The sequence below is a fragment of the Callithrix jacchus genome, chromosome 21 (assembly GCF_049354715.1).
Source record: "Callithrix jacchus isolate 240 chromosome 21, calJac240_pri, whole genome shotgun sequence".
In the NCBI taxonomy this organism is placed as follows: Eukaryota; Metazoa; Chordata; class Mammalia; order Primates; family Cebidae; genus Callithrix; species Callithrix jacchus.
This window is the reverse complement of record NC_133522.1, coordinates 7,387,962-7,676,319: the sequence shown is the minus strand read 5'-3', so window position 1 is coordinate 7,676,319 and position 288,358 is coordinate 7,387,962. Positions and strand designations below refer to the sequence as shown.

Sequence of the window (288,358 nt, the reverse complement as noted above, 5' to 3'; positions counted from 1 at the left end):
ATATTTTAGATTCAGGGAATATATGTGCAGGTGTGTGTTACCTGTGTATATCGCATGATGCTGAGATTTGGGATGCAAATGATCCCATCACACAGGTACTGAGCGTAGTACCAACAGTTAGTTTTTCAACCTTTGCCCGGACTCCTTTCCCACTCTATTAGTTCCTAGTGTCTATTATTGTCCATGAGGACCTGATGTTTAACTCTCACTTATTAGTGAGAACATGCGGCATTTGGTTTTCTGTTCCTGCATTAATTTGCTTAGGATGGTGGCTTCTAGCTGTATCCATGCTGCTGAAAAGAACATGTTGGTTATTTTTTATGAATGCATAGTATTCCATGGTGTACAGATAGCACATTTTCTTCATGGAATCCACCACCGATGGGCACGTGGGATAATTCCATTGCTTTGCCTTTGTGAATCGTGCTGCAATGAACATGTGAGGGCTTAAGTGTTTTTGGCAGAACGTTCTGCTTTCTTTTGCTATGTAGCCAGGTATGGGATTGCTGGATTAAATGGTTGTCCTGTTTTAAATTCTTTGAGAAATCCTCAAACTGCTGTCCACCAGGACTGAATTTACATTTCCACCATCAGTCTATAAGTCTTCCCTTTTATCTGCAGCCTTGCCAATGTCTGTTGTTTTCAGACTTTTTAATAATAGCCTTTCTGACTGGTGTGAGATAGTATCTCACTGTAATTTTGATTTGCATTTCTCTGATTAGTGATGTGCAGCATTTTTCATGGGTTTGTTGGCCAATTGTATGTCTTATTTTTAAAAATGTCACTTCATGTCTCTACCCATTTTTTTAATGAGGTTATTCATCTCTTTTCTAGTGCATTAAGTTCCTTGTAGATTCTAGCTATGAGACCTCTCTGGGATGCATAGTTTGCAAATATTTTCTCCTGTTTTATAAGTTGTCCATTTACTCTTTTGACATTTTCTTTTTCTATGTGGCACTTTAATTAGGTCCCACCTGTTAATTTTTGTTTTTGTTACAGTGGCTTTTGAGGACTTAGTCATAAATTCTTTGTCAAGGCTGATGTCCAGAATGGTATTTCCTAGGTTTAATTCTAGTATTATAGTTTGAGGTCTTACATTTAAATTTATAATCTATCTTGAGTTAATTTTTGTGTACAGTGAAATGTATGTCTTACATTAAAATTTTTAACCCATCTTGAGGGAATTTTTGTATATGGTGAAATGTAGGGGTCCAGTTTATTTCTTCTATATAAGGCTAGCCAGCTATCCCAGCACCACTGATTGAGTAGGGAGTGATTTCTCCATTGCTTATTTTTGTCAGCTTTATGGAAGATCAGAAGGCTGTACTGGTGCAGCTTTATTTCTGGGCTGTCTATTCTGTTCCATCGGTCCGTGTGTCTGTTTCTGAACCAGTACCACGATGCTTAGGTTACTGTGTCTAACAGTATAGTTTAAGTCAGATAACGTGATGCTTCTGGCTTCATTCTTTTTGCTTAGGATTGCTTTGGCTATTCGGGCTCTTTTTTGGTTCCACGGGAATTTTAGAATACTTTTCCAATTCTGTGAAAAATGACATTGGTAGTTTGGTAGAAATAGTGTTGAATCTATAGATTGCTTTCAACAGCATGGTCATTTTAATGGTATTGATTTTTTAATCCATGAGCATGGACTGTTTTTCTATTTATTTGTGTCATCTACAGTTTCTTTCCGCAGTGTTTTCTGGTTATCCTTGCCGAGCTCTTTCAATTCCTTGGTTAGATGTATTCCTAGACATTTCACTTCTTTGTGCTGTTGTAAATGGGATTACATTCTTGATTAGGCTTGAATATCATTGATGGATTGAAACGCTTATTTGTGTACATTGAATTTGTATCCTGAAACAGTTCAGGAGCCTTTGGGCAGAGTCTCCAGGTTTCTGTTCGTGTAGAATTCTATCGCCTGTGAAGACATTTGACTTCTTTCTCTAGATGGATGCCTTTTATTTCTTTGTCTTGCCTGATTTCTCTGGCTATTCCTTACAGAAATATGTTGAATAGGAGTCATGAGAGTGCCCCTCCTTTTCTTGTTCCGGGTTCTCAAAGGAAATGCTTCCAATTTTTGCCTGTTCAGTATGACATTGGCTGTTTGTCCTAAATTCTCTTATTATTTTCAGGCATTTTCTTTCAATGCCTAGTTTGCTGACCGTTTTAAGTTATGAAGGGATGTGGGATTTAATCAAAAGCTTTATTTTTTCATTTATTGAGATGATCATATGGTTTTTCTTCCCCAAAACATATTTGAAAAAGATCAATTAAAATGTAGAGGTAAGGAGCATTACGTGTGGAGTTCCATTTAATTTAGTTCACTTATTTTTAAAGAAAACACTCACTGCATACAAATATCAGGTATTAGTAAATGTCAGGTAGTACATATATAAAGAGACATGTACTTTCCTTTATAGCCATGGGATGGCTGATGGGCTAGCAGTAAAGGACAACAGTGAGCTAAATGTAAAATCATTACCAAAGCAAATGGCTATTTAAGAGCTAAATTGAGAAAGAAGAGAAATAAAATAACTTGAACATCAGTGGAATTTGCCAAGATTGTTTATTCAAAGAAACATTTTATTCTGAATATTCTTTCATTCAAGTGGTAGTAGGAACAGATAGAGATAAGCAGTTTTTTGGTCTTTCTTAACAGACATATGTAGTGTATATAATATTACATTCCAGGATATATATATTCAAGAATAGGCTTAAGGTCAAAATTTCTTGATATCGTGAAGAGCTTTAGATATTAAGTACAAAACAACATAGAAAAACGTGGGTTTTTTCCTTTGCTTTCCTTTTTATTCTTCCTCCAGAGGAATGTATTTAAAATAAAAAATAACTAAGGTATGTTTTACTCCAATAGAGAAACTCTACCTCTAAAATTCAGGGGAAAAAACATGTGAACAGCACATCAGGGCTTCAAAGGCCACTGCAATTTCCCTCTGACTGATATTCGCAATCCCTAAATTACAGAGGAATTGAAAACAGCAGAGGCAAACTTAACAATTCAGTAGTCAAAACTGAATTGCTGTGTCATCAAAATAAAATGAAATATATCGGTAGCCTTACATGTAAACAACAAAAATCTTTACTCCTTGGGGAGGTTTGTCAGAGTTGATCTGAAAACTGCACAAAGCATATAAAATTACCCTATTTGTTCAGTTAGAGTTTTACTCTAAATAACGATAACTTTTATCTGTTTACCCTAGTCCATTCAAGAGTTATAAATTTGTAATTCACACATACTTGTGTTATCCATTTTCTCAGAAACTCACAAAGGGTACAATGGAGAAATATTCACCAATATGTCATATTAAACTTGCCAACATAATTCATGAATGTCCTTCTCTCTGACATGCCTAAGACCCTGCCTCACTCCCAAGGCTAGGTCTTTTGTTAGTTCATGTGTCCAGGATTTAATACAATGACCATAGATAACAGATGGGTATTTTCTGTGTTAAGTGGATCAACTGAATGATAGAAACAATCCTAGTGCTGTTCTTAAGTTTTATATTTTACTAAAGTTCAAACTAAGAGATAAGTCTGGACTTTGCAGAGGGACACGAAAGATTTGGAAACACTGAAAAATATTGGAAAATCAGAGAGAAAATTTTTCATTCAAATAGATTCCTGTACTCTGCCCTCAGCAATCTCAATTTAGTAAGACTGAGGATGCAGTGGGGATGTCTGCATTTTAAATAATAGCCCGTGGTGATTTTAAGGTCATTTTCAAGGTGACCAAAACCAAATATCTGTACAGAAGAACTATAATGTACCATTCATCACTTTCACGAAGAACAGAGTAGATGTTAGAGCCACTGAAATTAAATACATGTGCCTTATCAGATGTGACTGTGTGTTTATGTTTAACAGCATGACTTTAAGTTACTCTAAGCCATTATGTTTAAAATAAATTTTAACAGGTAAGAGAAAAATGGAAGCCTTTGAAAGAAATATAAAGCTTATATTTTCTAGGAACTGACAGTTGTCCTGCGCTGTCGAGTTAGAACCTCAAACTAGCAGAGAAGTGGGTACTGTAAATCAGAAGCCTGAATGGACTGATACTTACTGACATCGTATCTTTAAAAAGACAATGTACATAAGAAGACTGGGATACTCAGGATCCTTTAGCACAAATTGCTCCTAAAAATCCAGCTTTGAGGAAGGAGATGAAAATCATTTAACTGTATTATGTCTAGGGAAACTTGATAATAAAAGAAACAGAAAAGCAAGTGACAAACATCTTCAAAATGCCCGGAATTTCTTTTACTTTAAATTGGCATTAACATTTTATTCTTATTTGTTTAAGCTAAATTAAACAACATAACATACTATTTTAGTTATGTTGTTTAATTTAGTTTTAAAATTTTTCATATACTCGCACATATAAAATGTAATAACAAGGGATTTGTATAAAAAAAAGCCCTCAGCATTTATATACTCGCACATATTAAAATTTTTTAATATACTCACACATATAAAATGTAAATAAGGGATTTGTAGGAAATAATAAAAAGGCCTCACCATTCCCAATTTTCAGTCCTGCAACCGAAAGGGAATCAGTTGAATCATTTTAATTGTTTATGATTTCCATCTAATGATCATATTCATATTTCTAAATTACATGTTTTAACACTTTTTATATCTTAATTTGTTACAATAATAATTCATTACTATTATAGTATTTAGTCCACACTGCCTAATATGGCATTATTAGTAACATCAAGTGAGCATATTCTGAAGACTTTCTGTGAAATGAGAAAATATTTTTTCCCATTAGCTCTCCTTCTCCCACCTCCAAAAGTCTTACTTTCACATTGTTAAATGTGAAGCGATTTCATTCTTCTGTCCATTATTAAATCTGCCAATGGATTGAGTTTAAAAGTGAAACATCTGTAAGCATTGTTTATATTGTGTAATTTAATATTGTTTACCAATTGGTACACTGGGTTATACTTTCCCTGGAATTACTTACTGCCTGTCATCTGTCTGTACCATAATTTGCATTTATTGTCCTCATGTTTTGGTATAGAACTCAAAGTTGAAAATGCACCTTCTAAGAATTCTGAAGACATGTCTTGTTGTATTCAAGGTTCCAGGGTTGTCATTGAAATGCCATATTATTGTTCCTTTGAAGATGTTTTTGTTTCTTCTTGCAAACTGTTAGGATCTCAAGTATGTATTGAGAACCAACAGGTGCCCTGGTTTCTTTATTAGAATCACATCCTAGAAGAAAACATAGAAGTTAAAATGCAGTAAGCCTGGGCCGACCTGGTATCTGCGAGCATGATCAAAGTGCGAATTTCATGTGTCTATGCTTTTTACAGTCTCCTCACACAATACTTGTTGGATCCTCAATTTTAAAAAAATTATCTTTCCAGTACTGGAAGATGTCCTGAGTTGTTATTAAATACATTGTAAATTCACTATAGGTTTTCTCTTTGTAGAAACTCTGCTAGTTATGATTAGACAGCCTGATGTCACATAGAGCACCTGGGCTGTGGACTAGTACAAGTCTATGGCCTATTAGGAACTGGGCCACACAGCAGGAGGTGAGCAGCAGGCAGGCAGCTGGAGCTTCCTCTGTATTCACAGCCACTCCCCATCGGTGGCATTACCATCTGAGCTCTGCCTCCTAGCAGATCAGCCGCAGCATTAGATTCTCATAAGAGTGGGAACCTATTGTGACCTGTGCCTGTGACAGATCTAGGTTGTGTGCTCCTTATGAGAATCTAATGACTGATGATCTGTCACTGTCTCCCATCACCCCCAGATGGGACCGACTAGTTGCAAGAAAACAAGCTCAGGGCTCCCCTGATTTTATATGATGGTGAGTTGTGTAATTCTTTCACTAAAAATTACAATGCAATAATAATAATAATAGAAATAAAGCGCACAAAAAAAAATGTACTGTTCTTGAATCATCCGAAAACCATCCTCAATCCCCACTGTCCAAGGAAAAATTGTCTTCCTGGTGCCAAAAAGGTTGGGGACCACTGATATTGTTAAACTCTCACAACACTATTTGTCAAAATAATATTCTTGGACTAAATTTATCACAATCATTTTCGGTTCTTAAGTATGACATTTCCTGCAGTCTATCTCTGAAGCCAGGAGTAAGAATCCCTGCTGGTGGGATTCAAGGAACTGCCATTTAAATGTGCATTCTTGATAATTCTTATGTAAATTTACAGTGTGTGGTCACTTAGGCAAGTTACTAACTCCCCTGAGGCTCTGTTTCTTAAAGAATAAAATCAGATAATAATAGTCCTTACTTTAGAGGGTTGCTATAAGGATTAATACCTGTAAAAGATTTATAGCAGTGCCTGTTACATATAATCATAACTTAAATGTTACATTTGTCACAATATAGTAAAAACACCAAATCACATCAACATGTAGGTAGTTATTTCATTAGATTTTCTATTCTCAGCAATTACCCACATATACACACAATCACAAAAAGATACACAGACACAAATTGACTAACATGAAAATATGAGTCTTCTGATTTTTAGTGTATGTGGCCAAACTTCATCAAAGTTCATTTAAATATTTCTCTTTTAATACTTTAACTTGATGTTGGAGGAGCATATGCAATGTTTACCTTTCTATAGTCTGTATACAAGAAGCATGGAGTTACCAACAGTGCTCTTGTAATCTACTGCATATGGATTATAAGATCTCTGGCCCCATCCCGTGTCACTTGTCCACTCTTGGCCAGGCATGTCAGCTGAACTACCTGCAAAACTCACCTCTACATCGTTGAACTACCTCTATCTATAAAGTATCTCCCCTGCTAAAGCTCCTCTCACTGACTGTTACTTCAAATTCTGATCAGTTAAAAAAATCACCCTGATCTTTAAAAACTGATCTTTGAATTGAGATCAATTACCACCTGCCCCCTGCTGAAGATTATTTACATGGGGTTCTTCCTCTTTTGTCAATGGAACACTGACATTTAAATGTGCGTTCTTGATAATTCTTATGTAAACTTACAGTGTGTGGTCACTTAGGCAAGTTACTAACTCCCCTGAGGCTCTGTTTCTTAAAGAATAAAATCAGATAATAATAGTCCTTACTTTAGAGGGTTGCTATAAGGATTAATACCTGTGAAAGATTTATAGCAGTGCCTGTTGCATATAATCAGAACTTAAGTTTCTAGCAGTAGGAACACTACCTGGGGTGTGCTTTGCCAATGCTTATTGAATTAATAACTATGCAAATGATACAAACATCTCAAATGCTTACTAAAAAGCGTGAGCATCTTTTTCTAAAATATAATATTTTAATATCAAAAATTGGGTCGAAAAATAAGAATAATTTCTGAGGTGACTCCTACAGAAGTACAGAAATGATGTGAAAAAAAAAGGAATATGATGCACATAACTAGAAAGGTAAAGAGAGAGGTGGTGGACATATCAGAGAAATTGGGCGGATAAACCAATAAAGCTTCGATGAATATCTACTGCACACAATCCCATGGCCGTTTTCACAACCAGAAGTAGAACAATCTATCCCATTGCCTTGATTAAAATATACAAGTTATTTTAAACAAAGTAATTTAATTATTTAGTGAGGTACAATAAATTAAATAATGCCCACCCTCCCATGATAGATATTAGAAAAGCTGGTGTCTCCGTGTGCACATTTCTGTTGTCTTAATTAGACAGTATCTGATTTATCGGGAAGCATGTTCAGTGTGACGAGCAGCACCTCCTCTATTGTGCATTTCATCTGCCATTCATCCATTATTTTTTGGTGACAGCACAATATCTACCTGTGGTAACTGCATGCTGGTAATTTATTTTTAATATCTTTCAGCTGGTTTGGTTGGAACTTAAAAATAGATAATAACGGCACTGAGTCTTACAACAATATAATTTCTCCCTCTTTATTAGACACAAAATGACTACTTTCTGTGACACAGAAAAGTAGTGAACAGAATTTTCTAAGAGACTTAAACATACTAGAAAAAGTCATTCAGCAAATCATCACATCGGGAGTGCTAAATCTGTCATCTAATTATTCAATGAATGCATATCTTATTATTCCATCCTTCTAAGTAGAGTATCATTTTAATCCTTTTTTTCAAGTAAATAAAATATTAAGTAGCATTAATTTTCTAAAAACTGAAATTAATGACTTTTAACTCTCCTAGGTCTTTAAACCATTTTGGTTACATTTCTAATACTATATATAATGGCTGGGGCTAATCAGGAAAAAAAAGGCAGTAAAATAAATAGAAATTGTTAGGTTAAACTATTAAATGTAGCTGGGTGTGATGGCTCATGCCTGTAATCCCAGCACTTTTGGAGGCCGAGGCAGAGGGGACACGAGGTCAGGAGCTCAAGACCAACCTGACCAACATGGTGAAATCCCATCTCTACTAAAAATATAAAAATTAGTTGGGAATGGTGGTGCACACCTGTAGTTCCAGCTACTCGGGAGGCTGAGGCAGGAGAATCACTTGAACCCAAAAGGCGGAAGTTGCAGTGAGCTTAGATAGCATCACCACACTCCAGCCCAGCAACAGAGCTAAAAAAAAAAAAAAAAAAAAAAAAACTATTAAATATGTTTGTAAGTGAAGCCAGGGTGTAATATTTGGGGATTAATTTGTGTGTATTGTGAATAAAAGTGAAACATATTAAATCAGAAGTGTATATATTGATCTGCTAGATATAGGATCATAATTGTATGCTGTCTGAATCTTTTGACCTATATCCTTGAAACAAAATGTGACTGGCCAAAATCAATGACAGCTTGAGGATTTCGCTGCTGCCAACAACTGAAATTGACATTACTTCAGAGGATGGATCCAATTTTGAACAGGGTAGACCTTTGGTAAGAGAAGTGGCAAATAAACTGATTTGTTAAATTCTTCCTCTCAGTAGGATGGAAAGGTGTTTTCTTTCTTCCTTTCTCTTTCTTTCTTTCCTTCTTTTTTCTTTCTTTCTTTTGTTAGTTCTTCCTTCTTTTTTTCTTTTCCTTTCTTTTTCTTTTTTTAGTTATAGTTTAAGTTCTGGGGTACATGTGCAGAACGTTCAGGTTTGTTACATAGGTAGACACATTCCATGGTGGTTTGCTGCACCCATCGACCTGATCTCTTGAATACAGTACACTGATGGGTCTTGACTCTTTATACAACTTGCCAGTATGTGTCTTTTAATTGGGGTCTTTAGTCCATTTACATTGTGAATTTGATCCTGTCATTATGATGCTAGCTGGTTATTTTGCCTATTAGTTGATGCAGTTTCTTCATAGTGCTGCTGGTCTGTACATTTTGGTTTCTTTTTGCAGGGATTGTGCCTGTTTTTTCTTTCCATATTTAGGGCTTCCTTTAGGAGCTTTGTATGGCAGGCCTGGTGGTGACAAAGTCCCTTGGCATTTGCTTGTTTGTAAAGGATTTTATTTCTCCTTCACTTATGAAGCTGATTTGGCTGGATATGAAATTCTGGGTTGAAAATTCTTTTCTTTAAGAATGCTGAATATTAACCGTCACTCTCTTCTGGCTTGTAGGGTTTCTGTAGAGAGATTCACTGTTAGTCTGATGGGTTTTCCTTTGTGGGTACCCCAACCTTTCTCTCTGATTGACCTTAACACATTTTCCTTCATTTCAACCTTGGTGAATATGATGATTATGCGTCTTGGGGTTGCTCTTCTCTAGGTGTATTTTGTGGTATTTTCTGTATTTGAATGTTGGCTTGTATTGCTTGGTTGGGGATGTTCTCCTGGATAGTATCCTGAAGAGTGTTTTCCAAATTGGTTCCATTCTCCCAGCACTTTTAGGTAAACCAATAAAACATAGGTTTCGTCTTTTCACATACTTCCATATTTCTTGGAGGCTTTGCTTGTTCCTTTTCATTCTTTTTTCTCTAATCTTGTCTTCATGCCTTATTTCATTAATTGATCTTCAATCTCTGATATCCTTTCTTCCTCTTGAAACATTCAGCTACTGATATTTGTATATGCCTTATGAAGTTCTCATGTTCTGTTTTTGAGCTCCATCACATCATTTATGTTCTTCTCTAAACTGGTGATTCTAGTTAGCAGTTCCCCTAACCTTTATCAAGGTTCTTGGCTTCCCTGCATTGGGTTAGAACATGCTCCTTTAGCTCAGAGGAGTTTGTTAATACCCACCTTCTGAAGCCTACTTCTGTCAGTTCATCTAACTCATTCTCCACCCAGTTTTTTTCCCTTGCTGGCGAGGAGTTGTGATCCTTTAGAGTAGAAGAGGCATCTGAATTTTAAAATTTTCAGCCTTTTTTTTGCAGGTTTTTCTTCATCTTTGTGAATTTATCTACCTTTGTTTTTTGATGTTGGTGACCTTTGGATGAGTTTTTACGTGGTGGTCCTTTTTGTTGATCTTGATGCTATGGCATTCTGTTTGTTAGCTTTCTTCTAACAATCAGGCCCCTCTTCTGCAGGTCTGCTGAGTTTGCTTGGGTTCCACTCCAGACCCTGTTTGCCCGGATATCACCAGCAGGGGCTGCAGAACAGCAAAGATTGCTGCCTATTCCTTTCACTGGAAGCTTTGTCCCAGAGGGCCACCCACCAGATGCCAGCTGGAGCTCTCCTGTATGAGGTGTCTGTCAACCCCTGCTGGGAGGTGTCTCACTTGAAGAGGCAGTCTGTCCCTTACCAGAACTCAAGCACTGTGCTGGGAGATCCACTGCTCTCTTCAGAGCTTTCAGGCAAGAATGTTTAAGTCTGCTAAAGCTGTGCCCACAGCCACCCCTTCAGAGGTGCTCTGTCCCAGAGAGATGGGAGTTTTATCTATAAGCCCCTGACTCAGGCTGCTGCCTTTCTTTCAGAGATGCCCTGCCCAGAGGAGAGGAATCTAGAGAGGCAGCCTGGCTACAGTGGCCTTGCCAAGCTGCAGTGGGCAAAGCTGAACTTCCCGGCATCTTTATTTACACTGTGAGGGGAAGACCACCTACTCAAGCCTCAGTAATGGCAGATGCCCCTCTCCCCACCAAGTTGGAGTAACCCATGTTGACTTCAGACTGCTGTGCTGTCAGTGAGAATTTTGAGCCAGTGGATCTTAGCTTGCTGGGATCCGTGGGGGTGGGACCTGCTGAGCAAGACCACTTGGCTCTCTGGCTTCAGCCCCCTTTCTAGGGGATTGAACAGTTCTGTCTTTCTGGCATTTCAGGGCCACTGGGATATGAAAAAAGAACTCCTGCACCTAGGTCGGTGTCTGTCCAAATGGCTGCCCAGTTTTGTGCTTCAAACCCAGGGTCCTTGTGGTGTAGGCACCCGAGGGAATCTCCTGGTGCAGGTTGCAAAGATCATAGGAAAAGCATAGTTTCTGGGCTGGATAGCACTGTCCCTCATGGCACAACCCCTCCTTTCGGCTAGGGAAGAAGTTCCCTGATCCCTTGAACTTTCTGGGTAAGGTGATGCCCCATTCTGCTTCTGCTCACCCTCCATGGGCTGTACCCACTGTCTAATCAGTCCCAGTGAGACGAACTGTGTGCCTCAGTTGGAAATGCATAAATTACCTACCTTCTGCATTGATCTCACTTGGAGCTGCACATCGGAGCTGTTCCTATTTGGCCATCTTCTGGACTCTAGGAAACGTGTCCTTTCTTAGCAAAGTTCCATTTGCTTATATTGCTGACTATCCATTATTTGTTTCTCTTCATCTTCTAACTTGTAGTTTTGGAGATTTTCAAGGTTTAGCATAATATTCACAAGTGATGAACATGGGAATGAAAGAACAATTTTGCAGTGTTATTTAAATCTTGAAACTTTGATTGCTTTTAAATATGTCTAAATATAATATATAAGAATCATGTTCTTTACCTTTTCTTATGAAACTAGATATCACTTCAAGAGATGGTTAAGATGATAAGTGATAGTAATTTATTTACATAAATTAAACAATTTTTAAATATTTTTCTCTGATAATAATATCTTATAAAATTCCCGTACAATGTTTGAACTTGGTTTATTTGAAGTCTGACTGTTGTTTTAAGAAATTTTTGACAGTTATTTTCTAACATTCAAGAGAGAAATTTTGACAAGAAATTAATTTTAAGAAGTTATCTTGGAATTATGGTGATTTAATGAAAGTCTTGCTTGGCATTAATGTCAATTGATACTAATGTTAATAGAATGTGATTGTGAGAAAATCATGATTGTTACAATATATTTGGTGGATCTGCTGAATTAAAAGCAAGAAAAATAATTTTAAGTAATAGAAATATAGTTATTTAGTAATTACATGTTTCTATTTTACTATGTATTCAAACACTGTTGTTTGCTCATAGAACAACAGATGCTGGAGAGAATATGGAGAAATAGGTATGCTTTTACACTGTTGTTGAGAGTGTAAATTAGTTCAAACATTATGGAAGACAGTGTACTGATTCCTCAGTGATCTAGAAATAGAAAAACCATTTGACCCATACTGGGGATATACCCAAAGGATCATAAAGTATTCTGTTATGAAGACACATGCACACATATGTTTATTGTGTCCACAAAGACTTGGAACCAACCAAAATGCCCGTCAATGATAGACTGGATAAAGGAAAGATGGCACATATACACCATGGAATACTATACAGCCATAAAAAAGGATGAGTTTATGTTCTTTGCAGGGACATGGATGAAGCTGGAAACCATCATTCTCAGCAAACTGACACAAGAACAGAAAACCAAATACCACATGTTCTCACTCATAAATGGGTGTTGAACAATGAGACACATGGGCACAGAGAAGGGAACATCATACACCAGGGCCTGTTGGGTGGAGGGGGGCTAATGGTCAGATAGCAGGGGAGTGAGGAGCTAGGAGAGGGATATAGCATTAGAAGAAATACCTAATATAGATGAGGGTGTGATGGATGCAGCAAACCACCATGGCACATATATACCTGTGTAACAAATCAGCACATTATACACATGTACCCCAGAACTTAAAGTATAATAAAAAATAAAAATAAAAAATAAACTCAGCAGAAAATAAACTTTCAAATTAATTTTTAAAAGAAAAAAGTACCAAGATATGTGCAATAATTAAATTCTGCCACCTTTGATATTTTGCAAACATTCAGTGATATCAAAAATCTTTCAGTAATGTAAAAAAAATTTACATTATTTGAAAGATTTAGTAAGGTTGTTTTTGTCAAAGTAGGGTGGTGGAACATATATGATGTAATATTACTGGCTTGATGATAATATTTAGTTAGACCCATATAAGTCAGCCTCCATCTGCACTCTTCACAACTGCTACAAAGATTAGGGGCAAACTAGTCTTTTATTCAACTCATTGCTCTCTTTCTATACCTCACTCAGTTTACTCCCCCCACCACCATGCTCTCTATCATTGAAAATTACACTGTTAATTATCTATTTGCTCTATCTAAGTTCCTTAATATTGAGGACTCGTCTAGTGTGAGACTCTTCAAAATTATTGTACCCTTTCACTAGAGCAAATCTTACCGTTTATTCTTAATTGCTAATTCCAAAAAGGGTTTGCATTATAATTTTTACAAGGACCATCCCTAATCCATTCAATTTGTTCATTTCTCTTGCAACATATTATTTTATTTTTGCAACAAATACTTAATTATTATTTTGTTATCAGTCTTCTCTACAAGATGGTAAGCTTCTAAAGAAAGATATGATATCTAAAATGTTCATCATAGTTTCTGTACACGGTGTAATGTCTGCCTTATGATGTGTATGTGTATATTAAATTGATTTGAGTGAAAAGTACCTACGAGCAGTGCCAAGAGTAGAATCATTTCTATGCAAGTTAATTCCACGACTTCAGTAAAGTATGAAAAGCTATAATGAATAATAAAATAAGAAATATGAACATAATTCAAGAAAAAAAGTTGCAAAGAGAAAAACCCCAATGCTACAGTCCTTATGCTTTTACCAATAAAATCAGATCTCCCTTCCAGTAAATGTCATTCAAGCATCTTAGCATTAGTTTTAAATTTGCAAATGCTGTGGTACTATTTTTATGACTATTTTTATTTTGATGACTTCTAAAACTGTCATTGTAACAGGTTTTCAGTTATTTAAATAATGAATATTTAGACTCGAAAATGACTGCATTGAAAGATAAAAATAGAACGCGTCAGAAATTCGTACAATCATTGTATTTTTCATTGTTTAATCACTCGAATTTATTCTATGTCCTAGCAGTTAAACAGAGGCTCGAGCTTTAGAAAGACATGAGAAAAGTTTCTGCAAGATTGAATTACTAAGAAAATAAATTATCTATTTCATATTTATTACCTATAAATAAATGTTTCTAATTTAGCACATCCTCTAATAAAAACAATTCCTTTGACTTAGAAATATAAGTTAGTTTGCTCCTATGTAGGCTAACATAAGGAAATAAATTAAAATCTCTCCATAGAAATGGAATGTGGTGACAAGTTGTGTTTATTGTTGCTGCAGTCTGTCTTCTTATGAAGAAATTATATCTGATATTCCAGTCACTCTCTCGTTAACATTCATTTCTCAGATTTTAAAGTGATCATTAAAGCATCTATGTTGCTTTAACAGAATTTAAATTTATAATAACACTACCCTGTTGATATACTGTTAGGCTACCTCAAATCAAAACCCCTGTAAAAATTTAATGAATAGCAATTCTTCAAGAAGTATTAAAATTAAAAGCCTTACTAGTGTTATTGGATTTGTACAATTTAAATCTAATCTAAACTAGTTACATTACACAGGAAAAAGTTGTATTAAGTTTTCAAAATATAAGTTAAATACTAAATTCATTATTTCAGTGTATTTCTGATCTCTTTTTTTTATGCTTTGATAATATGAAATTTGAGTTACTGGACAGGTTGCAGGATGGAAAATTAATGTAAGCTGTATGGAGAACTATGTAAGACCTTTATATTTAACCCTGGCCTTCTTAAAACTGTATTTACATTCACGTGCCCATCTCCTTGTTACTGACACAGAAAGCAGATAAACTAGTTGGTCATGAGCAGAATTGCCCTCACAAACATAACAGAAGAAGGATGTCTCCTAAGGAGAAATGACAAACTATGAAAACTTCTCTCATTATATTTTTACAGAATTCTGATGCCACCAAATGATTCTTTGAATTTAGGTGGAAAAACTTCAATCAAGAGATCATCACAAACTCTGTTCTAAGGAAGGTGCAGAACAAGTATCATTTCTCAGTATTCCTTCTTCACCAATAATAAAAAATGCAAGCTTTCAAAATAGTACATGCAATAGACTCTCAAACAATCCACAAAATGTCCAAGAAATGTATATGTATTTTTTTTTTCACATACACAATTATATACACCTATGAAACATTAATGTATGGATTACTCAGTATAGTTAATACTATCTGGGGCTCAAGAAATACTTCCTGAAGGAATGTATAAATAAATGCAAAATATACTCTCTATCAACTCTATATATATACATGCAACAGCATTAACACCAACAATAGAATGTCGACTCCAAAACCATACTAGCTTAACAAAAACTTACCAAGAAATTTTAATTATCTGAACCTTTAAGTATAAAAATTTATTTTAGTTCAGCAATGAAAGAGTAGATTTATCCATGGGTAAATGGACATATACAGATTTATATTATATATTATATATAGACATTAATTTGCATGGCATATAAAAATTTTAGCTATTATTTATTGAATAATGGTAGGTATAGGGCACAAAAAATATTCTACTTTTATTATTTATTTATTTTGTGCCATGATTCTTTGAGGCAGATAGTAATTTTATAGATAACAAATTCACACATTAAATAGATTAAGCAATAAATAGGTTTGTCTCACAGAAGAAGCAGAACAAAAACCGGGGATGTCCATAGCCCAGGGACATGTCCTTAGTACATATTTTAACTTGTCATTTTCCATCTTTCTATTAAATTAAGAATTACTTTCATATGTAAAAATAAGTATGATAAATACATTGATAGTGAGAGAGACATGCTTTCTTGCTGAAGTGCCTTCATAGCATTAGCTATTCTGAAAAATTAGAGCTTAAATAACATATAATATTTGTAGGGGAAATGAACCATGGTATAAATACAATGGAAAATGCATAGTTCCCCCAAACTTCCGTTTATAAAATGTATGACATTAGAATTAAAAAGTTTAAAATTATAGAAAGTATTAAGATATTTATATAGCCCAACACTCTAAGGCATCCAAAAATAAAATATTTATATCAGCATGTAGAGTACATAACATGGTTTTATTATTTTCTTTTGGGGGCTAATTTCACAAAAAGGTATGAGATGTGATTTCACTAATTCTATTGCTTTTTATGTTGAAGTGATTACAACCCTGTATGATATCATAAAATGAAGATAGTTCCGTATCTTACTTTGGCAAGTAGTGTTACCTAGGTAAGTTGTGATGACGTTCAGGACAATTTCTTCAAAGACTATTGTCAATATATTTTATTATATGATAATCTCTTTGTAAATTTGACTGTCCAGATTATTGATTTTCTTAATTTTAATTTGATTTTGCCTTGTGTGAAGGCTACAAAAACTGTGTAAACTGTATTATCTTCTTTAAAGAAAGCATTGACTACCAACATTTAAACAGTAGGTAAGATCTAGATGCCCTTCAAATTAAAAATATAACATCTATTGATCATTAAATTTTTTTCAAAATACAATTCAATTGTTCTCTTTGGCTCATTTTTCAACTATATTAATCTTAGAAGATAATTATTAGCAATTGTCTTTAGCATCAACCCCAATATTTTCTGTGAAGCATGAGTGCTTGTTTGGGGGAAATTTCAACTCTGAGCTTCCTCTATATTTTAGACAATACATGGCAGAGTTTTGATTCAGTAGTTAGGAAAGAAACTTCATTTTGCAATAAATACCTATACTGACAACATATACCTCAGGGACAAGTTTCTGATTATATGAAAGAATTATTCTTTGATTTTCCTAAAGACAAAAGGAGAATGAAAGAAGACATTCAAAATTATTTTTCACCTTAATGTCTTGCTCTGGCATTTTTCTATCATTTCTTCAGGCATATTTTCTTTCACAGTTGAGACTGGCTTCATTTCCTTTGTTTCCTTTTAAGGATTTTGAAACTGTTTAGCTTCATATTTTACTATAGAAAATGTAAACAGCCATGGAGTCAATTAAATAAGATAAATTCCTGTGTATTCTGCCTCCACTTGAAAATTGTATCTACAGTCTACCATTCATCCCTGATATGGTTTGTCTGTGTCCCCACCCAAATCTCAAATTTTACCTTCCATAATTAACACATGTAGTAGGAAAGACGGGCTTGGAGGTAATTGAATCATGAGGGCAGGTCTCCCCTGTGTAATTTTCATGAGAGTGGATAAGTCTCACAAAATCTGATGGCTTTTTAAAGGGGAGAACCCCTGCAAATGCTCTCTCACTCTTACCTGCCACCATGTAAGATATGCCTTTTCTCTTCATTTGCCTTCAGTTATGACTGTGAGGCCTCTGAAGCCATGTGAAACCGTGAGTCAATCAAACCTCTTTCCTTTATGAAATTACCCAGTCTTGGGTATATCTTTATTAGCAGTGTGAGAACAGACTAATACAATCCCCCTCCCTAACATGGCAGTGACGATAAGGATGATGATGCTTATGATGATTATTATCAAAGCAGTTTTTGAGGTAGCATTTACATACATTGAAATATACTAATATTAAATGTATAATTTTGTAAAATGAATTATCTTCCCCATTAAAGGCGCACTTCCGTATATCTATCTTCCCAGAAATATCCTTTTTATTCCTTCCCAGAAAATTTAGCCTTCTGAGACAACCACCCTTCTAATTGTTTCAAATCAAATTATTGCCTGTCCTGGGACTTCACGCAAATGGAATTATACAGGATATATTCTTTAGTGTCTGTTTGTTTTCACACATCATTTTTTTTATGAGATTAATCTATGTTTATGTGTGTATCAGTAGTTAATTTTTTGTTATTAATGAGTGGTATTTCATTCTATAAATATACAAAGTGTATTTATTTTTTCTTTTGTCAGTATTTGGGATGCTTCCCATTTGAGGTTGTATATAAAACTGTTACAAACATTCCTGAAAAAAAGTCTTTTTATGAAAATATGTTTTTATTTCTTATAGCTATCCAAAAGCAGAATTGTTGGGTCAAAAAAATAGATGTGTATGTAACTTATTCTCAAACTGCCAAACCTTTTTTAAAAAGATTAGGTTATTTTCTTCTTAATGTGTGAGATACTGGTTTCTACAAATTTTCATTATCATTTATTGTTGTTAGTCTTTGTACTTTTAGCCATTCTGATAAAATTTACAATGAGTGGTATTTTATTGTGATTGTAACTAGAATTTTCTTAACTTTTTCTTGTGCTTTTTGGCCGTTTTTATCTTCCTATACATTAAGTTCATTTCTATTTATTTATTTTTATTGTGCTATCATTGATTAAAGGAATTTTTAATAGGTATCTGGGATACAAGCCATTTGCAAGATGTTTTGCAAACATTTTCTTTCAGTTTTTACCTAGGTCATTCACTTATCTCTTCATACGTGTCTTTTGATGACCGGATATTTTAACTTTTTAAAATCTAATTTATTTTATTTTTTATGCTTCTGTGTCCTGTACAAGAAATCTTCACACAAAAAAAATCTACATTTCTTTTTAAGAGTTTTTATAATCTTAATTTTTTAAAATTTTTAAATATATCTCAAAGTAATTTTTGCATACAATAGAAGATAATGCTCATTTTATCAATATTAATATTCAGTGTTGAAGTTCTATTTATTTAAATGACTTCTCTTTTCCCCTTGCATTGCTTTGGTGCCTTTATTAGCAACCAATTGACCATGTAATTATGGTTTTACTTCTGTAATATTTATTCTGACATTGATAATGCTAAAATTATGCCAATAGCATACTGTCTTTTTTTATCGTATATATTTGAGTTGTATGACATGATGTTTTGACATATATATAGAGAGAGAGAAAGATTATTAATACAGTCAAACAACTTAACATATCCATCATCTTACATAGTTACTTTTTTTTTTTTTTTTTTTTTTTTTTTTTTTTTTTTGAGACCGAGTTTTGCTCTTGTTATCCAGGCTGGAGTGCAATGGCGCAACCTTGGCTCACTGCAACCTCCACCTCCTGGGTTCAGGCAATTCTCCTGCCTCAGCCTCCTGAGTAGCTGGGATTACAGGCACATGTCACCATGCCCAGCTAATTTTTTGTATTTTTTTTAGTAGAGGTGGGGTTTCATCATGTTGACCAGAATCGTCTTGATTTCTTGACCTCGTGATTCACCCGCCTCGGCCTCCCAAAGTGTTGGGTTACAGGCGTGAGCCACTGCACCCAGCCCATAGTTACTTTTTGTGTGTCAAGGAGCACCTAAAATCTACTCTTAAAAATTTTCAGTGTACAAAATAATATTATTAACTATACAACATTATAGTTAACTATATATGTTATATAATGATATAGTATTATTAACTAAAGTCTTTACCAGATTTCTAGATTCATCCTTTACAACTTTAGTGTGTAATCTTTCACTTACATTTCAACAAGACCACCAGGAAGACCCAGTGAAGAAAGGGTAGTCTCTTTAATAAACAATGTTGGGAAAACTGGAGATTCACATGCAAAAGAGTAAATGTCTTCCATCACACACAATCATAAATTTAAAATAGATTAAAGACCTAAATGTAAGACCTGAAACCATGAAACTCCCAGAAGAAAACAGGGAATAAGCTCCTTGATACTGGCTTTGGAAATGAATGTTTGAACAGCACACCAGAAGTTCAGGTGACAAATGCAAAAATAAACTGGTGGGACCTACATTAAACCAAAAAGCTTTTGTACAGCAAAGGAAACAATTAACAAAATGGAAAAGTGGCTCCAAATGGAAGAAAATATCTGATAAGGGGTTAATAGCCAAAATAGCAAACTAACAAACTCACAAAACAATAGCAAAAGATCAAATAACGCAAATTAAAAATGGACAAAGGATCTAAATAGATATTTTTCCAAAGAAGGCATAGAAATGGCCAGCAAGTTTATATGAAAAGGTGCTCAACATCACTAACTCATTGGGCACACACAAATCAAACCCATAATGAGATGTCATCTAACTCCTGTTAGGATGGCTGTCATCAAAAAGAGAACAAAATAACATATTGGGGAGGGTGTGGAGAAAATAAAAGCCTTATATGCTGTTGGTAAAAGAATGTAAATTATTAGTACAGACTTTATAGAAAACACTATGGAGGTTCCTCAAAAATTAAGAATAGAACTACCAATTCCAGCACTTTGGGAGGCCGAGGCCGGTAGATCACGAGGTCAAGAGATCGAGACCATCCTGGTCAACAAGGTGAAACCCGTCTCTACTAAAAACACAAAAAATTAGCTGGGCATGGTGGCACGTGCCTGTAATCCCAGCTACTCAGGAGGCTGAGGCGGGAGAATTGCCTGAACCCAGGAGGTGGAGGTTGTGGTGAGCCGAGATCGTGCCATTGCACTCCAGCCTGGGTGACAAGAGCGAAACTCCATCTCAAAAAAAAGAAAAAGAAAAAGAAAAAAAGAATAGAACTACCATATGAACCAGCAATACCTCTGCTGGATATATATCCAAAGAAAATTCACTATCCACTGGAATATTATTTAGTCTTTAAAAATCAGTTATTGCCATTTGTGACAACATAAATAAATCTGAAGAACATTACCCTAAGAGAAGCCACGCATAAAGAAAAATGTCATGTGCTCTCACTTATATATGGAATATAAAAAATGTCAACTGCAAAGAAAGAGTAGAATGGTGGTCAGCAGGGGTAAGGAGGGGGAAGAGATGGGGAGACGTAGGTCGAGGATACAAACTTGCAGTTCCATAGGATAAATAGCATCTTGTCTTGATTACTCAATTTATTATTGAGTCTTCAAGCAGTGTGAGTCCTCCAGGTTTGTTCTTTTCCACAATCAATTTTACTATTCTAACCCCTTGTCATTTCAAAAAAAAATTAAGTGATTTATCAATTTCTACACTTACGTTATTTGTTTATGGTAGGGATTACTTGAATCAATAAATTAATTTGGAAATAACTTTTTTTTTTTTTTTTTTTAGACGGAGTTTCGCTCTTGTTACCCAGGCTGGAGTGCAATGGCACAATCTCGGCTCACCGCAACCTCCGCCTCCTGGGTTCAGGCAATTCTCCTGCCTCAGCCTCCCGAGTAGCTGGGATTACAGGCACGCGCCACTGTGCCCAGCTAATTTTTTGTATTTTTAGTAGAGACGGGTTTTCACCATGTTGGCCAGGATGGTCTCAATCTCTTGACCTCGTGATCCACCCGCCTCGGCCTCCCAAAGTGCTGGGATTACAGGCGTGAGCCACCGCGCCTGGCCCTGGAAAGAACTTCTATATGAAATATATTGGGTCTTGCCCATCATGAAAATGGCATATTTTTCTCTACATTTAGATGTTTTTTACTGGCTTCAGCAATATTTTATAAATTTTGATTTAAAAGTTTTGCACAATTTATGTTGTATTTATTTCTTAGCCGTTGTAAATTTGATGTTATTACATTTTTTCGTGTTCCAGTTGTTTACCTCCAGTATATAGAAACACAATTATTTTGTACATTCACTTTGTATCTTGAGATCTTGCTAAGCTTATTTATGAAATCTAAAAAATTGTAGCTGATTCTATATAATTACCATCTATCCATCTTATAGTATGTGACAGAGATAATTTTATTTCTTTTAAGTTTTTATGTTTCTCATTACTTTTATTTTTCATTATTGTTTGTTTGCCTGGATGGGTTATTCAGTAGCACATTCAATAGACGTTGGTAGAGAAGACATCCTTGACCTGCTCCTGATCCTACGCTGACCAAATTCAGATTTCATCCCTGAAGTATGATGAGACCTGGAAGTAACGTTTCCTGGTTTTAGAAAGTTTATTCTTATTTAGCCAAAAGTTTCTATGAGGGTGCTGAATTATGTCAAATGCTTTCTCTGCCTTTATTGAATACTCATATGGTTTTTCTACTTTATTTTGTCAATGTGGTGAATTGCATTGAATGATTTTGGAATATAAAACATCCTTATATTCTGGAATGAATTCCACTTTGTCATGGTGTTTCATCTATTCCTGGATTATTTGCTTTAAAATATTTTGCTTAGGAATTAGAATCTGTATTCACGAGAGATTCAATACATACTTTTCTTCTCTTGTGACGTTTTTGTGAGCTTTTGCTCTCAGGATAATGCTGGCCTAATAAAATGAATTGGAAAACCTCTCTCCTCTACTTTCAGTCAGATTTTGAATAAGATTGAAAAATTGTTATAGTAGTTCCCCCTTATCAGCAGGAAATACATTTCAACCCCCAGTGAATGCCAGAAACCATCAATAGTACTGAACCTAATTGCCATTGATTAGAACACATTTCTGTTCATATCTTCCAATCACAAATTTAATATCTTTCCTTTCTTAACTAAGTATCTATCGTGGATGGTAGCCAGAACTTTTGCAGTTTAAAGTAGGACAGCAGAACTAGCATGAATTTCTTTTTCTTTCCTCACAATTCCACAAAGAGATTTGTTCGTACCATAGATCTTAGCAAATTCAGGATATCACCATTTTTTTCTTTCCTTAAGTTAAGAACTTGCATCTTTTTACCTAAAGGAAGCAATTCACGCTTTCTTTTTGGCAATTTGGATTACCAGCATCACTACTCTTGCTCTTTGGCACCATTACTAAGTGAAATAAATGTTACTTGAACACAAGTACTACAATGACAGTAGATCTGATAACTAGAAGGCGAAGTGACCAACAGTCAAGCAGCATAGACAGCATAGAGACACCGAAAAAGAGGTTGATTCACATCCCAGGTGGAAGGGAAATGGACAGCATAAGATTTCATCCCACTACTCAGAGCAAGGGGCAAACTTACATGATAGACTGTGGGTACCTGAAACTCAGGAAAGTGAGAAAATGCTTAAGAGAATTTACTGGTGTATACATCTGTGCGTAGAGTTTCACACTAAAAGTTTAATCATAGTTAATTCAATTCATGTGATAGATATTAAAGGTATTGGTATTTTAATGTTTTATCTATCAAGGAATTTGAGTTACTCACCATATTGCTCTATCTGATTTTAACATATGTATCATTTTTTAATCTATTAAAAATTTCTGATATTGATCATTTATATCTTCTCTTTATTTTTTCTTGAAAGTCTTACTGGAAGTTTATCAGTTTTATACAACTTCAAAAACTCAACATTTGGTTATGTCGATTCTCTCTGTTGTCTTTTCTTCTTCTATATCTATGAATTCTTTTTTATATCTCCCTTATACCTGCTTGAAATCCTTGAGCATACTTATATGTTAAACAGTCGTTTTAATGTCCTTGTTTGCTACTTCTATTTCTTTGTCCTCTTTGCATCTGTTCTGTTAACTGATATTTTTCCCTGATTATAAACCACATTTTCCTACTTCTTTCCAAATCTAGATATTGTGAGGTTTGCATGTGAAATATTATTAATTTTATATTATTATTTTTTGATTTATTTTCTTCCTTTGAAATGTGTTGGATGTTGTTTTAAGTCACTTACAGAGCCTCTTGATTTGTTTGAGGTTGGTTTCAATACTTTTTAAGGACGGATCTAGATTAACCTTTTTCTAGCACTAGTATAGCCCCATGACTAATACCCTGAGAATCAGCTTCATATTGTACAAACTGCATAGTTGCATAAGGGCCTAAACTAAGAGAGGCTCTGCACTTGGCTTAATACTCTGCTATCACTGTCTTGAAATCCTTAAATAACTTTACATCAAATTAGTGTTTTATGTAATCCGATCTTTTTGGTGGTTGTCTACAATGGGAGATAACCCTTACTAACACTGGGTTCTCTAGCAAAATCGGAGAAATTGGATAAATAGTGATATACACATAGACAGAGATTTATTATGAGGTATTGACTCATGCTTTATGCAGGATGAGGCACCCCAAAATCTGCTGTCTGCAAGCTGGAGGCCCAGGAAAGCTCCAGTTAAAGCACAAACACTTGAGAGCCAGGGCAAGAGAAATGAGTGGCCCAGCTCAAGAAGAGAGTTAATTCACTCTTCTATTCAGGCCTTCAATGGATTGAATGATGCCTGTTCATGTTAGTGAGAGGATCTTCTTTACTCAGTCACCTGATCAAAATGCGAATCTGTTCCACAAACACCCTCACAGATGCACTCAAAAATAATATTTTAGCATCAATCTGGGCATCTCTTAGTCCAGTTCAGTTGATACATAAAATTAACCATCACAGTCCCATAAGGAGTCATAGAATTCCTCCATATGAAATAGCAGAAATAAGTAAGATATCATGAACAGATTGAAAGTTATTTTTGAAATGCAAATATACATTTTAAAATTAGAAAATAGAAATTATATATTTTACTTGTTTAATACTGCTGAATTTTGAAACTGAAAATTTCTACCTTTTTTTGCACCAAATTGTTATTGTCAGCTCTTTCATTCCTTGATAAAATTTTTGTATGTTTTAGATGTTTAAAATTATAAGCAATATTTAATATTATTCAGTTTATTACAGGAAATAAAGTTACATATTTACAGAACACATTTTCTGTTATATATTATTTAATTTATATTAGTACAAAAGCACTAATTATAAACAGATGGAAACACCTCTAAGATACCTAGACCTATCCTGTAGATATTTAGAATTCTGGTATTCAAATGTTGCCCAATAACTTTCATTTGAAGCTCTGTATGCTCATTGAGTAGTAATTGTGAAATGTGAATTGAATAATGTTATACTATTTACATACAATTAAAAAACAAAAATTTAAAAAATCATTCTACGAGGCTAGCACTTTGGAAATATAATTCAGACTAACATTTTAGGTTTAGGAACTAGTTTCATGTAGAAAACTATTCTACTTTATTCTTTCTCAATATCATTTCCCAAAAGCACAGCTTCCATATAAATGAACTTACGAGGCTGGATGCAGTGGCTCACGCCTGTAATCCCAGCACTTTGGGAGGTCGAGGCGGGTGGATCACGAGGTCAAAAGATCGAGACCATCCTGGTCAACATGGTGAAATCCCCGTCTCTACTAAAAATACAAAAAATTAGCTGAGCATGGTGGTGCGTGCCTGTAATCCCAGCTACTCAGGAGGCTGAGGCAGGAGAATTGCCTGAACCCCGGAGGCGGAGTTTGTGGTGAGCCGAGATCACGCCATTGCACTCCAGCCTGGGTAACAAGAGCGAAACTCCGTCTCGAAAAAAAAGAAAAAGAAATGAAGTTATGAGTCTCCTTGCAGATAAATTTCCCAAGCAAAGGAATAGCTGGGCCAAAATGCCAATAGTGTTGAAATTGAGAACTTCTGCCATGGTGGAAGTTATCCTATGAGTTAAAAAGTTCAGAATCTCAGAACAGACTTATCGAGCAAGCCCTGTTCAGCAATTCACTGACTACGCACCAGAGTGGTTCAGACGAGACTCTCTTTACTACAGCTGTGAGGAATATATTTGCTAGAGGAAATCCAGTATCCTTGAAAAGCTATGTGGTAGCTATTTATTTCTGCATAGCAGAAATGACCCGGGGAACTGCTGTTATCGGAATAGCCTCCCTGAATTCAGTGGGGATGACGAGAATCCAGAGCAGCAGTGACCCAACACAAAGAGCAACGCTTAATTGCCGAAGAATGATGGTTACCATCATGGCCAAAATCACTGAAGCCAGCATTGTAATATTTTGGCCTGCCTAAATTTTGACCAATTTAGGCTAATTAATCTTAATGTTTCTAGAGCTTAACTAGATGGAAAATCTAATAAAGTCTTATTTAATTTATATTAGTACAAAAGCGCTAGGTCTGGTGAACAGAAATCTGACTTGTGTCACCCCACCAGAAAGTACGTTTTTAAACTAATTCAATTAGAAGTTTACAGCTCAAAGTCTTTAAATAAAAGGGGGCCAACATTCTCTTGAGGATATGCTGCTCTAATGCTAAAAAAATAATAATAACCAAAATGTAAAATTGTCCTCTTTTGGTCTCCCAGGTTCACTAAGATGGCTGTGCATGAGAGAGACGGAATAACCAAATTTTCAGTTCCTTGGTCACATACCCTAGACTGACACTAACTCCTGGAGACTCAAAACGCTTCTGTGGTTCAATAGTCAGAACAGGGCAGGATTTTGGTATAATATGCCAAATATAGTTTTAAACCATTGTGTTGGTACTTCCTCTACTGCAGAATGCAGAATTGGAATAGACAGACTCAGGTCCTAATAGAATTCCTATGTTGGCTTCCTGACCATGAAGGATCGAGTGGAGGCACCCAGAACTGCTTCTACATAAAAGTATTAAACCAACAGCAACACCACATTCCTTGGGAGATTTCAATTACTGGTGTCACCATCTGGAGTGATGGTAAAACACAGAGAGCAGTTCCTACCTCAGTCTAGAATTCTCTGAAACACTTCTTACACGGGATACCATAAATGAAAACTTGTATTTCTCAGTTCTAGAATCATGGTCTCTGAGGTTTTCTTGAAAGTAGCACTTTTGATAATACAGTGAATTAAACATGCACATGCAGCTACACAAGGTATTGCCCACACCCACACTATCAGAGGCCCTGTCAGGCAAACAGAAGTGCAGAGCCCAGTAACTATGAGGTGACATTAAATAGATTCAAGCTAACCCTCTACTGTATGGTTGACATTCTTTTCCTTGATCAGAATTATAAACCCCTCCAAAACTTCTCCATAATTTTCCCCTAAGAGTAGAGTAAATTAGACTAAAGCTAGTTCATCTTCCAATTTCAGTTTAGCTTCATTTACATGTCCTTTCTCATAGTAATGGGGTTACCACGGGATACCCCTTCATTGGCCCAGTTAAAATGGGGAATGAAGAGTGTAACTTCAGTTCTTCTTTGAGTTCCATTTAATCAATTTTCCATCATGCTCTTCACTCATTTTAATGTTACATTTTCTTAGAAAAACTCTCATTCCTCCTAGATTTTTAAATTTGCATGTGTGTATAAATAGCTACATATGATACTTTCATGTTAGTTTGATATACTTCTTGTCTGTAGGCATATTTTCTTTCTTGCTCTTAAAATTATTTGTCTGTTTCTCTTACTTGTTTGAGGATGAGATTTACCACAAGTGCAAAAGTTACTGATTTCCTTCTAAATATATTTTGGCCCTATCCTATAAATTTTGATATTGCCCTTGTCATTCATTTCCAAATACATATTTTAATTTCCAAAATATATTTTTACTTAATTTAATTTTATTTCCACCTTTTCTTGCTTTGCTCTCCTCTATATGTAGGAAAATATTCCTTCCTTATTCTTTTTTTTTTTTTTCTTTTTTTTTGAGACGGAGTTTCGCTCTTGTTACCCAGGCTGGAGTACAATGGCACCATCTCGGCTCACCGCAACCTCCGCCTCCTGGGTTCAGGCAATTCTCCTGCCTCAGCCTCCTGAGTAGCTGGGATTACAGGCACGCGCCACCACGCCCAGCTAATTTTTTGTATTTTTAGTAGAGACGGGGTTTCACCATGTTGACCAGGATGGTCTGGATCTCTTGACCTCGTGATCCACCTGCCTCGGCCTCCCAAAGTGCTGGGATTACAGGCTTGAGCCACCGCGTCCGGCCCCTTATTCTTAATGTTTATGATATTTCCTCTTCCCTGTGATCAAAGTTTTCACAAATTCCACTGAAGCAGTTAGGGGGTGTGAATATTTTGTTGTTTTGTGTTGTTTACATTTATATTCCATTAGTTCTGTTTGTAGATTAATTTCTTATGTCTCTATTTGCTTGATATTACTGTTTTCTTTTTTCTAATCTTGAATTGAAATCATTTGATTTATGTCTTAATTTTTTGCATAATTATAGGAGGTGATTGAGCCTGTGGTCTGAGATTATTGCTTAGGATAAATGCTGCAAGTTTCTAGATATATCATATTTTCAGTTTTGAGTTTGTGTTTGCCAAAAAGAATTATAAAAGTTTTTGTAATTCTTCAAATCATTTATACATCTTTGATTGTCTTAGATTAAAAATTTTTAGCGCATGATCTCTTCCAATACCACTTTTAAAGGAATAGAGTGCAGAGAAGTTCGTTTGCTAAATGTCACGCAGCTAGCTAGTGCCAAACCTTTCATTTTTTTTTCCACCTAACTGCAGGGTATTTTTCTGTTTCTTACAGAGCCTATTCTTAATAGTTACGCTGTGCCTTCTTTCAAGTTTCTTAGTTAAATGCCTATTTTATGAATACTCTCTCCCAAATATTATATTACAATTGTCTCTCGTGAGATCAATTTTGAGGTAGTTGATACTTTTAAAAAGATATTTCCTGCACTATCATAAACACACACCCACATTCAATCATAGCAGATTCAACCCAAGACAACCAAGGCTTTACCAAAAATAAACAAACAAGCAATGAATCCTTCCTTCGATTTTATTTCCTCATGGCTATTTCAATAGTTATGAGTGCTAACAAAGATTCTCTATTAAATGCCAAGATAATTAGTTTTCGTAGGTTTCTAAGTATGGTCAGAATAAAATAATAAAGTCAGTATAATTTAAGGGGTCACAAAAAAGTGAGCCTTTTATCTAATGACACATACCTTAAAATCATCTAATATCCTCAAAATTACAAATATTATCTTGCTTTCCTTAATAAAGGAGAAAAATTTATAAGGATAATAAGTATATTTCCATTCAGCATTTTTCTAAATCATAGTTGAATTGTTTCATTCTTTTTATGTTTCTTCCTAGTATATGTAATTATGGATAACTCAACCACACTGGCAATATATCTATTTTAAACAGTTATTAATATCAGGAGAAATAATTGTGCCCTTTGGAGGGAACAAACCAATCTAATTCCAGCATATGGTGTCATATTTTGCAAAGACGAAGATGCAGCTTTGACATAAGAATAGAGAACCATGAGATAACCACTTCTTTCTCTAACTCTATTCAATTCAAAAAAAAAGTGTTCTTTCTTTTGGAGCAGAAAGAAAAATATCCTGTAAAACTACCAGTCATGTTAAATCATAATTATTTCTGTAAATCATAGCCATCTTAACTTAAAATTTATTTATTTTTTTGTTGTTGTTATTTTATAGAACAGAATCAAGTTCATTACATGAGAAAGGCCCGGAGTCAAAAGTGACCAGAGGTAGGAAGGACATTGCTGTCAGGGACTCTCAGAGCTCCTAGAACCCAGAGGGCAGATTGCCCCAGGCCTCGAGAGGCATGCTAGTGGGGAAGGGCAGTGGCTGAAAACCATACTGGCCTTTTCAACCACTTTGCTGAGGGCTGACTACATTTCTCAGCCCTATTTGTATAGTCAATTCACCGGGAAACCTTTCTAAAAAGTGCCAATAATTCTGTTGCAGCTCAGACCAATTAAATCGAGCTTTTGGAAGTGAAGCTCAGTCATCAGCGTTTTTCTTTTCCTTTTTTTTTTTCTAGTTTTCTTTTTTTCTTTTTTATTGCATTTTAGGTTTTGGGGTACATGTGCAGAACATGCAAGACAGTTGCATAGGTACACACGTGGCAGTGTGTTTTGCTGCCTTCCTCCCCTTCACCCACATTTGGCATTTCTCCCCAGGCTATCCCTCCCCAGCTCCCCACCTCTGCTGTCCCTCCCCTATTCCCCCCAATAGACCCCAGTGTTTAGTACTCCCTTTCCTGTGTCCATGTGTTCTCATTTTTCATCACACGCCTGTGAGTGAGAATATGCGGTATTTCATTTTCTGTTCTTGTGTCAGTTTGCTGAGAATGATGTTCTCCAGATTCATCCATGTTCCTACAAACGACACAAACTCATCATTTTTGATTGCTGCATAATATTCCATGGTGTATATGTGCCACATACAGAATGGAAAAAAATTTTGCAGTTTACCCATCTGACAAAGGGCTGATATCCAGAATCTACAAACAACTCAAACAGATTTACAGGAAAAAAGCAAACAAGCCCATTCAAAAATGGGCAAAGGATATGAACAGACACTTTACAAAAGAAGAATACATGAGGCCAACAAACATATGAAAAAATGCTCATCATCACTGGTCATTAGAGAGATGCAAATCAAAACCACATTGAGATACCATCTCACGCCAGTCATCAGCGTTTTTCAAAGCTCCTTGAATAAATGGAAAGTGCAGTTGGCAGAAGAACTCTGGGGCTGAATTCTGGTCACATTGCTCACAGAGCTTTGTCGTTGAGAGACTTAGGTGCAACAATAGACAGTGACTCCTAGAAAATCTGAAGATTTTTACCTTCTCATTTCTCTAGATCATGATCGGCTTGTCTCTCAAAGAAGTAAACTTTGACTCGGAGCTGCCATGTTGGGCTCTTTTAATTGTTCTAACGTGAACTTGGCTTTCATCTTTCAAATATTTCCTCTGTCTGCACAATACTGCATTTTACTCCTTTAAAAAACAGAAGATCCTGTGGGGATCGCTCCTGCGAAGGGCCCTTAACAGGACCCTCGCCATCTTGAGCTTGAGCCCATACACGTTCCTCCTCTCCTGGAGGCTGTTGAGCTAAGGGAAAGGAGGAAGTCTGGTTGCACTGATTTTATAAACATCAATCTTTGCCTCTGACATTTGCAATGGAATGGCTGAGCTCAGACCTTGTGGTCTAATGAGACATCGTATGGGTAGACATTGTGTGCCTCCTAGTTCCTTCTCTGCACAATAACTGTATGACTTCATTTACCTCTGCTAACTCAATCATATTGTTTGCATATGATCCTATATGAATAGGCAAGGTTAGAATGACATTTGGCAAGGTCCAGCTATACCTTGTTAACAATCTTACTTGCTTGTTTAACTGATTTTAGAAAAACACGTTTAGATTTATGATCCCCTTTTTGCAAGCTTTATTGTCCCTTTGCTGTACACCCTTTGATTAAGAGTCATACTTTCTGTACCCCTTTTCTTGTGATTTTTTGTTCTTGACTTTATTTCAAGATACAATGGAATGTACGTCACTCCTCAAACGCTGAAATGTATATAACCTGTAGTTTGCACAAATAAACTTGCTGTCTTGGCACTTCTTGCTCCGGCATTGCCTGGCAGTCCTCCAGACCCCGCTCTCTATCTATCTTTTCTTCCACGCACTCCCTCTTCCAGGTTAAGAACACTTGAGTGGGGCTGAGGCTCTCCGCTGGTCAGAAGCCCCCCGGCAGATGTGCCGGACCCCGACAAGATCCATTTCAGCATATACTTTTACCATCCAACTTCCTGAGTCTAGTTTTCTGCGTTTTCGTGAAATCAAAACTAAAAAGAGAGGGTACTACCATTTGTCTGAATCCACTAGTTAGAAAAGCTATGGACCAATAATGAACACCGCAGAGCAGCTGACATAGGAGGCTACCCCAGCCTTGGTTTAGAACACAGTGGGAGTCCAACCAGTCAAGTAGGGGCCGGTGTCAAGGAATTTGGCCACACACAAAGATTCTCCAAGTAGATGTTTGGTAGCAAGTATATAAGATAATAAAATAAGATCTTGCAGCAAAAGACCACAAGGATATGGAATAAAAAGCTGGGAGATTCAGTGTAGTGTCTGGAATTCCAAAGAGAGAGAAAATGGATTATAGAAATAGTGTGCATGCATAGCCAATTCCAAGCTATCAGGGCTACACAAAACAAATGCTGAGTCCCAGGGATTCCTTTCAGCAGAGAAGGGTTAACAAAAGAGGCCTTTAGAGTAATCAAGGAGATGTTGGGTTAGCTGCCATGTTAATGAGAATAAGGCATTGTCTCAGTGAAAGAATCCAAAATTGGAACAAAACCTAGAGGAGGAAGAATGCCACTACAAAAATCACCTTGACCTTTTTCTAGGTTTCGTCATATATGGATCAGAATATTCTAGAACCTAACAGGGCAGTCTCTGGAACCCAGATATCTGAGTTTGCTTCCTAGAGCTGCTAGTTTGGGTAATTTAAATAATCTTTGACTTATTCCTTTTCTGTAAAATGGAGGAAGTAGTAGACCTGCTTTCTGTTATTTTTACACAACTGAAGTTTTAAAACTTAAGAATGTCTGCACACTTCGGTGGCATAAAGACAGGGAGCCCAATCTCTAGTGCCCTGAACATGTCTCTAAGTCTGTTTCCTCCTTGAGGACCCAAAAAAATAAATAAGAAATATTTAAAAATTGGTACCAAGTTTGAGAATCCAAAAGAAATTGCCCAATTCAAGATCCTGAAACATCACAGACACTGTTAGTTTCTGTCATTCTTTCAGCTGTAGGCAGGTATGTAGGGAGTACATTTGCCCATCATATTATTCCCTGGAGAAAAAAAATATTTTACTGGCTTAGCCCTTAATATTTAACTTATTTATTGATTTGTATATATATTGGAGCAAATATATAGAGAATATTTTAGATGGAAAAAGAATTCAATATCATCTTCTTTCACAAAAACCAAAAAAAGAAAAAACAAAAGTTTTTAATTCTAGTCCAGGCTAGAGCCACCTGCTCTGGGACTGAACAAGTCATAGCCTCTACCTTTGAAGTTCAGTTTCCACATTGGTGGAAGTAAGAGGGAGGCGGTGTCTTATGCTAGAGCTCCATGATCCTGCCCAAGTCCAAAGTTTCATTTCCTTTTTTATGTTAAGAGATTTTATTTGTTTATTTATTATTTTTTAAATTATACTCTAAGTTCTGGGGTACATGTGCAGAACATGCAGGTTTGTTACTTAGGTATACATGTGCCATGATGGTTTGCTGCATCTACATTAGGTATTTCTCCGAATACTATCCCTCCCCTACCTACCCCCCCGAAACCCCCCAACAGGGCTCGGTGTGTGATGTTCCCCTTGCTGTGTCCATGTGTTCTCAGTGTTCAACTCCCACTTATGAGTGAGAATATGTGGTGTGTGGCTTTCTGTTCTTTTGTCAGTTTGCTGAAAATGATGGTTTCCAGCTTCATCCATATCCCTGCAAAGGACACGAACTTACCCTTTTTTATGGCTGCATAGTATTATATCAATAAATTATAATTTATTCAAAAATATAATTTTTACAGCTTCTTTATTATTTGAAATGTGGGAGAATCTGTCCATTATGAAAACAAATTCTACTGTTTGTCCATCAGTCACACTTAGAGATCAGAGCTAGATTCAGAACATCCTGTTCTTCAAGATCAAATGGCCTATTTCACCCTGTTTGGGTGTGTTTAGGTGGGGAATTGTCATCCACTCCTCACAGGCACAAAGGCTTCTTTCCCTAATCAAATCCAGGCATCTAGCAGTACAATCTTCACACTCCAGGTTCTCAGAAAGCCAAGTTCATCTGATGAACATCCCCTCCCTTTGTCTCCTTCCCAAGGGTTCTTAGTCTACACCTCCCACCACCACTCCATGGGTTTCTAGTTGGTGGCCTAAAAGATAAGGAAAAGGGGCATGGGCCATATTCACCAGCCTGGCTTCAGGTTCAGTATCTACAGAATTACCCTGATCTGATCACTGTACTCAGTAAGATAACCCATGCAATACCCTAAGCCCAGCACTTTCTTAAGTATGAGTTCCTATGAATATCATCAGTGTAATTTCCCCAATAACTTTCCATTGATTTTTTTTTTAATGATTCATCCATCGGTATTAGCTCCACATACCACATTGATAACTACTGAAATTATCCACTCTAAATAGGAGACAGTGTCAATCTGAGTTTTTGGTTATTGCGACATAGCAAAACAGTGTATCTCCTGTTCCTTAGATTTTGACAGAATATCACTTGACTCAAAGAAGGACCTTCTATTATTTTCTATTAAATACTGCCGACTTATAAAAAAATAAAGTATATTTTCCCAAAATACAGCAATTGATAATTGATGGCAATTATGTGGTAGTTGTAGCTTTAGAAAAATTATAAATGATGTATAGAAATTATATAACTTACTTTGATAACTGTAGGAAATATTTTAAAGTGCTTACCTCTGTTGTATGTTATAATCAGTTAGAAAAATTACAGGAAAGGGGTAATAAGGAAGAAAGAGAAGGAGATTAAATTAAAAATGAAGTGTGGGTGATTAAAAGCAAAAGAGACTAAAAAAAATGAGAGAAAAAAATAATCAGAAGACTGGAAGGGAAAAGAGATAGAGATAGAAGTCCTTTGGCAGGGGAAGAAACATATTCTAAAAGAGAAAAATGAGCACTATTGCCAGAAAATAATGGAATGCCTCCAGGTGCTCAAATCAGGGCAGGTTTATAGATACAAGAGGAGCTACTGATTTTCTTGACCTGGTCCATCAAAAAAGTCTAATTTCCCAGTCATGGAACCCAGCAACATCCCCTGACTCTACGCCCTATTCTTTCCGTGGCCAGCTCTTGAGACTCCCTTATTCCCAGCTGTTAGTTTTGCCAAACGTGTTCATTCTACATCCACTGATGATGATTTGTCTAGCACAAGGCCACACTGACCTTTTATTTTATCCGTTGTCACCCCAAGTATTGTGACACTGGAAACCACTCCACGGTCTCTGCCACCACCCAGTTTATAAAATTGACCTTAGAGAATGTTATGCCATCATTTTCTCTTTCTGATCTAAGTGACCTGCTCAGAGCAGCAGGCCCTATTGGGACCTTTCTATAATGAATGAATTCTTGCTCATACGGGTCATCCTTGATGACTGGTTCTTAGTTTCCGGAAATTACTTACGGTACCAGAATAAGAGTTCTACGTCATTTGCACTGCACAGACTGGAAATGAGATTGCTGGAAGGGGAAAATGTGGAGAGTAAACATAGACTGTGTCCACTTTTTATTTTCCCAAGCAAGATAGTTTCTTTTGAAGAATGTAAATTTGTCATTGTTTAAGACCCTTCCTTTTAACAAGGCTTCATAGGCCTTATCCGATCTGGTCCCCAGCTGGCCTCCCAGACCATCTCATTCCATATCCCTCTTTGTTGACTGCAAGTCTGATCTGTGCACACACGGAGGCCTCCACATAAAGACATTCCTTTCTCCTCTTGCCTAGCTAACTCCTGCACATTGCCCAGGTTCAGTTTAGATACTACTTCTTTATTGAGCTCAGTATCATCTCTATCTAGACATCACCCCATTCCTCCCCAGATTAGACAGGCTGCCTCTGTTACATGTTCTGACAGCACAAACTACTTTTCCTTCACACCATTTAGCCCAGCGTGATATGTGTATGCATGTGCATGATGAATCACTTGATAAATATGTTTCTGACTTTAAATTATGAGCTCTACCAAGAAATAAATCAAAGCTGATAGTGTCATTGTTGTATTCGTCTTTTACCTGGGGAATAATTTATATATGGTAAGTGCTAAGAATAGCAGTTGTGAAATGATTGGATTAGTTGTTGGCTAGAGGAAAAAAATAAGCTTTCAAAGAATTAAAGTTAGTTTTATTTAAAAGTCTTACTTAGAACTATAGACTGAGGCCTATCACCCAGAAGGAGTCTTATAGAGAGGTTTTGTCAGACTGTTCCGACACAGTCTTTTAGCCCACTGTTTATGTATAGATAGCGGGCATTTAGAAAGTGTAAAGTCATATCAAACTTGTTTAGAAGTTATGTTAAAGTTGAATTACATCACTTTGGGATGGAGTATGCCTGGTTAAAGGTGACAGAGGCATAATCACTGATACCTTCAGACACACGTCTTACGTGCAGGAAGAAAGAAAAACACAGGTCATTTATCTTTTAAGGAGTGTAGTAACTCAAGCAAGACATGCCAGGAGCCTTGCTCTATCCCATTCTGTCTTCAGAGTATCTTTCTGGTGAGTTGTACATTGTCACGGATTCGTGAAATTATGCTGGCAAGAAGAAATGAGCAAACATGGCTTCTTATGTTTGTTACTTTGTGTCACAAGTTTTCCCTTTTCAGTCAAAAATTAACCATCTGGTTATATTTATTTTATTATTTTATTTTATCTTTTTGAGACAGAGTTTCGCTCTTGTTACCCAGGCTGGAGTGCAATGGCGCGATCTCGGCTCACCGCAACCTCCGCCTCCTGGGTTCAGGCAACTCTCCTGCCTCAGCCTCCTGAGTAGCTGGGACTACAGGTGTGTGCCACCATGCCCAGCTAATTTTTTGTATCTTTAGTAGAGACGGGGTTTCACCATGTTGACCAGGATGGTCTCGATCTCTTGACCTCGTGATCTACCCGCCTCGGCCTCCCAAAGTGCTGGGATTACAGGCTTGAGCCACTGCGCCCAGCCCATCTGGTTATATTTATAAAACCAACGTTTGTCTCAGGTAGCTAAGAAGACTCACATTTTGGCAAGATTGGTAATAGTTGGTTGTACTTGTAAGGAATGAATATTGGGGCCAATGTGTATATTTATCTATTTATTGAAAAATATATTTTGGAGTGTATCTACTTTTTAATCTATTTTTTTAGATGTTGTCTTATTTTTCTACCTAATTTAACAGCTTAACCTATAAGAATATTGTAGATTATATACAGGAATATATCTTTAATACCATCCAAGTGAGTTATAGATTGGGAAAATACATGATAAACATTTAATAATATTTGAACAGATATTTGTAATATTTTATTAATTATATTTTGGCATCTATATTATTAGAATATTTTTTATGAAAAGCAATTTTAGGATAGAGTTGATAGTAAATCCTATTAGAAACTATGGATGACAAAAATTTACAATTTGATAAAAGTTTTTAGTTGACAGGAAGATGAAGTTATTTTTATTATATGCAGTATTTTAAGATAATTAGAATTATGACTAAGAATCACATAAGGACTATCAGACTTTTATAAACTTTATATAATTTTTAAATGTTTATATTAATTATACATTTATATAAATATAACTTTAGAAATATTTAATATGTCAATCAAAACTGCGACATGAGATTTTTATTAATTTATATACTTTTTAGATTATGCATATTAATTACATATTTATAAATGTGACTGAAAGAAAATATGGTATTCTTTATTATTTGATAATATATTTATATAATTTATTAAATAAGTCTTGAGGAAACCTTGAGTAGGGGAATATATTATTCTTGGTAGTAGCATGAAAGGTTTTTGGTTATATTATACAATTTAGAAATAAGGAGCAAAATGTACAGAATTAATTTATAAAGGAAAAGAGAAATAAATATTCTTTAGACTTTCAAAATAAACATTATATAGCATCAGACCACAACAGTAGTGAGAAATAGAAAAAATAAACTTGTAGGAGTAGAAAAAAGTTTGAAGGAGAAGTTTATTATCTCAGTGAAGTAAAAAGATACACTTTTAGGACAGAAGGTAGTGATTTTGGTCCTGTAAATTATGTGTAGCAAGGTTTATCAGAAGTTAAACTTTTGAAACATAAATAGAAGAAGTTTTAAAAAATAAACTGATTTTAAAATTAAAAATTAAAATCTGTGGTGATTTTATTAAAAGTAAATTAATAATTTAAGAAAACATTATTCTAACATGAAGTAGAAAATTTTTTAATTTTGTATTAGTATACTTTTAATATTAAATGTTAATCTTTAGAAAAACATAGTTTTATTAAATTATAGCTAGCAGTTATCTATAAAATTTCTTTCATAAATTTTTTACAAACTTTTTATGACATATAGTCTATTCATGAGCTTTGTCTTGTAAAAAAATCATTTTATTTTAGGAAAAAAATTATAATTTTTTTTTGAGATGGAGTTTCACTCTTGTTGCTCAGGCTGGAGTGGAATGGCGCGATCTCAGGTCACCTCAACCTCTGCCTCCTGGGTTCAAGCGATCCTCTTGCCTCAGCCTCCCAAGTAGTTGGGATTGCAGGCATGCACCACCACACCTGGCTACTCTTACATTTTTAGTAGAGATGGAGTTTCTCCATGTTGGTTGGGATGGTCTCAAACTCCTGACCTATTGTGATCTGTGGTCCTCAGCCTCCCAAAGTGCTGGGATTACAGGCATGAGCCACTGCACCTGGCCAACATATATATATATACATATATATAAACTTTTTAATTAAAGTATATTTATACATCCATACATTTCTAATATTTTTATCTTATTGTTTTTCTTATAATCTTTAAATAACCTCTAAATCAGACCAAATTATTTGTATTAAAGAGATATTTTTGGAATTATGATTTTTGTATATTACATATATAGCATTACATGTTGAGCATTTTAAATATTTTGTAATCTTAGATTTTAGTAAAACCCTAGAAAGTGGGAAATTTTGAATTATTTGTCATATCATATTTTACAGATAAGAACTATTTTATTTTTCTTAGAAATAGGTTTTCTTATAATTTTAAAAATTAGAATGACCCAAACATTTAATGACTATTTATCAGTTTAATGTAACTTTTAAAATAATTATACTAAAAGTTTACTTCTGTGTTTATATCATTCATATTTATCTAATTTAAGAGTTTATCTAGATTATTCATGAGCGCTGAGATATTAGCCAAAGCTAGTCATCATTTAAGTTATTTTCCTGTTAACCATTTAATCTTAAAGTTAAATATATCAATATTTTGTTGATAACTCCAAAGATACAGCTGTTTTTATTAAATCAATAATATTAAATTAGTCATTAATTTTAAAATTTTTAAAAATATTATTTTGGTTTTGGCTTGGTTTGTAGTTCTATAACCTTGTTTCAAACCTTGATACTTTAAATTATATATCAGATACAAATATAAATTTATCTGACCAGTAAGTATAGGCAAAAATGTATGCTGACAATTTTAAAGAAATGTTTACTTTTATTTTATCAGTAATTTTAAAACCTGCTTTTTTATTAAAGATTTATTTAAGTCATGTGAACTTGGAAAATATTTAAGAGGGATTAGCTGCGCTATATGCTCTATTCTGTTTTGTCTTCAAAACATCTCTCCAGAGAGCTGTGTGTCAGTCATCACAGAGTCAGGGGCTTATAAAATTATAACGACAAAGAAAAACAAACAAGGTGACTCCATATGTTCCCGACTTTGTCTCACAGAGTGGATACTTTCAATTTCTTTAGAAGGGTTATTTTAGCAGCAAACAATAAAGAACAATCAAATCTTAGCACTGAGAGAATTTTAAAACTAAACTTCAAATGGCTTGACCAATATATATATATATATGGTGTGTGTGTGTATATATAAAATATTCTATGAACTAAAAATCTCTTAATGATGTTCCTGAAATTAATCTATGATCTATCCCTTCTCTGCACTTAAAGATCAATTGTCCTAGATAAAAGACATAACCATTCTACAAGTATATACACTTTTTATGACATTGGCCAAAAATATACTGAAGTGGCACAGAAAATGTTTTTTTTAATAAATACAGGATCCTGCTTCCTAGTGATGAGAACCGTGTATAAAAGGATTGCTCTCAGCTTCTAGCAGAAGGTAAAAGTAGTTTGAAATTTTATCCTGCAAACTTCTGTTGCTTCCTGAGACTGTGCCCACAATTTCCATAGGCTTGTTTTATCTTGTTAGTTGACATCAAAAGTTATAATGTGTGTTCAGTTATTTCTGTTGTTTCGATTGTCAGTGGGGTGTGACTGAGAACACTGAGGTGTTAAGCCTCAAGTGTGAATGTCTGCAGTAGAATTAAAGCCTTAGTTTGAGTGTAGTATCAGGAAGTGGTTAGTGGTTAGTCATATGCCAGTCTACAGGCCTCAAGAAAATGACTAAAACATGTATTTGATGTCTTTTTTTTTTTTTTTTTTTTTTTTTGAGACGGAGTTTCGCTCTTGTTACCCAGGCTGGAGTGCAATGGCGCGATCTCGGCTCACCGCAACCTCCGCCTCCTGGGTTCAGGCAATTCTCCTGCCTCAGCCTCCCGAGTAGCTGGGATTACAGGCACGCGCCACCACTCCCAGCTAATTTTTTGTATTTTTAGTAGAGACGGGGTTTCACCATGTTGAACAGGATGGTCTCGATCCGTTGACCTCGTGATCCACCCGCCTCGGCCTCCCAAAGTGCTGGGATTACAGGCTTGAGCCACCGCGCCCAGCCCGATGTCTTTTGTTTTTTTTCAGTTTTGAAGCAGACTGAATATTTGATGGCTTGAACCAAGGCACTCTCTTGTTTGCAGTGATGTAACTTATTTTCTATAGCTATCCTGTCTGTCACAGTCAAAGAGGTCCAGACATCATATAACCACATGTAAACTCAGAAAATAGAAGATATACACACACACATACAAAAGTATAATGACAAGCCATTTATGTTATGTTTAAGAATCGCAGTAAATATGTAAAATAGCATTGTTATGAAAATTGAATATTAATCTAATAATCTATCTTTTCTACATGAAAAATGTCACTTTGTGTTTGGATTAACTGTTCAAACAGGATTCTATTTTTGAATTTAGCTGTAACATTTTCAGAAGATTGTTCATAGATTTAGGTAATTACCAAAAAGAGTATGAAAGATGCCTAATATTTATAAATTTGGAACAGTCTTTTCCTAAATGTCCAGACATGACCTAAATCATAATGCAAGTAGCTCACCACTGCTTGAGGCTATAAGTGGGTCAAGATAATAAGTAATTCTAAAATTCGTTCACTCATCACATAAAGGGGACTATAATCTGTGTTGATGTTGCACTCCCACAAACAGGTGATTATTTTTAATGGAAGTGTTTCCACGGACCTTGAGTACTAGTGAGCTGACAGCAAAGACACAAGTGTGGCAACAACTTGCCCTTAAGTTGTATTTTAGATTGCTGGATGAGCAGCATTTTTCCCTTATGGTATTTAATAGCTGGTTCTTGTACCAGCACTGTAAGTTTTGCTATTACTTTTGTTTCACATTCTGCATTAATCCAATCATAGGATACTTTATTAGAAATCATCAAAATGAAGAGAAGACACTGGCTATAGTAACCTAAATAGAAGATCATTTCATTGAAGTTTTTTTGAATCTTCCCTTGAATAACTGCAGGATAAGAGCAGAATGTTTTCACTGAATGTGGCTGATGTTCGTTTGTTGTAACCATCTCTGTGATATCATCACATGCCTTTGGAGCTGAAATGTGAAATAGGTTGAAAGGTCTAAAATGATGTCCACTAATTATTTCACATCCTTGTTCTTATCAATAAATACACAGAAAGCCTGGCTGCACACATTCCTCCATGCTACTGTAGGGAAGGTTAAAGCATCTCAAAGGAAATACAGCAGTACAGTGTGTCTTGAAGCTATCTGAAACTCTGGCCATCTTTTTCCCCAAATAGAAAACTTGCTTCAAGACAAGGATTTTGTATCCAAGTCATCTGCACCTTTCTAGAACTATACCAAGGACAAAGTATCTGTTTATACCTACTTGATAATAGAAAATCCACTTTACTTCGATATTTATTTATAATGTGAAGCTTGGTAAGTTTTTACTCTGATAGATCAAATTTCGCTTAGGCATCAGAACAATGATCTAGGAGACAGTCTCTACACAAACCATTAGCTAGACTAAGAAAAAAAAAAAGACAGAAGGCTCAAATAAATAAAATTACAAATGAAAGACAAACCGTTACAACCGGTGCCACAGAAATGCAAAAAAAAAATTACAAAAGACAACTATGAACAATCATACACTAACAAACTGGATAGCCTAGAAGAAATGAGTAACTTCCTAGACAAATACCACCTGTGAACACTGAATCATCAAAAAAAGTATAAAATCTGAACAACTCAATAATGAGTAAGGAGATGGAATCAGTAATCAAAACTCTCTCAACAAAGAAAAGCCTAGGTCCAAATAGCTTCAGGGCAGAATTCTGTGGAGCATTTAAAGAACTAATAGCAATTCTTCTCAAATTCTTCCAGAAAATTGAAAAAGGAAATACTTCCAAACTCATTTTATGGGCCAGCGTTACCCTGATACCAAAGCCAGACAAAGAAATGGCAAGAAAAGAAAATTACAGTCCAATATTCCTGATGATCGTAAAACAGAAAAATCCTCAACACAACACTAGCAAGTTAACAGTACATTAAAAGGATCATACACCACGTTCGATGGGATTTATTCCTAGGATGCATAAGCAAATCAATTAATATTATATGCTACATTAACAGGGTGAAGGATAAAAATTATATGATTATCTCAATAGCAGAAAAAGCACAGGACAAAATTCAACATACTTTTATTATAAAAACAGCTAGTTACAGAAGAGATGTACCTCAACATAATAATTTATGACGCGCCTACAGCTATCATACTCACTGGTGAAAAGTTGAAAGCTCTTCCTCCAAGATCAGGAACACAGTAAGGATGCTTCTTCTTGCCAATTCTATTCAACATACTATTGGACATCCTGTTTAGAGCAAGAAAAAAAAAAGGCATCCAAATCTAAAAGGAGAAGTAAAATTGCCTATTGATGACATTATCTTAGTTAGAGAAAATTCTAAAGATTTCACCAAAAGTCTGTAAGAACTGACAAATTCAGCAAAGTTGCAGGATACAAAATCAATATACTAAAATTAGTTGCATGCTTATACACTAACAATGAACTATTTGAAAAAGAAATTAAGAAAACAATCTCTTTATAATAGCGTCGAAAGGCCGGGTGCGGTGGCTCAAGCCTGTAATCCCAGCACTTTGGGAGGCCGAGATGGGTGGATCACGAGGTTGAGAGATCGAGACCATCCTGGTCAACATGGTGAAACCCTGTATCTACTAAAAATACAAAAAATTTAGCTGGGCATGGTGGCGCGTGCCTGTAATCCCAGCTACTCGGGAGGCTAAGGCAGGAGAATTGCCTGAACCCAGGAGGTGGAGGTTGCGGTGAGCTGAGATCGCGCCATTGCACTCCAGCCTGGGTAACAAGAGTGAAATTTCGTCTCAAAAAAAAAAAAAAATAGCGTCGAAAAAGTAAAACAGTCAGGCATAAGTTTAACAGAGGAGATGAAAGATTTGTACACTGAAAACTATAAAACATTGATTAAAAAAACATTGAAGACACAAATAAACTGATTTAATTGCATTTTTCACAATTGATACAGAAAAATCAATTCTGAAATTCATATGGAACCACAAATGATCCCAAATAGCCAAAGCAGTCTCAAGAAAGAACAAAGCTGGAGCAACACACATCTTGACTTCAAATTATATTACAAATCAAAAGAGTATGTATTTATATAAAAACAAACACATAGAGCGATTGGACAGGATGAAGAGCTGATCAATAAACTCACGTGTGTATGGTCAACCAGCTTTCCACAGGGCTCCCTGAACACACAATGGGGAAAGGACAGTCACTCCAATGACTGGAAAGTAATGATGGTATGGAAATTAATGGTACTGGAAAGCTGGATAAATACATGCAAAGAATGAAATTAAACTTTTTTATTCCATATACAAAAATTAACTAACAATCAATTAAAGACAAACATGGAACCTGAAATTGTAAAACTCCGAGAAGAAAACAGGGAAACAGCATCTTGACTTGGCAATGATTAGATATTATTTGAATATGACACCAAAAGTAAAGGCAACAAAAGCAAAAATAAACAAGTTAAATTCCATAAAGACTTCTGCATAGCAAAAAAAATTAATAAAATTAAAAGGCAGCCTATGAAATGGGAGAAAATATTTACAAACCATATTTGTATCTGATAAGTAGCTAATATCCAAAATGTACAAGAATCTCAGATAACTGAGTAGCAAAAAAAAAAAAAAAAAAAAAATCTAATTCAAAAATGGTCAAAGGACCTGAATAGATATTTCTCAAAAGAAGATATACAAATCCAATGCCTACTTGTATGTTAAAAAAAATATGCTCAACATCACTAGTCATCATGGAAATGCAAATCAAAACCATAAGATGTCACCTCACACCTGTTAGAATGGATATGATTATAAAGTCAAAAGATAGCAAATGCTGGCAATATGTACAGAAAATATAACGCTTGTACAGCATTTGTGGAATGTAAATTGATACTGCCATATGGAATACACAGTATAGCAATTCCATTTCTCTGTATATCCAAAGATATTGTAATCAGGACCTCGAAGAGATATCTCCACTCCCATGTTTCATTGCAGTATTATTCACAATAGCTAAGATATGAATACCACCCAGATGTCTCCAGATGGAGAATAAAGACATCATATTAGATGATAGATAGATAGATAGAGGTAGATAGATAGATATAGGTAGATAGATAGACAGATAGATAAATAGATAGATAGATAGATAGAGGTAGATACATAGATAGACAGACCAATAGATAGATAGATAGATAGATAGATAGATAGATAGATGATAGACAGATTGATCAGTAGATAGATTGATGGATAGATACACAGATAGATACATAGACAGACAGACAGACAGATAGAGAGACAGATCGATAGATAGATCGATAGATAGATAGATAGATAGATAGATAGATAGATAGATGATAGAAAATGGAATATTATGCAGCCTTAAAAGAGAAAGAAATTCTGCCGTTTGGAACAACATGGATAGGCTTGGAGGGCATTATCTTAGGTAAAATAAGTCAGACACCAAAAGAAAATACTGCATGATTTCGCTTAAATGTGAAGTCTAAAAGAGCAAAACTTAGGGAAGCAGAGAATAGAACAGTTGTTGCCCAGGGTTGTGCAGGAAGGAAAATGAGGACGTGATGATGAAAGGCACTAAGTGTGTCTGTTTGCTGTTACAGACAACAAGAGTGCATTTTATACTCAAAGTTGCTGAAGGGGTAGGTCTTATGTTAATTGTCCTCACTACAATAATTATACCAAAAAACCGAGTGTCCCGAAAACCTGGGGTGACAAGTATGTTTATATATACATACACATACATATATACACAACTTTATATCTGTCAATCATACCTAAAGTGATTTTTTTAAAAAAGAAAATGTCAGAAAACCTTCATGAAATAGGTAACTACTAAATGGAGATTTAATAACAGAAGTGTGAACGGTTAAAATTATTGACTTCATAAAGTGGAAATGATAATATCCACATCACGAATTTGCTTTGAGTATTAAACAGGTAGTATCTGCAGAGTGCCTAACTCACCGCCTAGCCTTTTGGTCCCTAAGACGATTTCTGGCATATGACAGAAGCTGCAGGATGTCAGATTTGAGAGACAGTATGCCAGGTGTATAGAAAGACCTCAGAAAACATTTTGAAAGATGGAAAGATTTTAGGTTAAAGAACAGAGAACATTCTGTTTTGGCTGCAACACACTACAGGACAAGTGTGGTGATTCACAGCTTAGAATTCTTCCTTAGACTTCAACTGCCAACATAATTAGGAAAGTAATGTCGAGTTATAATGCTTCAAAATGGTCTATAAATAAGAAAAAGAAAATAAGAAAGGAAGAGTCACCGGTATCATACTCAAATCCAAAACAAAAGGGAAACTATCTTGAATTTCAGCTCACAACCATTCATTTTCTTCACAAGTCATAAATTAAGAAGTATTTACCTAACCTGTTAAGTTAAAAATATCACTCTATATTCAGAAGACACTTAATGAGATCCAAAAGAAATTGTGTTTTTGTGTGTTTGTGCAAAATGGGGATAACAGTAGTACCTACTTCACCTATTTATTGTAAGAATTAAGTAAGTTAATAACTGTAAAGTTCTCAGAACACTGCCAGACACGTAATAATTTTTTAATAAACTTTAGTTGTTAATATGATAGTGTTCCAAATGTTGATTCAATAGACGGCAATGTTCACATTAAGATAGATGGAAGTAATGCATAGACTTTTCACTAAACATTTGCAGTGATTTTGTGATTGATGGGTATCAGAGACAACGTTTTTAGCTTTTTTTCTCATTCTGTGAGTATTTATGTGATACTTTGGTTTCACTGAGACCAAATAGGGGATTACCTATTTAAATTCCACATACCCTTCAATGTGCACCTATACACCATCTTTTCAATGAAGTCCTTTTTCTTTCAGCTCCCAATTCTGTCTACCCCCAGCTACCTCCAGGAGCATGACATAATTCCCATCCCATTGGAAAAGAGCCTATTCACTCACTGATCTTATTCCGTTTTGTGTTCTCTTTTGGTTTTAGAATTCCTTGAGGTCAAGGATTATGTCTCATCCTTTTTGTTTTTCTCAATGAGTGGAGAAAACTTTGTACACTAAAAGTACTTAGTAAGACTGTTATATGCTTAATGAAATTAACGCAATTGACGTGAGAAGTAGTAACTGAAAATGACAATAGCAGGACTAAGTTGTCACTGGTAAGAGCAGGTTTTAATAAGAATAAAATATGTCAGGTCGTCTATCGTGGGCCATCTATTGTCCCAATTTTGTATGTTGAAATCTCAACCACTAGTACCTCAGAATGTAATCATATTTGTATGAAGGGTTTTTATGGAGGTAATTAAAGCTAAATGAGTTGATATGAGTGGGTCCTAATGCAATAAGGCTGGCATTCTTATGAAAACAGAAAGAAATCCCAGGACTGTGTGCATACGAGGACAGGACCACATGAAGACAGCAGCAAGAGAGCAAGAGCGTAGTTGTCTTCAAGCTAAGGAAAGAGACCTCAAAGAAACCCAATCCTGTTGGCACCTTAATCTTGGATTTCTAGCTTCCAGAAACGTGAGAAGACAAATTGCTATTGTTGAAGGCAGCCAGTCCCTGGTACTTTGCTATGGCAGGCCCCACAAACTAATATACTATGTAAGCTAACTTCCCAACAGATCTATATCGAATTGGTCCAGGTGCTCAAATAAAACATGTTAAATAAGTGAACGTCATGAAAAGCATTTTTGCTTCACAGTTATGGGTTGAACTGCACTCGTTCCTCTCCAGAATTCATTTGTAGAAGTCTTATTTTTCAGTACCTTAGAAGGTGACCTTACTTGAAAATAGGATAATTTCAGATGTTATTGATTAAATTACCCTGAGGTCATATTGGTGTAGGGTAGACCTCTAATCTAACAAGACTGGAGTCTTTATAAAGAGGAGAAATTTGGGCATGGAAAAAGGCACTATGTGTGAAGTTTCTCCATGGTTCAAAGCAGGGACTGTCAATTCCTAATGACTCTAGCTTTCCTTCGTATAGATTATAATGTTAGTTTATAAATAGAATACATTAGAGTCACAACTTTGAAACTATAAAACTAAAAGAGTTGAGATTCAGGTATTCCTTTGTCCCAGTTGGGACATCTTGCCTTAATGCCACTGAAAACACTCGAGATCTAATTAGTAAATGCGGCATTCTGGATCAAGAGGAAAGGAAAAGCAAATTTCACTGGCACATTGCCTTTCTACAGGCTTTTGATGAGCATTTTCAAAGAGGGTAATTGTAACTAGTTGTGGGGATTTCATGCAACAATTCAACCTAGTCTTAGAAAAGATATTTGCCTATTCATTGATATTGACTGAACATTGAACTAATAGGTAAATAACAGATGACTAGAGAAATCTATCTATAAAACATACTTGTGGAATCAGGCCAGGCACGGTAGGAGCATGGTAGCTTACTCCTATAATCCCAGCACTTTGGAAGGCTGAGGCGGTTGGAACTCCTGAGCCCAAAGTTCAAGACCAGCCTGGGCAACATGGCAATATCCCATCGCTACCAAAAATACACATACAAAAATTAGCTGGGCATGGTGGAGTGTGTCTGTAGTCCCAGCTACTTGGGAGGCTGAGGTGGGAGGATCACCTGAACCTAGGAGGTAGAGGTTGTAGTGAGCTGAGAACACACTACTGCACTCCAGCCTGGGTGACCGAGTGAGATCCCATCTCAAAAAATAAAATTTAAATAAATACATAAAACTTATTCATGGAATCAGGCTCGCCAATTATGGACCATCAGAATATATTTGGTTTTTTTTTTCTCCGAGACAGAATCAGAAATTCTAATCCTTTTTACCCTCTTTCTGCAAAAACAACCATTTACAATGAAGCTAACAAGGCTTGTGATTTCGTGCTCCTTTTTTGCACTAGCCCCTTAGGACAGGCCCTAGCAAAATGTTCCCATGGTCAAATGGTTTTTGTAGTACTTTGGCAGTGCGGGGGCCGGGGGGGTGCGGAATATATATATTATTTTTTCTTAACGAAGGCCCTCAAAATTTAACAAATTTCTGGATCCACTCATCTCTGTAACAGCAGCATTCAGAAATGTGAGAGGTTAATGCTCTCTGCCTATTATCTTCAGGAAAATAAAGATGCAGGACCTAACTGGGCTTAGCTAAATTTCAGCCCCATTTAACAGCTGGTGGGCTCCCTCATGGGTAAGGAGGTTAGAGGTGCCCATTTTTCAAGCACTGGTACAGGAGATAGAAACTAAAATTTAGGTAGATAGTGAGGGCAAAAGACTCCTCAGCAGAACTTCTCTTCTAACGAAAGGAAATTACCTTTTTTCCCTAACAAAGAGCAGCCTGAAAAATCGAGCTGAACTAAGGAAGGAAGCCAGAAGCTTGCACTGGGGAATGCCTGCAGCTGCACTGATAGAAAAGGGCTACCTGGGGCCAGACGGGTCCACCGTGAGAGTTCCATCTTCCCTTGTTTTGTTAGCACATGGACAGTGAAAAAGATGGGCCACATTTATTTCTTACCTGCATAATAAAAGACTGGGGAAGAAACCACCTGCACGATAAAAGACTGGGGTGGGGGTTGGCAGAGATTTGTGCAGCATGCATATAGCACACCTGTTCCTAACTTGTTTTTCACACCGTATGTAGATCAGACGCCGCCTCCCCAGCAGCTCATCTATAAAACCGCCTGCATTTCACTGCAGACCGGCAACACATTTTTCATGACCCCTCTCTGTCATGAAAGATCTATTCTCTTTCTTTCACCTACTAAATTTCTGCTTTTTTTTTTTTTTTTTTTTTTTTTTTTGAGACGGAGTTTCGCTCTTGTTACCCAGGCTGGAGTGCAATGGCGCGATCTCGGCTCACCGCAACCTCCACCTCCTGGGTTCAGGCAATTCTCCTGCCTCAGCCTCGTGAGTAGCTGGGATTACAGGCACGCGCCACCATGCCCAGCTAATTTTTTGTAATTTTAGTAGAGACGGGGTTTCACCATGTTGACTGGGATGGTCTCGATCTCTTAACCTCGTGATCCACCCGCCTCGGCCTCCCAAAGTGCTGGGATTATAGGCGTGAGCCACAGCGCCCAGCTAAATTTCTGCTCTTAATCTCACTCTGTGTGTCCACGTCCTTTATCTCCGTGGGCATGAGACAACGAACCTGGGATGCCACCCCAGAAGACAAGGCCACTTCAGCATGGCCCCCAGAAACTGAGAACGTGCTTTCTGTGACGCCATTGAAAGTTATCTTGTATTGGACTATATATTCTTTTACTTCGTTCTTTAGCCATTGATATTGCCACCTTGACTCCTGCTATGCAGGAAGCATAAGTCACAAAAACCAAAGTGATGGAAACAATGGATTGGGGGACAGGAAATGAGAGAATAAAAATAGACTAGAAAATATTTTTGTATTTTTTTCTTGAGAGAGAGAAGGTCTCATCCTGTCACCCAGGCCAGAGTACAGGGGCATGACCACGGCTAACTGCAGACTTGATCTCCCTGGGGCCAAGTGATCCTCACACTTCCGCCTCCTGAGTAGCTAGGACTACAGGCATATGTGACCACACCCAACTAATTTTTGTATTTTTTTTTTTAGAGACAGTCTCTTGGTGTTGTCCAGACTGGCCTCAGGCAATCCACCTACCTCGGCCTCCCAAAGTGCTGAGATTACAGATGTTAGCCAGTGTGTCCAACCTAACAAAATTATTTTGAATAAAATTTTTTATAGGAAGAAATCAATCAATGTATGAAAATAAAGCTCATCTTAGGGAATCACAATGGGCTTTTAAAATGTGATTCCCAATGTCTTTTAAAAGATATTTCCTTTCTGAAAAGCTTAATTAATTTCAAAAGATGTTAGAAATATGTGAAGACTAAGATATAAAAAAATCCTATATATGAGTGACAAAATTAAAGAGATGACCAAAGAATTTAAGGCAATGACAAAAGAGAAAAAATAGAATTCCCATTTCAGCACTCAAGTCTGATGTTCTTAAAGTTGAACAAGGCCATCAAAAGTGAAAAAAAAAAAATCTCCATCTTGTTTGATTTTACCTTCTTTCATTTCGGTAAGTTAAAGTAAAGATTAAAATCTGCCTTGTTTTTTAAAATGACATCAAATGTTTTCTTATCGGAAAACCATTATCTGCTCATTTACTATCTGAAGGTGATAATCAATCAGTTTGTCACCAGGTGATAAATTAGCCCTTGTTACTCATTCTTGATATGGTTCTGACTGCTTAAAGAATGATTACATAACTTCAACTAAATATCTCAGAACTCGTGTTAATTAAACCCAGTATTAGTAATTAATTACTGATAGCATTTTAATAAACAAATTCAAAATAGCACAATAAAAACCTCTGCAATACTCAAAGCAATCAAGGCATTCCAAAAAAATTAGTTGACTATGGGTATTAGACATAAAATTATTTTTAAATTTCTATTTATCCTTTCTGTTCCAAACCCCACTCCCCCCCCAAATCCAGAAAATTGCATTTTTTATTCTTCAATTTTCATAAAGAAATAAAATGTCATAATTATCTGTATATATTTCCTAAATTTTAATATGCTATAATAATTTTGGGGAATAAATCTATTCTCCTTTGTATTTGAAGCACATATTTTTTCAGATGAATCATTGCAGTTTAACTCGTACATCTAGCTGTAATAGTTAGATGTCCATAATCCCCAAAAGAACTTCCCAAGGGCTCCTTAGGAAATGATCTAATTTGACATTCACTCAGAAATTAATCTCTGTGAGTGGTAACTGTCCTTCAGCGAACAATAAAATAGCCTACTGAATTTATTGCATTTGATTTTGTAAATTGAAAACAAAGGCTGTCCTATAATTTACGCATTTTAATAACTAGTTTTTCAAATACTGGTTATTTGCATAATGCTAATAGTATGCAATAGATACACAAAACTTTTCAGCTAATATGTGATGTCAAGGAGAAATCACTTAACAATAAATTTGCTATTTAAGTATCAGTATTCATGTTGACAAGATAGAGACCACTATGAAAAAATGCCCTTAAGTATTCAATAAATAAATAAAACGTGTTATTTCAATGGGTTGCAGCTTCCCTTGTTTCTGTCGAGAATAACTGATACTCAGGGTAGTGTCAGAAGAAGGGTTCAATTTGCACGAAGTTGCACCTGTGATGTCAGCTGCTGCAGGTCAATGGCAGACACTCAAGCTGAAATTACAGAAGCTATAAAACTGTTGACAGCAGAACTCAATTTTATTGCCCTCACATTCCAAGCGGGTACATCAGGAACGGGGTTAACTAGTTGCATCCCAGACTGTAGACACTACTGTCTTATAGAGAGCCATAATTTTTTGACACCCCTTTTAATATTTGTCATTAATTTTTATTTGAATAATAATAGCTATCTTTCACTGAGTACTTATTATATGTCAGGCATCTTACTAGATGTTTTATGTATCACCGTTCACAATAAAGAAACTGAAGCTCACAAGAGATAAATAATCTGCCCACCTTTCCAACTATACCACGATTTGAATTGGCGGCTAGATTCCAAACCACATTATGCAGTAACCCACTCCTCATAAGATGCTTCCTCAGAACAGCAGCAATGGCACCACTTGGGACCTTTTAGAGATGCAGAAACTCAGGTATCACCCGAGGCAAAATGGACAAAATGTCCCCTTTAACAAGATCCTCACATGAACCATATGTGCATGCCACTGAAGAAGTGCTGCAGGCTGGCGAGGTGGCTCATGCCTGTAATCCCAGCACTGTAGGAGGCTGAGGTAGGTGGATCATTTGAGTTCAGGAGTTCAAGACCAGCCTGGCCAACATGGTAAAACCATGACTCTACTAAAAATACAAAAATTAGCAGGGTGGTAGCGGCACACACCTATAATCCCAGCTACTCGGGAGGCTGAGGCAGGAGAATCACTTGAGCCTGGGAGTCAGAGGTTGTGGTGCCACTGCACTGCACTCCAGTCTGGGCAAAGAATGAGACCCTGTCTAAAAAAAAGTATTGCACTACACTATTTCATTGAAAACAATTGAAATGACCTGATAGAGCTTCTGCATCTTGTCAGTGAATTAAAATGAGTGACCTCATGGTGAAACCCCGTCTCTACTAAAAAGTACAAAAAATTAGCCGGGCATGGTGGTGCGTGCCTGTAATCCCAGCTACTTGGGAGGCTGAGGCAGGAGAATTGCTTGAAACCAGAAAATGGAAGTTGCAGTGAGCCGGGATCGCGCCATTGCACTCCAGCCTGGCGATAGAGCGAGACTCTGTCTCAAAAAAATAAATAAATAAATAAATAAATAAATAATAAAAATAAAAAATAAAATGAGTGACCTATTTGCAAACATATTCACATTTTTAGTAATACACATACTAAGAAGGAGGGCTTCAGAAAAGCAGCATTCCCGAAAGCGTTGCTAGGAAATAAAGGATATCGGATTTGTCCTAACCAAATTCAAAGATATTTTGTAACTTAATGTCCAAATCACAACAATATTGTTTTCTCGACAAAAATAATTATAGTAACTCTCATGTTTTACTTAAAAAACAATTAAATTTATCATTTGTTTATTCACTCAACCATTCAATGAGAATTTGCTCAGTGTTTATAGACTTGTTCCAAACTTGAGCTGGTATGAGAAGCACCAGGAGGGCTTGTTCAACCACAGATTTTTAGGCCTACACCCTAGAACTTCTTTTCTTTTTCTTCTTCTTTTTTTTTTTTTTTTTTGGCTCCCCATCCGGGAATCGAACCCCGGTCTCCTGCGTGACATACAGCTTCTGATTCTGTGAATTTCTAACAAGTATGCAGACTGTGCTAATGCTACTACTCCAGGCACTGTACTTGAAAGCCACTGGCTCTGAGTATGCTAGCCATTATACCATTTTGGAGAATATAATGAATTTGGTACTGGTTTTCCCCTAGAAACTTACATATTGTTGGTCAACCACAATGACTACTGTCAGGTTCACGACTACACCAAAGGTCAAGCTGAGGTCCAGAGGGAGTGGGTAGATGAGCAGAAAGAACATTTCGGGGGGTTGCACATAGGCAGGTGAAAGATGATTTTATTCAGCGGCAGCGCTCCCCAATAGCTTTGTCTCATACTGTCTGCCCTGTCTCAGCTACTTGGTCCAGTGGCGCCCACACACAGCTGTGCGGGCAGCTCTCCCTTGCCTTCCGGGTCAGCAGATTAACTCTTTCTCTCTCTCAGCATGAGCGAGCCAAGCTGTGTCCTGGCTCTCCCTTGTTTGTCTGCAAAAACAATCATTAAATGAACAAATGATTGTCAAGCCCAAACAATCATTAAATGAATAAATGCTACTCTGTGAGTTTGCCACGTAATTCAGCAATTCCAGCAAAGGATACTCCAGTTGGAGATATGAATAACCCAGATCCGGAGAGCGGCATACATAGTGCGGATAAAATTTTAAAAACAAAAACAGAACGTGGTTATTCAGAATACAAGGGCTACATCATAGAACTGCCTGGTGTGGGTGCTACATTTAGCCAGATAGGGATCCTAGAAGCCAAATACTGAGATAAAGTTAGTTGAAGGAATAGATATGAAAATTCATTTTGATAAATTCTTCTCAAAATGAGGTCCGCAGGGGTCAGAAGGATCAGCATCACCTGGACACTTGTAAGAAGTTCATCCCCACCTGAGAACTACTGAATCAGAGACACTGGGGCTCCATGTGTTGTAACAAGCCTTTCAGCGTCTTCCGAGCCAGATAAAGTTTGAGAACTACTGCTCTGGCTGAGGACAGGCGCACCTTGTTTTATTGCATTTCACTTTATTGCTTTTGCGTGTATTGCATTTTTTACACATTGGAGGTTTCTGGCGACCCTGCATCAGGCAAGTCAATGGGTGTCATTTTTCCAGTAGCATGTGCTCATTTTGTGTCTCCAGGTCACATTTTGGTTATTCCAGTAATATTTTAAATTTTAACGTTGTTATATCTGTTATGGTGATCTGTAATCAGTGATCTTAGATTTACTATTGTAATTTTTTGAGGTGCCAAAAACACATACATATAAGATAGCAAACTTAACAGCAAATACTGTGTGTGTTCTCACTGCTCCACTGACTGGTCATGCCCCCATCTCTCTCCCTCCTGTAGAATCCCCCTCTTCCCCAAAATGCAACAATATTAAAATTAGGCCAGTGAAAATCCTACAATGGTCTCTAATTGTTGCAATAAAAAGAAGAGTCTCCTGTCTCTCATTTTAAATCAAAAGTGGCCGGGCGTGGTGGCTCACACCTGTAATCCCAGCACTTTGGGAGGCCGAGGTGGGCGGATCACAAAGTCAACAGATCGACACCATCCTGGCCAACATGGTGAAACCCCATCTCTACTAAAAGTACAAAAAATTAGCCAGATGTGGCGGTGCATGCCTGTAATCCCAGCTACTCGGGAGGCTGAGGCAGAAGAATTGCTTGAAACCAGAAAACAGAAGTTGCAGTGAGCCAGGATCGTGCCACCGCACTCCAGCCTGGCGATAGAGGGAGACTCTGTCTCAAAAAGCAAAACAAAACAAAACAACAACAACAACAAAATTAAAAGCCAGAGATGATGAGGCTTAGCAAGGAAGCTGTGCCAAAAGCAGAGACAGGCTGGCAGCTAATCCTCTTGCATCAAACCATCGGCCAACCTGTGAATGCAAAGGCGAAGTTGAAGAAAATGAAAAGTGCTACTCCCGTGAACACGTGAGTGACAGACAAGATAGCAAAGGCATCATGTTGCGTACATGGAGAAAGTTTTCGTGGTCTGGATAGAAGGTGAAACCAGCCACAACACTTCCTTAAACCAGAGCCTAATCCAGAGCAAGGCCAACTCTTCAAATCTGTAAAGGTTGAAAGAGGAGACAAAGCCACAGAAGAAACATTTGAGCTAGCAGAGATTGGTTCCTGAGACTTAGGAAAAGAAGTTCCCTCTGTAAGATAAAAGTATAAGTTGAAGCAGCAAGCGACAATGAGGACGCTTCTAGTTATCTAGATCTAGTTAAGATTATCGGCCAGGTGCAGTGGCTCATACCTGTAATCCCAGCACTTTGGGAAGCCGATACAGGTGAATCACCTGAGGTCAGGAGTTCAAGACCAGCCTGACCAACATGGTGAAATCCCATCTCTACTAAAAAAAATTACAAAAATTAGCTGTACATGGTGGCCGGTGCCTGTAATCCCAGCTACTTGGGAGGCTGAAGCAGGAGAATCACTTGAACCCAGGAGGCAGAGATTGCAGAGAGCTGAGATTGCATCATTGCACTCCAGCCTGGGCAACGAGTGAAACGCCATCTCAAAAAAATAAAAGATTATTGATGAAGGTGACTACACTAAGCAACAAACTTTCAATGTAGACAAAACATGTATTGGAAGAAGATGCCTGTATACATGAATAATATTCTATGAAAAGCACATATTTTACAACCCTCCCTCCACTGGAGGGACTCAGGACAAAATCAGAATTTACAGAAAACACAATTTACGCACCTAAAAAGTAGGGCTTAGAATGTTTTATTACTGAGGTATGTTCCAGTTTTGAAAGCCAGTGATTCTAGTAGCCTTTATTCCACATTTAGCCCGCTGTAGACAAACACTTAAAATGAAATTTCTTCAAATCTATTATTTTTATTAGAAAATAATTTCATTTTCTCTAAATCGCAGTCATCTTCATTAGCTAAGAACTGATAACTGAAGGGTTGAACTAAACTGCTCTTACTGCATCAACATGGAGATAAGCATCATTTATCTCTACATATTACCTGGCTCTGTTTAAGGAAAATTTGTGTAGGATCTCCAAGTTTTTGCTTAAAAATTACAAAAACAAAAAAATAATGATATTCTGTAATGTTCCATAACAAAAGAAAAATCAAACTAAATGAACATAAAAACATTAGCCTAATATGCGGAAATCAGAAACAAGTTTCCAGAACCTCACCTAACAGGTATTTAGAGTTTGATTGGAATCCTCTGCCAGTGAAGTATTGCTTTGCTGTTCAAAATAAATGCTCTAACAGCTTTCCAAATGATCTCCATTGCCACCACGGATGATATATCTTTGCCAGCCACATCAAACTAGCTGGAGAAAAACGTAAGTGCCAAAATGCATTTGCTAATGAATTACCTTAGGAGAGAAACCCAGAGAGAGCAGCAAAGTAAATTTAAATTGGTGCCACCACTGAGGTAGACAACTAGACGGCTGGGAGTTATAGTTTGGCAGTGTCAGAGAGGGATAGAAACCAAGTGAGCATTCTAATGATCTGATGAGAGACAGACTAAGATCGGGTCAAAGATCAGGTGCCAAAAACTTGACAGAAAAGCTTCATTGGGTGTTAATAGTTGAGATAAATAAGTAATTCAATGACATTTAATGGTCAGATACAGATACTTTTACATGATTCAATGATATGGTCAGATACAGATACTTTTATGTAATTCAATGACATGGTCAGTTACAGATACTTTTAATTTAGTTATTCTGTAAAGTTCACTTATGATCCTAAATCACTTAAATTTACCAAATAGAGATAATCCAAGTTATCTGGGACTTCCTCCACCTTGCTTTGAGACAAGAACCACTTCCTCAAATTGTGTTTGGAAATGGGAGGATTGATTTTCCTAAGAGAGGGTTTGGGTTCATCCGCGCTGGTCCTATAGTCTTTGTCCAGAATGTGTCGGTAGGTTTAAAACAATAAGATACTCAGAAAATGAAGGCCTCAGCTGAAAACAGAGTAAAACCATGAGTCTGTGTGTACTCAGGTGTTTGCTACATAAACCTGGGATTATTATACATTTGTCAGGAAGTTTAATAGAGATCAATTTGATCTTAGTAGTCTGCAAATAAGTTATAATAAAGGCACAAAACGTATATTTAGGATCTACCATTTGGCTATGTAGAAGGTTGAAAATAATGTACTCTATGTAAGCATTTCACAGTTTTTAAAGTGAAGGTTTGTCCATCATGCACTCACCAACCGTGATATTTACAGTATACACAGCATGCTCTTGTAGCTTTATATCCAAGCAGAATCAGATTTTTTTAAAGCACAAATGCTTTCATATTCAGCACCTGTAAAGCTATCAGATATTTGAAAAGTTTTAAACCTGAACCAAAGAGTTTAATTTGAACAACCTAACTACGAATAGGTGAGATCCCACCCACTTAATAGAGTTCTGCAAATTAGTAACCAAGGGTAAAATGAAAGGAAGGGTCTCTTGGAGATTTGAAATTCTTCTGTTGAGGGTCCTGTCTTCTTTATTCAAGAAGTTTGTAGTCATTTTAGAATTCATTCAAGAACCAACTTCTTAATTTAGACGTCATGAAACGAGTCATGGCAAAAAAATACAAAAAGAGAAACACCACCACATCGAAAAGGATGAAGAGCCAAAGGTCCAACCAGTAAGAGTGTTTGTGAAGCCCGTTTGCTCCTGATTGAGGCCACACAACAAGGTTCCACCTTCATTCTCATCTCAAGCCTCGCAGCTCACAGGCACCGTTTCTACCATCAAGACCCGGCACGTCCACCTCCATCTCACTCCTGCAACTTCCTAACAACCCTAGAACCTGAAAATGCCTTGGTTCCAGGACTATGGCGTCCAGATTCTTTAATATTTGTTTTTAATTGGCATACCTATCTATAACAAAAATTATGTAATTGCCTTTCCAGTATAATTATCTTTGAAAAACATCTCAACCAAATTTTTGCTCTCAAAAAACATATTTTTGTTTTTGTTTCAATTATGAAACTTTCTTCACACATTGGAGTCATGACTACCATGATAATTTGCAGTCCTCACTATTGGCATATCGTGGGACCTCGACAGGAGAAATATCTGGATGCTGACTTTGTCTTGTGGGCTTACCATGGTCACAGATGTTGATGCTAATAATGTAACAGTATGGCATGGTTAGTCATCTAAATGAACTAGCAAGAAAATGAATTGTTTACCAAGCAAAATTAATGCAATGCTATAGTAATATAGTAATATTTTCCTGTTTCCTTTTGTGTTCCGTTCTTCACATTTGAGTAATGAACCAGTACTTTTTTTTTTTTTTTTGAGATGGAGTTTTGCTGTTCTTACCCAGACTGGAGTGCAATGGCATGATCTTGGCTCACCATAACCTCTGCCTTCTGGGTTCAAGCATTTCTCCTGCCTCAGCCTCCTGAGTAGCTGGGACTACAGGCGCTCACCACCATGCCCAGCTAATTTTTGTATTTTTAGTAGAGACGGGGTTTCACCTTGTTGACCAGGATGGGCTCGATCTCTTGACCTCGTGATCCACCCACCTCGGCCTCCCAAAGTGCTGGGATTATAGGCATGAGCCACTGCGCCTGGCGAACCAGTACCTTTTAAATAGCATTCTCTTTATCATTGATAAAGTATTCCTTAAATCAAATCAAAGTTCCAGACTTCTATCTACTCACAGAAATTATACATGATAAACTTAACTAGTAATGTTCACATTTTCAATCATTTTGTTCTTTTTAAAATGACAAAAGGTAATATACATATATATACTTCTTTGGAAAAGCTAGGTGCACAGCATAAAGAGTAAATAAACTTAATATTTCCCTAAGAAAATGAAGAAAACAATTCCACAAAAACAGAAAACAATAGCTTGGTCACCTCTGTCCTAGCACTCACTACTTGCTACTTTAAAAACTTTCCTGGGAAAAGATGTGTTTATTAGACTGAAGAACTGAGTTTTTGAGAAAGTGATTTGGCCGGTTAATAAAAGTCAAATTTTAAATTAATGCACAAGATATTCATATTATCTGATTACATACAGCATTAGACAATCTGCAAAATTTTCAAATTGTTTATTATTGTCAATTTGGTCCATTGATCACATTTTTGGGTCACTGTGTGTTGTTCACTTAGACTGGTGAGGTCTTCGTTTATATTATTCGGGGGTTATGTTATACCCTGAGGTCGCCCCAATCAAAATTTCTAACACGTGAGCAATGGGTTAGTGCCTGTAGATTCATTTAGATATGAGTTTGTATCAGTAAATTGAAGTTCCATTGGGTCTTCTCGTCTTATTTGGTCATATCCACCTCCTCACAGATAGGTCAATTTCACTGAATAAAAGTAAGAGTTAAACCCCTCGTGTGGCCATTCATACAAGTCCCTATTTGGGGAACAAGTGATTATGCTACCTTTACACGGTCAGGGTCCCGCGGCCGTTAAACCTGCGTCACTGGGCAGGCAGCTCTTCTAATACTGGTCATGCTAAAGGTGATGTATTTGGTAAACAGGTAGGGATAAGGTTTGCCGAGTTCCTTCTACTTTTTTTTAATCTTTCCTTAAGGGCATGCCTGTGGTGGGGAAACAGCTTGAATAATAGATTATTTCGGGTGTAAGTTATAACAGTTGGGCTGTTAACTAGCAGTAGTTATTCCGGTCTGATACAAGCTTCTGCAGAGGAAAATATTTTCATGTTACTTATACTAACATGTTGCTTCCATTAAGTAATAGATTAGTACAATGTGATTTTAGGAGTTCAGTAAAGTGAGTGAAATCAAAAATAATGAAATATTGAGCTTGAACACTTTTTAATTGGTGACTGCTTTTAGGCCAAGTGTGGTAGGGAAAAATCTTTCTCTCTGTGAAAGGTTGTTTCCCAGGGTCTGAAGAGCTGTCTGCCTTCGGACCAACAGTTAAACTTAGGGGGGATTAAATAATTCTGTGGGTAAATTTAAAGTTGAACTAAGATTCTATCTTGGACAACCAGCTATCACCAGGCTCGGGAGGTTCGTCGCCACTACTCATAGATTTCCCCACTGTTTGCCACATAGACAGGTGTATTTTTTACCTTTCCTTGAGGAGCTCACTTGGTTTCGAGGAACATTGTGGTAGTTCTCCATACAAGGTTATTTCTAGTTAATTCATGATGCAGAAGGTAGAAGGATTTGTCTTTGCTTTTTAATGCTTGGTTAAGTTTTCTGTCTTTCCCTTGTGGTACTAGATTTATTGCACCGAAATACAATTTCTATTAACTATACTTTTACAGTAGGTAAATGGTTTAATTAATATGTTTTAATAATATATTTAAATGAGGTTAGGGCGATTCATATAAGTGAAACGTGAGATCACATTTCTAACTGTAATTCAGTTTTTCGCAGGTTCTTGCCCATATCCAGCCACATGAGAACTGCAGTAATTTGAAAATGCTGACCCCATATTCCTTCTGCCTGCTTAATTATTCTGCGAGTGACCAGAAAATCTCTGACAACTAGTACACCATCTGGCCAATTCCTGTGAGGTACGTCCATGACCCCCATCCAGGTTTGCCACAATTCCTCAAAGAGAGCTGCTGCTCACCAGATACCACCAAAGACAGTTTGTTGTTCAGGAAGATGTGGTGGTCAATCCTGGGAGAATTCCTCTCTGACCCGTCTTTTCCATTCTACTAAGAGGATCTCAAAACCTTGATGCTTACATATCAAAATTTTAGAGAGCTTTATTTATAACTCCTCCACATTGTATAGGATTCGGTGGGGAAGGAGGGAGTCGGAAGACAAAGCTAAATGTTAGAAACTATAATATTCCCAATTATTAACTATTGAAATATATCTTAATAATTTTACATAATTTTCTTTACATATTTCCAACAGGCAGATTTGTGTAAATGTATTGGACATTATATATGAGGTGTGTGTGTGTGTGTGTGTGTGTGTGTGTAGAAAGATAGAGACAGAGACAGAGAAAGAGAGGAAGATAGAGGGAGATATAATGGTCTTACATAACATAAGAGTAACATAAGCAAAATTTTTTAAAAAAGAACAAAAGTTCTATTAATATCCAAAATCTCATATAAGGAGAAAAGGGAGAACTTCCTGCTTAAATATAAATTTATACACCTGCCCAGACACAAACGCATATGTGCATGCAAACCACCTTGTTCTCATAAAACAAGAGAGTTGGCTGTAATTCATATTCCATAATTTGAGAGAATTGATGACACTTTTATCTCACAATTTTCCTAAAACCAAAGTCTAAAGTTCTAAGCATTTCGATTCATCTGTCTCAAGTTTTACCTCGTTTTACATTGAGCAGGAAATTACTGATTAGGTGTAACCACAGCACCATGGCCAGGAAAGATACATACAAGACTTACAGAAGAAGAGGGGTGTCAACCATCCATTAGCTCAAGGAATTTCCTTTGCCCTCCAAAGCTGAGTCAGGAAGACGTTATTCTGGTAAGGGAGTAGAAAACACTCCTGCCCAACTCCACAGCATAGGCAGAATGCAGGGGCAGTGGCCTGGGATCACAGAGCACTCAGATCAAATGAAAAGACAACACTCTTGATATACATAGACAGAGATAAAGTCAACTCTGTGAAATGTGCAGCAGGCATTTTTCAAAGCAAATTGGAGGGGAAAAATGCCATCTAGATTTCCTCTGACAAAACTCTGGCCTTTAAGTTGAACTCTGATTTCTGCACTAAATGGCCCATACAATGTCACTTCATCCCGAAGAGCTAATAAATCTACAGTAAAGAGTTTTTTAAAAATATAACCTGAGAAGCATGGAGGAACAGCAAATGATACAGCAGAAGACAAGGGACAGAACCAGGGTTTGATAGAGAATATCCAAGAAAATCAAACCTTAATTCCTCAAGTGAAGGAAGCTGAGAAATAATTTAGTTTATATCAAAGAATTCTTGATGTTGCATGGCCATTTACATAAGATATCTCTTAACTGGGAAGTCAGGGAAGCATAAATATAAGGACGATTGGGTGAACCTTGTTTGAGAAGCATTAATCTTGCCATTTTATGCTTCTGGATAAAAATCTCTCTCCCCATTGCCTCATCTCCGTTACTTTTTCTGAAGATGTATTCATTAGTAAGGGTATAATGAAGAGCCTTTGCAGTAGATTACGCTAGATCCAGTTGAATATCTGGGCTCTATCCTAAAACAGAGGGATTAGTGAACATATGCATTTAGAATGCCAAATGCCAACACCCCAAACTCCTTCTGTGATAGTCTCAGTCCGTGTTCATGCCCAAATCTCATGGCCAGTTATAATCCCCACTGTTGGAGGTGGAGTCTGGTGGGGGGTGAGTAGATCACGGGGGGAGAATTTTTCATAAACAGTCTACCACTCTCCCCTTGATGCTGTTCTCGTGACAGTGAGTGAGTTCTCACAAGATCGGGTTGTTTGAAAGTGTGTAGCCCCTCCCACCTCACTCTCACTCCTGCTTTTGCAGTGGGATGTGCAAGCTCCTGCTTGGCCTTCCGCCAAGATTGCGAGCTTACAGAGGCCTGCCCAGGAGCAGACGCTGATGCTGTACTTTCCTGTACAGCCCGCAGAACTGTGAGACAATTAAACCTCGTTTCTTCATAAGTTACCCAGTTTCAGGTATTTCTATACAGCAATACGAGCACTGACTAATGCACCTTCTAAAACAACTCTCAGGAAGCCGATAGCCCAACTGTTAGTCTCCACATAAAATATAGAAGAAATTTCTCTGGGTAATCCGTCAAGCCCAAAAGAAACAACCTACACATACAGACCTAAGAGTTTCCAATAAAGTTATCTCCTGGATTATCATAGCACAATGTTTCTTAACAGCGGCATGGTTAGCATTTTAGCCTGGGTAATTCTTTGTTGCACGGGACCGGCCTGTGCACTGCAGAATGTTTCCTAAAATCCTTGGTGTCTCCCGTTTAGAGACCAGTAGTGCTTCCCCTCCCTGATTTATGATGATAAAAAAATGTCTTCAGGCTTTGCCAAATACTGGGTGAGAGAAAAAAAAAAATCACACCTCGTTAAGAATCAGTGCCTTGGAGAGATGCTTTAACTATCTTTTCATGTCTCCTACTCTCACCTTAATTAGAAATACCAAGTATCTGAAGATAATCTCTACATAGAAAATAAAGACCAAAATAAAGAAAAAAATACTAGAGAAAAGATACTAAATCCAGAAAAGTAGTTTTTGAGGCACAATCTCTAAATAATATGGGCAATTGAAAAAGACAAAAAACTAAGGAGGAGAAGGGATAAAATAAATATTTCAAGACAGTTTTTGAGAAAAATTCATGAACATCTATCATTAAAGAACATGAGCCTCCTATGCACTTATCCCAGCAAAATGCATAAAGATAGTTCCAAGCCAAGGCATGTCACAACTCTCTGGACACCCATGTCAGAGACGTACCACAATCAGCAAAACAAAAGGAACCAGAGTGACTTCATATTGTCCACAGTAATGCATCTGCCATGATTCCCATGACAAAACTCCACAGCCTAGGTAGCTGAGATGGTTCGGATGTTTGTCTCCTCCATGCCTCATGTTGAAATGTGGTCCTTGACGTCAGATTGGAAGAGTCTTCAAGTCATGGGGGCAGATCCTTCAATCCTTCATGGATGGCTTGGTGTCCTCCCCACAGTAATGAGTTCATGCAAGAGCTGGCTGTTCAGAAGAGCCTGGCATCTCTCTTGCTCCCTGCCTCACCTTGTGATACACCAGCTCCCCTTCCCTTCCACCGTGACAGAAACTTCCTGGGCTTCACCAGAAGTCAGCCAGATGCTGATGCTGATACTGCGCTTGTTCAGCTTTCAGCACCATGAGCCAAATAAACCTCTCGTTTTTAAACTATAAATAACCCAGCCTGAGGTGTTCCTTCACAGCTATGTAAATGAACTAATAGAGTAGCTTAAACAAGAGAAAGCTATTTTCTTACAGTCCAAGATATAAGAGTTGGTAGGTTTGGTTTCTCCCAAGGCTAATCTCCATGGCTTGCAGGTGGCTGCGTTCTCACTGCATTCTCACATGGTCAGTCATACTCAATTAATGACATATGCCTATCTCATTTAACCTTATGCCTCATTAAAGGCCCTATCTCCAAATATGGTTACATTGGGAGTTAAGGCTTCAATATATGAATTTGAGGGGGACATAATTCAGCCACTAACATATGGGGAGCTGAAATACAAGAGAAAAGTACATTCAAACCTCTGAAGAATAATAATTTCCAACATAAAATATTATCACTTTAAACAATGTATGAACGGAAGAAGAATCAAAGATCCTTTCAATTTACTTACTACAGTCCACAAAAGCCACATTTATCCTTCCATCTACTACTCGCTAACCACCATGCTGGTTTTCTACCACACAACTAACGGGTCACAACATTCATGATCTAATAAAGAGAAAGTCACTTAAGGGAATTTTAGCAAATGTAGGAGGAAATTTACCCCTACTCCCCACAACCTCAGTTTGAAACAGGTGGTTCTCATGTGGGAACTAAAAATTTAGAAGAAAACATAGCAAGATCACCAAGGGGATCCCCAGAGAGACTCGCTTAGCAACTAAAACACTTAAAATTAAAAATTAAAAATTAAACAAGTTGGCATGCATTCACTGCTAATAACCAGACTTGTGGTTTGTAAGACTTAGTGTAAGACATATCACAACCAGAGGGAAACATCGTCACTCACACACTTTAACACACAGAGACAGAAAATGAATCTTTTTTAAATATTAGAGTATAATTCCAAAAGCCTTACAGTTCTGACAATAACATATGGGAAAAAAATGAAAAGAAATTCTAAATATAAGACTTTTTTCTTGACTTGAAAAGAAAAAACTCTGCGTTGTCTTCAGAACAAAGAATGTCACCAACTCTTAATAAGGATTGTGCTGTGGTTTGAATTTCCCCTCCAAAACTCATGTTGAAACTTAATCCCCAATGTCATGATATTGTGAAATAAAGCCCTCAAAAGGTGGTCAGATCATAAGGGATTAATCCAGTTATGAATTAATAAGTTAGTGAGTTAAAAATTATTGGTTTCCTGTGATAGCAGAACTGATAGCTTTACAAAAAGAGGAAGAGACACCCAAATGATCACTTTCAGCCTCCTCGCCATGTGATACCCTGCACACCCTCAGGACTCTTCAGAGTCCCCAGCAGCAAGAAGGCTCTCCCCTGAAGCAACCCCTATACCTTGATCTTCTCAGTCTCCATACTGTAAAAAATAAATTCTTTTTATATAAATTATTCAGTGCCAGATATTCTGTTATAAGCAATAGAAAGCACACTAAAACCGATTGATAAGGAGAAAAGTAAACTTGACATATTTGAGCAAAATTTGCATACTAAAAAACTCACAGGTTAACAGAAAGAATGGATTATTTTAAAAACCAAAAGAATCTGTCATAGGATGCCTCAACATCTGCCACACTGAAAGGTTAAAAAAAAAGAAACCTGAAATAATATCTATAGACTATTGAAAGAAAAACGATTGCATTTCAAAGATCCTATGCCCATCAAAATATTAATCATCTCAAAGACAAATGAAGATTCAGAAATTATGTGGCTCATATGCTTATTCTGTGGAAAATCATAGATGAATATTTTGTTGTTACCAAATAAAAATTAAATAACTAGGAAAAAAAATAAAATTAACTTAATAATAAAAGATATTGGTGTATATTGTTAAGCTTCAAAAGGATATAGAGAATGTGATCAGGGATTTATAACGTAAAGTTTAAGCCAAGGTGTTCAGACATTGTCACTAGTCAACAGTGTAGTTTATTCCTGGACACGTGCTTCCCTGGGAGGACTCTGCCTCCTTAACTCCTGGGTGAGGCATGGCCGTGTGACTTGCTTTGGCAATTAGAAGTGATCTGTACCTCTATCATGGAAAAGCATTTAATTACCATCTTCTGTTCTGCAATGTGTTCTTCTCCTACAAAATAAATTCATGTGTTGATGTGAAGATGTGGAATCTCACATAGAGGGCAACTACTCTGAGACTCACCCTAGACCTGGTGCATTAGTCCACTTTCACACCGCTGTAAAGAAATACCTAGAGACTGGGTAATTTATAAAAGGAAGAGATTTAATCGACTCACAGTTCTGCATGGCTGGAGAGGCTTAGAATACTTACAGTCATGGTGGGAGGTGAAGGAGAAGCAAACTTGGACCTTCTCCACATGGTGGCGAGAGAAGAGTGCAAGTGAAAGGGGAAGAGCCCCTGACAAAACCATCAGATCCCGTGAACACTCACTCACTATCTGGAGAACAGCATGGGGAAAACAGCCCCCATAATCCAGTCATCCCCCACTGGGTTCCTCCCTTGACACGTGGGGATTATAGGGATTACAATTAGAGATGAGATTTGAGTGGGAAATAGAACCAAGCCATTTCACCTGAGAAATGAATAAATAAAGCTTGCTTGGGTTAAACCGCTGATATTTTAGAGTTAGTTGATTCTATAGCATAATCTGAATTTCTCTCACCAATATAGTACTATTTCTTGAAACTGATACGCTCTAAATGAACACCTATTCATGGCCTAGAACTTAGTGCTCTAAACTGTCTCAGCAAAACCTGGAACAGATGTGGAGGTTGAGGAGAAAGAGGAGAGAAGTAGGGGCAAGAAACAATAAATGTGGGAAAGTAAGATAATTTAAAGGTCTCATCTGGGGAAACAGAAGAGAAACCTGAAATAAACTTACTATTTGCTTTTAATATTATAATGGAGAAGTGTAGTTTAATTAGAAAAGTAAAAGAAACTACCTGCAGAACTGAAAATTACAGTCTGTTCAAATGAAAATGGAAAAAAGGAATACGCAGGAGCTTGAGCAAGCCAGAAAAAGTAAAATGAGAGGAAAAAAAGCAAAAGCAACAATAAGCCTAAACAAAGGAAAGCATAAGCTTAAAAAGAGTGTTTGCAATAAAACCAATTAAATCTATACTGATGCAATATCCAAACACTCTGAGTTACACGATAAAAATCCTAGACTGTAAATAGGGTTAAAAAAACTAACCGCAGTGAAGTTTGTTTACAAGTAACAAATTAAGGGTTTTTTAAAAAAGGAAAAGTCGAAAATGAAAAGAATAAACACAGATAAGGGAATATCAGACAAGTATAAGCAGGAGTAAAAATATATTGCCAGAAAAGGGATTTCAAGGTCAAAAGCATCAAAATATAGAGAAAAAAATTATTTAAGAATAAACTGTGTAATCTACATAGGAAGTATAATACTATTAAGCATCAAGTTACATTGCAGTTATATATATTTCTAAGGGTAAAGACTCTAGAAATAAAAGGTCAATGCAATAAAAGCACAATTATAGTGTGAGGTCTTAATAAACCACTTGCAGAATTTGACAGTTCCATCAACCGTGAATAAATCCAGAAAACACAATAAACAAGCTCAATTCAGTATACCCATAAAAATGGTATTGTCCTTCATATTATGTATTGCTATTCTGTATCTAAAAGGGAAACTTAATAAGATTTTAATAAAATAAATATTTGGTGGGCAATATTTCCTGATTGATTATAATATAAGAAAACTTGAAAAATAAGCAAAATGTTAACCAAATATTGATTATAAAGACATTGAGGAACACCCTCTTAAAAATCCGTGACAAGATGGCAAATCCAAGACTGATACTACGGTTTATCTAGACAGAGAACTGTCCACTCAAGAAACAGAAACCTAATAAACACAAGGCACGATGCTCGACTTTGGTATTTTTTAGGGAAAAGCAAATTAAAGCAAATATATACCATATTTCAGATATTAATTTTAAAAAATGAAAGTGCAACACATTCAACGCTGGAGATTGAATGGGATGAAAATTTCTTTCTCATAATTTACTAGTGGAACTGCGAATTAATGTGTTTTTTTGAAATATATATGGTGTTCTTTAACCATGTTTAGAAATAACTCTACATCAGAAACAGAAATAAATACTGAAGAACGCATTTTAAAGATTGCTGGAAGTATTTCTGTGACAATAAAAAAGAAATATCTGAAAAGCCCACTAAGAGCAGAAAAGTAAAATTAGTTGTGTTGTGTTTATTCTATGCAATACTATGCAGTCAGAACAAGAAAACTTGGGGGAAAAAGCGTTTCTTTTTATTTAAAGGAATATTGATGATGAATTGGTGAATAAGAGAAACAAGTTGCTAATTAACATTATATAATGCAGATATTATTTCTGCAAAATCAAACAATAGCCCCACATATTCATAGAAAACTCCTTCATATGTTGATTTTTATATGACAATGGAAATGGGAAAAAATACGCAAAAGGTCCCAATAATAATATATCACAGAGTAGGCATAAAACAGATATTGCAAGCTTAGACATACTACTTTTGAGAAATATCAGGAGGAATTCTAAAAATATAAGAAATTTCTAACATTTATAATGATCAAGGTATAAACTTCTTAAAAACGCATAATGTTTGGACTTCAATATATTTGACTACTTAATAAATATATTCTTATTATAACCTTCTTTGTAGATACTTTTTGCTAATAATATAGACAAATGCAAAATAATTCTGTGATTTCGTAGGGCTACATTAGATCTCAGATGAAAATGTCTCTCCTTACAGCAAGCTATTTCAATCACAGCAAAATTTTAGAACTAATTGAATAACAACTCTAATTTTAATTCAATTCACACTAATATAGCTTGTTTTCGTTTCATAGAAGTGTTTTATTCAGAATTCAGTGAGAAAAGTAAATAGACTAAGGAAAAACAAATTATATATGTGTGGGGGGGTTGTGGGTGTGGATGCACATATATACTGGAATATACATAATTGTATATTGTTAAGATATATAATATTTTGCATATTTTATACTCTATTTTAAATACTTTGATAAGGCAAATCCCTTTAGTGAACCCATATATGTTGTTAAGCAACTCTGCGAGGCTGCTGTCCTCATACCTAATGCTGGTCAGTAGAGCTCATAGCCAGAAAGTGAGATGGATGTAAAACAAGGGAATTCACAAAGTTAGAAACCACACACATGAGGTGGAATTCCATCAGTAAGATTTGAAACCAGCAGTTCTTGTTTCTTCTAAGAACGTGGTCTGAGTATCCTGCAGAAACTGAGGACTATGCTCATGGAGCTAAACACAATACACCATGACTAGCTGTCAGAGAAGCTGAAGATTCGGGGGTAACAAAGCACTTGCACGTCCAGCTGCTGATTCAGGCCACCAAGGAGAGTCCACAAATCAGCAACAATCGGCATGAGCTACAGAATGTCCTTGCTTCCTTTCTGCCCTCTAATTTTCCCAAGAGTACTTCTTGTAAGTCACATAAAAAGAAATACACAAAAGGAAATTCTAGGAGATGTAATTCACCTTAGCCAATTTGACACATTAAAAAGCCATCACAGGTGCACGCCTGTACTTCCAGCTACCCAGGAGGCTGAGGCAGGAGAATTACTTGAACCCAGGAGGCGGAGGTTGTGGTGAGCCGAGATCGCGCCATTGCACTCCAGCCTGGGTAACAAGAGTGAAACTCCATCTCAAAAAAAAAAGCCACCACAAAGTATATATGGTTTTAGGCAAGAGCATAGACTCTGAAGAGAGACTTCCCAGGTTCAGTTCCCTTCACCACCCAGTTACAAATTGTGTGAATTAGAAAATATAATTGTTACATATTATAATTTGAAACTTTTAGAATAATAAAGCCTGAATAATATGGTTTTTATTAACGTAAAACTTTTCCTTCAGTTCTGTCACCCAAGTTTCCTGCTTTGTAGAATACATGATATTCCAAACCATGGGTTGGAAAACAATGACTCATGGACCATATATGCCATGTGGCCTGTTGTTTTTTGCTCATAAGCTAAAATGGTTTTTATATTTTTTAAGGTTGTGAAGAAATGAATATATTACAGAGACTATATGTGGCCTGCAAAGCCTAACATATTTACTATCTGCCTTTTTAGATGAAGTTTGCCAACCCCTATTCTAAAAAACCAGTGCTAAGTAATAGAATATAAACCACAAATATGAGTCACATATGCATTTCTAAATTTTCTAGTAGTCACATTTTAAATAGTAGAAATGAGACAGGTGAAACTGATTTTTATTTCTATTTTAAATTAACCCAGTATCTCAAAAAGTATCATCTCAATATGCAATCAATGAAATATTATTAATAAGATATTTTAGGACATTAGCAAAATGGCAGAATATTAAATCCCCCAGCATCTCTTTTCAAACAAAAATACAACTAGAAACTATTCCAAGGCTTGAATACCATTCTGAGTTCACCAGAACTCAGTTCAGAGAAGTGGAAAACCACCCCCAGACCAACAGAACTGAGAGAAGCCACAACTGGTAAGAGAAACAGTCATTTGGAAGCACCAGCCATGCCCACACAACACCACTCAGAGAATTTCCCAAACCTCATAGTTTCAAAGGCAAGATGAGGAAAATGGAGGTGAACATTTGCTCTCCCCAGCAGTTTGGGAATTTTTACAGGAAGCCAGCTCCAGTTGCATACATGAGAAACATTGGAAGTGCCATGAGGGTTAACCCACATGGAGTGAACTGGGGACAGACAGGACACTGATCTTAGTGAAGACCATGCCAATCCTGGCAGCTACTCTGTGCGCTTATCAGCAGGACATCATGTGGAAGAGACTGGCTAGTGCCATACCGCTGCATGAGGCACAATCCACAGGAAGACCCAAATCCCTGGTCAGATGTCCAACAAAGCCCAGATGATCCTAGGGAGCCTTTCTCTGGCCTGCAACTATTAAAAGGTCAGGATTAAGTTTCAATTCCTCCTTAAGATTTCCCCAGACTGGTAAACAATGAAAGGACATTAGTGCAATTCTGGGGCCACATTAAACTTCCAGTGCTCACCACAAGTCTCTCTGGACTGGGAAAAGATGCCAGAACAGACATTTAGTTCCAGAGCAGGGTTTAGGGTTTGGTTTTCAATGTAAGATTTTTTTCCAGATCAGAAAAAAACGACAAGGCAGTAAGTGAGTTCCAAGGAAGTTTTTAGTTCTCCTTCTCACTATATGTATTCTTCAGAATGGGAAGCAACAGTAGGCCAATGTTTAAGTTCCAATGGTAAGGAGTAAAGGTCTAGCACCACCAAAGAACACTGCGTAAAATGAACGAGGTGATTGCCTCCTCTAATGCACAGGCACCAATGTAAACATGCAAGGATCATGAAAACTCATGGAAATCGGATGCCATCAAAAGAAACCAACAAAGCTTCAGCCATTGACCCAGAGAACTGAAGATCTATAAAACGTTAGACCTAGAATTCAGAATAAGTATCTTAAATATGTTCAAAAAATAATAAGAAAATGCAGATAGAAAATGAATAAAATTTGGAAAATAATCTGGGAACAAAATGAGCAAGAAATAGAAATCCCAGACATAAAAAATACAACTAAAGAAAAAATTATTCCAGTGCTCTAACAGCACACTTGGTCAGACAGATAAAAAAAATTAGCAAGCTTGAAGATGGGATATGTGAAATTACATAGTCAAAAGAGGGGAAAAAAAGAATTAAAAAGAGAGGGAAGAAGGCCTATGAGAATTGGCCTTGATGTGACAGCATCAAACAAACCAACCAACAGATAATAGAAGTTTCTGCAAGAGAAGAATCCTACAAAACATATTTTAAACAATAATGACTGAGGAATTTCCAAAACTAGAGAAAAATTATACCATCCAGGTACATAAATCTCAGAGGACACCAATCAAATTTAACCTGAACAGGAAATTCCTAATGCACATCATAATCAAATTAGCAAAAATCAAGGACAAAAAAACAGATACTCAAAACAGCAAGAAAAAATAAATATGTCTCATTCGATGGATCTCCAGTACAGCTTTCTGCAGATTTCTCAGCAGAAAGTCCACAGGCCAGGAGAAAGTGGGATGCTGTATTTAAAGTGCTGAAAAAAATCTACTAGCTAAAAATAGTGTACTAAAAAAGCTACCCTTCAAACATGAAGGAAAGATAGTCTTTCCCAGACAAACAAAAGCTGAATAAATTCACCAACACCAGATCTATCTTACCAGAAATGCTAAACTAAGTGTCTGAACTGAAAGAAATGGAGGTTACTGTGTAACAAGAAAACATCTACCATATTAAACTGACTGAGGCGGGGCGGGGGGAAATAGGCCAGACACTTTGGGAGGCTGAGGTTTGAGGATTGCTTGAGCTTAGGAATTCAAGACCAGCCAGAGAAACAAGGTGAAAGCAACAAAAATTACAAAAACTGGCCAGGCATAGTGGTGTAAGCCTGTAGTCCCAGCTTCTTGGAAGGCTGAGGTAAGAGAATCACTTGAGCCCAAGAGGTTGAAGCTGCAGTCAGCCATGATCACACCATTGCACTCTAGCCCGGGCAACAGAATGAGATCCGATCCCTATCTAAAATCAAAATTAAAAAAAAAAAAGACAAATTCGGAATACTCTAATACTATAATTAACGTGAGAAAACCACTTATATCTTAAGAAGACAAAAAACAAAACTATTATAAATGATTACAACTACAAAAAGTGATTAATAGATAAACAACATAAAAGATAAAAATTATAACATCAAAAAGTCAAAATATGGGAGGGAGGGTTAGCGTTAAATTGTAGGGCTTGTTTTTGTTACTTTTCTTTGCAGTTAAGTCATAATCAGTCTAAAATGATATGTTATAAGATTATTTGCAAGTCTTATGGTAACCACAAGACAAAAACCTAGAATAGACACTCTAAAAATAAATAGCACAGAACATACTACTAAACATACTACTAAAGAAAATCACTTAACCACAGAGGAAGACGGTAAGAGAGGAAAAAGAAAGAAAGGACCTATACCACAAACAGAAAATAAGAAACAAAATGGCAGCAGTAAACCCTTACCTATTGATAATAACCTTGAATATAAATGGATTAAATGTTCCAGTTAAAAGACATAATGTAGCTGAATGGATAAAAACTAAAACCCAACCATATTCTACCTAAAAGAAATTCACTTTATAAAGACAAGGACAAACTGTAAATGAAGAGACAGAAAAATATATTCATGTAAATGGTAACCATAAAACACCTGGAGTAGCCATAGTTGGATAAAATGCAGTTTAAGACAAGAATTGTTTTTAGAAGGCCATTCTACAATAATAAGGGGATCAAAGAAAGAGGATATAAAAAATACAAATACACAGGCACAGAACAGTGAAGCACCCAACTGTATAACACAAATATTAATAGACTTAAGGGAGAAATTGATCCAGTACAATAATAGTAGGGCACTTCAACACTCCTCTTTCAACAAAGGGAGGATGAGACAGAAAATCAACAAAAAACATTAGAGCTAAACTGAACTTTGGACCAAATGAATTTAACAGAACATTCTATTGAACAGCTGCAGAATACACACTTTTCTCAACTGCATATAAAATATTTTCTAGGATAGACCACATATTACATCACAAAAAAGTTCAACACATTTTTCAAAACTGAAATTATAACAAGTATATTTTCTGATCACAGTGAAATAAATCTAGAAATCAATGTCAGAAAGAACACTAAAAACTGTACAAATTCATGGAAAATAAACTTGTTCCTGAATAACAAAATGAGCCAATGAAGAAATTAAGATAAAGTTTAAAATTTCTTGAAACAAACTAAAGTGGATATACAACATAGTGAAACTTATGGAATACAGCAAAAGCAATTCCAGAAGGAAAGTTTATAACAATAAATGGCTACATCAACAAAGTAGAAAGAGTTTGAATAAATACCTAATGTTTCACCTCTAGTAAGTAACGAAGCATAAACAGAATAAACCCCAAAGTAGCAGAAGGAAAGAAACAAGAGATCAAATCAAAAATAAATGAAATTGAACTTTCTTAAAAAAAAATCAACAAAACGAAAAGTTGGTTTTCTTCCTTTTTTGCTGTTACAATTTTCTTTTTGTGTTATACTTTAAGTTCCTGGGTACATGTGCAGGTCATGCAGGTTTGTTACATAGGTATACACATGCCATGGTGGTTTGCTGCATCCATCCCCCCATCATCTACATTAAGTATTCTTCTAATGCTATCCCTTCCCCATTTCCCTACACCCTGCTATTCCTCTGGTAGGCTCCCCCCTAGTTCCCAACAGGCCCTGGTGTGTGATGTTCCCCTTCCTGTTTCCATGTGTTCTCATTGTTCCACACCCACTTATGAGTGAGAACAAACTGAAAAAAAAAACACCTTAAATTTTATACGGAACCAGAAGAGAGCCTGCATAGCCAAGACAATTCTAAGCCAAAAAAAAAAAGCTGGAGGAATCTTGCTACCTGACTTCAAACTATACTACAAGTCTACAGTAATCAAAGCAGCATGGCACTGGTGCCAAAACAGAGATCTAGAACAATCGAACAGAACAGAGGCCTCAGAAGTAATGCCATACATCTACAACCATCTGATTTTTTGACAAACCTGACAAAAAGTTGGTTTTTTAAATAAACAAACAAAATTAACAATCTTAAATTCGACTAAGAAAAAAAGAAGAGAAGATTCAAATAAATTAAATTAGAGATTGAAAAAAGTGAAGCATTAGAACAGATACCACAGAAATCCAAAAAGTAATGAGAATAGCTATACACAAATGAATTGGAAAACCTAGATAAAACGTATAAATTCTTAGACATATACAACCTGCCAAGATTCAATTATGAAGAAATAGAAAATCTGAGCAGACAATAATGAGTAATGAAGTTGATCAGTAATCAAAGAAAAATCCAGAATCTTACAGCATCACTGAGGAGTTTTACCAAACTTTTCTATTTCTATGTTTATACTAATACTAATTCTACTCAAACTGTTTCAGAAAATTGAAGAAGAGGGAATACTTCCAAATGTCTACTATGAGGCCAGCATTACCTTGACACCAAAACAATACATAAACACACAAAAATCAAACAACAAAAAAAACTAGAAGACAATATTCCTGATAAACACCGTTGCAAAAATCCACAACAAAATACTAGCAAACCAATTCAACAACGTATTAAAAAGTCTTATCATTATGATGAAATGGGATTCATTCAGAGAATGCAAGAATGGTTCAACATATGCAAAAATAAACCTTTTACGTTATATTAACAGAGCCAAGAATAAACACCATATAGTCGTTTCAACTGATGCTAAAAGGCATTCAATACAACATAGCATCCCTTTGTGATAAAGACTCCTAATAAAGTGGATCTAGAAGAAATATATCTCAAAACAATAAAAGTCATATATGACAAAACCACAGGTAGCTTCATACTAAATGGAGAAAAACTGAAAGCTCTTTCTGTAAGATGTGGAGCAGGCCAAGGATGTTTGCTTTCTCAACTTTTATTCATCATAGTACTGGAAGCTCTAGCCAAAACAATTAGGCAAGAGAAAGAAACTGGAAAGGAAGAAAGCAAATTATTCTGATTCTCAGACATGATTCTATATTTAGAAAAACCTAAAGACTCCATCAAAGAACTGTTAGAGCTGATAAATTAGTCAGTAAAGTTGCAGAATACAGAAAAAGTGTACAATATTAATGCATTCATATACTCCAACAGCAAACAATCTATAAAAATATTAGGAAAACATCCTGTCAGATACATAGTTTGTGCGTATTTTCTCCGATTCTGCAGGTTGTCTGTTCAAATAGTTGAATATTTATTGTGCTGTGAAGAAGCTTTTAAGTTTAAATAAATCATATTTGCCTATTTTTGTTTTCCTTGCTTATATTTTGAGGTCTTAGTCAAGAATTATTTTCTTAGACCAATATCCAGAATAATTTTTTCTAAATTTTCTTCTAGGATTTTTATAGTTTCAGGCCTTCATTTAATTCTTTTATAGATCTTGAGTTGATTTTTGTACATGGTGAGAGATTTAGGTCCAGTTTCATTCTTCTGCTTATGCCAATCCAATTTTCCCAGCACTATGCATGGAGAGGGTTGTCCTTTCCGTGTGTATGTTTTTGTTAACCTTGTCAAAGATCAGTTAGCTGCAGATATGTGGCCTTATTTCTGGACTCTCTGTTCTGTTCCATTCATCTATGTGTCTATTTTTATACCAGAACCAGGGCTGTGTTATTTGCCCTAGCTTTGCAGCATAATTTGAAGTCAGGTAATATAATGCCTACAGCTTTGTTCTTTTTGTTTATGATAGCCTCCGCTATTTGGGCTCTTTTTTGGTTCCATATGAATCTTAGAATTATAATTTTCTAATTCTGTGGAAAATGATCTTGGTATTTTGATAGGGATTGCATTCAATCTGTAGATAGCCTTACTCAGTATGGTCATTTTAACTATACTAATTCTTCTGATTCAGGAGTGTGGGATGTTTTTCCATTTGTTTGTGTTCCCTTTCATTTTTTTCATCAGTGTTCTGTAATTTTCCTTGCAGAGGTCTTTTATCTTTTTGGTTAAATATATCACTAAATATTTTATTTTTTTAGGTAGGTCTTATAAATGGGATTGCATTCCTGAATTTCTTTCTTGGCTAGATCATTAATGGTGTATAGAAACACTATTGATTTTTGTATGTTGACATTGTATCCTGCAACATTACTGACTTTACTCATCAAATGTAAGAGCTTTTTTGTAGAATCTTTAGAGTTTTCTAGATATAAGAACTTACTATCAGCAAAAAGGAACCATTTGACTTCTTCTTTTCCCATTTTAATATGTTTTTATGCTTTCTTTATCGTGATGTCTCTCCCTAAGACTTTCAGTACTACGTTGAGTTGAAGTGGTGAAAGTGGGGATGCTTATCTTGTTCTAGTTCTGACAGAAAAGGCTTTCAACTTTTTCCCATTCAGTATAACATTAGCTATGGGTTTGCCATGTATGGTCTTTATTATTGTTAGTTATGTTCCTTATGTGCCTACTTTACTGAGAGTTTTGAACATGAATGAATGTTGAATTTTATCAAATGCCTTTTCTGCATCTATTCAGATAATCATATTTTTTTTTCTTTCATTGTGTTAATGTGATGTATCACATTTGTTGATTTGCATATTTTGAACAATCCATGGTGCATGGGAGTGGGGCACTCCTTAAACCCCAGGCGGGGTTCTCAGGTGAGGTATGGTAGCATCTATGCTGAAGAAGTGTTTATCATTGAGATAATGGAAGAATGAACAGGTATTTATCATTGAGATAATGGAAGAATAACTCTGAGGACATTTTGGAGATTATCAGGGCTGCCCCCTCCCGTTATAAGCCGATAAAGTCAGGATTTAAGGGACAGAATAATTTTTAAAAAGGGGCCAAAGGCACTTGAGGGACTTCAGCACACACTACCCCATAAGGTCTCAAGGTTCTAATCCCCACATTTCGGTACTGCTCTACTCATCTACCCCAGGTTTTGCTCCAGCTGGCCCACATACAGTAGCAACCTCAGTGGCCACTTTTCTGATGGCACACAGATACATTAGCCACAGAGATGTGGCTACCTTCACCTAGATTTCCAAGGATAGAGTCACCAGAAGCCTTGGGTGCATAGCCACCATGAGAGCAGAGCTCCCACAGAAAGCTCCCGCTAGTGCAATGCTGATGGATCATGAAACTGAGGCCAGCCTTGAGACTCTAAATGAACAGAGCACCCTAATGTGTGATTCCAGTGTGAGAGAGATACAGGCAGTTGATTCTAACCCATGTGAACTGCAGTGGGGGAATATTGTTGAAATCTTTTTTAATTGTTAGAGATCAATTTCTAATATACCAAATAATTTTATAAATAGAGAACTCATTATATTTATAGAAATGTAAACTAACAAATTGTGGACTATCTTACATACGAAAACCTTTTGGAAGCTTAGGGGGGAAAAGGCCAAAGCATTTTATCGTATTTGCATCCTAGAAAAATTCTCTAAATTGTCTGCTTAGATTTCTCAAACCAAGGTAAATAATAAATTCTTGCAAAATATAGTGACCTACGTTACCAATGTAAACCAAAACAGAAGTATAAACCCCTCAACCAACTAAAGAACACTTCCCTTAGCCATGAGCATTCCAGAGTTAACCTGAAAAATTAGTTCAGGCTATCATGGGAAATGGGGATTGAACATGCATCATTATGCCCGCCTCCCTTTGGAATTTTGACAGAGCTAACCAGCATTAACATTAAAACAGGGACCTTAAGGCACAGAAGAGACTCTGTAAGTCTGGTAAGAAATATTTGCAATCTATTCTCTTTGAAGCCTGCTACCTGGAGGCTTCATCTGTATGATAAAACCTTGGTTTCCCCAACCCCTTACCTTAACTTAGATATTCCTCTCTATTGATTACAGGTCTTAGGTAATAACTCTTTCAAACAATTGTCAATCAGAAAACCTTTGAATCCACCTATGACCTGGAAACCCCCACTTCCAGTTGTCCAGGATTTCCAGACAAAACCCATGAACATCTTACATGTATTGATTGATAGCTTATGTCTCCCTAAAATGTGTAAAACCAAGCAGTAGTCCAATTGCCTTGAGCACATGTTCTCAGGGCCAGTTGGGGCTGTGCCTTTTCATCAACACCAGGTTGCTGAAATAAATTAATAAATGGTTAAATATTAATAAAAATATGAATCACTTTAGAATGCCACATAATAAAAAGAAGGCTCCAATAAGATGAAGATAGAATTAAATAGACAAAAATCACTTCTGCAATCAGAATAAACTAAAGACAGTCCTTAAAAGGCACCCAGATTTCTTCTTCTCAGTGTATAAATTATGGTACATTACTGGATATATGCTCAAATTCAAATGAAATCAATCTTATCACAAGATTATTTTTAAAAGGCCCTTAAGAGACTGTAGGAGCGAGAAAGATCACTGTCTTGTTGTTTTTGCATTAATGGTATCTTTAATTTCCATTTCTCAGAGCTGATTATTTTTTCTTATAGAACAGCCTTAACGTATTTTGTTCCAAAAAGAAAATCAATTATATCTCCAGAAACTCACATCTTTGTGATTAAAAAAAATGTTTTTGTGGGTTAAAAAAATAATAAGCTCTCTCATTTCCCATAAACAAGGAATGTATTTCTAAATTCCTTCTCTATAGCCTCTTCTCCTCAGGTCCTGAGATCTGTAGATTTTTTTTTAACTTTGCTTACTCAACCTTAATCAAAAAATTCAAACTTTGTTATTTGTTATAAAATATTTTGAATGCAACTTTATGCAAAAATCCCTAACTTGAATAATTTAGTTAACCCATAAAAGTTCTGTAAATCACTGATGCATTGCTATTTCTTTCTTCTTCTTTTTTTTTTTAAAAGATAAGGTCTCACTGTTTCCCAGGTTGGAGTGCTGTGGCATGATCATCACTCACAATAACCTTGAACTCCTGGGGTCAAGTGATCTTCCTACCTCAGCCTTGTAAGTAGCTAGGACAGCAATTGGGTACTACCCTGCCTACCTAATTTTTTCATATTTTGTAGAGATGTGTCCTTGCTATGTTTCCCAGGCCAGTCTTGAACTCTTAGACTCAAGCAATCCTCCTGTCTCAGTCATGCGAAGGTCTGAAATTATAAGTGTGAGCCACTGTGCCCAGCCAGTTGTTACTTCTTTAAGTATGATAACGACAGCTGGGCACAGTGGCTCATGCCTGTAATCCCAGCACTTTAGGAGGCCAAGGCAGGTGGATCACAAAGTCAATAGATTGAGACCATCCTGGCCAACATGGTGAAATCCTGTCTCTAGTGAAAATACAAAGATTAGCTGAGTGTGGTGGTGTGCACCTATAGTCCCAGCTACTTGGGAGGCTGAGGCAGAAGACTGGCTTGAACCCAAGAGGCAGAGGTTGCCCTGAGCCAAGATGCGCCACTGCACTCCAGCTTCATGGCAGAGCATGACTCTGCCTCAGAAAAAAAATAATAAATAAATAATAATAAAAATAATGCCATCTTGAGTTAATTTTTGTATAAGATACAAGAAAAAGGTCCAGTTTCAGTTTGCTGCATATGGCCGGTTTTTCCAATACCATTTATTAAATAGGGAATCCTTTCCCCAATGCTTGTTTTTGTCAGGTTTGTCACAGCAGATGGTTGTGCAGGTGTGGAGTTATATCTGAGGCCTCCGTTCTGTTCCATTCATCTATATGTCTGTTTTGGTACTAGTACCATGCTCTTTTGGTTACTGCAGCCTTGTAGTATAGTTTGAAGTCAGGTAGTATGATCCCTCCAGGTTTGTTCTTTTTGCTTAGAATTGTCTTGGCTATATGGGCTCTTTTTTGGTTCCATATAAAATTTAAAGCAGTTTTCTCTAATTCTGTGAAGAAAATCAATGAGAGCTTGATGGGGATAGCATTGAATCTATAAATTACTTTGGGCAGTAATGCCATTTTCAGATTGAATCTTCCTATCCACTAGCATGGAATGTTTTTTTCATTTCTTTGTGTCCTTTCTTATTTCCTTGAGCAGTAGTTTGTAGTTCTCCTTGAAGAGGTCCTTTACAAGCTTTGTAAGTTGCATTCTTATGTATTTTATTCTCTTTGTAGCATTTGTGAATGTGAGTTTACTCATGATTTGGCTCTCTTTCATCTACTACTGGTATATAGAAATGCTTATGATTTTTGCACATTGATTTTGTATCCTGAGATTTTGCTAACGTTGCTCATCAGCTTAAGGAGATTTTGCGCTGAGACAATGGGGTTTTCTAAATATACAATCATGTCATCTGCAAACAGAGGCAATTTGACTTCCTCTCTTCCTATTCAAATACACTTTATTACTTTCTCTTGCCTGATTGCCCAACATAGAACTCCCAATACTATGTTGACAGGAGTGGTGAGAGAGGGAATCCTTGTCTTGTGCTACTGTTCAAAGGGAATGCTTCCAGCTTTTGCCCATTCAATATGATATTGGCTGTGGGTTTGTCATAAATAACTCTTATTGCTTTGAGATACATTCCATCAATACTTAGTTTATTGAGAGGTTTTAGCAGAAAGAGTTTTGAATTTTGCCAAAGGCATTTTCTGCATCTCTTGATATAATCATGTGGTTTTTGTCATTGGTTCTGTTTATGTGATGGATTATGTGTATAGATTTTGATATGTTGAACCAGCCTTGCATCCCAGGGATAGAGCTCACTTGATCGTAGTGGATAAGCTTATATCTAAAACTATAAAAACCCTAGAGGAAAACCTAGGCGGTACCATTAAGGACATACACATGGGCAAAGACTTCATTATTGCAACACCAAAAGCAGCGACAACAAAAGCTAAAATTGAAAAATTGTATCTAATTAAACTAAAGAGCTTCTTCGCAGCAAAAGAAACTATCACAGAGTGAATGAACAGCCAACCTACAGAATGGGAGAAAATTTTTGCAATCTATTCATCTGACAAAGAACTAATATCCAGAATCTATAAAGCACTTAAACAAATGTATAAGAAAAAAAAGTCAATCAAAAATTGGGTGAAGGGTATAAACAGACCCTTCTCAAAAGAAAACTTTTATGCAGCCAACAAAATTAAGAAAAAAAACCAACTCACTACTGGTAACTAGATAGATGCAAATCAAAACCACAATGAGTTACCATCACAAGTGAGTTAGAATGGCAATCACTAAAATGTCAGGTAACAACAGAGGCTGGAGAGGATGCTGAGAAACAGAAATGCTTCTACACTGTTGCTGGGAGTGTAAATCAGTTCAACTGTTGTGGAAGACAGTGTGGCAATTTCTCAAGGATCTAGAACCAGAAATACCATTTGACCCAGCAATCCCATTCCTGGGTATATACCCAAAGGATTATAAATCATTCTACTATAAAGACACGTGTACACGTATGTTTATTGCAGCACTGTTCAAAATAGCAAGGACTTGGAACCAACCCAAATGCCCATCAATGACAGACAGGATAAATAAAATGTGGCACATATATACCATGGAATACCATGCAGCCATAAAAAACATGAGTTCATGTCCTTTGCAGGGACATGGATGAATCTGGAAGCCATCATTCTCAGCAAACTAACACAGGAACAGAAAACCAAACACTGCATGTTCTCACTCATAAGTGAGAGTTGAACAATAAGAATACATAGACACAAGGAGGAGAACATCACACACCGGGGCTTGTTCTGGGGTGTGGGGCTAGGGGAGGGAGAGCATTAGGAGAAATACCTAATGTAGATGATGGGTTGATGGGTGCAGCAAAGCACTATGGCATGTGTATACCTATGTAACAAACCTGCACGTTCTGCAATGTACCCCAGAACTTGAAGTATAATTTAAAAAATTAAAAATTATAAGAAAATAACAATAATTACATAGATTTAAGACTGGTTCTGGGAAATATTTGTTAATATGGTTACCCTAGGGACCAAGGGAAAGTTTTCCCTCTATCCTCTGAAGTTTCACTGAAAAATCAACTCACAAAGGCGGATTAATAGGAGAAATAACATAAATGTATTATTGTTCACAGACAGAACCTCAAAGTAATTACCCCAAGCCCCAGTGGAGTACAGAAGCTTCTATACCACCTTGAGGTTATAGAAATAATAGGGGCTTGGGGCTTGGTCAAAAGCAGGTTGCAGTAATAATTCAGCTTATCATAACAAAGCAGGTTTTAATAGAGAGAAACGAGGAGGCATGGCTAGCAAAGGGGTCTTGTTTCACAGATGAAACCTCACAAGTAGCTGCCATCAGAGAGGATAGATGCTAAATATTTATTTCAGACCTGCAAGGAGTCAGTCTCTCAATTAATCTTTCCTAAATCTGGAAAAGGGAGGGTCTCATAGAAAGCCTGACTGCATCGATGCCAGATTCTCTTCAGAGGCAAACATCTCTCACAAAAGACAGCTCTGCAAGATGACTTCTATATGCTGGGTCTCTGAATAGCCTTCTCAAAATATGTCAAAGAACTACATTATGGGATGAAATATTTTCATTTCCTTCACCATAGAACAATTAATATTTTTCTAGAACCACAAATAACCAGAAGAACACATCTTAAATGTCTTTAATAAATCAGTAGCAGACATGCTCCCATAAACCGGAATCTGAAAGCAGCCAATCAACAACATTTTCCTCTGAGTTACCACATTTCTAAAGCTGGCATTAGCCCACTCCTATCTTTGGAAATTTACCAATCCCTGCACACCACGCATCCCCAAAGTCCTGTGTAAGATCAGTTATCTCCTTTGCTTGAGAAGACTGTGCTGAACTCTCATAGCTATTGTTCACCTAGGTAAGCAATCAATGCAGCTTTGCGGTTTATCTGCATCATTGGTTGGTGGGCTCATCCATTGATATGATTATATTTTAACAACCGTACTGACCTATAAAAATAACTCTTGACTCTGGTTCCTATTTTCACAATTTTCTTAAATACAGTATTGATATTTTGGGCAGTATTAGCTTTATTATCCTTTGCCATATTTTTTCTAGAAGAATTTATAATGACCATCTCATATTTCTATAGTCAGTAAAATTTCTTTTGACCTTTCTGTCTCTGTATGGACTGGTTTCTACAGTCACAACTTGTCAGATCAACCAACGTGGATAGGAGCTTCCAATTAGTATTTCACTTCTATGAAATTTCTTCACTGTCTTGCTGGTCAAAGTTTATTTCGCCTTGCAGAATCACTATCAAGAAAAAAAATCACATGCTGGAATATTTTGAACTAATTTAAAAAATTAAATTAAACATTTATTCAGCTAAATTGAATACAGTAACTTAATTGAACTTAGTATAATATATTTAAAATATTTTACATTAAATTTGCAGGATTTTATCTTTGAAATGGAAATGAGGAGGGAAAAATCAGATTTTTATCATGAAATTCTGCTTAACTTCACACTCTTTGAAATGACTCTCTACTATTTCTCTGAAAATAAAGTATTGATAAGTATGACGATGTTCTCCATGGTACAGTTAATATTGATCTATTAAGTAGAATGACGAAATGAACAGATCAATGTATCTATTAGAAAAAATAGATATTTTCTCCATCGTTGCCCATAGACATAGGCAAAAGGAATCCTTGGTCAGGGTCATAAGTTTTAAAGAGTCTCACTTATCATACATATCATACATATCACTTATTAAAAAACATATGGGTTCTGACCCTCAGATTTCAACACTCAGCGCTGATAGCAGAATCTATACATCAGCATCAACTCTTATGCCTAAGAATTGTTCAGGCCCAGAGAAAAAACTTTTAAACATTTCTTGTCCATGTCCTTCAAAACAAAAGGTGACTGCATTCAATTGCCAGGAAAGTGTGTGAATTCTGTAGCTTCCCTATCTGACACAAGCACAGCTTGAGAGTGAAGAGGATATAAATGGTAGAGGTGCTTAAATAGAAGAAAAACCAATATAATTAACTAGTCAACTCCTTCCTGTCAGTGTGAACGCAATACATTCCCACAGAGTAAAAAATTTTCCATTAGTACATACAAGCCTAACAGTCCTACGTAGAAGGCAGATATGGCAAATTGACTGTATTAAGCAATTCTCATTACTAGGTCTAAACTTAACATAATGTGAATACTTCACTTTCATATAATATATAAAAGAGCATTATTTTATTAAAGTTTAATAGAATTTAATTAAAAGTTTGAGAATATTAAATTAAAATGTTCAGTTTAATACAATTATTTGAATTAATTTTTGAAAATTATTATTTAGAAATTATATTTTGCATTTTAATTTCAAGATAAAACTTTTTGGAAAGTAAGCTTTAGTTGTTATTTTTACATTAACACGTTGTGGTGAAAATGTATTTAATTTCTAATATGGGAAAAAATTACAGTCTTCTAGATGGTTGAAAGTGAATTTATGTTAGATCATAAGAGAATACATGAAAGTGATGAGCCAAAAAAATTGAAAGAATATTTTTAAAAACTATTTGGAATGGTAATCTGTAGTTGAAAAAATTAAAAAAAGAAAACTATTTAGAATGGTAATCTGTTTATATTTTTTAAGTGAAAAAAATGAAAGAAACTAGATTTTACTTAAGAATGACCAACCTAAGTTGAGCCTACAGGGCACTACTAATCATTATGTTAATGAATATATATATATAAAATGAAAATAAGAAAAATCTCCTCAAATTCAGAACTTGAACAGGTCAGATGAAAATCCTGCAACTTCACTTAGTTATTCTTGATTAAAAGAACATTAAATATGTCACTTGCATACAAAAAGGAGAATGTGTATTTATTAGAACTGAAAGAAAACTGATCACACAGCAACCTAGAGTATTCAACAATGGTAAGAAAATGCCAATACAGAATATCAGCTTGAAGTTATTTAAATAATAAAATTATATGTTCATTTTTGTGAAGTGTGATATTGATTTTGTACACAATATTTACAGAAAACAAGAAAAGAAATTTATATTTAGTAGAAATGATGTGAAAAACCGATGTACCATTAACCATGTAAACCTGATATAAATAATGAAATGAATAATCACTAGCAATGAGGAACATTTCCTGTCCCAATGCAAAACCAAACACTGCTTAGGGCCATTTCACATCACTGGGATTCTTGGCTTTCATTACTAATAAATATATAGAATGTACCACTGCTTATTTCTGATTTTTCCTTTCCAATCCATTAAGGTCAAATTTTCAAAGCTGGACTACTTATAGACATCCTCCTATGCACTTCACTGTTTTCACTACACAGACGAGAAGCACAGGTAACTTCAGGTCTGCATCCTTGAAAATGTTCTCCCTGCTGTCCTTCCCCAGGAGTTCCAAGTAATCCTTGATATGACTGCCCCAGTAAATAGAATTCACTGAACCGAGATATCCCACCCTGGAAGGCCACAGTTTCTGAAGTTGCACAGGATGGAGTATAACACAAGCAGCAGAGCCCCACTATAATCCTGCCCTCCACAACCACCTTGTAGAGTACAACTCATAGTAAAGAGTCCCTTGGGTATTTGACTTACTATAGGTACCTTTAAATTCGGTCCAAACTACCTGGCCATGAAGAATTCTGCTTTATCTTGTAGCAACGATACATCTGCTTGTGCTTGTGCTTAAAAATACACAGATTGAATCTCAGCCATGAAAGAACAGGTGAACTTGCTCTATTCTACTTTTTGAGCATCTGTTAAGCTGTAGAAGTCATTTTAAATTGCAGGTTCAGTAAAATGCTGATAAACCAACAGGCATCTCAAGACACACTTAAAAGTGATTTCTCAATGTTTGCCTGTTGGTAACCCGATCTTCTGAGCTTAGAATGTCCATGGAAAAGAGGGCACGTGAATCAAAATTCTCTCATCTCTTCTTTAACTTCATCTATTTAAAATGCTGCAAATCAACATTTTTCACAACAGCTAAAACTTGGTAGCAGCCCAAGTGCTCACAGATGGATGGATGGATGGATGGATGGATGGATGGATGGATGGATATGCAAAATATGATCCATTTATGCAGTGAAATATTATTTAGCCTTAAAAAGCAAGAAATTTTGACAGAAGCTACAACATGGATGAACCTTGAGAACATAATCTGCAGTGAAATAAGTCTGTCAGAAAAACAAACACTGTATAATTCCACTCATATGAAGTCCCTAAAGTAGATAAATTCATAGAGACAGGAAACAGAATGGTGTTTGCCAGGTGATGGGGAGTGGGGAATAGGGAGATTTGGTTTTGGGAACAGAGTTCAGTTTTACACGATGAGGGGTTATGGAGATGGATGGTGCTGATGGTTGCACACTATTATGAATGTGTTTACTATTACTGAACTTCACACTTAATGGTGAAGATGGTAAACTTTATGTCATGTGTATTTTACAATGAAAACAGTAGAAAATAAATAGCTGCAAGTGATTTGTGTATCTCAAAGAAAAGAATAAAGAATTTCAAATGAGATTATTAACTTTTATAATTAAAAGAGCAAATAAACTAGAAGAGAAATAATAATTAGGTGCTACTCAATTTAACTGGCTAATATCAGGAAAGAAGTCACATGGAACAGCTACTGGGAGATGAAAACAAGGCGAGCACAATTAGCAAATATTTCAACTTCATACTAATTATAAAACAACAGGTTTTGACTTAAGTAAAGAACTAAATAAATAATATGTAACATTAGACATTAATTTAGAAGCGAGCTTGTTGTATAATCTACAAATATAAACTAGTAATAATACGATACCTCCTCATGGTGGAGAGACAGAAGGTAAAATTAGAAGAACTAGGAGAATTCCCAGGTTCATGGCATAAGAGTGGTGCTAAAAAAATATTGGGTTCAACCCACAGACCCCGACCTAGCAATAGACGAACAAACGCACTCAGACACAGATATCCAGTGAAAGAGTAGGCTAGGGGTCTGGGCCACTCACAGATCCCAAGGAGGATACTGTAAAGAGTCAGCAGCCGTGGCCCTCACCAGATGGTGCTACAGGCATCTATTCAGTATAGATTTAATGACAAAGACTTTGAGTAAGCACGCTTGTGGATAATTAACATGGTCGCCCTCATGGAGAGCAGTCCTGTGAATAATTAAAGGCCAGGTTCCAGCCAGGCATGGTGGCTCTTGCCTGTAATCCCAGCACCTTGGGAGGCTGAGGTGGGTGGATCATGAGGTCAAGAGATCAAGACTATCCTGTTCAACAAGGTGAAACCCTGTTTCTACTAAAAATACAAAAATTAGCTGGGCATTGTGACGTGCACCTGTAGTCCCACCTACACCGGAGGCTCAGGCAGGAGAATTGCTTGAACCCAGGAGGCGGAGGTTGCGGTGAGCTGAGATCTCACCATTGCACTCCAGCCTGGGTAACAAAAGCAAAAATCTATCTTGAAAAAAAAAAAAAAAAAAGGAAACAAAGCCCAGGTTCCAAGGCCTAAAGCAAACACCATTTGTGGGTAATAACACTGTTGACCCACTGGTAGAGATAAGTCACCGGTCTGTGAATGTTCAAAGGTCGGTCTTAGGACCACATGAGTTAACAAGGTCTTTAGACAAATTTTCTTACTTTTTTTTTGTACCTAATCCTGCCTAATTGCCTCTGGGTAAGAACTGCTGCCTTCAGCTCATTCCTTCCCAAGCCTTTGCAAAAACCTCCTGGCCTTCCAAGAAGGTTTGAATCCTTTTCTCTATATTTTTTCTCTTACAATTTCTCCCACCACCCTGACTGAACTCCTAAAAAACTATGGGTGGGAAATAAACGGAAGAATCAAATGTATTGAACAGAACAGGTTTATCTTCAAAATAAGAAACAAAGAATTTTGAGCTACCTCTAAAGAAGGTAGACTGTGACATGCGTGAGTGAGGTTTTTTGTTTTCCTCCCTAGGTTCTTCCTTGAAAGCTACTCTTGAAGACTTCTGTTTTCTACTCTGGGATACAAAGCTGGAAAAAAACACTGTTCTCAGGCTTATACTTTTTAGAATTATCACTTTACATTTCTCACTTCATACAAAGCCCTAAAAGAACTGAGATCACAGAGCAACCACCTGACCCAAAGCCTGAGGGAATTCAGAAGGGAGAGGAGCAAGTGTGCTCACTTACCTGGGGTAATTATCATAATTATAATTCTACCATCAGAGGTGACAGATAAATCTTGATAAAATTCAGAGGCTTGAAGCAATGCTCAGTATTCACAACTACCAATTTCTTCAGCAGTTGAGATCTACTCTCTTTGTATCCAACCACCAACAAAGAGGAGTCCCAACACATCCTTGGTTTTGGGAACAGAGTTTCAGTTTTACACTATGAAGGGTTATGTATATTTAACCCCTTAAATCTTAGGTATTGGAGAAAATATGTGCCTCACTCAGGATTTCTATTTAGCTTCCTCCCTTGACTGACCTGCAAATCAAGTTGCTTTGAGTTGGCTGAAATCAAAGAATCCATTAGTAATTTTCCACTAGACTGTAACATGCTTTCTATCTTCTGAGTCGCACAATTCTAATTACCCTTTTGAGCTATAAATATCTATGACCAATCTTTTTGACTATTGAAGCCACTATCAATGAGAGTCAGCCTCTCTTTGGAGATTCTCCTCAGGGTTTTGGAATCATGTTCACTCTGACATAGCTTCTAATATAATGCCTATGATGTGATAAATAACTATTAGCTTACTCTGTTTGAAACTGACGTTTCCTCCAGAGAGGCCCTGAGTCTCCAAAAATAAAATGTCCACCTCCAGGATTTCTTCATTCTTTGTATGGTTTTTTGTATGTCTCGATTACCTGAAGTTCCACTCCAGTTTTGGTCATTTCTTGTCTTCCCCTCACTTTGGGGTTGCTTTGGTTTTGTTTCTCTAGTTCCTGCAGGTATAATGCCAGGTTTTTAATTTTATATCTTTCTGACTTTTTGATGTGAACATTTAGTGTTGTAAATTTCCCCCTTGACACGCCTTAGTGATATTCCAGGGATTCTGGTGTATTGTATCTTTGCTCTCATTAGTTTCAAAGAATTTCTTGATTTCCACCTTAATTTCATTTTTTACCTAAAGGCCATTCAGGAGTGAGTTGTTTAATTTCCATGTAATTGTATGGATTTGAGTGATTTTCTTAGTATTGATTTGTATTTATGTTGTGCTGTGATTCAAGAGTGTGATTGGCACAATTTTAGGTTTTTTCATTATTATTTTGCTGAACATTCTTTATGGCTGATTGTTTGACGTTACAGTATGTGTCATATGCAGATGAGAATAATGTATATTCTGTTGTTTCTGGGTGGAGAGTTGTGTTGGTGTCTCTTAGGCCCATTTGGTCAAGTATAGAGTCCAGGTCCCAAATATCTTTGTTGGTTTTCTGCCTTGAGGATCTGTCTAATTCTGTCAGTGGGTGCCGAGTTTGGAAATCTAAATCTCTTTACAGGTCTCTAGAAACTTGGTTTTTGAACTTAGGGTTCCTGGGTTGAAGGCCTATATGATTACAATAGTTAGATTATCTTGCTGAATTGAACCCTTTACTATTAAGTAATGCCCATCTGTGTCTTTTATATCTTTGTTGGTTTAAAATCTGTTTTGCCTGAAATTGGAATAGCATCTCCTGCTTTGTTGCATTTTCAAATTGCTTGGTAGATTTTTCTCCATCTCTTTACTGTGAGCTTATGAGTGTCATTATATATGAGATGGTTTCTTAAAAACAGCATACCATTGGGTCTTGCTTTTTTATCCAGCTTGCCACTCTGTGCCCTTTAATTTGGGCATTTAGCCCATTTACTTTCAAGGTTAATACTGATCTGTGCAGATTTGATCCTGTCACAGTGAAAATATGGAATGCTTTCTGAATGTGTGTGTCACCCTTGCACAGAAGCCATGTTAATTTTGTCAGTATTGTTCCAGTTTTAGTACATGTGCTGCCAAAGTAAGTTGTGAATGATATTTTGCCTTTCAGAATTGCCCTGTGAGTTTTCTTGTGAAAGAAAATGCTCTGTTTCAACTCCAAACTGGTTGGTTTTCTATTCTCCTGAGAGGCTTCTGAAGATGATTTGATCACCATTCTTCTTACCCATACCAACTGGAAATAGTAGAGGAAGGCTCCATCTCCCACAGCTCCCTCATACAACATTTGTCAATAGTTTGGGTTATCTTTCCCATTCCCATGCTTATAGCTATATCTCTGTTGCTCCATGGAGCAGATGGTGGTCTCGGAGAACCAGAAAAAATGGCCAAATTGCCTCGAGCAGTTTCTCCAAGAACAAGAATTAGACTCAGCTGAACAGAATGAAGTAGGAACTAGAGCAGATGGTGGGGACACTCTGTAAGGGGCATTGTCAATTAGTATCTCTGGATAAATGTAAGTCCCAAATAGGGGATTCCTGAAATTGTAAACACCACTTTCTTTTCAAGAATCTATATCCACTCTTGGGATGATACTTTTCTACCATTATTAACTTTAATTCCTCCAGAAACTATGGGTTATTCGGAACTTAGTGGTTCCGAGTGGTTATGAAGCCTTCAAGTGTTTAAGGGAACTTAATATTTAATTGATTTAACCTGTAAGTGATAACTGTGGAAATCTATTCAAAATGGCACTCTCAATTCCTTAGGGGAACTTCCTGGAGGGATAACTAACTCATTATTCACAAGTATTATATGGAAAGTTTTTACCTACAATGGAAGTCATTCACTTAGAAAAAGTGGTACAAATTCGTGAAATTAATGTCTGACGGATTGTTCATATTTTCCTATCTAGTCAGCATGACCTGGTTGTCATTAATACGGTCTTGGCAATCATATAGAGTATATTTGAAAGACAAGGGTACAAATTTCAAGCATGCCACTTGAGAAAGGAATGACCTTGGAAAAATCAGAACCCGTCAGTGTTACAGGGTTTTTTACATCTCTGAAAATGTGGATAATGATACTGAAACTGACAAGTGAAACGAGTGTATCTGTCATAGTTCCTGACATATAATAAAAGTTTTTATAAGTTTATTTTTTGGGCTTTACTTAAAATTTTGATGATACGATTGTAAGTTTTTTCACTATTTTTATTTGCTCATTTTTTAGTTAAGACTTTAAGTTTGTAAGTATTCTTAAGATGTGATAAAAAAGGAGAATCTTGCCCATACTACCTTCTGTACTGAAAACAGGCTGTACTTCGGAATCTACAATCCTAGACGTAATTGAGCATTCAAAACCCTTTATCAGTGTAAGGTTAAGTAATCATGTGACTAAATTCCTGAATCTAAAAAAACTTAGGGGTTTGAACTAGATGATCTTACTGTAACACTGCTATTTCTAAGAGAATAAATGTCCTCTTGAATACTGTGTAAGAGATTACTGAAGTATCTTTAAAAGCTTTGATATTTTTAAAAATATTTGTGAGTGTTATCTTTTAAAAATACATGGCTTATGTTCTTGCCTTCTTAAAGTATTCAGAATACATTTAACTATTTGTCGGTAAACCAGAATTATCATTAAAAATTATAATGTGGTATAATACTAATTTATCCCTCATTATCTCTAGATTCAAAGCTACAGAAATGTAAAAACCCCTTCCAAAATCTGAGAAACACAATTCTTTTACTGTTAAAATGAAGTGAGAAAAATAGTTTATCAAATTCTATTTTTTTAATCTGATAAATAACTGGGAGTTTCTTTATGTTTATGTGAGGTAAAAGACTGTAACTTTGATAAGATTTTTTACATTGTTACAATTACTTATGGAAATAATACACATTATAAATTATTATCAAATGTTAAACTTGGTATTTTTACAAATATACAGGAAGCAATGGGATTCTTGTTGACAAAGTTTGTTATCAAATTGAACTGGAGTCTGTTTGCCCAATACACTAAAACCAGGTATCCACACTGGGGAAAAGAAGTCTTTTATTTTTCAGGCCATCAAACAAGGAGGATCAGGCAGCTAATGCTTAAGTCCCAACCTCCCAAATGACTTTCATGTGGAGATTTTAAAAGGCAGACATACAGAGTTTACAGGCAAAATCATAAATCAAGAAGTGGAGACTATACACCGGTTTGACCTGAAAAGTCAGGACATCTCCAAGGGGCAGAGGGGAACAGTTCATAGGTAGATTCAAAGATTATCTGATTTGCAATTGGTGAAAGAGGTGATGCTTGGTCTAAAATTTGGGATCAGCAGAAAAGAATAGCTCTGGCTTGTGGGTGGGTGCGCTTCCTTCAGGTCCCTTAGGAAGAAATTTATAACAAAGAATGGTGGTCAGAGGTTAGTCCTCCATTCCTCCTTATTTGAGGTCTCCATGCCAGTGGACCAGTTTGGTCAGAGTCTGGGTTTCTAAAAAACAACTCAAGGAAATGTGTTAAGATGTTGTCTTCAGTTTTTATAGAAAACAAAACATTTCCTGACTCTAACTTCCTTGGATATTGTTTTAAGTTACTATTACCTTCTAGCTTATCAAGTTGCTCATTTACTTCCTAGGGCTAGCTAGGTTCCTGCAATTTCCCTTGGAGGAACTCAAGATCTTTATTTCTGTGCTTGGTCGGGGGATACCTGGCAGGGCCATAAGAGGGTACCTGCTCCATCTCAAGCTCGAAGACATAAGCATTCTATGAGATTCTGAAAGGTGTTAGGTCCCTGTCAGTGAAGTGAATGGGGTCAGCTCACTGCCAGCTCAGGCTCCATATGTAGATTTTCACATATTGTTTCCTCCAAGCATGATGTATATTCTGGAAGTTCTTTTCAGATACACAGACAAAGAGTAAAATTAATTTCTAGGCGCTATGTTAGAGTTTCTAGGGGGATAAAAAAAGGGCATTGTTTACTATTTCATTTGAGTCTATTATCACATTGTTTACTTATTTGTTATTCAGATTTATTCACAAGCAGATAATCACATTTCCTGAAACAAAACATCTAATTGCCATGAGTGTGGCATTTGAGAGGCTGTGGCAAACAAAATCCTTTCCAGATCACAATGAGCTAATCCCTCTTTTATTCCCCACTTTAATAGCTTGTGGTAAGAGTGAGCCTTTGAATTGTTAAGGAAAGTGGACCTGGTCCAGAAATGATGATTTGAATTATACCCCCTAGATGGAAATTGTCTGACCAGCACAAGAAAGACTGTGTTCAAATAGAAAAATAAATGTTAAATGTGGTAACTAATACCATTTTTTTAAGGATTTGAGGCAGGATTCCTATGAATCATCTCTATTTATACTTTTTTTTTTTTTACAGAGTTCAAAACATTCAGTTGCTCACATGGCCAAGTCACTTAGGCAGAGTCACTGAAGGAATCGCCTACTTGAGTAGTCTTTTTAGTTCTATATATTAAGAACTATCATTGTATGTTCCCAGCTCCCCAACTGTATAAATTAGAACAATTTCTTCATCCAAAGCAAAGTAGTGAAATAATTTGCCCACTTTTCCTTTATACCCATAAAGAGGAACTAACTTCATTCCAGAAACTTGGGGATTTTCTTATCATTTTACTGAAAAGTGTCCATGTGGGATTCACTGTACTCCAAGTTCAAAGGTAGAGGCCACCGCTCTCCTTGCCATGGTAGAGGGTCCAGGGAGAAACTCGAGGGATTTGTTTAAAGAAGGTCCATTCAGCATGAAGCTAAGGGTCTTTTTACATAGTTGTAGGAATTGATTGAAACTACACTTTTTTTGAAAAAGGAACGTCCTTGTCCCATCTTCAGCAAAACAAAATTAGCCTAAGGATGAAGCTAACAGCAAAGAAAGAGTCAAGAGAAAAGCAGGAAAAAAAGTGTAGAAGAATCACCCCGTATGTTAGTAAGAAGATTCAGTCCATTTAGTTTATCATTGAGATATAGTCTGTGTTAAATTTTCTAATACAGCACACTATAGACCCATTGAAATGTTTTAGTTAGAGATGTATTACTACATCTTATGCTTTAGAAAGGCCATTCAAGCCACAGATATAGAAAGAATTTGAAAATAACAAGGTTATAATCAGATGACTCTCGAAAACCTACTTCAGTAGCCCACATGAGAGAGAGGTGAAGAGGGCTTATTTGCAGGCAATTGATTCAAGATTCAGATATCAGATATGATGAAAAAAATGAAACCTATAAGATTTAATGATTTTTGACCCGGGGGAGGGTTCAGCCAAAAAGGAAATTATTATAGGCTTATCACTAGATTTCAGGGTTTTGGATACAGTATCTTTCACTAGACAGGAAATACCTAGGAGCCAAATAACTTTCAAGAAGATCTGGCCATGGCAATTTTGAAACAAGTGTAAAAAATATAAATGGAGATGTCAAGTAATCATGGGATGTACTCAACGTAACTTCAGGGATTAGAAACATGAATTGAGAACCATAAACACCTAGAGAGTCATAATAAAAAAAAAGAGTAAAATTCAGAGAAAGGACAAATATTTAATGTATGGACAGAGAAAAAATTATCCAACAAGTGAAATATAGAAAATGCCCTGGAAAGTAATAGGAGAACCAAGAGGACACTGTAACAGAATCCAAGGGGGAAAGAAGGACCAGGAGAGAATGAGCAGGATATGACCTATAAACAGAACGTAAGAAAAGGTATCAATCATTCATTTACAGATGTTTCTTAATCTCTGATGTGGGAGCTCAGTCAGGGTGGTGGCAAAAATATTAAGGGGAAAATATTAGAGAAATACTTTCTCGAACCCTTTTGCAACGCCTAAAATTTCTTTCATTAGTTCTTGCCTGAAGGCAGCCTTGCCCCTTAGTTAAATAAACGAGATAGAAACAAAGGAATTGGAGGAGTTCACGCAACTAACTTGTTTACTCCTGTGGTTCTAAAATTAGACTGTGATCGTTCCGGATGGCTTTCTCAGGGGGCTGTCAACCAGGAATATTACCCATTAATGGTGTGTGCTTTAGAACCAGTCCTTTCATCTTTAACCTCTAGTGGTGTTGACTCAGAGTTTTTGTCATTTAATGTGTGCTGAATAAAAGCTGGCGAGGCCAGCAGTTGCAACTATTTACAGCGCTGTCCAGCAGGTCTGTAAGTGGCCCAGACCCTCAGTCAAACGGTAAAGCGTAGTATCTGTGTGTCGGTGTACTTTATTCAACCATCATTGAGTCAGGGTCTGCAGGACAGATCCCCACAAGTGCAGACCCCGACACTCTGACTTTGTGCTAGGCTCTGTTCTGAGGGCTGAGAATACATCGGGCAACAGGCAAAGCTCATATTTTAACAGCTCACAATCTGTGTGGGCCATTTCCCACGTTTGAAAAAGCAGTGCAGTGGTAAGGAGAACGTCTCAGCAATATGGAACCGGGAGTGGAATGAAAGGAAGTAAACACCTCAATTGCAGCAAGCCTGAAACACTGAGAATCGTGGCCCTAAAGAAGAGGATAAGAAAAAGCAAGTTATTCTGGAGAGGCCCATCTCAAGACATATTATATTTTTGAGGTGAGAATGATCATGTTGAGGCTGTGGGACAAAATAGCACTAGAGAAAAACCATTTCAAAATACAGATAAGAAAGACAGCAACAAATTTGGCTCAGAGCATTCTAGAGGACATGGAGTAAGTTTGAATCAAGAGCACGAGTGGAGAAGTGTGCCCTGAATAAGAAACAGGACATGAAAGAAGTGGTTGACTACTTTTGACCTTCCCAGTCAGATGCAGGGGCTCTGCTCCATGATCATACTGAGCCATGTGGTTTTTAAAGTGTTTTTCTTTCTTTTATTTTTATTATACTTTAAGTTCTGGGATACATGTACAGAATGTGCAGGTTTGTTACATCGCTATACCTGTGCCATGGTGCTTTGCTGCAGCCATCAACCCATCATCTACATTAGGTATTTCTCCTAATGCTCTCCCACCCCTAGTCCCGCACCCCAGAACAGGCCCCAGTGTGTGCAGTTCCCCTCCCTGTGTCTATGCATTCTCATTGTTCAACTCCCACTTATGAGTGAGAACATGCAGTGTTTAGTTTTCTGTTCCTGTGTTAGTTTGCTGAGAATAATGGCTTCCAGATTCATCCATGTCCCTGCAAAGGACATAAACTCATCCTTTTAATGGCTGCATAGTATTCCATGGCGTGTATGTGCAACATTTTATTTATCCAGTCTATCATTGATGGGCATTTGGGTTCATTCCAAGTCCTTTCTATTGTGAACAGTGCTGCAATAAGCATACATGTGCATGTGTCTTTAGAGTAGAATAATTTATAATCCTTTGGGTATATACCCAGTAATGGGATTGCTGGGTCAAATGGTATTTCTGGTTCTAGATCCTCGAGGAATCGCCACACTGTCTTCTACAATGGTTGAACTAATTTACACTCCCACTAACAATGTAAAAGCATTTCTATTTCTCCACATCCTCTCGGCATCTGTTGTCTCCTGACTTTTTAATGATCACCATTCTACATGGCGTGAGATGCTATCTCATTGTGGTTTTGATTTGCATTTCTCTAATGACCGGTGATGATGAGCTTTTGCATTTGTTTGCCAGATAAATGTCTTTTTTTTTTTTTTTTTGAGAAATGTCAAGTGTTTTTCTCCCGTATGAACTGGAAGCACTGAGCAAGCAGCAGCAGTGTATATCATCTGTGCTTCTGCAGTAACGCAAGCAGTGGCTAGAGCTCACTGTATGCTGAACGAACATGAGCTAGCAGAGTGCTCCCAGGGCAATACCAAACATTCCTAACTTCAGCGATGATATTCTAAATAAAAGTAAAATCACTCCCAAATAACTTCAAATAGCTGTTGGTTTATTCCCCTGAGCCCTCAAGAGCCTACACCATAAAGAAAACACTTCAGAGTTAGAGTAGGGTTCTTTCTCCAGACTTTATTGTTTTTTCTTAGCATTATAGCTATTATGTAAATAACTTAGACCAACAACTCCATATGCCCTCAACTTATAGCCATGGCAACTGTCATCTTCGTTAACTGAACAAAGATCCTTCAAATATGAAGTAATTATTTGCCGTTAACTCTTTAATAAGTGTGAAAAGCACTCAATCACAAGATCTTAAGTTGAACATTACTACTTTGAATAGGTATAGCATTCGCTTTACCAGATCGTAAATAGATATTGAGTCATTTGTATTGATTATAAAGTTGAAACTGCTTTTCAATTAAGCAAGATTTCACTAATGATTCACTTGATCAGTATTTTATGTGAAGGAATAGACTTTAAAACACAAATTGAGTGTTTGTCTTTTCATAAGTAAGCACAAAATTGCAGTCACCATTCTTGCCCTTTGTCTTTTTCTTCTTCAAAAGTCTCCTAATCATATAAATCACATAAATAATCATATAAGTAAAGAAAAACAACTCATGACCCAGAAGAAGATTAATAAAATGTCTTACTTTTAAAAATCATATTGCAAGCCAGGTGCAGTGGCGTACGCCTATAATCCCAGCACTTTGGGAGGCCAAGGCAGGCAGATCACGAGGTCAGGAGTTTGAGACCAGCCTGGCCAACATAATGAAACCCTGTCTCTACTAAAAATACAAAAATTAGCAAGGCATGGTGGCACATGCCTACAGTTACAGCTGCTCAGGAGGCTGAGGCAGGAGATAAGTATGACTCAAGAGCACCAATGGAGAAGTGTGCCCTGAATAAGTAACAGGGCCTGAAAGAGGTGGGTCACTAATTTTGACCTTCCCGATCATTCATAGGACCTCTGCTCCGTGGTCTTACTGAGTGTTTTAAAAGTGTTTGTTTGTTTTTATTCTTATACTTCAAGTTCTGGGATACATGTATAGAACATGCAGGTGTGTTACGTAGGTATACACATGCCTATGTGACAACAACATTACATAGCAGAAAGACCTTGAATACCTTTGAAGTTCAAGTTACTAAACTTTTCTCATGCATAGTTAATAAACTTTCTCTTAGTTCTGAAGGAAAGAGCAGTAGGAAAAAAGATATAAATGTGTAACCACTACCACTGATCCATACAGAAGAGATCACACCCTCCATTAAGAATAAATTACTAATATTTTGTACCACATTTCAAATCCAGTTACCAACAAAAGTTAATGTAATAAATAATTATATCCAAGTTCATACCAATGATCCATTTAAGTTATGTGTTTGTTAGAAATACAAAATGTGTTCTGCAAGAATTGGCATTAATTTGTTAGCCGTTATCCCCTCTACTGATCCTTTTGTATATATATATATATATATATATATATATATGTATTAGAAATGTGTTCCACTATAAGTAACAGAAAACTAAATTTATAATGACTTTCACTAATAAGGATTGATTTTGTCACAAAGTAAGAATTCCGAAGTTAGGAAGAAGCTGTAGTTGGCTCGGCTGCTCTGTAACATCATCAAATAATTGCTTTTTCTGTCTCTTCTGTTTGACATCTTTAGCATGTGATCTTTTCCTATGAATACCAGATTATGATCAAAATATGTCTACTGCACTTTCAGATATCCTGTCTGTTTTCAGCCTAAAAAATATTGAAAGAGATGAGGTTGGCCACCACTGTTCCCTACTTAAGAAAGGAAGCTCCTAAACACACCATTGTTTGGGTCTCAATGGCCATTCTTAACTTCAAAAGAGACGAGGAAAGCAAAGAAGGAGATTCTAGCAATTGGATTAAGAAAAACATTATGTATTGTCCAGGGCTATGATCATTGTTCTTCCAAATTCAGAATAGAAGTGCAATAATTAAAAAAAAAAAAAGGAAGACATGGATTTGGGTAAGGAGCTATCATCTGTCATAGCACATTGGCATGTTTAGACAATATAATCTTACTTTCTCATACTTTTTCTGGTAAACAAAAAGATTTAGGTAGTAACAACTCTACGATAAACTTCTCAAGAGCAGGGACTGTGATTTCCTCATTACTTTCATACAAAAAAAGATACAATAATCAACGTAAAGTGGATATGCAATAACATTTATGAATGGATAGAAAAATGGACAGATAAATGGATGGATAAATCCATATGTGAACTACTTACTGACTTTGAAAAACCTGAATGCCATAACATCACTCAGTACTAAAACTACAATGAATAATAGAAAATATTGTATGGCATACTATGTAGTTATGATACTCTCATGCTGATACCGTCACGCTTTTGACCTCTGCAATGCCATAGTAAATTTAAAGGCAGATTCCTCTCAAAGGAAAGATGCTGAGTTATTAAGCTATTAAATATACTAAGTACTAACAACAGAGTAAAGGTTTATGGTCATTGGAAGCAAGAAGATAGGGAGAAAAGGAGAGATGAGAGATATGGAGAGGAGAGGAGGAGAGTGGAGAGCAGTGGAGGGGAGGGGAGCGGAGTAGAGAGAAGAGCATTCAAGCTATCAAAAGATTTCCCGAGTTTGGCTGGCAGCTAGAGGCTTAAGAATAAAATGTAAGCCTCATCCAAAGTCCTGAGTGGAAGAAAAGGTATAGACTGATTTAGCTATGTTTTCACAAGCGTAAAAATACAACCAGGATCAGATTAGTCTTTGATAATAATGCAAGTATAATGAAAAAGGCTATTGATTATACTGAGGCATTCTAAGCTCCTTAAATAATAATCAGAATTATATTTCTACCTTTCTAAATTGAATTTCTACTATTTAAACAGTAGGAGTCAGGCCAGAATTTTCTTTTCTCTGTCGATCTTTTTCTCCATTGCCCAATCTTCTCAACTCTTCAGATTCCACAAAAGAAAGTTTCTTGATTAGACTAAAAAGAGGCTCCTATATCGCCCAGCACAAAGCTAAGAGATTCTCAACAGGAAAGGTAATAAAGTTTCACACCATTTTCCAACACGGGCCTTGGAGAAACTAATAATAAGAATATTATGTTTCTGGGAACCGCATAGTTGCATGGCCTTGTAGATTATACAGATGAGGAATTATATTTTCTTTGTAGTTATCTCTTCAGAGATTTAAATTTTTATAGAAAATAAAGTTTAAAAGTATCCTTTAAGCTATTATTTTTAACTACACATGAAAAGACTTGTTAAATTCATTGGACTATGCCCTCCTGGTGTGGGTTTGTTTTAATTGCAAGACGAATATGTAGGAGGAAACAAAACACCATAAATATCATGATTCTTTGCAAATACAAACCATAAAAGTAATGGAAAATTCAATAATACCATAAAAATTTAAACCAGTATTGGGCTTTAGAGAACAATTAATCTAACCTCTTCATTTTAATGAAAAATAAACTAATGTCTAGAGCTATAAAATCAGATGGTGGGCAAACTCAACCCACATATTCAGTGGCATGTGTTTAATCCATTTCATCACACTGCAAATTTTCGGATCGTATACAGCTGTTCCTTGGCTGAGTTTATCACTGTAACTATCAGATACATAAGCAAATGTATGCATAAAAAAAACAAGTGGATCCAAAACCAGCTTGACTGACTTTCACTGACCACTTTGACTTGCCAAATGGCAAAGTTACAAATATTTAAACGGCCCATATTCAATGGATGCTATTGCTTTTCTTATGCATACATTATTATTCACATAAAAATCAGTGGTGGAACTTTATGTATATGCTTACCTATTAAAATCCAAGATGCATAGTGTAGATTTTAAACCTGGGGTGAAGTCCGTTAGAGCCATACTGCAGCTGGTTGATATCAAAGATGTGGCTATTTATCTTCAAGTTAATTGCAAATCACTTTTTTCCGAAATTGGATAGCATTACTACAGTTTTACAGTTATTTCAAATTATGCCAGATTGCACATGTGGTTTCCACAGACTAGAAAAAAATATTCAATATTTCCATTGAAATGTTATGGGCTAATCATATAAAATGATATGTGTTAATCACAAACATTGCCCTACCATGCCAACTTCCAAATTTGAGTATCAAATATTTTCTTAATTATATGGTACTGTATATGCAGGATGACACAACAAATATCATGGAATGTTTTCATTTAATTATTAATATGCAATTTACTAAAAATCAAGTGAAGTTTCTAGAGTTGTTCTTCGGAAGGATATCTCTGTATGTTTTATTTTAAAAATTAGCTGAGCAATTTTATTGAACATGTTAAAACAAGTCTCATATAGTTTATTCTGGTGAAAAGAATTAGATGAACATTATCTTACTAAACATATCAGAGCAAGTCTGATATGGTTTACTCTAACCAAACCATAGCTGTTTTTCTGTGTGAAGTTATAGCCATGTTTTCTAAAAATGTGACATTAGATACTTATGTTAGCTGGTGCCATTCTAAAATTTCTTAAATTATTAGTAAATGGCAATAACATACTTCTTTTATACTTGTTTATGCTTCAAACATAGTTAAGATACTAATTTTGAATGAGGAGATAGGGAGATATACTCTACATTCAACAGTCTCCATTGTACAAAGAGAAAAACAGACGGGGGTGAAGTCAGGGCATTTGGTAGAGGAAAGCTGCAAGCTGCAGGTCCATTGAACAGCTACAGCGTGGTTATCAGGAGGGTGAGAAGAAAGCACATAATAGAAGAGGAAAATAAGAAAACATGAGTGGGGAGAAAAACGATGCAGAAAGTGGCCATAGGTGGCAGACCTAGTCACCTTGTCTGCACAGAGAAGGTAAGCGTTGTCACAAAGACACATACATTTTGGCTCTCAGCATTGTGTTATGCAGGGAAGAAGGGACAGGGAGAAAATGTCATTTTGTTTGTATTTTTGTGATGGTTTGACTAATCTTCATTTCCTCAGACTCTGTTCAGCATTGTGTCCCCAGTCAGGTGTGCAATGACTGGGAAAGAGCTCCTTCTTGATGTTTTGTGGATGACTGAGGAAGCCAGTGTGTGTTAATCACAAAGGAACAGCCTAGTACCTTCTGTACAAAGTGTGGTCCTGACACCAGGGGCAGCATTGCCATCTCCTTCATGCTTACTAGAAATTCACCATCCCAAGCTTCATCCACAACCGACCAGATCAGAATCAACAATTTTTAAAATCTCCCAAATGAATCCTATGCATTTGAAGGAAGCATTGGACTATACTTTCCATGTCCTTTAGATGTAAGGCAGGCAGGTTTTTTTTTAATTCCAACAAAAATAATAGGCATAATTTTATGAACTGGACCTCGGGGTAGAGAGACTATAGTAATAAATAAATAAATAAATAAAAATTAGGAAGCTCTAGGAAATAAAATTTGATTGTGTATATAATCCAAACCATGAGTAAGTGTGCTTAACAACAAACAAGCAAAATTACAAAATGGTGTTAGACCAATTCTCTACAAGTGCAAGTTTTAAAATGAGTATAGTAGTTAATGTTTAATGAATTCTCTTTATACCAGACACTATCTTTGGCTCTTGATATAAATTAACGTGTTTAATTAATTATTCAAAAACCCATGCAATAGAAGGAATGTTGTCTCCATTGCATAGATGCAAACGCTCAAGCTCAAAGAAGTTGAATTGTCCAAATTTAAACACTAGATAAGTTGTGTAGGCAATTTTTCAAACTCCAAAATACCACTTCCCTTCCAGTTATGAAACAATGTAACTGACTTCTAACAATAGCATTTCATAGTCTTAAGGCAAAAATGAGGCTTACTGCAAGTCTACACATAAGAAAAAAACTTTTTTTATTCTTTTATTTTCTTTCAAAGTGAGTTTAAATGGAAAAAGATAAAGAATGATAGTCTGTGTTTGGGATGAAAGGTATAATTGCTAATGAACAAATAAAATAGTAAAACTCCTCAATTGTTATTTTGTTTCTTCTCTGACAGTGGCAATAATCTTTGCAATGAAAAGAAATAACAGTGATTCTTAGAAAGGCATATAAACTCAAGATAGGTAAAAGATTTAAAAACATACTTTAAATGAGCCAGAGAGAAGTTACATCTTATGGTATTAAGAAAACCTAAAAGAATAGCATTGGACAACCATAAATAATCATTTAAGAAGCATATTAAAATGGAAAGATTTCTAAAAACTAAAAAATGAGGAAGACGTGAACAATGTAAATTAAAAATATATGATTTACGAATATCTTGGCAGTAACTCCAAGAAAGATATTAGAAAATTTTGTATTATATAATGAAAAAGCCATACATATACATGGATATTTATTTCAGGTTTGTTTATAACAGCAAAAAATTAGAATTTATAATGATAAGTTCTTATGTAAATTATGTTAATTCTACATCATAAAATTATTTTTAGTCTATGAAGATGACTATGTAAAAAACTATATAAACATGGAATGTTTGAAATATTTAGTAATACTATGTATGTTTAGATGTAAATTATTAAAAACTAAAATGTCTAAAAAGTACATTGAAGACAAAATGTATAGAAAATATCTCATATTTATAGAAGAATTTGTGGGGATTTCTAGCATCTGATTTTTTTAACCTATATTTTATCAAAATTATATAACTGACACTTATAATTATCTTTAATTTGTTTAAAATCTTGTAAAGCAACATCTGTAGAAGAGATAATTTGTGAGTAGTCCTCAGCACCCCATATGTGCTCATATCCAGTGAGTCCCACAGGTTTCTCTGAGAGTTAACAGATTAGGAGACAACAGAATCATGGCAGCCATCATGAACTTATACCAAGCAACCAAACTAGGAATAGCAGGTAACTTCCTGAACCTAAAAGAAGGGATCTCAACTTAGTTTGCTGAGACTTTTAATCATAAATGAAAATTGATTTTTATCAAAAGCTTTTCTGCATTTACTGAAATAAACATATGATGCTCTCCTATATCCTGTTAATATGGTGGATGACACTATTTTATATTGGAATGTCAAACCAACCTTGCATTATCACAAAAAACACTACTTGCTTATGATGCAGTACCCTCTAAGATTATAATGGAAATTTATACATTGTCTTAGCATCCTTTTAACATTCTAGAATGTGTGGTGATAACTCCTATTTCATTCCTGATATCTGTGATTTGTGTTATCTCTTTTTATTTCTTTGATCAGTTTAGCTAGAGGTTTAATAATTTTTTTTCATTGGGCTCACATTGTGTTTAATATGAAAGGCATGTAGAATGCTCTTATAAATATTTCTTTCTTGGTTTTCAATCTTTTTTTATTATTATAATACTTTAAGCTCTGGGGTACATGTGCAGATCTTGCAGGATTATTACATAGGTATATACACGCCATGGTGGTTTGCTGAGTCCATCCACCCATCACCTACATTAGGTATTTATAATTTTTAAATATATTCTTACTTTCCTCCATTGTTTGCCTATTTTTCTTTCTTACTTTTCTTTCTTCTCTTCTTACCTTACCTATTTCCTTCCTTCTACTTTCTTTGGATTTAACTGCCTGATATAAAACCTTAGATTATTGATTTTGGATCCTTTTTCGTTTTTATATAAGCTTTCAAACTTACAGACTTTTTTCTCCAAAAAAAAAAAAAATCATTAGATATACCACACAATTTTTGATGTAGAACAATTTTTGATGTCATCGTTAAATTATTTTTATTGTCAATCATCAATTATAAGAATCAAGTATTATCAATTTCTAATAGAATTCTGGGGGATCAGAAGACATTTAAACATTTTATCCACACGAAGACCCCCAGCGGCTATGCAGGTGATCTGAGCTCTGCCTAGAGGGGCCTCACGAGCTCCGGCCTCAGCTACGGCCTGGGCTTCAGCTTTGCCTCTGGCGCGGGCTCCACCAAGGCCGTGGTTGTGAAGAAGATTGAGACCCGTGATGAAAGGCTGGTATCCGAGTTCTCTGATGTCCTGCCGAAGTGAACAGCTGCGACAGCCCCTCCCAGCCTGCCTCCCCTGAGGCTGCCCCAGAGCCCAGGAGGGAGGACCCTGTGCAGGGGAGCACGGGGAACAGGAGATCCACCCGAGTCTCAGCCCTAGCCCTCATCCCACCCGTGGGGAGTTTACTGCCTGGGGACCCCCCGATTGCCCATGCCTCCAGCTGCAAAACAATTCAATTGCTTTTTTTTTTTTTTTTTTGGTCCAAATGAAATTTCAGCTAGTCGGAAAAAAAATGATAATAATGTATTGTATATTTCAAAATTGCTAAGAGAATAGATTTCAAATGTTTTCACCACAAAAAGCAAAAAGTAGTTACGGTGTTGATATGTTAATTGATATGTTAATTTAATTATTCTACATTGTATTCATAAACCATAACATCACTTTGTACCCCGTAAATATATGCTACTATAATTTGTCAATTTATAATTAAAAAATTTTTTAAAGACAACCCATAGAATTGAAGAAAATGTCCACAAATCATATATCAAATAAAGGACTTGTATCTGGAATATATTAAAAACTCTTACTATTTAATGATAGAAGGACAGATAATACAATTAAAAATAGGCAAAGTATTTGAATAGATAGTTCTCAAAAGCTATACAAGTGGCCGATAAGCACATGAAAATATGCTCAGCATCATTACTCATTAGGGAAATACAAATCAAAACACCAGGGAGGTAACATGTACACCCAGTAGGAAATCTGTAATTAAAAAGACACTTTGACAAGGATATGGAGAAATCAAAACCCTCACATTGAATGTTAAATGGTACAGATGCTTTGGAAAACAATCTGGCAGTCCCTGAACAGGTTAAATATAGAGTTACCATATGATCACCAATTCTACTCCTAAGGATAGAAATAAATTAAATAAAAATATATGACTATGCAAAAACTTGGGCGCAAGTGTGCATGGTATCACTATTCATAGCAGTCAAAAACTGGAAACTTCTCAAATGCCCTCCACCTAATAATGAGTGGATAAATAAAAATGTATTATCTCTACAAAAATACGGGGTATCCATACAATTCTGCAATAAAGTGGAACCAAGTTCTGAAACATCCTACAATGCAGATGAGCCTTGGAAATATGCTAAGTGAAAGTAGCGAGGTTTCAAAAGACTACATATTACGTAGTTCCGCTTACATAAAATGTCCAAAATAGGCAAGTCTATAGAGACAGAGGGTAGATTAGCAATTGCCTAGGACAAGGGAGGAGGGGACAGAACATGGACAGTGACTGCTAGTGGGTATGGGGTTTCTTGTGGAGATGACAAATACTACCTACAATTGATTGTGATGATGGCTGTACAATTCTGAACTTATTAAAAGGCATTGAGTTGCAGACTTTAAGTGGGAGAATTTTATGGTATATAGATTACAGTTCAGTAAAGCTGTCAACCAAATAAACTGTACCCGAGGTATGAGCTTCTACTAGTGAAACAGCAAAGAAGCAGGTAACGGGCAGAAGGAAAAGAACAGGTCTGGGACCAGGCTGAGCACCAAGGTAAGTGGCTGGAATCTGAGCTGGTAGGATCGTCCTAGAGGTTTTATAAAAACAACGACTCAAAATTTAAAATATTAATTGTCCGTGTAACTACTCTTATCAGTATCCTTGGCTTTAAAATCACATAACTATGCATCCTTGTTTTTTATTAATGGTATTTTAGGGGAAAAGCATATTTTAAATCAGTCATAAGATGGTTTCAATCCAATAAATGCCACTTACTAGCTGGTTGGCCCTAGGAAAAACCATTTGTAGTGTGTGAAATGGGGACACTAATTCTTCTCTCCTACTCTCAAAATACATATGAGGTTCCTGTATCTGGCGTGGTGCTGGACTCAAATGGCAGCTGTTACTAGAAGTCGTAGTAATAATCATCATTCACAGTGATGACTACTGCCCTTTCGCCATATTCCACTGAAGTTCCGCCGATAGGATAATTCAAACGGCATTGCTTAATAGGATGGTTTCTAGACCCTACAGCTGGAGGTAGCTAAAAGAGCTTTTCCTTTATATTCATATCAAACAGTTATGAAATGACAAATATTTTTATTTTACATAAAATATGGGAGCAAACAAACACAAATAACTGAATTTAACCCAATAGTAAATCATTAAAAGTAACGTAAGTCTCTCTTGAATCTGTCACTCTTTAGAAAAGAAAATAGAGCTCCATGTATAGAATATAGGAAACTAATAGAAATCACAATTTCAAAAAAGAGCAAGAAAAAATATGCAACTGAAAGCAAATAATTATTCTGTCAACTTTTTAAATGGAGAGTTACAGTTATGACAATAAGATAGGAGAAACACATATAAACTATGCACATTGTAATATTATTCTGTGACATAGCATAGTATGCAATAATTCCGAATACTTAGGACCAAATGTTTGCCTGTTTTAGAGTTTCTCCTTTATCTTTGAAAGGTTAATTAAACATCATGTTTTTGTGCATTCATCCATAATGCCCCTGCTAAAATGACAGTACAAAAATGAAATGACATTAAGTCAAAAGGAATAAAATTACATGAAAACAGAAAAATCATTCCATATTTTACTAGGAGGTGGAAAAATTAGTAGATAATGAAAGAGAGCAAATAAATGAGTGGTGGCTCGCCCCTTAGTACTCAGGAAAGGCTTGGCACTAAAAAACACACAAGGCATCTCAGAAGGTGAGGTGTGGCACAGACTGAAAACAGGTTATAAGTCTAATGTCTAATGGAAAACCCTGGCTGGGTTCTAAGATCATGCTCTGTAGCGGGGCAACATTTTCTCTGCTCCCATTCCAGGAGAGAGATTGGAGATTTACCAGGTACAAGGCACAGCATGGGTGGATTAAGTAAAGATCTACATGATAATAAAGAGTGGAATCTCCAATTCCATTACCTCTTATTACTCCCAGAATACCTCCAAGAAAAAAACCCGGAAGATTCTTAACTATAGTAATTGAACAGCCACAGAGACTCGCTTCTCCTTTTTCCATGGAAAAACCACCTCATTAACCAACTAAAGTGAATGAAGCCCTTTCTTAAGAAGATACACCTTGGCAAACAGAGCTTCCGTGTCCTACTATCAAATATAATGGACATCCAAAGAACAACAGACATTTTAAGATACTTCCAACATACAAAGCAGAGAGTGGATACTTGGGTAGGAAAAGAGGGCTATCTTATGTAACATCATTGGGTGAAATTGGAAAAGACACTTAATAACTTGTACCAGTCATTAAATATTATTTTTTTTGGAAAATAGCAGCTGATGTGTCTCATTTAATATAAAGGTTAAAGATATGTACCTGATACCTTTATGAACCCATGAATTTCAAATATTACTGAGTGTTATCTCATTTCTAGGTACTAGGCAAATTACTAAGGGTAAATAAAGATGAAAAAACAGTTTCTCCTTGGTGCAGCTGAAAGTCTGGAGGAAAAGAGACATGCACAAACATACACACAGAGAGAAAATATAATAAAGTATGACAAATGTTCAAATAATAAGATAGGCACAGTGCGAGGTGTCATATAGAAAAAATAATTAAATGCTTGGGAGAGTCTGCTTCCCAAAGCAGGATTAAGACACCCTTTAAAACAAACTCACTGATGCAATTACACATATAAATACGTGCTTTTCAGGGTCATATAAGGAAAATGTTATAATTTAAAAATATTAAGAAATTTTCTGCTTTTGAAAACTAAGACTTACATAAACTCTATTTCAAAGAAACTGTCTACATCGGATGTTCTTAGTAGGACTACAGTTCTAACAGTGGAGTATATTCATGTTAATCTACAGCTGGATTGGGCTGTTTCCAACTTTGTGCTATTATGATAAAGGCATTTTGAATAGTTAAAGAATTGGCATAGAGCTTTGAACAAATAGTATTAAAAGCCTTCAAGTGTTGCATTTAATTAGGCAATAATAATACATAGACAGCTTTAGCAAGATGTTAATTTGTCTCATTTCACATTTGTCAGAAGAATACATATAAATATATGACAACCAGTATTTTTTAAATAATCATAAGTTTTCTCCATCAAGGACACATAATAAACAATCTTCTAAATGCTAATGTTGTTGGATAATTTGGTTCCATGTCAAGCACTCTGGGTCTACTCTTTTGTTCTAGTAAAACTTCAAAAGTAGACATTAATTGCACTATTTTACATATACTATGAAGAACTGGCAATTATCCAGTATGAGTTTTATCCTGATTTTTCAAAAACATCTTTATTTTGTTTTGGTGTTATCTGTATAACTATGTAGAAATGTGAGGTAGCAATTGTGAGGAGAAGAGAAAAAACATGTTTACCTAATATATATGCCACTGTTTTGAACGTTATCACAGGGCACTGCAATGGGCTGAGCAGTCACTGGTAGAAATGCAAACAAACCCCCCTATCTGGTTGTTCTGAAGTTGTCTGGTTGCAATTTACATTTCTATGAAATATTTTCCCTTTAAAATTTGCTTTGTGTTGACAGGACGAAATTTTAATCCAAAGATTAGCAGATTCTAAGAGACTCCATAATGTGTTTGTTGATAGCCCGACAAAAACCTGAAGATTTTGTTTTGATTTTATTGCTAATACAAACAATGGCTCTAGGTAAAATACAACTATAATATAACAGAGAATAACATTAACATTTTCAAAATGCATAGATATACTGACATTGACTATCTCTTGAGATAACGGATTTTTGGCTGGAGGATTTGATTATATAGTAGCTTACCGTCATTAGTATCTATTTAAAGTAAATTTGATCAACTGTAATTTTTCTATCATAGTAGATGCAAATCATATAGTCTTCAACTTTGCGCCCAGCCACAATCACTCATTATCACGTGCAAAACACTGTGCTGCAATCCATTCAGTTGTGAAGCCGAGGAACAATGTGGCAACAGGGAAGAGATTATTCTGATGCTTGTGTTCATTTTGTTCACTACTCACCCACTCGATACTAGAGATGAGCTAACTACATCCTAAAGCAAGACTGTTGCATAGTGACCGACCTGGAACCTTCTCATTCAGTCATCTCCTTCACTATCTGTCACATTTCAGACATTGCATATGTATGGAAAATAACTCATAAATTTAGCTAACTAGAATGGGAATGTCAATGATTTTTTTTTTTTTTTTTTTTTTTTTTTTTTTTTGAGACAGAGTTTCACTCTTGTTACCCAGGCTGGAGTGCAATGGCGCGATCTCGGCTCACCGCAACCTCCGCCTCCTGGGTTCAGGCAATTCTCGGGCCTCAGCCTCCTGAGTAGCTGGGATTACAGGCACGCGCTACCGTGCCCAGCTAATCTTTTTGTATTTTTAGTAGAGACGGGGTTTCACCATGTTGTCCAGGATGGTCTCGATCACTTGACCTCGTGATCCACCAGCCTCGGCCTCCCAAAGTGAGCCACCGCGCCCGGCCCATGTCAATGATTTTTAACGTCACTGATCATTAGAGAAATGCAAATAAACCCACAATGAGATACCATCTCTCCGTCAGAATGGCAATTAAAAAGTCAAGAAACAACAGATGCTGGCGAGATCGTGGAGAAAAAGGAATGTGCTTACACTGTTGGTGAGAGTGTAAATTATTTCAACCGTCGTGGAAGACTGTGTGGTGATTCCTCAAAGACCTAGAAGCAGTAATACCATTTGACCCAGCAATCACTGTATTATGAAGATGTATGTTCATTGCTACTGTTCACAATAGCAAAGACTGGAATCAACCCAAATGTCTATCAATTACGGACTCGTAAAGAAAACTTGATACTTATATATCATGAAACTATGCATCCATAGAAAGGAACGAGATTATGTCCTTTGCAGGGACATGAATGGAGTTGGAAGCTGTTATCCTCAGCAAACTAAGGCAGAAACCGAAAACTCAGTGTTCCCACGAAGTTGAATGACAAGAACACATGGACATATGTGGGGGAACAACACAAGGGGGCCTGCCAATACTGGGGAGGCGTGCAGCGGGAGGAAGAACCTCAGGAAGAATAGCTAATACCTAGGTAATGGGTTGATCTGTGCAGCACACCACAATGGCACACATTTACCAACGTAACAAAACTGCAAATCCTGCGCATGTACCCCAGAACTTAAAATAACAGTTGAAGAAAAAAATAAAATAAAATAAAAATTTCAACAATCAAAAAAAATTTCTGTGAAGAATGAATTTAAACAATAAACCCAATTTTTTGTCAGTGATTTAGATATGATAATATTTTCTAGAGAATAGCCTAGGGATATTTTCTACTTACAAGCAAATAAACATTATTTTATAATGGATTATTTCCAATCCAGTCTTCACCTGCATACTATGGAATTATTAAATTATAATTATATTTGTTTAACATTTTCATACCTTTCTATTTGACTTCCTTCCAAAAGAAGAACTAAGCAACTACTTGGTGGGTTTAATGATTGCATAAAGTAATCTGAGTAATTATAAAAAATTAATTTTTTTTTCATAAACTAGGAAGCAGTGACTTATTTGATTGCTTTTATTGGCATTGGGAATTTTCATTTTATTCTACAGTATTTTTTTTCAAAATACTGTAAAAAAGTACTTAAAATCATTCACCTAAAAATTGATCTTTTGATGCCATGGGATAAGTGAGTGTATCTTAAGAGATATATGAAGTGAGGCTAGTCTTCCTCAGTTAACCAAATAACTCAAGAAAAACATAAACTGTTTTTAAAAGAGTTATGTTATTTAGGCCTGCACTATTTATACTAGTTTGGTCTACACTATGTACCTCCTTCTAGAACTTCTCAGGATTTTGTTTCCTTCATTTTCCACTTTGTGGCCATTTATTACAGTTGACAGCTTAATTGAAAAGAGCAGGAGAGATTCAACTTAGCCTTAAAGTGAGATCGATATCACCAAATTAGTGCAATATGTTCTTAATAAAATATCCTTTCTGGCAAAAGCTCAAAGAACAGACAATTATTGTATTGTCTATTAAGACATATTCCTCATTCAACATATCTAAGATTAAAAATAAACAAGACCTTAAAAGTACCAGTGTTTTCTGGATCTTTCCCCTAGGCATTCAAATAGAACTCACCTGAGATGGGTTAATTCACTTTAAAGAACTTAAAAGCAGTGAACTTAAAATCTGAGATTCTGGCCTCTTTCTCACTGAGAGTGAGGCTTCTAAAACGTAGTGTCTCTAACGAAGCAGCCTACAGTGTTAAGTCCATGGTATCCTCTAGTCGCTCAGAGAAACCTTTGCTGAGTCCTGTGACTGTCCTGCCTGCCAGGTTAGGTATCTGTGCATTGAATAGCAAATGTAAAACCTCTAGGGTATGATGTCCTATTGCAACGCGCAAGGTGCATTTTCATCACTGATACCCAATCAGTTTGTTTGCTGCGGTAGCAATAGCAGAAGCATCTGAAACCGTCTATTCCTTTGGCATCAGAGATGGTATATTTTTCACACCTTCACTTAATATAACTACTCCCGAGACATATCATTAAATTATGAACTCCAACTGTGGACGTCCAAATATGTCATCTAGAAACACCTTAAAGTTGAAGTCTTCAGCTCTCCAGATTGCAGGTTGGTTCCTATTGGACAACTTGCTGTTCGTTATCGTGGCAGAAACTCTGTATAACGTGGAGGCATTCTTAACCTGCCTGTCGTTTGGACTTTCTCCATGGCTGTCATCTACAAGATTTATTACAAATTAGTTTCAGTACCAAGTGTAAAATCAAGGTGGTCAATATCATATCTTCTAGGGAAATTACTGTGTCCTATTATGAAAGTTATAAATCTTGATTCCTCTGAAATTATTTTCATTGTACTCTGCTAAGAGTAGCCACAAACACATTGTCATATATTTATAAGGGATAAAGACAAGAACTGTGCAAATCGTGGCACAGGAAATTGAGGCTTAAGAATTGTGTGAGACACTTAAAAAAATGAAATAAATACTAATTATAATCTGACATCATTACCCATAATTCTGCTAACATTTCTGAGCACTAAGTGCCAAGCATTGTGTTTAGTGTTTTATAAATGCTAACTCATTTAAATATGTGATGCCAGAAGAATATGAAGGATGACTTCACCAATGGAAGGAAGGTGGGCTGGAAAGCATAGGCTTGGTCTGTAAGAAAGACTGATCTAAGATCAACTTTGGATAGCGAGAAGTGTTGAGAAATGGGAGAACAGAAAGGATCTCTTGGTTAACAGTTGCTCCTTTCTGGGAATATGAATCTAAGACAGTCAGGCTCAGAGTAAAACTCAGTCTTGGGTAGGTTCATCTGTAGACTACAAAAGCGGTTCGGTGCTCTGTACGAAAACAAACAACAACAAAAATGTGTCCCCCCTTTCTCGGTATTGGAGACCTGTTGACCTGTTTCTGCTGGAAAATTGCCACCTTCCAAGAAGCAGTCAAGTCTCTAAGGGCTTTTAAAGCAGGTTTCGGAACTTCGGGAAAGCTAACTGGACTCTGCAGGGCTACCCTGAAAATCATATAAAGCCAGAAACAGAAAAGGTCACGTGTTCTCTCCAGGTCAAAGCAGTAGAAACATGCTAAGGCATCCCCTGGATAAACCACCAGGGATGCCTGGGAATAAAACTGCGAGTAAATCCTGACCCTATTATCTTGTCTATCTTCCTTCTCCTCAGGCTCCAACCCTATGTCTTTATCAGAAAATGTCTTCTTTATGAAATTATGCATAAATTAGCCCCCGGGCCCACCCAAAGGCTGTTCACGATCCGACTTCCGAGGTCCGGCACCTATAATTCCCTTTTTGCTTTCTTTAGCTGGCCTCTCTCATTGCTAGCCACCCAACAGGATAAAACGAGTCTCTGAGAAGAAGACGCAAAGATGAAAAAAATGCCAGGCAAAAATGATTTTATTTTAAATGTTTTCGGAAAGGCGGTTCGCGTCTTTTCAGATTCCCTGAACTGATCATCTCCAAGGTATCACTCAAGTTAAAGAGATGGGACTTTTTTTCTCCCCCGCCCTTCTCCACGCATCAGTGGAACAGGAGGGAGGAGACGGAGGAGAGAAGAGGCAGGGAGGCGAAAAAGTGACAGAAGCAAGAGAGAAAGGGAGAGGGATGTGGAAGGAAGGAAGCCAGGAAGGCAAGAGCAGAGGGGTGCTCGGCGTGCTGGAGAGCCTCCGAGGTCCGCCCGCCCGCAGGCGCCGGGACCCGCAAGGGCGGCGCAAGACTTCCCCGGCGCGCAGTCGGCGGCGCGGCCCCGGGAGCAGGCGGCACGCACCGCTGTCCTCCCGCTCCGCGGGGTCGCCCTGCCCTCCCGCGCCCCGGGGCTGGGGGCGCCACCTTGCCCGCGGCGACTGCGGCAGGGAACGCCGGGGGTGAGTGTGCGGATCGCGGGGAGCCGGGAGAGCGCGTCACGCCCGCAGCTGGCGCGCAGGTGGGGAAGGGGCGTGGGGACGAGGGGAGTGGGCGGCCGGACAGCGCCTGCTCTGCGCGGAAACGCTGGGAAGCCGGCGCCAAGTCCTTTCCCACACTACTTTGATCCCACGGCGCAGGAATGCAAGAATTGCCCTTTCCCTTTCTGCCCGCAACCTCTGCTCCCTGGGGGCGAAGTTTCGTGGTGCTGGGCGGAGACAGTGGTCACGGCTGGGAGGAAGGGAGGTGCCTGACCCGGGCCCAAGGGCGAGGGGTGCCGGTCCACGCCGGCGAGACCCCACTTAGGGCGCAGGCACCTTGGGGAGCCGCTGGGGTGGAGAGAGAGGGGGCACGAGCCAGAATCCAGCAGTGGAAGGACGGGAGCGTCTTCTAATCCACCCGTCGGTGGGATCTTGGGAGGATTCGCGGGGGGACGGTAAGATAAATGTGAGGAGCTGGAAGAAGCCGTAGATCGGCAATTGTTTGGAGTTTTCCAACTTGATTTCCCGCGGGTGCGAACCGTTGAGGTAAAAGGGTAAGAGAGAGCTTCCACCTCGCGGCCGCAGCGAGCCTGGCTGCTGCAGGTCTGACCTGAGGTAGGGCTGTTTGCTCCTTCCTCTTTGGAGGGGCGATCGAGCAAAAGAGAAAGGGGAATCTGAGAGGCCGGCAGAATGAGGGTTCATCCTCAGGGGTCCTGCCCCTGAAGGGGCTGTGAGAGCTCAGGAATGAGGAGAAGAAACGTAAACCGAGATGGGCATTTGGGGAACTTCCAGTGCTGGATTTGATGCTGAGGTTATTTCAATTGTCATCGAAGACGTGGCCACTGATGGGGCCCTGGATGAGAGGGCCCTTCCTAAGGCCAGGCCCTTTGGAAGAAGCCTTAAGGAATAGATTTTGTTTTTCCTGCATGTTAATTACTTCCCAGGCACCTTGACGATGGTAATATAGTTAAGATGATTTGTTAGGTGAATATTTAAGATGACATAAGCAGGTGACGTTAACCTCTCCCTCATCTTCTAGAAGAGATATGTAATTCTTGCAATTTGATTAAATTTTAGTGGGTGTTCTATGCCAAAATAAAAAGGAAAACAGTACAAATTTTAATGTAGATTTAGCTCTAGTTCCATTTACATACAAGTCTTTGAAATTTTATTTGATGATCAACTGTCTAATGATGCTGAAGTTTGGTGTGCCCCATTTGTCTGTGTTTCTTGTGAGAAGTGGAATGGACTCTGGGCTACCTTTCAGTGATAAAGTGAGGGCGTCCACAGCAGAAGCAAACCCGAGGAAGACTCCACCATCGCGTCTGAGCCTCTTCCTCTTCCTCCTCTCCATTTTCTCCTCCCCTAACTCATAAGCAGGTCCAAACATCAGCACCTCATGCCTTCTCTTAAGGAAAGATTCCTTCCACCCGATTCTAACCTTTGTTTCAAAGTCAGTCTTGAGAATGAAAGTATTTATTCACCGTCTCAATCAAAAGGGGTTTTCTAAGCTTTGGGAGAGGTGATTCAATGAGGAACAAACTCAGATATTTCTAGAACAAATTTTACACTTGCCTGCTATTACCTTGTTCCTATGAAAATAACTTGCTTTACTAATTTTTAATCCAAGGAAGTTCAGTGTATTTTTCCACACATCTCTTAGTTAGTGTGAACCATTCATTCACCCTTCATCCATGTGGGCTTATTACAAAGCTAATAAGCTTAAGTTATATTATGGGGTTGTTCCCTTTCAACAGCATACAAAGAATTTATTTGTTGGAATGAGGACTTTAAAGAATAACTCATGTTTTGCCATCTCGCCTTGCTAGCCAAATTTTATTATGTCAATGGGTGGGATTGAGCCACAGCACATTTGTAAAGACAACTTCTTCACTTTTTTTGGTAGGGGGGTGGATATTGTTACTTTTTAAAAATAAATGAATGCATTACTTAACTAGTTATATTAAGTCCTTATTGTTCTTATAAAGACTACTATAAAGCCGCTAATAAAAACTATACACATACCTTTCTTAGAAAATGTTTTGTTTTTATTTAAAGTTGGGTGCATATTTTTCCTGAAGACTGAAAATTAGAACTTTTTTTTTTTTTTTAGACAGTCTCACTCTGTCGTCAGGCTAGAGTGCAGCAGCCGGATCTCGGCTCACTGCAACCTCTGACTCCCTGTCAAGCAATTCTCCTGCCTCAGCCTCCCGAGTAGCTGGGATTTCAGGCATGTGCCACCTCACCCAGCTAATTTTTGTATTTTTAGTAGAGTTGAGGTTTCACCATGTTGGCCAGAATGGTCTCAATCTCCGGACCTTGTGATTTGCCTGTCTCAGCTTTCCAAAGTGCTGGGGTTACAGGCGTGAGCCACCACATCTGGCCAATTTACTTCTTAATCAGAAATAAAAGGAGTGATAGTTTAATTTTCTTATCTAGCAAATGTGGTCTCTTTTGAATTTGATTAAGTTTTACTGAAATCATTTTAAGGATGTTTGAAGGGCATTTTCAAGTACATTGGTAATAACTGGATAATGTAAAACAACACGGACACACCGATATTTGCAGAGCCATGGCGAGATTCTCTTTTTTTCCAGTATGAAAGGTGGACAGGACGCTGCTCGAGGCGGAGGAAACAAGATGCAGTGTGTTGGCTTCTGGTTGTTATTAACTGAAAGCACTTTTAACCCTTCAGTGGTCAGATCTGGAAACCCCTAGGGAAACATGTAGTGATCGAACCTAGAACCACAGTTCCAGTGCCCTGTAAATGGAAAACTTACTTTTCCATTCCCTCAGCCTTACTAGACAGACTGATTTAGGGCTAATACGAATTTCTGATGTAAAAGTGAAGAACCCTTGAAGTACAGTAGGATAACTCAGAATTGACACCAGTAACACACATGATCTTTCCACTTGAAAAGGAGCAACAGAGGCATAGAGTCTAGAAATGAACATAAATAGGCAAAAATTACATCAATGAGTATTAAAAAGCGGGGACTCTATGAATTTCATAATCCCTCCAATTTTTTGTGTGTTATTTCCTTCTCTCAGAAGTAATATGTGTCCATTTAACCGAGGGTACAGAGCTCCTATTTTCTTCTATGTACAATGGAAGACATGAAAGCATGTCAGCAGGAAACTGTTTCACAAGTATCTTCTTGCTATTCTATGGAGCGTTTCTGTTGGAAGACAAGAGGGGAGGGAAGAAGGCTGTCAGGCAGTCACCAGCGTTTGCCAGCCTAGTCTTTAACCAGAATGTGTTGTAGAGATGGTGGGAAGTGTCTGAATTCCAGATGTAGTTGGAGGCAAAGGTGACAAGACTTGATGATGAATTAGATATGGTTAGTGTTGGAAAGAGAGGAATGGAGGCTCATGTTGAGATTTATGACGAGAGCAACAGAAAAAAATGCAGTTGTCATCAGCTGATGTGGGAAGACAAAGGAACAGCTGCATTTTGAGCACCTTACTAGATATCCAGGTGCAGGCATAACAGGGATAGATGGGACAGAGCTCAAGGAAAAAGCCAGAGTTGGAGATAAGAATGTGTGAGTCATCATTATGTAAATGGCATTTAGAAGAATGGGATTTTATGAAATAATTTCAGGGGAGAATGTATTTAAAGGATCAAGCTGAGAAAAGAGTTCTAGAGCAGTCCAAAATATGGATATTGAAGAGAGTAGGAGCCATAAAAGGAAACTGAGAAGGAGCAGTTTGTGGGATAGGGGAAAATCCGGAAGGCTGCGATGTCATGGAAGCCAGAAGAAGAAAGGATTAAAAGAAAAGGAAGTGATGATGATCAGAGCGTCCAAAGCCGCTCAAGTGCAGAATTATGTAAAGGCAAAGAATTACCTCGGCATTTTGCATCACCCTCACGAAAGCGATTTCAGTCAAAATGGTAGTGGCAAGATTGATCTTTAACAATTGAACAAAGATTGGTTATCTGCTGATTCCAATTCCAGGAATTTATCTTACAGATATGCTTACACTTAAGTAAAATAATAATAGATGTTCAAAGTTACTCTTTGAAGTTTTGTACATGAACACACAATTGAAAATAGCATAAATACATATACATAGAAAACAAGCCAAATAATCTATATATAGTAGTCCGTCTTTATTCAGTCTCACTTTCCCTAGTTTCAGTTACCGGCAGTCAACCGCAATCTAAAAATATTAAGTGGAAAATTCCAGAGATATAAAAAATCATGTTTTAAATTGCATGTCATTCTGAGTATTGTTATAATTGTTCTTCGTTATTGTTGATACTCTTACTGTGACTAATTGATGAATTAAACTTTATCATAGGTACGTACAGATAGGGAAAAACAGTGTATGTAGAAAGAGTTGGGAGTTATTCATGGTTTCAGCCATTCACTGGAGGATCTTCAGCCTGTACCTTATAGATAAGTAAGAACCACTGTATATACATTCAGTGAAACACTATCCAGTTGTTAAAATTATTAAGCAGCTTTCCATATATTAAAATTAAAAGATCTTCAAAGTTTGTTAAGCTAGCAGAAAAAGTTGCAATGCAGTATGTTTGAAATGCCATTATTTATTATAGAACAAATAAAAATGAGCATTTATATGAACATATATTTTAAAAAACAGTAGACAATCGTAATTGCCTACAAGGAGCGAAACTGGGTGGTAGCGTAAAGTGACAGAAGGAAGATTAACTGTAATTTATATACCTTAATAACTCTGAATCATGGGCACATGGATTAGCTATTCAAAACCCTAAATAAAACTTCACACATGAATCTGAAAAAAAATGTAGTTTAAAATGTAAAAGAAAACAAAGAATGGGTGATGAGGAAATGAATACTATGTATAACAGAACTCTGGAAAAGTTTCAAAAAGAAGATTAAAAGTAGCTGGAGTGGGCCATGGAGATTTGTTTTAAAATGGGAGTTCTTATGACCAATGGGAATAAACTATAGAGAAGGCAAAGTTGATGGTGGGGGGAATGACCACTGGGGGAGCAAATCCTTTCATAAGTGGTAGGGAGTGGCACTTAGCCTGGTGATACTAAGGGAGAGAACTAGCAGGACAAGGAACAGGGACAGTGCCATTTCCTAGAAACCCCCACATTTGGATCCATCCTTTGGCCAGCATCCTACATTCCTAAAGCTAATGTGCCTGGGACACTTGTACGAACGATTGCAGTTGACGCCACCATAAAGTCTCGGTTCTTAATGTCATTTGGATTGTCTCCACCTCATCAAACGTTTCTTACCACTCCCTCCAGTTCCCACTGGCTCAGAACTAATTCTCTCTGCCCCGCCTCCCGCTTCAGTCTTAGGACAGTTGTAGACTTCAGAGGATCTCAGGAATGAATCGCCCTCACCAGTTCTATCTCCTGTATGTTTATCTGCTCAGCTCATCTCCTTCCCTCTAGGCCTGCTGTCAAGCTGACCACCGTCTCTGCTCTGGGTCCCAAATCTGCCCCCACTTCAATCTGAATTTTGATTCATAAACAATTCTTCTAACCACCTGCAACGTGAACCTCTTCTGCATTTCATGACTTCGTCATTTAAAGGTATTAAGATGTATCACTCCCATCCATAAAACGAGCAGAAAACAGAAATGCTCTTGTGATCCTGACACCCCCTGTAGCTAGAGTCCCCCCGTCTGATCTTTTCTCAGCTATCTTCCATTAAAAAAAATAACCTCATTTGTGTTTCCTGCCGCCAGCTCCTCCACTCCCATTGACTTCTCTCCCATCACAGGCCAGCTTCCACTCCCACCATCCCGTGAAACTACTTTGGCATCAGTCAGAAGCCACTGATCACTGAAACCTCAGCTCACCGAACAACTCGGTAACACTGGACAAAGCTAACCATTTATCACTTATGCTTTATTTTTCTGAGGCTCAGAGATACCTGTCTTTCCTGTGAATTCTCCACAGCACTCTCCTGATCCCCTTATTATATCTTTGATTTTTACTTATTTGGTGATCCTCTTCCATTGCCCATCCCTAGCTCTCTTCTTCATTCATTTCTATTTTATCTTTTGGTCAAAGATTCCTTTGACAGTCTCAAAACAAAAATGGGAAAAAATGAAAACAAACTATGTTATTTCTCCCCAAGGGAAAAATGCACATAGATACAAATATTTGCTGATGATTTTAGACAATTAGCGGACTCACCGAAGCCCATCAGTGGGAGTTGGGAATCTTTCCTAGAGTTTTTTATAAAATAATTTTAACAGCTACTGTAATTTCAGCAACTCCAAATGAGTTGATGAATCCTAGTTTGTCGAAATGTGAAAGTGACTCTCAGTTCTAGCACTGCGCACTGATAGTCCTTTTTCGGTGTATCCAACTCCTCATATATACTGCCTTCATGATTTTTTTCATACCTGCACGCAATATTTATTCTTTATATAATTTCTTTAAATTGAATAATATTTTAAAATATCAATAAACAAAAATAAAATTCTTATCAATATTGTTAATGGAAAATGGATACTACTACCACAAATAAGATGAAATGATAAAAAGAATCTAGCCAACACCAGTGATGTCATTAAATTTTAATTAGGTGTTTATTGTCCACTAAACGACTTGAGCCTGAGGCTAACATTCTCTTGTAGTAAAAGGTAGATGAGCAAAAGTTAAGAACAAATTTCCACCAAGCCAGAAGTCTTTCAAGTGATTAATCCAAAGGGAAAGGAAATTGAAAGGAGAAGAAATTCTTCACCATCTGATACAGTGTTATGTAATTCCGTGAGCTTCTGCAAGTAGTGTGCTGAGTAGGACCAGTAGGATACATCCTGGCATTTGGGTAAATTCCCCTCTCTTCTGCATATCCAGCCCAATCCTCCTTATTAGGTAAAGCCCTCAAGATGGCAACATGGACAGATCAGTTACCTCCAGCCTCAGTTGACAGGTTCATAATTAAACTCATCTTTCTCCCCTAAATGTTTAAGCCTCGTCTAGTCCATATTCTATAAGAGAGACTCTCCCAAATTTCTTTTTCAAAGTTTTCCTCCAGACTCAGCCAGATGCAGTCAGTCTCCTCTTAGGTTAGGTCTCTTGAATGCATTACACGTCCCTCATCATCCATTACTTACTTATTCAATATACTTAGCCTTGACTTTTTCAATACCTTCCAAGCTCATCTCCCTGAATCTAACCTTGCCCGCATTCGTCGTTTTTCCCGTACTGCCACCGAATTAATTTTAGGGATTAGTTCTGTGTCATGCTTAAAGTCCTTTAGTGAATCCTCATGTCACTCTAGGAACAAGCCAAGCCCTGTAGCTCTTCCTTCCAAGTCCTTTTTCATCTGAATTTCTGCTCCAACTTTACTTCCAGCCACTCTTCCTTGCCCACCCACTAGCTATGCTCAGCAATGGGGAACTACTTACACTTCTCTGTCATAGGTTTTTCTTTCTTCTCTCAGCTCTGAGTGTTCTTCCTTTCACCTGGCAAATTCTCAGTCTTTTGCCAAAATTTACATAGATTTGTTTCACTTCCCAGACTTCTCCTTTTGCTAAAAAGTAATTCATCCTCTAAACTAGCTGGAAACCTTTTGTAAACATCCATTTTGCATTCACCATGCTGTTTGTGTTTTATTTATTTACATGTCTCTTCTCTTGGTTACACTAGTGAGTACCTGGAGGCAGAGATAGTCTTTTCCATCTCTGTATCTTCAGACTGAATGAACTGTAGTGCTCAGCACACACAGCATCAAAGGGAAACTTAACGTGACTCTCATGTTGTCTAAGAGCAGATGTAAACAAGCCATGTGAACACTTCACAACTACCCTTGAGTAGGAGAGATTTTCTAGAAATCATCTCAAAAATTTTTCTTTCTTTGTTCATTGGTGCTTCTGTCTATAGCATTTCTTTCTTTCAAACTGTTTTATAAAATTAAAAGACAAAACAAAACCCCAGAGAAGCTTCCTAATGTAATCTTCTGTACCTGCAGTCTTTAAGACAGGTGGCTGTATCTCTTATATAACAAAATATCAAGATAGGAAAAATATATAGCCTCACTCAATAACCCACTTTAGTATTGAACTGCCTTTATTTTTTTGTATACAATATAAACTGACATTACTATAGTTATTTCTATTCTGTTTTTGAAATGAACAATATGGGGTTACATTTTCCTTAAATCAAACTTTCATCTATTTTAAAACAATGTCAAATAATACTGAGCAAAATTATCTGAATTAAATCTGGAGTTATTAATAAGCATTCATCTTTTACAGATGCTTAACTTTCTAGCTTATCTAGGATTCAAAGATTTTTGGCACTAATTCAGCTTAAATCTTTCCTTTTGGATCATTTCCTCATCTTATAGCTTATAGTCTATCAGTGAATTAGCACACTTACAGTGAAAATCAGTGGAGTAAAGTCTCGTTTGTGTGAACCCAGAAAATCTGAAACAGATCTCAGTTAATTTCTAAAGCGGATTTTGCCAAGGTTGAGGCTGCACCAGTGACCATAGCCTCTGGAAGTCCTGATTGCATCCGAGCTGGTCGGGGTACAGCTTGGTTTTATACATGTTAAGGAGACATGAGACATCAATCACTATGTGTAAGAAGTACACTGGTTCCATCTGGAAAGGCGGGACATCTTGAGGCAAGAGCAGGAAGACTCCTGGGAAGGGAGCTTCAGATCACAGATAGGTGAGACACTAACAGTTGCATTATTTTGAGTTTCTGAGTGGCCTTTCCAAAAAAGTCTACCTCAGGAAGCAGAGGGGTAACTGTGATTAGAATGGGAGGAAGCTTTGCCCTCAGCAGTTTGCAGCTTAAGTTTTCCTTAGTGATTTTGGGGGCCCAAGACATTTTTATTTCGCATTAGAGATAGATATTTTATATAAGTAAAAAGCCGTATCTACATTAAAATCGTCAAAATTATGTGCAAATACCTAGGTATGAAAAGCACTTACTTTATAATCACAGTTTGATCCCTTCATATTTTGCTTTTAAGGCATTTGTGATATTTAGAAAAATATATAAAGCATGGCTTTATTTCCTTTTTCTTTCTTTCTCTCTCTCTCTCTCTCTTGCCTTCCTTCCTTCCTTCTTTTCCTCTTTTTTTGATTCTCTTTTTTTTTTTAAGAAGGGTTTTGTTTTGTAATCCAGGCTATATGCAGTAGTAGAATGATCACAGCTCATTGTAGCCTTGAAATTTTTGTCCCAAGTGATCTTACCACCCCAGCCTTCCAAGCGGCTAGAACTAGAGATGTGCTCCACCATATGAGGCTAACGTTTCTGTTTGTTTTGTTTTGTTTTTGTGGAGATAGTGTCTCACTATGTTGCCTAGGCTAGTCTTAAATTACTGGCTTCAAGCAATCCTCATGCCTCTGCCCCCAAACTTCAGGGATTACATGCATGAGCCACCGCTCCTGGTTTTATCTTGTTTTCTAATTATCATAGGAAGCAAAATTCCTGACCAGCGTATTAATAGCTAAATAACATCAGAAAAAGACTAATTTGCCACATGCTTACAAGGAAGAGTAGCTCCATTTTGTGGTACACGTAAAAGTTTGGAGGTTAGTTGCATATTTTCATGCGTTTTTATTAAATAATGTTTGAAATAATAAGTTGCAGATTTGGAAACTGCCCATTGCCATATTCTGCTTACATCTTATCCAGTGCAGCTACCGCAACACAGCACTAATAATTCAAACCTTTTTTAAAGGTTCTTTGGAATCTTGGCAGCTGCTTGACAAGCCAAGGAGGACCCTTCAATCTTAATAATTCTGTTTGAAATAAAAACAGTGGAGCTCTCTATTCTTACCTTTTGTAAATGAAGTCTAGATTGTATGATTTGGAGCCTTTCTATTTTGAGAAAAGGAACCTGGATTTCAAATACTCCAAGAATCATTTTCTCTCAAATTCATCTGTGCATCTTTCTTACCCCTCCCTCTCCTGATTAAATTCACTCAACCACCATCAATTTTAGAAGATATCAGAAGAGATCAAATAGTATTCATTCCATCTTAGTAATAATCCTGGAAAGGGTCTTCAAGTGTATGAATTAAAATCCTGAAAAACTTTATTTTCATCTTAAAGAAGTTTACGTAGATTTAGCTCAATTCCAGGCAAACTTCCTGTCTACATATATTCTCCCAAATTTACCCTCTCACTAAAAGCAGGTGCAACATTCTATTGAACAACATTGCTGCCTTCAGGATCTAAGGGGGAAAATCTGTCCAGATTGAGGCTCTTTCAAAAAGTATATGAAAACATTATACTATTGCGAATTGTAAGTAGACAATTTGACTTCTGCAGTGATATTCAGAATAGTTACAGTAAAATTAGTGATGTATATTGGATATTGGAACATTACTCAAGAGAAATGTCTAATTTGACATAAGATACAAAATATGTACAATTCCTGTTACAGTAAGGAGGTAAATGCTTTCTGAGTGAATAAATTCTAAAGTATACCAAAGTGAGATCAGATCTTACAAAATGAGAAGTAGAAGGAATGTTTCTGCCCAGGATACAAACATCTAAAGTTATTTTAAGTGTAAGGTGTCAGGAAGGGTTCCAGTTTCTGCTTTCTGCACATTGCTAGCCAGTTTTACCAACACCATATAGTAAACAGGGAATCTTTTCTCCATTGCTTATTTTTGTCAGGTTTGTCAAAGATCAGATGGTTGTAGATGTGTGGCATTGCCTCCAAGGCCTCTGTTCTGTTCTGTTGGTCTATATCTCTGTTTTGGTGCCAGTACCATGCTGTTTTGATTACTGTAGCCTTGTAATATAGTTTGAAGTCAGGAAGCATGATGCCTCCAGCTTGGTTATTTTTGCTTAGGATTGTCTTGGCTATACAGGCTTTCTTTTGGTGCCATATGAAGTTTAAGGTGGTTTTTTGCAGTTCTCTGAAGAAGGTCATAGGCAGCTTGATGGGGATAGCATTGAATCTATAAATTACTTTGGGCAGTATGGCCATTTTCACAATATTGATTCTTCCTAACCATGAGCATGGAATGTTTTTCCATCTGTTTTGTCCTCTCTTATTTCCTTGAGCAGTGGTTTATAGTTCTCCTTGAAGAGGTCCCTTACGTTCCTTGTGAGTTGTATTCCAAGGTATTTTATTCTCTTTGTACCAATTGTGAATGGTAGTTCATTCTTGATTTGGCTCCCTTTAAGTCTGTTATTGGTGTATAGGAATGCTTATGATTTCTGCATGTTGATTTTGTATCCTGAGACTTTACTGAAGTTGCTTATCAGTTAAAGGAGATTTTGAGCTGAGACAATGGGGTCTTCAATCACATCGTCTGCAAATAGAGATAATTTAGCTTCCTCCTTTCCTATTTGAATACGCTTTATTTCTTTTTCTTGCCTGATTGCGCTGGCTAGAACTTCCAATACTATACTGAATAAGAATGGTGAGAGAGGGAATCCTTGTCTAGTGCCAGATTTCAAAGGGGATGCTTCCAGTTTTTGCCCATTCAGTATGATATTGGCTGTGAGTTTGTCATAAATAACTTTTATTATTTTGAGATACGTTCTATCAATACCGAGTTTATTGAGGGTTTTTAGCATAAAGGGCTGTTGAATTTTGTTGAAGGCTTTTACTGCATCTACTGAGGTAATCATGTGGTTTTTGTCTTTGGTTCTGTTTATATGGTGAATTACGTTCATAGATTTGCCTATGTTGAACCAGCCTTGCCCCTGTAATGAAACCTACTTGATCATGGTGGATAAGCTTTTTTATGTGCTGTTGCAATCAGTTTGCCAGTATTTTATTGAAGATTTTTATATCTATGTTCATCATGGATATTGGCCTGAAGTTTTCTTTTTTTGTTCGGTCTCTGCAGGATTTTGGTATCAGGATGATGTTGGTCTCATAAAACGATTTGGGAAGGATTTCCTCTTTTTGGATGGTTTGTAATAGTTTCAGAAGGAGTGGTACCAACTCCTCTTGTATGTCTGGTAGGATTTGACTGTGAACCCATCCGGACCTGGGCTTTTTTTGGTTGGTAGGCTATTAATTGCTGACTCTTCTTCAGCCTTTGTTATTGGTCTGTTCAGGGCTTCAACTTCTTCCTGGTTTAGGCTTGGAAGGGTGCAAGTGTCCATGAATTTACCCATTTCTTCCAGGTTTACTGCTTTGTATGCATAGAGTTGTTTGTAGTAATCTCTGATTATGGGTTGTATTTCTGTGGAATCGGTAGTGATATCCCCTTTATCGTTTTTTATTGCATCTATTTGATTCTTCTCTCTCTTCTTTTTTATTAATCTAGCTAGCAGTCTGTCTATTTTGTTGATCTTTTCAAGAATCCAGCTCCTGGATTTATTGATTTTTGGATGGGCTTTTTGTGTCTCTATCGCCTTCAGTTCTGCTCTGATCTTAATTATTTCTTGTCTTCTGCTAGCTTGAGTTTTTTTGTTGTTTTTTGTTTTTATCTTGGTCCTCTAGCTCTTTCAATTTTGATGATAGGGTGTTGATTTTACATCTTCCCTTGCTTCTCATGTGGTCATTTATTGCTATAAATTTCCCCCTCGACACTGCTTTAAATGTGTCCCTCAGATGGTGGTACATTGTGTCTTCATTCTCGTTGGTTTCCAAGAACATCTTTATTTCTGCCTTCATTTCATTGTTTATCCAGTCAACATTCAAGAGCCAGTTGTTCAGTTTCCATGAAGTTGTGCGGTTCTGAGTTAGTTTCTTAATCCTGACTTCTAATTTGATTGCACTGTGGTCTGAGAGACTGTTTGCTATGATTTCCATTTTGCATTTGCTGAGGAGTAATTTACTTCCAATCATGTGGTCGATTTTAGAGTAAGTGTGATGTGGTGCTGAGAAGAAGGTATATTCTGTGACTTTGGGGTGGAGAGTTCTGTAAATATCTATTAGGTTTGCTTGGTCCAAGTCTGAGTTCAAGCCCTGGATATCCTTAATTTTCTGTCTCATTGATCTGTCTAATATGGACAGTGCAGTATTAAAGTCTCCCACTATTATTGTGTGGGAGTCTAGGTCTCTTTGTAGGTCATTAAGAACTTGTTTTATGTATCTGGGTATTCCTGTATTGGTTGTGTGTGTTTAGAATCATTAGCTCTTCTTGTTGCATTGATCCTTTTACCACTATGTAATGCCCTTCTTTGTCTCTTTTGATCTTTGTTGGTTTAAAGTCTATTTTATCAGAGACTAGGATTGCAACTCCTGCTTCTTTTTGCTCTCTATTTGCTTGGCAAATCTTCCTTCATCTCTTTATTTTGAGCCTATGTGTGTCCTTGTATGTGAGCTGGGTTTCCTGGATACAGCACACTGATGGGTCTTGACTTCCTATCCAGTTTGCCAGTCTGTGTCTTTTGATTGAGGCATTTAGCCCATTTACATTTATGGTTAATATTGTTATGTGTGATTTTGATCCTACAATTTTCATGCCAGCTGGTTGTTTTGCACATTAGTTGATGCAGTTTCTTCATTATGTTAATGCTCTTTACTATTCTGAACATTTTCGAAGTAGCTGGTATTGGTTGTTCTTTTCTGTGTTTAGTGCTTCTTTCAGGAGCTCTTATAAAGCAGGTCTGGTGGTGATGAAATCTCTGAGTAATTGCTTGTTCATAAAGGATTTTATTTCTCCTTCACTTTTGAAACTTAGTTTGGCTGGATATGAAATCCTATTTTGAAAGTTCTTTTCTTTAAGGATGTTGAATATTGGGCCCCACTCTCTTCTGGCTTGTAGGGCTTCTGCCAAGAGATCCACTGTGAGTCTGATGGGCTTCCCTTTGTGGGTAACCCAACCTTTCTCTCTGGCTACTCTTAGCATTTTTCCTTTATTTCAACCTTGGTGAATCTGATGCTTATGTGCCTTGTGGTTGCTCTTCTTTGAATATCTTTGTGGTGTTCTCTGTTTTTCCTGGACTTGAATATTGGCCTGCCTTGCTAGGTTGGGGAAGTTTTCCTAGATAATAACCTGAAGATAATAACCTAGATAATAACCAGCTTGGATTCATTCTCTCCTTCACATTCAAGTACACCTATCAAATGTAGATTAGGTCTTTTCACATAATACCATATTTCTTGGAGGCTTTCTTCACTTCTTTTCACTTTTTCTCTAATCTTGCCTTCTCAATTTATTTCATTAGTTGATCTTCAACCTCTGATATCCTTTCTTCTGCTTGGTCGATTTCGCTATTGTAACTTCACAAAGTTCTCATGTTTTGTTTTTCAGCTCCATCAAGTCATTTATATTCTTTTCTAAGCTGTTTATTCTTGTTAGCATTTCATCAAACCTTTTTTCAACATTCTTAGTTTCTTTGCATTGGGTTAGAACATGTTCTTTTAGCTCAAAGAAGCTTGTTATTACCTACCTTCTGAAGCCTGTTTCTGTCAATTCATCAGACTCATTCTCCAACCAACTTTGTTCCCTTGCTGGTGAGGATTTATGATCCCTTGGAGGAGGAGAAGCATTCTTGTTTTGGGTGTTTTTGTCCTTTTTGTGCTGGTTTCTTTCCATCTTTGTGGATTTATCTACCTGTGGTCTTTGTAATTGGTGACCTTGGTTGGGGTCTCTGAGTGAACATCCTTTTTGTGGATGATTAAGTTATTTCTTTCTTTTTTTTTAGTTTTCCTTCTAATAGTCAGGCTCCTCTGCTGCAGGACTGCTGGAGGTCCACTCCAGACCCTGCTTGCCTGGGGATCACCTGCTGTGGCTGCAGAACAGTAAGCGTTGCTGCCAGTTTCTTCTTCTGTTACGTTTGTCCCAGCAGGATACTTGCCAGATGTCAGCCTGAGCTCTCCTTTACAAGGTGTCTCTTTGGATATATGGGGGTCGGGGAGCTGCTTGAGGAGACAGTCTGTCCCTTATAGGAGCTCAAGTGCTGAGCTGTGAGCTCCGTTGTTCCATTCAGAGCTGCTGGGCAGGTATGTTTAAGTCTGCTGCAGTGGAACTCATAACCACCTATTTTCCCAGGTGCTCTGTCCTGGGAAGGTGGGGCTTTATTTATAAGTTCCTGACATGCTGCTGCCATTTTTCAGAGATTCCCTGCCCAGAAAGGTGGTAGCCTTGTCACAGTCTGCCAGCAGAGGCATTGCTGAGCTGCCATGGGCTCTGCCCAGCTGCTGTGTGAACTTCCTTGCAATTTTGTTTATAGGGGTATAGTTACAACTACCTCAGTAATAGTGGTCTGCCTCAGTAATGGTGGACTACCTCAGTAATGGCAGACTGCCTTGGTAGTGGTAGGCTGCCTCAGTGATGGCAGATTCCCTTTTCCCCACAGAGGTGGACTGTCCCAGGTCCAGCTGCATTTGCTGTGAAACTCTCAATTCAGAGTGTTTTAGATTGCTGAGTTTCATGGGGGTGGGACCCACCAAGCCTGATCACCTGGCTCCCTGTTTCAGCCCCCTTTTTTCAGTTGAATGGATGGCTCTGTCTCCCAGGTGTTGCAGGCACCACTTGAAATGGCCACTCAGATATGTATGAGTTTTTGTGTGGAGACCTGCGGCAGCTGAAAGAGCATGCTGGAAACTCATGGCACTTTTCAGCCGAAGAAGCTCCTGGTCTGTGGGCAGTAATACTTTGAAAATGCAGTGATCACTCACCCTCTGCATTGTTCCCACTGGGAACTGCACTCCAGAGCTGTTCCTATTTGGTCATCTTGGATCCACCTACCCAGATTTTCCATTTCTTCCTGATTCGGTCTTGGTCTGTTGTATGAGCCCAGGAATTTATCCATTTCCTCAAGCTTTTCTAATTTTTTAATGTATAGTTATTCATAATAATGTCTGATGATCCTTTGTATTTCTGTGATATTGGTTGTGTATTTTTTTATATCTGATTTTGCTTGGGCCTTCCTTCTTTTATTTCTTGGTTAATCCATTAAGTGGTTTATTGAGTGTGATTATCTTTTCAAAACACAAACTTTTCATTTCATGGATCCTTTACATTTTTTTATTTGCCTCTATTTAGTTCTGCTCTGATCTTTATTATTTCTTTCTTTCTACTTATTTGGGATTTTTTTATTCTTACATTTCTAGTTCCTTAAAGTGCATTTTTAAGTTGTCTATTTGAAATCTTTCCACTTTTTTATGTGGGCATTTATTGCTATCAGTTTTCTTCTTAGCACTGCTTTTGCTATACCCCGTAAATTTTGATATGTTGTGTTTGGATTTTTGTTTGTTTCAATAATTTTTTAATTTCCTCCTTAATTTCTTCCTTGACCCAGTGGTTGTTCAGGAGCATGTTGTTTAATTTCCATGTATTGGTAGAGTTTACACAGTTTCTCTTTTGACTGTTTTTTAGTTTTATTGTAAAACTAAAATATTTTATATGATTTCTATTTTTAAATGTTTGTTGAGACTTGTTTTGGGTCCTAACATATTATCCCATTTTTTTTTTATTTTGTTTGGTTTGCAGAAAAGTCACATATTTTTATTTATTTACCTGTAATCTATTTAATGTGCTTAACTCTTATTAATATGATTAGATTAGTATTTGATTCTCTTGGCTATTTAAAATAGCCAATATATTATCACATGGATGATAGGGTTAAAAATAGTAGACAATATTTTGAATCTAAAAATTTTACCTCAGTAATATTTTTCTGCTTCATGTACTAAGTAATAGCATAAAATTATATTTCTAAAGATAGTTCATTAGAATTATTATAAATCACTCAATTGTGCAAACTAAATAGTATATCATTCAATTAAGGGTCCTTCTTCAACTCAAGAAGTAATTTTTAAGAAACTATTTCAAACATGACTATATGGAGTTTTTGTGTTTAAATATTTTCCATTGATACTTAGTTTTAATATTACATTTTGGCTAGAAAATGTAGGTGGCATGATTTCTAATTGATATGCTTGACTAAGCTTTTCTTTATTGAGTTACATATATTTACTTTATGATAAGTTCTGCTGTACATTTGACAAACAGCAGATTACATACCAGATACCACACTAATAATACAGCATTATATTCAGCATTCCATATTTTTTTTCTTATTGTATATATTGCTAGAGATGCACTAAAGTCTCCCTCTATAATTGTATTTGACTATCTTCCATTGGACTTACCATCTTATGATTATTTGCATATTATGGTGCTTGATTTGGGGGAACTTAAAAATATATGACTGTCCAATCTTTCTGTGTGAAATTTACTTTATTAAATTCCTATTTTCTAGCATGAGCTTTATTATTTTTCTTTTCTTTAGGTTTGCATAATGTTTGTAGGCCTGAGTCATTTCACTGAATTTTTCTTAAAGCAAAATATTATTAAATATTTTTTATCTGGATACATATCTGGTTTTTTCCATTTCAGTAGATGAACTCACCTTACTTTTTAATTAATTGCCATAAGTATCAGGTTCCTTTTTACCTGATCAAACAAATTTCAGTGTTTTATTTTTCCTTTTGTCATTCCTTTCTATTTTGTCATTGTCTTTTTTTATTGATGAATAATTTCTTGATTTCCTTCTTCTCTTGGAGAAAATGCATGTTTATTCAATTTAAACATAGTCAGATAGAGTATATATGGATTCTGCTAGAAACTGATATAGGTCATGCTTTGATTTTCCTTATCATTTCTAGATCCTAAAGCCTGAAAGGAAGTGGAGGGAACAAATAGTCCCAAAAGAAACTTCTTTCATCAGAAATGTCATTATTCATTCTTTTTGCTGTTGGTAAATTTACTATAATAAACTTTAGCAGTGCCTGGTTTTATGGTTGGCCAAATCACACATTTCTGAATGTTAGCATTTTCCCCAGTGTTCTAAGCAGATGGTATGCCTAGAAATGACTTCCATTTTCTCCCATACTTTCTTCTGATGTCATTCTTTGACCCATTCACTCAGGGTGTGGCAGACTGAATCAGCCAGCATTACCTTTATTTACCATCTAGATAGATAGCGCTTTTTAAGGAGGTAAAATTTAATATTGTTACATTTGCATCCTCTGTGGCTTCCATCAAATGAAATCACACACTATTTCAATGGAAATACCTGCAACTTTGGCCAGGAAGATGTCAGTATCACTAGTCAATAGTTGCTTCTTCTTTTACTGGTTTATAAATTATTTCGATATGAACTCAGGTAGGTGAGGAACTACATGCAATCTTGAAAATATGTATGTTCCCCAACTTGTGGCTTTTGACACAGTTTACATATCATGTGAAGAAGAAAGCACAGTTACGTTGCACAGGAGTTAATTTTAAGAAGCATTTGACCAGTATGTGTATACCTTGACCTTGAACTCATCTGAGATAGACCTTCTATCAGCTCTTACAAGCTTAGAATATTAAAACTTTCTCTTGTTCTTCCCCAGATAACTTGTCTTTGTTTTTATGTACCAATAGGTCATGCAGTAGGTATAGTAAATGATCCTGATTTCAGATAATTTATTAATTTATTTCTTCCCTTAGTTCAGAAAGGCTCCTTGTTTCATCTTACTTATGTAAGATGAAAATACTTATGTATTTTCATATAGGAAATAATTAAAATTATATATGAACCATAGCGGCAAAGTTAGAGATTATCCAGTACTTTGGCTCACTGGTTTCTCTGAATGATTCACCATAGATCTGCCCTTGCAGTTTATTTATTTCCAGGTCATTCAGTGGGATTCTATTGAAAAAAAAAAAGCATCAAACACTCAAATTACTTCAATGTGATAGTTCTTGGCAAGATTGCACATTGAAATTGAAATTTTAAAAATGAGCAAAGAAGATCTAGAAGTAAATAGGGAAAAATTGAAATTAATATTTTTTTAATAGTGAGACATCTTTGAAACATAAAGGACATGACAACGATATTTCAAATGTCAACAAATGAAACAGCCCTGAAATGTATATAACACCAAAAGAAAAGGATTATAGTTAAAATTATGAAAAGATGTTTTTGAAAATTCCAAATAAAAGTGTTTTGACTAGTGGTCTTCTGGTAAATGTTTAAAAAAGCAGCTAGGGTAGAAAGAGGAAAAGCCCTCATTTGTGAAGTTTGCCAATTTCCATAGTGTAAATATTCCCAACATGATCAATTTCAAGCTATCAGCATGAAGTCACTGAACACAGAGTCAGGAAGAAATGTGCCCAGTGATTCCCATGAGCCAGTGAAAGTCATTTCCAAATGATATGGTTTGGCTCTGTGCCCCTACCCAAATCTCATCTTGAATTGTAATCCTCATGTGTCAAGGGAGGGAGGGAGGTGTTTGGATCATAGGAGTAGTTTCACCCATGTTATTCTCCTGATAGTGAGTGAGTTCTGATGAGATATGGTGGTTTTATAAGTGTTTGATAGTTTGTCTTTCAAATGCACTCTCACCTGCCACCATGTAAGACATGCCTGCTTCCCCTTTTGCCATGATTTTAAGTTTCCTGAGGCCTCTCCAACCATGTAGAACTGTGAATCAATTAAACCTATTTTCTCTATAAATTATTCAGTCTTGGGTAATCCTTTATAGCAATATGAAATGGACTAATACAATTAATTAGTACAAACAGTGGGGAACTGCCATAAAGATACGGAAAATGTAGAAGCAACTTTGGATCTGGGTAATGGTCAGATGTTGGTACAGTTTGGAGGGCTCAGAAGACAGGAAGATGTGGGAAAATTTGGAACTTCCTAGGACTTACTGAATGGTTTTGACCAAAATGCTGATAATCATATGGACAATGAAGCCCAGGCTGAAGTGGTCTCAGATGGAGATGAGGAACTTCTTGGGAAGTGGAGCAAAGGTCACTCTTGCCATGCTTTCGCAAAGAGACGGGTAGCATTTTGCCCCTGCCCTAGGGATCTGTGAAACTTTGAAATTGAGAGAGATGATCTGAAATTGGAATTTATATTTAAAAGGAAAGCAGAGCATAAAAGTTTGGAAGATATGCAGCCTTATGATGCAATAGAAAAGAAAAAAAACATATTCTGAGGAGAAACTCAATCTGCTGCCAAAATTTGCATAAGTAATGAGAAGCTGAATGTTAATCACCAAGACAATGGGGAAAATGTCTCCAGGGCATGTCAGAGATCTTGGTGGCAGCCCCTAGAATCCCAGGCCCAGAGACCTAGGAGGGAAAAATGGTTTCCTGGGCCCAGCCCAAGACCACTCTGTTCTGTTCAGTCTCAGGACTTGGTTCCCTGTGTCCTAGACGCTCCAGCTCCAACTGTGGCTAAGAGGGACCAAGATACAGCTCAGGCAGTTGCTTCAGAGGGTGAAAGCCCCAGGTTTGGTGGCTTCTACATGGTGTTGGGTCTGCAGGTGCACAGAAGTCAAGAATTGTGGTTTGGGAACCTTCACCTACATTTCAGAGGATTTATAGCAATGCTTGATTGTCCAGGCAAAAGTCTACTGCAGGGATAGGGCCTTCATGGTGAATCTTTGCTAGGGCAATGTGGAAGGGAAATGTGGGGTCAGAGCCCCAACACAGAGTCCCCACTGGTCACTGCTTAGTAGAGCTGTAAGAAGAGGGCCACCATCCTCCAGATCCCCAAATGGTAGACCCACTAGCAGCTTGTGCTGTGTTCCTGGAAAAGTCACAGGCCAGGCGCTCAACATCAGCCTGTGAAGGAGCTGCCTTAGGCAGTGGAAGCCCATCCCTTGCATCAGCATGCCCTGGATGTGAGACTCGGAGTCAAAGGACACTATTTTAGAGCTTTAAGAGTTAATGACTGCCCCAGTGGATTTAAAACGTTCATGTGGCCTGTAGCCCCTTTGTTTTGGACAATTTCTACCATTTGGAATGGGAGCATTTATACAATGCCTGTATCCCATTATGTCTTGAAAGTAACTAAGTTGCTTTTGATTTTACAGGTTCATAGGTGGAAGGGACTTGCCTTGTCTCAGATGAGACTTTGGACTATTGACTTCTGAGTTAATGCTGAAATGAGTTAAGACTTTGGAGGACTGTTGGAAAGACATGATTGGTTTTGAAATGTGAAGACAGGAGATTTGGGAAGGACCAGGGGCAGAATGATATTGTTTGGCTCTGTGTCCCCACCCAAATCTCATCTCAAATTGTATTCCCCACATGTCAAGAGAGGAACCTGTAATACTCACATATTGAGAGAGGGAGGTGATTGGATTCTGGAGGTGGTTCCCCATGCTGTTCTCATGATAGTTCTCATCAGAGATGACGGTTTATGAAGTTCCTCTTTCACATGCTGTCTCACCTACCACCAGATAAGACATGCCTGCTTCCCCTTCTGCCATGATTGTCAGTTTCCTGAGTCCTTCCCAGCCATGTGAAGTGGTGAATCAACTAAACCTCTTTTTTCCTTTTTTAATTTTTCTTTTTTTACACATTACCCAGCCTTGTGAAGTTCTTTATAGCAGTTTGAAAACACTTGTACACCAGCAAACCATTGGAATAATCTCATAGCATTTGAAAAAGTGGAGATTTTAAGATTTAATTGGTAATTTAATTTGTAAGAGTTAATTGGTAAAGGTAAAGGGTGTCTTGTGCCTGGTGGAACGCACTTTCACATTTAAAGTAAGGAATGAGCTAATGTGGTACAATTAAAAATGATTGAGACCATACAGTCAAAAACTCATGGACTTGAATTCCAGCATCATAACTTAGTCTGTGATTTTAACAAAATTACCTACTTTATCTGTCGTAATTTATTGATTTATTTAATGGATGAAAATTGTATATATTTATGGTGTACAACACGAAATATGTATATATTTCATATATATTATGGAATGGCTATATCAAGCTAATTAACATATGAATTACCTCATATATGTATTATTCATTTATGTTAAGAACTCTTAAATCTCTCCGAGCAATTTTCCAGGATAGAATACATTGTTATTAACTATTGCCACCATGCTATACAATAGAGCTTCTGGACTTATTCTCCCTAACTCAGACTTTGTGATCTATGACCAAGTATCATTCTTATTCCCTGGGTACCCACAATTCTACTCTGTTTCTTTGAGTTCAACCTTTTTAGATTCCAAATATTCAGGCTTCAATTATTCATCTGTAAAATTCTGCAAAATTGGAACTATTTAGCAAACACCTTAAAATGAATAAAAGACACAATAGAGAGAATAAACATGAATGTACCTGGTATGTAAGTAGATTAGAAATTATTATTTTTCTTCCATCTTCAATACTACTTATTTCCTTCTAGCTGTATTTACTCAATATAAAATACTAAATTGAGATCAGAATATGAATTATAACATACCTGTGTAGCTACTTGAAAATTACTCTTACATAGGAGAAAAAGTTATGAGAAATGCAGGCACCAACGGAGGAATTCAGTACCCACATTCATTTTCCTTCCCATCTTTGATGAAATTTAAGAAGCTATGGGTGATGACACATGGATAATTTTCAGGACCCGATTTTGTCACTTATTATTTTGTAGCCTCTATAGTTCAGGAAAAAGAAGTAAAGGAATGTGAAAGGGGTATTTAGTGGAGCAACCTATGGTATTTGCTACAAAAATACAATTCTGTAAAAGGTAGAAATGATGTGTCATGGGAATTCATGAAAGAAAATAACTTTTGGCTCTAATAAACAGAGGTGTTTTAAAACCCGACATTAAAAACAGTGTCTGCAGTGTTTGAATGGATGAAGATCAGATTTAGAACATTGTGGGTGAATCAAAATTATACATATGAACTGATATAAAAATAGAAAAGATTATTTTTTTGATTAAAAGGTAAGTAGCTTAATACATTCCAAATGGAAAGTAAACTTAGAGTAGTGTCAGAAAGTGTACTAGCTTGGTACTGGGTTAGCAAATGAGTCTATGGATTTGTTTTTATCTCCTATGTAATTACCATATTTGAAGATGCATACACTGTATTAACTGCTTTATTTATGCTTTTATTTAATTTCCAAATGATACTAAAAAGAAAGCATCATGCAATTTTTATGAAGAGGGAACTGACGACCAGTTTACAGTAATGATCTAAGGTTGTGCAATTTATCACTCAAGAAACATTAAAAGTTCTTGACAAAGGAAGTAACAAGATGGAAAGTGTAAGTTCCTGCAGTTATTTGACATCAGCAAATTAAAATTCTTGCCCTACTTTACATTGAAAGCAAAATTAGAAGCTATTGATTACTATAGATGCCAATGGTTTATTCTTCATGTAGCATATGGTAATGTCTTAAAAGCATTCCTTCTAAAAGCAAGAGTGACCCACCCAGCCCCCAGCATTTCACTCACCTCCCTCTTTGCAGCATGTCAGTGAAGGAGCTTTTGCATTTTCTGGTATATGAAACAAAAGTTATCTAGGCAATTATTAAACCCAAGTTTTCACTGAGGAATAAGTTAATCCATCTACTCTCATGAAATGCACTACTTTAGATTCATTTTTCAGTGGTATTTGCAGAGAAGTGAAACTTGAGCAAATTTGAAACATGACAGGAAAATGTGGTTAAGGAAAGGACTAAGTTTCCAAACATGATTCTATTCAAGAAGAGGAGCTTAGTTAAGCAGCTATGGAAATATCATTCTCTTGTGATCGTTCTTACTGAAATCATCATTGACCTTCAAACTGATAAATTCACAAAACAATCTTCAGCCCTCATCCTGTCTTATCACTTGGCAGCATTTGACCATGACTTACAGAAACTCTTTCTTGAAATATTTCAAGCTGGTTTCTATAATAATGTTTACCTTTTTTTTTTTTTTTTTTTACATTTTAAGCTTTCTTTCTATATTTTATAGAATTTGTTAATTTGTTTTTTGTTTTGCTAGTACTTGGAGGTCAACAGGAAGTGACAAAAGCAAATGGGTAAAAGACTGAAAGGTAAAGTATTCTTAACCTGATGTAAACATTCCCCACAATCTGGCCCCACGTGCATTTCCAACTTTACCTCTGGACCAGATTAATTTACCGTTGTGATCTTCTCAACTCAGAAGTACTTAATAATCATATTCTAATAAAATCCACCCATTGCTATTTAATTTGCTAGGATTTTACAGCTCTTATTTGTATAAATTTGTAATTGAACTTACTATGTGTTTGTATAGTTTATGTCTAAAAATTATCTCCCCCACCCGCAGTCTGAATGAGCAAAGAACATGCCTTTAATCCTTCTGTACCTAGTGACTAGTGACTAAAATGAGGTTAACAGAATCTGCAAATACATGTTTCACTAGCAAACGAAAGTTCGATGAACTAATCCTACCTGATTTTCTTAGCAGTAGTACCATCTTGGTCAAGTCTCTACACTTTTTTGCGTCTTTCTTTACTTACCTGCAAAATGTACATAATAATTATTGCCTTCCCCCTTTAAAATGTCACAATATTTTGGTATCAAAATAAGAAAAATGGTTTCAAAGGTATTTATAAATGTAAGGTATTGTGTATAGAAAACAGATCAATTTGAGCGTTACGAGCTTATCGTTTTACTAAATTTTCAGGTAGCCACACATGCATGTGCGAGTGCACACACAAGAGAGCCCACAAATAAAATGAATTGTTGCTGGATTTCCTGTCTTCATTGATTCTTATATTTATCACTCTGTGGAAAACGTATCAACGTTGCTGATTTGGTAGCCCTGTACTTGAATGCTATCATGGGGGAGACAGTTACTGCACGTGACAATGCATTTTAAATCATCACTATTGTTCTCTTAGATTTTAAATTCTTGAAAGATGATAAGTACAGCTCTGTATACTATGCAATACATTATCATACAAAAACGGTCAATATCAAGCATCTTTGATAGTGATAATAACTTTCTGAATGGTAATAAGCATGGTCAGAAGCAATAAAAAGTTGATAATCAATGAGAAAAGTCAGGCAGCAGTCCTCACCATCCCCACTGCAAGATTCCTACACAGAGCGGTAGGCATTTTAGCTTGTAAAACATTATTTCCCAATCCTCGAAACTGGACCAGTCAGGAATATACACTTGTTGCATAACATGAGTGCTCTGGCATTTTGCCATTGTTTTGCATATGAACTAACCAACACTTTTGGCAATACTGCAAACTTAAATTTTACAAACGATACGCATAGCAGAAATGTGACTCTATTGCTATTGTGAGAAATCTTTTAGATGCCTTTACTCCAAGTGACATAGTGAAAGTTTAAATTTAAAATGTTAAAGTTGACAAATGATAGGAGTACGGAGATGATGTCACTGTGTGGCAAAGCTCTCGTCATTTGTTGGTTTCCAGACGCCACCTCAGTACTATTGCTCATGTTACTGATGAAGTGATGCTGTATAAAGCTCAGTTCTATCAAACTCGGGAGAGTTAGCAGAAAAATATTTTCATCAAGGATGGAATTGACGAGTACAAATTCTGTGGAAACCGTCTGATAAGCTTCAGAAATGGCACTCTACAATTTTAGTATTTCAAAAAGACAGCATTATCAGGAAGAAAAACAAGAGTTATTGTAATTTATCTTTGGTTGTTTTAATGAATTATACAAACACAGTTTAACTGAGAATTCTGTGCATATTATTTGCATTTTGTTGATGGCACTCTCAGCAGAGACTTTGGCTAAGATGTAAAGCAGCCCTCTGAATGAATCACACAACCTGCAAAGAGCGGCACTAAATATAGCCATACATATGACAAAGGCTCCAGGTTTTTCCCGACATTTATATTACTGATACAAATCAACATAGAAATCAGAGAGTTTTAAAAGTAATACGTGCACAAGGGAATGGGCCCAAAGGAAGGGTGACGGTGGAGCAGCTTCAGGCTCACTATTTCGCACAGCAGGGTTGCATTTCTATGTCAATTGAAAACAACTAAAACATACCTGTGTTTAAGCTATCCTGCCAAATACCGCACCGAGAAAGCTGCTTGCAAAGCGGGACATCTCCAGCATCAGAAAAATCTGGGGAGCAGTAAATATGGTGGAAGATGATGGCTCAAACCTAAATGTGCAGTTGATCCACAAGAGACCACAATCCTGCCATGCCAAACAGTAGGTGGGTGGGCTCCTCCACTGGCCCCCTCTTCTCAGACCCCTGTCCTCTATTTTCCTACCCCTGCTTCTCTCAAATTATGCTTTCCCCTGTTGACCCATTCACAGGCATATCTTATCAAGTCTACAGGCCAAACCCTTGTCCAGTGGGAAAGAAGCCTAGAGCATGAGTATATGAAGCACTCACTCAGGGTTGTGCATCTGCATCTTTACCTTTGCACCCTAGACCCCTCATGTGCCTCACCCTAGTCCCAGGTGTTGGAGGTAGAGCATGGTATAGCTGGGTAACCTAGAATATGCTCCTTACGCTCTGCAGGAATTTGACCAGCCTCAAGAACTATCACTTTATTGGTAGTTCAATAAATATATATTGCATATTTGTTCCCCTCTGTCTTCAGCTTTGGCGTAAAATTCTAGGAAACAGAAAAACATATCCTTCAATATCCTGTTACATACAAAGCAACAGAGAGCGTTCGCTCCCAGCGTTTCACTGTGAAACACAGTTCAGTGACTTATCTCATGTGCGCACTGTTTTACTTCATTTAAACACTTCTGCACGTTTAGGATCAGCAATAAGATTACGGTCAAATTATCAGTAACTTGGGGTAGGCATTGCATTCTGCCAAGGTTCTATTTAAAGTAATTTTCGAATTGTGACTATGAATTTCCATAGCTGTTTTCATTTCCCCACAACCAGACACACACACAGGTATTTATGGTTTTGGTATATGAATTCTGCTGTTATACGACAAGATTTTTTTGTTTGTTTAACTTTGGAATATTTTACGTATTTATGCTGGTTGTTTTATCTTTTGACTTATGTTTAGAGGGCAGTTTTATTTTTCACCTAACTCGTGTGTTTGAATCTTCTACGTTCCCGGAAGAATACTAGCAAATTACCTCATGTTAACTAAACTCTCAATTTTATTTTCTCTCTTGCTTTTTTAAAATAAATCCTTGGGTATCATCATTATGATGCTATTTCTTTTTTAAAAATCACTTTTCTGCTGATTTTCCACATTCATACCTATGCTGAAATTTGGCAAGTTGTATAAAGATATGTGAATTATTTATTAATGAACAAACTTTATAATTGATCAGTATCTCCATCATGCCAATATATAAGGTGATAAAGTTTTAAAATGCATATAAGACAAAAGAATATTAGCTAATAGGAGCAAAAATATTTTTAAATATTATAAATTTCCCAAAATGAGACTTAATATTAATTAGTATTTCAACCAAAAATTTATGTACTATTGACAAACTATAGATTTAAGTAAAATGAGGAAAAAGTTAAATAATAAATGTGAACAGTTTAACTCTTAAAATTATTTGGCTTGTTTTCAAGGTTATTACAATGCTATATATAATTTTAACCCTTAATATTCTGCATGTTATATTTCTGTGTAGATATGTTCATCTCCTTTGGAAGAATAGAAACACTACCCCAACTTCAAAAGATAGTAATAACGAGCGGGTCTAAATCCTAAAACGTGATGAGCAAAGATAAAAGGCCAGAGTCGAGTAAAGATTTCCTGGAATCATGACCCATTTCAACATGATTTATGCCCAAATGTGTTTGTCATCAACAAGATGCCAAGAACTATAAAACAGGATAGTCACATATCATCTTTGATGATTAGTCATTTGTATGTAATTAGTCATTTGGATATATGCTAAAAAGTTTTAGAACAATTATTCAATAGCACTTCATAAAGTAGCTTTGAATTATTTAAATGTGAAAAGTAAATTTTAATAAACTAGAGAGTTGGTTTGTTCTCAAGTACTTGAGAGCATACAATAGTAGTATACTTGTTTAAAATCAATTATATACATGTATTATAATGAGCATTACCAGTTTTCTTTGTTAATAGGAAAGGAATGAACATAAAATAAACTGGCTAAGATTTACAGATTCACATAACAATAGTATTGATAAACTTATTAGTGTTTTGTAAAGTTCTGCATGACTATTAACGCAGATAAATTACATTCAAATTTATCTTGAGGAGTACTAAATATGACCATATCAAAACTCGGTCAGTAAGCATTCATGCATATGTCAAATCGACTATCTTTCAGCTGAGGGTAATATTAATTGATTTTCTAACTGATTTAGACAACAAATAATAGAATTGCCAATGACTAAACCAACCCTTTGGTAATATTTGATATTTCATACAGTTGTGCTTTACTCGATATTTTACTTCTACCTGAAAATACTAAGTAATAAAAGATGTGTATTTTTGGACAGAGATTGTTTAAATTACATTATATGAAAAACATTGTTTAGATTCTAAGATCCATACATTTTCTGCATTGTTTTTAATATAAAATCCCTGTAAACAATTCCAGAAACCCATAAGTTACATTTTTGTATGAATCTTTTATTTTTCAAAGTACCACCAAATACCTCATCTGCATTGACACGCGTATCTGCTCTGTGAACTAGAAAAGGCCAGCGTCCTTGGTTTGGTTTTGCTTTTGTCTTCTCATGAGAAATTGAACCTATCTCACATATCCAGCTATCTTATGATACCCTACTTTTAATTCCACAAAGCATAGAATGCAGCATGCCATTAGCTTATTTTATCTTAAAATGTTCATGATTTGATAACCCTTACTTTCTAGAAATATTGTCATCATCCCTCAAGTCCCAAAATGTTAGCGATTGACGTTTCAGTTATTCGATAACACTGTTCCTGCTCCCCGTGTCAGGAATGATAGTGTCATAAGGAGCATGTCAGGGAAACCGCTGTCACAAAGTGTCACAGTTAAGTTTAATTCCAATTCTAATCCAATATCTAGTAGATATTAATAAACATTACTTACAAAAGGAACAGGACAAATATTCTCATTTAGTGTGCATTTCATAATGCAGCTATTATAGCTGACCTTCATCTTCCCCTGAAAAAAACACTTTTTCTGTTCTTGACATCTAAACCTAATACTTTATTTCAAAAGTGGGTAGTGGTCGGGGAGCGGAAAAGAAAGGTAACAATTATTTGAGAAGCTCAGCCAGGATATATTATGGCTGGGAAAATTTCAGAAGAAAAGAAATAATTAGTTTTATTCTTTTTTTTTTTTTTTTAAGGAGGAGTTTAGAGGAGAATGAATTGGACTGTGAGCCTTTCATGAACTTCTCAAAAGAGCAGGAACATGAGGCAAAATGGTGAGGAAAACCCACAATTCAAACTACCACAACGTGGTAAGCATTTCCAGCTTTAAACCATGAAGAAAAATAAATTGAGAATTAATGAAAAAAAAAAAAAAAGAAACCATGGTAAATCAAAGAACAAAATGTAAAATGGATACTGGAGGGATGAAGTCTGCATGAGTCCTGCTTCTTAGAAAGGCCCTCAGCCTCCCAAGGTGCCAGGATTAAAGGCTTAAACCAAACAAAAACAAACACTAACATATGCAGAAGTCTCCCAGATCTTTATCCCAGCCCTGAATCCCCTCTGAGCTCTGCTTAGATATCAAAGAGCTATAAATCTTCCCTTGTATGTCTACTCAATGCTTCAAAATAGACATGTACTAAACTGACTTTTTGATGTTCCATCTAAACTTGTTCCTCACCAAATCTTTCCTACTTTTGTTTTAATCCCACTATACTCTTGGTTGCTTAGGCCAAAAATTTGGGGGTTTTACCTTTGTCGAAACCATCAGCAAGTTCTATGTGTCCTACTCCAATACATATCCCTAATGATGCCCTTTAAAATGCTACATGACTTGATTCCTGGCCGGAACTTCAAGCTTGTCTATGTAAATCAAATCTTTTCACTTATCACTCTTCATGGTACATTATTCCTCCTAGAAATTATCTTTCTCTGTTAATTTATATATCTCTCTCTATTGGGAAAATACTTTTTTCGATTTTCTTCTCGAGTCCATATGGAGGACTGGAATAGTGCCTAGCACAGTTTTTGCAAGCACTCAGTAAACCTTGTGAATGAATGAATGAGTCCATAGCCGTAATACTGATGGGAATCAGATTGACAGCTGCACTTCATCAGCATCCTGGACTGGGACATATGTGTATAGGTGTACTTTCATAAGGACATTATTCTTTACCAAATACCTTCTTGGCATTACTTTTGACTTCAAAGAGTCAAAAGTGCCAAATGAATTCAAATTAAATAATAAAATTCTGTTTTCAACTCAAAATAGTTCTAAAAGTATGAAAACTTTGCCAAAACAAGGCGAAAGAAACTCTTTGTTTCTATTTTGAATTTTTCACTTTTTCCAGCCACCCCCTCTCTAGCTTCTGAATTTTTACACTGAAAAGCAGATTTTGTGTCTCTCTTCCCATAGCTAAAAATTATGTTCAAACTTGATAATAGTGATTATAAGAAGTATCATTATGCCAATTATTCCAAATGGTGCAACAGCCAAAGCCCATAAACATACGTCATGGCAATAAATCTGTTTTCCTGCTCTTTGTAATGTCTTATTTGCCATAGCAACTTTTCAGACAACAGCTGTAATAAATTGACTCTCAAGTGTGATCTGTCTGTCTCCAGTCGCAAGAGTAGTATCTGTTTCAGAAGTTACAGTTGTGTATGATCTATTTAAATGATCCTGAGTAATCGTCCTCAGAGCTGTCCTGACCTCCCTGATAATGAGTTTTACAGCCCTTGATATTATAGTTTGCCTGGGTCTGAAATATATTCATTACCAGAAATACATGAAATGTGCAGTTGTAAAAATCCCTGAGTTTTCTCGCCTGAATCTAATCATCGCTAAAATACGTGCTATTGCTTTCATGTCACATTGACCTGGTGCTTGTTTTCTCTTCTATATTCTGTATGTTGTTTGATGGTTCTTTCTCCAGTTTCTCATGCCAGTAGAGTCATTCCTTAATGGCTGGCTCTTCATTTCATACATCCACTTGGTCACTATATCTTCTCAGTTCCTCATATAAAATATTTCTGGGATTTATGCTCTTTTCATTAGTCCCATGACCTACTATAAAAATTGCCCATTTTAGCCTCACAGAGTTGCACTCGCCTGCCTCCTAACGCTGTCACCTCTTTTCCATAAAACCAGAGAGGAATTAGCTTAGAATTATGCCATAAAGCCTTCTCCCTAAAAGCAAAATGGTTGTCTTGCTGCTATGTACCCAACAACAGAAGTACTACTTAAGATAGGAGATGCTACAGAAAGAGTATACGTTGTGGTATCCGACAGACAGGCAGGGTTTTCAATCCCCTTTTAGGGGCATACCACCACCTCTATCAATTCTGTCGTCTTGGATAAGTTCACTTCTCTGGAACTTAGCTCGACTACGTTTTGCTTTGAGATAATAATGCACACTTCATAGGATTGTTGTGAAGACTAGATAAGATCATGCTTATTAAAAAACATTTGCTGTAATGTGTTGGATGCTTGCTAGATGGTAATTTTCCTTCTCGAATTCTCCTGCCTCATCTAAGCACCATCGATGGTACCAGAACCTATCTGCAGAAACTCCATGTGCTTTCCCAGTTCTGTTGTCCTGCTGTCATTTGGGGACCAGGGATATCTTTATTTCTCAAACAGTATGAGAGAACCTGGATGAGGCCACATTCTGTCTCAGGGAACCTGTGTGATCAATCCTTCTGCAAATCCTCTTTCTATAACAGCTGGAAACTGTTTCTTTTCATGCTCTTTTCTTGCTCACACATCAATGATTTCCCCTAGGTTACAAGGAAAAAATAAATATTTCATAGCCTTTGCTATTCTACCCTTGCATATTTTTATGAAATCAGCTCTGCCACTTATTCATTTTGCCTGCTTGGCTTTCTTCTAAAGTCCATGTTCTTTCCCTGCTCTGTACTTCACAGCCAGCCTCTGCAATTAGAATGCTTTCTCCTGCTTATATTTCCTGCAAATGCCCATTATTCTCAGATCAACTTCTCTAAAAAGCATTTCCAACCTTTTCTTTATCTCAGAAGGTAGTGTTTTCTAGCTTAGTGTTCCTATCTCTGCAAAGCCCTTTGGCACATCTCTATAACCTTCTATCTTGCCACGTTGGTACCACTTGTGTTCTGTTTATATACTATTTGTCTTACCCACTACAATAGAAGTTCCCTGAATGGGTAACTGTACCACAGCACCTAGAATGTGCTTGAAAGTCCACAAACAGTAGATAATGAAAGGTGTTGTTACCATTATCATTATAATTGTCATTAGTATTATTATTTTGGAGACAGGCTCTCATTCTGCCACCCAGGCTGGAGTACAGTGGTGTGCTCTCAGATCACTGCAACCTCTGCCTCCTGGTCTCAATAGATCCTTCCACCTCAGCCTCCAAAGTAGCTGGGACTACAGGCATGGGCCACCACACCCAGCTAATTATTTGTATTTTTTGTAGAGACTAGTTTTTACCATGTTTCCCAAGCTGGTCTCGAATTCCTGAGCTAAGTCTTCTGCTGGCGTCAGCCTCCTAAAGTGTGGGAATGACAGGTGTGAACCACAGGTACTATTAATTTCTTTATTATTATTACATGTATTTTTTTTACTTTAAGTTCCAGGATAAATATGCAGAGCACACAGGTTCATTATACAGGTACGAGTGTCCCATGGTGGTTTGCTGCACCTATTGACCCATCCTCTAAATTTCCTCCCCTTGCCCCCTAATCTCCAACAGGCCCTGGTGTGTGTTGTCAACCTCTCTGTGTCCATGTGTTCTCACTGTTGGGCTCTCATCTTCACTATCATTATGTTCATTGCCCTTATCAACTTAATTTTTTTTCTTTCTCAGGCAGTCACATTCTTATCTGAATTTTCTTTGTCAAAATGTGCTACCATTGTGTATCCTGTATGATACACAAGTATGATTTTTATGCAACCACTATTTTCCTATAATTCTTAATACCAAGACTTTAAAATCTAGAAGAAAACTGCAGCAGGTATGCTTCTCTCATTTGCATGAAAATAGCATTCTGTAATTGAGATTTCAATGTTGAGAAATTCTAAAGCCTTTGTTTAAAAAAATCCTTAGAAAAATTAATGATATTTTTCCAGTTTTTTAAATAAATGAAATGGAAGGCAATGAAGCATAATGTAACAGCCTTCAAAATGCACACTCACATTTCCTTCCTAAGTTTTTCTTAATGCTACAAGTTGGTGCCAAAAAGCATAGCCCTGTCATGACGGTCCTGAGAAAATCTCCTTGCTTGGGAAGGGTGAGGCATGTAGGAATAATCGGTGTTCAGCTGTTCTAGCCCAGTTTCAGTACAATCAGGAAAAAAGACCCCATACGTTCACAGAAACGGTGCCATTCTCTCCTGGAGTGACTTAACGAACTTCTGTGGATTCCTGAACAGGATCTTCATCACTCCAGCACGGCCAGAGACAGCAGAGCGTTTAAATATGCAGCAAGTAACCCTGCTCTGTTACAGATCTACACGAGGCTTGAACACGGGGTAGATCTCCTCTCACCAAACACGGTATTAAATACTCCTTTTTGCTTCAAGTGAACCAGCCACTCATGCAAAACACATTTTTATTCTCATGGAGATAATATATAGGTCTTCATTTAGAAAGGAAGTTTGTAAAAAAATGATGTTATTTAATCAAATAAATAACCTCATTTATCCTTGTAATTTACTGTTATTTAACCAAAGGTATATACAACTTATAAGTACATAATTGATTATTGATATGCTCAATTAAAGCCAGTAATTAGTATTACTTATTAATTATATTTATACTTAGTATAAATATAATCGTAGAAAACTGACTAGTCACTTTTTCTTGTTTAAAATTTGTTGTCTATTCTATAATAGTCTTTAGTCTGATATATACAATAGTATGTCCCTACGTTAAGCGTTTTTTATTCTTACTTACAAAATAATTGAGTCCTATTATTTGATTTGAAAATGTACTTTTATTCTGAAAATAATTTGACAGAACATAAAACCAAAATCTTTGTGGGTAGTTAAATATTTAATGTTGACACAGTCTTTTTGTAACCTATTTATTTCACCTGGATATGATTCTAGAGCGTGTATGAGCCCCTTAAAATTGTGTGCAAAAATATATATGTTCTTTTTTTTTTTTTTTTTTTTTTGAGACGGAGTTTCGCTCTTGTTACCCAGGCTGGAGTGCAATGGCGCGATCTCGGCTCACCGCAACCTCCGCCTCCTGGGTTCAGGCAATTCTCCTGCCTCAGCCTCCCGAGTAGCTGGGATTACAGGCACGCGCCACCACTCCCAGCTAATTTTTTGTATTTTTAGTAGAGACGGGGTTTCACCATGTTGAACAGGATGGTCTCATTCTCTTGACCTCGTGATCCACCCGCCTTGGCCTCCCAAAGTGCTGGGATTACAGGCTTGAGCCACAGCGCCCAGCCAAAAATATATATGTTCTTATATCATTCTGGTATAAAAGCTAGAGCAGTTTTCCTCAGAACCGTGACATATAATGAAATCTATTCATTGTGTGTAAATTTCTCCAAGCAGTATATATTTTAATACTGAACAAATACACATGTGTATGGACTCACTGAAGTACACGAAGTAATGAAAAGTCCATGAGCATAGGCACATCAGTATATTTTCAGAATAATAGAAATATTCTTGGTTATGTCATAAAACTATGTATTATAGTTCACTATTATTCACTATTTCATTTTCCTGTGCTCGGTTTATCATCACGAAGCTATTAACCTCTCATGATTTCTCTTGTACACTCTATGGAAATAATCCTTTATTGAAAAAATAAGTATCTTGAATTTAGTGGCAGCAAAATAGATTTGAGAAGATCTCTTTAAAGTGCGTTTAGTAACATTTCACTGAATCTTGCTTACTTTATATTTTCACACAGAAAAATGTTTTGGATGTTTAAGAAAAATCATGTTTTTTTAAACAGAATTGAGAGCTCTGTGGCCACCAACATTGCATCGCCAACTGTATCTTGCATTAAGAGACAGATGGACTTGCACTAGAGATTTAAGTCAAGTGAAGGAGTTCCTGGGTGAAAAGCAACATCACATAAAAAATACTTTACAATGAGTTCTTCCTCTAAGCCATGTTTATCGCACATGTATCTATATTTGAAGTAGAAATTACTTTTAAGTTAATACTACATGTAAATAATATTACACGGAGTTCCATGAAAGAAGGGACTGTGTCCTATTCAGTGCAATATCCTCTGAGTGTGACACTGTGTTAATAGTCGATAAATGAGAAAATAATCAATGAATCAATTTATGGATGTGATAAATCCACAGCTACTCTTCTGGTTCCTGGTAATGTACTGGTGTACGGTGTGTTCTCAGTGTACCCTAAATAACTCTTTAAATATTCTTATATATGTGAGAAGAATTGGTTAATATGATGGACAAGCATCATGCTCCAATGAAGTTATAACCTAAGCAGGGTAAACAAAATATTTTGCTGTACAAAATAAATAACAATGCAAATATTAGGAACTAACTTCAGTACAGTCTTTGTACTCTAAAAGATATTAAGAAAAATTATTTAAGACATGTAAACAAGTGAAGTGGGTGCACTTTTAGTATCTAACAGGACCACTCCAAATTATTTAATATTCTAGGAAATACAATTTGTTAAATTCACTGTTTGCTACTGATGAAAATTTCAGACTTCGTGAAGTTCCATGTCTACTTGTAGATTTTGTCCCCAACAAAGATATAAAGTATTTCTATCCAGAAGCAAATCCAACCTCAATGCTATAGATTATTATCCCACAGGATGTCGTTAACCAGCTTTGACTCTTAGCCAGAACTCTTATACTAATGTTGTCTCCTAAGGCCTATAAATACTCAGATCTTCAAAATGCTCTTTGAATCAGCCTCGCCATCTGATTGGCTTATTCATTAATTAAGAAATTGAATAATGTCTTTGGCACATGTTTATTTTATATTTTTGTGAGCCACTTTGCTAAGTCTTTGAAACTTAATGGATTTTTGTAATCTTCACAACTGCATGAAGTAGGTACTAAAATCATCGCTATAAACTATTATTAGTATTAGCAGTATGATAGGTACTAGTTTCATCCCCATAAGAAAACAGTTAATGGGATTAAATTACTTGTCACACAGGTGGTAAGAATTTCAAGCTCTCTAATGCCAAGAGCCTGTGTTCATAACCACTATACTGTGCCACCTGCCTAGAAGCTAAAAGAGAATTCGTATTGAATAACTAAAGCTAAAATCTGTACCTTGCATGTGTCTTAAAAGCATTGTCAAAGGCAACGTGAATTTGTAAAAGTACTTCCTTCACTAAATTAACATGATAGTAGAGATAATTAATTATACATAATATATATGTATAATGCATATTGTACACACAAATACATACAGACGAATACTTCTTCTTGTAAGAAATGTTCATCACAGTAAATAGTTCAAATGAATTCATTAATAGAGACAAAAACTTCTGCTTCTTTGGTAGAATCAAGCTGCGTCACTGTGAGATAGCCACGGAGATTCTTTCACTTTTCATATTATCAACATTACACATTAGTAACAAAAGTGTTTAAAAATTATATTTGAGTTATTTGAAACTTTCATCAAGAGTTTCAGGAATGAAAGCCTCTGGATACTGACCAGATAGACAGAGAAAATATTTGCCAAGTTTTGTTCTGCCTGTTGTTTTGTTCGCTTTTGTCTTCAGACTGGCTGCCCAGGGTTTGCGTGTCCTGAAATCAGTATCCTTACTCAAAGCTTCTTTAAGGCGTGAGAGTCTTAATGCCTTTCTCCAGATGTCGTGGAAAAGCCACACATGAGAGATTTTTGCCTCTTCTTTAGAATTTTTAAGCTGCAAAGGATAACACTTTGTTTTTGTCTGCGGTGTTTTTTTCTGGCCCAAAATCTGTTTGCAATATTGTCATTGTTTCCACAAGCAGACTCTGCTTCCTTTAGGAGCTGTTTCTAGATAAAGGCATATAAGGTGAAGAGACGGCTGCTTCCTTTAAGTATCCAGAGTGTCTCCAAGCTGTAACTAGGGAAATATAAAAAGTAAAAACCTTAACTATTTTTCTTTTAAAGCCGTTTCCCAAGTGAGCCTGCTAAATCAAAATAACCTAATCGACTTGTTGAATAAAAACGCAGATTTCTTAGCCTCATTCCTGACCTTTTGGGTCAGATCCTCTGAGCTGGAACCAGGGAAGTAGTATTTCAACAAGAAACGCAGCTGACCCCACACTGTATTTACAAAGCACTTAAAAAAAAATAAAGACAGAGTCTTGCTGTGTTGCCCAGCTGGAGTATGGTGGCATGATCATAGCTAACTGCAGCCTCTAATTCCTGGGTTCAAGGGATCCTCCTGCCTCAGCCTCCCAAGTGGCTACTACACCTGGCTAATTTTTAAAACATTTTATGTAGAGCTAGGGTTTCACTATATTGCCTAGGCTGATCTCAAACTCTTGGCCTCAAGCAATCCTCCTGCCTTGCCTCGCAAACTGCTGGAATTATAGGCATGCACCACCACGTCCCTGACCTATTAAGCAGTTTTTAAAGTCCTTTTTATATTTGTATGTAATTGAGACTTTCACAAAGATTCTTAGCTTTTTACTCTGAAAAAAACATTGATTTCCATTTTTAATAACTTTGTAATCAGAGCTTACATGTTCATTTCTGATTCTCTTTAAAGAACAATTATCTTGTGTATCCTCAAAATATATATAGCTTGCCCGCTCAACTCAAGTGCATATTTTGTGTTATACATGACAAAAAATTACTCAATAGGATGAGTATTCCTATTGGTTGCAAACTATCTGACAGTACTGTTTATTATTTATTTCAGTGGTTGTATTTCTAGGACAGGGATGATATATTTGGATATAAAACCCAAGTTGGATTCCTCTAATCAGTATAGTGTACATGCAATGTGATTAAATTTCTAATTCAGAATTGCAAGATGCAGGGTGTATTCATATAGGTACATGTACACTTAAGGTATGCATAATGTATATGTACATGTGTGCATATGTATATATATGCACACAAATACTCATACAAATGTGAATATATACATATATCAAAAATGAAAACAATTTGAGACTTAAAAAGTGGATGTTATTTTAGGAAAGACTTGTTTCCTTATTTCCCTTTTTTCCCAAGCTACTTCCACTAGTCAGTGTTCATTTGTTTCTTTAGGCCTGGGAAAGTCAACATGAGGTGGCACTTAAGAACTTCAAAGTCTAGATCATACAAATCCATGTCTTTTGATCCCCAATGCCTAGTGCAGTGATAAACGCACTTTGAACAGTGGTGAGTGGATGAATGAATGAATGAAAGACAATGCCTTAGACCGGGAGTCTGCAAAGTGTAACCTGAGGTATCACCATATCCCTGGTGCTAGGAAGGGTTTTTACATTTCAATATTTTTAAAATTCAAAAAGTTGGTAATATTTTATGACATATAAAAATTATAGGAAATTTACATTTCAGTGTTCATGAATAAGGTGTTCTAAGCAGCCACGCTTGTTTGTTTAGGTGTTTTGTGTGGCTGCTTTTGTACTGCAGTGATAGTTGTAACAGAGACTGTGTGGCCTGCAAAGTTGAAAATATTTCATATCTGGCCCGTTACAGAAAGTCTACAGATGCCTCAGTTTAGACAGATTAAGTGTCTTTCCCAGAGGGCTACAAAAATGTAAATTATGTATGTGGAATCAAAGATAGGTGTTTGATCTCCAAATTCAGTGCCTTTTCTCCGTGCTTTTCTAAGCCTAGAAAATTGATTTTCGTTCTGAACCATACATCTTGCTTCCTGCTCTAGAAGTTCTTGGTGTCAGGCAGAACTGGATTTGAATCATAACTCTGCTCAGGGCTGGCTACACAACTTGTGGGGCTCAAGGCAAAAAGAAAATACCTGGCAATGACAAAGGACCCAAACCCAACTCCACCCCCCAGGGCAGACAGGAGCTAACTATGGAGATGACAGCTGAAAGTTTGGTGGAGCTGCCAATTCCAAACAAGAAGGTCCACCTCCTACCCTCTGGCAGAGACTGGCAGTGACCAAGGAGAGTGGAACTTTCTGCTGTGGTCCAGAGAACCAGTGGGCAGAGATCAAAGGTGGACTGAACAAGAGCTGAAGCTCCAAGCCCCTGGCTATTGCTCCAATGTCCCATCAGACTTCACTGCAAAATATAAATTCAAAAATAAAGTGGCAAAGAAGCTCAAGACAGCAACCACACAGCATGAAACACCAAGTGTGGGACCTTTCTAGCCTGGTCACACTGGTTTTACTTCCACGAAGCCAGATTACAACATAATGAGATATGATGCCGTCGCAAGATATGAACCCCTGTTTACACAGTGAGGCCATGCAGTTGATGATATCTGCCTCAAAAACTCTGAAGTCACAAGACCATGCATATAAAGCAGTTAGCAATGTTCTTGGCTAATTATTTTTCAATGTCCTGTACTTCCTTCTAGTATAAAATCAGGAAGTAGTCTTCTTATCATAAAAGACTAAATGTTGTTTCCCAGTTCTGGAGACCAAATTCCTTTCTAGCATGAATTTCATCAATGGTTGGATCATACATTATCCAAAATATGTCCAAATTACAGATCAATTGAGCCGTTAGTTAGAGCCATTTTCTCTGAGCACTTATCAGCTAGTCTGTACCCTCTGGGTCTGCACATTATAAAGCAAATGAGGAACATTCCTTGGGCATTTTCAGGCCCTTGCCTTAGCTGTAGTGTGCCAGTGCAAAAATTCTAACTTGATAATTTTATGGTCACAAGAACTAAGCCTACACCAAAGAGACATTAAAACTACACTAAATCTATAATAATTCTAGGTATTATTCTCCAGGATTCTACCCAGCAGCAAAGGAAATATCGTTTTTTTTTTTTTGTTTGTTTGTTTATCTGCAAAGTAGTCAACGTGTACCCACCTGGCCAGGTGGATCCCATGCTAGTGCTCAGCTTCCTTTAGGGAATCTTTGTGATTCTAATCAACCAACTCACTGTTTTAGGAAAGACAGTAATTATATTGTTACCTTAGAGATCCAAGGTTGTCAGTAAACTTAATGTACTCGTGAAAGTACCATTAGCAAGAGAATAGTCTCATTCACCGAGATGTTGGTTTTTTTAATGTGAGAAATGGTATTTTTTCTTTTAGCTTTTGTTTTTTGTGCTGAGTCATGTAATAATGTGTCCCAGGAAACAATAATCTCTCGGAAGATTTTACTTGGTATCATGTTGAGTCATACTCAATTTTTATTTGGAAAATAATTTGTTTTAATATCCATATGCGGTTTTTCAATTTGTAATGAATAATAGAGTCATCCAGTAAGCGTTGAATAAAGGTGAAGCTAAGAATATCTTAATGTTTTAAATTTCATTAGTTTGCAATTCATTAAAGACTGGAATGTTGACATCTCCCATCAAATTATAACTCCAAGTTATATTCAGAATGTCCCAATCTCAGAAAAGCTGACAGCACTGAAGAGAAGCAATTTAACGATCTTCCAGACCTCCCTGAGGAAAAAAGTTTTAAAATATATGTCAACTCTCTCCTGTATCTTCTAAAACTAAGGGTCAGAGAGATGGGGTGAGACATTAGGGAAAAACAAAATGAGACAAAATCTTGGAGCCCATTTTTTTCCTTTTGATCTTCAGTGTCTACTTATTCGTATCCTTAGTTCCATAATTGTAAATTAATTATGGTAACTTTAAACTTTAAGTTATTATTATAGTATCATTAAAATAAAATAATGCTTTGTAGATTGTGGGGAAAACATTTCATAGCAGTGATATGTTGTTGGTTTTTTGTGATAAGAAACATCAGATTTTTTCAAAGATTTATTATGTTTGCAAAGAAATCAGAAGGGCTTTACTAACATGGTTTACTAGTCAATGTTAATTCCCTAAATTTCACAGATATTCATTTTCAGTACTATTAAATAGGCTTTTTTTTAGTTACACTTAGTAACAACTCAATCAAACAATCTTCTTTTAATAAAGAAGAAAAGGAATTTAGCTCACACAAGTGAACAGGCCAAGGAATCAGAATCTCACAGTGTCGTTCGTAAGTCTTCCTCCATATTCTGTGTTTTGCTTTCCTCTGTGTTCACTTTATTACCCATTATGTTTATGGAAATAAGGCCGTCGTCAGCAACTCTAGGATTACATCTTCCTGGCTTGACAGCGCCAACAGAACAGAGAACCTCTTTTCTTACAGTTCCAGCAAAAATCTGAAATTGAGCATCATTGTTCATTATTTGATAAGCCAACCTGAGGCAAGTTCACAATCCAGAAGCTGAATACGTGTCCAACCCCACACAAATCACAGGGGAAAAGTGGAGAGGAATAGTTCCCTCAGGAAAATTAGAGCACCATTACTCAGAGAGAGGAAACTGGATTCTCCACAGAGGAAAACAAAAATGTCCTCCACAGTTGAGCAGTAGAAATAGATGAAGCTGAAGGGTTCTAAATACTTTGGATAATTAATTTATTTATATTAAAGGCATATTATATACTGTGGGTCCATTTTATGATTTTTTTTTGCCTCATACTTTCTTTTGGAAGTATCACATATATTTTAAGTGAAACGTATATAACCCATTTTTCTGCGTTAAGCTGCACTGAATGTATTACAGCTCCTTCTTGACATTAGGCAATAACATATTGTTATGATATAGTTATTATTGAAAAATATCTTTATCTCTTATCCATAATCTGTATGTTTCATTTCCAATTTCTTATATTTTTAGATTTTTGTATTTCTTATTCAAATGTTTTTAGAATTTATTTTTTCCACGTATATATTATATGGAAATAATAACTGAGATTCTTGAACAATTTCTTTCAGAACATAAAATGCTTATTTACTTTAAGATCTCTGGAGAGAATCTGGAGTCAAACTTCAATAAAGATACACTCATTAAATAATAAAGAAAAAGAACCTTAATGATATAATAATTGCTAATAGAAATTGGCCATTAGGGAAGAAAAATGTTAAGGGCTCCTTATCTGGAGTAATTGATGGAAGAAGTGGCTACTAGACAAAACACCACTCCTACAATGTTTCACCTCCTGTCAGTGGTGGAGGGACCCTTCCAGTGTCAGGATAAACATTTTCTCTTTGTTCCAAATGTCCTCCCTGCCAGCCACTTCAGGGACCCTACTCTACCAGCTATCCCCTGCCCCCATCTATCTTCAACCTCGCCCCATAATCTTTTCCTTTCTGCTCATAATCACTGCTCTGTTTTCCATCGCTACAATTTTCTCATTTTGAGAAACTATATGAGTCCAATAATGTATTTGAAATTTTGAGATTGGCTCCTTTTTGTACTTAACCTAATGCCCTTGAGATCCATCCAAGTTATTGTATATATCAGTAATTTTTCTTTGATTACCTTTTGTTACATTGTAGCTGAAGAGCTCTACATTTAAATTGTTGCAATATGCACTCATGACGAACTGGAAAACCAATTGAGCTGTGCACATATATTATGGGAACAGTAGATAAGAAAACACAATTAAAATAACTCCACTTTCTTCAAATCTAATGGCAAAATCTAGAAGGAATTAATAGCTTCCTTAATGCTATAATCTAAGTTTTAAAACTTCCTTCCTAAAAAACAATTATGAAATTATTTGCCCTTTTTTTTTTTTTTTTTTTTGAGACGGAGTTTCGCTCTTGTTACCCAGGCTGGAGTGCAATGGCGCGATCTCGGCTCACCGCAACCTCCGCCTCCTGGGTTCAGGCAATTCTCCTGCCTCAGCCTCCCGAGTAGCTGGGATTACAGGCACGCGCCACCATGTCCAGCTAATTTTTTGTAATTTTAGTAGAGACGGGGTTTCACCATGTTGACCAAGATGGTCTCGATCTGTTGACCTCGTGATCCACCCGCCTCGGCCTCCCAAAGTGCTGGGATTACAGGCTTGAGCCACCGCGCCCGGCCTGCCCATTTTTAAGTAAGGTTGTTTCCTTGTTGTTGAGTAGTTTGAGTTTCTTGTACACTTTTGATATTAATTGCTTATCTGATGTATAATATGCAAATATTTTCTCCCAATCCATGAATCGTCTGTTTATTCTATTAATTGTTCTTTTTGATTTTTTGTTTTTTTTTTTAATTGTGTAGAAGTGTTTTAATTTTATTTAATCCTTTTTTTTTCTTTTGCTTATGCTTTGGTTGCTGTGCATTTAAGTTCATATTCAAAAAAATCATTGCTTGGATCAATGTCATGAAGCTGTTTTGTATGTTTTCTTCCAGTGCTTTTACAATTTAGGTCTTATGTTTAAGTTACTAATTCATTTTGAGTTGCTTATTGTAGTTAGTGTAAGATAAGGGCCTAATTTCATTCATCTGCATGCAGATGTTCAGTTTTACCAATAGTTTTACAATTTAGGTCTTATGTTTAAGTTGCTAATTCATTTTGAGTTGCTCATTGTAGATGGTGTAAATCAGGGGCCTAATTTTATTCATCTGCATGCAGATGTCCAGTTTTACCAATAGTTTTACAATTTAGGTCTTATGTTTAAGTTGCTAATTCATTTTGAGTTGCTCATTGTAGATGGTGTAAATCAGGGGCCTAATTTCATTCATCTGCATGCAGATGTCCAGTTTTACCAACACCCTCTACTGAAAAGACTTTCTTTTCCTCAGTTTGTATTCTTGGCAACTTTATCAAAAGTGTATGAATTTACTTCTGAGTTTTGTATTCTCTTCTACTGTTTTGTGTGTCTGTTTTTATGCCAGTACGGTGCTGTTTTGAATACTATAGCCTTGTAATATATTTTTGATATTGGATAGTATGATGCCTCCTGCTTCCCTCTCAGGATTGCTTGGATTATTTGCGGTCTTTTGTGATTATAAGCAAATTTTATGATATTTTTCTTTAAAAAATGTCATTAGAATATTTTTTTTCACTTTCAGCTTTTATTTTAGAATCAGGGTGTATATGTAGAGGATTGTTACAAAAGTATATTGTATGATACTGAGGTTTGGAGTATAAATAAATCTGTCACTCAGGTAGTTAGTGTAGTAACCAATAGGTAGTTTTTCTCCAACTCTGCTTCATCTTGTATTCTCCAGTGTCTATCGTTCTTATTTTTATGCCATGTGTACCCAGTGTTTAGCCTCCACTTATAAGTGAAAACATGCAGTATTTGGTTTTCTATTTCTGCATTAGTTTGCTTAGGGTAATCATTTCCAGCTGCATCCAGGTTGCTGCAAAGGACATGATTTCATTCTTTTTCACGGCTGCATAGTATTCCATAGTGTATGTCTACTACATTTTCTTTATCCAATCCACCACCGATGGATACCTAGGTTGATTTCATGTCTTCACTATTGTGATTAGCACTGTGATGAACATATAGGTGCATGTGTCTTTTTGGTAGTATGATGTATTTTCCTTTGAGTGTGTACCCAGTAACAGGATTGCTGAGTTGTCTTTTCAGAAGTGTTTGTTAGTGTCCTTTGCCCCCTTTTTAATAAGGTTATTTGTTTTTTACTTGTTGACTCATTTAAGTTCCTTTTAGAACCTGGATACTAGACCTTTGTCAGATGCACAGTTTGTGAATATTTTTTTAAAGAAGTCATACAAACGGCCAACGGATATATGGGAAAATGCTCAACTGTAATTATCAGAGAACTGCAAATTAAAAACGCAATGAGACATCACATCACAACTGTAAGATTGGCTGTGACAAAAAAGATGAAAATAAATGTTGGTGAGAATGTGGAGAAAAGGGAAATTTTATGCTTCAGAGAAAAGGGAACACTTATACAGTGTTGGCGGTATTGTAAATTAGCACAGCCATTCTGGAAAATGGTACAAAGCTTCCTCAAAATAATAATAATAATAACAACATATGATCCAGAGATCCCACTACTGGAGTATACCCAGCGTACTTGAAATTCATATGCTGGAAAGATACCCGCACCCCCATATTTATTGCAGCACTATTCTCAATAGCTCAGTATTGTTCATCATTAGATGAATATTTTTCAAATGTGGTATATGCAGTAAAATATTATTCAGCTTTAAAAACACAGGAAATTCTGTCATTTGCAGCAACAAAGCTGAACCTAGAGGATATTATGTTAAGTAAAATTAGGGAGGCACAGAAGGACAAATACTATGTTATCTCACTTATTGTGGAATCTAAAAACATTGAACTGACAGAAGTAGAAAATAGAAAGATAGTTACCAGTGTCTCTGAGGGAGAATGGATGGGAAAAGGGGAGATATTGGACAATGGGTACAAAGTTACAGTTAGATAAAAGACACAAGTTCTGGTGTTTCCTTGCACAGCCAAGAAAATACAGTTAATAATTACATCTTGTTTATTTTAAAGAGAGAATTTTAAACATTCTCCTCCCAGAGAAATGATAAATATTTGAGATCATACCTATGCTTATTAGCCTGATTAATCATTTTACATTGTATACTTATAACAAAATATTACATTGTACCCCATAAGTATATAATTATTTATCAGTCATTATTTGTCAGTTATTAATACAATTATTACATAACAAAACTATTATTTGTCAATTACAAATAAAATAAAACTTAAAAAATTTTAATAAATAAAAAATAGAGTCTCTCGTAAACATTAAAATTTAACTTCTCTAGGATTTTCTTAGTCCCTGAAATCTCCATTAGTTAATCCTTTTAATCAATACAGTTAGCATAAGTTCTTTTTTACTTACAATTGCATTATATGTTCAAAAAAAACTAAATATTAATCCATTCTTCCACTAATCGTATTAACAAATATATAAAAGGGCAAGGGGAGTTGGGAACTCTAGTCAGTGGAGAAACTAGTTTAAAGAAAATGCCAAGGCAGGTGGATCACGAGGTCAACAGATCGAGACCATCTTGGTCAACATGGTGAAACCCTGTCTCTACTAAAAATACAAAAAATTAGCTGGGCCTGGTGGCGCGTGCCTGTAATCCCAGCTGCTCAGGAGGCTGAGGCAGGAGAATTGCCTGAACCCAGGAAGCAGAGGTTGCGGGGAGCCGAGATCGCACCATTGCACTCCAGCCTGGGTAACAAGAGCGAAACTCCGTCTCAAAAAAATAAAAATAAAAGAAAATGCATCCTCTATATGTTATTTGAAATTCTAGATTTCTGTGAAGCTCAACTACCTTCAAAACTAAACTAATGTAAGACTGGGCACAGTGGCTCATGCCTATTTGGGAGGTCGAAGCAGGCAGATCACCTGGGGTCAGGAGTTAGAGACCATGCTGGCCAACGTGGTGAAACCCCATCTCTACAAAAAAAAAACATAAAAATTAGCCAGGAGTGGTGGCACACTCCTGTAATCCCAGCTACTTGCGAGGCTGAGGCAGGAGAATCACTTGAACTCTGGAGGCGGAGGTGCAGTGAGCCAAGATCATGCCACTGCACTCCAACCTGGGCAACAAGAATGAAACTCCATCTCTAAATAAATAAATAAACTAACATAAATTTCATCTTTTGATATTTCCCAAGAGCTTCTGCTTAGACTTTACTCCTAGTTACTTTTTTTCCCTCTCTTCCTGAAATTAAAAGTTGATTTGATTGGAAAAGAATTTCTTCATTCCTATTAAGGTTACATTGTATACTCACTCTTCTGGAAAATGGAAAACCTTTGAACATTAGCAATTCAGCAACTCAAAACAATAGTTTTTATGAAGAGACTCAACACATTGAAATTAGTTATGAAACATCTCATGAGCTATATGATTTTCAAATATCTAGGATTAAGTTTCAATAAAATAATTTCCTGGGGGGGAAAATCTCTAAAATAATGACAAGTACTAAGTCATTAAGGTCATAGAAATTATAATGAAATATTACAACATGTATGACGGCTTTAAAATTTCTAAAGCAAAACGGTATGTTTCTGGAGGAGAAACAGGAGACTAGAAATCTCTCCAGATTACAAACCAGAAAACTGCTCAAGACTAACTTGCTATAAAACCACCTTTGGGCACTTCATTTCTAGTATGCGAGAAACTCTACCCGAAGAAAAAAATAGATTCTCCTCCGCCAGACATCAGAATCGGGTAATTGTTAAAAAGCTGTAAAATGCCGCTAAGAACAATAAAACAACAGACACACATTCAGCTACAGATTTGAAAGGATACCCTTTCTCGGTGCTGGAGTTTGGTCTTGTTGTGATGAAAGTTTCCAGGTCTGGACAAGCTTAGAGGACCTCTATCTTCAAAGTATGCAAAGTCCATTATTCAAGTGGACCTATACAGTTGAAGCCGCTGCGGCTTTATCTCTACGTCTACATCTGCAATGACGCTACACGTTTCCTATAAGACGCTATAACTTAAGCCCACTCAAAAACTAATCTCAGAAACAAAAATATTAATAAAAGCAAAATAAAGGTATTTGTAAAAATTTTTTGTTTATGCTAGTAATCTTAATAATATACGCTCAAACTATTTTAACTGTATTTTACCGAAGACAACACTGATATGCTTAGCTGGATTCTGTTCATGATGTTGTTATATATTTTATATTTTGCATTCTAAGATATTAAATATAAGCTGTGTTCTTCCTGCATGCACTTTATAATTATGTCAGATGTTCATATCATATGTGTTGTTTCGAAGTGCCTTGTACTTTATTTCCAGTACTTACTATCTCTTCGTTTTATTTCTTTGATACTTAAGGAAAGCATAGCTATATATTTTCTTCTGAGTCCAGATTATTTTGTTGCCTTTCATTCATTCTGGTGTGAAAGGTTAAATGTTTAATGTCTTAAAAATTTAATCCCAGTATTGACGTGCTCCTCTGTCTGAGTTATGGTCAATGGTACTTCTTAAATTCTATATAGTAAAACACTCGCAAAAACACAGTTTTACTGTTTATTTTTATTATCACTGATTATAGTCAGAAAAAATAATTTATTTGCAATAGACGAAATGGAATCTACAGGTATACTCTTTTTGCATTTTCGTTCTGTGGTTTGAGACATTCTTCCTCTTGAAATTCCAGCCTGCTAATTTAAGACTTGTCTTGACATTCATATCTACTAATTTTTTGGTTCAAAAAATCATGTTTATAGTTCTAGAAATAAGTTGTTGTTTTGTGCCTGAATGTTTCAAAGTGTTGCTGTTGTTGGTGGTGGTGGTGGTGGTGATGGTGGTGGTACTGTTTTTTGGTCAGGTTGCCTTATGTCTCCTCAAGCAGCTTTATCCTTTTTTTTTTTTTTTTTTTTTGAGACAGAGTTTCTCTCTTGTTACCCAGGCTGGAGTGCAATGGTGCCATCTCAGCTCACTGCAACCTCCACCTCCTGGGTTCAGGCAATTCTCCTGCCTCAGCCTCCTGAGTACTTGGGATTACAGGCGCGCACCACCATGCCCAGCTAATTTTTTGTATTTTTAGTAGAGACGGGGTGCAGCTTTATCCTTTAAAGCACCTTTCCTAGTTGTGCGTTCTCTTTCTTGCTCTCTCTCATTGTTATCTTCTCCCCATTTAGAGGTGTTATACATTTTTTCATATATTCGATGGGCTTCTACTCCTCTTGCCCAGACAGTCAATGACGATGGTGCTATGGCATCTTCTCTTGTATGCAGTGGTACATTAGCATCAGCTTGTTAGTCTCTCAAAGCATCTGAAGGCAGCTCTCTGCTCCTCTGCTCCCTTGTGTTCTTGAAGCCGTAAGTGGGGAGAGAATTTAGCTCTCACCTATTTAACTAATCTTTGACCTGCTAAAGACAGAACGTGGAGACCTGAGGAACTTTTACCATAATATTAATCTTTTCCTTTTTCTGATAATCGAGGGATCTTCGTGGGTCAAGCTCTTCCTAGAAAAAGCTTTGTTGAGATCTTTCCCCAGAGACTTCCAAGGCTGCTTTCCAGGCCTTTCTCCAAAACAGAGGGTGAAAACTTTCCAATCGCTTTTTCTCTAACTCCCTCAGCAAGTCCGAATGACAGATTCAGCAAAGAGAATGAATTTAATTTGATATAGGAGAAAAGTGGGGTGTGTTAGGGGGGCCACATTTTTAGAATCCTTTTATTTTCTCTGTCTGTTGTATTACTTACACAGTTGTTGTATATTATCCATGGTTTCGTTGTGCCTGGTGTCAATTACCCATAATCTACCATGGTCTGAAAATATTAAGTGGAAAATTCCAGAAACAAACAATTCATAAGATTTAACTTGCTCATCATTCTGGGTAGCATGATAATATCTCTCTCCATCCCTCTGTGTCCCTCTGAGGACTGGGAATCATCCCTTTGTCTGGTGTATCCACGCTGTCCACACTTTCTGCCTATTAGTCACTTACAGGCCCTCTCCGTATTAGATTCACTCTCACAGTGTCACAGTGCTTGTGTTCAAGTAACACATTTTTTTTTTTCTTTACAGTGGCCCTAAAGCACAACATTAATGATGTTGGCAATTAGGATACACCAAAGAGAGGTCAGGAAGTAATTTTAGGCTCAGAGAAAAATTAAAAGGAAGGTACAGAGATTTTCCATGTATCCCAACATATGCATAGCCTCCCCATTAGCAACATTTCTCACCAGAGTGGTACATTCGTTACAAGTGATGAACCTGCACTGACACGTCACTACCCAGAGTCCATAGTTTACATTATGGTTCAGTCTTGGCATTGCACATTCTATGGATTAAGGCCCATCTGCAAAGTCCCGTTCACCATGTAAGGTAATATATTCACAGGCTCTGGGGATTAGAGTGTGGAATTTTGGGGAGGTTATTATTCTGCCTACCACAAGGGTTGATAATAATATCACTATTATTTTTATGATTCAACTAAACTGCTTCAGTGTTCTTATGTTGTAAATTTTAAAAATAATAATAATAAAGGAAAATGGGAAAGTGTATTATTACTCTCTCAGTCCTTCGGTAGGGAAAGAGTAAAAGGAGAAAGAGAATTTATAATCTATTCTCTACCCTAGTCCTCCAAACTCCGGCCCTGCTCTAATTATTTTCAGTAAATCTTAAATGATTTGTTGTAGACAAAGGAGTTTCTGGCTTGGTAAATACACCCAATCTATTGAGCACAAGTCTACAATTTACTGAGCAAAGGCATGTATAGGGCACTGTAAAGTTTTGTGTACCTCAAGGGTACAGAGTGCACCCAAGACTGCATAGGTCTATCGATCTCATCATGGCCTGTGATTCCCTGTGAATGCCTGCAGAAGCCTGTCTATATTAGGATTAGGTCAGTAAAGACGTCACCCTCAGTCATCACGTTACACTGTTTTGCCCGGGAAGACAGATCTACTCTTGTGAGTGTGTCTGTCAACACAACATGCTCTTCACATCAGTTCACCTTTTTCCTCTCCGTGATTTTCTTTTTAGAGATGCATCCTAATCCCATATCTAACATGAACTCTTTCATGGGAATGAGCACCTATATTTTTGGGCACTAAAGTCCTATATTTATGCATGTGGTTGATTCCATTTGCAAGCACAGTAGTTGCTTGTAAAATGAATTTTATCTGAAATTAATGGATATTCTGGGTTTTTACCATGGCATCTTTTGTGTCATCTTCATTCACAGCCTCCTTTTTGCCTAAAACCAAGTCCGACATCTTTACTAAGAATGATAAATAAATGCTTCACCATAAAAGTTAGCATGTCCTCTGTAATGGGTCAAACTATTTCTAGTTCTCTTACCAACCCGGCTGCAAAAATTACATATCTGAGACAAGTAGTTTTCTTTATCACCAGTGCATTTCCTTTATTGAGTTTAAGAAATTTTAGGCTGGGCTTGGTGGCTCACACCTGTAATCCCAGCACTTGGGGTGGATCAGCTGAGGTCAGGAGTTTGAGACCAGCCTGGCCAACATGATGAAACCCCATCTCTACTAAAAATACAAAAAATTAGCCAGATGTGGTGGCAGGCTCCTGTAATCCTAGCTACTTGGGAGGCTGAGGCAGGAGAATTGCTTGAACCTGGGAGGCGGAGGCTGCAGTGAGCTGAGATAGCGCCACTGCACTCCAGCCTGGGCAACCAGCAAAACTTATCTTAAAAAAATAAAGAAGTTTTGGCTCAGGAATTTATTGTTTCTGTTCATCACTATAGGGTATTAGTCTCAGGTAAGCAGTCACTCAGTCCAAAAAAATACTTCATACTATTAAATTGGCCTGTTCTGGGGATAGGACAAGACTAGCTGGTTTCTTAATATGTAGTGTGTCACTCTACAAATAACAACAGGAATCAGGGACAAATAGAATGCTACTTCTACAGTAGAACCACAAAACAATGCCATCTTTAGAGCCATATGATACTGATTGATTTTTCTAAATAAACTCCTAAGGAAACACTGAAGCCATAAATTAGAGAAAGCAAACATTCTTTCTCCCATGTCCTGCAGCTAAGGGACTATATCCTCTGCTACTTTGATATTTACTCCTAAGGATTAAGTTCTTGCCTAAAACAATGTAACTATCAATATGCCAGATAGTTATATAAATCTAATTTCGGAGGAAGGGGATGGGCTGGAGGAAAGCTGTTATATACATCGCTCTAAAGTGTGGTCTCTGACACCTTGACATTACTCGGGAACTTACTAGACACCATTTGGCACTACCTAGGAGTCCACTAAGCGTGTAGAACATTGGCCCAGCCTGAATCTGATATCCGTATTTTAAAATATACCCAGAAGATTCATTCAACACATTTACATTTGACAAGCACCACTCTAGAGAGTTGTTTTGCTACGTATGTAGTTCTGTCAGAGAAGCCGGACCTGCCTTTCCCTGCCTTTGTTTTATACTCGCCCAGCTTAACAGGTGGTCTTCTTTTTCTAAATGCCAAGTAAATTGCAAAATACTGACTTCATTTGTATCTGGTCGTACCAAAAGTTATATTTTGCATATAGTTGATTAGGTGATGGAGGTTGTCTTGCATGTGAATGTATCCTGATTTTAAAATTTTGCTGTAGGTGGTGCCTTACTACTACCTCTAATAACAGTTTTCATCGGTGTGGAAGCCAAGTACTTCAGCATTCTTTGCCCCTAATAAGGCACTTAAGATTTACCAAATTAAATTTTGCAGAAACAATCACGCAATGAAAGCATATTAACAAAAGTGTAATCATTTCAGGAAAGGAACTTATATTACCCATGTGTCCTTGGAGCACCCTGGCTTACTGCTTGTGATTCAACAGTGTTGAATGAACTTAAAAAGTGGCTGAAGGTGCAGCATGTGATGCGGCAAACACGTGAGAACATGAGGTTTCCAGGCAGAGCAGGCGTGCTCTCCATGGTGGCTCAGCCTCCCTCTTCTGCATTCAACAGGCATACACCACAAGTTTTAACTTAATTCATTCAGCCTAGCCCATGTCTTGGTGGGAGCAAACAAATCCTGAATCATAACTGAGGCAAACTCAATTTCCTTTCAGGTTGCAAGTCTAGTCCTCAATAAAGCTGGGGGGGGAAATAGATATTTCACTGCATTTTCATCCAAAGAGCAAAATCATGAATATTTATGCCTTGACCTAAATTGATAACTGATTAGAAATCCAATAGACTCCAAAACAAAGACGAAAAGAACAATAATAACAAAAAGGGAGAAATATGAACAGTTAATTTTAGCTACAAACGTGGTTCCTAAGAATGTAATGTTTCGGAATTGGCCACTCAGTGGAAAGTAAACACCTTGCTGTAGACAGTGCCTTAATACTACCTTGAGTAACAGTTCTCATTGGTTTGAAAGCCAAGTATTGAAGGCAACTTAGAAAATTTCAAAATACTCTGCATAGACATAGAATTTTGCTGAGAAATCTGTATCATAATAATCTGCATACATCATTTTACATTAATAACCTTCAAGGTATCCTATGCATTTTTAAAGTGGAAAGCTGAAAGTTTTAAATGAAATTAAGTTGCTATAAAATCAACCCTCTTTTCTAGATTGAAAGCAAAAACCGTACTTTAAAACTTACTCTACCAATTGATAAATACAAGGGTGCTTCCATAATAGGTAAATACATTATGCCATGAAACACCGGGCTATACTTTTGGTTGCTCTTTAATTGAGGCATAACATACACCGAATTGCATTTTTTCTGAGAACATTCTGGTGGGTTAGGAATTATTTCACTGTCCTTTCTCAGTAGAACTCTGACATCAGACACATCTTTATTCAGACATGCTTCCTCTGGCATTCACATTTTCTTCCCTATGAATTGTTATTATTTTCTAGATGCAAAGTCATCCTTAGTTGCTTTGAAAAACTAACATATATATTGAATTTTATATTAAATTTTTCCCTCTCAACAGTGAAGTAGTACACATAATGAGATATCCATTTTTTTCTATTTTATTAAGGTCGAGGCTTAGAATCAGAACACTATATTGAATTCATCTCAATCATAGCTCAGCATTCATTTGCTTGCATAAGGACATGGCGTAATGACTAGAATATTTACGTTTTGTGTAAATATTCAGAAATCTTTAGGCTCAATGTTAGCAAGTGAGAAGTCAAATAAATAACTGCAAAACAGAATGCCAAAGTGACTTTCTTTGACTTACATATAGAATATTATTATCAGGCCGGGGCAGTGGCTCATGCCTGTAATCCCGGCACTTTGGGAAGCCAAGGTGGGCAGGTCATTTGAGGCCATGAGTCTGAGACTAGCCTGGCCAACATGGTAAAACACCATCTCTACTAAAAATCCAAAAACTAGCCAGGTGTGATGGCGGGCACCTATAGTCCCAGCTACTCGGGAAGCTGAGGCAGGAGAATTGCTTGAACCCTGGAGGTAGAGTTTGCTGTGAGCCACCATCACACCACTGCACTCTAGCCTGGACCACAGAGTGAGTCCCCATCTCAAAAAATAAAATAAAATATTATTATCAATTCAGAAACAACTATACCTAAGAAAGTATGAAATTTTGGATTTTGCTTATGGGTAAAAGGTTGAGATGATGACCCCTCCTGTTTTACTAGGAGTTAAATTTACTCACTCTTGCTGTCACTGTGAATACTAAATCCATTTCAAATACAGCCTAAATAATTAAATTATAAAATGAGACCCCACAAGTAAGGATGAAGAGCTTTACCTCCAGAAAATGACAATTTTCCCTAATCTTCAATTAGAAGAAAAAAAAATCAAAATTATTGCCACATTTATTGTATGCTTTTACAAGGGCTGTATTTCTGTAAATATATTATACTAACAATTAGTATTGACTTTTACCAGAATAGATACACAAGCCATTTTCTGTGCTTGTACAGAGTAGCAATATTCAACATGCCTTACAGTCTTTATTATACAAGATTTAAATTTCTCTTGCTAAAGTTTGAGGCCTTGGAGCTCATAAATATTTTAGAAAACACATAAATAGCTGTTTTCTATTGCACGGTGAAAATTAGATGGCTAATTCCTTTCCATAGTTCTTCTATTTACATACATTTGTGTTTTTCAAAGCTTTTGCTGATATTTATTTTTATTTATTATTTTTTAGGTATAGTTCTTTGAAATGCTGTTAGGCAAGTGCTCTAGGGATTACAGTCTTAACTTTTCACGTTTTAGTTACAATTAATATTATACCACTGCACATAAAATATCAAAACCATATAGTCATGTAGCTCCATTTATTTCATGATCATGTATCCCATTTATATATATATATATCACAGTTAAATGTGTTATAAATCTCACAATCAAATGTTATAATTTTTCTCTAAGCAGTTATTTGTATTTTAGATAAATTAGGAGGTGGAAAAATAACCTCTTATGTTTAACCACATATTTACCATTTCCCATGTGCTTTATCCCTTCCTGAAGAATCAGTTTTTCATCTAGTATCACTTGCCATCTTCCAGAATAATGTTCTTTTGCATTTTTCTATACTGCCAGTCTATTGGTTTTTGTTTATCTTAAAATGTCTTTAATTTATCTTCACTCTTTAAGAACATTTTCAGGGATGGGCAGGATGGGGGCAAAAAAACAAAAAAGAGCATTTTCAATAGATATAGAATTCTAGGTTGACAAGTTACCAATCTCAAGCAATTTTGAAATCCAACCAAGTAAACTCCATTTGTTCTCAGCACCTGAAAACAGTTTTCTATAATTTAACAATCTACTCTCTGGGATCAGAGATCCCTCATGAACAATCCTTCCCTGTTGTGAAAGAGAATATGTGGTTGAACCTGAATAGTATCTTACTTACAGAATTTGGGGAGACAAAGAGCATTCCTTTCTTTATTTTGTATTCTTTCTGTACTTTTTAATTCAAACTGGCAGTGTTTCTGCTGATACAAAATTTTCAGGACCAATGCATGGATCTCCAGTATATGTCACACAAATTTTCTCCATTATGCAAGTGTCTCTTCCATGGGTCTTTTCTAGAAACTGCACTTTTTGGTCTGCTTTCTCCTGGCTTCCACTGTATCTCATGAAAAGTCTACAATCATTGAAATTGTGTGTTCTTCTCTATATAATGTATCATTTTTCTCTAATTTCTGTATTTTTGACTTCTGATGAAATGGTAATCTGACTCACATGCTTACTCCTTTCTTCTTTTTTATTTTTTATTTTTTTCTCTATTTAAGACATAGTTACTCACTCTGTCACCCAGGCTAGAGTGCAGTGGTAGGATCTTGGCTCACTACAACCTCTGCCTCCTGGGTTCAACTGATTCTGCTGTTTCAGCCTCCCGAATAGCAGGATTACAGACATATGCCACCGCCCCTGGCTAATTTTTGTACTTTTAGTAGAGATGGGGTTTCAGAAACATTTTGGCCAGGCTGGTCTGAAACTTTTGACCTCAAGTGATCCACCTGCCTTGGCGTCCCAAAGTGTTGGGATTATAGACATGAGCCACTGTGCCTGGCAACATACTTGCTTTTTTCAAAGAGCCTTTTATATGAATGAATTTTATGACCCAATGATCTTTCTGAAGGATTAGCAAAAGGTTGTCTAGCCTTACTCTCACTTACTTTGAATATGGGTTTTCTGTTGGTTTGTTTCCGGAGCACATTTTCCTGATAGTTAATCTTTTAATTTTAGTGTCTTTTGCAATGTGGTTAGACTGAGAATTTCCAAAGTGATCAAATCCTAGTCCTTTTTATTTTATGATTTTTCAATCATTTTATTTCTTTCTACTCACATTAATTGCAAGAAGAAGTCAGAGCCCAGCTTTGATATTTGCCTGGAAAGATAGCCTCAGCTAAATACCCAGATTCATTACTTAGAAATTCTACTTTCCATATACCAGCAGAATACAATTTGCCAGATTTTCTGCCACTATATATCAGAGATTTATTGTTTCTAGTTTCCAATAACATATTTCTTATTTTCTTCTGAGTTTTTCCTAAGAGAGTCATTAACATCCATATTTTTACTAACAGCCTTTTCAAGGAAATCAATTTTTCTATAATGCTCCTTGAAATCCTTCCAGCTTTCATATATTGCCCAATTCCAAGCCCACTTCTGCACTTTTAGGTATTTGTAACAGTAGCATTCCACTTCCAGGACAAAAATCTGTTTTCTTCTCTATGGGTTTTGTAACAAGGGATTAAAACAATGTACACTTATTGTGCAGTTCTGGACATCCGGAATTTGAAATGGCTCTCACTGGGCTAAAACCAATGTATTGGCAACACTGCGTTCTTTTCTGAAGACCCCCAAGCCAGAATACTTTTTTCCGTCTTTTCCAATTTCTAGAAGCTGCCCATATTCCGTGTGTCGTTCCACCTTCGAGTCTCAAAGATGACAATGACTAGTCTAGTCTTCCTCATATTGCATCACTCTGCAACTGACACTTCTGCCTCTGTCTTCCACATTTGAAGATGCTTATGATTACATTGGGCCCACCCATGTATCCAGAAAAATCTGCCTTTTTCTGGGTCAAATGATTAATAATCTGGACTCCCTTCCTTGCAACGGTGGCAGCCCAAATCTCAGTTCACTCCGTTCAGCATGAGAAACGCTTCTAGGAGTCTGCACCATATACATGTTGTTCAGGTCAGCCAGAAAACTGTTAGAGTTCAGACACAGAATTCAGGGCCCTCCATTATAGGTTCTTTTATATCTAGGATCTCAACTGACATTCCGTGACTATGGTTGACCCAAACTCTGTCCTCAGGTTCTTCTAGCTAGAAAGAGTGTAGATTTCTTACTGACATTTTGACTGCCCTTCAAAATGAAGACTGGTACCTGTCATCAGTTGAAAAGCAATATATTTGCTGATCATGGTGGATCATTCCTATAATCCCAGCACTCTGGGATGCCAAGGAGGACAGATCACCTGAGGTCAGGAGTTCTAGACCAGCCTGGCACATAGTAAAATCCCTTCTCTACTAAAAATACAAAAATTAGCTGGGTGTGGTGGTAGGTGCCTGTAATCCCAGCTACTCAGGAGTCTGACACAGAAGACTTGCTTGAACCAGGAGCCGGAGGTTGCAGTGAGCTGAGGTTGAGTCATTGCATTCCAGCCTGGGCAACAGAGCAAGACTCTGTTTCAAACAAAAAAAAGGAAAGCAATATATCTGGAAAACTCATTTAGCATATTTCCCTTCTACAAAGTTCTGATTTTCTTCCAGTATGTGCCTGCTTTTTGACATGGCCTACTGCCTTTAGGAAGTTTTGTTTTTCTTCAGAGATAAAATATAATTGTTATCTGCATGAAGGTTGGTCTAAGGGTTGCTTTGAGTTATTCAGTCATACCAGAAGTGTTAGTATTCATTTTAAACTTGTTGGTTCCTTCAATATGTCAAATTCCAATAGAGCAATGTTTCTCTTTCCTTGCATCATCACCTGTATCACTCATTGTATTTCATAATAACTCTATCTCTTACTACCTAACGCAGTCTCTCTTGCTATCAGATATTTTTAGAAAAATATTTTTTATTGAAATCCAAAATATATTATGAAAAATAACCAGATAACAAGTGTACCACTGGATGAACTTTTCTCAAGGTAAACAGACCATAGTAGCCAGCATCCAGAACAGGAAATCGAATATTATCAGTGCCACTGACAATCGCCTTATGCCATCTCCCAATTACCATAAATCCTCTTCCCTAAAGCAATTACTGTCTTGACTGATAGCATCATTAATTACTTTTCCTCATTCTGGAACGATATATAAATACACAATGAATTCAAATGTTCGTACGTCTAGTTTCTTTCAGCCAGCATTATATTTGTGAGAATTATACAAATTGTTATATGTAGCAATGGCTTATTCAGTTCATTTTATTCATTCTAGCACTACTCCCATTATTCCCAAGTGTATAATATTCTCTAGTATAAAAAATTATAATTTATTTATCTGTTCTACTCTTGGTGGATGTTTGCACTGTTTCTGGCATGGGACTATTACAGATAGACTACTATGAGCACTTTGGTGCGTGCCTCTTCATGTTAATGTATGTAAATAAATTCCGGCTGCGTCCATATCTCCCGGTGGAACTGCTGGCACGTGGGGCTTGCATGTGTTCAGATTTAGTTGATACTGACAAACAGCTTGCCATAAAGTTGACATCAGTCACCAGCAAAGAATGAGGGTTTTATTTGCTCCACATTCTTCCCAATACTTAGCTGATTTTATGACTCAATCTCAGAAAATTTTTCCAATTGAGTTTTTCTGTGCTAGCCTCCTTAATCCAGACATTTTGTCTCTAAAGGAAGACCAATGAGGAACATGAGGAAAATGAAAAATATTTTGTAAAATAATTTCCATAAATCAATAATCCAGTGTCCTAAGAAAGCATCAAATAATTGTTCAATATTTCCAACTAGAATACTTACGGGACTCCAATGTAAAAGCAGATATTTTGTACTGAGGTATTAGAAACATATACCCCATCTGAAGAAGCCTCTGAATACTCAGGTAGGGACGATTTACAGCTGCTAGTCAGAGCATGACTTTGGATTCAAAGTCCTGATGGAGAGAGACCAGTCAAGACAATTATTTTGGCTCTAGTGCACCTATACGCAAAATTATAAATCCTTTGACTGAAAAACAACTAGCTCCTTTAGAAGGCCTTTGGAGAATATGAAAATATGTTTTTATCTGTACTACAAGGCATCACCAGATTTTATCCAACACTATGACCTTTACATGGTAAGGGAATTCAGCAACTAACCTATAGGGACACTTCAGAAAATAAAGAGTTTGTTAGTTTGACTATGCTTGCCATTATATTGTTTCTTTTTTTTTAATGGTATCCCTTTGCCTATGACCATGTCACTCCCATCTCTGCTTCTGTCATCACGTCACTTTCTTCTTTGCATGTGGAAAATCTCTCTCTGCCTCTGTCTTAAAGAACGTGTATGACTGTGTTAGGACTTTCCAGTATAATCCTGGGTAATTTCTCTATCTCAAGATCTTTGACTTTTTTTTTTTAGGGATCCTAATAATCTGAGGAAACACCTTCCCCTCCAAATACTGATTTTGCCACTGAGTAATCATAGTAACAGGAGAAACATCTTTTTTATTTTTTTATATTTTTTTTTGGAGGTTTCAGTGGGACGGGAGAATCACAAGGAATCAGGTGTTCAGAGGAATGTATTGAGTAGAGGTGAGGAACTAGGATGTTGAAAAGTAAAAAAAGGAGAGAAGGAGAAGAAGAAAGAGGAAGAAAAAGAGGGAGAGAGAACAGGAATATTGCTTCATTCTTAAAATGGGTATTAATAATGGCCGATCAATATTTTGTGTATTTAAAATGGAGAACTCTATAAATATTTATTGAGTTTACTTGTTCCCGATCTGAGTTGAAGTCCTGGAAATCCTTATTAATTTTCTGTCTCGTTGAGTCTAAATCTCATTATTAAGATCTCTTATTGTTGCATTGATCCTTTTACCACTGTATCTTTGTTGCTTTGAAATCTATTTTATCAAATGTGAGAATTGCAACTCCTGCTTTTTGTTTATTTATTTATTTTTGCTCTCCATTTGATTGGTAAATTTTTCTCCAACCCTTTGTTTTGAGTCTTTGTGTACCTTTAGATATACCGTTAGGTTTTGGCTGTATCTTTTGATTGGGGGATTTAGTCGATTTAAATTTAGGGTTACTGCCATTTGATGTTAACTGGCTATTTTATCCATTCGTTGATGTAAATTTTTTTTTATGTTGATGCTCTTTACTTTTTGGTATATTTTTAGAAAGGCTAATACTGGTTTTTCCTTTCTCTGTGTAATGCTTCTTTCAGAAGCTTTTGTAAAGCAGGCCTGGTGGTAATAAAATCTCTGAGTACTTGCTTATTCATAAAAGATTTTATTTTTCCTTCAATTGTGAAGCTTAGTTTGGCAGGATATGAGATTCTAGGCTGAAAGTTCTGTTCTTTAAGTATGTTGAATATTGGCCCCCACTCTCTTCTGGCTTGTAGGGTTTCTGCCGAGAGATCTGCTGTAAGTCTAATAGGCTTCCCTTTATGGGTAACCTGGCCTTTCTCTCTGGCTGCCCTTAGTATTTTCTCCTTCGTTTTGATCCTGGTGAATCTAATGATTTTGTGCCTTGGGGTTGCTCTTCTTGAGGAATATCTTTGTGGTGTTCTCTGTATTACCTTGGGTTGAATAGTGTCCTGCTTTGCTAGATTGGGAAAATTTTCCTGGATTATATCCTGAAAAGTATTTTCCAGCTTGGATTCATTCTCTCCATCACATTCAGGTACACCAATCAAATGTAGATTGGGTCTTTTCACATAGTCCCATATTTCTTGGAGACTTTGCTCATTCCTTTTCATCCTTTTTTCTCTATTCTTGTCGTTTTATTTCATTAAGTTGGTTTTCGACCTCTGATATTGTTTCTTGTAGCCAATTTTTCTCTCATACTTGCAAAAAAGAAGCCCCAAACAGAAAAACTTCAAGTGCATTTCCTGAAACATTGGATGTTTGTTTTCTTACAGTTATTGACTGCAGTTTCTCTTAACCTAGTGATTTCCAAAGGACAGGAAAATTGCTTGGGTTAGAACTTAATACCTAATATAGATGATGGGGCAATGGACGCAGCAAACCACCACCATGGCACGTGAATACCTGTGTAACAAACCTGCATGGTCTGCACATGTATCCCGGACCTTAAAGTATAAGAAAGAAAGAAACAAAAAAGAAAGAAGGAAAGAAAAAAGAAAGAAAGAAAGAAAGAAAGAAAGAAAGAAAGAAAGAAAGAAAGAAAGAAAGAAGGAAGGAAGGAAATGTGGCACATATGCATCATGGAATACTATGAAGCCATAAAAAAGGATAAGGAAGAATGGAATTTATTAGAGGTATAGATGAGCACAAGTGTGCATGTGTGTGTGGTGTGTGTGTGGGTGTGTGTGTGTTCAGGGAGCAGGGTTGTTGAGGTGAAAGAAAATACTTTTCTGTATTTCTTTAAGCTCTACTCTGAGCAGTTTTTCTATTAAAAACATCAGTTTGAACCTGAAGAGATAGTCAGCTTTGATAATTGAGTTTATAAACAAAATATTGATTCAATATGATTTTTGCAGAAAATTGAACTGATTTATGAGAAGTATAAATTTTTTTTTAATTGCAATACCAGTTTGTAATGTGTCAAATTATTTCTTCAAACACCAAGCCATGGAATCTTCCAGACCTCAGTAAGAAATTCCCTCTTCAAGCTCATTGCTTCCTGGGTCAGTACATTTGCACTTTTTGTGTGGGTCAGTGATGTTGGCTTCAAATTCTTTGGCATTTTCACCTTTGATAAGAATCCAGTGGTAATAACAGCAAGCTCTAACAGAACAAAAAGTGATCAAACTTTTAAATATCTCATTGCACATCTAAATGGTCTTACCTTTCTCCATTTCTCTCGCTCATGTTTTCCCCTTTTTTACACACTGATGCAGATCTCTTTAGAAGAGTTAAAATGGGGGAAAAACAACACTCAGTTTTTATTTTCTCAAGCATGGGACAGAAACTTTTAAGTGGCAAAGTTGAACATTTATTCCAAAATATCCAAGTAAAACATATACTCCAGGAAAATAAATTACATCTTTTATCTCTGAGTAACCAGCCCCAGAAAACCAATATATGTATGACTCTAGGATGTATGCAGTCCTCACTAAAGGAAATTAGACATCTGCTACCCAGTGAAAATCTATCCATTCTTCTATGCAACTTAGAGTTTTTTCGTTTAAATAACATCAAATTCATATTACTAAAAGTGTTCCAATTTTCTTCACTGGAGAAATACACTATGGTTGAGGTTTAAAATGGTACCACATTGTACAAAATCATAGGGGTATTGATCTATAATAATTCCATCAGAAACCTTCATATCTGGATTTGATTTTGTAGTTTCCCTTTCTTCTTGTCTAAATCATTAATTAGAAATTTATACTTAAATGGTGATTCTGATGCACAAATGGAATAAACTGTAGCTCTAAGTAAATATAGATGATTTTACTATGGCTTATGATCCTATTTCCCTTAAAAATTCCACTCATTATTTTAGGTTTTTGTGTTTTCCTCCCTGTTATTTCTTAATGCACTACTAATAGATGTCTCTCTCTTCCATATTAGTTAACCGTATTAATTCATCAAATAAAATATGTACAATCTCTGACCCTTTCCTGAGAAGATGATTTTCTTGCCATAGTTCCTTTTTCCTTGAGGATTGCTGACATTTGTTGGATCTCATTGTTTCTTCTGGCCCTTTTAATTTTTTATTGAACAATAAAATAAATGAGTTTCACTCATATTAACAATTAATCAATTCATGAAAAACTATAGGCCGGGCGCGGTGGCTCAAGCCTGTAATCCCAGCACTTTGGGAGGCCGAGGCGGGTGGATCACGAGGTCAAGAGATCGAGACCATCCTGGTCAACATGGTGAAACCCCGTCTCTACTAAAAATACAAAAAATTAGCTGGGCATGGTGGTGCGTGCCTGTAATCCCAGCTACTCAGGAGGCTGAGGCAGGAGAATTGCCTGAACCAAGGAGGCGGAGGTTGCGGTGAGCAGAGATCGCGCCATTGCACTCCAGCCTGGGTAACAAGAGCGAAACTCCGTCTCAAAAAAAAAAAGAAAAACTATAAAGAATGAATTGGAGTAATTATATTATCTTTTTCTGTTATTGAAATTTGGGTTAGATGTGATTTCACGTTATATATGGTAGCTACTAGGATTTTCTTAGAGAAAGAAGAGGCTAAGAAGTATATGATTAGGAAGAATTAATATAACACAAATATTAGTAGCAGGTTTTCTTAAAGTATCTTTTGTCTTTATTGACATTTGGTATTTTTTATTATATTCTATTTTTTTAGGTAAAATATTGCCTATCTAAATTATCACAAAATTTAGAAATTTTCAGAGCTTCAGGAAAAACATTTTAATATACATTTTAGATAAGAATAAATAAAATGAAGCTCCAAAATAGATAGGCTTACCAGAGAATTAGAGAAAAACCTCTGTCCTCTATTAAGCCTGTGTCTATAATATAAACAATGATATTTATTATTTGCATTTTTTCTCTATACAGTGCATAGTTCAGTTAAATCCCCTTAAGGATCTATCAAGTCCATGAAGTTAGCTTAATTGCACTGGGTATAAATGTACATTTACTTACAATAAAAATTCTAGCCAATTATCTGAACATTATGTAGTCTTGACTTTTTAAATTATTGGTAATCCATGAAAAACAATAAATAATAAGTTGTTGATTTTGTTTTGTTTTGTTTTGAGATGGAGTCTCACTCTGTCACCCAGGCTAGAGTGCAGTGGTGTGATCTCAGCTCACTGCAACCTCCGCCTCCCGGGTTCAAGCAATTCTCTGCCTCAGCCTCCTGAGTAGCTGGGATCTGTAATCCCACCATCGACCAAACACACCTGGCTAATTTTTTTTTTTTAAGATCGGGTTTCACCATGTTGGTCAGGCTGGTCTTGAACTCCCGACCTAGGTGATCCACCTCCCTTGGCCTGCAGCCTGGCTAATTTTTGTATTGTTAGTAGAGATGGGGTTTCAGCATCTTCTCCAGACCAGTCTTGAACCCTGACCTCATGATCCACCTGCCTCAGTCTCCCAAAGTGCTGGGATCACAGGTGTGAGCCACCTTGCCCAGTCTGAATTTTTAACATAAGGATTAACAATGTGAAAGAAAGAAAAATTGAAATAGTATTGACCTTTGAATTTTTTCAAATGTTGCTATATATCATACATGTCCATTCACATATGAATAAATGCAGTAAGATAACGAGGAATAAAGTAACTTCCCTCAGTCCTTGATCTTTATTATCCCAACAATAGTCTTAAATTTTGCTGCATACACTACAAACATATATAATAGAACAGCTTCAAAATGCCAGCAAACTACTGAAACACATAGCACTTACCCTAAATATGTATTACTATGTCCAGCTAACTCAAATCGGTCTTTGTGAGATATCTCCTGGTTTAATTATAATGAAAACTCTCCATACCATAGCATGTTAGGTGAGTGCTTTAGTAAGGGTTCTCTAGAAAAACAGCAGAACCAATAAGCTGGATAGATTAGATAGATGATTGATAGATAGATAGATAGATAGATAGATAGATGATAGATAGATAGATAATAGATTGATAGATACATAGATAGATGTTAGATGATAGGTAGTTACATAGATACATAGAGAGATAGATAGATAATAGTTTGATAGATACATAGATGATAGGTAGATAGATAAATGATGGATACATAGATGATTGATAGATGATAGATAGATAGATAGATAGATAGATAGATAGATAGATAGATAGATATAGAAAGATAATAGATACATAGACAGATGATAGGTAGATAGACAGATGATAGATACAGAGAGAGAGAGAGAGATGTTTTATACAACTATGGAGGCTGAAAAGTCCTAAGATGTTCAGGGTGAGTGGATAAACTGGAAAGCCAAGAGAGCTGACGATGTTCCCCCCAGTTCAAGTTCAGGGGCCTAAGAAACAGCAGAGTTCTACCTCAAAGGTTGGCAGAATCAAGACACAAGAAGAACTGATGTTAGAGTTTGAGTCTCAGTTAAAAGACACTTAGGCAGGAGAAATTTTATTACTCGTGGGAGGACAAGCCTTTCAGTCCCATTTAGGATTTGTAACTAATCAGATGAGGCCTACCCAAGTTAGGAAGGTCAATCTGCTTTGCTCAGTCTATTGATTTACATGTTCATCTCACCCAAAACAACCTCTCAGAAATACCTGAAATAATGTTTGTGTAAATATCTGGATACCACGTGGCCCAGTCAAATTGACACAGGATTTAACCATCATAGATGTGAATGAAAATTTTCCATTCTAATTCATAGCACATTTGATAAAATAAAATAAAATTATGAATTTGCTAACCTATCTTCAGTAAACTATAGTAAAAATTATTTCTAAAGTATGCATTTTCAATGATTGCCATATATAAAATGCAGTAAAATTATGTTTACATTGAAACATTTTATTCTTAAAGGAAAAGGAATCAAGTATTTGTTGAGCACCATCTATATGACAGGTATGTATGACTTCATCACTAAAAACTGTTTTCTCTAATTATTTTAATAATAAAAACAAGATTTGTATTCCAAGTGAAGAATATGTAAGATTCACTGTCAAAACTTTCCCCACAAGTTATCATTATATCAGCGACTATTCTCAGGATGCTCCATATTTTGTCTAAAGAAACCAAACTTTCAGAGCAACAGTAGCAAGATGGAACAATTCTCCAGCTAAGACAGTAACTTAATAACAATATATTAGCCCAAAAGCTTTATGAGGACTTCAGAAACCAGCTTAGAAGTTTCCATACCCAGGCATGTACCAAGCCAAGAACAGCTGAAAGCAATCAAGAAAAGCTATTGCATTTCATTCATGATAGCCCTTCCCAAACCAGCACAGCTTGGTGCAATAAAGAAAAAAATGCCCCATTCACAGCTTCTCTCTTGGGAAAGAGAAGCAAAGTAGGATATACATTCAATGTTCTGGCTTTTCATGGGGCTCCCTGAGGAATCCATTTCTGTCCTATCTCACTCAGAGCACCAATGGAGACACAGCATACTTTGGATGCCTGGGGTCACCAAGAACAAAGGAGAACTCTGGAGCTTGTGGCAGCACCGGAGAAACCACAGGACCACAGACAGTCTTGAAGAAGCAAGTCATTATATCTACAATTTCAGAAAAATGCATGCCCTTACAAAGTTTGAAAAGTCCCCAGAATCACTAGCTGGGATGATTGGTTAAAGTTTTCTCTTGTATGAAGCCAGTCTGTGAAGACTGGGAGAGATGGCTGCCTTATCAAATGCCCAAATCTCAGTAAAACAAACAAACAAAAATCATGTGAAGAAGCAGGGAAGTATGGCTCAATCATAGAAGCAAAATAAATCTTCAGAAACCAACCCTAAAAATGGAGATCAATGCATTACTTGACAAAGAATTTAAAATAAATCTTTAAAACTTAGCGAGCTACAAGAAAACACAAAGAGATGGAAACCTTAAAACTCAGAAAAATAATGCGCAAACAAAATGGGAATATCAATAAAGAGATATAAACTATTAAAAAGAACCAGACAGAAATTCTGGAGCTGATGAATGCAACAACTAAAATGAAAAATTTACTAGGGAAGTTCAACAGCGACATGATCGAGCAGAAAAAAAAAGATCATTTGAAAAGACCTCATTTGATAATATCAAGTCAGAGAAACAAACCAAAAAAAAAAAAAAAAAGAAAAGCCTACAGGACTTAAGGGGTACTGTCAAGTGGGAGAATATATAAATTACCGAAGTCCCAGGAGGAAAAGAGAAATAGAAAGGGAACGAAGAGTTTATGTCAAGAAACAATATCTGACAGCTTTCCAAATCCGAGGAAGAAAATGGACATCTAAATTCAGTAAGCTTACTGGGTTCAAACTAGGATGAATCCACAGAGGCTCACAGCTAGAAACATTATAATGAAATGTTAAAAGTCAAAACCAAAAAAATTATCTTAAAAGCCACAAGAAAAAAAGAACTCATGACTTACAAGGGAGCTCCCAAAAGATTATCAGTGACTTATTGAGCAGAAATTCTACAGGCCAGAAGGGAGCACCCAAATATATGAAACAAATATTGAAGGGAAGGGAGAATAGGCAGCAGCACATTAACTGTAGGTGATTTCAATACCCCACTTTAAATAATAGGTCAGACAACCAGGCAAAGGATCAATAAACAGAGAACTTGAACAACACTACAAACTTACTGGACCTAACAACATATACAGCATATTCCACCCAACAACAGTGAATAAACTATTTCAAGAGTTCACAGAACAAGGGGATATTATATGTTATTCTTTTCATATTTCATGCAAGGGGATATTATTCAGCCTTAAAAAAAAAGAAATATGGCAGAGCACAGTGGCTCATGAGTGTATTCCCAGTACTTTGGGAGGCCAAGGCAGGAAGATCATGAGATCAGGAGATCGAGACCATCCTGGCTAACACAGTGAAACCCCAGCTCTAATTAAAACACACAAAAAAATAGCCAGGCATGGTGGCACGCATCTGTAGTTCCAGCTACCCAGGAGGCTGAAGCAGGAGAAAAGTTTGAACCCAGGAGGTAGAGGTTGCAGTGAGCCAAGATTGCACCACTGCACTCCAGCCTGGGTGACAGAGCAAAGTAAGAAAGAGAAAGGGAAGGAAGGAAGGAAGGAAGGAAGGAAGGAAGGAAGGAAGGAAGGAAGGAAGGAAGGAAGGAAGGAAGGAAGGAGGGAAGGAGGGAAGGAGGGAAGGAGGGAAGGAGGGAAGGAGGGAAGGAGGGAAGGAGGGAAGGAGGGAAGGAGGGAAGGAGGGAAGGAGGGAAGGAGGGAAGGAGGGAAGGAGGGAAGGAGGGAAGGAAGGAAGGAAGGGAAGGAGGGAAGGAGGGAGAGAGGGAGGGAGGGAGGGAGATCATGTCACATAGTAAAACATAGATGAACATTGAACACATTATACTAAGTGGACTAGACTGGTCACAAAATGACAAATGCTAAATGAAATAAGCTACAGAATGCTAAGTGAAAAACGCAGATCACAAAATGACAAAGACTGCATGGTTCCACTTAATATGAGATATGCAAAGTAGTCAAACTCTCAGAAACTACAAGTAGAGTAGTTGTTGGTAGTGACCAGAGAGAGGGGTAAGACAGGTTTTGTTGTTCAATGGCTATAGAGTTTCAGCTTTTCAAGGAGAAAATTGTCTAGAGATCTAGTGAAGAACGTGTGTGTGTGTGTGTGTGTGTGTGTGCGTGTGTGTGTGTATACAGTTCATATGTCTATCCTAGATTCTCAGGCTAGTCAAACTTAACTCATTTCTTAAAGCCTTGTTCATTTCCCTCCTTTTCATTAAAGCCATATAAAGTTCATACATATAAAATTATTGTACTGTACAGTTAAAAATCATTAAGGTGGTAAATTTTGGTTAAGATAGTAAATTTTATGATACGTGCTTTTTACCAAAATGAAAGAAAGAAATAAAGATGTCAAAAAGCAATTTTAGGCCTAGGATATTAAGTATACAGTCTAGAAAGTTATTTAGAATGCATCATCTTATTTTCATAGGGCCATTCCATTTATTTCAGCTAAAATATGTGAGCAAACTTATGGAAGAATACAAGATTTGTAGTGAGTTAAAAGTCTCTGGAAGGAAACCATGATCGCTCCGCATACAAGTGCTAGCACCTTAGCCAAATGATATTACCTCTCCACGCCAGTTTTTCTGTTTGCTTGTTTATAATAAAGGAAAGAGAATAATGTTACCCACTGCTTAGTATGTGACTAGGATTAAATGGAGTAATGTGGCTGAGCTGTCTAGCCCTGTGTCTCATCATAGGAGACAATGATTTTAGTTCTCCTTAACCTTTTCTTTTCAGTTCACTAAAATTGATTGGGCGCCCACTCAATTTTTAGTGAATTAAAAGAAAAACCACTCTGAAACTATAAATGGAGGGCTTATTAGTTATATGAGAAGTTAAGAAATTATTAATTTTTATGTAAAAATCAACAATGAGTAAGTTATTACAATGTGCTAAGCACTTACCTGCAGTTTAGCTTTATATTATATTTTGACAACAAAAGTAAAAAGGGCTATTATTATTCCCATTACCAATAAGGAACCTGAGGCTTCAAGGATCTAAGTGATATCCACGGCCCCAACTATTAAGAGTAGGAGCAGGCCGGGCGCGGTGGCTCAAGCCTGTAATCCCAGCATTTTGGGAGGCCGAGGCGGGTGGATCACGAGGTCAGCAGATCGAGACCATCCTGGTCAACATGGTGAAACCCCGTCTCTACTAAAAATACAAAAAATTAGCTGGGCATGGTGGCGCGTGCCTGTAATCCCAGCTGCTCAGGAGGCTGAGGCAGGAGAATTGCCTGAACCCAGGAGGCGGAGGTTGCGGTGAGCCGAGATCACGCCATTGCACTCCAGCCTGGGTAACAAGAGCGAAACTCCCACTCAAAAAAAAAAACCGAGTAGGAGCAGAGCTTCAACTGACTCTAAATTAACTCTAAGGCTGCGACTCCCGGCCCCGCCACTGTACATGGCGGATTAGCTCAGACGTGTAAAGCAGGCTGGCACAGAAGAAGAAATCGATAAAAATGTGAACAATGCTTGTCTTTGGTAAGGATGAGAGAAAGGGGAAAACATGTAGAAAGTTCCTTCCTTCCTGTCCAGTTCTAAATTTCCAACCCTTTCCAAACCTCCAACACAATGAATTTTATAAAGTGTATCCAATTTCTTTCTCAGTTTTAATGTCTTATTATTTAAGGTCTTCTAAAATGCTTTCCAAATAGGAAATAGGTGTAGAGTTGAAGGATTGATCGTGGTGGTTTTAACGAAAAAGGGAGAATGGAAAGGGTCTTGAGAATGGGTTAAGTTTGAATAAATTGGGAATCTAGGAATGGGCTCTGAGGTAGAAATAGGAGGACTTTTGTAACCAGTAACAAAGTTAGTCATTCTAGAGCAGAGGTTTTTGCTTTGAAAAAGTTCAGCTGAAACATGTAGGGAGTCCAGTATACAGCCTGAGACCATTCATGACCCATATCTGAGTATTAAATCATCTTGAAGAAAAGTAGATGCTACCTAAGACTGATGGACTGCAACCGTGTCCAGAGCGGTGCTCCCAGAAGAAGCCTGGTAGACCCCAGAAATAAATGCTAAATCATTTGATGTATATGTGAGATGTCTAATTGAAACAAATATTGATAAAAATTGTTTCCAGCAGGACAAAGATAGAATAAAAGAGAATTTCTGCCCTCCTCAAATGAATCAGACTCTTACTTTTGCTCATAGTGTTGTTTCACCTAAAATTGTAGGATGACGCAGAGGCAGTCAGCTTTCAAAAATGCCCATTTTATCTCTAAGTAGAAATGGGTAGTAGATCAATACTACTCTGTTGTGTTGATCTTGCTCTTTGTAAGTATACACATGCACACACCACATGCACACGACACACACACAAACACACACAGTTTTGTTTTGTTTTCTTTGAAATGGAGAAAAGTAAAGAAAGAAGTAAAAACAAAGAAAATATGTGTAGGCTCTTTCCCTCCACTAAGTAACGGTTATGTGCTGCTGGTTCCTTTATATCTCGCCTCAGATCTTTGCTTGAACTTGAGTTCATCTCGGAGGCGTCGTGCCTTGGAGAAAAGCAATATTCACTTTGCCACTGTTCGGAAACACAGCAGGAAGTCCGTTATTCTTTTCATCTTTCAGCAGAAATTATGTAATTAACACCTAAAATAACTGTTACGTATATATAAATATAGATAGAAATATTTTAAGTAGAAAATGAATTTTGATTTGTGCTATTTAAGTTTTCACACGATAATCATATAGAACTTTTTGAAATAGTATATTCTGTGAATCTTTTCTTGGCTACCTGAAAATTTCAACTAAGTAATTTATTTTTATTCCGTTTAAAAGAATGCTAAAAGTCAAAAGTGGTAACATAATCTACATTCTAAGTGGAATCACGTTGTATAGCATTGTTAAGCAGAGTTAAAATTTGATTTGTTGGAATAAAAACTTGTCAACCTCTCAATTAAAACGTTCACCCTGAGAGTATAATGCATTTAATCATACTTTACTTCCTGTTTTTGCTTGTACAATATAATTCTTAGTACTGTTGTATGTCAATATATTAAATGCCATTAACGTTTTGTTACTCGCTGGATGTTAACCCTTTACCCTCCATAACTTTACAGAGTTTCCTTCTGTGTGAAATCACTTTATTGCCATGCCAACCTGGTAGTTCATTAGTTAAGAATCTTCCCTGCCCACGCACACCCTTGAATGCTATTTTTAAATCAATTGTGCTGTAATTGTGTCACAACAACACTCTAGGATACATAGAATTGTTCATTAAAGAAAAAGATGCCAGTTTCTCAAGGTTCTTAAATGCTCAGTTTAAGAAGCAGATTTCTCATGATGTTATTCTAATGCCTTGTAAAGTATCACCAGTATATTCATATTATGGAGTTTAACTGACACATTCATTTGTAAGTCAAACTTAAACAAGATTTGTTTAACTTCTATACTTACGAATCAGCCTACCTTATTTCTCTCACCATTAATAATACTCATAACTCTAAAATGTACACACAGAACATTAGGAATTTTCTTTCTTGAGACTCTAATATATGTCCTCCTATTTAAAAGAGATATAAACTTTAACATCTAAACAGTATTTTTCACATAAAATGAAAATCTGAGAGTTAAAGCCAAATCAAACTAACTTTTCTCACTGAGTGCCAAAAGCCAGGCACAAAAAAAAAAAAATTTGATACACTATGATTTACAAAAATTTGAGAAATGTAAATGAATCTGTAGTGACATAAAAACAGATAAATGATAGTCTGGGTCCAGGACAAAGAGAACGATGGACTGAAAGGGGATATGAGAAAACTTTGGGAAGTAATAGGCAAGTTTCATATAGTAACTGCAGTGTGGTTTTCAGATGTATATGTCCTTAAAATGTATGAAATTATTCACCTTAAATAGAGGTCGTCTATCGTACATAGATTACTTCTCAATCAAATTGATTTCTAAAAGATAATTTTTACAAAAATTAATCAACCCTTTAAAAGTCGTTGTCAATAGAAAGGCATACTGAAAATGCAAAAAATGTAAATTGAATAAAGGAAAACTTATTTTATGACAAACAGTACATATTAGAAACCTAGTATAATTAAAGAATTGCTTTTAGAAATAAATTAACTAGATTACTCTATTTACAGGAATAAATTCTTTTTATATAATATTTCCTCAACTTATTAATTGGTGCCTAAAATTAAAACTTGCAGCTAACTCTTGAATGATTTAAAGTGTATGTATGTGTATGTCTCTGTGTACATGCATGGATAAGTATGTCCATATATGAGGCAAGGGAGAGAGAGAGAGAAAGGCTGACAGAGACAAATAGAAAGCAAAGTAGCAAAACTACGTTAGCTTCTATGGGTTCGCGCTTTGCTACTCTTTCCAGTTTTCTCTACTTTTCAACGTAAGCAGTTGTAAAATTTAATCAAAGACTTATCAAATTCATTTTTTTTTTTTTTTTTTTTTTTTTTCGAGACGGAGTTTCACTCTTGTTACCCAGGCTGGAGTGCAATGGGGCGATCTCGGCTCACCGCAACCTCCCCCTCCTGGGTTCAGGCAATTCTCCTGCCTCAGCCTCCGAGTAGCTGGGATTACAGGCACGCGCCACCATGCCCAGCTAATTTTTGTATTTTTAGTAGAGACGGGGTTTCACCATGTTGACCAGGATGGTCTCGATCTCTTGACCTCGTGATCCACCCGCCTCGGCCTCCCAAAGTGCTGGGATTATAGCCGTGAGCTCAAATTCATCTTAATGAGCCTGGCCACTGAAATTGTAATAACCCAAGATCATACTATGGTATGAGAGCATGTTTTATAAGGCATGCAAATAGAAGTAGGAAATTACTAAACATATTGAGTCCGAGCAAAAAACACACTGTGAGACAAAGAATATAGACTTTATGGGTTTCGAAAACATTTCCTCTGACATCACAAATGCTTATATCCCGAAATCTGGTCATTGAGTTATATTGTACAAGCATCACACTAGATAATTAGTGGCTATAAGCGTAAGCTCTGCAGTCTCTCTCTTCTTGATTCCTTGGTATCTAACTGCCTTTAAACTGACTGACCTTAAATGTAAAATCGGGAGCATAAAAATACCCACCTCAGGGTTTTTGTAAGGATTAAGTGAGATAATGCTTAAAGTGTTTAGCAGAGTACTCACTTCACAAGAAGCATTCAAGAAATATTGGCATCTGTAATGACTCTTACTTTAGGAAGAACAGAAGGTGCTGTAGTTCGGATGTTTGGCTCTTCCGTTCTTACATTGACATCTGATCCCCATTGTCGGAGGTGGGACCTAATGGGAGATGTTTGGATCCTGGGGGACTATCCTTCGTGAATAGATTAATGCTCCTCCTGGTGGGGAAGAGTGAATTCTTACTCTTAATCCTCATGAGAGCCAGTTGCTACACAGAGCAGGGAACCGCCCCAACTCTCTATTGCCTCCTCTCTGGCCATGTAATCGCTGCACACCCCAGCTACCCTTCACCTTCCATCATGAGTGGAAGCAGCCTGCTCACCAGATGCTCAGTCTTGAACTTTCCAGCCAGCAGAATCATAAGCTAAATAAACCTGTCTTTTTTATGATTACCCAGCCTTGTGTATTCCTTTATAGCAACACGCAACAAACTAAGGCAGCAGTTACATTCATAAAATTCTGAATGACGAAATTTACCATGAAAAAGAATTTGTATCTTTTGTCTTGCCACCTGCCATTCCCCAATTATAATCGAAGATTATTTTATTTTTAGATTTTAGGTTGTTCAAACAAGTTTCTTTGCTGTTTCTAAAACACAAAAGATTTAATTTTATCAGTTTAAGTGTAGAGAACATCTCTTTTTTCCCTCCAAATTAGGGCAAGTTTTCTGACTAAGAAGATTTGAAGGTTAAAAAAAAATAATCACATATCTGGGTTTGAGATGCCACAAGGAAAATGTTAGGCAGCTAAAAGATCCTTTGAAAATAAGGTTGTTTGTCCGATAATCCAAACTCTAGAAAAAATGATTTCTTTTGTTTCCTTTGAATGAGCCATGTTTGGTAATTTGACATTTACCATTTGATTATTTAATGTCTGGAAACCTATTGCCCTCAGTAGTTGCCAACTTGCTGAGTCTGACAAGTGAAATTCTGATATGAAAATGAGATTAATAATTTAACTGTCATTGAGACATGATAACCTTGGAGTTTAGATCACATGTCTTACACCAGGGACCTTCACTGAAAATATAATTTGGATTTCATGAAAGTAATAATACATTCTAAAGTGTCATAAAAATGCTTTATAAATATTTTCTAGTATCAAATTGTCAAAAGACACAAAAGTGATCTTATGATTTCAGTGGAAAGTGTAGAACACTGTGTTGTGAACTTGTGTACCCGAATATATACCTCAAAAGTACCCAAGTAACATAAGATAAACATAGATAATACCTATGCAGTATGCTTCTTTTAAAGAGTTGTGTCATCCTAATCGATAATCCACAATCTTCACTTCATTGATGAAGGATTTGCTCTTGGTGTCAACTGAAGGAAGCAAATATTATTCAAAATGATGATCAGTGCGTTAACACACTGAAAAAAATTTACTTTTGTTTTTTAATATATGTTTGTATTAATCTCAGAAATATACCTGAGTGAATATAATCGCTTGCAACTTTTATGGCTTTTATAAAATTTTTATCTCTGTTCTGGAACCTCACCGCAATCCTTTGCAGAGTGAAGTACTGGTAATTTTAGAGGTTAAGGTTCTAAGAGGTTTAGTAAATAATCGCGAAACAAGAAACAAATCTTTTATTCCAGAAGAATTCCAAACAATGTATGTAAATACCTACCCCTGCCAGAAGGTGAAATTTAGCTCCTGATGCCTTTTTATTTTGAGTATGAGCTAGACTTAGAAGAGAGTATAAGAAGGGAAAAATATTAACTGTACAGTGGAGAAACTTGCAAAACTACCTTAACTTAGTAATCAAGATAAACATCACCAGTAATGTCACGTGGATGTCATGTACCCACAGATATGATAGGATGAGAAAGACAAGTCTCATTGTTTCAAATTATTCCAAAATGGAGTTTATTATTTTTTAAAGTACACATATATTCATGCTAGGACTAAAGTTCTAGCTGAAAGCATTCCATAACTTGACTGCAAATCAATTCTTTCTTTCTTTTTTTATTTTTTTTGAGTCAGTGTCTCACTGTGTCACCCAGGCTGAAGTGCAATGGCGCAATCTCGGCTCACCGCAACTTGTGCCTCCCAGATTCAAGTGATTCTTCCAACTCAGCCCCTCCATGTAGCTAGAATTACACGCACCTGCCATCATGCCCAGCTGATTTTTGTATTTTTGTGTAAGAGGGGATTTCATCATATTGTCCAGGCTGATCTTGAACTCCTGACCTCAGGTGATCCCCCCCAACCTTGGCCTCCCAAAGTGCTGGCATTTCAGGTGTGAGCCACCATGCCCAGCCCAATTCTTTCTCCCCCCCCCCAATTATTTCTTAATGTCCAAGAAATTGTATGCATATGTATACAAAATAGTACTTACAATTACTCATTTTGATTTGAATTTGTTAAAATTATAATTAAGTTAATTTTTTTTAACTATTCAAAAGAGATATCTAATAAAGGTACATATAAATTGAGTGTTTTTGTTAAAATTTAAAGAACGCCATTCTCCCTTTTGCTTTGATCAGTGCTCAACTGACATAAAGTTGACAGATTAATTTTCCCTAAACATTTAACACCACTTATGAACCTCATTAATTCAATTTCTTTAGACATTTTAAATTTCAATTATACACGTTAACACCTAAAACCCTCAAGCATTTCAAACACCGAAAAAGAATGATTTGCAAATCGAATCTAAGTCCCTTTTTATAATGATGGAACTTTCCAAACGTTCTGCTTTTCACTCCCTGAAAAGAATTGAGATTCAGCATCCCGAACTCACCGCACAGAATCTGCTGATTATGCACTTGGCTTCTAAACCCTCTTCACGCTTTACTTTCTTACTTGTCAGACTCATTATTATTTCCGGTCAAGTGATTGATACTTCGTTGTTTCTCAATATATTTCTGTCCCTTGGCTCTTTTTCATGAAGGAATGTCCACAGAATCAGCTCCTTCAGTGTCCAATTAGCCATTATGTCTTGTACATCACATTCCTTACCCCATTCATTCAGACAATTATTTCTGGGAATTTTCCAACTTCATTAACTTTATCGTCACCATTGTAATTCGTCTCTGAGTACCGCACAATGCCAGGAGTGGGAGAAACACAGACTTAAGGCAAGCTCCCGGTCCTGTCGAGCTGCCAACTCGAGACATATTTTCACCTCCCACATAGTAGTATCTTCTCTTCTTCCCTGGATCTTGTAGAAACCTAAAGGGGAAAGTCAAATTAAACCCACGAGTGTTTTAACCCCATCTTTGGTATCAGCCTCCTTATTCCTTATTAGAAACTATCAATAGCTCTGTGACTCCTATTTCTATTATTAGAGATAAACTGTGTTAGTGGCATAATTTTATTTAATTTAGATAAGCCCAAGATTTGTAATCTGAGAAATATTGTTATGATACAATAAAGGCATAGATAAAATTCTAAAAGTTCTAAAATGGAGTATGCAGCACAACAGCAAAATCTACATTCGTTCTGTTACTGGCACTTCCCCTAAAATATGTTAAGGCCTCTGTCTTTTTTATTTAACATTTTTAGTTCCACTGATTATTCAAATTTTTGATTTAATATCCAGATCCATTGTAATGCTTGCTTGCTTTACAATTACCAGAAAGGCAGCAAGACAGAGTGGAAAACATTGGGTCTACAAAATCAGAAAGACCTGAATTCAAAATGAAGATTTTTGTACAACTTTTCGGACCTTCAGTTTTCTCATCTTAAACAAGGTGATAAAATCTGGTTTGAAGGCCGGGCGCGGTGACTCACGCCTGTAATCCCAGCACTTTGGGAGGCCGAGGCACGTGGATCACGAAGTCGAGAGATCGAGACCATCCTGGTCAACATGGTGAAACCCCGTCTCTACTAAAAATACAAAAAAATTAGCTGGGCATGGTGGTGGGTGCCTGTAATCCCTGCTACTCAGGAGGCTGAGGCAGGAGAATTGCCTAAACCCAGGAGGCGGAGGCGGAGGTTGCGGTGAGCCGAGATCGCGCCATTGCACTCCAGCCTGGGTAACAAGAGCGAAACTCCGTCTCAAAAAAAAAAAAAAATCTGGCTCGAAAGGAGACGACATCTGTAAAGCTACCCAGGGCACTTATAGGCAGAAATGTCCATTTTCTCGGCATCACCTTTCAGCTTAGATTCACTTGTGGCAGAAATGTCCATTTTCTCGGCATCACCTTTCAGCTTAGATTCACTTGTGATTTCAGGCATCTAGAAAATACTGCATTTGAAATCCATAAAATACAGTTAATTATATTATTGTGCACGCTTTTTGGGCATAGTTGCAAATATTTGTATAGTACAGCTAATATCATAATTGTTAAATAAAAAAACAGTTTGTAACCATCATCTGTCGGGACTACCTTTGTCAAAGTTTCCTGTGAACAATTAATTAAATTCCAAAAAGGAGAAGGAAACTAACACACGGAAAAAAAAAAAGAAAGAAATTATATGGCTATAAGTATGATTGATGACAGAAGGATGTTTTACAGTGTAGATTTTTAAAGTTTTTAATACAGTCGATTTTTTTTTTAATTGTAAGGGACAACTGGCTAAAAATATGAAGGGATTTGGTACAGATGCACTTTAAGTTCTAATCCAGTGACAGTACCTCTGAAGAGTGAGTGACATATACACAAACGTTACTAGTATTTTTTATCTGTAAGTCACTTATTTGGAAACTGAAACCTATGTAGTATAATAATCAAAATAAGTAAATTTCTGAATAGCCAAAATTGTTCATATCAAGCCCAAGCATTAATTCTAGTACATGTATGAGTCTGTTCACATTGTTTATCATTCCTAAAAAAGATTCCACCTACAGTTACATACTTAATTTACAATGTTAAATTTAAGTAATAAATTAAATTATATTTTTTAAAAAGTCAAAGAATCCTAATACATCCTTAGATTCCACAATTTTGAGATTCTTATTTGAGAAACTACAGTCCATTGACTCATCTATTTGACATTTTATTTCAACATACCAAATTAAGGACTGCTAGAGGTAGGCACAATGTCAACAGCAGCAAGTGACTGGCCAGAATGCCTGACGATGAAGAGGAGGTGCTTAAGTCAGTGGCCTGGGACTCTTTAATGCTGGTACGAATTACCTTATCCATGCCAATGGCTCTTGACAGCATCTTTGCTTTGCAATCCATGACAGTAACTTTCTTTCATGAGATTCTTCCTGTGTCATCTCAGAAAGCTATGCTCTGCATTCTTCTCTAAGAAGACAACACAAATATTCATCTAAAAAGATTACAAGTTGTGTCATTAATTTCATTACGATGCTACATAAGCAAAAATGCATATGCTTCCTTGAGATCAGCCACATTGTATGACAGTCCTTACTTGGCCAATTTTATCCAAATCATCTTCGGTTTAGCTACATTTTTCCAGCTGTTTGCTCAGTTTTTTTCCTTTCTGCTTCAGATAGCTTTCATTTATTTTTATATATTTCTTTTATTTCCATAAGTTTTGGGGGAACCGGTGGTATTTGGTCACATAGGTAAGTTCTTTAGTGGTGATTTGTGAGATTTGGGTGTACCTGTCACCTGAGCAGTATGCATTGAACCCAGTTGGTAGTCTTTATTCCTCATCCTCTTCCCACCCTTTCCCCCTGATTCCCCAAAGTCTGTTGTGTCTTTCTTATGCTTTTGAACCCTCGTAGCTTAGCTTCCACTTATGAGTAAGAACATATGATGACAGAGTCGCACTTTGTCACCCAGGCTGGAGTGCAGTGGCATAATCCCTGCTCACTGAAACCTCTGCCTACAGGATTCAAGTCATTCTCATGCATCAGCCTCCTGAGTAGCTGGAATTATAGGCACACACTACCATGGCCAGCTAATTTTTGTATTTTCTTGTAGAGACAGGGTTTCACCATCTTAGCCAGGCTGGTCTCAAACTCCTGGCCTCTCAAGTGATCTGTCCATGTCAGCCTCCCAGAGAGCTGAGATTACTCATGTTAGCTACAGTGCCTGGCCTCATTTTCAAAATAAAAGTAAAGAGCAAGGACTCAAGAACTCCGGAGCCAGAATATCTGGAGGTGAAGCTCATCTCTGCATTTGTGTTGGGCTGTCTCAACCAAGATAACTTAAGTCTCCTTATACCTCAGTTTCCTTCACTGTACAGTGGGGATAAAATGATACCAATCACATGAGGATTAAGAGAGTTAATATGCTGGGAAAACCGCTGCAAAAAGCCACTAGCAAATAAGAATGGCTACACAAATGTTGGTCATTTTAAATACTCAAAGAGTTTTTGAGAGGATATCATAGTGTATACAGCACTATTAGCAAGAGGCCTGGCTCATGATTTAGGCTTGGTGAATGGTATTATTATACTATCACTACAGTAAAGGCAAAATAGGAAACTGGGTCTTAGTCCTACAGGATTCAAGGGGATTGGCTAGTTCGCAAAATACAAAAACTGAGAGTATCTACTCAGAGACAGTGGTAGTGAAAAGGGCCCAGACTTGTAGTCACAGATGTAGGTTTGCCTTTTACCAGGTGGATAACATTGAGTAAGCTATTTGATTAATAATATAAAGTGAATCCCTATCTCATGGATTCTTTAGAAAATTAGATGAAATAATATGTGTGTGAATATATATATATATACACACACACACATTAAATACACAATACACACTAAATATACACATTAAAAATGGACAAAGGACTCGAATAGACATTGCTCCAGAGATACAAAAAAGGCCAACAAGTATGAAAATATGCTCATATGACTGTATTATATGTATATATATACACACATATTATTTGTGTGTATATAATACAAAAAGCATTGATGGGATACTTACTCTCTGTTGGATATTATATTATCTGAATATATTATACTATATTATCTTTTCTTCTAAGAATTTAACTGTTAGGAATGATTTCTTCATGATACAAAATACATCTTTGGATTTTAACGGATTAATAACAAGTTCAAGTTATAGGAGAAAAGAAACGGAGTTTAAGGGATTTCTGTACCTCATAGTTTTCAACCATCATCTTTACATTCCTCATTTGCCAGATTAAATGAGTGAATATATCATACTTGTAGATAGGAAAACGTTGTCTTAGGTGAGCATTTAACATTTCCAGAAACTCTTTAAAATGAAGTTAAGGCTTTGGTGAATTTTTGACATCTTTCTGATGTTCATAGCATTTGATACAGGTAAGATAAGAGTTAATAGCTCTGGAACCAAAAAAAGACAGGCAGGGAGAGAGAAACACTGGTAGGTGGTGTGATGAGTAAGTGATTTGTAGTAGTAATGGATTGAAGCCCTTCCAAAAGACGTATTTATAAGAAGAGTGCTTTAAAATATCATCTTTGTTGTTAAATTAGAAATACTTTTTAAAATAAGATCAGAAAGAGAAACGGTTGTGAATCATTGATGTCCCCCACTTTGGGACAGTGACGTTGCTAGGAACAGCAGATGGGCTTCTTGTCTCGGAACGCTGCTGTCTCCCAGTGCTGCTTAACAGGGACCCCTCTGACTATTTACCAGTCAATCGATCTCACCCTAGGGAGGTTAAATGAAAAGAGCTTTACCTGCTCAATGCCTACACCAGTAGTCACAGCAGCAGCCTGGGCATCCTTCTTAAGAGTGGGAAGGAGACTAGAACCTACCCCGGCTTCAGAGAAGGGACATACGGTCCATCTACTATTCTGTCTGAGTGTCTACTGTGTGCCGGGCACTGTGCTACACAATTACAATCACATCATTATATTATGTTGCCCAAGATAGACACTTTGCATATCTTTATTCAAATTAATTAGCTCAAAGAACACTAAGGGATTGAAACTTAAAAGCAGGTCTATCTATCTGACCCTGGCAGTGATTTCCTGACTATCACACCAAAAGCTCAGACTATATGAGCAAAAGTAAATAAATGAGACAACATCAAACTAAAAAGCTTCCGCACAGCAAAGGAAACAGTCAGCAAAGTGGGAAGGCAACCTATAGACTGGGAAAAGGTTTATGCAGATCATGTATCTCAAAAGGGATTAATATCCAAAATTTATAAATAATGCATATAACAACTCAATAGCAAGAAAATAGGTAACCCAATTGAAAATGGACTAAGGACTTGACTAGACATTTCTGCAAAGATCCGAAAATGGCCAACAGGTATGTGAAAAGATGTTCAACATCACCATTCCTCAGGAAAGTGTAAATCAAAGCCAAAGCCACCAGGAGATAGTACCTTGTAGCCATTAGGATGGCTGTTATCAGAAAGACAAGATATGTGTTGGCGAGAGTGTGGAGAGAAGGGAACCCTTGCCCACTGTGGGCAGGAATGTAGATTAGCGCAGCCCTTACAGAAAATAGCACGAATGTTCCTCAGACATATTAAAAATAGAATTAACATATGACCCAGAAATCCCTCTTCTGGATATATATTCAAAGGAAATAAAATTATCACCTATTAAAGATATTGCACTCCTGTGTTCCTTGCAACATTATTCATAATAGCTGAAATATGGGAACAGAATTGGTGCCTGTCAGTGAGCCAATGGTTACAGAAACTGGTATAAATATATATATATATAGTTTCTGTATATATGCATCTCTATATATAGTTTCTGTATATATGCATCTCTATATATAGTTTCTGTATATATGCATCTCTATATATAGTTTCTGTATATATGCATCTCTATATATAGTTTCTGTATATATGCATCTCTATATATAGTTTCTGTATATATGCATCTCTATATATAGTTTCTGTATATATGCATCTCTATATATAGTTTCTGTATATATGCATCTCTATATATAGTTTCTATATATATAAATACATATATATGTGTCTGCGTATGTATATATATGTATGTATACAGGAAAGAGGGAAGTGATAGGCAATTAGGATGTCCCAAAGTGGGGAGAAATATATATATACATGTAATAAATATGTATGTAACCTATATGTATTTATACATATATTTCCCCCAAAGTACAGGAATATATATATACATGTAATATATATGCATGTATATAGCATATATTATATATTATATACATGTGTATAACATATATACATGTATATATATGTTATATACATGCATATATATTGCATGTATATATATATATATATTTTCCCCCACTTTGGGACAGCCTAATTTCCTATCACTTTTCCTATTATATCCCCCATCCATGGGATGGATATAATACACATATGTTACATAACAGATATTACGTGTATGTTACACGGCATATATGTGTGCAACATATATGTATTACATATGTTGTATTGCCTATGCAATACACACTATATATGTTATAATACATATGTGACACACATTACATGTGTTATAATACACATGTAGTACCTATTAGATATGTTATATATTACATATATGTATTTATTACATATATGTATATATTTTCCCTCCCACTTTGGGACAGTCTAAATTCCTATCACCTTCCTTTTTCCTGCCTCTCCTCGAAAGCACACAGTGGACTTTGCCAGAAGCAACAATTTTGTTTTATCCGCTCTTCATGTTCTCTCACACTCCTGCATATATTATTTCTTCATTTTCATTCTATCTTCCCACAGTGTCTTGAAATTCTTACTGGCACCTTCTATAGGAAATTTTGCTTATCTATCTTTAACCAACTTTGGGATGAATATGATTTTATGAAACCTGTTTATTATACTTAACTCACTATGTTATAATTGGATTATATACATGTCTCTCCAACATTGTAAACCTGGCACAGATTAAGTGATCAATAATTAGTTGAATGAATGAGCAGATGAATGGATGGTGAGTGGATTACTATATAAATTAATAGGTAGATGAAAAATAGGTGCATGTACAACTAGATGGATAGTTGGATAGGCATAGGTAAGACAGAGTGGAAATCCCTTTACAGAATTACAAAGGAACAAGATGAATTAAAAATAAATAGGAGGCCAAATTACAATACAGTGTGGCAAGAGCTCTGAGAGAGATTACTACATATCTGTATCAGGTGAGTTATTTGCGTGATCTTGAGTTGTGAGATGATAGAGCCTGGAATTCATCTTAGGTCTTCTAGTCCTAGCCTTTTATTTTACAGATACAGAAAATAAGGCCTAGAATTATGAAATCTCTTGAGGCTTTGGGTAGGTAACGTAGCTTTCTAAAGCTGTTTTAGCTCATGCTGATGTTTTTCTAAGCATAGAGAGAATGGGTAGGAAGAAATTGATATATGTCATAAAACTAAATCATAATTTGTGCCTCAACATATTAACTATTAATAAGATAAAGGTAGAATGTTACTGTAATATGATTCCATTCTTCTCTAACATTGTAGTTTTATTGGGAAAAATAATTTTATATGGAAGATGAATTTAGTTTTTCATTTGGAATTATAAAATCAATTACTACCATATATACTAGGCTAGCAGATATAACCAGTTAGATATAGTAGCTGACCAGTGTTTTTTTTCTTGAGGAATATTTCTTATTTATAATGCTTTTGATTTATATAAATATAATATTTGATTTATTTGTCTTAGCTATTTCTTGCTAAAATTATTCCTATAAGAAATGTTGCTTATTTATAAGCAACTAAGAGAAATTCAAATTACATTTTTAAAATAAATGTTTGGATATTGAAAGTGTTATACAAGTTATTTCTCAGGCAAAATATTTACTTCTGAGTATGTTTTTCCTACCTAAAATACAATCAGTCTCTTTACAAGAAAAATGTTTCCTTTTTTGTTCTGAAATTTTAACAAGGTTCGTCTGTGAGGAACAAAACACAGAATGTATTAACATGCTCCAGGAAGTAAGCACTGACAATAAATTTTCAGTGGCTGAACTAATTTTTATCTTCGATGGCCCTCTTTCAGCCTTATGAATGTTTCATTTTCAAAATTAATTTAAATAACTGAAGTAAATATTGTCCTTTGACAATGCTAGCCAAGCCAAGTAATGTATTAAGGACACCAAAACAACTGATTTTCTCAGTCTCAGACACGAGGGGGACAGTCCTCAGTATTTTTATGTCATCAACCTTGTTTACACACTGTGGAAACTTTAGGTTCACTCTTCTTTAGCCATCATAAATGCTGGCAGAATTCTCTCATTAAAATAGCTTTATTGAAGTTCCCACACTTAACTATTCTGGGTAGGTAGAATTAATTTTTTTTTTTTTACTTGTCATAACATGTAAACCAGGTGAATACCTCTTAATTTATGTAGGACTTACTTTCATATGTTTATAAACATTAAAGCTCTGTAGGAAAGCTAAATCCTATTATAATTTTGACAATTCATTAGAATGATTACATTAAGACAGTACATAATAGCTGGGTGACCAAAGCAGCATGGTGCTGGTACCAAAACAGACATATAGACCAATGGAACAGAACAGAGGCCTCAGAAGTAACACGACACATCTACAACCATCTGATCTTTGACAAACCTGACAAAAACAAGCAATGGGGAAAGGATTCCCTATTTAATAAATGGTGTTGGGAAAACTGGCTAGCCATGTGCAGAAAGCCAAAACTGGATCCCTTCCTTACACCTTATACAAAAATTAACTCCAGATGGATTAAAGATTTAAACTCTTAAGTTTCTGCACAGCTAAAGAAACTATCATTAGAGTGAACCGGCAACCAGCAGAATGTAAAAACATTTTTCCAATCTACCCATCTGACACTGGGATAATAAGCAGAATCTACAAAGAACTTAAACAAATTTACAAGAAAAAAACAACCCCATCAAAAAGCGTGTGAAAGGTATAAACAGACACTTCTCAAAAGAAGACTTTTATGTGGCCAAAAAACATATGAAAAAAATGCTCATCATCACTGGTCATTAGAGATATGCAAATCAAAACCACATTGAGATGCCATCTCACACCAGTTAGAACTGTGATCATTAAAAAATCAGCAGACAACAGATGCTGAAGAGGATGTGGAGAAATAAGAATGCTTTTACACTTCTGGTGGGAGTGTAAATTCATTCAACCATTATGGAAGACAGTGTGGTGATTCCTCAAGGATCTGGAACTACAAATACCATTTGACCCAGCAATCCCATTACTGGGTATATACTCAAAGGGTTATAAAACACAACTATAAAGACACATGCACATGTATTTTTATTGTGGTAGTGTTCACAATAGCAAAGACTTGGAACCAACCCAAATGCCCATCAAAGATAGACTGGATAAAGAAAATGTGGCACATATACACCATGGAATAATATGCAACCATAAAAATGGATGAGTTCATGTCCTTTCAGGGACATGGATGAAGCTGGAAACCATCATTCTCAGCAAACTGACCCAAGAACAGAAAAACAAACACCACATATTCTCACTCATAAGTGAATGTGGAACAATAACAACACATGGACACAGGGAGAGGAACATCAGACACTGGGGCCTGTTGAGGGTTTAGGGGAGGGATAGCAGGGGTTGAGGGAATTGGGGAGAGCTAACATTAGGAGAAATACCTAATGTAGCTGATGGGGAGGATGGATGCAGCAAACCACCATAGGTATGTATGGTATACCTGTATATACCATGGCACATGTATACCGATGTAACAATCTGCACATTCTGCACATGCACCCCAGAACTTAAAGTATAGAAAAAAAAATACAAGAAAATAAAAAATGGAAAGAGAAAGTCCAGAGCCTCCCATATAAGGCAAAAGAGAAGAGGAGTTAAAGGGAATACCCAAGAGTTAGATACTGAGCATCCGGAAGAGTTGCTGCTAACCGAGAAGGCAAGAGAAGCAGGTTTGGAGGAAGGAGCAGGTAGGCATGTATTTTTGGGTGGCTTGTATGCACCCAAATGGACGGTGTGCATTTCAGATGCATATTAGACATCCACGCAGAAATTTTAAGTCGATAGTTGTGTTTATATATATAGGATCCCAGAATACATAAGTCTGGAAGTCATGAGGACATATACATACATAGTAAGGAATGCCATGGTCGTCCACATAGAGAAGAAGGACATCCAGGGACTGGGTCTGGGACAGACAGTCCAACAGAAGGAAAGAGAAAAGGCGCAGTATCAAGTGCGACTTTGCAACAATGCAATTATTTTACAATAACACAGTTGTTTGAGAGGACAATTATACCGGCTCAATTAAAAACCTGAAAAGCATTCTGCTGCTTTTGTTTGTTTACATACCTCATTATTTGTTGAAATTACGGCAGGAAACCTTTTCTAAGCAGCAGGGCCTCAGCAAGTGATGTGTTAGACCAGGGCTTTAAAGAGGTAACGAAGACAAACCGAAGCCATGAGACTGGGCCCCAAGCCAGTACGACCGGTGCCCTTATCGGAAGAGGTGATTAGGACACCAACACACAGAAGAAAGACTGCATGAAGAAACGAGAGAAAAACAGCCATCTGCAAGCCAAGGAGAGAGATCTTAGAAGACATCAACCATGCTGATGTGAAGTGAGGCCTCCAGAAGTGGGAGAAAATACATTTCTGTGCACAAGCCACCCAAAAGTTAGTAGTGGCCTGAGACTTTCTAGACTTCATAAGGGGCTTTCTATTATTGTTACTATCATTTGTAATATTCTGGCTCCAACTTTCTGTTATTGTTACTATTATTTGTAATATTGAGACAGATTAGAGAATGAAATGAACTAAGTGATTACATATTAGATATAATTGTTTCTTAAATATTTCCAATTTACATATACACTCACCAAAAACGAAAAAGAAAAGGTCTCTACTTAGTATTCTGTGAGAATAACTATTTATATGGGAAGATATCTAGTTTCCTCTATGATCTGTTTCTAGTCACAGATGACTTTTCTAGTGATATGTTTTATTTAGGCTCCAGTGCCCTAGCTTCAAAAATATCCAAGACTTAGGATTAAATCCAACAAAAGATCAGCATGACCTCTACAAAACAATTGCCACACATTACTGAGATAAAGATCTAAATAAATGCAGTAGTAAACTACAGTTATTAATTTTTATATTAATTTGTATAAACCATAGTTAGCCTCAATATTATAAATACATGAATTTTTTCACAAATTGATTAAAAATATTTCAGTTGAATTTAGGTGGAAATGGGATTCTAAGATTTATGTATAACACTCTTCAATACATAAAACAATAAAAACCAGGCATCTTAAACAACGATCACATATCAAGATATGAAACGGCAGTAATTAAGATTAGTGCTGTTGTAGGACTGAAGAGTAGCACAATAGAACAAAACGGAGACCCTGGAAGGATACACAGAAGCAGTCACCTGATTTATAATCAACATGCCACCACTATGCAAAGGGGGAAGTTATTCTTTTCATGAATTGCTCCAGAAAAAACTTAATTTCATTGGGGAGAAATATGAATCATGATTCCCACCCCACAGCATGGGGAAAAAAGTCAAGTCCAGATAGATTGTAATCCTAAATGTAAAAAGATAGCAATAAGGCACCTAGAAGTTAACATACTTCATGAACTTGGGGTAGGCCAAGGTTTTCTAAACAGGACAAAAATAGGAATAAAAGGTAACTATGAACCTGATTACAGTTAAGAATTTCTAATAACAATGGTAAAGTTAAGCCATAGCTATAGATAGTTGCAATACATCCAGCGGATAAAACACTTGTATCCAGAATATACCAAGAAGATCTAAAAAGAAAAAGAAAATCCACTTAAACACAAAATGCGAAAAAGACTAGAACCAATATTGCACAAAAAAAGATAAGCAGTAGCCAATAAGCATATGAAGAAGGTTTACAAGCTCATTAATCCTCAGAAAGACACGCCAAAAGCACCGTGAGATACCACTGCACACCTAACAAAAAAGCTGAAATTCAGAAGGCTAACAGTTCCAAGTGTTCATGAGCATGGCAAGCAAGTGGAAATCGGACACTTCACTGACGAGACTGTAAAAAAATTTAAATTCTTTGGAAAACGGTTTAGCACTAATTTGGCCACTCAATACTTTTTTTTTTTTTTTTTTTTTTTTGAGACGGAGTTTCGCTCTTGTTACCCAGGCTGGAGTGCAATGGCGCGATCTCGGCTCACCACAACCTCCGCCTCCTGGGTTCAGGCAATTCTCCTGCCTCAGCCTTCTGAGTAGCTGGGATTACAGGCACGCACCACCGTTCCCAGCTAATTTTTTTATAGTTTTAGTAGAGACGGGGTTTCACCATGTTGACCAGGATGGTCTCGATCTCTTGACCTCGTGATCCACCTGCCTCGACCTCCCAAAGTGCTGGGATTACAGGCCTGAGCCACCGCGCCCGGCCCCACTCAATACTCTTTCATGAAGGAATTTCATTGCTATTTACTCAACAGAAATATGTACAGAAAAATAGAAGAAGGCTCCTAAGTAGCATTATTTTTAATGAAGCAAAAACTGAACACAACTGAAATGTCCATCAGTAATAAAATGAAGAAATAAACCATGGTGTAGTCATACCATGCAACACTACACAGCAAGAAGCACTACTATTGCAAGCAACAATGTGAAAGTCACTATCAAAATGTTGAGCAAAAGAACCCGGCCGGGTGCGGTGGCTCAAGCCTGTAATCCCAGCACTTTGGGAGGCCGAGGCAGGTGGATCACAAGGTCAAGAGATCGCGACCATCCTGGTCAACATGGTGAAACCCCGTCTCTACTAAAGATACAAAAAATTAGCTGGGCATGGTGGTGTGCACCTGTAATCTCAGCTACTCAGGAGGCTGAGGAAGAATTGCCTGAACCCAGGAAGCGGAGGTTCTGGTGAGCCGAGATCACGCCATTGCACTCCAGCCTGGGTAACAAGAGCGAAACTCCGTCTCAATTTAAAAAAAGAAAAGAACCCAAGCACAATAGAATGCATACACATTGTAGTACATTACCACATTTTTCATACAAGTAAGCTAATCTAGATTGATGGAAGTTAGTATAGTAGTTATGTTTTACAGAGATTGGAGTGATAATGTTTTCGAAGAGACGTAGGAATACTTACCATTTTGACTACTCATAGTGTCCTACAGCCTGATCTGAGGAATGATTTGTAATATTTTCCCTTTATAAAAATTCATAAAAGCAGTGCAGTTATAAATTATGTGTTCTTCAATATAGTTTTGTTCTTCAATAAAAGTGTTTGTCCAGGCCTGGTATGGTGGCTCACACCTATTACCCCAACTAGGGAGGCCAAGGTGGGAGGACAGCTTGAGGCCAGGAGTTTGAAACCAGCCTGAGCAACATAGCAAGACCCCATGTCTTTTAAAAAAATGTGAAAAGTAGTCGTGAAAAGTAGTCAAGCTTAGTGATACACTTTTGTAGTCCCAGCCGTGCAGGAGGCTGAAGCAAGAGGATTTCATGAGCCCAGGAGTTCAAGGCTACAGTGAGCTATGATCACACCAGTGCCACTCCAGTTTCAATAACAGAATGAGAACCCATCTCAAACAACAAAAAAAAAGTTTATCTAAAAAAAAAATACAAAGAAAAAGAAATTGGTGCCATTTACATTAATTGTTGGCTTAGACTTATCCAACTTCTCTACTCAAAACCTTTTTTCACTGACATTTTTATTGCCCCTTGATTTTTAAAATATATTTTTTTCTTTTTTTCTCATGCATATATAGGTTGTTTAGTAGCAACAAAAACTTTGTGCAGCTTGCCCAAAGGCATAATTGCTATCAGAATAAATTGTAGAAAGGTTGGACACCACCTTGGACAGTACTGACTGTCATTGAAACATTTTGGAAATGAATTTCTTCTAAAGAACGTTATTACAGTTTGTCTTATGCTTTGTGTGAATGTGAGAGCAATGTAAATTCCATTCAAGGAGCACTCAAAGGTGTAACCTTTTCTAAAGACTTTTTTTAGCAACAAATTGGAAACTATCATTCTAATCTTTCTTTGGAGAAATTGGCACAAAGACAACATTTTTTAAAGCTTTGAAGTAGAATGTTTTGAAGACTAAATTATGGTACGTATGAAGGCACATTTGCATGAGAAATTGCAGGGAACACAGACATAAAATATTGATTCAAGTTAAGACAATTATTCCTGTTGGAGGAAAAATGAAGGTAACCGGAATCAGGAGACGGGGGGGCTTTGGGATGGCAGGCCAGGTTCCATTTCTTGACCTGGATAATGGTTGCAAGAACATTCACATTAGAAGGATTAACTGAGCTATATATTATTGTATTGTGCTTTATTTTACAGTAAAAAGAGAAAATAAAATAAAATGAAATGCTAAATTGTTACTTGGGAAGGCAAATGTTCCAATATTTAATTCAGGGGGAAAATACCAAAGGTTAAAGCTATCAAGTAAGTTTTGAAAACTGATCTCCTGAAACTAACATTAATTGAAGTGGTTTTTTTTGTTTTAAGACGGAGTTTCACTCTTGTTACCCAGGCTGGAGTGCAATGGTGCGATCTCGGCTCACCTCAACCTCCGCCTCCTGGGTTCAAGCAATCCTCCTGCCTCAGCCTCCCGAGTAGCTGGGACTACAGGCACGCGCCACCATGCCCAGCTAATTTTTTTTTTTTTTTTTTTTTTTGTATTTTAGTAGAGACGGGGTTTCACCATGTTGACCAGGATGGTCTCGGTCTCTAGACCTCGTGATCCACCTGCCTCGGCCTCCCAAAGTGCTGGGATTACAGGCGTGAGCCACCACGCCCGGCCTAATTGAAGCTTTTTTAGGTATAAGGCCTTTCGTGAAACTTGCCTGGCCTCCTTTATCTGTACTGATATCAAACTGTATTTATTGTAAAAAGCAAGCACTTTTAGAAAGCTAGAAATAATACCATTAAACAAGTCATTCTAGGACTATTATGATAAATATTTCTATAATTGCTATAGAGCAAAGAAAGGGAATAATTTTATAATGTTTCCTCACATTCAATTTTGAAATAAACGTCCATTCTTGTTGACAGACTCCTGATAAATAATGCTGCCTACCAAACTGAACTGTAGTTAATGATTTTTTTTTTTTTACTTTTTTCTTTCATTTTCTTTATTTCAACAGGCTTTGGGGGAACAGGTGGTGTTTGGTCACATGACTGAGTTCTTTAGTGGTGATTTCTGCGATTTTGGTGCACCTATCAACCAAGCAGTGTACACTGCACCCAGTGTGTAGTCGTTCATTCCTCACCCACATCTCACCCATTCCCCCAAGTCCCCAGAGTTCATTGTATCTTTCTTATGCCGTTACATCCTCATAGCTCAGCTCCCACTTATGAAGGAGAACATATGATGTTTGGTTTCTCATTCCTGAGTTACTTCACTTAGAATAATGGTCTCCAGTTCCATCCAGATTGCTGCAAATGCCATTATTTTGTTACTTCTCATGGCTGAGAAGTATTACATGGAATATATATATATATACATACACCAGATTTTCTTTAGCCACTTGTTAATTGATGGACATTTGGGCTGCTTCCATAGTTTGCAGTTGCCAATTGTGCCTCCATAAACGTGTGGCCAAGTGTCTTTTTCATATAATGACTTATTTTGCTCTGGGTAGATACCTAGGAGTGGGATTGCTGGATCAAATGGTAGTTCTACTTTTAGTTCTTTAAGGAATCTCCACACTGTTTTCCATAGTGGTTGTACTAGTTTACATTCCCACCAACATGTAAAAGTGTTCCCTTTTTACCACATCCATGCCAACATCTATTTTTTTTTATTATTGGTCATTCTTGCAAAAGCAAGGTGACATTGCATTGTGGTTTTGATTCACATTTTCCTGATAATTAATGATGTTGAATGTTTTTTTATGTTCGTTGGCCATTTGTATATCTTTTTTCGAGAATTGTCTATTCATGTCCTTAGCCCACTTTTTAGTAGGATTGTTTGTTTTTTTGCTAATTTTTTTTAGTTCCTTGTTGATTGTGAATATTAGTCTTTTGTTGGATGTATGTTTAAACACACCAAAAGATATGAAGTTAACATAACTGTGTTTTCATAATTAAAAAATAAAAATTTTGTCTAAAATGAAACTGATTTGAAAAATCACATTAAGACATATAAAATTCATGAGATGTTCTAAAGGTAAAAACCACCATAGTCCCCGTTTATTCTAGAAATATTCACACAGTATCTACCATGAGACAGACTCTTGTTTAAAAGGTGTAGAGGAATGTCATTGCTCTCACAAACCTACACCTGAAAGGAATAAAGTAAATACTACTTAAATAGATTGAAGGCAATAGAGGAAAACAAAATCATAATACTAGAATGAAATACACGTAAGTAATAACATGGTTTATGGATAGAGAAATACCTTTTCACGATGAAAGCAATGGAATAGCAAAAGAAGAATAATTTTTGATAAAGTTTTTAACAAAAATAAAGAGCCATCAGTAGATTCATTATATGTTGGAGTACAAATTAATATAATTTTCTGTCTGGAAACAATTTGAAAATATATGTTGAATGGATTCTTTTCAATTTATGTTTTTACCCTTTAAACTAATATTGACATTTCAAGTCATCTGTCCTAAGAAAATAATCAGAATTGGGAAAAATACCTTTTTAAATCTTTTCAGAAGTGCTTTACCAACACATATAGAACATAAACATGTAGCTGGCAACCTATCTGTTGAGAAGTTTCTGATCAGAGATTTTATTCAAATTGTTATTTGAAATGTTGCCTTACATTGCTATTAATCTGTCATAAGAAATTCTGGTACACTGATACTTTATGTAGAATAGTTCAATAAATACCATGTAGGAAAACACAAAAACAAAAGTAGATTGATATCTCTTAAATTAAAAACCAGTGAGTTTTCTATTTTGTGGAAAAGTACCATATTTCTAAGTTATTATTACAAAATGTGTGTCAAGCTAGCTAGAGTCAGCTTATCAAGGAAGTCTTCTCAGTACCTTATTCCCAGGGATTCTGATGCGTTTTCTTAGATAGATTCTGTTAAAAGTTTCCCAATTGCGATTAATATCACTGTGGTATTTTTAATCGTAATAATGTAATTAGTTTCCAAGAACTATCCAGTAACACAAATGTATATGAAGATTATAATGCTGTTTCTGTGTTTTGTATAAAATTCTATTTAGAGAGAGAATTTTACAAATATTTAGAGTCATGTCCATTTCCCCTTTTTAAATCTGGCACTCTGCATTTTAATTTCAATAGGTCTCATCAGAACTGTACTTAGCAGATGCTAAATCAGTGTCTACAGGATGAATGGATGAATAAACTCATGTGGGTGTTTGTGAATCTTTAAGATTTAGTGCTCTTCTGTTTCTTAAACAAAGAGACTTGTTATTTCTCAGTTAAAGGGTCTTTCAGCTGCCAAAGAGAGATTAATCTTGTAGGAATTCTTATTTGGAAACGGTTTGTTTTGTTCTTTTAGATAAAACTTCTCTAAAGAAATTAGTTTCACAAAAGATAAAAACATTATTGAGTATTGAAAGTACTTGCACAAATTATTTTACATTTTAGTGGAGCAGTAGATATTATTAATGTTCTTGAACACCCAGCTCTTTCCTGCTTCTGTGAATGAGGAAGCCTATGCTGCTTCCTTTGCTGGAGTTAGTCATGCTCATGCAACCAATTCTAGCAAACGAGATGTAAGGGAATATGAGAGTCACCAGTGGTAAATACTCGTGCCCAGCTTTCGAGCCTATTCTTCCCCTGCTATGCAAAGGAGAGAGCATATGGCGTGGAGTGACTATATGGAAAAGAACCTGCAGTCATATCATGTTGAACATGTACAGTGAACAGGAAATAAGTCGTGCTGCTGAAACTACTGAAATTTTGGTGGTTTGTCACCGCAGTGTAAGCTAGCCAATGTGCTTCAGTATACCTCTGGTCGGTATCTAATTACAGAATCTTTCTTCATGATCACACGTACTTCCATTAATGGTGAAAAAGTCAACTCGATAAGTGCTCAGGATATGCTTCCTCTGCTTCATATAGAAGCAAAATGACTCACTGATATGTGTTTAAAAGACAGGGCATGAGATTAGTTTCCCATTCTCTTTCCCTTTGGAACGTACTAGTGACAAACACTTCGTAGAAATTCAAGGGGCTTGGAGATGCAAAATTAGCTTTATCAAAAAGAATAAGTTCAGCTGCATAAAACAGAAATAAAAAATTTGCTAAAACATGATAGTAGTTTGTTTGTTTGTTTGTTTTAATGTAAAGAAGCTGAGCTTGAAACCGAGTCTTAAAGTGACGGTGCCATAGTGTCTTCAGAACCCCAGGCTCCTAGCCTTCTGCTCTCTTCCTCCATTCATGATCCTATTTTCAAGGTCTCTCCATTGATCCAAAAGCTGCTAGTGCTCCAGCCATTACCCTGGCATGCAGGTCTTCGGTGGGAGAAACAGGAAAATGACAAAAGGGTATGCTATCCAGCTTTCTTTAAGCAGACTCTATGGTCTTTTCTTTTTATTATTATTTCATTAATACACGTTAACTGATTAACAGATTAATCTATACTTAATACAGACAAAAATCTGTACCATACCTCCTACCAAAATTCTATCCTATGTTGTCTATAATAATTTTCTGTATTAAATATTCTTTTAACTGTTTAAATATCTAAACTTATTCCTTCTTATTCTTCATATATGTATTGATGTTACTCTCCTAAGTATACGTTTTCTCTCTTCTTGACAAATTCAAGGAAGTTTTTAATCCCAAATTCTTTGGCACCAATTGCAACTTGAAACTTTTTCTGTGTTACATGAAAGGAGAAAAGGTTAGCACTCTCCTTGACAAGGATGAAGGAGGCCCTCAGGCATGACAAGACACAAATGGTTAAGGCATTGACACCTATTTTGTGGCATCTAACCATCATTTTTTACAGACAAAACAGACTCGAAACCAACAAAGATAAAAAAAGACGAAGAAGGGCATTACATAATGGTAAAGGGTTCAATTCAACAAGAAGATCTAACTATCATAAATATATATGTGCCCAAGACAGAAGTGCCCAGATTCTAAAGCAAGTTCTTAGAGATCCGCAAAGAGACTTAGACTACCACACAATAACACTGGGAGACTTCAACACTCCACTGACAGTATTAGACAGATCATTGTGGCAGAAAGTTAACGAAGATATTTAGGACCTGAACTCAACGTTGGACCAAAGGGATCTCACAGGCTTCTACAGAGCTCTCCACCCAAAAACAACAGATGTAAATTCTTCCCATTACTACATGGCCCATATGCTAAAATTGAACACACAATCAGACGTAAAACAATCCTCAGCAAATCCAAAAGAACAGAAATCGTGCTAAACATACTCTTGAACCACAGAACAATAAAAATAGAAGTCAAGACCTTAAAAATTTCTTAAAACCATCCCAATAAATGGAAATTATTCTGAGTCTGGCTAGACCCAGAAGAGAAATAATGATCACTGCAGCTCGGCTCTCAGGAAGCCACATCCATAGGAAAATAGAGAGCCTACTACATCAAGGGAACATGCTGTGGGACAAAAGAATCTGAACAACAGCCTTCAGGCCTATACCTTCTCTCTGACAGAGCCTACCCAAATGAGAGGGAACCAGAATATCAACTCTGGTAATATGACAAAACAAGGCTCTTTAACACCCCCAAAAGAATCACACTCGCTCACCGGTAGTGAATCCAAACCAGGAGGAAATAACTGATTTATCTAAAAAAAGAATTCAGGAGGTTAGTTACTAAGCTAATAAAGGAAGCACCGGAGAAAGGAAAAGCCCAGTGCAAGGAAATACAAAAAAAATGATACAAAAAGCAAAGGAAGAAATATTCAAAGAAATAGATAGCATAAAGAAAAAAATTAAAACTTCAGGAAACATTGGACACACTAATAGAAATGCAAAATGCTCTAGAACGTCTCAGCAATAGAATTGAACAAGTAGAAGAAAGAAACTCAGAGCTCAAAGACAAGGTCTTTGGAATAACCCAGTCCAAAAACACAAACAAAAAAGAATGAGGAAATATGAACAAACCCTTCAAGAAGTCCGGGAATATGTTAAATGACCAAACCTAAGAATAATTGGTGTTCCTGAGAAAGAAGAGAAGTCAAAAAGTTTGGATAACAAATTTGGGAGAATAATCAGGGAAAACTTCCCTAGTCTTCTAGAGACCTCGAAATCCATATATAAGAAGCACAAAGAACATCTGGAAAACTCCTCACAAAAAGATTATTGCCTAACCACATTGTTATCAGGTTATCTAGAGTTAAGACAAAGGAAAGAATCTTAAGAGCAGTGAGACAAAAGCACCAAGTAACCTATGAAGGAAAACTTATCAGATTAACAGCAGATTTCTCAGCAGAAACCTTACAACCTAGAAGGGATTAGAGCCCTATCTCCAGCCTCCTCAAACAAAACAATTATCAGACAAGAATTTTGCATCCAGTGAAACTAAGCATTATACATGAAGAAAAGATACAGCATTTTTCAGACAAATGATCAGAGAATTCACCATTACCAAGCCACCACTACAAGAACTGCTAAAAGGAGCTCTAAAACTTGAAACAAATCTTGGAAACACATGAAAAAAGAACCTCTTTAAAGCATAAATCACACAGGACCTACAAAACAAAAATACATGTTAAAAAGTAAAAACAAACAAGCAAAAAAGGTACACAGGCAACAAATAGCATGATGAATGGAATAGTACCTCACATCTCAATGCTAACATTGAATGCAAATTGCCTAAATTCTCCACTTAAAAGACACAGAACTCCAGGATGGATAAGAACTCACCAACCAACTATCTGCTACCTTCAGGAGACTCACCTAACAGTTAAGGACTCACATAAACTTAAAGGAAGCAGTGAAAAAAGGCATTTCATGGAAATGGACACCAAAAGCAAGTAGCAGTAGCTCTTATTATTATCAGACAAAACAAAATTTAAAGTAGCAATGGTTAAAAGAGACAAAGAGGGACAGTATATAATGGTAAAATGTCTTGTCCAACAGAAAAATACCACAATGCTAAACATATATGCACCTAACACTGGAGCTCCTGAGTTTATAAGGTATTTACTAATAGACCTAAGAAATTAGATAGCAACACAATAACAGTGAGGAATTTCAATAATCCACTGACAGCACTAGACAGATCATTAAGACAGAAAGTCAAGAAAGAAAAAATGGATATAAACTGTACGCTGGAATAAATGGACTTAACAGATATATAGAGAGCATTCCTTCCAACAACTGCAAATATACATTCTTTTCAACAGCACATGGAACTTTATCCAAGACAGACCACATGATGGGCCACAAAATGAGTCTCAATAATTTTAAGGAAACTGAAATTCTATCCAGCAATCCCTCAGACCACAGTATAATAAAACTGAAAATAAACTCCAAAAGGAACCTCCAAAACCATGCAAATACATGGAAATTAAATAACCTGCCCCTTAATGATCATTGGGTTAAAAATGAAATCAAGATGAAAATTTAAATATTCTTCAAATTGAATGAAAGTAGTGATAAAACTTATCAAAACTTCTGGGACACAGCCAAGGCAATGCCAAGAGGAAAGTTCATAGCCCTAAATGCCTACATCAAAAAGTATGAAAGAGCACAAACAGACCATCTAAGGTCACACCTCAAGGAACTAGAAAAACAAGAATAAACCAAACCCAACCCCAGCAGAAGAATGGAAGTAACCAAGATCAGAGCAGAAGTAAATGAAAATGAAACAAAAAAATGCAAAAGATAAATGAAACGAGAAGCTGGTCTTTGAAAAGATAAGTAAAATTGATAGATTGTTAGCAAGAAAAGAATAGAGAAAATCTAAATAAGGTCAATAAGAAATGAAATAGGAGATGTTACAACTGACATCACAGAAATAAAAAGGGTCATTAAAGGCTACTATGAACACATTTAGGTGCATAAACTAGAAAACCTAGAAGAGATGGATTAATTCTTGGAAAGATACAAACCTTCTAGCTTCAATCAGGAAGAATTAGATACCCTGAACAGACCAATAACAAGCAGAGAGATTGAAATGGTAATTAAAGAATTACCAACTACAACAAAAATGTCCAAGACCAGATGGATTCACAGCTGAACTCTACCAGACATTCAAAGAAGAGTTGCTACCAATCCCATTGACACTATTCCAGAAGACAGAGGACCCATCACCTGAGCAGTATATACTGCACTCTATTTGTAGTCTTTTATCCCTCACCTCCTTCCCACCCTTTCCCCTGAGTTCCCAAAGTCCATTCTGCCATTCTTACGCCTTTGTATCCTCATAGCTTAGCTCCCACTTATGAGTGAGAACATAGGATGTTTGGTTTTCCATTCCTGAGTTACTTCACATAGAATAATAGTCTCCAGTCTCATCCAGGTCTCTCTGAATGTGATTAATTCATTCCTTTTTATGGTTGAGTAGTATTCCATCACATATATATCTCACAGTTTCTTTCTACACTCATTAATTTTTTTTTTTTTTTTTTTGAGACGGAGTTTCGCTCTTGTTGCCCAGGCTGGAGTGCAATGGCACAATCTCGGCTCACCGCAACCTCCGCCTCCTGGGTTCAGGCAATTCTCCTGCCTCAGCCTCCTGAGTAGCTGGGATTACAGGCACGCGCCACCATGTCCAGCTAATTTTTTGTATTTTTAGTAGAGATGGGGTTTCACCATGTTGACCAGGATGGTCTCGATCTCTTGACCTCGTGATCCACCCGCCTCGGCCTCCCAAAGGGCTGGGATTACAGGCTTGAGCCACTGCGCCCAGCTGATTGTTTGTATTTTCAGTAGAGACGGGGTCTCACCATTACACTCATTAATTGATGAGCATTTGTGTAGCTCCACATTATTGCAGTTGTGAATAGTGCTGCTACAAACATGCGTGTACATTTTTTTTTTTTTTTTTGTATAATTTTGTATCTGGAAACGTTGCTGAATTCTTTATCAGTTCTAGGAACTTTCTGGAAAAGTCTTTAGAGTTTTCCACGTTCTGGATATTAGTCCTTTGTCAGATGTATAGATTGTGAAGACTTTTTCCCACTCTGTGGGCTGTCTGTTTACTCTGCTGACTGTTCTTTTTGCTTTGCAAAAGATCTTTACTTCAATTAATTTAAGTCCCAGCGATTTATCTTTGTTTTTATTGCATTTGCTTTTGGGTTCTCAGTCATAAAATCTTTGCCTAAGCCAATGTCTAGAAGGGTCTTTCCAATGTTATCTTCTAGAATTTTCATAGTTTCAAGTATTAGATTTAAGTCCTTAATTCATCGTGAGTTGATTTTTGTGTAAGGTGAGAGATGAGAATCAAGTTTTATTCACCTACATGTGGCTAGCCAATTATCCCAGCACCATTTGTTGAAAAGGGTGTCCTTTACCCACTTTATTTAAGAAAAATATTCTGCATGCCCCCCAGGATTTAAGATATGGCACCTACTTTAAAAATAATAATAATATGAGAAAAATATATGACATGGAAAACAGTAAAGAAACTCTTTTTTTGAGACAGAGTCTTGCTTTATAGCGCAAGCTGAAGTGCAATGGCATGATCTCGGTCCACTGCAACCTCCACCTCCCGGGTCCTCCACCTCCTGGGTCCCGGTTCAAGCGATTCTCTTGCCTCAACCTCTTGAATAGCTGGGACTACAGGCATGCACCACCATGCCCAGCTAATATTTGTATTTTTAGTAGAGACAGGGTTGCAGGCTGGTCTTGAACTGCTGACATCGTGATCCACCCACCTCAGCCTCCCAAAGTGCTGGTATTACAGACATAAGCCACTGCGGTCAGCCACAATAAGGTAAATTTTGAGAGGAGTAGTTATTGGAAAGCAACATAAAAGGTGTTTCTGAAAGATTAAAAAACAGCCTATATCAAAAAGAAAACCAAATATCACATGTTCTCACTTATAAGTGGAAGTTAAATGATGACACACATGGACACAACAAGAGGAAGAACACACAATGGGGCCTACTTGAAGGTGGAGGGTGAGAGGAGGGAAAGGAGCAGCAAAAATAATTATTGAGTACTCGGTGACAAAATAATCTGTACAACAAACCCACATGATGAGAGTACATATATAACAAACCTGCATACCTGAACCTAACATAAAAGCTTTTTTAAATATATACTTTTTCTAACTAAGATACTATGTCCTCTTCCTTCTCTTCTTTCTTTCTGATTATCCTTTCTTGAGGTTTTAATTTACTATCTTACCATCTCATATTGTACCCCCTAAAGTTCAATACTTGGCCTTTAATGTAATCCTACATATTATATACATGACTCAGTGTTTTATTATAACTGAAAAAGTTAGCTTATATTTCATATTTGTTGATGACCTAAAAGTAGATGTTTGTTGCTAAAGGTTGGGGGTGAATCATTAAAATTCAGATTAAATCATTTAACCTATCAGAACACAATTCTGTTTGTTGTGTTAACAGCCTATATCAAAATTTAAAATGACAGAGCATCTAGTTTTTAAGTATATTGATTGGATTTACCTTACATCCTTTCATGTGAGGAGTGGATTATAATTTATCATAAGAATTTGCTTTTTGTTTGATATTAGCCACCAAGGCAAAATATAATGGTTTATTGTATAGTTTATGTTCAAGACAATTTCCAGAAGGTCATGAATATTTTAACTTAAAATATAACATGCTTTTTTTGATACACATGCTATAATTGTACATGTTTATGGAGTACAGTGTGATAGACATATCCATACACATATACAATGTGTAATGATCAAATCAAGGTAATTAGCATATCCATAACCTCAAACCATTATCATTTCTTTGTGTTGGGAAGATTCAAGACTCTTTCTTTAACCATTTGAAACTATATCATAAATGTTAACTATCATCAGTCAAGAACAGAAAGCACACAGCACCTGGCATGTCACTCGTTGAGAAAATGCACTGGTTCTCAGCAAAACAGCTCTGAAGTTCTTCCTCAGGGCAGAGCCTCCTTCTGTTGCTGGCTCCGTAGTGATATAACTGTATACAAGCCACTATACAACATGTAAGGCAACCAGATTACTTATATCTGGTTTTACCTATTTTCAGATAAAAATCATCTTCAAAATTTACTAACTGTTTAACCTTGAACAATTCACTTAATTTCTCTGTATTGGAAATAGTAATAATAGTACATGCTTTATAGATCCAATTTTCTGCATATGGGTAGCCAGTTATTCCAGAAATATTTTTTGAATAAGGGTTTCCTTCCCCATTGATAGTTTTTGTTGGCTTTGTGAAAGATCAGACAGTTGTAGATGTGTAGGCTTATTTCTGGGCTGTCTACTCAGTTCCATTGGTCTATTGTGTCTGTTCTTATACCAGTACCATGCTGTTTTGGTTACTGTAGCCTTGTAGGATAGTTTGACATCAGGTAATGTCATGCCTCCAGCTTTGCTCTTTTTGCTTAGGATTGTCATGGCTATTTGGGCTTTTTTGGGCTCCATGTGAATTTTAAATAGTTTTTTTCTAGTTCTTTGAAGAATGTCATCGGTAGATTGATAGGACTAGCATTGGATATATAAATTACTTTGGGCAGTATGGCCAGTTTAATAATTGAGTCTTTCTACCCATGAGCATGAAATGTTTTCTCATTTGTTCGTATCATCTCTGATTTCTTTGAGCACTGGTTTGTAGTTCTACTTGTAGAGATGGTTCATCTCCCTCGTTAGCTGTAATCCTAGGTATTTTATCCTGTATGGCAATTGAGAATGGGACTGCCTTTCTGACTTGACTCTCAGCTTGGCTGTTGCTCTTGCATAGGAATGCTAGTGACCTTTACACATTGATTTTGTGTCCTGAGACTTTTCTGAAGTTGTTTATCAGCTTACGAAGTTTTTGGGCTTAGACTTTGGGGTTTTCTAGATAAAGAATCATGTCATCTGCAGACAGGGCTAGTCTGACTTCCTCCCTTCCTAGCTGATGCCCTCTGTCTCTCTCTCTTGCCTAATTGCTCTGCCTAGGACTTCTAGTACTATGTTGAGTAGGAGTGGTAAGAGAAGCCATCCTTGTCTTGTGCTGGTTTTCAAGGGGAATGCTTCTAGCTTTCGTGCATTTGGTATGATGTTGGCTGTGGGTTTGTCATAGGTGGCTCTTATTATTTTGAGGTATGTCATTTCAGTATCTAGTTTACTGAGAGTTTCTAACATGAAAGGATATTCAATTTCATCAAAATCCTTTTCTTCATCTACCGAAAGACAATCATGTGAATTTTTTTTAGTTCTGTTTATGTGATGAATCATATTTATTGATTTGTGTATGTTGTACCAACCTTGTATCCCTAGGATGAAGCCTACTTGATCATGGTGAATAAACTTTTATATGTGCTTCTGGATTCAGCTTGCCAGTACTTTATTGAGGATTTTTGCCCTTTATAGACTTGGTGAGGATTAAACAAATGAATCATATATGTAAAATATTCAGAATAGTGTCTAGCACATACTTACCACTATGTATATATGAACTTCTACTACTATTTGTTTACATACATACCTATACATATACACTTATTTACATGCTATACATACTGCTGATACAGAATTACAACATAATTATGTTACAAGAATGGAATTATATTACACACTTTTACACATCTCAGGTTTTCACTCTGTAAGTGAATAAGACCTTCTGGAAATCCCTCCAAGTCAAATAGCTCCGTCATTCTTTTTAATGACTGCATACTGTGTCACAGTCTTTCTTTAAACCAACACATAAAGAGAGTAATTCCATTCCAGCTGTTTTAAAGTCATGGGCAGTAGCATGCTCTACCAAGGTACTTCCTAGCCTATAATGAGAAGACCAGACTTCCTGGGATCAGCCTACACATGTATTCCACTGCCATTCTTTTCTATATTGCCACCCTAAATTTCCATTGGTCAGCTTTTCCAGTCCCTGGGGTAACTCTTCCTGTGGTATGTCACTTCATAATAGCTGATGGATCTTTTGTCCACATTCCCAGACTTTCTCTCCATACTTCTTTCTAATCCACAAACTATTCATCAGTGAGCTATCGTGACCTACTTGAACCCCTGAGCTGTAACTATTAATCAAAGCATATCAAAAAAACAGTAGTGAAATAACAATAACAGAGAATGAATGAAAGAGAAAGATAATGTGAAAGATAGGGTTAACACATGCTAAGAGTTTAACATTGCCAGACACTGTTGGTGTTCCACTTTAATCCTGCCCTACCACTGATACCCACCCTCTGTTCCCACCCCAACAGTCCACATCTGTGACTCTCTATGGAGGACTGCCCTTGACCACCTGGAACTGTTTTGTCTCTGTAAAAAGAACCAAAAGTACTTGGGAGTTTTAATTTCCTTATCTTAAGGCAAAAGCTAATGACTGGCTGGTGCAGCCATGAAGCCCCATCAGGACTATTCTAAGGTGCTATTTAGGGTCCTGCAGAAACTATCCTCAGTGGGACTTTACAAGAAATCACACCTTTGCTTGACTTCGTCTCTGACTCCTTTGTTGGTTTCTCCCAAGATGACTTCAACAATCACTTCCACGCGAGTTTTCATTCGAAGACCTGTCTCTAAGAAACCAAATATAAGAATGAAGCACTTTGCAATGCTCTATCTCTTTCAATCTTCACATCGCCCCAAGAGGGAAGCTAAGCAATTTCCCTCACAGCCTAAGAGGTACAGAGTTGGATTAAAAATTCAGAGTGTTTGAATTTAAAGCTCATGTTCTTAACTACTTTGGTTTTCATTTGGGGACACTTTGTCACCCAGGCTAGAGTGCAGTGGCACCGTCACAGCTCACTGCAGCCTTAACCTTCTGGCTCAAGTGATCCTCCCACCTCAGCCTCTCAAGTATCTGGAACCACAGCCCCGCACCACCAGACCCACCTAATTTTCTTTGTTTGTTGTAGAAACAAGGTTTCCCTACATTGCCCAGGCTGGTCTTGAGTGCCTGGACTCAAGTGATCCTCCTGACTTGGCCTCCCAAAGTGCTGGGATTACAGACATGAGCCACTACCTCTGGTTCTTGACTGTTAGCTTCGCAAAAGCTCGACTCTAAAGGCAGAGACAACAACATGAGAAGTACTAACAAGGACCCAGAAATTAAGAGAGAAAGGAGAGGGAGTGTGGGTAGCATCCTACTTCCTCCATACCCACAGCGTTGTCTCCCATCAACAGCCCCCAGTGTTGGTGACTCTGCGCTGCACTGAGTGCTGCTTAAGAGTCACTTTCACTCTTTCCTCTCAAAGGAGAGCAGGCAACGTATCTCCATTTTCCCCAGTTTTTACCTAAATAATTCCACCAGGCTGAGGCTCCTGCAATATCCTATCCTCATTAAAGATCTTCCGCTTGAGGCCGGGCGCGGTGGCTCAAGCTTGTAATCCCAGCACTTTGGGAGGCCGAGGCGGGTGGATCACGAGGTCAAGAGATCGAGACCATCCAGGTCAACATGGTGAAACCCTGTCTCTACTAAAGATACAAAAAATTAGCTGGGCATGGTGGCGCGTGCCTGTAATCCCAGCTACTCAGGAGGCTGAGGCGGGAGAATTGCGGTGAGCCGAGATCGCACCATTGCACTCCAGCCTGGGAAACAAGAGCGAAACCCCGCCTCAAAAAAAAAAAAAAAAAAAAAAAATCTTCCGCTTAATAAGAAACAAAGAAGAAAATGACAGTCTTCCACTACATGAAACTGCTTCACTCAACCAAAAGACCTACATCCAAAATTTGAAATCAACTACTTGAAAATCCTAACTGGGTTAAAATTTTCTTTCATGTACTCAAAATTTAAAGTGAGAGAATAATCTAAAAGCAAACTATGTCAGTATTTCATTAATTTTCCATTTTGTTGAAAAATATTCTGAAATCATAAAATTAAGAGAGAATTTTTTCAACATCTCTGTATTGGAAGTTTATTTAATGGGCTGCAAGTGAAATGCTTTGGACAATTAAATTATTTTCTCTGAAAAAATTTGGCTTAATAACATTTCCTCACATTTTTAGGATTTTTTTTTCTTTTACATGGAGTCTCACTCTGTCACCCAGATTGAAGTGCAGTGGCACAATCTCGGCTTACTGCAGCCTCCACGTTCGGGGTCCCAGAGATTATCCTGCGTCAGCCTCCTAAGTAGCTGGGATTACAGACATCCACCATCATGCCTAACTAATTTTTTCTATTTTGTGGAGATGGGTTTTCACCATGTTGGTCATGCTGGTCCTGAACTCCTGACCTCGAGTGATCCGCCCACCTGGGCCTCTCAAAGTGCTGGGATAGCAGGTGTAAGCCACCATACCAGGCTTATTTTTAGGATTTTTTCAATGTTTCCTGAGGTCTTCAGTCTATCCCATATCCCAGATAATATATTTATATTTGATAAGTTTTACACAAGAATAATTTTCTAAAAGAATACAATTCTGCATTCAGTGTGCTAAAATTAAGCTTTTGGTCTTTTACAGTAAGTTCTTAATATAAGAAATTAAGCAAATAAATATAAAAAATTGTAAATGGCACTATGGAATACAATTTTCATTTCAAAGGTTAACAACTTTGCTTTCTTCTTCTGAGCCACCTGAGTCTCCATGACTGCTTTAGGATTTATCTTTTTTAAAAAGTTATCATTGGCTGGGTGCAGTGGCTTACGCCTCTAATCCCAGCACTTTGGGAGGCGGGTGGATCACGAGGTCAAGAGATCAAGACCATGCTGGTCAACATGGTGAAACCCGTGTCTTCTAAAAAAAACACAAAAATTAGTTGGGCATGGTGGCGCACGCCTGCACTCCCAGCTACTCGGGAGGCTGAGGCAGGAGAATTGTCTGAACCCAGGAGGCGGAGGTTGCAGTGAGCCCAGATTGCACCATTGCACTCCAGCCTGGGTAACAAGAGCAAAACTCCATTTCAAAAAAAAAAAAAAAAAGTTATCATCCAGTTATTGACCACATTACATAATATAAGATTTCATCTTTTAATAAATGAATTCGAAAAAGATAATTTTTATAACACTCCAGTAAGATATCACAGACTAGAGTTAAAATCTGTGATGTTTCTGACCACCATTTCAGCAAAAGATTTATAAGATGGTAAATTTTTTTTTTTTTTTTTGAGACAGAGTTTCACTCATGTTACCCAGGCCTGAGTGCAATGGTGCAATCTCAGCTCACCGCAACCTCCACACTCCTGGTAAATTATAAAATATAAAATAAGAGCTAGAGTGAACTTGGGAGCACAACAATCCATAATTTCGTTCATTTCATACATTAAATCATGAAGCATAAACAACTTAAATGTTTTGTTTGGGGATTCAGGACAGCCAGAGATCTTAATAGTAAGGCTGTTTACTACCCATTAGGAGATTTACACACAAGTTCATTCATTTGACTGAAAATACTCATTCCATCTATGGAAATCTCCATGCACACAAACTAGAAAATTTACAAGAGATGAATAAATTCTTGGAATCTACACCCTCCAGTTTTTAAAACAATTCTGAAACTAGACTTGAATTTGATAAAGTGTGTACGTCCATTTGTTCTTCAAAGCCAAAGGAGTTTGTACACACACACACACACACACATACACACACACGCATACACACTCATACACACACATACACACACACACACGCGCGCACACACACACACACTGATAGAAGTTCATTGTATTGCCAAGTAGAGTATAGATCCTTTAGGGTAGTTTCTAACACTGTCTTACAAATTAGGAAGTTATTAATTACTTAAGTGCCTCTACTTCTGACAGCTCAGTTTCTAATAGCAGCAGCTTGAAAGCCTGACTCTGCATATCAAGAAAAGCTGTTTGTAAGGTATGAATCAAAGCCTCTTCTTCCCAGTCCTTGGGAGAAGAGGACTCCTTCAAAAACACAGGCTTTTTAAAGGAATACAAATTTCCTTAAGTCTGATGTAGGTGTTAGGAAAATAAGTGACATTGAGAAAGCAAACAGCTGAATGTCGGATTATAAAGTTCACATAAAACCACAATTATCACTCTTTTTTTATTTCTGGAATGCAGAAGGGATGGCTGACAGTCTTTTTCTTTCCTCTTGCCTCTTCCAGAGCTTTGCCTTCTCACTAGGACTCCAAAATCCCCCGCTCTTGAAACCCACATCATCTCCTTTTACATCCCCTTCCTGTAACCACTCTACTTCCCATCTACTGACCTGAATATCAGAAGTCATGGGCTTCAATAAGTCTTCATTTTCTGTGCGAGCCCTTGGGAATTCAAAACATAAGACAATGTCAACTCACCAGCTTCTTACCTCAAAACACACCAGAGTAAGTCAACGGGGAAGCAGGTATCTATGAGGAGGAACCAAACTTACGGAGCACCGTAGCTTTAGGAACTAATTCATTCCCTTGAGAACCCATCTACTCTTGCAAAAGCAAGAACTCTTTCACTGCTTCAAGAATGGCTCCAGGCAATTTATAAAAGATCTGCCACTGTGGGAGGCCGAGGTGGGCAGATCACGAGGTCAAGAGATCAAGACCATCCTGGCCAACATGGTGAAACCCCGTCTCTACTAAAAATACAAAAAAAAATTAGCCGGGCATAGTGGCATGCGCTTGTGGTCCCAGCTACTTGGGAGGCGGAGGCAGAAGAATCGCTTGAACTTAGGAGGTGGAGGTTGCAGTGAGCCGAGATCGCGCCACTGCACTCCAGCCTGGCGACAGAGCAAGACTCCATCTCAAAAAAAAAAAAAAGATCTGCCCACATGACCCAAACATGTCCCAGTAGGCCCCACTTCCCAACACTACCAAACTAAAAATAGAATTTCAACGTGAAATTTGGTGTAAACAAATAAACCATATGCAAGCCATAGCAAACAACTTTTGTATATATTCAATTTTATCCTCTCACAGCTTCTATCTTGGACTTCCGTATCACACCCGTCAAATCCACTGAAAACCTAATTTCAAAATCTGGTACTCTAAAACCATCTTTTCTTTTTTTCTTTCAACACTTTATTTTTACGTAACAAGTCTTGACTCCTCCTGGTCCTTCAGTTGATCAGGATGCCCTGATGTCATTTGTTTACAGATTTATCTTAGACCTTAATAAAGTTAGTGTCAACTTTTAAGAAAAAGGATGGTGTAAAAAAGATTCTTTCTAAATATGTTGAGTTTACTTAAGAATACAAAGAATAATTATAATGTGGAAAGCATGAAATGGCAAGCCATCAGTGCATTTGGTATGGGAAGCGGAAAGTGGAGCTTTTATTACCAAAAAAAAAGATTTATATACCCTGCTTAGAAACAGATTTCATTGGTTTCAGAGGTTCAAAGTCAGAGTTGCTGTCAGTTCATTGGTGGAGATGTCATTACCGGACCAGTGTTCTCTGAGAACACTGCGTCTGAATTAATACAGTCCTAAGTAACGTCTGGTGATAGGCCCCGTCAAAGCAGGAAATGCATTAAGGGCATTTAGACAGCCCATGGAAACAAGTTCTTATCTCAGATATCTGCTCTCCCTCTGTCCTTCCTGCCCCTGTTTTGTCTAGGTCTAACAAAACTGATTTTGTCCTGTTACTGCAACTTTCACATTAGTTCTGCTTTCAGAAGCCTCCGCTCTCTCAAATCTTCCCATCCAACAGCCAACCTTCAAAACTGGGAAAACACTAACAACTGCTTATACTTCCACTGCAATACTGCGGACTGCGAGTGCATTCAGGTTATATATGATCTCTGTGATTTCAGACTGCAAGTTTTTGCATTCCATTCTATCGGAGATATCAAGCATAATGTCTAAAGACAACCCCACTTGAATTTTGAATGCGACTATGTGGAATCTATGGATAAATTGGGGAAAATTAACAGTTTAATTATACTGAGTCTTTAAATATATACCTTCCATTTACTTAGGTCTTTACATTTCCCTCAACTATGTGCTGCAATTTTCAGAGCAGATGGTTTGCATATCTTTTGCAAAATTAATTCCCAAGTACTTTAGGATTTTAGTGTTCTTAGATGTGACTTTTAAAAGTTTCATTTCACACCAGTTATTTGATGCTATTATATAAAACTACAACTGATTTTTGTTAACATTGTATCCTCCAACTTGGTAAAATTCACTTACTCTAATAGTTGATTTTTAGATTTCTGTAAATATTCAAGGTAAATAGATGCATCGTTTCCAAATGGAGGCATGTTTTTTTTTTTTTTTTTCTGATTCTCTTGAACTATTTTCTCTTGCATTTTTTGCCACCTCTATGGCATACAATACTGAACAGAAGTGATAAATCTTCCCAATCTTAGAAGAGTGCCATTAAGACTTTCACAAGATCTACTAAAAATACAAAAATTAGCTGGGCGTGGTGGCACGCACCTGTAGTCCCAGCTACTCAGGAGGCTGAGGCAGGAGAATTGCTTGAACCCAGGAGGCGGAGGTTGCAGTGAGCCGAGATTGTGCCACTGCACTCCAGCCTGGCGCCTGGTGACAGAGTAAGACTCTGTCTCAAAAAAAAAAAGACTTTCACAAGGAAACATTATGTTAGGTGCAGATTTTTTATAAATGCCTCTTATCAGATGGAGGAAGTTTCTTTCTATTCCTACTTTTCTAAGAGTTTTTATCATGAATAGATGTTGAATTTGGTCAGGTGGATTTTTTTCTGATTCCAGTGAAATAATATCATTGTTTTTCTCTTTCATTCTCTTAATATGTTAAATTATACTGATTAGGTAACTGCATTCCTGAGATGAATCTGACTTGTTCAGGATGTGTTATCCTTTATGAATATTGCAGAATTCCACTGTTAACATTTTGGTAAGAATTTTAACATTTAATATCATGGGAAGAGTGGATCTTTTTTTGTCTCTGTTTTTTGTGTCTTTGTCTGGTTTCGGTCTCAGGATAGTCATGAAATCAGAAAATTAGTTGAAAATATTTCTTCTCTTCTATTTAATAAAAGCATTTGTATTAAATTTATATTGCTTCTTTTTAACTATTTGATAGAATTTACCAGTGAAGCCATATGGAATCAGAGTTTTATTGGTGGATAGGCATTTAATGACTAATTAAATAAGGTTTCTCAGCTTCTCTACTTTTTTTTTCAGTAAACTTTAGTACTTTGCGTCTTTCAGGGAATTTGTTCATTTTATCTAAATTGCCTAATTTGTCAACATTAGTGTTCATAATACTCTCTTTTCATCCTTTTAGTATCCATATGATATGTGTAGAAAGCCCATTTATGATATTGCTGATATGGTTCTTTTATTTTAATCAATGTATTTAGAATTCTATTACCTTTGTTGATCTTTTCAAAGAAACATCTTTGGCCTTTTTTCTTTTATCTATTTTTTATGTCTTTGATGGCAGCTCTTCCTTTATTATGTTATTTCTCCCACTTGGATTTACTTTTTTCTCCTCTTTCTAGTTTATCAGGCTAAAACCTTAGGTCATTGATTTCTAATATTAATAATAAGTTCTAATTTTCCTTAAGAGTAGTTTAGTTGTCTCCCAAGTTTTGACATATAGTATTTTTATTATCATTCAGTTAAAAATATTTTAAATTTTTTTTGTAATTTCTTACTTGAGTCATGGATTATTTAGATGTATGTTGTTCAGTTTCCAGATATTTAAGATTTTCTTAAATATCTCATGTGCATTCTGCAGTTGCTGGTGTTTTAAATATAAATTAGACCGAGGTGGAAAATTGTGCTGTTCAGATCCTTCCTATCCTTACTCTTTGGGTGTTTTCTATTTTGTTGTTGTTTCAGTTTAATTGTTCCATTAGCTTAGAGAACTATTTTCTCTCTTTAGTGCTGTATGCCCTCGAGCACACGGAATCCGCAAGTAGGGTTTTAGCTTATTAAAAACATGTAAAATGTGCATGGCTTATAGGAAGCACTCCACAAACATCAGCTAGTTCTAAACAAACACTCTTCGTTCACTCAGGAAGCTAGCCTAGTCTCTGTTTTAGCCCTACAAGGATATTAAAATCATTCTTTAGAAGATTACTAATGACTTTCTAACAGCCAAATCCAGTATCCATTTACCCACAGTTGATCCTAGTCCGGTTCTTCTGCATTTGGCACTGCTATCCATTCCTTTCTTAAAATGTCTCTTCCCTTGGTTTCTGTGATTTTTTTTTCTAGCTCTTTTGAAGATGTTTTATTTTACATAAAGTTACTGTGAAAGGGGGGAAAAACAAATAGGTTAATATATTTTATGTTTTCACATTATGCTTTTAAAATAAAGTTAAACGTTTGATATGCTTCCTACTTCTCTTGATTAGTTAGCATTGACCACTGACCTTCACTTTAGAGAGATTCTACCAGGTCGTCATCAGTCCATTCGTCCTCCTCATGCGTGCATTTCCTTGAGACATAATCATCATCTTCAGAGCCTTTCCACTGCTTCGAGGTTACATTAAGTGCAAGCTCAGCAGAATCACGTCGCTCCAACTTGTTTCAGAACAGCAACTTCTTCAGATCTGGGTGGTTCATACTTTTTTACTAAGTTTCTCCTGCTGTTCACTATATCTAGTAACTGTGACAGGCAGGTTCCGTTCTCTCTCAGCATCAGACTCTCTGATAAATAACTTTCCGTAGTAATTCCAGCCCTGGAGGCACTAGATACAATGGCAGTCAGGGCAATTTGGGAAGGTGTGTATAAAAGGCTCTGTCTTGCCAATCCAATTGTGCCTTATCTGCTTCGCAATTAGAGGTGTTCCCACAGGATCCTATGTTAAAGCTCTCCTTACTTTATATTTTCTCCCTCAGTTTATCCACTGCCACTTTCTTAACCACCACTTCCGTGCATTGGTACTCATCTTCTCCGTTTCTGAACTTTCTAGTGATTGTCAGACCCGTATTGTCAACTAACTGATGAGCATTTCCTTAAGGTCAAATCCCTGCACCCAAATTAAACACGTCTAATCATAAACTCATTATCTGGATGCCCAGCTCAGGAACTTTTCATTGACTTGAGTTACATATCTATGTTACTTGATGTAATCAATTCCTTAGTCACTCAAGCTGAAAATATTACCATTTTGAGGATGGCAATAACATATGATGGTTAGCAGCACAAGCTCTAGAAATAGACGGAGTTCAAAACCTACCCTCTGAGACTCAATTCTCCCATTTGTATGGTTGGAATAGTAATAGTGCCTAAATTCTAGTATTATCAGGGGTTTAATGAGACTGTGACGTATAAGGCAACAAGTACACCATAAATGTTTGCCCTCTTTATAATATCCAAATTCTCAGTTGCTTCCTACATCTGTTCATTGCCAAAGCCTGGCAATTGGAGCACTTTGTGTTTTCAACTCATCATATGGTCACTTTGTTACTTTAGTATTTTAGTACATTATTTCTCGTACAAATCTAATTGAGCCTCTTTTTCTTCAATTTTGCCAATTAGAAAAAAATTAGCATCCAAAATTAAAGAACGGATTGAAAACTACTGCAGTTACATCAAGAAAGTGGTACTTCCCTTAAATTCACTCTATCAGACCTTCCACAATGTCACCATAAGAGAGACAAATATGAGGTGGAAAAGTGCATTGCCGAAAGGATTTGATACATTGACTTAGGGATAGCTCATGCAGGTTCGACTGTGGATTTCTTAGTGTAATAATGAAACCTACACTGGCATGCAGTGTGAGACCACCATACTTTCTTTTGAGGATTATGTATTTTACAGATTAAGAATGACTCAGTAACGTAACTGATGAAATAAGTACATATTTTACACAGGTTCCCCAAGTAAACACAAATATCATTTATATAGAAAACCACATCAAACTTTGTTTGTTTTCCATCTGAAAAATCCTAAAATTCAGCACCTATCCAAAAAAAAGGGGGCTTGTTAAATAAATGCTAACATTATTTCTTTTACTTCTTTATGGAAATACATTCTCACCTTGATCCTTAAAAAACAGAAGTTCTCAGCCTGGCTACACATTAAAATCACCTAGGTAGGGTTTTAAAATCCAACACCTATGTCATACCCCTATCAATTAAATTAGAATTTGTGGGGTTGAAAAGCGGGCATCAACATTTTTAAAGGTCACTGGAGATTCCAGTGGCAGCCAGCAAATTGAGAACAGCTGCCTTTTCACTACTCGATGAGCCTTCATTTACCCCGTGAGTGGTTACTAACATGCAGTTTGGAAAACATCCTAATAAATCACAAGAAGCAGTCATTGTTAAGTATCAGAAAATAGTAGCTGCCTGGATGGTTTATAAAGGGAAGAAGCATTGCTTCTTTAGACAGTAATTCTCAAAACTGAAGTAGTCTAGGTTGTTCTAGGAATAGCAGAAGCCAAAGGAACCTGACTTTAATAGGATTTTGTGAGTAGGGAAAGATTATGGGTTGGAAGCCTACAGAACCTGTGTTGAATTTCAGTTGTGCCATTTTAACTGATTATGTGACAATAAACAAATCACTAGACCATTCTGAGTTCCCTTATCTACATAAGGCTGTATTTTTGTTGTGAGGATACTGTGAAGTTATAATTTATATAATTTTTATAAAAGCATCTCGCATGCATCAAGTACCATGGTAAGTGCAAAACAAAGATTAGTTCCAAATTTCTCTATGCTTGTCCCATTTTCTGTTACTTGGACTTGGGTTTATTAAATTTAAATTAACCCATCTGTAATTAGAGTGAGCCGTTTGAAATCTGTCATGTTGATGTAGCCTGACTCACACTGTGGTAGACTGGTTTCTAATGACTATCGTGCTACTTTAAGCCACCTGTGACCTGGAAATCCGATAAATCGTAGAGCTGGAACCCTTTTTAGAATTTCCTAACTGTATTTTCTAAAACTCTTAGTGTCTCAAAAAAATGTATTTGTTATCACACACACACACACACACACACACACACACACACACACACTTTCCGATGTCAAATAAATTAGGGAAAAGCAGCGTACTGTGGTTCCCCTATTAGAGATGTCTGGTAAAATGTAAAATATTGAAGCTTCAGAGAAGTTCTGCACTTGAGATACCTCTTTAACCCAGAATTTCCCAGTTTTATTTGACCACCCTTCCCCACTACAAGCATCAATCAACAGTTACAGGAATCCGAGTCCAAAGCGCATGGATTGAGACTACTGATGAATGATATTATCGACGACTAGTCAAAAGAAAGAAAACCACTTTGTTGTGCTCCTCCTTGTCATCGGAAGAGACCCCACTCCCAGCCAACTCTAATCAAAGGAGGAAGCCAAAAAGGTGTGGGAGAGATTTTACATTTGGAGATGAAATGTTAAACTGGAGATTTAAAGTTGAAAGTGTCATCAGCATCCTCGCTGCTTGTGTTAAATTTTTTTATAACTTCAGCTGGGCTTGGTGTCTCATATTTATAATTCCAGCACTTTGGGAGGCCTAGACGGGAGGATCACTTGAAGCCTGGAGCTTGAGACCAGCCTGGGCAACAAAGTGAGACCCCCATCTCTATTCTAAATGAATGAGTGAATAAAACATAACTTTAAATTTTTTTAAACTTTAATGTATTACAGGTGAACATAGTATCTAATGTCTCATTCAGCGAGACAACTTCACTGTGTGACAAAAAATTATACAATCAAATTCATTGTTTTCTTATTTTGTAACCTGAAAAAATGGAAAATAATGGAGATAGTATAAAAGAGAGGTTATAAGATCTAAAAAGGAATAGAAGGTTTACACAAATTCTACCAAATATGACAAAATGTATAAGGGTTGTCATTTAAAATATAAGACAGCAAGATAAATTTGAATTTCAGATAAACTATACATATTTTTGTCAGTACAAGCATATTCCATGCAATAACATAGACATACCACAAAATTATTCATTATCTGAAATTCAGATTTAACTGAGCATTCTTATTTTTTTATTTGCCAAATCTTGCAACCTCCGTGTGCTATCTACATTGCATCAAAAATGACATACAGTGAACATAAGCAATAAAAAAACAGATACTTTTTTAGTTTTCAAACATTGGCATGCCAAAAGAAATAAAAGAGAGACAACTTGGATTTTTGCAAAAAATGATAAAAATTAGGACCAGCCTGAGATTTCAGAATAGCTGTTTTGACTACTACTTAGCACAGTAATATTTGAAGGAAAAATGGAAAACTAATAAGCAAATTTTAATTACATTTTGCATGAACTGCTTGGAGAAATAAAGTTTGAAAGTATAAAAAATAACTACAAAAGCCATTTCAAACTGCAATTTATTTTTGTTATAAATCCACAAATAGCTTTTATTTGAATAAATGTAAAATTCCTTTGGTATAAAATTAAAAATAAGCCAAGCAAGAAATTTATGCACAAAAAAGACAACATGAACTTCATTATACTTGAGTCAACATGTGAGAATTGTGCTGTCAGAGGACTATTTCTAAAAATAAAAAGGGAAGTTAAGCATATGCCTGTGTTACGAATTCATTCATTGTAAAAATGAGATGTTTTCCTTTTATGTATATATTAGCAGGATATGAAGTAATCAGAAAATCCCTTTGTAATCAAAAATTAAAAATTAATCAAATATTCCTTTGAAAGCTAAATAATACAAATGATATTGATTGGCATTTTCTTTTAATATTTATACTTTTTAGTTTTATATATACAGAATTTCTGAAGTATCTAACCAATGGGAAAAGAATAGAAACACAGAATGCAACTAACAATTTACTTTGTCCTTGCTTGGAAAGAACATTATATGTGAAATGAAAATTAAATTAATTCCCAATAACCCTTAAGCAAATGCAGACAACCTTCCCATCACCAGATATTTTCCCTTTGGTTGTAGTTTAACCTAGTGATACTAACAGAAAATCAATCATTTTAACAACACTGAAAATTATGCATTTTTTACTTTCTTGATAAATTTTTAATAGAGCAAATAATCATGTATAATTTAATTCTCATCAGTAATTTGCTCAAGACTAAAAATACCAATTTTATACTCTGATAATGATACTTTAGAAAATTTGTTAATAAATGGAAAAGTGATTATCTTGGGCAAGGGCTAGTGACATTTTTAACCTTTCTAGACAAATAAATCTACCAAATGTCAATTATTGGACTTTTTATTAAAGCATCCTTTTTTTTCACAGTTCATTTTTTCACAGTTGATTATTTAATATACAAGCTATATCTATCCCACGAATATTTTCTGTGCTTTTGGACAATAATAAGAAACAGTTATACTATTTCTGAAAAAGTATTGCCCGGTTAAAAGAGCAGTTCCTGCCACAGCTATCTCTGGGAAAGCTTCTTATAATATATTAGTAAAGAAAAAGACACTGAGTTATCCTGATGTTCCTAATGCCTAAACGTGAAGAATTTTTTAAACTCATTGTCACTTTCACTAAATCTTTTTTTGTGAAAAAAATGAAGCCCCACAAAGGGTAAAACCATGAGCCATTTGCTGTGTATGGTTCTCCAAGGTAACAAAAACTATCCCCTCTCCTCCGACATGGCAACCTCCAGATTCTATGCCTTTTGACATTTCTGTGAGCCTCCAACTTTGTCTCCAATATCAGCTCCTTTATAGGAAATCCATGATTTTCTAGTTCAGAACCAAGAAGCTCTGAGTTTATGATCCCTCAACTTCTCAATGCAGTTGAAAGGATTTGAGAGAAAGCATCTGCGCTGGCACCTCAGGTTTAGAGATCCTTAATTTCTCTAAAGAAATTCATAGGGTAGTTTATCCTGACCTATCTAGCAACGTATGCGCTTTGTCTTTCCAACTGAGTTGTAAACCCACGTCTATCCTTCGTTCTTACTCTTAAGAGCCCCAGAGCACCAGATTCATAGTTTGTGGGAGTTAATTAATAATTCAGAAAGTAATACTAAGGATTCAAATGAATCCCTGGTTCGTTTAGCTCCCGGAGCTTTCTCCAGCCCAGGCCAGGCTTTGCTTGCAGCAGGACTCAGGAACCAAACTAATGTCTTTTCCTCTAACACCCACTCAAGCCCCTTGAGGCTTTTTCCCTAAAATTGGCTGCCTGGTGTTTTAACTCCATTATCACAGTTCTCCACTTTCCACTTAAGGATTTGGATTGACTATGAAATTGCTACATAATTACCCTTGAATATTAGAATATATAAATGTAACATATCCCTCACCCTTAATCTGAATGCTTTCCTTCTGGGTATACATGAGGGCAAAGTAAGTCACTCCTACAGCTCTGATGTCATTTACTTACCCTTAACCATACCAATAAAAAAAAGCCGCATGGAGTAATCAACAATGGAATTCTACAATACTATTTGATAGTTAGAGTTAATCGAAGTCGTTTGGCATAATCACGCCTTCTCTGAAATTCCTTTTGCTGCCCTCCTCCCTGCTGAGCCACAACTCCTGACTCCGTTCTCCAGAGGAGATCTGATGGCACTTTACTCTGAAACCAATCCAAACCCTCTTCTCAGAGTTTACCAATACGACAGGGAGCTATTGAGTAAATTAACTTCCAGATGAAGCCAAGCAGAACAGAAAGGTTATACAACCCTGGGGCCAGGACTGAAAACAGAGAGTTAGTAAAGAGACAGGAGCAAAGAAAAACGTAGATGAGAGAGACCAACCACTAGGACCTGAAAAGACAGTAAGAGATCTTCCTTTCCAGTTTCCTTTCCAGTCCTCTGAGTGGCCCAGCTACACTTTGTTTCCTTGCAGTGGGACTGATATGGCATCACTGTTACTGTCCTCACCCAAATCCATCTTCACTGTAGCGCCCATATTTCCCATGTGTCATGGGAGGGGCGCATAGGAGGCAGTTGAATCACGGCTGTGGATCTTTCCCAGGCTGTTCTCATGACAGAGAATAAGTCTCATGCGATCTGATGGTTTTATAAAGGGGAGTTCTCTACACAAGCTCTCTTGCCTGCTCCCATGTAAGATGTGCCTTTGCTCCTCCTTTGCCTTCTGCCATGATTGTGAGGTCTCAGCCATGTGGAACTGTGAGTCCATTAAACCTCTTTTTTAAAATAAATTACCCAGTCTCAGTATGTCTTTATTAGCAACACTAGAACACACTAATACATTGCCCCTGTGTGATTTAAAGTCACTCGTTGATGACCTCTTTTTCTTAAGCTGATTTAATTGAATTTTATTTTTTATAAACAGTCATGCCCTTCATAAACCCAGATTAATTCAGTTAATAACATGAACTTGCAGAAAGTCTGAATTGGTGACATACATTTTTATGCAAATAATATTCTACATTATAGAGTCTTTAAAAAGATGTTTCAAAATCTGATACACATCTTCTATCTTTTTTTGCACAGTTCACCTATTTTTATATATATTACAAAACTAAATATCAATCTAAAGGATATAAGTATTGTCAAATGATGTAATAGGAAGATGAAAATTGTGAGATTGAACTGGACTAAAGCAGGTTGGCATGTCATTTCCTTTTGGATCTTCCATACAGTTAAAAAGCCTTTTGAGAGTATGCTGGCTTCTTAAAAATAGTCAATAGACATATTCCAGGGACACCACATAACAATGTTTTTAAGATCATAACTGACAACACACCTTATTTGGAACAATTTTTGCAGGAAGATACTAAACAAGCACAGAATTAACTCCTCAAAGCACTGATTTTGATGACTGATACAATGCAAAATTTAGCCAGGAGTATTGAGGTAAGGAATATCCATGTGCCTGTAAATTGTTCTTCAAGTCAATGTCAGAAGCTTATCCACTAAGGCTGTTTATACCCAGATTAGAGCCACATCAGCTGAAACTAACATTCCACCCTCTTCCCTTAGCTCCCTGGCATGTCAGATGACCTGTTAAATCCTTTACTAAAATGTCCTTTAGGTACTTCATATTATGTCTTCCTCCTCCCAGACATAATAGGACATTAAAAGAGTCTCATTACATTCAGACTACTGTAACAAAATTCCGTCAGCTGCGTAGCTTATAAACAACAAATCTATTTCTCACAGTTTGGAGGCTGGGAAGTCAGACACAAGCAGATTCAGTGTCTGTGTTCCTCACAGACAGCCATCTTCTCACTCTAACCTCCTGTCGTGGAAGGAGCCAAGGATCTTTCTCAAGCCTCCTTCATAAGGACATTAGTCTCATTCGTGAGGGTTTTGCCACCATAACCCAGTCACCTCCCAATGACCTCACCTCCTAATACCATAACCCCAGGAGTAAGGATTTCAGTCTATTAATTTGGATAAACATCAATAATTCACATCATAGCAGAAAGATTTCAGAACCGTTACGTAACTAACTGCTGAATCAGTCTTTCCCATTTCTGTGAGCTTTTTCTGTCCTCTACCATGATTGAGTGGCCTCTCAAGCCATGTGGAAACTGTAAGTCCATTAAACCTCTCTTTCTTTATAAAGTACCCATCTCGGTACATCTATCAGCAGCATGAGAACACACTGATACAGTATATGTGTACCAGTAGAGTAGAGCACTGTAAAGATACCTGAAAGTTGTGAAAGCAACTTTGGAACTGGGCAACAGGCAGAGGTCGGAACAGTTTGGAGGGCTCAGAATTCTGGACAGGAAGATGTGGGGAGGTTTGGAACTTCCTAAAAACTTGTTGAATGGCTTTTACCGAAATGCTGACAGTGATGTGGACAAAGAAGCCCAAGCTGAAGTGGTATCAGGTGGAGATGAGGAACTTGTTGGAAACTGAACAAAAGTTGACTCTTGCCATGTTTTAGCAAAGAGACTGGTGGCATTTTGCTTCTGCCCTAGAGATTTGTGGAACTTTGAACCTGAGAAAGATGATTTAGGGCATCTGGCAGAAGAAATTTCTTTCTTTCTCTCTTGTTTTTTTTTTTTTTTTTGGAGACAGAGTTTCACTCTTATCACCCAGGCTGGAATGCAATGATGCCGTCTTGGCTCACTGCAACCTCCACCTCCCAGGCCCAAGCAATTCTCCTGCCTCAGTCTCCCAACCAGGTGGGATTACAGGTGCCTGCCACCATGCCCAGCTAATTTTTGTATTTTTGGTAGAGACAGGGTTTCACCATGTTGGCAGAAGCTAGTCTTGAACGCCTGACCTCGGATGATTCACCAACCTCGGCCTCCCAAAGTGCTGGGATTACAAGCATGAACCACTGCGCCCAGCCAGGCAGGAGAAATTTCTCAGCAGCAAAGCACTGGGTACTGCTAAAGGATTTAGTTTTATGTATTCACAGGGTATGGTTTGGAATTGGAACTCAAGTTTAAAATGGAAGCAGAACATAGAAGTTTGGAACATTTGCAATCTGACCAAGCGGTAGAAAAGAAAAACCCATTTTCTGAGGCAAAATGAAAGCTGGCTACAGAAATTTAAAATAACTAATGTGTAGCCAAACATTACTCTCCAAGACAATGTGGAAACCGTCTCCAGGGCATGTCAGAGACCTTTGTGGCAGCCCCTCCCATCACAGGCCCAGAGGCCTAGAAGGCAAAAACGGCTTCCTGGGCCAGGCTCAGGCCCCCTGTTGTGTGCAGCCTAGGGACTTGGTGCTCAGTATCCCTGCCACTCTAGTCATGGCTAAAAAGGGACCAAGGTACAGCTTGGGCCATGGATCAGAGGGTGCAAGCCCCAATCCTTGGCAGCTCTCACTCAGTCTTCAGCCTGCAAGCACACAGCAGTCAAGAATTGAGGTTTGGAAACGTCTGCCTAGATTTTAAAGGATGGATGGAAACACCTGAATGTCCACACGGAAGCAGGAGCAAAGTCCTCATAAAGATCTCTGCTGGGGCAGTGTGGAAGGGAAATGTGTGATTAAACCTCTCACACAGATTCCCCACTGGTGCATGGCCTAGAGGAGCTGTGAAAAGAGGGCCACCATCTCCTGACCCTTGAATGGTAGATCCTCTGACAGCTTCCATCCGTGTGCCTAGAAAAACTAGACACTCAATGTCGGCCCCTGAAAGCAGCCAGGAGGGAGGCTGTACCCTGCAAAGCCACAGGGGCAGAGATGCCCAAGACCATGAGAACCCACTTCTTCCAACAGCATGACCTGGATGTAAGACATGGAGTCAAAGATCGTTTCAGAGCTTTAAGATTTGACTGCCCTGCTGGATTTCGGACTTTCATGGGGCCTGTAGCCCCTTTCTTTGACCAATTTCTCCCATTTTGAATGGATGTGTTTATCCAGTTTCTTTACCCCTACTGTATTCAGGAAGTAACTAACTTGCTTTTGATGATATGGGCTCACAGGAGGAAGGGATTTGACTTGTCTCAAACGAGAGTTTGGACTGTGGACTTTCGAGTTAATGCTGAAATGCGTTAAGATTCGGAGGAACTGTTTAAAAGGCATGATTGATTTTGAAATGTGAGGACATGAGATTTGGGAGGGGCCAGGGGTGGAATGATATGGTTTGGCTGTGTGTCCCCACCCAATGTCAAATTATAGCTTCCATACTTCTCATGTGTAGTGGGAAGGACCCAGTGGGAAATAATTGAATCATGAGGACGCTTCTTTCTCATGCTGTTCTCATGATAATGACTACGTGTCACAAGATCTGATGGTTTTATAAAGGGGAGTTCCCCGCACATGCTGTCTGTCTTGCCTACCGTCATGTAAAACATGCCTTTCACCTTCTGCCGTGATTGTGAGGCAGCCACGTGGAACTGTGAGTCTTTTCAACCCGTCTTTCCTTATAAATTACCCAGTCTCGGGAATGTCTTTATCACCAGTGTGAGAACAGACTAATTCATGGAGGATGACAGGTAAATGTAGGTTGCAACATTAAGCAGAGTAATGGGAATTTGAGCAAAGATTTGAAGGAGTTGGAGTTAATTAACCAAGCGGTTGTCTCAGGGAAGGTATAGGGGAACGGCTAGTACGATGGTTCTAAATTAAGCATGTATCAGAATCTTTCGGTGGGGCAGGGGTTAAAACACATTTATGGATTTCATTCCCAAAGTTTCTGATTCAGTGTCAGGATGGGGACACTTTCTTCAAGTTCCTCGGTGATGGTGATGCTGTTGATCCAGAAACTATACTTTGAAAACGGCTGAGGTAGAGGAAAAGCCCAACGTGGGAATGTGCATGATAAATGCAAACATTTCCCTGAGTGAGGACCACTTAGGGAACAGCTGGAGCTATTCTAAATTTACTCAAGAGGGATCCCTTCAGAGGCTATGGGTTGTGGATTAAGGGGAGAATTTTTGCAATCAATTGGAAAAGATAAGAGCTCTGCCTTGAAATTCTCACTTTCTCTCAACTAATGAAACTCGCCCTTGATTTCAGGACCCTGATTCCTTCCCTTATAATCTGCAATCCCTTATTTCCCTACTGGTGTCTATTTACATTTGACTTTAGCTACTCTTCTGTTAATATCTTCAGCTCCTTGTTACCATGTGCTTTCCCGCAGCAAGATGGATTATCCAACAATGTTTCTTTTCCACTCTTGTATGGCTACTGAGTATTTCCAAAGAAACATTGCACAGTAGTGTAGATTGATGCCTATTCAATTTTAAACGATACGCGGAATTTGTTTATCTGCCTCTGTTCAACTTCCTTCCTGTGGCAACTGTGCTGAGTGCTCCTTTCACCTTCATAATCGCTGCCTCCCCGCTTCCACAGATGACACTGCCTCTCACCCAAAGAGAAAATAGAGGTTATGACACATGAAACCCCTTGAGTGTCTGCCATTTTCTACCACCACCTTCACACATACATGCTCACATATTCACCAGCTGTAAATTTACTGCCTTCACTTACCTTCTTCTTTCTGGCCTAAAGTAGACAATGCAAGGTACTTGGGAAAGTATCTGACACCAACTGAAGTATTCAATTAATTTGGTTGGTTGGTTTCAATTTAAAAAAAAAAAAAATAGGTAACAATGGCCAGGCACAGTGGCTCACACCTATAATCCTAGAACTTTGAGAGGCTGAGGCAGTATGATCACTTGAGCCCAGGAGCTTGCAATCAGCCTGGGCAACATGGCTCTACAAAAAATATGAAAATTAGCCAGGCATGCTGGGGAGTGCCTGTAATCTCAGATACTGGGGAGGCTGAGGTGGGAGGATCACCTGAGCCCAGGAGGTTGAGGCTGAGGTGAGCTGTGATCATGCCATTGCACGTCAGCCTGTGTGACAGGATGAGAACCTGTCCCAATCAATCAATCAATATAGGTAACAAATGCATAATGGGTGCAAAATTTTAGTCTCTCTAGACTGTTTTCTAAGAGACACATTCCTTGGAGACAAGCACAGTTAACCACTTCTTGTGTGTCTTTTTAGAAACATTCTACGTGCAAATAAGCAAGTACATTTATAAATATTTTTACTAGGCCGGGCGCGGTGGCTCAAGCCTGTAATCCCAGCACTTTGGGAGGCCTAGGCGGGTGGATCATGGTCAAGAGATCGAGACCATCCTGGTCAACATGGTAAAACCCCGTCTCTACTAAAAATACAAAAAATTAGCTGGGCATGGTGGTGCGCGCCTGTAATCCCAGCTACTCGGGAGGCTGAGGCAGGAGAATTGCCTGAACCCAGGAGGCGGAGGTTGCGGTGAGCCGAGATCGCGTCATTGCACTCCAGCCTGGGTAACAAAAGTGAAACTCCGACTCAAAATAAATAAATAAATAAAAATTTCTATTTTATATAAATAGTAACATACCATATACACTTTTAAGCACTCACTTTCACTTTAAAAATATGTTTTGGAAATTCTTTCCTATCAAAATATAAAGAGCTGCTTTGTTCATTTTATGTACATATGATAACTTATTTGCCTCCTTCTACTGATGTACGTATTCATTTCTACCACATGCAAATTTACTTATAGGGAAAGTTCTTAGAATGACTGGATCAAAATCATTGCCGTATTGTCTCCATGCGGTCACCAATCTGTCAGCGGTGTGTAAGCGTGCATGCTTTTTAACACGTCACCAATCTATGTCAGCGGTGTGTAAGCGTGCATGCTTTTTAACACATGGTCACCAACCTACGTCAGCGGTGTGTAAGCGTGCATGCTTTTTAACACGTCACCAATCTACGTCAGCGGTGTGTAAGCGTGCATGCTTTTTAACACGTCACCAACCTACGTCAGCGGTGTGTAAGCGTGCATGCTTTTTAACACGTCACCAATCTACGTCAGCGGTGTGTAAGCGTGCATGCTTTTTAACACGTCACCAATCTACATCAGCGGTGTGTAAGCGTGCATGCTTTTTAACACGTGGTCACCAATCTATGTCAGAGGTGTGTAAGCGTGCATGCTTTTTAACACGTGGTCACCAATCTACGTCAGCGGTGTGTAAGCGTGCATGCTTTTTAACACGTGGTCACCAATCTACGTCAGCGGTGTGTAAGCGTGCATGCTTTTTAACACGTGGTCACCAATCTACGTCAGCGGTGTGTAAGCGTGCATGCTTTTTAACACGTGGTCACCAATCTACGTCAGCGGTGTGTAAGCGTGCATGCTTTTTAACACGTCACCAATCTACGTCAGCGGTGTGTAAGCGTGCATGCTTTTTAACACGTCACCAACCTACGTCAGCGGTGTGTAAGCGTGCATGCTTTTTAACACGTCACCAATCTACGTCAGCGGTGTGTAAGCGTGCATGCTTTTTAACACGTCACCAATCTACGTCAGCGGTGTGTAAGCGTGCATGCTTTTTAACACGTGTTCACCAATCTACGTCAGCGGTGTGTAAGCGTGCATGCTTTTTAACACGTGGTCACCAACCTACGTCAGCGGTGTGTAAGCGTGCATGCTTTTTAACACGTGTTCACCAATCTACATCAGCGGTGTGTAAGCGTGCATGCTTTTTAACACGTGGTCACCAATCTACGTCAGCGGTGTGTAAGCATGCATGCTTTTTAACACGTGTTCACCAATCTATGTCAGCGGTGTGTAAGCGTGCATGCTTTTTAACACGTGGTCACCAATCTATGTCAGCAGTGTGTAAGCGTGCATGCTTTTTAACACGTGGTCACCAATCTATGTCAGCGGTGTGTAAGCGTGCATGCTTTTTAACACGTCACCAATCTACGTCAGCGGTGTGTAAGCGTGCATGCTTTTTAACACATGGTGTTATTCATTTATTAAAAGTTTTTGAGTGACTAGCAGGAACCAAATTTTGTTCTAAGCCCAGGGATTAAAGTCTCCGCCCTTCTAGATCTTATATTCTAATGAGGAAAGACATATAATAAATAAATTATAAATGTGGTTAAATTTGTAATTCAAATTTTTACTTTGCCAAATTTGGTTCCCTTACCATATAAATACATTAAATTAGCTTTGTATTTTTTTAAAATCAATTTTCTCAGCTTAAACTTTCCATCTATTGCTTGCCCTTTTAAAAATTTCTAAATTTGAAGTTTTTAATCAGTAACCAAATCTTTTAAATGAAGACTTCACGCACATTTTTCCAATTTCTTAATATTTTATTCATCCTCGAATATATTGTCTTCACCAATCTCTGGTGACTGTAGATGCACAGGGTTTTGACTAACCATCATGAATTTTAAGTTACACTTCAATTCAGATCTGTCTTCTAAACAACTCCATGTGGGCTATCTCATGATACCTTGGTCTCAATGTGTTTGAAACTATTTATTACTTTCCCCTAGCCCTATGTCCTTTTTGATCCCTTCTAAACCTTCTGTTCTTGTGTTCTCAATCATGTAAATGACATCATCCACTAGTTGTCCATTGGGTAACTTAGGAATCAAACCTCCTTCTTCCTCAAGTTTTACCTCCTCCCCTCCAAAAATAAGGTATAGAATTGTGTCATACACTAAAGAAGCTTCAACCTCTTTTCTTTCTCTCCATCACCTTGTTTCATTTTTTGGCTAGAGTCTCATTGTCTCTCATCTCAACTATTTAATAATAATTCCTGGACTGGAGCAATGGCTCACACCTGTAATCCCAGCACCTTGGGAGGCTGAGGAGGGCGGATCACCTGAGGTCAGGAGTTCAAGACCAGCCTGGCCAACAAGGTGAAACCTTGTCGCTCCTAAAATACAAAAGAAAAAAAAAATTAGACAGGCATGGCGCCATGCACCTGTAATCCCAGCTACTTGGGAGGTTGAGGCAGGAGAGTTGTTTGAACATGGGAGGCGGAGGTTACAGTGAGCCGATATTGTACCATTGCACTCCAGCCTTGGAGCAACAAGAGCAAAATTCCATCTCAAAATAAATAAATAGTAATAATCCCTCTCATGGTCTCTAAGTACATATGTGTGCTTTACGTTCTTGGGTACATGTGCAGAATGTGTAGGTTTGTTACATAGTTACATACATGCCATGGTGGTTTGCTGCACCCATCATCCTGTCATCTACATTAGGTATTTCTCCTATTGCTGTCCCTCCCCCAGACCCCCACTCCCTCACACACCCCTGTGTGTGATGTTCCCCTCCCTGTGTCCATATATTCTCATTGTTCAACTCCCACTTATGAGTGAGAACATGCAGTTCTTTGTTTTCTGTTCATGTGTTAATTTGCTGAGAATGATGGTTTCCAGCATCATCCATGTTCCTGCAAAGGACATGAACTCATCTTTTTGATGGCTGCATAGTATTCCATGGTGTATATGTGCCACATTTTCTTTATTTAGTCTATCATTGATGGGCATTTGGGTTGGTTCCAAGTCTTTGCTACTGTGAACAGTGCCACGATGAACATACATGTGCATGTGTCTTTATGATAGAATGATTTATAATCCTCTGGGCATATACCCAGTAATGGGATTGCTGGGTGAAATGGTATTTCTAGTTCTAGATCCTTGAGGAAGCACCCCCCAGTCTTCCACAATGGTCGAAGTAATTTACACTCCCACCAACAGTGTAAAGTGTCCCTATTTCTCCACATCCTCTCCATCATCTGTTGTCTCCTCACTTTTTCATGATCACCATTCTAACGGGCATAAGGTGGTATCTCAATGTGGTTTTGATTTGCATCTCTCTGATGCATGGTCTCTAAGCTTTCCTATGCTTCCTCTTCAGTTGCTCTACATCGCCTCCAGGATTGTGCTATGTAAAGAATTTCCTTTCCATTCAACTTTTCAACCCTCACCTTCCATAACCTATTCAAATTATTCTCCTACCACATTCTTCCTGATACTATATAACTTTGCAAATTCTCTCTCTTCTCCCAAGAAGGCCCTCTCTGCAGCCTACTCTCCCCAACCATCTATTGACCCAATAAACTCATTATTCAAGCGTAACTTAAATTTGAAACTCCAGTGTAACGTCTTTTCTGCTTTTCCCAGGAAAAACTGCTATAACCTTCTATGCATAATCATGGGTTTTAAAAAATACATTCACTAATATATATAATCCATAGGCTACTTCAGATTATAAATTGTGGTTTGTATCTCATGTGGATCAAGGCATTTCAAAAGATTGAGGTTTAAATACTCACCACTGTCTGTCCAGTGAGAAAATAAAAATAAACATTACTTCCTGGAAACTCCTATAAAATTACAAGCATTCACTTGCCTTTGAACACATACCCTACTAAACTAATCATTATTACTAGTGAACAGTCATTGCCAGGGAGCTATGATTTTTATTATCCATCGGGTTCATAATGGGAAATAACGGTGGTATGCTCAAATTAGGATAATGAAGACAGAATGTATTTATATAAGGACTATTTATAAAGACGTGGTGTGGATAAGGGACCTTAATCAATAGTCTAGACAGGCTGCCCGTTCACCATGGCCAGGTATGAACTTAGATGTCAGAATCACACATGACCTGGACCCAGACACAAGTCCCAACGAGCCACCAATGCCAATTTGGTCTGATAGACAACTCTCGAGCAGCAGATGATAATTGTTTATACCACTTCTGAAAGCTCATCTGCTCAGCAGGCAACCAGGGAAACTCGTTTCCATGCAGAAGCCATGCCCAGATCCTACGACCTGCCTCATTGTTGCCAGTGGGCAACATCTTTGCAGAACTTGTGGCCTCAAGGAGAGAAAATGTCTTAACAGCAAATACATTGTTCATCATGATGAATCCTCCCTCGGCTTCTGCTGTGGTATCAGCAGAAGCTGCCCTTTAAAGTCTGCCAAGACTTTTCCATATTCAATATTTCTATTATCAATGCAGATTAAAATAAGAGAATGATTTTTCTGTAGTTGTTTTGACTGGCTTGTACTGACAAGTCTATTTCAGAGTACATGTTATTAAATTTACTGCTTAGTATAGTCTTAATATTTTATTTACCAACTGATATAGAAGCATTTCTATATTTTTAACAACAAATATGGCTGCTGGTATCTCTATTAGTATATAAAAAAAGAAAGGTTTAGATGCCTGGAAATCTTTTTTTAAAAAAATGACTACCAGAATGCATTTATCTCATTACATTGCAATGATTCCTATATGTAATACTGAGCTTATTGAGAAAATGTTTTATGCCATATTTATTTTTACATTCAGAGTGTCAACTATGATGGAGAAGTAAATAAATGTCTGCAGAATAGGTGTGTGTCTTTTCCTCAACTGCTGATAGGCAATATTCATGATTGTACGAGCTGCATCTGCCATGCATGTGTCTTACGTATAGAAGCTAATACACACTGTGTTGCTTAATAAACATTTATTGATTGATGCGCAAAACTTAGGAAACAAATTCAAAGGTTTAACCTTCATGTTCTCCAGTATTTGTTAATTTCATTCAGATGACAATTCAGATTTGTTCTATGCTAGGTCACAACTAGGGAATATATAAATCCATCATTCTTTAACCATGTCATTTCTGAAATATCCGACATACTCTATAGTATTTTATAATTATATCTAAAGCATGTGAATTTTATTAGTATCTGTCTCAAGTGTACATATTTATTAAAATACTTTTAATCTAGAGATTGTAATAGCTACCGTTATAGGAGCAACCAAAGTCAATGAAGTCTAGGAGTAGTCAGAGTAACCGAATAAGAACTTAAGTTTAAAATGCTAGACCAGAAATCTCGGAGAAAAGGAAAGCTCCAAAAATCTTCAAAAAGGAGAAAAAAATCCAAGTCTCCAAAAACTCGAAATCTTACAAAAAGCCAAACTTTGGAATCCAATATTTGAATTTTTCTCCAAAATTCTTGGAGAATTGATATTATTTGGTATCAGTCTCAGTATTCTCAAATGGAAAAAAAGGATGTTAAGTCAAAGTACTTGAAAAAAAGTTCTCCTTTCTTGTCATTCAAATATAGACAAATGTGTCATAATTATCTTGGAGATGAATCTCAATATGTTAGTATGTTTATTACGTCCCATCCTTCAATGTGTATCTTTGCATTCCAGGATAATTTACTGTATAAAATAGGGACAAACAAGATATTTTATTCTAAAGCATTAAGTAAAGTCAACAAAATAAAATAAAAATAGACATCCTTCTTATTTAAAATCATGTCCTTTTTAAACTTTAGATAAAGGCAGTGTACATTTATACTAAACAAGTCTCAATCACTGCCTGCCTTATCCAAGTTTCAAAGCTCAGTTTTTCCTCATATTTTAGCTGATAGCCTTGGTTAGTGAGCAGACTGGAAGACCAGATTGCATCTGAGCACAGCTCCAAATCGTGGTGGTATAACATCTGCCTTGTGTTGAGTGCTGAGCATTCTATAATACCATTCATTGAAAATGACAAATCAACTGCCCAATTTCAACTGACAGCAATTAGCAGTCACAGTATGTTACTAGACTTCTGCTTTATGTACCAGTCCCACCGAGCCATGGGTGCCCAATAAACATCAGTGTTCATCATGTGTCTTGTTTATGCTACTCCGTTAATCAGCTGGTACTTATTAAGCCTACCTGTTGTAAAATGTACTTTCAGTATAAAGCTTAGAAAAATAAAAAGAGAAAAAGTAGATTAAAGATTAAAGAAGCAATACTTTTAATTTAACATATTTACAAAAGAAAAAATAGAATACAATGAAGGAGCATACACTATGATCAGGTGAAACACCTTTTATTCCATTAATTACATTTGTATAAAATATAAGCAACAGTCTAATTCCTGGTGCTAGTAAAACATAAAAACAAAAGAGAGAAAAATAAATATTGTTGTATTTGAAATTGCTTAATGCTTGCCAGCTTACCTTGTTTAACTAATTACTATGGATTGAGAAAAAACCTAGCTGGGCACCATGGCACATGCGTATAATCTCAGTTACTCAGGAGGCTGAGGAGTTAAAGTCAAGCCTGGGCAACATAGCAAGACCCCATTTCTTTAAAAAACTCTGAAGTTGTTAATCAAATGTCATCACTGAAATTAATTTTATTTTAAACATCACAACAACTTTCGTTAAATTTTAACACACCCTAAGCATGTGATATTTTTCTAAATAATTTACCATCATGCTTTCATTCATATTTAAGAAAAATAGTTATTGTCACCCCCCATTTTGAGATATATCTTGTACAACCCAATATTTTTCCCTAGATTAAGATATTTATCAGATTGTTAACAATTAGCTAACTTTACATAAAAAAGTTTTAAAATATTTTTCATATTTTGCACATAATCAAATATCAACTCTTTAGTGACTTTCCAGTAAGGGCACAGGATATCCAGACTCTTTGTCCAGTTTCTGGTAATAACCACTTACTTTTTTTTTTTTTTTTTTTGAGACGGAGTTTCGCTCTTGTTACCCAGGCTGGAGTACCGATCTCGGCTCACCGCAACCTCCACCTCCTGGGTTCAGGCAATTCCCCTGCCTCAGCCTCCTGAGTAGCTGGGATTACAGGCACGCGCCACCATGCCCAGCTAATTTTTTGTATTTTGAGTAGAGACAGGGTTTCAACATGTTGACCAGAATGGTCTCGATCTTTTGACCTCGTGATCTGCCTGCCTCGGCCTCCCAAAGTGCTGGGATTATAGGCGTGAGCCACCGTGCCCGGCCTATAACCACTTACTTAATCTATTATTATATCCAGTGTCACTATGGAGTGAACTATTTGCCTCACTCGTTACTCAAGGGAAGTCTAGGAGGAGGAAAAGAACATGACCATAATCTTTCAAAATTTCTATCTCTAGCTTGCTAACGTATTATCTGTTTTTCATTTTAATAGGAAATATTATTCATATAATAGGAGAGTACATCATTTCTCATTCATGGTCATTGTACCTCATTTCCTCCCATTGTGACCTTACATACTGTGGAATTAGAACACTTGATATTACACAACGATGGTACTATAGATGCTCTCAAAGAAGACTGGGGTAAAAATTAAAACGCTTTCTACCAGCTAGACGTATTTCATAACTATCACCGACATTAACCACAATCCTAAAGGTAGAGCTGCTAGCCCTGTACTCGAGATGACAAATGAAAAAAGCTTTTTAGGAGCTGGGTACCTAACAATCTACATGCAATCCCCAACAACCTTTCATAATGTTTGACGTTTATTTTTGTCCCTCTTCAGATAATAAAGCTGAGTCTTGTAAATCTGAAATGACATTGCTGAGCTCACACCATTATGTGGGGGAGTCACTTTAAATGAATTTCCCTTGAAATCCAGTGTCACTGGATCCTTAGGGTGTAGTTTTTCTAGCCAGAAGCCTCTGTGGCCAGTGGCCCCTTTGCCTGAGTTTTACTTGGCCCACTGGGCTTGTTCTGCCCACTCAGCCTGGCAGGCTGCACTTGGCTAATGCTGCCAGCTAAGACCCCATGCCTGCCAAGGGTAAGCCAGGCGGGGAGTGGAGCAGCAAGGGGTGCATGAGTGAGTGAGCATGGGATCCACTACTGTACATAGCCAGATGCGCTGGCTGCTGAGGCAGGGCAGGCAGCTCCAGGGCCCAGCTCTGTGCAACCCTGCAGCTGAATCAGATGCTCCCCAGGCAGCTTCTGCTCTGGGCACCCACATCTAGATGAGGAGAATGCAGTAGCACCCAGAAGCTTGGAGATGCCAGGAACTGCAGAGTCCCAAAGAGGGTGTCACAGCCCTGGCTCAGGGATCCCCTAGGTCGGGGCTTCTGGAAAGGCCACACTCTTCTCTCCTTCTCATTGCCCAAAACATGGCAAGCAGCAGGGTGCGTTTCAGCCCTGTTTGTGTTACAGCTCTTTCAGTTCTGCTGTTCAATGGATCCCAAATTCTTGTCCTGCTTCAAGGAAGAATGAGGTGCATGGACAACTGGAGGGTGAACAAGGCAAAGGAGTGCTTTACTGAGAAGCATTACAGCTCTCAGGATACCCAGGGTGGGACACTCCCAACCACAGGCAGTCACCCCGACAATATCTCTGCACCCCTCAATGGCGAGGAGACCTGGAGTGGGTAGCTCCCATCTGCAGGCAGGTCATCCCAACATCTGTGCAGCTCTCAGCAGAGAGGAGGCCCAGAGTAGGTAGCTCCTATCCACGGGCAGATCATCCTGTTATCTCTCCATGTCTGGCTGAGTCCACGGTTGTCATGGGCTTCAAAAGGGAGGAAGTGCATGCTGACTGGTCCATGGGCAGCCATGGGTGGGCCTGGAAAAACACCGTAAGTTCTCCCTCCTGGCTATGGAACAGGCAGCCCAGTCCCAAGGCTTCAGGCCATCCCTGGCTTGAAGGTGGGGTTTCACTGGGGGCCTGCTCCTTTCCACCTAGGACCCCGTCTGCCCCCTGCCACCATCCTTTATGTCATCTATGGTGCCAGGGCTATTCACAGTGAGGGGCGTCTGCAGGTCTGCACTTAGCTGCCCTCAGTCCCCCATCAGCCTCCCTCCCATGCTTGTCAGTGCCCAAAGTCCAGAGGGTGCCAAGGCAACAGGGGGCTGACATGCCAGCACCGCCTCAAGCAGACCCACAATACTCAGGTTTGGCTTCAAGTTTGCTCTGAATTGGGAGTTGGCACTGGGAGTGGGGAGAGGCCAGGCAGCAAGAGTAGGCACTTCAGAGCCTCCAGGGGCAGGGAGAACTTCCATGCCCCTGAGAGCACAGGGATGCCCAGGTCCACAGCTGGAGCTGGGAGGCTGCTGCTGCACCTGGAGGGGTGGGGCTCCCATCCCACCAACTCAGAAGGGCGCAGGGCTCTCGCCTGTTCCCAGCTCCTGCCAGCGCTCTAGAGCACACAGCTCAGCCTGCGCCTCCCCTGCCACAGCCAGTGCATTTGCAGCACCTCTCCAGACTGGCCACCACTGCCGTCACTAGCACTTGTGGGTTGTTTTTTTTTCTTTTTTTTCAGATGGAGTCTCGCTCCGTCACCTAGACTGGGGTGCAGTGGCGTGATCTCAGCTCACTGTAACCTCCGTATCTTGGCTCACTGCAACCTCCGCTCCCCACATTCTAGCAATTCTCCTGCCTCAGCTTCCTGAGAAGCTGGAACTACAGGCACAGGCCACCACGCCCAGCTAATTTTTTGAATTTTGTACAGACAGGGTTTCACCATGCTGTCCAGGCTAGTCTTAAACTCCTGAGCTCAGGCAATCCATTAGCCTCAGCCTCCCAAAGTGCTAGGATTATAGGCGTGAGCCACCATGCTCAGCTAATTTTTGTATTTTTAATAGAGATGGGGTTTTACCTTGTTGACCAGGCTGGCCTCAAGTTTCTGACCTCAAGTGATTCACCCACCTTAGCCTCTCAAAATGCTGGGATTACAGGCATGAGCCGCTGCACCTGCCCTTTCTAAATATGTTTAAATATCTCAGATATTTTCTAAATATCTAAGGTAGAGAAAGGGACTTCTAAGAATCTTAAGGGTATTGCTCCACAGTCCTTATAGTCTAAGAATTGTCTGAAATAGTCTGAAAAAGGAGGAAGTCTGTCTTGAAAAGAATTATTCATGTGACATTTGGGGCATGTACTGACTGTTAATCTGCTTTATAGGGAGACACAAAATTTTAAAGAAAACTATACTAACTTTGGACGAAAAGAAAAAGAGTTCAAAGTGAAAAGACTTTCTCTAGGTAGAAAGCAGGCTAAGAAGGCTACTTATCCATAATCCAGACTACTTCCAGAGACCAGACAGGATGTCTCCAGGAGCAGAGTCAAGAGCCTGGAGGGGGATTCCAGAGCTGTAGAGTGCAGTGAATTCGGGAACCAAACCAGGAAACAGAATTTCTCACCCTCAGAGGAGAACTCTGATCATGTTTGTCTGGGTGAATTTCAGGGCAGTGGCCACCACGTGTTTCTTATGTCCTTATCTTTTTGAACGGGGGTGTGTAATGCAATTATGCTGCCCTCAACTCACCATTATATAGAAAGGATTGGAGAAAAGATAAATTACCTTTTTAGTTCACAGCTCTCAGAGTTGAGAGGCACTGCAGCCTCATGGAGCTTCATCTGTTTCTTGACCTGACACAACACGTGAGACTTCAAGACTGGTGCCATGATTAGATGAGATCTGGGGAGTTTGGGGAGTAGGTGAATATATTTTGTTCATGAAATGGATGGAAGTCAATGGAGCCAACAGACAAACTAAAAGGAAAATAATTCATAAACTAAGAAAAAGTGGGTCAGGCATCTAGGAAGCACAAGCACGCTCCCTAAGTTGGACATGGGAAGGTAAGCAAGGCGTGGTGGGGAGGGGTGAGTTTTCAAAGCCAAAAAGTTAAGTGTGCAGATCTGAGAAAGGTCCATCAGGATCCTAGTGGCAGATCCAGCAGGCAGTGATTTTTTTTGAAAATAGGGAAAAGAGGGTCGGGCGCGGTGGCTCACGCCTATAATCCCAGCACTTTGGGAGGCCAAGGCAGGTGGATCACAAGGTCAAGAGATTGAGACCATCCTGGTCAACATGGTGAAGCCCCACCTCTACTAAAAATACAAAAAAAAAAAAAAAAATTAGCTGGGCACGGTGGCGCATGCCTGTAATCCCAGCTACTCAGGAGACTGAGGCAGAATTGCCTGAACCCAGGAGGCGGAGGTTGTGGTGAGCCGAGATCGCGCCATTGCACTCCAGCCTGGGTAACAAGAGGGAAAACTCCGTCTCAAAAAAAAAAAAAGAAAATGTATACACATACATGGCAGATACAGGCAAGGTTTCATTGACCAAAGCGCTGTAAAACCCTTGTATAGTTTCACACCTCTCTCTGTAAGCAGGTCTTCACTGGTATAGAAGAGATACAGAGCAATCCTATACATTTTCATTCTCCAGTCCTGTACTCACTTCCTAAATTCCAAACTCTGCAATCCCAGGCTGAGAACCTAACTGCGATCTCATCTTTCTTTCATCCCTGCACATTACCTGAGCCCATATGACACCTGCTCCTGAACATGATCAGGACCTCAAATTCCTCAATGCTGATCTATTTTCTAAGCATGCTGCTCTCTCTGGTCTGCTCTTTTATGAAACTGGTACTGATCCAGCACACCCAGCAACATCGCTTGGTCTTTGACACCAGTCTGCATCCCAATTCCTGATCCAATCCTGAATACACTGAATTATGTCTTACTGAGCAATATAAACCCTAATTTTCAAACACTAATGGAAGAGTAAAACAATATAGACCAATTTTATTCCAATTACCTTTTGAAGGTTATAATTTCGGCTACATTTTCAAGAGTGTTTCGTAATCTTTATGCTTACACCTTTTCCCTGGAGCAGCACTACTCTCTTCAAGCTGTGCCTTGCCACCTGCCTCACTCTGCCAAGACACAGATATCCGTTCACTTACCTTCTTCAGCATTTCTAAGACTTCTGATTGCCTGCAAAATAAAATGTTGTAGGTTTTAAAAATAAAAACCTAGTGTCCTTATCATAGCATGCAGTCCTCCTCTTTTTTTTCCTCAGTTAATTTTCATCTCTTACTTTCAACCCTAGCTCTAAAGTGCCTTTCAGTAAGTAGGTAGCGTGTCAGATTGCTAACTTCACATGTCTGATGCATCCTGCATTTTTTTTTTTTTTTTTTTTTTGAGACAGAGTTTCGCTCTTGTTACCCAGGCTGGAGTGCAATGGCGCGATCTCGGCTGACTTCAACCTCCGCCTCCCGGGTTCAGGCAATTCTCCTGCCTCAGCCACCTGAGTAGCTGGGATTACAGTCACGCGCCACCATGCCCAGCTAATTTTTTGTATTTTTAGTAGAGACGGGGTTTCACCATGTTGACCAGGATGGTCTCGATCTCTTGACCTCGTGATCCATCCGCCTCGGCCTCCCAAAGTGCTGGGATTACAGGCGTGAGCCACCGCGCCCGCCTCGTATCCTACATTTTTATGCCTCTGCTTTTGCTCATACTTTATCCTCTACCTGCAAAGGCTACTCTGTTTAACCATGGTATGATTAACTCTCCCTCACCAGTATTCCCAGGATATGCTATACTTGCCTTCATAATGCCCTTATTGCATTGTGTAATTGTATTCTAATTACGTGTTAAGAGGTTTCATTACCAAAGCTAGCTTCTTAATGACAAGGACAAAGTGTTGTTTTGCTGTTTTGTTTTGTTGTGTTTTGTTCTGTTCAGGGGTAAGTTTTTCTTGGTGGTGGTGGAGGAAAGAGATATTTTTATAACTATGAGATTAATTAGCACAAAAATAACACTAAAAAGTTATTAAAGGAATAAATGAAAGCAAAGAAATAGAAGAGCAGAAGGGAAGTCTCAGAGTGGAAAAGGCAGTGAAAGAACCGGAAAGTGCTATGAATGCCCGCCTGCTGTTACAATTACATGCGAGGACCTGGCTGGAAAACAACAGTCTCACTGGGTATCTGCTTACATTTGGACGCTCTCCTCATTTTATAACATGATCTTTACATAAAAAGTAGTTGTTTGATAAACCTCATGACTGGAATACAACCATTCAGTAATCAATCTCCTCCAAAGAGGAAATGGTGGTTAGAAGGATAGATTTGTTCTAACAATTACTTGGTATGTTGTCACTGCAGTTTATTAAGCATGTGGGCTTCAGTTACCTTATCTATGAAAAGAAAGACAATCATCGTTCCTACCTCAGAGGTTAACTGTGAGGATTAGGCAGGTTAATGCATGGAAAGCATTTAGTACATTGCCGGCAGAAGTAAACACTTAGAAAAGATGAACATTATTCTTATTCTAATCAAAACAACCAACTTGTAGGTATTCATGAGGTCTCCACAGAATTGAATTTTACTTCACAATGTTATTATAAAAACTATTTGTGTATGACAACACTCCCAAGCTATTTACAATATAAAATGAATTAAACTATGCGCCTAGGAGCTAATAATTTAATCTTGAGGACAATATAATTGGATATCAAGATCAAACAAACACCTGAATGTAAATAAGCATTACATTTTAAAAACTGAGTAAGCAGAGGAGTAAACGCATCAGGCAGCTAAATCAACAAATTGGCAAATGTTTGTGTTGAATCAAACCTGAGGAAGTTTTCTTTCTCCATTATTATCAAGAAGGCTGTATGTAACAGATGGGACTGTACGTTCTACTTACAGACTAATCTTGATTCTTTCCCGGGAAGACATTTGACTACAGAATGCAGTCTATGCTCTAAGGGTACAAGGGACATGTGTAGCATACTGTATGTCCAGTAGCCCAGAGGTGGTCCCTAGCACCACGTGGATGCACAGTAGGAACTTAAGATATAAAGGAACATAAAAAATCTGGTCAGAGGCCATGTCTGAATTAATGAAGGTAGATGGTTTATTACATTTCTCATTATAAATAGCAACAAAATGGAAGACAAATAAAAATAAAACCCAATGTGATTGGTTGCATTTGTTTTCCTATTTTTTGTTGTCTATGAATACAGCTATCAGAAGATTAATTACAGTTCTAAATTTAACATTAAAAGAATTTCTAGAAAGCTGCAATATAATTTACGTGACAGATAAATCTTGTCATATAATCCTAGAATAGGACCCAAAATTGTTACTTTTTTCTTGGCATTAGCTACCATATTATTGATCTTAATTTAAATGCTACAACTTGATGCTTAGGGAAATCTGTTGAATTATCAACTAATTCTCCTTCTAATTTTAAGCTTAATCATTTTGCTACACAATTTATTTTTATTATATAAACCCACATAACTCTTTCTGACACTTTCCTTTGTGTAAAATTGTATTCAAAAGGTAATTTCAGAATAATCTCTTGAAGAGCTCTTATGCCAAAATTGTTTATTAAGCCAATTAAAATGGAAAGTTATTTTTGCTTATATTATGAAAACTGTCAGCAATTTTTAATCAATTCCCATAACACTAAATAAACACCATTGCAGTCCAGGCATGGTGGCTTATAACTGTAATCCCAGCACTTTTGGAGGCCATGGTGAGCGGATCACATGAGGCTAGGAGTTCTGGACCAGCCTGGCCAATATGGTGAAACCCTGTCTCTACTGAAAATACAAAAAATTAGCTGGGCATGGTGGCATGTGCCTGTAATTCCAGCTACTCAGGAGGCTGAGGCACAAGAATTGCTTGAATCTGGAAGGCAGAGGTTGCAGTGAGCTAAGATCATGACACTGCACTCCAGCCTGGGAAACAGAGTAAGACTCTGTCTCAAGAAAATATTTTAAAAATAGATAAATAAGTAAACGCCATTGCAAAGGAATTAACCAATTAAGAAAATATTCAGTTTTTAAAATTTAATATTTAGTGAAAATTTTATGATAAGGGAATAGAGGAAATATTGGAAGTGAGGTAGAAATTAATTAATCTACTGTTACATGTAAATTTTCAGTGCCGCAAAAGAAGTAGCACTCAAAAGTAAATTTCTTCAGCAAGGCAATTTACTTCTATAGAAGGGTGCGGCTCACAGACGGAACAATGGCACACCTGGGCAAGGGAGGGGAAGGAGTTCTTATTCCTGACAGAGGTAGCCCTTACTGCTGTGTCATTCCCCTAGTGTCTAGAGTTAGACCACACAGTCTAGTCTAATTCCAATTGGCTATTTTAAGGGGAGCAGGGGTATGAGCCGGAGTGGGAAGGTGGGTAGTTTGGCAGGAAGGACTGTTATGGGATAGGTCACAGCAGGTAGCCAGGGGTGTCCTAGGTCAAAGCAGGTGACCAGAGCAGGTGACTGGAACAGGTGACTGGGATGAGTCAGGACGGAACAGGGGACTGGGGGAACGGATGCGTACTACTGATTAGAACTGGTGGAAAAGGTTGTTTACTGAAACTCCAAGAAATTTTAACTTCAAGATGAAAGACAAAGAACTGAACATACTGACATACTGAGCCTTGAAGAGAAACTTGGAGTTCACTATATCTAATACCACCATGTTACTAATATGTCTTCTTGGCTTTGAAGTAAGCATTTTACATGTACTCGTCGACCTTCTATAAATGTTTCTAGGGAAAATAGCTAAAGACTGTGAGGTTCACTGATACTAAAAACACATATCGAGAATTTTAATGACAGTCCTGATGGTGCCTAAGCACCGTTCCATCATAGGCCCTGTGATCCAGTACTGACTTTAGGAAATAGGATGATCATGGTGTAACTTCCACATCAGCTGAAAAGAACAGAAGCAATGTGAGGGAGGGGAGTTAGGAGACCCAGAACACGAAGTGCGAAGCAATGTGAGGGAGTTAGGAGACCCAGAACACGAAGTCCGAAGCAATGATGTGAGGGAGTTAGGAGACCCAGAACACGAAGTCCGAAGCAATGTGAGGAGGAGTTAGGAGACCCAGAACACGAAGTCCGAAGCAATGTGAGGAGGAGTTAGGAGACCCAGAACACGAAGTCCGAAGTAATGTGAGGGAGTTAGGAGACCCAGAACACGAAGTCCGAGAGCTACTTGAAGATAGCAATAAAAACAGGGGAATATTTATTTATATAACCCAGTGTCAGATAATTTACTTAAGAAACTCCAAGAAATAAGAATGTAAAAATGAGACACACTGAAAAAATTGTATAGCACAAAATTCAGAGGACAAAAATCAAGAGAGAGAGACTCATAGATGTGGCAGCATTGAAAAAAAAAAATAGACAAACAGATGAGAAACAACCATGTTGATTATGCCCAGAAACCTAACTCCCTGGATCAGCAGCATCATATCACCCGGAACTCACTAGAAATGTAGATTTTAGAGGCCCAGGCTCGCCAGACTTACTGAGTCACCAACTCCAGAGGGTGGGTCCCAGCAACCTGCTTTAACAAGCCCTCGCAGTGACTCTGAGGCACTCCAAATTCAAGAACCACTGGTTTCGGTTTTCTAAGACTTTAGCCTCCATTCTTTACAAGGAATTGTCTTAGTTGTCCTTTACAAATGGCTAAATGTTGACGTAAAAAAATAGAAAGGTAGCTACTTCTCAAATACACAATAGATAATCACCAGGCATTCAAATAACTGGAAGGTATCCACATTTCTTCTGCCACTCAATTTGCTTAACAGCACTTGCCTTCAGTGAATGTCTGAAAATAAAAATTAAATTTAGTAGTGGCAACTCAAACACAAGCAGAATAGAAAATATGCTGCACTTCAAGGTTTTATGGTTTTGGGGTTTTTGTTGTTGTTTTTTTTGTTTTTTGTTTTGATGTGGAGTATCTCTCTGTCACCAAGAAAGGAGTACAGTGACGAGATCTTGGCTCACTGCGACCTCCACTTCCTGGGTTTAAGCGATTTTCCTGCCTCCCGAGTAGCTGGGACTATAGGCATGTGCCACCATACCCCGCTAATTTTTTTTTTTTTTTTTTTTTTTTTGTATTTTTAGTAGAGACGGGGTTCCACCAAGTTGGCCACTTGAATTCCTGACCTGAAGTGATGCACCTTCCTCAGCCTGCCAAAGCGCTGGTGTTACAGGCGTGAGTTACCACGCCCAGCTCAAGGTGCTTTATAATATACCTAGCCACGTTATATGTATGATTACTCATATTCCTATGAAGTATTCGATATAAAATATTAAATATTGGAAATTATTATTTTATCAGTTCCAACAAATAAAAGAGAACTATTTTAAAGTTAATTTAAGGAATATGAAATTATAGTAATAGCCCTAACTGAGAATAAAATTGTCAGGTCTCTATATTGTTCTTTCCTAAAATATAGGTAACTGCTAAAAAGTGATTAACAAGAAGAGGACTGATGGAAATAATATGCTATTTATCGGAGATATTAATCCTATTTTATTATACTCTAAATGTTCTTAATTGACTTGTAATTAATATCATGGACTAAAACAAAACTTATAAGCCATGAATGGAGAATCCTTTTTCAGAAGCAAGATAATCCGTTCATTACAATGGTGACTTATAAAGAAAAATAATTTCCGTTTCAGGGTGAATGCCATTATGAGCTGTCCTTACTAGCAAGTTCCTTGGGAAGTGAGTCGTGTGGTCATAGCTGTCATTGTTATAATGGGGAGTGCTGTATGGTTATTTGATTCCAACTAATTTCATTTTATCTCTTTAACCAAATTAACTACTTATATCCACAAAGACAAGTAAGACAAATTTATTCTTTATTTTAAATACTGTTTTTAATATAATATTTTCTTATATTACTTCATACAATGCTCGAATGACATGTGCTTTTGTTCCCGGACCAAATCGAGAGTTAGGCTGCTATTTTTCACAACCCAATAACAAGATGCAGATGAACTGGGGAGGAAGAGAGTTTTTATTTCTGCAACTGGTTACAGGGAGGAGGCCTGGAAACCATCACCATACCAACTCAAAATTACAAACTTTTCCAGAGCTTATATACCTCATATACCTCCTAAGCTATATGTCTATGTGTAAGTGTGCATTCATCTGAAGACAAAAGATTAACTTCTTTTAATTTATAACTGAGGTCTGAGTCCTGAAGACCCTCTTCTGGAGCCTCAGTAAGTTTATATAACCTAAATGGGTCAAGGTGCTAGGGTGATTACCCTTATCTTGTCTCCTACTGAATCATAAAAGTTTGGGGAGTTCCTTTGGACCCCAATAAACGTGTTTGTGGACTTTTTCAGACCCCTAGTAAAACCCGTTAATCCTAAACGAGTCCTGTTGAGAATTCGGTTGTCATTTCGTTATGCTTCAAGCCCACGAAAAGCCTAGGCAAAACTCTTGGTGGGTTCTTTGTTACATAAGGGCACCTTTATCAGCTTTGAATATTTCACTCAACTACTCAGTCAGTACCGAAACAGTTGTTATGGAGGCCTGCATTAGTGAGACTGGGCCTGCCACACTTTTAAACTTTTTCTGATGTGGACAAAGAGAAAAGCATAGCAAGCGTTAGTACAGTTCTAAACACCAAGTTTATAATTACAGACATTTCACTGAGTAACAAGCCAGTTTATTCATTAAAAATTGTTGTATTTAAGCTATATTTTAAGAAATGTCTTAGAAGATGCTGGTTTCTTTTTATTGTTCTCATTGAATTTTTTAAATAAAAAGGAAAACTAAAACCTTCCATCTGAACTTCATGTTTTTAATCTACAAAATATTCTGGGAAAACGTAACATATACTTTTACAAAATTATTCTAAAGGGCAGAGAAAAGCTCTTGAAGCCTTCTCTGAACTGTTTTTTCTCTTCCTTTGTTACAGGTATCTATTTTTCAGCTATATTAATCTTTTAAAACAAGGAAAATGGATTTCTTAAATTCATCTGATCAAAACTTGACCTCAGAGGAACTGTTAAACAGAATGCCATCCAAAATTCTGGTGTCCCTCACTCTCTCTGGGCTGGCACTGATGACGACAACTATCAACTCCCTTGTGATTGCTGCAATTATTGTGACCCGGAAGCTGCACCATCCAGCCAATTATTTAATTTGTTCCCTTGCGGTCACGGATTTTCTTGTGGCCGTCCTGGTGATGCCCTTCAGCATCGTGTATATTGTGAGAGAGAGCTGGATTATGGGACAAGTGGTCTGTGACATTTGGCTGAGTGTTGATATTACCTGCTGCACATGCTCCATCTTGCATCTCTCGGCTATAGCTTTGGATCGCTATCGAGCAATCACAGATGCTGTTGAGTATGCCAGGAAAAGGACTCCAAGGCATGCTGGCATTATGATTACAGTAGTTTGGATTATATCCGTTTTTATCTCTATGCCTCCCCTATTCTGGAGGCACCAAGGAACTAGCAGAGATGACGAATGCGTCATCAAGCACGACCACATTGTTTCCACCATTTACTCAACATTTGGAGCTTTCTACATCCCACTGGCATTGATTTTGATCCTTTACTACAAAATATATAGAGCAGCAAAGACTTTGTACCACAGGAGACAAGCAAGTAGGATTGCAAAGGAGGAGGTGAATGGCCAAGTCCTTTTGGAGAGTGGTGAGAAAAGCACTAAATCAGTTTCGACACCCTATGTGCTAGAAAAGTCTTTATCTAACCCATCAACAGACTTCGATAAAATCCATAGCACAGTGAGAAGTCTCAGGTCTGAATTCAAGCACGAGAAATCTTGGAGAAGGCAAAAGATCTCAGGTACAAGAGAACGGAAAGCAGCCACGACCCTGGGATTAATCTTGGGAGCATTTGTAATATGTTGGCTTCCTTTTTTTGTAAAAGAATTAGTTGTTAATATCTGTGAAAAATGTAAAATTTCTGAAGAAATGTCCAATTTTTTGACATGGCTTGGGTATCTCAATTCCCTTATAAATCCACTAATTTACACAATCTTTAATGAAGACTTTAAGAAAGCATTCCAAAAACTTGTGCGATGTCGATGTTAGCTTTAAAAATGTTTATTATTGAAGGGGGAGGTTTTGAGGGGAGCAGTAACTAAATGAATGCTAAATAATAAAACATTTAAGCTTTTAGAGGAAAATATACGAAAACTGCTAACATGATAAGGCTATAATTTATGTTTTATTATCAATGTGAATGTAAAACTTATTTATCACCATTATTCTAGGGTACTCAAAATTAGAAAATAATTTATGTAGGTTATAGACAATATTTTGCCTATGCAATGTTCCTAAAAAGTTAACTGGAAAAAAGTAATATGCATACATATATACAATATTAATGACAGTGATTTTCCATGTTTATTTCTTACAATAATTATAGAGGAGATTTCAATGAACAACACACCTCCCTTCCTAATTTCGATCTAGTCCTATTGTTTTATAATATAATCCTACGATTTTGTAGAAGAAAATATAATTCACCACCAAGCACACGTTTCTCCTATCTCCATTCTTGTCCCTTCTCCATCTTACCCTGAGCAAAAGGGAGGGGGAAGGAGGCCACGCTTACTTAGTATGACGGAGAAAATGTAAAAAAGCCAGAGACTGAAATTGTCCTTGTGTTAGGTAGTAAAAAGTAATCATAAAGTGAGTTAGGTACAGCAAAATAATCTGATACTGAATTTGTGCATATTTAATATGCTTGTTTAGTATAAACTTCTAGAATAATATCATCTTATCCATATATTATCAGTATTTAAAATCAAAGCCTTACCTTAGTATCCGTAACTCAGCAAAGGAGCATGGGTGACGTTGGTATACTTGCTCCTTGTGTACTTAGGAGTCAGATTTAAGGTACTAAATATCATAGGTCACTGACCACAGTTGTAATATTCATAACATCTTTTTAAAAATATAAAATGCTTTTCATTTCTGTTCATGTTGATAAGCTGAGTTACTAACTAAATTGTCTGTGATACTCTGCACTGCAGTGTTTCCATACCTTTGGTTTGAATATTATTTCCCCTTTATTAGGCAGAATATAATGGGAATTTTTAGAACTTTCCCTTGACTTTAAAACATTTCTATTTTTCCAATTGGTAGAAATGAACAGGCAAAAAGGCTCACATTGCACTTATTAATAAATGTACAAATATATATATATATATATATTTGTAATTAGTCATTCTACTAGTTCAGTGAGCCACAGCAATTCCATAAGTTTTTCTTCCATATTTATATAAGGATTTGGAAACAACAGAACCAGGAGTTTGAGAGGATTTTATTTTGTTTGAACCAGCAAGACCATAGACTACCATTCAGAAGACCTATCATCAACCAAGATTGTTTGAAAAACAAAATATACCTTTTTTTTTAAGTTGTACCTTCATGTGTATTGTAAATATTCCTTCCTGGCGGTGTACTTCAGAGTACATTACATCAATTTTATGTATATATATCTGTGACAAATTACTCTCAATCTAACAAACGTTTACAGAGTTCCCATTTTATACAAGGCATGGAGACATACACTAGATAGAAGATACAGGAAATAATAAAATACAGTTCTTTTTCCCCAGTATTTTTACAGTCTAAAAGGAGAAACAAGAAAAAATTAAAGCTGTAATAGAAAAGAGCAAACAAAAATCCGGCACGGAAGTTGTTTACACAGTTATGATGGTGCAGAGGAAAAACTGATCACATCTTGTTTAGAAAAATCAGAAATATTTCATAAAGAATGTATCTAGAACACATGTCAAGTAAACAGAACTGGGGCAAGAGAAAAGGAAGAGCACACTCCAGGTGGTGGCAACATCAGGGTGCAAACTGCACCATGCAAGTCTTTGGTAAGGCATGTTCATGAAATAGCAATGAGTTTGGCAGCTGTTTAGCGCAATAGAGGAAAAGGAGATTAAAAGAAAAAATGGACAACTTCGGGGCTGACTTGAGCGTCAGAAAAAGAAGTCTACAGCCAGCTTCACCGCTAATGATGGGTAATCACTGATACTTTTTAGCAAAAATATTACAAGTTTAGAGCAAATCTAAACACAACAGAAAGAAAGAAAAATGTATCTTTCTCAGTTCCATCAGTTATTATTGAGATAATGGCATCCTGTTAGAAAGCAAATCAATAATCCAGGCTAGAGGTGGCGAAGTCCTGAACTTGATTCCAGCAGTGGGAATAAAAAGAAAGAAACAGATGAAAGAGGGCACGAAGCAGTACAGTCCTCAGGCTACAACAAATTCTTTAATAAGCAAGCAGAGGAAGAGAGTCATGAGTCACTGAGATAATGTCCTTAACCAAATGAAGAAGCCAACAGAAAGGGCTTGTTGGTGAAATGGTTAGTTACTTCTTTTTTGGGTATGTTACAGGTGTCAAATATAGATACACACACACATACTTGGCACCTATAACAAGCATAGCAATATAAGGATTTATATATTTAACTCATAAGGTAGAAGGAAAAAATATAAATATCATAGAAAGTAGTTAAATATTAGATAAGGAAGAGTTGCCTCCTGCTAGAATTTTAAATATACTGGCACCAGAAAATTAAGTGAAGATTTAATTTTTCCTCCACTCCTCTAAAACTTACGATGCAAGGCATGGAAAAGAGACCAAAGAAAGACAGAAATTCACACTACTAAAAACTAAATGTAGTCCCATACTCTACCATTAGACATACCCATGTAAAAATCATGCTTGCGAATTCATTTCTGCTTGTGAAACATGGTCTGAATTGTAGGACTGGTTTAAGCATATGGATTGTCTCGGTTAATTGATTTTTGGGTTTTTTTTTGTTTTGGTTTTGTTCGGTTTTACAATAAATCCACAGGGTCAAATCTATAGCACAATTTATTCAAGTCCCAGCATCCTTAAGTAGGGCCAATTTCCATTGTAAATCTCCAAAACCAGATTCCTTTCTCTTTGCAGTGATTTTGATTCCACCCTCACCTATCCCCAGCTTGCCCTAAGTGGTATGTCCCTTGCTTATATCAGTATGTCAGTTCCAAATTTTAAAATTCCCTTAGCACAGCATAATCCCCGTAATCGCAGGCTCAAAGTTAAGCTTGTCCCTTTGTACCCAAAGAGTCCTGTGTCAAAACTAAATGGAGAATTAATTGGAAGCCAATTACCAGGCAACGCATTGATTTGTTCCACCAAATAGCATGAAAGTAGAGATTAGCATAAGCTTATTGCTGAAGTGCATTCCTCTACTTCAAGGAAGAAACCATTTCCTCATGACTTTATACCAGACTATTTTTAACTTACAGGTCAGAGAATTATGTTTACTGCTTTACAGTACAAAGGAAGCAAGAAGAAACTTTCCTTACCATATCCCAAAGTCCTTCAAAAGTAATCCTGCTCAATTCAACATGCGTTCATATTAATTTGCTTCAGAAAATGTGAACTAAACTCTAGACTCTAGACTGTAATAACTAAATAACTGAAATGGTTATATTCAGACCCTTATTTTGCCAAAAAATATTTCTGAAAGCAACTAATATTTTTGTTATCAATAAAGTAAATATTTTCTCATGATATTGGGATACTTCTCCTTGGTCACTTCAATCAATATGTTTTCTCTTATTTAAAATGAGGAACTTATTGTTGAGAGAACATTTTTCAACATTATAATAATTACTGAGTTATTCACACAGAATATCTTCTCTGTACAAAATGTGGCGTGCTTGAGGTCCATAGTAACAACAATAAATCTTGTCAAAGCAATCTTTCATCAAAACTTGTGTTTAGTTTCAGTTCCAATTTTCATCGCAGAGTTTCTTCTTCTGCAAGGACACTAAATTACCTTATTGGTTTATGTAGACACAGAAAACCAAAGCAATGTGCATACGATGCGTGTTACATAAGATGCTTGTTACAAAGTCAACTTCCAGATTCGAAATCAGAATAAGCTAAAGTTGAATCCTGGTTCTTCTGCTAATCATTAACTGTATGCTAAGCAAGTTTCACCTATCCTGCTTTCTTCAGATTAGAGATGAAAGGCTAAGGAGATAGAGTGAAATAGGGCAAATGTTCTTGAAAATGGAAATTTGCATTATTTATCACCATTCTCCATACTAAGGAGTGAGTCAGAAGGCACTTGACATGCAACCTGGTGTTCAGCATTGTGTGTGGCCTGTTTCTGAGTGTGGAGAAGAGCTAGTAAGTTCTCGACCGACTCCTGCTCCTGGCTCCCCACGGTAGACAGTAACTCCCGATATGCCCGTCCACAGCCACAAATGCCAACGTTGCGAGTACTCACCAGTTTTTTTCCTTTGCTCTGTACCGTCATCCTTATTACTAAAAGACTGGCATGCGTAAGTCTTGTTTAGCTTTCCGGAACAATGCAATGCAATCCTTCTACCCTATTAAAATCATAACTGCAATTATTCCAGGAGTCATTTTTCCTATGATGTATTCAGAGATGTTTTTCCATATGTTCTAGATTAGGGTTTTATTTCAATCCTTTAAATAATAAAGGGGAAACTTTCATTTGAAATGAAAATTTTAAGTTGATGAAAACAAGAATAGAGGTTTGATTTTAGTTTCTATTAAGTATTAGAAAAAATTTATATGCAATTTATATGCAAATATTGAGACTGAAGAAACTACTCAATATCAATGTCTTGCTGTTGCTTATTACACTGCATCGAGATGCTTTTGCTTGGTTTTTAGGGTCTTCATAACCACAGTACATTCTCCGGAAAATCTTCCTTCCCACTATCCTCCTTAGTCCCAGCAAACGCTGTCTTCTCCAAGCTGATCCCTCTCTCCACCATCCTCACCATGTGCCTTCCTCATTCTTGTCTCCACTGCTCTTTAGGCTTTTTGCTTTCCTCTCCCACCTGAAATGCCCTCTACCTCCATGATGTTAAGCAACTTATCCTTCAAAGCACAGATTCAACTTCACTTCCTCCTTGAAACTGAGTCCATACCATACTTGAAGCCAGAATCCCTCAATACTATTTCCAATAATTTCTTATTGGCTTTAAATACCTCTATTTCTTCATGAGTGTTTGGTTTTTATACCAACTAAAAAGAGTACTGCAAGTTACTTAAAAGACGTGATTATTTCTGTCCCTTCCACATTTATCCCAAATATTTATCTTTACTTCTATATGTAATAGAAGAAATACAAATGTGTTATTATCAAAAAGGAAACTGAGAGGGTGTGAAAAATAGAAAAGTCATACTTATTTTTCAATAGTTAGAGAATACCTTACTTATAATGAAATACAGAAAATTCACAGAACACTAATTTTCTGGAAATGTCTATGTACAATGATACATTTCAAAAAGCTGTTTGGTGATTATACTTAATCATTTAGGCAATACATAAATATACTTTAAATCATCTATTTCTGAAGGCAATATTTAGTTATTACTCTTAAAACAGATATAAATAACAAATAATCCACTTGGTCATATTAAAATTAAGCTACTGGTTTCCAGCCCAACTAATGTGAAATTACTTTTCTTTATAACTTCCTTGCTGGCCCCGGCCCCCTCTGTTTCACAATTTTTGTGTGGATGAAAAGACGATAGCATTTTCAAGTAGGGAAATATCTCTGCAATGAAACAGGAAATGCAATATGTTCTTCAGCTCAAAAGGAACAGCTCTTCCTGAGGTATTATAGATCACTCCATAAATTCTTAAAAACTAGAGAAATAGCAGTTTCTTATCAGTTTCACTTAACTCAAGCATCTTAAAAGATCAAATCTTAAAGATATAACATATTAGATATTTTACAGTTTAAAAAATTGGATCTTAAATTCCTTAAGGTCTTAAGGCCCACACCTATTTCACCATCTTATATGATTATGGTACAAGCACCAGCATAGAAATAGCAACCGTTTAACACTGCCCAAATTTAAAGCAAGCCCCTGAGAACCACACCAATCACGGGAAACACACTGCATGTCAACTGAGATCCACACCAATCACGGGAAACACACTGCATGTCAACTCTGGCAACTGCACTGAACTCTCCTCGTTCTCCAAGAATCCTGTTTGTCACGGTTGACCCGCTGTCCACAAACTTGTGCTCTCATTACATATCCCTAAAAAAGGGAATAAAAGATAAACTGCAAGTTAATAGATTTATTTCTTGTGTTTCTATTTACTTCAGTGTTTCAAAATATAAAACTGAACTCAACAATGACTTTTTACGTTAAGCTTTGCGGTTTTTCTGTTATCATCTGATCGATCTAAAGGTTTAAATACTATCTATTCTACTTGCCATACTTACACAAAAATAACTCCAATTATAAATGCATGCAAATATTAGGAATCTACGCTCCTTTTCCCTATTCTTATCAGTATGTCATATGCAAAACATTTAGAGGCTCAGGTTGAATAATAGATTTCTTGTATTTGTATTTTCTGTTGAGCGTTGTCTGAACTAGACTCGTACATGTATGCTATTACACCTGAGACAAAATTTAAATGCACTTTCTTTCTCAAAATCTTCCCATTAATGAAAAATAACTTACAGTAGTTTTTATCTTTCATTTTCAAAAAGACAAGAAACAACAGTTTAACAATTTTAATATTAATTGCCCAAACTATAGAAAATGTTCAAACATGAATTTTAGTAGTATATGAAGTATAATCTGCTCAGTTTGTTGCTGTCATTGAGGGTGAAAAAAAATAAATGTATGCTGGAATTTAATGTTGCTTAGCCCAAAACCATAATATAATATGAAATAAACCATGTTCTTCAAATAATGAGTGTTTGCTTTAAGACTTCAAAACATGCTAAAGCATCCTATTAATAAAACTACAAAGGAAGAATAATCATGTGCAGTAGACGTGAATTTTAAGTATCCAAGTGTTTGTTCAAAGTGTTTGTGACAGCCTGAACTTTAAAGAATCTTTTTCATTTGACCATGAAACCTTCCATAACTCCACTTCTGGCCCTTCACCTCACTTCAGTAAAAATAAAAGAGTTAGCGTTCTCATTTTTAAAACTCAGTGTAGAACAAAGACAATTCCTTTTATTTTTCCAAACTAAAAAAAAAAAAAGTAAATGTAGTTACTGCAATCTTGTTACTAAATAATATTCTAGACAATTACTTTTATTGTTTCAAATTTTTTAAAAATCAGTAAACATAGTTACTGAAGTATTGTTATTAAATAACATTTTGAGTTCAAATCTTGCAAGAACAGTTTTGAATGTGATCACACAGAATTATGTATGAAATATTGAGAAACAGTTTCCTTCTACTTTTCCCTTTCAAATAAATCTTGACAAAGTGAAACAAATTGTTGGCATTTAAGAGGATGAGAAGAAAAGGTTATAATGAATGCTCTTTGAATAAGTATGTTTGCACACATTCCATAGAGAAAGGTATACCTTCATTCATTATTAGGGGAACTATGTTAAAAAAAATGTAAAGCAAATCTTTGCACCTATTCCCAATTATCTGTGAACAGGCAATTGTGTCTCCTCGAGAAAAGTGAGTTCTTTCTGCTTTGATTAGTTTCTTTGTGTCCCCCTTTTCTCCCCTCTGCCCCTCCTCCCTTTAATTAGTTTCTTTGTGTCCCCCTTTTCTCCCCTCTGCCCCTCCTCCCTTTAATTAGTTTCTTTGTGTCCCCCTTTTCTCCCCTCTGCCCCTCCTCCCTTTAATTAGTTTCTTTGTGTCCCCCTTTTCTCCCCTCTGCCCCTCCTCCCTTTGATTAGTTTCTTTGTGTCCCCCTTTTCCCCCTCTGCCCCCTCCTCCCTTTGATTAGTTTCTTTGTGTCCCCTTTTCCCCCCCCGCTCTGCCCCTCCTCCCTTTGATTAGTTTCTTTGTGTCCCCCTTTTCCCCCTCTGCCCCCTCCTCCCTTTGATTAGTTTCTTTGTGTCCCCCTTTTCCCCCCTCTGCCCCCTCCTCCCTTTGATTAGTTTCTTTGTGTCCCCCTTTTCTCCCCTCTGCCCCTCCTCCCTTTAATTAGTTTCTTTGTGTCCCCCTTTTCCCCCCTCTGCCCCCTCCTCCCTTTGATTAGTTTCTTTGTGTCCCCCTTTTCTCCCCTCTGCCCCTCCTCCCTTTGATTAGTTTCTTTGTGTCCCCCTTTTCTCCCCTCTGCCCCTCCTCCCTTTGATTAGTTTCTTTGTGTCCCCTTTTCCCCCCCCGCTCTGCCCCTCCTCCCTTTGATTAGTTTCTTTGTGTCCCCCTTTTCCCCCCTCTGCCCCCCTCCTCCCTTTGATTAGTTTCTTTGTGTCCCCCTTTTCTCCCCTCTGCCCCCTCCTCCCTTTGATTAGTTTCTTTGTGTCCCTCTTTCCCCCCTCTGCCCCCTACTCCCTTTGATTAGTTTCTTTGTGTCCCCCCTTCCCCCCTCTGCCCCCCTCCCTTTGATTAGTTTCTTTGTGTCCCCCCTTCCCCCCTCTTCCCCTCCTCCCTTTGATTAGTTTCTTTGTGTCCCCCCTTCCCCCCTCTGCCCCTCCTCCCTTTGATTAGTTTCTTTGTGTCCCCCTTTCCCCCCTCTGCCCCCTCCTCCCTTTGATTAGTTTCTTTGTGCCCCCCCTTCCCCCCTCTGCCCCTCCTCCCTTTGATTAGTTTCTTTGTGTCCCCCTTTCCCCCCTCTGCCCGCTCCTCCCTTTGATTAGTTTCTTTGTGTCCCCCTTTCCCCCCTCTGCCCCTCCTCCCTTTGATTAGTTTCTTTGTGTCCCCCTTTTCTCCCCTCTGCCCCCTCCTCCCTTTGATTAGTTTCTTTGTGTCCCCCTTTCCCCCCTCTGCCCCCTCCTCCCTTTGATTAGTTTCTTTGTGTCCCCCTTTCCCCCCTCTGCCCCTCCTCCCTTTGATTAGTTTCTTTGTGTCCCCCTTTCCCCCCTCTGCCCCGCCTCCCTTTGATTAGTTTCTTTGTGTCCCCCTTTCCCCCCTCTGCCCCCTCCTCCCTTTGATTAGTTTCTTTGTGCCCCCCCTTCCCCTCTCTGCCCCCCTCCCTTTAATTCCACTATCACCTTAGTACATACAGCTGCGATTTAGAGGGTGGTGCTTCGGAGGGTTCCTGTGACTTAATTGCTGAGATGTTAAATGGACTCTGGAGCCAAAAGACTATTGATTGTACCTCTGCAGGCACAAAACCCACAACCACCTCCGTCCCCTTGCGCTAGCGTTGGGGGTCGTCTTCCCTCCAAGGAGGTCGTAGGACTGGAGCTCGGAGCATGCGCAGTCACAGAGGCCTCGCGGATTCTCTAACAGCGCTGAGCTCTGCACTTCGCATCAGCGACTGGGTTCATGCAGAAGTGAATCGACTGTAGAATAACCCGGCTGATGATTGCCTGTTACTCAGCTTGCCGGTAACCGTTATGCCGCACCGTGGATTTCTTTGCGGAATCAGAGCAAATTGCATCTTTGCATCTTTTACTTTGTCAGCTTAGCTAAAGCTGAATTTAATATTGTGATACCAGCACGAATGTAATGCGTTTACCTGTTCAGAGATAGAGGTGTCCGTATCACGTCTTGACACTGCTCCAGAGAGATCTAACAGGTGTCAACTAAGATAGAAGCTTCCTAGTTAACCCATTCCCCCAAAAAAGCTCTCATTTTCCTTTATTCAGGAAAAGGATTTACAGTACAGGTTTCTCTAGCTCTTGTCCAAGTATGTGGGGGAAAGAATAAGACAAATTATTTCTCAAGGACATGGCAGGAAATGGGATTTGGATAAATTTCTTACTCAGAAAAAATTCCATCAGGATTTTAAGAATATTTTCCTCTTTTTTCTATTTTTTTTTCTTTTTACTTGTGTAATGATTTGCAATTTGGTGAACCTCAAATTTTGACTTCTTTTACGTTACCCTCATTAACTGGGGTTCCTGTATCTAATGCCTGTTTTCTTCCACAAGTTCTAAAATGTTCTCAGTTAATATCTTCAAATACAGCTTCTACCTCATTCTCTATCTCTCCTTTCTTCCATCATCCCAACTGGACCAATATTAGACCACCTTATTCTGTCCTTCATGTCTTTTTTGTATTTTCTATTTCTTCATAACTCTGGGTTTCAATTACAATTTCATGTAAAATCATCTGTTGAGTTTTACATTTTTATTATTTTTTTATGTTATATTTTTATTATATTTTTCATATTATATTTTTATTATATTTTTTAAACTGTTGAGTTTGACATAGCTATTAACTCTTCACTCACCATTTTATATATTTTTTTTATTTTTGAAACGTTTTAAACAGGCTTATTTTTATTTTTTCAGTTTTAGAATTCCTACATATCAAGACTTTTGAGTCTTAATATTGTTTATGCTTGCTCTTATTCACAGAGTCTTGTTTCTCTATATGTTTATTGATTTTTTTAATCTTTACTTTGAGCTTTGTCATTTTCATTTGAACTTTATCTGTGGGAATTCTTTGAGGCCTGAGATGAAAATGGACTTCTTCATGGGAGGATTAGCATTTGCTTCTGTCAGGTATTTGTGGACGTTATCAGTGCTGTATCTATTTAAACTAAATCACTGGCTGCAGATCTTTTGCTTGAGTGTGTGTGATTCCTAACACCAGGTCGTGTGTTCTGTACACAAACTTGAATGGAAGCAAAATTGTGGTTATGAATCTTCAGGAGAAATTCTTTCCACCTCCCATGAGAATCAAGGTTGAATAACCAAGTTTTAACATAGGAAATTTTTTGTTCAGTTTCAGATTAATGCCAGGGATTATTTCTCATTCATTCTTTAAAACTGGAGTATAATGCTTTGGGGTTCCAGTTTTGCTTAGAGGGAATCTCCTGATATAATCTCGAACTCGAGTGTAACATAGGCTTCGTCTTCCATCCATGAAACCTTAACATTAATGCTTGAGAGTTTCTGTGCTCAACAAATGCCACTAAGGCAAAAAAAAAAAAAAAAAAAAAAAAACAAGGTCAGCGCTTTACTTATCACCCATGGTTTCTGCCTTAAACTTATTTAAGTAAGCGGGTCCTAGTTGTCTGGAAAACAGCTCTAGAAGTGCCAGAGGAACAAAGAATTACCAAAAATAAATTTGACTACTTCTTTTACAGTCGGCCTAGCATTTACTTTTATTTTTTTAAGTAGCCACAAAAGGTATCTTTCTTACTCAAAAAATCCTTTCAGTATCGATTTTAAGCATTCATGGTCATTGCATAATCAAACCTGAGGTCCAACCATTTAAGAACAGGGATTTGTACTACTATTTGCTGCCCTCTGCAGGTGGATCTAAAACTCACAGACAATATTGGAATTCTGGAAAAAAACAAAAACTAGTGAACTTGAAATAAGGTTGTTCATGAAATTGCAAAGTATTTCTATTTCTGTTTTATATATGCCACATGACTGGGATATTTGTCATGTTGGATGATTGGAAATAGGTATTTATTTCTGTCTTTTTTTTTTTTTTTTTTGACGGAGTTTCGCTCGTGTTCCCCAGGCTGGAGTGCAATGGCGCGATATTGGCTCACCGCAACCTCCACCTCCTGGGCTCAAGCAATTCTCCTGCCTCAGCCTCCCGAGTAGCTGGGATTACAGGCACGTGCCACCATGCCCAGCTAGTTTTTTTATTTTTAGTAGAGACGGGGTTTCACCATGTTGACTGGGATGGCCTCGATCTCTTGACTTCGTGATCCACCTGCCTCGGCCTCCCAAAGTGCTGGGATTACAGGCGTGAGCCACCACGCCCGGCTCTATTTATTTCTCTTTCGAGGTTAGCAGTAAAAAGAAAAGAGAAGCACGCTTGATAGAAGGTAGGAGTTGGTTTGATTTTGAGTCTTAAATAACAGTGTAGTTGAGCACATGGGTCAAATTGTGAAGCATCACTTGATTGGTATTGAATCATTTTTTTTCTTTAATATCCTTTTCACTAGTTGACTGCCCCTCATTCAAGGAAACTCTTCTGGAATAAGTGCAAATGTCAGCCTTCAAGTTCAAAAGCCCTGGTGCAAGTTTAACATTTAAGAAATGTAAGAGACTGTAGGTCTCGTTTAATTCCTCCAGCTATTACGTTTCAAAGTATAGATATGGATACTAGACACCCCCGAAACGTATTCAGGACTGTAAAAGTGAATGGTTTCTGAGCCTACTTTACTTATGGGACCCAGAGCAACTGAAACGTTCTATTCCGCAGAATATTCCCACAGAATGTTCTTTTCTACGCAAGTGCAGATATAATTTCCTAAATATAGCTGCACAGGATATGGGGGCAGTAAAATATCTGATGCAGCCCCAGGGAGCATCGTATGGCCTGGTTTGGCTTGGGAGTTCTGAAAGATTCCAGATAGAATGTAAAACTCAGAGAGACAGACAGAGAGAAAGAGAGAGAGTGCACGTGTGCATGCCCATTAGCTGCCCTGCAGGCGTCCTCTGAAGTGCCAGAGGTCACAACAGCAGATCACATCTTTGCTGTAATCACACCTCGATATTGAAGTCAGCGTGGAAAGAGAACCCACGAGCGACATAAGCAATGAGTTACATTTCAAAGATTACAACACAGCATTGAGACAGACCAAACAACAGAAATTGTCTCCCAAACCTCAGGTGAAAGAGTGTGACGAAGAACAGACTGTGAATCGGAGTGAAGTCTGAAACACTCAGAAATCCATGGAGCAATGAAATTTACTTGAAAATAAGTTTTATCCTTCAGACAGAAAGGAGTCTTGAGATAGAGATTTTATCCAGAAGAAAGAAAAACACTACATTTTTCACATCAGCATTTGTGATGGTAAAAATGAGTGAAAGACTCAAAAGGATGGCCTTTGCCCATTTTCACTAGCATCTGACTCTCTGCTTACGTCTGGTGTTCATAATTTCTTCTGTTCTGTCTAGCTTCCCCCTTAGTTAGGATAACTTCCCTCCACTAAAGCAAAGTACCACAAGAGCAGGTGTTATGTCTATTTTGTTTAATATTTGTCTCAAATACCTACAAGGGCCCTGGCTTATGGTACATGCTTGATAAATAGTCATTAGAATGTCATGATGAAAGTGTTTTTAAAAAATAAATGGCTAAAGCACAGATGAGAAACTAATCTTTTGACAGAAATATTGAATTAAGACAAGATATTACTTTTACCTTCTCTTTCTCATTAGTGGACTGAATACGTTTTGTGGCTACCCGGTTTGTGGCAGTTACTAGGACCCAACTTAGAAAAGAAAGTCAACATCTGTCAGCATAAAGGACTGGCAGATTTTATCCTTTTCTTGGTATTATAGTTTAATGTTATAATTTTATTCTTTTACCTTTAGAATGTCCCTCTCATCCTCAGTCTCTCTGACTGTATCATCACTAGGAAGAGTGAGAAAGGGGTCAGAGATTTATTCATTAAACAAAGGAAGAATAGGACAGATTCCAAATTAAGGTAATAGGATAGTATTTCAAACAAACATTGTTATTTGCTGCCCCTTACTGGCAAGATAATAAAATTGCTAAATCACATTTTAAAAGCATAATCCTTGGCCACCAAAATCCTATTTTGCAGGAAAGAGCTTCTTTACCACAACAAGAATTGTACAAGTTAGTTGTGTCAAATAACAGAACGCTGTGTGGGAAGAGTTGCTTAATAGAGGCAATTTTCTGGCCATCGCTCGGATAATTTACAGAAACATTAAGCAGAAAAAAGTACTAAAGTAAACCCCATATATGTAAGGCATCCTCCTTTGCTTGAAAACATGAAATTTTCATTGGCAGCAAATACTATCAGTTGCTTTCTTGAAGTAACAAGTTATTAAATATCTTCCAAACGCACATATCTGAATAACCATGGTCTGGCTGGTAGTCACTCTTTCAAGCAAAAAAAAAAAGAATTCCATTGTAAGAAGCAGATAATTCAGTTGCAATTCAAACTAGATCCCTAGTGATTTTCTCAAGATAACCATCATAAAACTCATTGTTCAACAAAAGTGCTTTATCCACACTTCCCATGTCATCACACAGAACATTAGAAAAGAGCAGGACTGAACTGCCGGGAAAATGCCTCAGTGGGTGCTTTAGAATAAACCACAGTGTTCTGAGAGTTTCCAGAACTGCTGGGCTGGGCCTTTGAATGCAGATACAGCAGTTCTGCCCTGGTCTCTATTACTGGTTAGTGGGCCCTGGGATTCTGTTTATAAAAGTGATGTTTTTCTACCTCCCATGACAGGTTAGCCGTGGGGGATTTTAACGTGAGCATAAAGCGGCCATGGCTTTACCAAGGAGGTATCCGGAACCATAGCATAACAGCCTGGTGTGTGGTTTTTAGTAGGTTAACTTATGTACACCGCATATAGATCCTGGGACTGCATGGCCATAATCCCGACAGTCTCGCCCGAGAAACTGTACCAAAAGGACCTAATTTTTGACTGATAATTAGACAAGATTGTAGATAAGAAAACAGAGATGAAAATCCAATCTAAAAGCAAGGCAAGATTGAAATGGAAAGTGAAAAATGAAGTCAGAAGTCAGGAGAGAGGAAACATCTAAAAAGACAAACAATGGCAGAATCAATGTGTGCAAAAGCCGAGGAAATAAAAGCCTCCAACATCCTCTCTGTGTATGACCTGGTGTTGACAAGAGATTCGAAGGCGGCTCCCTAAAGGGCTGACAAGAATAGCTAGGCAGAAAAATAAATTCTACCTACAATTGAAATGAAATAGGATCAGAAAAAGTAGCCCCAGAAAGAAAGCTACAGTCAGATGACAATTCCAAGCAGACTCATAGAAAACTCTGCACTGTATCAGATATGCTTAGTGTCCTCCCCACCTGAGAGAAGAGAAACAACTCTCTCCTCTTCCCTTCCCAGTAAACTATTAGAAAGAATAACTGCACATATACCCGAAAACCTAAAATGCAATTAAAAAAAAAAAGAAAGAAAGAATAACGATCGCCATCCTAACTGGTGTGAGGCGGTGTCTCAATGTGGGTTTGATTTGCATTTCTCTAGTGACCAGTGATGATGAGCTTTTTTTTATATGTTTGTTGGCTGCATAAATGTCTTCTTTTGAAAAGTGTCTGTTCATACATATCCTTTGCCCACTTTTTCATGGGGTTGTTTTTTTCTTGTAAATTTAAGTTCTCCATAGATTCTGGATAGTAACCTTTGTCAGACTGGTAGATTGCAAACATTTTCCCCATTCTGTTGGTTGCTGGTTCACTCTATTGATAGTTTCTTTACTTTGCAGAAGCTATTAAATTTGGTTAGATCCCATTTGTCTATTTTGGGTTTTGTTGCCATTGCTTTTGGTGTTTTAGTCATGAAGTCCTTGCCCATGCCTATGTCCTGAATGGTATTGCCTAGGTTTTCTTCTAGAGTTTTTTATAGTGTTAGGCCTCATGTTTAAATCTTTTTTTTTTTTTTTTTTTTTTTGAGACGGAGTTTCGCTCTTGTTACCCAGGCTGGAGTGCAATGGCGCGATCTCGGCTCACCGCAACCTCCGCCTCCTGGGATCAGGCAATTCTCCTGCCTCAGCCTCCTGAGTAGCTGGGATTACAGGCACGCGCCACCATGCCCAGCTAATTTTTTGTATCTTTAGTAGAGACGGGGTTTCCACCATGTTGACCAGGATGGCCTCTACCTCTTAACCTCGTGATCCACCCGCCTCGGCCTCCCAAAGTGCTGGGATTACAGGCGTGAGCCACCATGAATGGCCATGTTTATATCTTTAATCCATCTAGAGTTAATTTTTGTATAAGGTATAAATAAGGGAACCAGTGTCAGTTTTCTGCATATGGCTAGCCAGTTTTCCCAACAACATTTATTAACTGGGGAATCCTTTCCTCATTGCTTGTTTTTGTCAGGTTTGACAAAGATCAGATGGTTGTAGTTGTGTGGCAGTCTGTTCTGTTCCATTGGTCTAAATCTCTGTTTTAATACCAATATCATGCTGTTTTGATTACGGTAGCCTTGTAATATAGTTTGAAGTCAGGTAGCATGATGCCTCCAGCTTGGTTATTTTTGCTTAGGATTGTCTTGGCTATGCAGGCTCTTTTTTGGTTCCACATGAAGTTTAGGGTGGTTTTTTCCCAATTCTGTGAAGAAAGTCATTGGTAACTTGATGGGGATAGCATTGAATATATAAATTACTTTGGGCAGTATGGCCAGTTTCACGATATTGATTCTTCCTAACCATGAGTATGGAATGATTTTCCATCTGCTTGTGTCCTCTCTTACTTCCTTCAGCAGTGGCTTGTAGTTCTCCTGGAAGAGGTCCTTCACCTTCCTTGTTAGTTGTATTCCTAGGTACTTTATTCTCTTTCTAGCAATTGCGAATGGGAGTTCATTCATGATTTGGCTCTCCATTTGTCTATTATTGATGTATAGGATTGCTTGTGATTTTTGCACATTGATTTTGTATCCTGAGACTTTGCTGAAGTTGCTTATCAATTTAAGGAGATTTTTGGGCTGAGACAATGGAGTTTTCTAAATATACAACCATGTCATCTGCAAACAGGGACAATTTGATGTCCTCTCTTCCTATTTGAATACGCTTTATTTCTTTTTCTTGCCTGATGGCCCTAGACACAACTTCCAATACTATGTTGAATAGGAGTGGTGAGAGAGGGTATCCTTGTCTTGTGCCAGTTTTCAAAGGGAATGCTTCTAGTTTTTGCCCATTCAGTATGATATTGGCTGTGGGTTTGTCATAAATAGCTCTTATTATTTTGAGATATGATCCATCCATGCCTAGTTTATTGAGAGTTTTTAGCATAAATGGCTGTGGAATTATGTCAAAGGCCTTCTCTGCATCTATTGAGATAATCACGTGGTTTTTGTCTTTGGTTCTGTTTATGTGATGGATAATGTTTACAGATTTGTGGATGTTGAACCAGCCTTGTATCCCTGGAATGAAGCTGACTTGATCATGGTGGATAAGCTTTTTGATGTGCTGTTGGATTCGGTCTGCCAGTATTTTATTGAAGATTTTTGCTGGAGAGGATGTGGAGAAATAGGAACACTTTTACACTGTTGATGGGAGTGTAAATTAATTCAACCATTGTGGAAAACAGTGTGGCAATTCCTCAAGGATCTAGAAATAGAAATACCATTTGACCCAGCAATCCTATTACTGGGTATATGCCTAAAGGATTATAAATCACTCTATTATAAAGACACATGCACACGTATGTTTATTGCAGTATTGTTCACAATAGCAAAGACTTGGAACCAATCCAAATGCCCATCAAAGATAGACTGGATAAAGAAAATGTGGCACATATAAACCATGGAATACTAGGCAGCCATGAAAAAGGATGAGTTCCTGTCCTTTGCAGGGACATGGATGAAGCTGGAAACCATCATTCTCAGCAAACTGACACAAGAACAGAAAACCAAACACCACGTGTTCTCACTCATAAGTGGCCGTTGAACAATGAGGACAGATGGACACAGGAAAGGGAACATCACACACCAGGGTTTGGTGGTTGGGGGGCTAGGGGATTAATGGCAGGGGGCAAGAGGATTGGGGAGGGCTAGCATTAGGAGAAACACCTAATGTAGATGACAGGGCAATGGATACAGCAAATCACCACCATGACACATGTATACTTATGTAACAAACCTGCACAATCTGCACATGCACCCCAGACCTTAAGGTATAAAAAAATAAAAATAAAGAATAATATTGGTCATGCACAGTGGCTCACACCTCTAATCCCAACACTTTGGGAGGCTGAGGCAGGAAGATCACTTGAGATCAGGAGTTCAAGACCAGCCTGGCCAACATGACAAAAGCCCGTCTCTACTAAAAATACAAAAATTAGCTGGATATGGTGGTGCACATGTTGTCCCACCTACTCGCGAGGATGAGGCAGGGAAATGGCTTGAACCCAGAAGGCAGAGGTTGCAGTGAGCTGATATCCCACCATTGCAGTCCAGCCTGGATAAGACAGCAAGTCTACATCTCAAAAAAAAAACAAAATAAAATAAGAAGAATGCTGTCTTCCCTTTGTCATTTTCAGCCAGTTCACTCAAACTTTATCCCCCACTCTCAAATGAAAACAGCAAATTGGAATGAAGCCATCAATGGCTTTCTAACTGAAGCACACTATAGACTTATTTTAATACTCACATTGCTAATTCATTTCAATCAAGCCTTTTCTCAAAACTCATCTCCTAAGAGAGGCTCTCCCTGATCATCCAAGCTAAACAATACTCTTTATGGCGCTGTTGCTTTCCCTGACATTATCCCTTTTTTACTTCTATTATAGAGAATTTCAAATATAGAGGGCCAACAGTGCCAGCCATTCACACATGGTCAAGAACAGCGCTTATACCCACTAGTCAGACTAGAAAGCCCTAGATTTATAAAGCATCAGGAATAGTACCTGGAAAGGTCTTATCACAATGAAAGTGATTAATTAGCACTAGCCTAAGTACTGAGCATGTCTCATCTAAGAAATCTTCCATTTGAGACCCAAAAGATCAACGTGCTTTCAAGTAACATAACTGTGCCCTAGAACAGAGCTCACAGATTCTTACAGGAATGCAGATATAGTCAACAGCCAACAAGATAAAACATGCATGTCATCTAGCGACCACAAACACTGATCAGGCCTGGAGAAAAGCAGGGAAGTAAGTCCCTCCGTCAAAACCAAGCTAGAATGGTCGGCAGATGTTAGAATGAGCAACCAACACTATTTTAAAAGTTTTAGCTGTATTCTATACATTTGAAAAGTTAGAGATATAAAAGATATTTATAAGACCCAAACCAACATTTTAGAGGTGAAAACTACAATGTGTAAAATGGAAATGCTGAAAGCGCTTAACGGCAGATGAGCATTTCAGAAGAAGAGGCTGGAGGATTAGTACGCTTGAATATACAGCAATAGAAAATAGCCAAAATAAAACCACAGAGAACAGGGAATTTTCTTTGGGAATGAATAAATCTCTGAGCGGTCGCACAATTGAACCAGACTAATGTATACATATTTATAGATGCGTAAAGGACATTTCGAAAGGGGAAAAGAAAAATCATGTGAAGAAATACAACTGAAATTTTTCTAAATTTGATGAAAACTAGAAAGCCACAGATCCAGAAAGTTCAACAAGCCCCAAGCACAAGAACCAAGAAGGAAATACACCGAGGCACGTTACAATCGAACCACTCAAAACCAGGGTAATCTGTTTTCTTTTTTTTTTTGAGAGGAAGGTAGGCTTTATTGTTTTTTATATTTTACAAATGAAGAAACATCTATTCCTTCCGTCGGTGAGTCAGTTGAACAACATTTATCGAGCATCTTTTTATTCATGATACAACGTGAATGTATCATGAATGATCATATCTGGGAATACGCAAAGATAACACACATCCCATTCTTGCCTGCAAGAGCTCATAGTCGGGCCACATTTTTCATTCTTTTTCTGAAAGGCAAATGTCTGCTCTGATGAACGATGAGTTGTGCTTGGGGTTTTCTCTAAGAAACTCACTGTAAATGCAGAACAGATGTCTGGACAGAAGAAGAACAAACAGTTGAAAGCCTTTAAAACCATTAATGTTACAACATAATTTCATCCACAATGGACAGATTGTGATGTGTACAGAGAGATAGTGGCTTTTCTTTTCATAATCAGTAATGACAGAACCACCTGAAAACTGCCCAAGAATTCCTGATGGCATCACATCCAAAAAAGGAACAGAGGCACAACTTCAGCAGAGAGAAACGGCAGGCCACATCTGCAAGTCTTTGGAGACATGAGTGCAACTGTCAATATTAAGAGTCTATAAGAAGTCAATTAATCAATTAGAGATAAAATTGTTTTATTAAGACAAACTCTTTTTTTTTTTTTTTTTTGAGATGGAGTTTTGCTCTTGTTACCTAGGCTGGAGTACCGATCTCGGCTCACCGCAACCTCCGCCTCCTGGGTTCAAGCAATTCTCCTGCCTCAACCTCCCGAGTAGCTGGAACTACAGGCGCGCACCACCATGTCCAGCTAATTTTTGTATTTTTTTTTTTTAATTAGAGACGGGGTTTCACCTTGTTGACCAGGATGGTCTCGATCTCTTGACCTCGTGATCCACCCACCTCGGCCTTCCAAAGTGCTGGGATTATAGGCTTGAGCCACCACGCCCGGCCAGACAAATTCTTAATGATGAAGTCAACCAACCACAGTTTATTCTTTTATTCTGTCAGTTCCCTTTTAAAAAACTTTTATTTTAGGTTTAGGGATACATATGCAGGTTTTTTATACAGGTGAACTCATGTCACAGGGGTTGTTTACAGATTATCTCATCAACCAGGTACTAAGCCTAGTACCCAATAGTTATTTTCTTTGCCCCTCTCCCTCCTCTACCTTCCACCCTCAAGTAGACCCCAGTGTCTTCAAGGCAATCCTAGGAAAAAGAACAAAGCTGGAGGCATCACGCTACTTGACTTCAAACCATACTATGGGGCTACAGTAACCAAAAGAGCATAGTACTGGTACAAAAGCAGACACATAGACCAGTGGAACAGAATAGAGAGCCCCAAAATAAGGCCACACACCTACGACTATCTGATCTTCAGCAGAGCTGAGAAAACCAAGCAATGGAGAAAGGATTCCCTATTCAATAAACAGCGCTGATAACGAGCTAGCCATAGGCAGAAGATTAAAACTGGACCTCCATCTTACACCATATACAGAAACCAACTCAAGATGAGTTAAAGACTTAAATGTAAAACGCAGAACTGTCAAAGACCTGGAAGACAATCCAGCCAATACCAATCTGGGCATGGGAACACACAGATTTCATGACAAAGACACCAAAAGCAATCACGACAAAGGCAAACATTGGCAAATAGGATCTAATTAAACTTAAGAGCTTCCGCACAGCAAAGAAACTACCAACAGGGTAAACAGACACCCTACAGGATGGGAGAAAATATTTGCAAACTATGCATCTGACAAAGCTCTAATATCCAGCATCTATGAGAAACACAAATTTACAAGAGCAAATCAAACAACCCCACTAAAAAGTAGGCAAAGGACATGAAGAGACACTTTTCCAAAGACATACATGCAGCCAACAAGCATATGGAAAAAAGCTCAGTATCACTGATCATTGAAGAAATGCAAATTAAAAGCTCAATGAGATACCATCTCACACCACTCAGAATAGCTATTATTAAAAGTCAAAAAATAACAGACACTGCCAAGTTTGCAGAGGAAAGGGAACACTCAGACACTGTTGGTAGGAGTGTAAATCAGTTCAACCATTGTGGAAGGCAGTGTTTTGGCAGTTCCTCAAAGAGCTAAAAACAGAACTCCCATTTGACCCAGCGATCACTTAAATAGTGTCTAAGATCATTCACTTAGATAGTGTCTATGGCTTTCATATTACAACAGAATAGTAGGATTTAGAAGGAAATTGGCACTAGGTGCCAATATTTTGTACCAAATGAAAATAAAATCACCACTAAAGCAGTACTTGCAGTAAAATTGATACTACTAAGTGCTAATATAAGGAAAGAGAAAGGGCTGGGCCTGGTGGCTTGCACCTGGAATTCTAGCAGTTTTGGAGGCCGAGATGGGTGGATCACTTGAGATCAGGAGTTTGAGACCAACCTGGCCAACACAGTGAAACCACATCTCTACTAAAAATTCAAAAATCAGCTAGGCATAGTGGCAGGCACCTGCAGTCCCAGCTACTTGGGAGACTGAGGCAGAAGGATCACTTGAATGCAGAAGGAGAGGTTGCAGTGAGCCAAGATTGTGCCATTGCACTCCAGCCTGGGCAACAGAGCAAGAATCTGTCTCAAAAAAAAAAAAAGAAAGAAAGAAAAGAGAAAGCATCTTGAATAAATGATTTCAACTCCCACTTTAGGAGTAGTTTAATGTGACATGGCCTCTAGGGCCCACAAAGCCTAAAATATTTGCTATCTTCTCTTTAAAGAAAAGTTTACTGATACATGATATAGAATATTAGAATTTGACCTAATAGCCATTCATAGAATATGCCATTGATAGCATAATACACATTCTTTCTAAGTGCACATGGAACACTTATCCAGAGAGACTGTATTCTGAGCCATAAAACAAGCTTCAATTTAAACATATGAGAGCCTCACAAAATGTATTCACTGGTCATGACAAAACTAATATCCAAAAGTTATCTGGAATATTCTCAAACATTGGAAACTAGCTGATAGAATTCTAAATAACTTACAGCTTAAAGAAGAGAAGTCAGAAACGATTTTGTATTAAATGTGAAAGCAGAACATATCAAATTTGGTGAAATGCCAGTAAAATATTACTTAGGAGGAAATTTATTATAGGAGCCAATATGAGAAGAGAAAAATATCTCAAATATATTACTTTAGCTTCCACCTTAAGGAACTATTTAAAAAATCAGATTAACTCAAAGTAATAGAAGAAAGGAAATCATAAATATCAGAGCACAAACTAGTGACATAAGAAAGAGAAAAATCAATGAAACCAAAAGTTTGTTATTTCAGATCAATAAACTTAATAAACCACTAGCCAGACTGATCATGAAAAAGAGAGAAGATACAGTGAGAGAGGTGACCTCACAAAAGAATCTACAATCACTAAAAAATAATAAGGAAATATGAACAACTTTATGCCTATAAATTTGCAACTTAGATGAAGAACAAAATATTGAAAGACAGAAACTACGAAAACTCACTCAAGAAGAAATATACAACCTAATAAGCCTATATCATATTAACAAATTCAGATCTATAGTTTAAAATCTTCCCAAAAAGAAAACCCCAAGATACTTTGCTTCACTGCCAATCCTACCAAGCATTAAAGGAAGGAATAATACCAATTCCTCACAAGCTCTTCTAGAGAACTGAAATAAAGAGATGTTCTCATCACTTTCCACTCACCCTGTTGGTTAAGGGGGATCCCCACCCTGAGTAAAACAAGATGGCCAAACATACCGCACTTAACACTGTACACATGACACTAGGAGATTAAGATCAGTCACATATACAGGACTCACAGACCTGGGAAGATGATGCTGCAAGCCATGTGGCCACATGAAGCTTGCACTAAGGAACAGAACAAAGCAGGAACTGTGGGAGGCAGGCTATGCAGGGAAAACAGGGTGGGTTGACCACTGGTTCCTGTGGGAGGATGTGATTGGCTTCTTTGAACAATTTTACAGGCTGACAGGGAGATGCAACGTGTTAGGTTAAATACTAAGTAGAGTGAAATCGTTCCAGCTAGTAGAAGAACTAGCTGGGCAGAGAACCTTTCTTACTGGTCGGGGGAAATGTGGTAAGAGCTCAGGAACACACAGCTAGGCCTTGGAAGCCCAGGAGGCTCAAAGATGTCAAGGCAACCCATGGAATCTCAGGCCTCACCGCATAAGGGAATGAATACCGATTCATTCTCCGATGTCAGCATCACCATTATTATGACCAAAAAAAAGGAAAAGACATTACGAGGAAAAAAACTATGAGCTAATACTTTTCACATTGATTTAAAATTCTAAGCCATATTTTAGCAAATAAACCCAACGATATATAAAAGGAAAATACACCATTTTTGTTTGTTTTTTTGCTTGTTTGTTTTCTGTTGCCCAGACTGGAGTGTAGTGGCATAATCTCAGCTCCCTGCAACTTCTGCCTCCCAAATTCAAGCGATCCTCCTGCCTCAGCTCCCGAGTAGCTGGGATTACAGGCATGCACCACCACTCCCGGCTAATTTTTGTATTTTTGCCATGTTGGCCAGGCTGGTCTCCAACTCCTGGACTCCAGTGATCTGCCCACCTCGCCCTCCCAAAGTGCTGGGATTACAGGTGTGAGCCACTGCTCCTGACTCACCGTTGTTTTTCAAGCGTGCTTTATCCCAGAAACACAAGGCCAGCTAACATTCAAAAACCGATGCTGTATGCTCATCTCAATAGATAACCAAAAAAAACTGACAACACCCATTCTTTAAAAAAAAAAAAATTAGTCTGGGCATGGTGGCTCATGCCTATAGTCCCATCACTTTGGGAGACCAAGGCAGACAGATTGCTCAAACCCAGGAGTTTGAGACCAGCCTGGGCAGCATGGCAAAACCCAGTCTCTGCAAAAAATTATCCTGGCATGGTGGTGCACACCTGAAGTCCAGCTACTCAGGAGGCTGAGGTGGAAGAGTTACTTGAACCAGGAGGCTCAGTGAGCTGAGGCTCCACCATTGCACTCCAGCCTGGGCAATAGTGAGACTCTGTCTCAAGAAATAAAATAAAATAAACATTAATCAAATTAAAAATTTTTTAAATCTTGGTAAAATAGAAGAGAAATCCTCAATAAGATATGGAGCATTTATGAAAAATCTGTAACTAACACCATACTTAATGGTGAAAGATTGAATGCCTTCCTCCTGGGATCAGGGGGAAAAATCATAAAAATTTCTACATCTATTCAACATTATGCTACAGGTTTTAGTCAGCATGAATAGGCAAGAAAAAATAAATAAGAGGCGCCTGGTTTGAAAAGCTGGGCACAGTGGCTCAAGCCTGTAATCTCAGCCCTTTGGGAGGCCAAGCCCAGTGGATCACGAGGTCAAGAAATCGTGATCCTAGCCAACATGGTGAAACCCCGTCTCAACTAAAAATACAAAAAAATTAGCTGGGCACTTTGGTGTGCACCTGACCTGTACCCAGGAGGCTGAGACGGGAGAATTGCTTGAACCCAGGAGGCAGAGGTTGCAGTGAGCCAAGATCATGCCACTGCACTCCAGCCTGGTGCCTGGTGACACAGTGAGACTCTGTCTCAAAAAAAAAAAAAAGAAAAGAAAGAAGTAAAATTCTTTTTATTTAGCAGTTGAGTAAATAATCTATATATTAATAGAAACCCAATAAAATCTTCAAAAAATTTATAGAACAAATAAATTAATTTAGCAGGTCTACAGGATAGAGGAACAATACACAAAAACTGATATTTCTATAATCTCTAAACCACAGGTGAGCATAACACATATGCCAATTATATATAGAATAAAAAATTTGTATTCAGACGGTATAAACTCAATAGTTAGAAAATTGACAACTCAATAAAAATTGGCAAATGATTGGACCAGATACTTAGTGAAAGAAAATAGCAAATGGAAAAGAAGCATATGAAAAGATGGTCAGCGCCATTAGTTATTAGGGAAACACAAACCAGAATCATTGAGATACAACTCGACATCTATTACAATGGCTATATTTAAAATTGAATTAAAAACTGACAATATCAAGTGTAGGAGAGAATGTGGATGGACTGGAATGCTCTTAGTGCTGCTGAGAACAGTAATAGTGGGAATGTGGACTAGTACAAGCGCTTTGCAAAACGGTTTAGGCAGTTCCGTTTCTTTAAAAGTTTATCATACACCTACTCAATGATCCAAGCATTCCACATTTCACCCAAGAGAAATAAAAGTATAGATACATACAAACACTTGTACATGCATGTTGACAGCAGTTTTATTTGTAAAACCCCAAAACTGGAAACAATCAAATTCCATCCATAGGTAAATTTGCACTAAAATGGAATGAACTATCGATAAGCACTCCCATATGTTTGAATCTCAATATAATTATTCTGAGTAAAAACCAGATGAAGAGTACATACTATTTTATTTATACATACAAAATTTAGAAAATGAAAACTAATGTGTGGTAACAGAAAGCATGTAAGTGGTCTCCTGGGGTTAGGGACCAGGAGGGACAAGCAGGACCAGTAGGGACAAGCAGGTACCAAGGAACACCAAAAAACTTGTGGATGATGGATACATGTGTCCAATCATCATGCTGATTGTCTCATGCGTGCACACGTATATCAAAACTTAGCAGACCGTACCTGCTAAATACGTATAGTTTATTGTATGTCTGTTATACTTCGATAAAACTTCTTTAATAGACATTAAAAATAAGCTGGGTAGTTTAGCTTCTCTGGGCTGAGCTTTATGGCTCAGCTGGTTGCTGGCTAGTCTAGGATGGCCTCAGCTGAGATGACTTAATTCTGTTTTGTGTAATTTATTATTGGCCGGCCAGCTAGCCTGAACTTTGTCACACTGTGGTGGCAGTGTTGCAAAAATGAGAAAGCAAAATTGTATAAAAGAGTAAGCAGAAAGCTTCTTGAGGACTATACTCAGAGCTGGTATATTGTTCTTTCTGTTGCCTTCTATTTATCAAAGCAAGTTATAAGGCTAGTACAGGTTCAAGGGATGGGGGAAAATACCTCTTTATGGAAGGCACTGCCAACATATTATAACAAACATGAAGCAGGAAAGAGAATACTTGAGGCTATTTTTGCAGTCAACCTAACTTAAGATCGTTATTCCAATTATAATATCATTATTCTAAGATCATTATTAACTCATTGATTTGATTGATGTATTTGTCAATTACGGTTATCCTCATTGATATTCAAGTTGTCTGTATTTGGAGAGAGGAGTTCTGTGTTTTCTTGGGAATTTCTTGACACATCTTCGATGGCTGGAAACTACTTTTCCCAGAATTACCTTCCCTATGTGGTTTTGAGTCAGATGTAACTTAGGCAAAATTTGGAAGTTGGAAGTGGAAGCAGATATTCAGTGGCTTCACAGACCTCTCCATGAGCTGACATTTTGCCTGTGGGAGGAAGATGAAAAGCTTCTCACACTCTTCTCAAGTTCTTTCCTTTCAAACCACTTCAAGCTGAAAACATTATTGATATGATCCTATGGCTTCCTTCCCAGCTTTTCCACACTCACGTAAATTCAACTTCTTATAATAAACCTTTTTATTTCCATAACAGTTGTCATGGCTCTTCTCTTGTCTGAATCTGTGCGATAAAGAGTTTCTTCAAGGTGGTTCCTGAGTCCTTTTGATATATACAGCACTGTAGTCTTTGGTAACACACTTGCTTTCCGGAATAGCAGATATTATAAAGTTATCTTCTTGTATTCCTGTTTAAAATCTATAACCAGCTCTTTCTTTAAGGACCCCCTGTTTTTTAAGGTACTTGGAATAGTTCTTCTCTGACTACTTATTTATTATTTATAGATGTATTAATGAAAGCGTATGCTACTATCTGCCATTAAATCCTCTCATTGCACGTATAGTCTAATGGAGAAGATGGAAAACAAGCAAATAAAATGAGCAAATAAATAATGAGCAAGTAAAATGAGCAAGTATTTCCTCCACTAGAATGTAAATCCAATGAGATCAAGGACTTTGATTCGTTCACCACTGTATCCCTAGTGCCTAGAAACGTGCCTGGCACACCACATGCACTCAAAAATTTGTTGAAGACTAAAGGAAATGTTTGTTCTTAGTTTATATCTTTTTCTTCCGTTTTAGACCAATGACAAGGCCACCTCTTATAACAATACAGGCTGTGCTCTGCACGAACTAGGCAGCAACATTCACTTTGCAGTTAATAAAAACGGCACCCTGGGATGGTGGACGACCTCAATAGCAATCCGCAGCAGCCCTGCAACCCACTTAATGGACATCTCTAACTGAATGCCCATAGGCATTTGAAACTCAACATGTAAAAATCTTATTTCATTACTAATACTTATTCTCCCATTCTCCTCTTCTAAGCTTCCCTGTCTGCTTTAATAGTTCCATTATACCCCCAAGAAACCGAACTAAACCAGAAACCTGAGAAGTTTCCTCAATCCCTCCTTTCTCTTACGAGCACATCAAGTTAGTGCGGACCTTGATAGGTCTCTTATTCATCCCCTTCTCTCCTTTTCTCATTACTGTCTCTCAAGTTTGATTTCATTGTTCCTCCTTTGGTATCTCTACATCTAACTCCACCCAAGTGCAAGCTGTTCTCCATAAACATTTTTGATGTCATCATTTAAAACTAAAGAGTGGTCCTGGTTTTCTGTTGTTTACATCATCCGGTAGCTTCCCACCACCTGGATGGGATCAAGTCCATGCTGCCTAGCAAGATGGAAAAGACTGGCCCCCTCCCTCCCCTCCAACCTTATTTCATATTCTGCCCCAAGCTCTTGCACTTAACTTGATAGTAAATTAAAGTCCCTGGTCAATGTTATTCATTCTTTTAAACTCAGCTCAAGTAACACCTCTTTCCTAAAACCTCTGTTAGTTTTCTCCACTCCAAATTAACGTTCAAGTTCTTCTCTTGCTATATCCTGTATGGCCTTGAACACAACACCTATTTTCTCTATGGTTCTGTTTTCATTTTGATCTTCTCCAAACCTCTTAGCTCCTTGAGATCAAAAGCCATACATTTTTTTTTCACCTGGCAACAAGAGCCAAACTCCATCTCCAAAATAAAAAAGAAAGGAAGGACCTTTTCATTAACACCTGTATTCATTGTTTGAAAGTGCAACTAATAGCACCAAGAGATTTAATCGTTAATAATAACTAATAATTTTTAAATTGATAAGTATTCTTTTTTTGCTTCTATTTTCAACTTTTAACAGATATGCTTGTAAATTATGTATTATTTTACTTTTAAGTATTATGGAGTATTAAAATGTAAATTGAAAACAAAGGATATCAGACCTTGCACTCAAGGAATTTCAAATGGATTTAAGATGATTGACACACACACACACACACACCCCAAGAAGACAGGATAATACAGAATACTTTTATTGCCGGAAACACCTTGAGAAGCTTTGGAATACATGCAGTAAGGATGCACTCCAGTACAGCAGAGTAAGTGTGGCTTTGGATAAAATTTGGCTGCAATGTAGCTGTTACATCACACTACTGGCTCTGTGGTTTTCGTGGACGTGAAAAATACACTGAACTCTGAAAAGCATTCCCACAGTAGTCTGTTTTACATAAGTACACTGGGCCAACCATTTAAGGCTGACAATAGAGTGAAAAGGGCAGGATGCATATAAACATATAAATAAAAATTGAGATGTAGATAATCACAATAACACCACTACAATCCACATAAATAAAACAAAATAAATTTTTCATTAAATATCTTCGTTTTCATTTTGGCAGGCTGAGCACTTGTATTGGAGAAAGCCTCCAAACTAAGTAAACATAATCTTTCTATTATAAACTATTTTAATTGATTTTATAAGGGAGTAGCTATCAATTATTTGATATTTTATCAAATCCAAATTACCACAGCTAAGGCCAAGCATGGTGACTCACGCCTGTAATGGCAGCACTTTGGGAGCCTGAGGTGGGCAGATCACTTGAGGTCAGGAATCCAAAACCATCCTGGCCAACACGGTGAAACCCTGTCTCTACTAAATTACAACAATTAGCTAGGCATGGTGCTGCGCTCCTGTAATCCCAGCTACTCAGGAGGTTGAGACAGGAGAATCGCTTGAACCTGGGAAGCAGAGGTTGCAGTGAGCCAAGATCACACCACTGCACTCCAGCCTGGGCAGTCGAGTGAGACTCTATCTCAAAAAAAATTACCACAGCTAAATTTAAAAAGTGCAGCCAGGGAGGTCTTTTATGGTTTATTGAATCAGTATGCTCTAATATAAAAAGAGACATATGGAATCAAGCTGGAGGACACTATGCAAAGTGAAAAAAGCTAGACACAAAAAGACAAATACTATATAATCTTTTTTTTTTTTTTTTTGAGACGAAGTTTCACTCGTTACCCAGGCTGGAGTGCAATGGTGCAATCTCAGCTCACAGCAACCTCCGCCTCCTGGGTTCAGGCAATTCTCCTGCTTCAGCCTCCTGAGTAGCTGGGATTACAGGCACGCGCCACTGTTCCCAGCTAATTTTTTGTATTTTTAGTAGAGACGGGGTTTCACCATGTTGACCAGGATGGTCTCGATCTCTTGACCTCATGATCCACCCGGCTCGGCCTCCCAAAGTGCTGGAATTACAGGCGTGCGCCACCGCGCCCAGATATAATCTTAATTATATGATGACTCTGAGAAAGATGATCTCATGGAAACAGCGTGTGGAAAGGTGATTATCAGAGACTGAGAGAAAGAAGAGAGATTGAGAAAAGGAAGATGTTAAACAAAAGGTACACAGTTTTTTTGTCTTTTTTTTTTTTAATCCTGCCTCAGGTTTATTTGTACAAATAGCACAGGAGGACCCCAGCCCCATGCAGATGGCAGCCCCAGGGGAGTTACACCAGTCCTTCTGTCCTCACATTGGCAGACAAAGATATCTATTCTGAAGCCTTTGTAGGGGCCTGGGCACCTTTGAGAGCCTGAGCTGGAACTGAAATTGGAGCTGAAGCCTGGGCCTTGGTTTGATCCTTGGCCTTGACCTTGACCTTGACCTTTGGCCGGCAGAGCCTGAGCCCCTTGGCAATGCGTGCCCGAGCACGCTTCCCAAGCTTGGGGTGGGCAATGTAGGCAAGTCGATCGAGCTTGCGGCTGACACCCTTTGGGATCTTGGGCTTAACCTCCTTGGGCTTTACGAGGGCCTTGATGGCCTCGGCACGTGCACTCCTGGCCTTGGCATTGTTGGCCTGCATCTTCTTTGGGCCCTTCTTGTTGTGCTTCTTGGCAAAGCGCATGTTCCTCAGGAACTTGGGGTCCACCCCCTTAAGAGACTCGTATCTTTGTGATCGGGGTTTCTTGATCCATTTCTGTGCCATTTTCGGGACTGGTTGTGTGTGGTGTGGTTCTTGGACTTGGCCATGTCTGCACCCAAGCCGCGGTTCCCGAAGCTCCTAGGACCGGAAAAGACGGTACACAGTTTTAATTAGACTGAAGAGATAAGTTTTAGTAATCACTATATAGTGAGCAAAATTAATAATAATGTATTGTATGCTTCAAAATTGCTAAAAGAATAGATTTCTAACTTTCTCACTACACAAAAAGAATACTAAGTTGGTTGGGTGATGAATATGTTAATCTTTCGATAACGTGTACATAGATCACAACATCACATTGTCTTCTATAAATATATATAATTAATCAATTAAAAGTAAATTTTTAAATAAAAAGTTTAAAACTTAGGAATTAAAAACAAACATAGAAATTGTATTTCTAAAAAGTGCTTCCAAATACATAGGGTTTAAAAAACCAATTCTCTATGTGATAAAAACCCTCAACAAATTGGGTATAAAAGGAACATATCTTAACACAATAAAGGCTGTATATGACAAGCCCACAGCTAACACCAGGCTGAAGCGGGGAAACTGAAGTCCTATCTACTA

The 288,358-nt window shown here is 37.3% G+C and overlaps 1 protein-coding gene, 1 long non-coding RNA gene, 2 other non-coding genes and 1 pseudogene across 8 annotated transcripts; 2 read left to right on the top strand and 3 right to left on the bottom strand.

The window, feature by feature from the left end:
- Positions 1-57,306: 57,306 nt before the first annotated feature.
- LOC100406923 (sarcoplasmic/endoplasmic reticulum calcium ATPase regulator ARLN pseudogene) lies at positions 57,307-57,558 on the bottom strand (annotated as a pseudogene).
- A 32,425-nt stretch (positions 57,559-89,983) lies between these two features.
- On the bottom strand, positions 89,984-90,086 carry LOC118150061 (U6 spliceosomal RNA). Its single transcript, XR_004737820.1, has one exon. It is a non-coding gene; the product is annotated as a U6 spliceosomal RNA (small nuclear RNA).
- Positions 90,087-114,074: 23,988 nt separating this feature from the next.
- On the top strand, positions 114,075-261,143 carry HTR1F (5-hydroxytryptamine receptor 1F). Of its 4 annotated transcripts, XM_035282861.3 has the most exons (4): positions 114,462-114,683; positions 139,904-140,064; positions 143,158-143,271; positions 256,300-261,143. In XM_035282861.3, exon 4 carries the CDS (start codon positions 256,342-256,344, stop codon positions 257,440-257,442), a length of 1,101 nt encoding a protein of 366 aa, XP_035138752.2. In that variant the 5' UTR covers positions 114,462-114,683; positions 139,904-140,064; positions 143,158-143,271; positions 256,300-256,341; the 3' UTR covers positions 257,443-261,143. The 4 variants fall into 4 exon arrangements, with proteins under 4 accessions (XP_035138753.2, XP_035138754.2, XP_017822700.2 ...); XM_035282862.3 differs by lacking the exons at positions 114,462-114,683; positions 139,904-140,064 and adding an exon at positions 114,075-114,210; XM_035282863.3 differs by lacking the exon at positions 139,904-140,064 and having other exon boundaries at positions 114,075-114,683.
- On the top strand, positions 208,808-208,933 carry LOC118150008 (U6atac minor spliceosomal RNA). Its single transcript, XR_004737777.1, has one exon. It is a non-coding gene; the product is annotated as a U6atac minor spliceosomal RNA (small nuclear RNA).
- Positions 258,664-266,538, bottom strand: LOC118149865 (uncharacterized). 2 transcript variants are annotated; one of them, XR_004737588.3, is made up of 2 exons: positions 266,347-266,538; positions 258,664-263,464 (listed from the first exon to the last, which is right to left on the bottom strand). It is a non-coding gene; the product is annotated as an uncharacterized LOC118149865 (long non-coding RNA). The 2 variants fall into 2 exon arrangements; XR_013530575.1 differs by having other exon boundaries at positions 266,359-266,538.
- Between the last annotated feature and the right edge of the window lie 21,820 nt (positions 266,539-288,358).

What these genes read in the sequence shown, in the direction of transcription:
- HTR1F (XM_017967211.5), top strand. Translation starts at nt 256,342, where the DNA reads ATGGATTTCTTAAATTCATCTGATCAAAACTTGACCTCAGAGGAACTG.